The sequence below is a fragment of the Mobula hypostoma genome, chromosome 6 (assembly GCF_963921235.1).
Source record: "Mobula hypostoma chromosome 6, sMobHyp1.1, whole genome shotgun sequence".
Lineage (NCBI taxonomy): Eukaryota > Metazoa > Chordata > Chondrichthyes > Myliobatiformes > Myliobatidae > Mobula > Mobula hypostoma.
Genome location: NC_086102.1, coordinates 87,469,297 through 87,757,654, shown reverse-complemented (window position 1 = coordinate 87,757,654; position 288,358 = coordinate 87,469,297). Strand labels below are relative to the sequence as shown.

Sequence of the window (288,358 nt, the reverse complement as noted above, 5' to 3'; positions counted from 1 at the left end):
GAGATATATTAAGAAAAAATGTCAGCAAGACTATCGAGCGTCTTGCCCATGACTTTATTCCGTCACCACAGGACAAAAGGAAGCTACCGTGTCTAATCTGTATGACTACACTTTCAAATGAAAGCATGCGGCCATGTACGCTGAGGAAGCACTTCGAGACAGCGTACAAAGACAAGACACTGGATTACTTCAAAAGAAAAACAATGTAATTATTTTCAATCAAGGCCGATGCAAAGCAAATGTTTAGTGTAAAAGCAGCTAAGATACACAGAGGTGAACTTGCATCCTCTGAGATTTCAAAATTAATTGCAAAAGCTGGCAATTCACATAGGTGAATCATTGATTCAGCTTGCAGTTTCCATTGTAATTTCTACTGTGATGAATTCAAGCCATCCTCGAGCACCTCATCAGTATCAAAGCATTTTGATGAAGTGTTAGATGATGTGGAAAAGCAACCAGCTGCACAACTGCAAGGCAAGAAGTTTGCCTTGCAGACTGATGGAAGCACATGACCCGATAATGAAGACCTTCTGATGACATATCAGAATCACTTCACTGCCAGTAAGTGAAACATACCAGAAGTGATTGTGGTTCAGTGCCAAGCATAAAAACGCAGGGCAATACCATAACAGACAACACAATAACAACCGACAATTTACAAGATTATAGTGTAAACAGCCATGAGCAATTAGCACAGATGCCAATAATCAAAGTTAATTATTTAGTCTGTTCACATTTATTTATCAAAGAGCAGGAGAGACCATTTTACAGATGTTGTGTAGGGAGAGTCAGGGTATCACACCCGAGTGAGTTTTGTTGAGAAGCCAGATAGCTACAGGAAAGAAGCTTCAGAGATGATGTGTAGTCCTGGTGGTGATGGACATGTAGCGTCTCCCTGATGGTAATTTGGTGAATAGGTGACAGGGTGGTTGGAGTCAGCAGTAATTTTTTCCAGCTCCTTGCTTCACTCTGGTGATGAACAGTTATTTTTTTGGTAGCTGACAGCCATGGTCAACACTGACTTCTGTAACTCACTCGGTGGCTGTTGGCATCACAGTGGCCTGCCTTGCAAGTGCCATTCTTCTCCAGTGACCGTCTTTGGGAGGAGGGGAGGCAGCCTGAGCTCGGCAGTGGCTGGGGTCTCATTTTTTTTTTATCCTCACTTTTTCACGAAGGACTGCACTGAGCTCCAAGGTATGTTCAGTGCCTTTGAGATGGTCTTGTACCCTCCCCAGCTTTGTGTGTCTCCATTATCATTTCCCCAACTTGGCTTGAATGTTCTTTCATCTTCATTTTGGTTTGGTCTGTTGAAAATCTACTATACCATACTGCTGGACATTACTGTGTTTATCCTAATGAATTCATTGAAAACTGGTGATTCTCCAAATTTCTATGTCAAAGTTAACGTGTAAGGGGATGAAACTTCTTCAGCCTCAATTTAGGTTTTTAAAATTTTTAGTAAATGTTGACAGGTTGGGAATTTTCTTCTTTTGATATGACATGATGCAATGTTCTTTAGAATAGTTCAAAAGTACTACTTCAATACATTTTATATTAAAAAATAAGGCAGTAAAATGTGAAAATAGTTGTGGGGGCTGAATACTTTTTCAAGGTACTGTTTAATAAATGAAGTTTTTCAAATACAAAGGTCAAGGAAAAAAACTGCAACCTTATATCATGCAAAGAGGCTATTACCACTTTCCTTGGAAAACTCAAAACTCTTCAGCAGCAATATTGGACACCAAGTTATGCAATTTCCTTCACTGGCCACTCTTAAAATAGAATTGCAAGATGATGATCTGATTGTATATCTTGATCATTTGAAACAACTGCACACTGATACGGAATTTTGGTTCAGAGACCTGCTGGAGATTCTCTTTCCAGATTAGATGGTGGGGTGAATGTGCGTGATGTTGACACCACTTTGCAAGAATGTCTTACTGAGCTGCGGAGTGACACAGCAGCTCAAGCAAAATTCCAACAGCAAGGAAAAATTCTGGATCACTAGCGATATTCAAAATAAGTTTACAAAGCTCTGGGAGAAAGCAAAGTTGTTTTTAAATTGGATTTCCCACCCCATATCGTTCAGGGATATTCAATATTCAGGAGGGATAGACACGAAGGAAGGGGAGGTGGGGTGGCGTTGCTGGTTAAAAAAGAAATTAACACAATAGAAAGGAAGGACATAAGCCGGGAAGATGTGGAATCGATATGGGTAGAGCTGCGTAACACTAAGGGGCAGAAGACGCTGGTGGGAGTTGTGTACAGGCCACCTAACAGTAGTAGTGAGGTCGGAGATGGTATTAAACAGGAAATTAGAAATGTGTGCAATAAAGGAACAGCAGTTATAATGGGTGACTTCAATCTACATGTAGACTGGGTGAACCAAATTGGTAAAGGTGCTGAGGAAGAGGATTTCTTGGAATGTATGCGGGATGGTTTTTTGAACCAACATGTCGAGGAACCGACTAGAGAGCAGGCTATTCTGGACTGGGTTTTGAGCAATGAGGAAGGGTTAATTAGCGATCTTGTCGTGAGAGGCCCCTTGGGTAAGAGTGACCATAATATGGTGGAATTCTTCATTAACATGGAGAGTGACGTAGTTAATTCAGAAACAAAGGTTCTGAACTTAAAGAGGGGTAACTTTGAAGGTATGAGACATGAATTAGCTAAGATAGACTGGCAAATGACACTTCAAGGATTGACGGTGGATATGCAATGGCAGGCATTTAAAGGTTGCATGGATGAACTACAACAATTGTTCATCCCAGTTTGGCAAAAGAATAAATCAAGGAAGGTAGTGCACCCGTGGCTGACAAGAGAAATTAGGGATAGTATCAATTCCAAAGAAGTAGCATACAAATTAGCCAGAGAAAGTGGCTCACCTGAGGACTGGGAGAAATTCAGAGTTCAGCAGAGGAGGACAAAGGGCTTAATTAGGAAGGGGAAAAAAGATTATGAGAGAAAACTGGCAGAGAACATAAAAACAGACTGTAAAAGCTTTTATAGATATGTAAAAAGGAAAAGACTGACAAAGACAAATGTAGGTCCCCTGCAAACAGAAACAGGTGAATTGATTATGGGGAGCAAGGACATGGCAGACCAATTGAATAATTACTTTGGTTCTGTCTTCACTAAGGAGGACATAAATAATCTTCCAGAAATAGTAAGGGACAGAGGGTCCAGTGAGATGGAGGAACTGAGCGAAATACATGTTAGTAGGGAAGTGGTGTTAGGTAACTTGAAGGGATTGAAGGCAGATAAATCCCCAGGGCCAGATGGTCTGCATCCCAGAGTGCTTAAGGAAGTGGCCCAAGAAATAGTGGATGCATTACTGATAATTTTTCAAAACTCGTTAGATTCTGGACTAGTTCCTGAGGATTGGAGGGTGGCTAATGTAACCCCACTTTTTAAAAAAGAAGGGAGTGAGAAACCGGGGAATTATAGGCCGGTTAGCCTAACGTCGGTGGTGGGGAAACTGCTGGAGTCAGTTATCAAGGATGTGATAACAGCACATTTGGAAAGCGGTGAAATGATCGGACAAAGTCAGCATGGATTTGTGAAAGGAAAATCATGTCTGACGAATCTCATAGAATTTTTTGAGGATGTAACTAGTAGAGTGGATAGGGGAGAACCAGTGGATGTGGTATATTTGGATTTTCAAAAGGCTTTTGACAAGGTCCCACATAGGAGATTAGTGTGCAAACTTAAAGCACACCGTATTGGGGGTAAGGTATTGGTGTGGGTGGAGAATTGGTTAGCAGACAGGAAGCAAAGAGTGGGAATAAACGGGACCTTTTCAGAATGGCAGGCGGTGACTAGTGGGGTACCGCAAGGCTCAGTGCTGGGACCCCAGTTGTTTACAATATATATTAATGACTTGGATGAGGGAATTAAATGCAGCATCTCCAAGTTTGCGGATGACACGAAGCTGGGTGGCAGTGTTAGCAGTGAGGAGGATGCTAAGAGGATGCAGGGTGACTTGGATAGGTTGGGTGAGTGGGCAAACTCATGGCAGATGCAATTTAATGTGGATAAATGTGAAGTTATCCACTTTGGTGGCAAAAATAGGAAATCAGATTATTATCTGAATGGTGGCCGATTAGGAAAAGGGGTGGTGCAACGAGACCTGGGTGTCATTATACACCAGTCATTGAAAGTGGGCATGCAGGTACAGCAGGCGGTGAAAAAGGCGAACGGTATGCTGGCATTTATAGCGAGAGGATTCGAGTACAGGAGCAGGGAGGTACTACTGCAGTTGTACAAGGCCTTGGTGAGACCACACCTGGAGTATTGTGTGCAGTTTTGGTCCCCTAATCTGAGGAAAGACATCTTTGCCATAGAGGGAGTACAAAGAAGGTTCACCAGATTGATTCCTGGGATGGCAGGTCTTTCATATGAAGAAAGACTGGATGAACTGGGCTTGTACTCGTTGGAATTTAGAAGATTGAGGGGGGATCTGATTGAAACGTACAAGATCCTAAAGGGATTGGACAGGCTAGATGCAGGAAGATTGTTCCCGATGTTGGGGAGGTCTAGAACGAGGGGTCACAGTTTGAGGATAGAGGGGAAGCCTTTTAGGACCGAGGTTAGGAAAAACTTCTTCACACAGAGAGTGGTGAATCTGTGGAATTCTCTGCCACAGCAAACTGTTGAGGCCAGTTCATTAGCTATGTTTAAAAGGAAGTTAGATATGGCCCTTGTGGCTACAGGGGTCAGGGGGTATGGAGGGAAGGCTGGGTTCTGAGTTGGATGATCAGCCATGATCATAATAAATGGCGGTGCAGGCTCGAAGGGCCGAATGGCCTACTCCTGCACCTATTTTCTATGTTTCTATGAATGATGTTTTAGTCAAGCTCTTCACCTGCCATCAAAATCTCATAACTGTCTTAATGTGAAAAGAGGTGATCTTCGATTTTCAGAAACTCACTAGTTTGCACCAGTCACAAGTGTCTCACTAAATACCCTAAGTAACAATACTAAGCACGTTTTCATTGCTGGTTGAAGAACGTTATTATAATTCAGAGCTTTGAAATAGTTTTATTTTTCATATAGATTTGTAACATTATATTCAACATATAATACCCAAACCTATTAAAACATAAATATTGACTGTATATAGTTGACCAAAGATGGAGACTACGGAAGGTGGGGGGCCACAGACAGAAATGAAATTCACAAGTGGGCCACAAGCAGACTGAGAACTCGTGTCCTAAATCACAAACTCAACAACACACTACTTTCTGCCCAATCAGAAAACAGGCCCACCAGCAACTTTTACGTGTGTTGCCAGATCTCATCTGTTCTTTCAGGGATAGTATTCAGTTAAAAAGCCCAGACTACAACTCAGAATGAAGCTTTAGTTTGCTCTCTGATAGATGAGAGCCACACAATCAGGGCTAATAAAGCTCACCTCTTTCTCTCCTCTCGCCACTTGGCAATTTCCTCTGGAGTGTCCAGTTTAATTCTTCTTGCTCCTGGCCCATGTGCCTGTTGACAAGAAAAGCAGTGAGCAGAGCAATTTGGCATAATGTGTGTTTACTCTCCCAATGAGTGATGCAACAGATAAAATAAAATTAACAATAAGCTACTTAGTCCATTTTAATTCTTCACAAAACAGTTTTGGGTCAAGTAAAACACTTACATTTCTCCAATGAATCTGAACCAGCTTCTCGTGGGCATTGAAACTGCAACCCTTAACTTTGCACTAATAAAAAAGACAGGGGAAAAATGATTAGAGAGACAGACAGAAAAGGGATTAGACACATTATATCAGCTTACGTTGGCTGTGTTTTCTATTACATGACCAAAACTAAATCACTTTTGTTTTCATTTAAGGAATACCTACTGATCTCTTCCCTCTTCATGTTATTGTCAAGGCAACCCCTGAACAAAATATTGTTGAAACTATCACTATACCCCAAACAGTGATACATTTGACTGAATGTCAGTTCATTTGTTGCAGCTTCCCTTCACGCACATTAATCTTGGCACAACTAGTGAACTAAAGAAACTTTCTGACAGTACAAAACACTCAGGTTTCACATATTCCTCACTGGGAATACGTTGAGAGCGGGTGGGAAGGAAGAAAAACATTTTCCGCATTTAACAATTTCTAGAAACCACCTCAAGCCCACTGGGACTTTCAAAAGACAATTTGACAGACACCGTAGAGACAGAAAAGTACTTTCCCCAAGGGGAATCAGCAGGAAAATAACCAAAATGCAAGAGCTAGAATGAATTGTGCGGCTGAATGACTTGCATTGTAAAGATTCAACGCTTCTATTTCTCCTCCAGAAATCATAAAAGAACAAACAGCGCATTAACTGAAGTTAATGATTAAAAAGAATGCTTTTAGCACTAATAACTGTTGAGAAAGAGGCGATTAAAAAAGGATAAATTCTTGCAAAAATAAAGAATACAAAGAAAAAGGAAAAACCCAGGTAGTGACGTCTTACGCACAGGGTGGGCTAATTTTTCCCCTAAATATTTCTCAATCACGGAAACAAATCCGTGTAAATGATTGTGTCTGCGAGTCAAAGTAAGACCAAAACTATGGCCTGGAATCTGATTGGTTCAGTGAGGCAACAGGTATGATCAATGGAGAAGATTTTACAGGAGCCCCTGCAGAGTGACAGAAGTTATGCTCTTGGCCATTACCCATTCCTCCAAAAAAAAAACCTGTCTTGAAGCCTCCCCTAGCAACCAGTTAATGGACAAGAAGCTCCTCAATAATAGAACAGTACAGCACAGGGACAGCCTTAGTGCACGATGCAGAAAGCTGCCAGCTCAGCGGCCACGTCCATCATGCACACTGGCCTCCTCAGCATTGAGGGCACCTCCCAAACGTGATGCCTGAAAAGGCAGCATCCATCATTGAGGATCTTCCCCCCCCCCCCCAACCCCAGGACAGGCCCTCTTCTCATTGCTACCGTCAGGGTGCCTCAGCGTTTCAGGAGCAACTTCTTCCCTTCTGGCACCCAATTTCTGAATGAACAATGAATCCATGAATACGATCTCACTATTCCCCTCCCACCCATTTTTTTTTATTATTATACTTGCTGCAATTTAGTTTTTTTGAAATGATATATTGCTACGACTGAACTAATTTCACGACACCTGCCAGTGATATTAAACCTGATTCTGATGATAAGAATTTCACTGCCAGCAAGTGATAATGTCAAAAGTTCTGTTAGGAAATGCATTCATCAGTTTGTGAACAGTAATACAGACACGCACCAGTGCAATTTGTACAGGTAATCACACTATTCTTGGTGTGGAATAAACAAAAACAAAACAGGAAGGTGCAGCCCAGTCACGCCTCAAGTAGTTTAAAGAAAGGGTAGATTCTCATTCCTTCAGCTTGTTTACAATTCTCTCCTTCTTACAACTTACTTGGTTTCTTTAAACTTATCCCAAGATGACCAAATGAATTCACACGATGAGGGGAGCAGAACTACCTTTGACATTGACAGCATTTAACCAAGTGTGACGTTCTGGTAAAACTGAAAGCACTGAAATCGGAGGAAGTTTCTTTTCCGGCTGGACTAATATCTTGGACAAAGAAAAAAATATTGCAGACTAATTATCTATCCAAGTTCCTCATCCCAGTGTCATACGCAGAACTATTTTCAATTCGAAACAGGGACAGCCAAGCTGCCAAGTCTGTGCAGCTATCCAGTACCCATTCACACTAATTCCATTTACCAGTACATGGGCTGAGCTGCCGTCCAACATCCAGCTGATCCAAGTGCTTCTCTGAAGTAGTGTACTGTTAATGTTGTTGCTTTACCTTATTTTAGCTCAACATATTGTGTAATGATTTGACCTGTATGAACAGTATGCAAGACAAGCTTCTCACTGTATCTTGGTACATGTGACAACAATAAACCACTACATTGTTAGAGTCCGTCTCCAACAATCCCCCATATGTCAGACGGAGCATTTCAGATTCAAACTATGATTCATTAATGATCTAATCTTGATCACAAAGTTCAAGAAAGTTCAGCAATGGTCAGTGCTCAACTTCTTTAAAAATGTCTCCAAACAGCAAACCACTTGATTTGTTAGTGATAAATGTCTCTATGCTCAAGTACATGACAATGATCTCCAACAAGGGAGTGCCTAACCATTACCACTTTGCATTTAATGTCATTACCAGATTAGAATCCCCCATTACCTGGGACATGATCATTAACCACCAACTCGGTTAAACAAGCCACACAAACAGTCTGACCATTTGTGCATTCTTCAAAAGGTTCACCTCATGATTTCCCAAAGCCTCCAGACCACTTGCAAGACACACCAGGTCTGTGATGAAATGGCATTTTCCTGGTTTGGAAGAGAACTCAGCACCCCAAAACCATTTTAAACAAAGCAGTCTATTTGATTTTCAACTCATTCATTAAAAGCTTAAATCTCTCCATGAAGAAGGAAGAATTGCTGTGGGTCAAACCACAGGCTGTTGGCTGGAAATGGGGTGAAGTAAGTTGCTGAAGACAACTTTCTGTGACAGAGACAAGCACATTGACTCTAAAGTTCTACAGTACTTAAATTGCAACCACTTCTGATCATCCAGAACTGATTGTTCAACAAACAGAGCCATAATTTTTGGCATTATTTCCCTTTGAACAAACTTTTCATTAAAAGGGAGGTACAAAACCACTTTACATTTATATAGAAGCATTTAAAGTAATTTAAGCCCCGAGATAAACACAGAACTCTACAGAGAAATTCACTCCTCTTCAGTATTAGGTCTGTCTTTCATTGATTAAGCCCCTGTATAATATTGTTGTGTAGAAAAACACCTCTGATCTTACAAGTCCCTTTCAGTACGACAACAGACAATAGTTTAGTGCAGAGAATGGTTTGGGCCATAATGGAAAATGCAACAAGTACTAAACTGAGGTCAAGATTAACCGTTGTCAGTCTGCACCTTTCCCGTTCAATAGTTTCATCAGGAGCAAGTCTGTACAATAACAAACAGTTGTTAAACTAGTATTAACTGTATTCCAATGCCAGTTAACAAACACAATGTTATGCTGAGCATTCAAGTCTCAAAGACATCACTTTGAGATCTTCAATTATGAAATGTCGTATTGTGAATTCTAAACAGGTGAAAATTTAAAAAGCACTCGGTCTCCTCCTCCCTTTGTGCAGCTGGAAAGGATAAGCAAGGTCAGAACCTCATTCACATTCCACTCCAAGAGGCAAACGGACACCAGCAGTGACAGGACAGTGTGAAGAGGTAGAGGGTGAAGCGAGGTTGAAAGGGAAATGAGTGTCCCGTGGGCAGCAGTGAATACCCTCACCCTGAGCAGCTGGCTGACACTCCCAAAGTTGAAAATGCAGTTTAATTAGATTAACTCATGGCACAGTTCAACACACCAAGCGCATGCACGAAGGATGGGCATGTTTTCCATGTGCAAGCAAACTTGTTTACTCTGCTCCAATTCAGTCCTTCCCTTGACCTGCAGCTCTAATCCTGGTCTTTTCCGTCAGTCCCCTTTCTAGAAACACTACACTTGCACCATAAACTACAGCAAAAACATCTGGTCACCAGAACCTTTCTTCATTCTCCATTAAGCTCTCTTTGTCAGCATTCTTCCCCTTTTGCTATTTCTTCTGATATATAAACATACTCCAATTAACCCTCCCACACTGCTCTTAAATCACATTCCCCCCCACCTAAACTACTGATATATTCCAAGAGTTGCCATTACAACTGTACAGAGGGGGTACAGGAGTAAGGTATGACAACGAGTGGAATGGTGCTGCAGCAACAACCTGGCACTCAACATCAGTTAAGACGAAAGAGCTGATTGTGGACTTCAGGAAGGGTAAGACGAAGGAACACATATATCAATCCTCATAGAGGGATCAGAAGTGGAGAGAGTGAGCAGCTTCAAGTTCCTGGGTGTCAAGATCTCTGAGGATCTAACCTGGTCCCAACACATTGATGTAGTCATAAAGAAGGCAAGACAGTGGCTATACTTTATTAGGAGTTTGAAGAGATTTGGCATGTCAACAAATACACTCAAAAACTTCTATAGTTGTACCGTGGAGAGCATTCTGACAGGCTGCATCACTGTGTGGTATGGAGGGGCTACTGCACAGGACCAAAAGAAGCTGCAGAAGGTTGTAAACCTAGTCAGCTCCATCTTGGGTACTAGCCTACAAAATACCCAGGACATGCCCTTTTCTCACTGTTACCATCAGGTAGGAGGTACAGAAGCCTGAAGGTACACACTCAGCGATTCAGGAACAGCTTCTTCCCCTCTGTCATCCAATTCCTAAATGGACATTGAAGCTTTGGACATTTTTTTTACACCATCAATTTAGGATAAGGCCTTTCTAACTTGGAAAACCCAAGGGAATAACAACTTTTTCAGATTTGTTTTTAGGGGGTTGCTTAATGTCTTTTTCTCAGTTAGTGGATAAATACGATTTATTTAATGTACACTTCTTTTAGATATTTACAAATTATTTATTTATTTATTTTTTTAAAAACATGGTTTGCTGCCAAATTACCCTTCTGCTTATCCACCTAATATGACAGATGTTCTCTTTCAGCTTAAACCACTTCAAAAAGGGTTGATAGCTATAATTTATACAGTTATTGAATTTACGAATGATACCCAATTATAAAATTAAACATGCTTGGGAACTGGAATTTCAAGAGTCATTTTCAGATAATCAATGGAGTAAAATTTTTCATTTGGTTAATAACTCATCTATTTGTGCCCGCCATCCCTTGATACAGTTCAAGGTAGTGCATCGGGCCCATATGTCAAAGGATAAACTAGCGTGTATTTTTTCCAACATCAATCCTATTTGTGACAGATGTAATATTGAGGTGGCCACTTTAACTCATATGTTTTGGTCTTGTATAAAGCTAGATAATTTTTGGAGAAATGTTTTTAAAACGCTATCAAGAGTCTTGGATCTGGACCTACAACCCAATTTACTTACGGCAATCTTTGGGATTATCCAATCGGAAGCAGAAAATATTCCTGTTTCCGCTCAAAGTTAAAAGGCTATCATATGTTATTGGCTAGGAGAGCCATTTTACTGAAGTGGAAGGGTTCTAATCCACCTACTGGCTTTCCTCCATTATGTCCTGTTTAAGTTTACAGAAAACAAGTCATTGGATATTTGATACATCCTTTAAATTTGAGCAAATCTGGTGGCCTTTTATTCAATATTTTCATTTGATTTATTACTCTTCCAATTATTTTTTTCCCCCCAAAGTTTTAGAAAGTCTTTCCTTTTTTGGTCGTATCCTCAATTCCTTTCCCCCGCCTTTTCTCGTATAGAGTAGTGGGTTTTTTCCCCTCTCTTCTTCATCTAAAAATTTAAAGTTTTTTTTCCTGTCTCCATGAATTGATAAGAGAACTAGCTGTCTTCTTTTTTATTATATGCTACATATTAGTTTAATACTATGTATGATTTTGATAATGTCTATTTCACTTTCTTTGTATTGTTATTGATAAATATATTTGAGATAATTCTCCTCTTGTTTAAATATGCTCTTTTTAAATCAATAAAAAGACTAATAAAGAAAGAAAGCAGCTTTGGACAGTACCTCACTTTTTAAAAAAAAATACACAATATTTCTGTTTTTGCACATTTAAAAAAATCTATTCAATATACATAACAAACAAACAAGTAAATCAATTATGTTTTATTTTATTTATTTTTTTCTCTCTGCTAGATTACGTATGGCATCGAACTGCTGCTGCTAAGTTAACAGATTTCACGTCACATGCCAGTGATAATAAACCTGATTTTGTAATTGGAGGGAGTTGGATACGTAGCAAGCAGGGTCTCTACACATTAGAATAAATGGAATAAATGAAACAGTGTGAACGTCCTACGATTTAACCAGCAAGTCAGTGAGCAAAGGATACAAGAAACAATCTTCTGGAAGAGGTGAAGCACGACTGAAGGATAATGATATAATGTAAACAAAATCCAGCGTGCTCTCCAGCTGTGACACAGGAACAATCCATTCATTGCCATTTGTGGTGTCATGGCATTCAGATTGATTCTAGCATATCTAAATACATGTTCATTTCCCAGACCCAACTTGTACTTCCACATGAAGGGTGAAAAGAAATAACTACCAGTGAGAAACCCCTCTCTCATTTTGCCTCCCCTCCCTCACTAACCACCTTGAACATGGTTATTACCCTCACTCGTTCGAACCTGAACCTTCATGATAATGAACACCTCCAGCAAACCTTCCCTTTGCTGCCTTTGCTCAAAGTTCTTTATGCAGACCATTCAGTAAATCCATTCCATGTTTTCTCCACCTTCATACCCCTTCCTCAATAGCACAAAAATTTGATGAGTAACACAAAAAAAAAATCAAACTTACTGTCTACAGCAAAGAAATGGACTGGAAGTAATCTTAGGCTAAATCCTACATACTATAACTGACTGGGCTAATATCTTTGTACTAGTCTGATTTACGCATTTATTTTGCTATGACACTTGACTGAAAGATAATGTCGGCTGACTCCATCACCCAGGCTGGCCTTCCAACCAATACCCAGACTTATTTGGCCAGACGCAGAGGGCTGTTACACTGGCCTGGAGATGCACACATGACCCAGATGTGGAAGGTCTCGGGCAAAGCACAGAGTGTATCATCAACACATCCTGACAAACTTCAGAAGCTGTCAGTGTTTCAGTGTAGGGCATTCTGATTAATTGGGTCAACGGTAAGCGGCTGCCCCAATTAATTTGGGACTACTCTTAAAGAAGAGAAACTAATTGAGAAAACAGTTGGATTTCCTTTGTTCATTTGGGATACTAAACTGCTTAATTCATGCAGGAAACCATTACTGTTTCCGGAAACAGTTTCTAACTAGCATCAGTCAAGCGTTGGACACTACATCATGCTTAGGATGAACGGTTTTTAAAATAACACTGGTTGCATGAGTTTGTGTTCAATCACTGATGATCTTTTGTCACTGATAATCGGCGAGAAATAAGCAGTAAGACAATTTGGAACTGTTTTGCTCTTTACGGCTTCAAGCACTCAAAGACTTGAAGATGCCAGAAACAAGCTGGAGTAAAAATGAAATGATTTCACCACTTCAAGTTAGGAACTACAAAGAATATGAAAGTATCGATGATCATCTTGAATGTTACAATGATTCTGAGGATGCAATTATCAAAAGTATTGTATGAAGACTACACATTAACTGCATTAGGTGCCTGAGCCGATTTTCCTCATTTACAGTCAATCAAAAGAACACAGCAGTGTACACTGGATGAATTCCTCCATCAACAACTATTAGGAACTAACACATAGCTTTAGAGTACAGCAGTAATTTTTTTTGTTGCCCACGCGAGTTGCGCCTTCTTCCCCACCTTGGGTGTTTGATGTTTTCCTGACGGGTTCAGTGATGTTTCTTTGTTTCGTGGCTGCCTGAGAGGGGACGAATCTCAGTTGTATTCCTTGTACATACTTTGAAATGACTTCTCTAACTAACACCAGACGATCTCTGTTTGGACCATACCACGTCTAATTTTTCCCCACACACACATGCACAAGTATACAAAGCTGTGGCCAACTGGTGAACTATTTATGCTTCTATTCACTCGGATCCCTAAAGTTCCCAAAGCTGGACAGCTACAGGAAGAAGTATATTGTTACCAGTAGGCTGGTCTGGACCTGCATTCAGCTCTTCCAGTACCCAGCGTCCAAACCACTCACTCTGCGAGAACTGCGTCAGAGCAAACCGAGAATGTGTTAAATTTCAACACCTCTGGTTTGAGCAGGGAGTTGTTCTGTAATTTTGACAATTCCAGGAGAGCTCAATATCTGCTGATACTTGTACCGAGAGACACTTAGCACAATCTATATTCTCTTACTTGGATGTGCTGTGACACATGCTCGCTGTATTTTTCCTGGTGTTTGAATCCTCGGTCACAGGTATCGCAGTAGTGTGTGTATAGGGGCTCCTTCTTCTTCTTCTTTTTCTATTAGAAAGCAAAGCAGAAAATCAGATTAACACTTGAATGCCAATGGCAAATCACACAGCCTTTTCTTCTGCCTCTCTGAAATAACCTGAAAAATCTTTACTGCTCAGTGTCAAGTAACCAACCCAGCAACCTTAGCATGTTAAAACAAGCATCAGAATTTTTTTTTTTTTTTTTTTATAAAAGGAAGAGATAAATAATTACATTGAGCAAAGTGATGTAATGCACTGTGTAAAATGTTGCTAGAAAGGACAATGATCACACTTTTCCCCCATTTACTTTCAAGACTTAGTGGTTTTGCTTCCCAGCAGATTGTAAAGCTACAGCAAAATATGCCACCACATTGAAACAGCTGCCTATTTGTGACTTCAGCTGTTTTGCCGTCAGACTGTTGAAGACCTATTGCAATAGGTCAGCAAAACTCCAGAGATCCCTGGGACCACGTCACAGCTGCTGTGTTTAACTTGCCATGCAGTGAGATCGGATGTTAAAACTCCACATATTCCCCACTCAATGTCCCTTAGCATTTATATACCCCCTCAATGCCAAGTCCCCCCCCATCTTTAATTATAGAAATCTCATTCTAATTGCTTCTTAATCCAATCTCTGAGGAAAACAAGCCATGTTTCCACAGTTTCTCCTTACAATTCAGTTTCAGTAACCATATACCTTCCTTGCAAATCTACACAGCAGGGCCAACACATTCTCTTTTTTGTAATTTATTTTGTATTGAAGTTCATCAAACAAAACTTTCCATAAGATGTATTTCAGATACTGCGCTATACGCTTTCTGGTTGGATATGACCTGCACATTGTACAGCCAGAGAATAAAGTTTACCATAAGACATAGGAGCAGAATTAGGTCAATGAGCATCATGTCTGCTCTGTCATTCAATCATGGCAGATCCTCCCCCCACCCCCCCCAACTTGTTTTCCTGTTTGCCAATATTCACAAGCTTTTAATTATTTTCTGTACAGATCCATGATATTTTAATCATCTATTTGTATGGATCCATGTTTCCTTTTGTATTCTAGTTTCTTATTTTTTCCCCCCCCCAAAGGTGAAAAATAACATTATCTTAGGTCAAAAGGGAATGACCCACATTTGTTTGCCAGATTTACCCATTTACTTGGGACTAATCTGTGCCCAGAGTTTCACCACTCCTGGATTCCACAATAGGGAAGCTGAGTAAAACAGTGACATTGATGGAGGACTGCAGCTAGCAAACTAGAATGAAGCAGCTGTGATTATTCTGTCAGTAGCAGAAAATGGTTGAAAGGGTAGAGGTGTACAAGGTCATGTCTGCTTTAGGTAGGTGTAATCTGTTCCATTTGAGAAGGTGGTTCAGGGACCTGGCAACAAAGATGTCCAACCTGAAATTTGTTAGGAGATGTTAAGGAGAGAGGGAAAAGTTCTTACTCTTTAGTTACCAAGTGGAACTCACTGCCGCAAAGGATGTGTAAACCTCCAAGGAAACAGAATGGGCACCAGACAAATAAAGTGTGGGTCTGAGGAATGAAATAGAGCAATCTTGGCTGACTCCTTCCCAAGAGACAGTATAGACTACAGGAACAGAATCAGGCCATTCAGCCCATCAAGTCTGCTCTACCATTCCATCATGGCTGATCCCGGATCCCACTCAAACCCCAGACACCTGCCTTCTCGTCATATCCTTTGATGCCCTGAACCGATCAGGAAGCACAATCAGTATAAACTCACAGGGCTCTGCCCAAGGCAGAGCAATTCGACACTTGAAACCAAATGCAGGACCCAAGCAGCACAAATACTGGACAATCGAGATTAAATTCAGACAGTTCAACTGGCATCTACCGGCAAAGTCTGGACTCCAGTCTAACTCCACACACTCCCGACCCTTCCTGTGCTTACAGAGTTTTTACTGACCACGTCCCGCATCAAGTGTTTGCGACCTTGGGCGGGAAATCACTTGCCACAAAAACAAACCGCCTGCGTAATCTCGGTCTGCTGCAGGGAGCAGCAACTGGAGTTGAAGCGTGCACATTTGACATTACCTGGTGTTGTCTGGTGTCAGACTGGTTGGTTCCTAGGCCCCAGTAGGCTGAAGCTTGCTGGCTTGGCCACTTCTGGCAAAACTGGCCGAGGTTATCTGGTTTTATTTATGAACAAACGGGGAAAGAGGGAACAGAAGAAAGTAAGTTAGGTCTTGCATAAACAAACTTAAGTTACTACCTAACATCAGAAATGACCTTTAATGTTGGAAGCTGACACAAATTCGACTACATCTGTAGAGAGTTGAAATACCAACTCCTCTCTTCTCCCTCACTGCCCTTTGTGCCACTGGCCTTTCCAGCAGCAATGAAAACCTGTCTGTCCTTTGACTCATCCAGATGTCGGAAGATTCTTCAGTGCTGTTTCCATGATTTTTTATTGGCCGGTCAGGGTTGTTGCCCTGATCTGAACCTCCTCCCCCCCCCCACCCCTCAACGAACCTGGAGAATCAGTGGACAACTCTCATTCTGGCCTCTACCCTTTGACCTGTTCGGCATGGATGACCCTACCAAGGGCCAAAGCATAAAGGCCTGACTCCAGCCACTATAGCTCTCCGGGTTATTGAGACACGCAAACCTCCAAACCTGTGGGGTACTGCAAAGTACAAATAAATACCGACATAAATTCATTTAAAAAATGTCAAAAATTGGATTCTTGCAGACTGAAACAGCTCTGGTATGAGCCAAAGCAGACTCTTGTGCTCAGTTAACCTGAGGACATTCAAACTGCGCCCCAAAAGCAGTGCAGCTTCATTCAACTGCCCGGTAGGGTAGTGAGAAGTGCAGTGTGGTCAGTCGGGGTTGAATCTGGGGTCCTCCGCAAGTAGTCTGTACATCCTCCCCATGGAACGTGTGGGTTTCCTCCGGGTGCTCCAGTTCCTCCCACAGTCCAAAGATGTACCAGTTAGTAGGTCAATTGGTCACTGTAAACTGTCCTGTGATGACAGGAGGGTTAACTGGGGGGGTTTGCTGGGCGGTGCAGCTCGAAGGACTGAAGGGCCTGCTCTGTACCTCAATACATTGAAAAAATAAAACAAAGCTCCGTGTAATAGGGTCAATACGTCAGAGGAAGGAACAGGATAGGATTAGATCTCCAGAGTTGTAGTTGTTGTTGTTTTTTTTTTTAAAAACTCAGTGACAAGGTTTAAATGAGTTCTGTAACACAGCCCAGAGCTGGAAAGCGGTTATTCCTTGATGTTTCACACGGCCACGGGCAATTTAAATGAAATCAATAAATAGTAAAGTGAGCTGCATTTGATAGTTGCTTATTAAAAATCCACTCAGCAATCCCCATAGATACCCATTTGTTGAATATTTATGGGAACAGTGAGGATGTCACAATTAAAAATCACACCCCATGTAAACAACTCAGAACTTGTTTCAAAGAACAGTATAGCCCAGGAACAGCCCCTTCAGCCCACACTGTTGTGCAGAACTAATTAAGCCAGTTATTAAATGCCCAACTGAACCAATTCCTTCTGCTACACAACATCCAGACCCTCCATTCATGTACCTATCCAAGAAGCTTTTGCACACATTCCAGGCACCCACCTCTCTCCACACAAAATACTTGCCCCACCCATCTCCTTTGAGCCTATCCCCTCCCACATTAAATACACCCTCTATTATTAAACATTTTGACCCTGGGATGAAGATACCAGTTCTCCAACCCTCTTATGACCTTAGAAACTACAGTCAACTCCACCACCGCCCCCCCCCCCAGCCTCCACTGCTCCAGAGAAAACCTTTCCTCACAGCATCCTGGATCCACTGCACCCTCTGCAAAGCCTCCACGTCCTTCCCGATGGGGCGGCCCAGAAGGGAATGAAACACGGCAGATGCGTCTACCTGAGCTTATAAAGTTCCAGCGCTGAATGCTGAACTTGCTTGCTGGTGAAAACTTATTTTCTTCTGCCCTCATATTTCTAAATGGTCCATGATTAAAGTGTCAAGGAAGATTGAAATCTTCGAGGGGAGAGTTCAGTGCCGTCTACCAACCTCTCAAAGGTGTCTGCACGTGATGGTCTCTCTCCCCACCCCCCCCGCTGCTCCTGAGGGAAGGTCCCTGTGCTCGAAGGGTCTCTCTCTCCCCCCCGATGCTGTCAGAGGGCTGTACCAAAGTTCTGGGCCTGCGTTTTGTGGATTGGCCTGTAGTTCCCGGTCACTCCTTTATCTGTTGTCATTTTGCTCCTGCTGCCGCACAACAGATTTCACAACACATGACACTGGAAGAGCTTGAGGCCTGCTTCCAGACAAATAATCCCTTCCTTGGATGTTACCAAGACAAAGGAGATGGCTTTCAACTTCAGGAGAACTCGCACCAGACGCACCCTTTTACATCGACGACACTGCAGCGAGCAGTTTCAAACTCCTGGGACTGCCCGTCTCGCACCAGCCTCTCATGGTCCCAGCAAACATCCTACACCAGGGGTCGGCAACCTTTTTGCTTCTGTGGGCCGGATCGCGTATTAATGAGCAGACGGTGGGCCAGATAAATGCCATTAAAAACTTGAAATCTGGGAATTATCCATTTAAATACATCTAGTTATGTTTTGCCTCAAATTAATGAATAACACATGCTAGAAAATCATTTGTGCTTAAGGTTGCCTACCCCTGTCCTATACAGTCAGAAAAGTTCTCCAACAACTCTGTGAGGAAGCTGAAGAGAGCTGGAGTTTGTATATCTCGTGTACAGCTCGTGTAGCTCCCGTGTACAGCTCGTGTAGCTCCCGTGTACAGCTCGTGTAGCTCCTGACGAGCTACAACATGCTTAACACTGAAACCTCACTGCAGTGGACAGGAAGGCTCGACAATGGGCAGTCAAAGGTGCCTAACACTTCCCCGGTAACAGCCAATCCACCATCTATGACATACTGTACACACACACAGACAGGCCAGTAACATTGCAAAGGATCACACCCACCCTGCTCAGGGACAGTTTGTCCCACTCCCATCAGGGAGGCTACATAGCATCCACACCAGACTCAAACAGTTCCTTTCTCCAAGCAGTAAGCCCTATCAACACCTCCATCAACCACTACTTGATTATTCCCATCAGTCACCTTGTGTACAGCCTAACGTCACTTTAGTGACATACAATCAATTTCATGCATCTATCATTATTGTGTTTATTTTATTATTACGTGTGGGTACATGGCCAAGTGTTAAGGCGTTCGTCCAGTGATCTCAAGGTTGCTAGTTCGAGCCTCAGCTGTGGCAACATGTTTGTGCCCTTGAACAAGGCACTTAACCACACATTGCTCTAGCCTGTGAGAGGTGTGGTGCCCCACACAGACTTCCAATCTGCGCCTTGTAAGGCATGAAAATGCCCGACGCAGGCCTCTCATGGTCTGAGTCAACGTTCCCCTCCCCTTTATTATTGGGCGCTATCTTTCATGACTATGCTGCATCAGATGTTGAGTAGCAACTATTTCATTCTCCTTTACTCTCGTGTACAGGAAATTACATCAGCTATCTTGTTTAATGAATCTGATTCTAACTGCAAGCAATTTGAGGAGTCACGAACAGACCATGAAGAATAAATACCAGCCCTAATTGCATACAGATCATCTATATACAATTCCAACACATGATTAACCTCCCGTGACTTCTAACAATTATTACTCATCTTGGAAACAACTTCTGATTAACACTGAAATTCTCTCCAACAGTGCATCTTGATTTTAGCCCAAGCCCTTTAAACACACACAACACACAGTGGATTTCAGTCAATGCACGCTGAAAACTAATTGCAATTTTTCTTTTTAAATCTCTGCAAGCTGTTTTTTTATCAGTCTTCAATAGTCGGACATTGTGCATCATGGGCCCCAATCAGCAAGTTGCTTTTTTTTTAAATACCAAGGTTTATGCCATAAGACACAGAGGCAGAATTAGGCCACTCAGTCCATTGAGATTTCTTTGCCGTTCCATTCTGACTGACTTATTAAACCTCTCACCCACCCCCACCCCGCTACGCGTAACCTTTCACACCCTCACTGTTCAAGTACCTAACAAACTCCACACATGTCCAAAACCATCAATTCCACCATCCAAATCATTGACAATGAGCATTAAAAAAAGCATTTCTGACACCGACCCCTGTGGAACACCACTAGTCACCAGGAGCCAACCTGACATGGCCCCTTTATTCCCACTCTTCACCGCCTGCCAGTCAGCCAATTTCTATCCATGCTGGTATCTTTCCTGTGAAACCTTATGTATGACACCTTGTCAAAGGCCTTCTGAAAATCTAAGTGAACGACATCCGCCCGCTCTCCTTTGCCCATCATTGTCTCAAAGGATTTTCCCTGGAGGAAACCGTGCTGACTTCAGTCTGTTTTATCATCTGCCTCCATTACCCTGAGATCAGACTAACTAACTAACGCGACAGGAGAATCCGTTTACCCTGAAACTGGCCGCCGCGGCCGGCGTTCAACCAGGAGGAGTGACGGTAGCCGGCCCCGGCCCCGGCCCCGACTCCCCAGGACGGCCCGAACCTCGGGCCCGCCATAGCTCCCCCATCCCAGACAGGAGGGCACTGCTGCTGCAAAGAGAAAACCGGAGGCCGCAGGACGGAAGACGGTGGACTGAAAACGGGCGGCGGGTAAAATCCAGACTGCTGCATTTCCCCAGAGAAGGCGCCGCCGCGCTGAACCATCACCACATGCCGGCGCTCGCTTTATACGTCATTCCCCGCACTGAATGATGACGACTCGCCGGCGCTTTTTGTTATGTTTCATTTCCCGCCCACCAAATGCTGGAGGAACTCAACAGCATCAAAAGACGCGTCTCGGTCCGAAACGTCGATTGTGCTTTTTTTTTCCCCACAGATGCTGGCTGGCCTGCTGAGTTCTTCCAGCGTTTTGTGTGTGTTGATTGGATTTCCGGCAGCTGCAGATTCTCTATTGTTTGTGATTCTCCGTCAGCCGGCCGAACAATCACTACATGCTGGCGCTTACTTTATACGTAATTCCCCGTCCTCCTATCGGAATGATCTCTGTATGCTGGCGCTCGCTTTATACGTCATTCGCCGTCCGGCTGTACCACCCCTGTTCTCCGAGCACTGGGGGCGCTCTAGCGGGAGGACCAGAGACGGACCTCCCCCCTCCCACCTGGTACCTGGGCCTCGTTATCCGGAGAACGGGCGTCACTCCCCGTCCGGGTGATCCGACCCCACAGGACAGGCGGATGGACAACATGCCTGTTGCAAAGTGAACTGTCTGGCGGTTGGTGACGACATCGAGTCGGCCTGCGGCCTGTCATGTCTGAGGAGAGCGCGCCGCTCATCGGACCCGCTCTGCCGCCCGGCTACAGGGCGCGGGGGCAGCACCCGCAGCCCGACCCCGACCCCGACCCCGACCCCGACCACCGGCGCCGGCCGAGGGCGGAGCTCGATGACACAGGTACGTGCGCCGGGGGTCTGGCCAGTGCACTTTCATGAGATAAGCTGTGTGTGTGTATATGATGTGTGTGTATTGTGTGCGATTGTATGTGTACTGTGTATGATTGTGTGTGTACTGTGTATGTGATGTGTGTGTACTGTGATGTGTGTATGGTGTGTGTGTGTTTACGTACTATATGTGTGTACTACATGTGAGTGTACATGATGTGTGTGTACTGTGTGAGTGTGCGTGGTGTTTGTGTACGTATGATGTGTGTGTGGAGGGGGTCGGTCTCAATGAGACCCACCAGATGCTGTTAACGTGGATGAGGAAAGGACATTTCCACTCGAGGTGGGGCTGGGTGATGTTATGGCCTTTCGACTCCTCAATTCAATTTTGCTTTTTATTTTGAGCAAGTGTCATCAGAAGGGTGGGAGAGTGACAGTTGTGGAAAATAAATGCTGTATACTATGTGGAAAGATGCTGAAACTGGTTTTATTTTCGAAGCAGTTGGACACTGGAAGTTGACTTGTTGGTATGTTGATTTTTTTGTCACTTGGCTCAATGAGGAGGCAAAAATGGCCTTCTTCATCCTTGTCTATTTTGGAATACTCAGTACTTCACAAGGTACTACTGACGAGGGGTCATTGTAGTGCTGAGGTATTTCTTTGGTACTTTGGTCATCTTTGTCCTTGATAACGCTTTGTGGAACTTCGGTTCAGTGTTCGCACAATGTAACAGGAAAATTTTCCAGGTAACACTTGAAATTATTACTATCTAAGACACCAAATAACATTATGTCTTACTAATACCTCAACTGGAGAACTACTGTTATGGAATAATCTACTGATTATAGATTGTATGGGTGCAAGTAATGTTTTACTTAATTTTGTCTGAAACATCTCAGGCTATTTTATCACAGTCATCTCTCGTACCCATTTAATAAACTGACGTTGTTGAACTATGACACACTGGACTTGTCGCACCGTCACAGCACAGAGGGATTTCATTCGCCTCCCTGAGTCTAGCCAAACCCTTGGGATACCATTTCCATATCAATTAATTTTATCTTGCCTGGTTATCCATTTCCTGCCTGATGGGTTTATTTCCACCACCCATGAAAGAAGTGAGTTCTGATCTCACTACACGTTCCATCCACAATCACGAGCACCTCCCTTCCCCGCCACTGTTGTGGCTTCTGATCCTCTTTTTAAACCATGTTGTCCTTGGCACTTGTTATCTTCCATTTGAGGATAATCACATGATATCAATAAAGGAGCCCTTACGCTGGGTAGTGGGACCAGTCAGTATTGGTTAACCCTGCTTAACCAACTGTGTCACTAGCCAGCCATTTCAATTCCCATTCCAGCAGGTCTGTCCTTGGCCTCCTCTACTGCCAGGATGAGGAGCAACACCTCGTATTCCCTCTGGGTAGCCTCCAGCCTGATGGTGTGAATCTCAGGTTCTCTAACTTCGGTCATTTCTCCCCTCCCCTGCCCGATTTTCAATTCCTCACTCTGGCCCTCCCGTTACCTCGCCTGCCTATCACCCTGATGCCCCTCCTCCTCCCTTTCTCTCATGGTCAACTCTCCTTCTTTAGCCCCTCACCTCCCTGCTTTTTGCTTTACCCCCTTATTCCTTCAGCCCCATCTTCCCCATGCCTTTCCAGTCCCGAAATGTCAAGTGTATTCACTCCCAGAGATGCTTCCTGGCCTGCTGAGTTCCTCCAGCATTTTGTGTGTGTGGCTCTGCAGAATCTCCTGTGCTTCTGATCTGCTGTTCTAGCTCATCAGTGGAGTGAAGGTCAGAAATGGGGATGTTCACTGATGATTAAACAGTGCTCATTTACATTTGTAACACCCCAGCAAATGACCCTGACCATACATACCTGCATGCAAGGAAACCGGAGCATCAGCCCATGCATGAGTGGTAAAGGCAAGATGAGTTGCTGCACGAGGTCCAGCTCCATTCACAGTCCCCAGCACGTGAAGCAGCAGGACCCGACAGCATTGCAGCATGGACGGGCTCGGCAGGCAATGACTGCCTCCATCAGGGGAGAGTCAGACCAACGATCCTTCAGTGTCATTGGCATTACCATTACCACCATGAAATGGACGTTGGGTAACTCATCTCCAGATACAAGAATCATTTCCACCATCTGCAATGCACAGATCAGGAGTCCCCTGGAATTTCATCCACTTGCCCTGATGAGTGTGTATCCCAGAACTTAAGGAGCTTGATACTATCCCACTCACTGCCCTAAACGTTCTTACCGTGTGGCATGGGAGCTCAGTGACAGTAAGTCACCAGAACCGCAACCCCAGCCACCGCACAGGGGAAGGGCTGCAAATGCGTTGGAGCACGACCATCGACGGATTCCCTTTCAGTGTACCATCCTAATGTCAATATTGTCACCATTCCATAATTGTCACTGTTTCTAAACCCTACAGCTCTGCCTCCTCCTGTGTTGGACTTGTGGCATTTGGAGGTTTCCGAATATTTAATTCCTAGCCTTTGTCATCATGTACCCATGATAACCTTTAGATCATGCCTGTGGTGCTACAGTTGTGGCACAATGGTTATGGCGGCTGTGGAATTTAAAATTTCTTTTTTAAGTAATCCAGATAATCATGAAAAGGCGACCTGGCTCATGGGAGTCCATCTGCGAAAGCTCTGCAGTCCTTACTCAATCCAGACCCATACAAAATAGTTAATGAATTTAAGTAGCTGAGCAAGCCATTTCAGTAGTAACCCACCTGAAACACTTCTAGGATAAAGGATAACACTGAACACATGATCTGATAATCTGATATAAACACTAAGATTGGATTGGCACACAGCAAAGTCAGTGGCAACCAATTTAGGCTGGTGTCTTTGAGTTGGAAAAGCTGCCTTAAAGTTGCTTGCTGAAGCCTGTCTCACAGAAACTGCACCAGACTCATTCACTCAATCCCTGTGTGTCCTATTGCACCGTAACGACAAATCCAGCAGAGATGGTGCTGCAGTTACAGTATAGGCAGTAAAGTGTAGCACTGAAGGTGTTCAATGTTGACTTCCAGACAAATATATTGTCATTTCAACTGTATGCAGTTATACCACTAAATGAACAACGTTCCTCCGGATCAGGGTGCACGACACAGTACATATCACTCACACACAGCAGAATGTTACCCCAAATAAATTTTTAAAAAGGTGCATTTATGACACAAGTTAAAGAGTAAAGAGTATAACACTTGGTAGGTGGTGAGACCTGGGCAGTGGCTGGGAGTTCAGTAGGCTCACGGCCTGGGGGAAGAAGCTGTTTCCTAATCTAACAGTCCTTGTCCTGATGCTACTGTACCTCCTGTCTGATGGTGATGGGGCAGGGGGGTTCAAAGAGATTGATTGTTGGATGGATGGCAGGGATCACTGACAATGCGAAGGGCCCTGTGTGAGCAGCTCTCCTGGTAAATATCTCAGATGCGTGGAAAAGAGACCCCGATAATCCTCTCAGCCGTCCTCGCAATCCTTTGTCGGTCAGATGCCTTGCAATTCCCAAACCAGACGGTGATGCAGCTAGTCAGGACACTTTCAGTGGGGGTGGGGGGAGGCAGGAGTCTAGCTTGCCTTAATCTCCTCAGGAAGTCGAGACACTACTGTGCTTTCTTCACTACGGAGGTGGTGTTGCCCAGGTGCACTCCCAGACACTTGGTGTGCCTAACTCTCTCCATGGAGGATCCATTTACGTGCAGTGAGGAGTGGTCAGTCTGCAGCTTCCTGATGGACAAGTGGACGAGCCTCCATTATGTCCCCTAGAGTGCAGTTCCTGATTAGTAGTGCACTTTTACCTCCCTCTCTATATTTTCTGAAAAATCAAAACTCTGGAACATTAAGTGCCCATTCCTGTCTCTCTCCCAACAAAGTCCCTGTAGTGGCCACAACATCAGAGTTCCATGCTCTAGGTTCTTCACTTTTATCTATAATACTCCCAGCATTAAATACACACACTTCAAACTCTCCGTCCCATCGTAACCATTACTTTGCTCCAGCCTGTTTTTACCTTCTCCTCCATCCCCCCACTTTCTGAGCTGGTGCTGTTGTTCCCACCCCCCTGCCAAACTAGTTTAACCTGTTCTGAGTAGCACTAGTGAATCTCCCAGCCTGGATATTGATTCCCCTCAAGTTTAGGTGCAACCCATCCTTCTTGTACAGGTCACCCCTGCCACAGAAGAGGTTCCAATGATCCAAGAACCTGAAACCCTGTGCCCTGCACCAATCCACAGCCACTCATTCATCTGTAAGACCATAAGACAAAGGAGCAGAAGTCGGCCATTCAGCCCATTGAGTCTGCTCCGCCATTTTATCATGAGCTGATCCATTCTCCTATTTAGTCCCACTCCCCCCGCCTTCTCACCATATCCTTTGATGCCCTGGCTACTCAGATACCTATCAATCTCTGCCTTAAATACACCCAATGACTTGGCCTCCACTGCTGCCTGTGGCAACAAATTCCATAGATTCACCACCCTCTGACTAAAAAAACTTCTTCGCATTTCTGTTCTGAAAGGGTGCCCTTCAATCCTTAGGTCATGCCCTCTCGTACTAGACTCCCCCATCATGGGAAACAACTTTGCCACATCCACTCTGTCCATGCCTTTCAACATTCGAAATGTTTCTATGAGGTCTCCTCTCATTCTTCTAAACTCCAAGGAATACAGTCCAAGAGCGGACAAACGTTCCTCATATGTTAACCCTCTCATTCCCGGAATCATTCTAGTGAATCTTCTCTGTACCCTCTCCAATGTCAGCACATCCTTTCTTAAATAAGGAGACCAAAACTGCACACAATACTCCAAGTGAGGTCTCACCAGCGCCTTATAGGGCCTCAACATCACATCCCTGCTCCTATACTCTACTCCTGTAGAAATGAATGCCAACATTGCATTCGCCTTCTTCACTACCGACTCAACCTGGAGGTTAATTTTAAGGGTATCCTGTACGAGGATTCCCAAATCCCGTTGCATCTCAGAACTTTGAATTCTTTCCCCATTAAAATAATAGTCTTGCCGTTTATTTTTTCTGCCAAAGTGCATAACCATACACTTTCCAACATTGTACTTCATTTGCCACTTCTCTGCCCATTCTTCCAATCTATCCAAGTCTCTCTGCAGACTCTCTGTTTCCTCAGCACTACCGGCCCCTCCACCTATCTTCATATCGTCAGCAAACCATCTATTCCATAATCCAAATCGTTGATGTACAATGTAAAAAGAGGCGGCCCCAACACTGATCCCTGTGGAACACCACTGGTAACCGGCAGCCAACCAGAATAGGATCCCTTTATTCCCACTCTCTGTTTCCTGCCAATCAGCCAACGCTCTATCCACGTATGTAATTTTCCCGTAATTCCATGGGCTCTTATCTTGTTAAGTAGCCTCATGTGTGGCACCTTGTCAAAGGCCTTCTGAAAATCCAAATATACAACATCCACTGCATCTCCCTTGTCTAGCCTACTGGTAATTTCCTCAAAAAATTGTAATAGGTTTGTCAGGCAGGATTTTCCTTTAAGGAATCCATGCTGAGTTCTGCCTATCTTGTCATATGCCTCCAGGTACTCTGTAACCTCATCCTTGACAATCGACTCCAACAACTTCCCAACCACCGATGTCAAGCTAACAGGTCTATAATTTCCTTTTTGCTTCCTTGCCCCCTTCTTAAATAACGGAGTGACATTTGCAATCTTCCAGTCTTCCGGAACCATGCCAGAATCTATCGACTTTTGAAAGATCATTGCTAATGCCTCCGCAATTTCCACAGCTACTTCCTTCAGAACACAAGGGTGCATTCCATCTGGTCCAGGAGATTTATCTACCTTTAGACTATTCAGCTCCCTGAGTACTTTCTCTGTTGTAATGGTGACCGCACACTTCTCTTCCCTGCCACCCTTGAGTGTCCGGTCTACTGCTGATGTCTTCCTCAGTGAAGACTGATGCAAAATACTCATTCAGTTCCTCTGCCATCTCCTTATCTCCCATTACAATTTCTCCAGCATCATTTTCTATCGGTCCTATATCTACTGTCACCTGTCTTTTACCCTTTATATAACTGAAAAAGCTTTTAGTATCTTCTTTGATATTATTTGCTAGCTTCCTTTCATAGTTAATCTTTTCTCTCTTAATGATCTTCTTGTTTCCTTTTGTAAGGTTTTTAAAACTTCTCAATCCTCTGTCTTCCCACTAATTTTTTGCTTTAACTTTGGCTTTGACTTCTCTTGTCAACCACGGTTGCATCCTTCTTCCACTTGAAAATTTCTTCTTTTTTGGAATATACCTGTCTTGCACCTTCCTCATTTCTCGCATAAACTCCAGCCACTGCTGCTCTGCTGTCTTTCCCGCCAGTGTCCCTTTCCAGTCAACTTTGGCCAGTTCCTCTCTCATGCCACTGTAATTTCCTTTACTCCACTGAAATACTGACACATCAGATTTCGGCTTCTCTTTTTCTAATTTCACAGTGAACTCAATCATGTTATGATCACTGCCTCCTAAGGGATACTATCATGTATTCCTGTCCTGACTAGCCTTTGGCATTGGGAGTAATCCAGAGATTATTACCTTGGTGGTCCCGCTCTTCCCAACTCCCTATACTCACTGTGCAGGACCTCTTCCCCCTCTCTGCCCATGTCATTGGTGCTAATGCGCACTGCGACCTCTGGCTGTTCACCCTCCCCCTTGAGAATATCCTGTAGCTGGCCTGAGACATCCTGGTGTCTCTTTTGTGGCCTCAGAATCTCCTGTCTATCCCCCTAACTAAGTTTCCTATCACTATTGCTCTGGCTGACTTTACCTTTTTCTGCTGAGCCTCAGTGCCGGGTACAGTGCCACTTAACTGGCTGCTACTACTGTGTCCTGCTAGGCAATCCCCCAGCAGTATCCAAAGGTTACTGTTGCTGAGGGGGATGGCCACAGGGGAACCCTGCACTGACTGCTTATCCCCTTGCTTCTCCTGGTGGTCAGGCATCTACTGTCTGAAGCCTACGCTCTGGGTGTGACAACCTCAGTAAAAGTCTCATCTGTGAGGTTTTCAGCCTCCCGGATGGTCCCGAGTGCATCCAGCTCCAGCTCCAGCTCCAGCTCCCTGACCTTGTCAGCCAGGAGCTGAAGTTGGGTGCAGTTCCTGCAGATGTCTTCAGGGCACTGTTAGGTCCTCTGCAATCCCACGTCTCACAGGAGGAGCATCCCACTACCTAAACCATCACTGAACTAAGGACTAAAAATACAGCTTACTTGCTCTTACCTGTGCCTTCTTTCTGAACCCTTTCAGTTTTGCACTTGCCTAGGTCACCTAGTCACAGATTGTTAAACTTTTGGCACCAACTTTTCAAGTTTCAAAATCAAAAACAAATGGCTCGACACCCTTAGCCTCCGCCTGTTCTTCCTGCAGCCCGTCGAGCCAAAGCTTGACTACTCTAACACTGGCCCGCTCCAACAATGGCCGCTCCACTTACACCTCACTTCGTTTTATTGGCTCAAGTAAAATCTGACGTGATTTGCTGGTTTCAAATGTCTCCAATGCCACTCTCACATTCGCTGCTTCGGAATAAACTACTGTTTTCCAGAGGGACTTCAGACTCTTCCTCCCCGCCCCACTCACTGCCACTCCCACCACTCCCATGGAAAACTTCATGGCATTGAATCAGAAGGAAATCTCTTGTTGAATGACCTACAATAATCTTTCATCTCTCTTCTGGTGAATTATGTTGAATAATAAGATAAGCGTTGAAAATAGTAAGAGTACAATGTACTGGGAACTTTTAACATTCACTACTAAGAGTACAGCACCAGTGACTGAGAACTGAAGAATGTAGTGGTCGTGAAAATTTAAAAAAATAAATAAAACACAAAAAGTTGGAAAAACTGAATAGGTGAGATGTCACCTATGGAAAGAAACAGCTAATGTTTAGAATCTGCATCAAAACATAATGTCTGACTATGTTCACGCCAGGTTTTGGTCACACCTTACTCTTGCCAGGGGGCCTGTTGCAGATGTGAGAGTATGGTCAGAGTAACCACAGCACTGTTGTTGTGAAGACAAAGTTCTTCCTTCACACCTGGGGGGGAGGCATCATGGACAACACCTCCATGTGCTGTGGGATAGAATTAGAATCTATCCCTCAGCCTGATGGCATGAATATTGATTTCTCCTTCCAATAAAAATCGCCCCCTTCCTCTATTCCTAACTCTTCTCACCTGCCTATCATCTCCCACAGGTCCCTTTCTCCTATGGTCCACTCCTCTCTTATCAGGTTCCCTCATCTCCAGCCCTTTACCTTTCCTACCCACTTGGCTTCACCTATGACCTTCTAGCTACCCTCCTTCCTCTCTCCCCACCTTTTTATTCTGGTGTCTTCCCCCTTCTCAGCCCAAAACGTCCACTGTTTATTCATTTCCATAGATGCTGCCTGACCTGCTGAGTTCCTCCAGCACTTTGTGTGTGTGTTGCTTTAGATTTAGATTAGCCCTGGGAGCTTAAAATTGGGCATTGGTGAGGTGCCGCGAATCATCAGCGTCAGTTGAAATGAATTTCTTCACGATCTGTAACTTTGTGATTCAGCATGTATCTCACCCTCCTGTGGGGTATGCCCTTGTCCTTGCAAACAACAAGACTTTCAGAGTTCTACTGCATGGAAACAGGCTAACTCTTCTGTGCTGACCAGAGCTGTGTCCGACCCGTATCTCTAAACTTTGCTGTCCGTGCTTGGACATTGAGACAAAATCTGATAATTGACAAGAAACATTTGTCCATTGACAGTCTTCAACAATACAGAGGCTAACCATCGAAACAGCTTTCAATAACACTGCCACTGCCATGTCCCTCACCATTGACGTCCCAGAGCAAGGGGGATTGGGCGTGTTGGGGTGGTGGGCTACAGATGGAGAAAAGTCACCGTTGAGCAGAAGCTGAACAGGACCAGCTACATAAATGCTGTGGCTATAACAGCTGAATACCCTGTCACTATGTACTGACACCCCAGACTCTTTCCACTACCTATAAGGCACGAGTCAAAAGTGTGATGACTCTCTACTCAAGAAGATTGACATTATCCGTGACAAAACGACTCGCTTGACTGCCATCTCATCTGCTATCCTAAATGCTTATTCCCTTCGCCATCAGTGCAGTGTGCGCCAGTACAGAACACAATTACTCTGACAGAATCTTCTATATATATATGACCTTTACCATCAAATTCAAAAGCAGCAGATACATGAGAAGTCGAGCATAGCTGCCAGAACCTGACAACATGAGAGATTCTGATCAGCTATGAAAGTGATAGTATGTTTCTGGATGATACTCGGATAGTAATTTGTAAGTGGGTTTATGTTGTTTAACTTCATTCCAAAATATTGAGTCTTTGTAAACAAAAAATGAATTAAAATAAAGCATAGAACATAGAATAGTACAGCACAGTACAGGCCCTTCGGCCCACAATGTTGTGCCGACCCTCAAACCCTCTCTCCCATATAACCCCCCACCTTAAATTCCTCCATATACCTGTCTAGTAGTCTCTTAAACTTCAGGAGTGTATCTGCCTCCACCACTGACTCAGGCAGTGCATTCCACGCACCAACCACTCTCTGAGTAAAAAACCTTCCTCTAATATCCCCCTTGAACTTCCCACCCCTTACCTTAAAGCCATGGCCTCTTGTATTGAGCAGTGGTGCCCTGGGGAAGAGGCGCTGGCTATCCACTCTATCTATTCCTCTTATTATCTTGTACACCTCTATCATGTCTCCTCTCATCCTCCTTCTCTCCAAAGAGTAAAGCCCAAGCTCCCTTAATCTCTGATCATAATGCATACTCTCTAAACCAGGCAGCATCCTGATAAATCTCCTCTGTACCCTTTCCAATGCTTCCACATCCTTCCTATAGTAAGGCGACCAGAACCACAAGCTTGAATTGAACGGACACACTCACCTCCTATCTCTTACTGAATTGAGAAGATCACCTGCAAGCCAACCTGGTGCTTGCACAGAACATGGCCCTGCACTGTGTCCATAGAGCGGAACGGTCCTCTGGCATTGAATCAGTGAACTGGTGTGTGTCAAAGAAAATGACACATGGAGCTAGGCAGTGAAACGCCAGCACCTCCGAGTGATGATTGATGCTGGTAACATTAGGCCTAAAGCAGAGCTGACTGAAGAGTAAGAATCCTCTGCAAGATGCAGCCAAGTGGGCATTGCCAGGGTCTGCCAGCCTTCCTGTACCTCATGAACTTTGTGAGAGAAGGGATACGGGCAGAATGCTGGATCTTGGGAGCCTTCCCAACAGAGCCACACCGGCTCTGAACGTGGTAACAAACCGTGGTCTGTACTATTGCCTGCATTGTTGGGCTGTTCTTGCAGAGCTTGGGTGGTGAGGTTCTATATTAGGGTCACAGAGTCAAAGAGTCCAGCAGCACTGAAACAGGCCTTTCGGCCCTTCTAGTCAATGCTGACATGTTTTTGTTTTTACTGCCTAGTTCCAGCTACCTGCACCGTAGCCTCCATACACCTCCAATGATGTCATCACCCAAATTTCTCTTTAGTGTCTAAATTGAACCCACATCCACCACTTCCACTGGCAGCTCATTCCACACTCTCAGATCCCTCTGAGTGAAGAATTCCCCTTCAGATTCCCCTCAAATATTTCACCTTTCACCCTGAACTTATGCCCAGTATGGGGATGAGAGGGAAGACTGGGCTGATTGGGGACAAGGAAACAGAGGGGAGTGTTTATACTTACTGTCTTTCAAAAAAAAGTAATTTTGATCTTACTTGCTGCAAACTTGCTCTGCAACCATACCCTGTACATTCTCAACCAAATTACTAATTACAGATGACAAGTAACACGAAGAGCAGTGTGAGCTGCCTTAATGACTATCATCCAGTGGCTCTCTATTGTCCCAGTCGCCTGGCAGATACTTTGTATATACCTTTCTCCCAGGCCATTGAAACCTGAGTGCCAGAGTCCGAGCAGTACCCACCCCACGGGGCTGTATGGGAATGTTGCCTGGTATTAGGGAGTGTATTTCCAGGTGTCATCATGTGGTGGTGACGTCTGTCCACAGGAAATGGATAAGGGACTTCCCCTGCACTGCAACGGCCTTTCCTAGTTTGGATACAATTTAGTATCTAGGCGCTATATTCTACAAGTGCCTTCCAGTCATGTTTGGAAAAAATGATACTGACTTTACTCAGGTTTGAATTGGCTCTGGTCCTGTTTTAATTTTATATTCTCCAAGTTACATACTCCCTGCCAAGTTCCACATCACCCTTTCTTCAAAATATATTACAGTTCGTCTCGAAATCTCGAACTCCCACCTAAACAGCACCTTCCCCAGAAAGGCCACTGGCAATGCCCACTTGACTGCACCTCGCAGAGGATTCTTTCTCTTCAGACAGCTCTGCTTCAGTCCTGAGGTTTGCAGTGTGGTATGAAATCACCCCTGGCTAGCTTCAAGGAGATGACCAACTGAGGGGCATTTCAGAAATAATAAGTGCTGACACGAATAAAAACAAATGCTTATCTTATTTGTGGGATTATTTTCTCTCTCTTGTTGCAAACAGATTGTGTATTCTGATAAAATAAACATGACTTTTAATTTATCTTTTTTTCTGTCAGAACCTTATTTATTGATGCACTTTTGTCATCATACAGTCTGTCCCTTTCTGATACATTTCATTCATCAATTCTTAAGTTGCTGTGCTGGTTGGTGGCTTTGAATTTTGTCTTTATAACCGTACAAAATTCTGAAGCCCCACCTGCACCCGGCAACTTCAAGTTTAAAGCCCTGTCTGTAACTCTACGTCAGATCAGCTCTCCGACTTCACTCAGGTGATCTTGTGCTACACACACTTGACCTGGCAATATAGAAATCGTGATCTGTGGAGCCATGGACTTTAGTTTGTACCTGTCAGCAGAGGCCTTTTCTTCGTTTAAACTCTGGAGTTGGTTTTAATATCGATTGCAAAATCTGCATCTTCCCTCTCAGGTACTTTCCCAACTTTGAGACAACCTTTACTTTAACAGCAGGCAGACTCTTGGACACAACTGTAACATTCTTTTACTCCCCCTGCCAGGGTGTCTCCTATACAACAGGGCCACGGTGAGATTGCTCTCATTCAGGAAGATAGTAATACTTTCAAACGTTCAGGGTTGTCTTGTTTACAGTTTAATCTTTCAGTGATCAAATCTGGACTGTTATCAGAGAATATGACTGCCAATTGGGTAAGATTTCCAGATCACTCCCCCCCCCCCCCCGACCTTCAATGCATCACTCTATACCTCCGAGTCCAATTCAGCAATTCGGAGCTGTGGTTCATGATTACTCAGGATCGGACTGGTCTCCATGCAATTAAATACAAATTACCTTTCCTGATGTCCTTATTAAACCTTGTATATTTTATTTGAATGAAATTGGTTTACCTAATAAAATTAACTTTTTTGTTTAAACCATACAAACTTAATGAACACAAAAATAAGACGACCCTACTGTCTGTTGGAGAGTTATTTCTGTGCCCAGACTCCTGCAGTTGCTCGCCTCCATGTGCACCTCACTTAATGAATACACTTTGTATACTTGACACGCTAATGCAGCTTCTTGGCTCCCCAGCCCCAGTACTGTCAGATTCCTGCCACTGTCACACAACCAAACTGGAAAAATTAGGAGTAGATAGATGTGAATACCTCCATAAAGAGGATCAAATTCCTGCTCATGTACTTAACAGTGGAGCAGAATTGTTGCATGAATTGCTACCCCAAGGTTGGTAGAGGAAGAGTAAAGGAGAAGTTTCAATTTTTGATCAACTTCCGCTGTGCTTGCTGAAGTCTATACTTTATAACGATGTTTTAAGCCAGATTGTGAATAGTTTTTGATACGTTATGTACCAGTTGCAGGACCAGCATTACCTCCAGGATTTCGGTCGAGCAAAAGCTCAGAGAGTTCAGATGACGATGAAGTCCACTATGCCAGTGAAGGGAGGAAAAGCTCAGCCCAAGAGCTGAGGAAATCTGACAGAGTAGTAATGGAGGAGCGTAATGGCACGTCAAGATCCAGGTAAGCAGGGAACGGTTGGCTCTAGACTTGATCACGTGAGGAGAGTGATCGTGTGTACTTCCTCATAACTGCCTCTATTGAATGTGTGGGCAGTAGTGATTGTGTGCTGCCTGTGGAAATCCGGTATTTCATGGTGGAGTTGATTTGCTCAGAGTGGTGATCCAATGTGTGATGTGCGTTGTCTGTTGAAGCAACGATCCAGTGTGCAGTGTGGACCGTGTGCTGATCCAGTGCACGGAGTAATCTGTGTGCTGAATGAGTATACGGTGTAGACAGTGTGTTATCCAGAACGCAACAAGGACTGCGGGGATCTGGCGTACAGTGTGGACTATTGGTGATCCAGTGCAAGGCGCAGTGTGTGTGGTGATCCCATCTGTGGCATACGGTGCATGGTGATCCAGTGTTTGGTGTAGGGTGTGTGGTAATCCAGTGTTCAGTGTGGGACTGCATGCGGTGATCCAGTGTTCAGTGCGAGCTGCGTGTGGTGATCCAGTGTTTGGTGTGGAGTGTGTGTGGGGTGATGCAGTGTTCGGCGCGGACTGCGTGTGGTGAGCCTGTGTTTGGCGTGAGCTGTGTGTGGTGACCCGGTGTTCTGCGCAGACTGCGTGTGGTGATCCAGTGTTTGGTGCGAGCTGTGTGTGGTGATCCAACGTTTGGCGTGGAGTGTGTGTGTGGTGATCCAGTGTTCAGTGCGGGACTGTGTGTGGTGATCCAGTGTTTGGTGTGAGCTGTGTGTGGTGATCCAGTGTTCTGTGCAGACTGCGTGTGGTGACCAAGTGTTCGGTGCGGACTGTGTGTGGTGATCCAGTGTTCGGTGTGTGCGTGTGGTGATCCAGTGTTTGGTGCGGACTGCGTGTGGTGATCCAGTGTTCTGCTCAGACTGTGTGTGGTGATCCAGTGTTCTGTGCAGACTGCGTGTGGTGACCAAGTATTCGGTGCGGACTGCATGTGGTGATCCAGTGTTCGGTGCGGGCTGCGTGTAGTGATCCAGTGTTCGGTGCGGACTGCGTGTGGTGATCCAGTGTTCTGCTCAGCCTGTGTGTGGTGATCCAGTGTTCTGTGCAGACTGTGTGTGGTGACCAAGTGTTCGGTGCAGACTGCACATGGTGATCCAGTGTTCTGTGCCGTCTGTGTGTGGTGATGCAGTGTTCTGTGCAGTCTGTGTGTGGTGATCCAGTGTTCTGTGCAGTCTGTGTGTGGTGATCCAGTGTTCTGCTCGGGCTGTGTGTGGTGATGCAGTGTTCTGTGCAGTCTGTGTGTGGTGATGCAGTGTTCTGTGCAGACTGTGTGTGGTGATCCAGTGTGTGTGTGGTGATCCAGTGTTCTGTGCAGTCTGTGTGTGGTGATGCAGTGTTCTGTGCAGACTGTGTGTGGTGATGCAGTGTTCTGTGCAGACTGTGTGTGGTGATCCAGTGTTCTGCTCGGGCTGTGTGTGGTGATTCAGTGTTCTGTGCAGACTGTGTGTGGTGATGCAGTGTTCTGCGCAGTCTGTGTGTGGTGATGCAGTGTTCTGTGCAGACTGTGTGTGGTGATTCAGTGTTCTGTGCGGACTGTGTGTGGTGATCCAGTGTTCGGTGCGGACTGCGTGTGGTGATCCAGTGTTCCGTGTGGGCTGCACGTGGTGATCCAGTGATCGGGGTGGACTGCATGTGGTGATCCAGTGTTCTGCGCAGACTGTGTGGTGATCCAGTGTTCTGCTCGGGCTGTGTGTGGTGATGCAGTGTTCTGTGCAGACTGTGTGTGGTGATCCAGTGTTCTGCTCGTGCTGTGTGTGGTGATCCAGTGTTCTGTGCAGTCTGTGTGTGGTGATCCAGTGTTCTGTGCAGTCTGTGTGTGGCGATGCAGTGTTCTGTGCAGTCTGTGTGTGGTGATCCAGTGTTCTGCTCGGGCTGTGTGTGGTTATTCAGTGTTCTGTGCAGACTGTGTGTGGTGATCCAGTGTTCGGTGCGGACTGCGTGTGGTGATCCAGTGTTCCGTGTGGGCTGCACGTGGTGATCCAGTGATCGGGGTGGACTGCATGTGGTGATCCAGTGTTCTGCGCAGACTGTGTGGTGATCCAGTGTTCTGCTCGGGCTGTGTGTGGTGATGCAGTGTTCTGTGCAGACTGTGTGTGGTGATCCAGTGTTCTGCTCGTGCTGTGTGTGGTGATCCAGTGTTCTGTGCAGTCTGTGTGTGGTGATCCAGTGTTCTGTGCAGTCTGTGTGTGGCGATGCAGTGTTCTGTGCAGTCTGTGTGTGGTGATCCAGTGTTCTGCTCGGGCTGTGTGTGGTTATTCAGTGTTCTGTGCAGACTGTGTGTGGTGATCCAGTGTTCGGTGCGGACTGCGTATGGTGATCCAGTGTTCCGTGTGGACTGCGTGTGGTGATCCAGTGTTCCGTGTGGGCTGCACGTGGTGATCCAGTGTTCTGCTCAGACTGTGTGTGGTGACCCAGTGTTCTGCGCAGGCTGCGTGTGGTGACCCAGTGTTTGGTGTGCACTGCGTGTGGTGACCAAGTGTTCGGTGCGGACTGTGTGTGGTGATCCAGTGTTCGGTGTGTGTGTGTGCACATGTGGTGATCCAGTGTTCGGTGCAGACTGCGCGTGGTGATCCAGTGTTCTGCTCAGACTGTGTGTGGTGATCCAGTGTTCTGTGCAGTCTGTGTGTGGTGATGCAGTGTTCTGTGCAGACTGTGTGTGGTGATCCAGTGTTCTGTGCAGTCTGTGTGTGGTGATTCAGTGTTCTGTGCAGACTGTGTGTGGTGATCCAGTGTTCTGCTCGGACTGTGTGTGGTGATCCAGTGTTCGGTGTGGACTGCGTGTGGTGATCCAGTGTTCCGTGTGGGCTGCACGTGGTGATCCAGTGATCGAGGTGGACTGCATGTGGTGATCCAGTGTTCTGCGCAGACTGTGGTGATCCAGTGTTCTGTGCAGACTGCGTGTGGTGACCCAGTGTTCTGCGCAGACTGCGTGTGGTGATCCAGTGTTCTGTGCAGACTGTGTGTGGTGACCCAGTGTTTGGTGTGCACTGCGTGTGGTGACCAAGTGTTCGGTGCGGACTGTGCGTGGTGATCCAGTGTTCGGTGTGTGTGTGTGCACATGTGGTGATCCAGTGTTCGGTGCAGACTGCGTGTGGTGATCCAGTGTTCTGCTCAGACTGTGTGAGGTGATCCAGTGTTCTGTGCAGACTGCGTCTGGTGACCAAGTGTTCGGTGCGGACGGCATGTGGTGATCCAGTGTTCGGTTGGGCTGCGTGTGGTGATCCAGTGTTCGGTGCGGGCTGCGTGTGGTGATCCAGTGTTCCGTGTGGGCTGCACGTGGTGATCCAGCGATCGGGGTGGACTGCATGTGGTGATCCACTGTTCTGCGCAGACTGTGTGGTAATCCAATGTTCTGCGCAGACTGCGTGTGGTGACCCAGTGTTCTGTGCAGACTGCGTCTGGTGACCAAGTGTTCGGTGCGGACTGCATGTGGTGATCCAGTGTTCGGTTGGGCTGCGTGTGGTGATCCAGTGTTCTGTGCGGACTGTGTGTGGTGATCCAGTGTTCGGTGCGGACTGTGTGTGGTGATCCAGTGTTCCGTGTGGGCTGCACGTGGTGATCCAGTGTTCTGCGCAGACTGTGTGGTAATCCAGTGTTCCGCGCAGACTGCGTGTGGTGACCCAGTGTTCTGTGCAGACTGCGTCTGGTGACCAAGTGTTCGGTGCGGACTGCGTGTGGTGATCCAGTGTTCGGTGCGGGCTGCGTGTGGTGATCCAGTGTTCTGATCAGACTGTGTGTGGTGATCCAGTGTTCTGTGCAGACTGCGTGTGGTGACCAAGTGTTCTGTTCAGACTGTGTGTGGTGATCCAGTGTTCTGCGCAGACTGCGTGTGTTGACCAAGTGTTCGGTGCAGACTGCACATGGTGATCCAGTGTTCTGTGCAGACTGTGTGTGGTGACCCAGTGTTTGGTGTGCACTGCGTGTGGTGACCAAGTGTTCGGTGTGGACTGTGCGTGGTGATCCAGTGTTCGGTGTGTGTGTGTGCACATGTGGTGATCCAGTGTTCGGTGCAGACTGCGTGTGGTGATCCAGTGTTCTGCTCAGACTGTGTGTGGTGATCTAGTGTTCTGTGCAGACTGCGTCTGGTGACCAAGTGTTCGGTGCGGACGGCATGTGGTGATCCAGTGTTCGGTTGGGCTGCGTGTGGTGATCCAGTGTTCTGTGCAGTCTGTGTGTGGTGATTCAGTGTTCTGTGCAGACTGTGTGTGGTGATCCAGTGTTCTGCTCGGACTGTGTGTGGTGATCCAGTGTTCGGTGTGGACTGCGTGTGGTGATCCAGTGTTCCGTGTGGGCTGCACGTGGTGATCCAGTGATCGAGGTGGACTGCATGTGGTGATCCAGTGTTCTGCGCAGACTGTGGTGATCCAGTGTTCTGTGCAGACTGCGTGTGGTGACCCAGTGTTCTGCGCAGACTGCGTGTGGTGATCCAGTGTTCTGTGCAGACTGTGTGTGGTGACCCAGTGTTTGGTGTGCACTGCGTGTGGTGACCAAGTGTTCGGTGCGGACTGTGCGTGGTGATCCAGTGTTCGGTGTGTGTGTGTGCACATGTGGTGATCCAGTGTTCGGTGCAGACTGCGTGTGGTGATCCAGTGTTCTGCTCAGACTGTGTGTGGTGATCCAGTGTTCTGTGCAGACTGCGTCTGGTGATCCAGTGTTCCGTGTGGGCTGCACGTGGTGATCCAGTGATCGAGGTGGACTGCATGTGGTGATCCAGTGTTCTGCGCAGACTGTGTGGTGATCCAGTGTTCTGTGCAGACTGCGTGTGGTGACCCAGTGTTCTGCGCAGACTGCGTATGGTGATCCAGTGTTCTGTGCAGACTGTGTGGTGATCCAGTGTTCTGCTCGGGCTGTGTGTGGTGATCCAGTGTTCTGTGCAGTCTGTGTGTGGTGATGCAGTGTTCTGTGCAGACTGTGTGTGGTGATCCAGTGTTCTGTGCAGTCTGTGTGTGGTGATGCAGTGTTCTGTGCAGACTGTGTGTGGTGATCCAGTGTTCTGTGCAGTCTGTGTGTGGTGATGCAGTGTTCTGTGCAGACTGTGTGTGGTGATCCAGTGTTCTGTGCAGACTGTGTGTGGTGATCCAGTGTTCTGTGCAGACTGTGTGTGGTGATCCAGTGTTCTGTGCAGACTGTGTGTGGTGACCCAGTGTTCTGCGCAGGCTGCGTGTGGTGACCCAGTGTTTGGTGTGCACTGCGTGTGGTGACCAAGTGTTCGGTGCGGACTGTGTGTGGTGATCCAGTGTTCGGTGTGTGTGTGTGCACATGTGATCCAGTGTTCGGTGCAGACTGCGCGTGGTGATCCAGTGTTCTGCTCAGACTGTGTGTGGTGATCCAGTGTTCTGTGCAGTCTGTGTGTGGTGATGCAGTGTTCTGTGCAGACTGTGTGTGGTGATCCAGTGTTCTGTGCAGTCTGTGTGTGGTGATTCAGTGTTCTGTGCAGACTGTGTGTGGTGATCCAGTGTTCTGCTCGGACTGTGTGTGGTGATCCAGTGTTCGGTGTGGACTGCGTGTGGTGATCCAGTGTTCTGTGTGGGCTGCACGTGGTGATCCAGTGATCGAGGTGGACTGCATGTGGTGATCCAGTGTTCTGCGCAGACTGTGTGGTGATCCAGTGTTCTGTGCAGACTGCGTGTGGTGACCCAGTGTTCTGCGCAGACTGCGTGTGGTGATCCAGTGTTCTGTGCAGACTGTGTGTGGTGACCCAGTGTTTGGTGTGCACTGCGTGTGGTGACCAAGTGTTCGGTGCGGATTGTGCGTGGTGATCCAGTGTTCGGTGTGTGTGTGTGTGCACATGTGGTGATCCAGTGTTCGGTGCAGACTGCGTGTGGTGATCCAGTGTTCTGCTCAGACTGTGTGTGGTGATCCAGTGTTCTGTGCAGACTGCGTCTGGTGACCAAGTGTTCGGTGCGGACGGCATGTGGTGATCCAGTGTTCGGTTGGGCTGCGTGTGGTGATCCAGTGTTCGGTGCGGGCTGCGTGTGGTGATCCAGTGTTCCGTATGGGCTGCACGTGGTGATCCAGCGACCGGGGTGGACTGCATGTGGTGATCCACTGTTCTGCGCAGACTGTGTGGTAATCCAATGTTCTGCGCAGACTGCGTGTGGTGACCCAGTGTTCTGTGCAGACTGCGTCTGGTGACCAAGTGTTCGGTGCGGACTGCATGTGGTGATCCAGTGTTCCGTGTGGGCTGCACGTGGTGATCCAGTGTTCTGCGCAGACTGTGTGGTAATCCAGTGTTCCGCGCAGACTGCGTGTGGTGACCCAGTGTTCTGTGCAGACTGCGTCTGGTGACCAAGTGTTCGGTGCGGACTGCGTGTGGTGATCCAGTGTTCGGTGCGGGCTGCGTGTGGTGATCCAGTGTTCTGCTCAGACTGTGTGTGGTGATCCAGTGTTCTGTGCAGACTGCGTGTGGTGACCAAGTGTTCTGTTCAGACTGTGTGTGGTGATCCAGTGTTCTGCGCAGACTGCGTGTGTTGACCAAGTGTTCGGTGCAGACTGCACATGGTGATCCAGTGTTCTGTGCAGTCTGTGTGTGGTGATGCAGTGTTCTGTGCAGACAGTGTGTGGTGATCCAGTGTTCCGTGCAGTCTGTGTGTGGTGATCCAGTGTTCTGCTCGGGCTGTGTGTGGTGATGCAGTGTTCTGTGCAGTCTGTGTGTGGTGATGCAGTGTTCTGTGCAGACTGTGTGTGGTGATCCAGTGTTCTGCTCGGGCTGTGTGTGGTGATGCAGTGTTCTGTGCAGACTGTGTGTGGTGATCCAGTGTTCTGCTCGGGCTGTGTGTAGTGATCCAGTGTTCTGTGCAGTCTGTGTGTGGTGATCCAGTGTTCTGTGCAGTCTGTGTGTGGTGATGCAGTGTTCTGTGCAGACTGTGTGTGGTGATGCAGTGTTCTGTGCAGTCTGTGTGTGGTGATGCAGTGTTCTGTGCAGACTGTGTGTGGTGATGCAGTGTTCTGCACGGACTGTGTGTGGTGATCCAGTGTTCGGTGCAGTCTGTGTGTGGTGATGCAGTGTTCTGTGCAGACTGTGTGTGGTGATTCAGTGTTCTGCTCGGGCTGTGTGTGGTGATTCAGTGTTCTGCACGGACTGTGTGTGGTGATCCAGTGTTCGGTGCGGACTGCGTGTGGTGATCCAGTGTTCGGTGCAGTCTGTGTGTGGTGATGCAGTGTTCTGTGCAGACTGTGTGTGGTGATTCAGTGTTCTGTGCAGTCTGTGTGTGGTGATCCAGTGTTCTGCACGGACTGCGTGTGGTGATCCAGTGTTCGGTGCAGACTGTGTGTGGTGGTCCAGTGTTCTGTGCAGTCTGTGTGTGGTGATCCAGTGTTCTGTGCAGACTGTGTGTGGTGATCCAGTGTTCTGTGCAGTCTGTGTGTGGTGATGCAGTGTTCTGTGCCGACTGTGTGTGGTGATCCAGTGTTCTGTGCAGACTGTGTGTGGTGATCCAGTGTTCTGTGCAGTCTGTGTGTGGTGATCCAGTGTTCTGTGCAGTCTGTGTGTGGTGATGCAGTGTTCTGTGCAGACTGTGTGTGGTGATCCAGTGTTCTGTGCAGTCTGTGTGTGATGATTCAGTGTTCTGTGCAGACTGTGTGTGGTGATCCAGTGTTCTGCTCGGGCTGTGTGTGGTGATTCAGTGTTCTGTGCAGACTGTGTGTGGTGATCCACTGTTCGGTGCGGACTGTGTGTGCTGATCCAGTGTTCTGTGCAGTCTGTGTGTGGTGATGCAGTGTTCTGTGCAGACTGTGTGTGGTGATCCAGTGTTCTGTGCAGTCTGTGTGTGGTGATTCAGTGTTCTGTGCAGACTGTGTGTGGTGATCCAGTGTTCTGTGCAGTCTGTGTGTGGTGATGCAGTGTTCTGTGCAGACTGTGTGTGGTGATCCAGTGTTCTGCGCAGACGGTGTGTGGTGATCCAGTGTTTTGCACGGACTGCGTGTGGTGATTCAGTGTTCTGCATGGACTGCGTGTGGTGATCCAGTGTTCGGTGCAGACTGTGTGTGGTGATCCAGTGTTCTGTGCAGTCTGTGTGTGGTGATGCAGTGTTCTGTGCAGACTGTGTGTGGTGATCCAGTGTTCTGTGCAGACTGTGTGTGGTGATCCAGTGTTCTGTGCAGACTGTGTGTGGTGATCCAGTGTTCTGTGCAGTCTGTGTGTGGTGATTCAGTGTTCTGTGCAGACTGTGTGTGGTGATCCAGTGTTCTGTGCAGTCTGTGTGTGGTGATCCAGTGTTCGGTGCGGACTGCGTGTGGTGATCCAGTGTTCCGTGTGGGCTGCACGTGGTGATCCAGTGATCGAGGTGGACTGCATGTGGTGATCCAGTGTTCTGCGCAGACTGTGTGGTGATCCAGTGTTCTGTGCAGACTGCGTGTGGTGACCCAGTGTTCTGCGCAGACTGCGTGTGGTGATCCGGTGTTCTGTGCAGACTGTGTGGTGATCCAGTGTTCTGCTCGGGCTGTGTGTGGTGATCCGGTGTTCTGTGCAGTCTGTGTGTGGTGATGCAGTGTTCTCTGCAGACTGTGTGTGGTGATCCAGTGTTCTGTGCAGTCTGTGTGTGGTGATGCAGTGTTCTGTGCAGACTGTGTGTGGTGACCCAGTGTTCTGCGCAGGATGCGTGTGGTGACCCAGTGTTTGGTGTGCACTGCGTGTGGTGACCAAGTGTTCGGTGCGGACTGTGTGTGGTGATCCAGTGTTCGGTGTGTGTGTGTGCACATGTGGTGATCCAGTGTTCGGTGCAAACTGCGTGTGGTGATCCAGTGTTCTGCTCAGACTGTGTGTGGTGATCCAGTGTTCTGTGCAGTCTGTGTGTGGTGATGCAGTGTTCTGTGCAGACTGTGTGTGGTGATCCAGTGTTCTGTGCAGTCTGTGTGTGGTGATCCAGTGTTCTGTGCAGACTGTGTGTGGTGATCCAGTGTTCTGTGCAGTCTGTGTGTGGTGATGCAGTGTTCTGTGCAGACTGTGTGTGGTGATCCAGTGTTCTGCGCAGGCTGCGTGTGGTGACCCAGTGTTTGGTGTGCACTGCGTGTGGTGACCAAGTGTTCGGTGCGGACTGTGTGTGGTGATCCAGTGTTCGGTGTGTGTGTGTGCACATGTGGTGATCCAGTGTTCGGTGCAGACTGCGTGTGGTGATCCAGTGTTCTGCGCAGACTGTGTGTGGTGATCCAGTGTTCTGCGCAGACTGCGTGTGGTGACCCAGTGTTCTGTGCAGACTGCGTCTGGTGACCAAGTGTTCGGTGCGGACTGCATGTGGTGATCCAGTGTTCGGTTGGGCTGCGTGTGGTGATCCAGTGTTCTGTGCGGACTGTGTGTGGTGATCCAGTGTTCGGTGCGGACTGCGTGTGGTGATCCAGTGTTCCGTGTGGGCTGCACGTGGTGATCCAGTGTTCTGCGCAGACTGTGTGGTAATCCAGTGTTCCGCGCAGACTGCGTGTGGTGACCCAGTGTTCTGTGCAGACTGCGTCTGGTGACCAAGTGTTCGGTGCGGACTGCGTGTGGTGATCCAGTGTTCGGTGCGGGCTGCGTGTGGTGATCCAGTGTTCTGCTCAGACTGTGTGTGGTGATCCAGTGTTCTGTGCAGACTGCATGTGGTGACCAAGTGTTCTGTTCAGACTGTGTGTGGTGATCCAGTGTTCTGCGCAGACTGCGTGTGTTGACCAAGTGTTCGGTGCAGACTGCACATGGTGATCCAGTGTTCTGTGCAGTCTGTGTGTGGTGATGCAGTGTTCTGTGCAGACAGTGTGTGGTGATCCAGTGTTCTGTGCAGTCTGTGTGTGGTGATCCAGTGTTCTGCTCGGGCTGTGTGTGGTGATGCAGTGTTCTGTGCAGTCTGTGTGTGGTGATGCAGTGTTCTGTGCAGACTGTGTGTGGTGATCCAGTGTTCTGCTCGGGCTGTGTGTGGTGATGCAGTGTTCTGTGCAGACTGTGTGTGGTGATCCAGTGTTCTGCTCGGGCTGTGTGTAGTGATCCAGTGTTCTGTGCAGTCTGTGTGTGGTGATCCAGTGTTCTGTGCAGTCTGTGTGTGGTGATGCAGTGTTCTGTGCGGACTGTGTGTGGTGATGCAGTGTTCTGTGCAGTCTGTGTGTGGTGATGCAGTGTTCTGTGCAGACTGTGTGTGGTGATCCAGTGTTCTGTGCAGTCTGTGTGTGGTGATGCAGTGTTCTGTGCAGTCTGTGTGTGGTGATGCAGTGTTCTGTGCAGACTGTGTGTGGTGATGCAGTCTTCTGTGCAGACTGTGTGTGTTGATCCAGTGTTCTGCTCGGGCTGTGTGTGGTGATTCAGTGTTCTGCACGGACTGTGTGTGGTGATCCAGTGTTCGGTGCAGTCTGTGTGTGGTGATGCAGTGTTCTGTGCAGACTGTGTGTGGTGATTCAGTGTTCTGCTCGGGCTGTGTGTGGTGATTCAGTGTTCTGCACGGACTGTGTGTGGTGATCCAGTGTTCGGTGCGGACTGCGTGTGGTGATCCAGTGTTCGGTGCAGTCTCTGTGTGGTGATGCAGTGTTCTGTGCAGACTGTGTGTGGTGATTCAGTGTTCTGCTCGGGCTGTGTGTGGTGATCCAGTGTTCTGTGCAGACTGTGTGTGGTGATCCAGTGTTCTGCACGGACTGCGTGTGGTGATTCAGTGTTCTGCATGGACTGCGTGTGGTGATCCAGTGTTCGGTGCAGACTGTGTGTGGTGATCCAGTGTTCTGTGCAGTCTGTGTGTGGTGATCCAGTGTTCTGTGCAGACTGTGTGTGGTGATCCAGTGTTCTGTGCAGACTGTGTGTGGTGATCCAGTGTTCTGTGCAGTCTGTGTGTGGTGATCCAGTGTTCTGTGCAGACTGTGTGTGGTGATCCAGTGTTCTGTGCAGTCTGTGTGTGGTGATCCAGTGTTCTGTGCAGACTGTGTGTGGTGATCCAGTGTTCTGTGCAGACCGTGTGTGGTGATCCAGTGTTCTGTGCAGTCTGTGTGTGGTGATGCAGTGTTCTGTGCAGACTGTGTGTGGTGATCCAGTGTTCTGTGCAGACTGTGTGTGGTGATCCAGTGTTCTGTGCAGTCTGTGTGTGGTGATTCAGTGTTCTGTGCAGACTGTGTGTGGTGATCCAGTGTTCTGTGCAGTCTGTGTCTGGTGATCCAGTGTTCTGTGCAGACTGTGTCTGGTGATCCAGTGTTCTGTGCAGTCTGTGTGTGGTGATGCAGTGTTCTGTGCAGACTGTGTGTGGTGATCCAGTGTTCTGTGCAGTCTGTGTGTGGTGATTCAGTGTTCTGTGCAGACTGTGTGTGGTGATGCAGTGTTCTGTGCAGTCTGTGTGTGGTGATGCAGTGTTCTGTGCAGACTGTGTGTGGTGATGCAGTGTTCTGTGCAGACTGTGTGTGGTGATGCAGTGTTCTGTGCAGACTGTGTGTGGTGATCCAGTGTTCTGTGCAGTCTGTGTGTGGTGATTCAGTGTTCTGTGCAGACTGTGTGTGGTGATCCAGCGTTCTGTGCAATCTGTGTGTGGTGATTCAGCGTTCTGTGCAGACTGTGTGTGGTGATCCAGTGTTCTGTGCAGTTTGTGTGTGGTGATCCAGTGTTCTGTGCAGACTGTGTGTGGTGATCCAGTGTTCTGTGCAGTCTGTGTGTGGTGATGCAGTGTTCTGTGCAGACTGTGTGTGGTGATCCAGTGTTCTGTGCAGTCTGTGTGTGGTGATTCAGTCTTCTGTGCAGACTGTGTGTGTTGATCCAGTGTTCTGTGCAGACTGTGTGTGGTGATCCAGTGTTCTGCTCGGACTGTGTGTGGTGATCCAGTGTTCGGTGTGGACTGCGTGTGGTGATCCAGTGTTCTGTGTGGGCTGCACGTGGTGATCCAGTGATCGAGGTGGACTGCATGTGGTGATCCAGTGTTCTGCGCAGACTGTGTGGTGATCCAGTGTTCTGTGCAGACTGTGTGTGGTGATCCAGTGTTCTGTGCAGTCTGTGTGTGGTGATTCAGTGTTCTGTGCAGACTGTGTGTGGTGATCCAGTGTTCTGTGCAGTCTGTGTCTGGTGATCCAGTGTTCTGTGCAGACTGTGTCTGGTGATCCAGTGTTCTGTGCAGTCTGTGTGTGGTGATGCAGTGTTCTGTGCAGACTGTGTGTGGTGATCCAGTGTTCTGTGCAGTCTGTGTGTGGTGATTCAGTGTTCTGTGCAGACTGTGTGTGGTGATGCAGTGTTCTGTGCAGTCTGTGTGTGGTGATGCAGTGTTCTGTGCAGACTGTGTGTGGTGATGCAGTGTTCTGTGCAGACTGTGTGTGGTGATCCAGTGTTCTGTGCAGTCTGTGTGTGGTGATTCAGTGTTCTGTGCAGACTGTGTGTGGTGATCCAGCGTTCTGTGCAATCTGTGTGTGGTGATTCAGCGTTCTGTGCAGACTGTGTGTGGTGATCCAGTGTTCTGTGCAGTCTGTGTGTGGTGATCCAGTGTTCTGTGCAGACAGTGTGTGGTGATCCAGTGTTCTGTGCAGTCTGTGTGTGGTGATCCAGTGTTCTGCTCGGGCTGTGTGTGGTGATGCAGTGTTCTGTGCAGTCTGTGTGTGGTGATGCAGTGTTCTGTGCAGACTGTGTGTGGTGATCCAGTGTTCTGCTCGGGCTGTGTGTGGTGATGCAGTGTTCTGTGCAGACTGTGTGTGGTGATCCAGTGTTCTGCTCGGGCTGTGTGTAGTGATCCAGTGTTCTGTGCAGTCTGTGTGTGGTGATCCAGTGTTCTGTGCAGTCTGTGTGTGGTGATGCAGTGTTCTGTGCGGACTGTGTGTGGTGATGCAGTGTTCTGTGCAGTCTGTGTGTGGTGATGCAGTGTTCTGTGCAGACTGTGTGTGGTGATCCAGTGTTCTGTGCAGTCTGTGTGTGGTGATGCAGTGTTCTGTGCAGTCTGTGTGTGGTGATGCAGTGTTCTGTGCAGACTGTGTGTGGTGATGCAGTCTTCTGTGCAGACTGTGTGTGTTGATCCAGTGTTCTGCTCGGGCTGTGTGTGGTGATTCAGTGTTCTGCACGGACTGTGTGTGGTGATCCAGTGTTCGGTGCAGTCTGTGTGTGGTGATGCAGTGTTCTGTGCAGACTGTGTGTGGTGATTCAGTGTTCTGCTCGGGCTGTGTGTGGTGATTCAGTGTTCTGCACGGACTGTGTGTGGTGATCCAGTGTTCGGTGCGGACTGCGTGTGGTGATCCAGTGTTCGGTGCAGTCTCTGTGTGGTGATGCAGTGTTCTGTGCAGACTGTGTGTGGTGATTCAGTGTTCTGCTCGGGCTGTGTGTGGTGATCCAGTGTTCTGTGCAGACTGTGTCTGGTGATCCAGTGTTCTGTGCAGTCTGTGTGTGGTGATGCAGTGTTCTGTGCAGACTGTGTGTGGTGATCCAGTGTTCTGTGCAGTCTGTGTGTGGTGATTCAGTGTTCTGTGCAGACTGTGTGTGGTGATGCAGTGTTCTGTGCAGTCTGTGTGTGGTGATGCAGTGTTCTGTGCAGACTGTGTGTGGTGATGCAGTGTTCTGTGCAGACTGTGTGTGGTGATGCAGTGTTCTGTGCAGACTGTGTGTGGTGATCCAGTGTTCTGTGCAGTCTGTGTGTGGTGATTCAGTGTTCTGTGCAGACTGTGTGTGGTGATCCAGCGTTCTGTGCAATCTGTGTGTGGTGATTCAGCGTTCTGTGCAGACTGTGTGTGGTGATCCAGTGTTCTGTGCAGTCTGTGTGTGGTGATCCAGTGTTCTGTGCAGACAGTGTGTGGTGATCCAGTGTTCTGTGCAGTCTGTGTGTGGTGATCCAGTGTTCTGCTCGGGCTGTGTGTGGTGATGCAGTGTTCTGTGCAGTCTGTGTGTGGTGATGCAGTGTTCTGTGCAGACTGTGTGTGGTGATCCAGTGTTCTGCTCGGGCTGTGTGTGGTGATGCAGTGTTCTGTGCAGACTGTGTGTGGTGATCCAGTGTTCTGCTCGGGCTGTGTGTAGTGATCCAGTGTTCTGTGCAGTCTGTGTGTGGTGATCCAGTGTTCTGTGCAGTCTGTGTGTGGTGATGCAGTGTTCTGTGCGGACTGTGTGTGGTGATGCAGTGTTCTGTGCAGTCTGTGTGTGGTGATGCAGTGTTCTGTGCAGACTGTGTGTGGTGATCCAGTGTTCTGTGCAGTCTGTGTGTGGTGATGCAGTGTTCTGTGCAGTCTGTGTGTGGTGATGCAGTGTTCTGTGCAGACTGTGTGTGGTGATGCAGTCTTCTGTGCAGACTGTGTGTGTTGATCCAGTGTTCTGCTCGGGCTGTGTGTGGTGATTCAGTGTTCTGCACGGACTGTGTGTGGTGATCCAGTGTTCGGTGCAGTCTGTGTGTGGTGATGCAGTGTTCTGTGCAGACTGTGTGTGGTGATTCAGTGTTCTGCTCGGGCTGTGTGTGGTGATTCAGTGTTCTGCACGGACTGTGTGTGGTGATCCAGTGTTCGGTGCGGACTGCGTGTGGTGATCCAGTGTTCGGTGCAGTCTCTGTGTGGTGATGCAGTGTTCTGTGCAGACTGTGTGTGGTGATTCAGTGTTCTGCTCGGGCTGTGTGTGGTGATCCAGTGTTCTGTGCAGACTGTGTGTGGTGATCCAGTGTTCTGCACGGACTGCGTGTGGTGATTCAGTGTTCTGCATGGACTGCGTGTGGTGATCCAGTGTTCGGTGCAGACTGTGTGTGGTGATCCAGTGTTCTGTGCAGTCTGTGTGTGGTGATCCAGTGTTCTGTGCAGACTGTGTGGTGATCCAGTGTTCTGTGCAGACTGTGTGTGGTGATCCAGTGTTCTGTGCAGTCTGTGTGTGGTGATCCAGTGTTCTGTGCAGACTGTGTGTGGTGATCCAGTGTTCTGTGCAGTCTGTGTGTGGTGATCCAGTGTTCTGTGCAGACTGTGTGTGGTGATCCAGTGTTCTGTGCAGACCGTGTGTGGTGATCCAGTGTTCTGTGCAGTCTGTGTGTGGTGATGCAGTGTTCTGTGCAGACTGTGTGTGGTGATCCAGTGTTCTGTGCAGACTGTGTGTGGTGATCCAGTGTTCTGTGCAGTCTGTGTGTGGTGATTCAGTGTTCTGTGCAGACTGTGTGTGGTGATCCAGCGTTCTGTGCAATCTGTGTGTGGTGATTCAGCGTTCTGTGCAGACTGTGTCTGGTGATCCAGTGTTCTGTGCAGTCTGTGTGTGGTGATGCAGTGTTCTGTGCAGACTGTGTGTGGTGATCCAGTGTTCTGTGCAGTCTGTGTGTGGTGATTCAGTGTTCTGTGCAGACTGTGTGTGGTGATGCAGTGTTCTGTGCAGTCTGTGTGTGGTGATGCAGTGTTCTGTGCAGACTGTGTGTGGTGATGCAGTGTTCTGTGCAGACTGTGTGTGGTGATGCAGTGTTCTGTGCAGACTGTGTGTGGTGATCCAGTGTTCTGTGCAGTCTGTGTGTGGTGATTCAGTGTTCTGTGCAGACTGTGTGTGGTGATCCAGCGTTCTGTGCAATCTGTGTGTGGTGATTCAGCGTTCTGTGCAGACTGTGTGTGGTGATCCAGTGTTCTGTGCAGTCTGTGTGTGGTGATCCAGTGTTCTGTGCAGACTGTGTGTGGTGATCCAGTGTTCTGTGCAGTCTGTGTGTGGTGATGCAGTGTTCTGTGCAGACTGTGTGTGGTGATCCAGTGTTCTGTGCAGTCTGTGTGTGGTGATTCAGTCTTCTGTGCAGACTGTGTGTGTTGATCCAGTGTTCTGTGCAGACTGTGTGTGGTGATCCAGTGTTCTGCTCGGACTGTGTGTGGTGATCCAGTGTTCGGTGTGGACTGCGTGTGGTGATCCAGTGTTCTGTGTGGGCTGCACGTGGTGATCCAGTGATCGAGGTGGACTGCATGTGGTGATCCAGTGTTCTGCGCAGACTGTGTGGTGATCCAGTGTTCTGTGCAGACTGCGTGTGGTGACCCAGTGTTCTGCGCAGACTGCGTGTGGTGATCCAGTGTTCTGTGCAGACTGTGTGTGGTGACCCAGTGTTTGGTGTGCACTGCGTGTGGTGACCAAGTGTTCGGTGCGGACTGTGCGTGGTGATCCAGTGTTCGGTGTGTGTGTGTGTGCACATGTGGTGATCCAGTGTTCGGTGCAGACTGCGTGTGGTGATCCAGTGTTCTGCTCAGACTGTGTGTGGTGATCCAGTGTTCTGTGCAGACTGCGTCTGGTGACCAAGTGTTCGGTGCGGACGGCATGTGGTGATCCAGTGTTCGGTTGGGCTGCGTGTGGTGATCCAGTGTTCGGTGCGGGCTGCGTGTGGTGATCCAGTGTTCCGTGTGGGCTGCACGTGGTGATCCAGCGACCGGGGTGGACTGCATGTGGTGATCCACTGTTCTGCGCAGACTGTGTGGTAATCCAATGTTCTGCGCAGACTGCGTGTGGTGACCCAGTGTTCTGTGCAGACTGCGTCTGGTGACCAAGTGTTCGGTGCGGACTGCATGTGGTGATCCAGTGTTCCGTGTGGGCTGCATGTGGTGATCCAGTGTTCTGCGCAGACTGTGTGGTAATCCAGTGTTCCGCGCAGACTGCGTGTGGTGACCCAGTGTTCTGTGCAGACTGCGTCTGGTGACCAAGTGTTCGGTGCGGACTGCGTGTGGTGATCCAGTGTTCGGTGCGGGCTGCGTGTGGTGATCCAGTGTTCTGCTCAGACTGTGTGTGGTGATCCAGTGTTCTGTGCAGACTGCGTGTGGTGACCAAGTGTTCTGTTCAGACTGTGTGTGGTGATCCAGTGTTCTGCGCAGACTGCGTGTGTTGACCAAGTGTTCGGTGCAGACTGCACATGGTGATCCAGTGTTCTGTGCAGTCTGTGTGTGGTGATGCAGTGTTCTGTGCAGACAGTGTGTGGTGATCCAGTGTTCCGTGCAGTCTGTGTGTGGTGATCCAGTGTTCTGCTCGGGCTGTGTGTGGTGATGCAGTGTTCTGTGCAGTCTGTGTGTGGTGATGCAGTGTTCTGTGCAGACTGTGTGTGGTGATCCAGTGTTCTGCTCGGGCTGTGTGTGGTGATGCAGTGTTCTGTGCAGACTGTGTGTGGTGATCCAGTGTTCTGCTCGGGCTGTGTGTAGTGATCCAGTGTTCTGTGCAGTCTGTGTGTGGTGATCCAGTGTTCTGTGCAGTCTGTGTGTGGTGATGCAGTGTTCTGTGCAGACTGTGTGTGGTGATGCAGTGTTCTGTGCAGTCTGTGTGTGGTGATGCAGTGTTCTGTGCAGACTGTGTGTGGTGATCCAGTGTTCTGCACGGACTGTGTGTGGTGATCCAGTGTTCGGTGCAGTCTGTGTGTGGTGATGCAGTGTTCTGTGCAGACTGTGTGTGGTGATTCAGTGTTCTGCTCGGGCTGTGTGTGGTGATTCAGTGTTCTGCACGGACTGTGTGTGGTGATCCAGTGTTCGGTGCGGACTGCGTGTGGTGATCCAGTGTTCGGTGCAGTCTGTGTGTGGTGATGCAGTGTTCTGTGCAGACTGTGTGTGGTGATCCAGTGTTCTGCTCGGGCTGTGTGTGGTGATTCAGTGTTCTGTGCAGACTGTGTGTGGTGATCCACTGTTCGGTGCGGACTGTGTGTGCTGATCCAGTGTTCTGTGCAGTCTGTGTGTGGTGATGCAGTGTTCTGTGCAGACTGTGTGTGGTGATCCAGTGTTCTGTGCAGTCTGTGTGTGGTGATTCAGTGTTCTGTGCAGACTGTGTGTGGTGATCCAGTGTTCTGTGCAGTCTGTGTGTGGTGATGCAGTGTTCTGTGCAGACTGTGTGTGGTGATCCAGTGTTCTGCGCAGACGGTGTGTGGTGATCCAGTGTTTTGCACGGACTGCGTGTGGTGATTCAGTGTTCTGCATGGACTGCGTGTGGTGATCCAGTGTTCGGTGCAGACTGTGTGTGGTGATCCAGTGTTCTGTGCAGTCTGTGTGTGGTGATGCAGTGTTCTGTGCAGACTGTGTGTGGTGATCCAGTGTTCTGTGCAGACTGTGTGTGGTGATCCAGTGTTCTGTGCAGACTGTGTGTGGTGATCCAGTGTTCTGTGCAGTCTGTGTGTGGTGATCCAGTGTTCTGCACGGACTGTGTGTGGTGATCCAGTGTTCGGTGCGGACTGCGTGTGGTGATCCAGTGTTCGGTGCAGTCTCTGTGTGGTGATGCAGTGTTCTGTGCAGACTGTGTGTGGTGATTCAGTGTTCTGCTCGGGCTGTGTGTGGTGATCCAGTGTTCTGTGCAGACTGTGTCTGGTGATCCAGTGTTCTGTGCAGTCTGTGTGTGGTGATGCAGTGTTCTGTGCAGACTGTGTGTGGTGATCCAGTGTTCTGTGCAGTCTGTGTGTGGTGATTCAGTGTTCTGTGCAGACTGTGTGTGGTGATGCAGTGTTCTGTGCAGTCTGTGTGTGGTGATGCAGTGTTCTGTGCAGACTGTGTGTGGTGATGCAGTGTTCTGTGCAGACTGTGTGTGGTGATGCAGTGTTCTGTGCAGACTGTGTGTGGTGATCCAGTGTTCTGTGCAGTCTGTGTGTGGTGATTCAGTGTTCTGTGCAGACTGTGTGTGGTGATCCAGCGTTCTGTGCAATCTGTGTGTGGTGATTCAGCGTTCTGTGCAGACTGTGTGTGGTGATCCAGTGTTCTGTGCAGTCTGTGTGTGGTGATCCAGTGTTCTGTGCAGACAGTGTGTGGTGATCCAGTGTTCTGTGCAGTCTGTGTGTGGTGATCCAGTGTTCTGCTCGGGCTGTGTGTGGTGATGCAGTGTTCTGTGCAGTCTGTGTGTGGTGATGCAGTGTTCTGTGCAGACTGTGTGTGGTGATCCAGTGTTCTGCTCGGGCTGTGTGTGGTGATGCAGTGTTCTGTGCAGACTGTGTGTGGTGATCCAGTGTTCTGCTCGGGCTGTGTGTAGTGATCCAGTGTTCTGTGCAGTCTGTGTGTGGTGATCCAGTGTTCTGTGCAGTCTGTGTGTGGTGATGCAGTGTTCTGTGCGGACTGTGTGTGGTGATGCAGTGTTCTGTGCAGTCTGTGTGTGGTGATGCAGTGTTCTGTGCAGACTGTGTGTGGTGATCCAGTGTTCTGTGCAGTCTGTGTGTGGTGATGCAGTGTTCTGTGCAGTCTGTGTGTGGTGATGCAGTGTTCTGTGCAGACTGTGTGTGGTGATGCAGTCTTCTGTGCAGACTGTGTGTGTTGATCCAGTGTTCTGCTCGGGCTGTGTGTGGTGATTCAGTGTTCTGCACGGACTGTGTGTGGTGATCCAGTGTTCGGTGCAGTCTGTGTGTGGTGATGCAGTGTTCTGTGCAGACTGTGTGTGGTGATTCAGTGTTCTGCTCGGGCTGTGTGTGGTGATTCAGTGTTCTGCACGGACTGTGTGTGGTGATCCAGTGTTCGGTGCGGACTGCGTGTGGTGATCCAGTGTTCGGTGCAGTCTCTGTGTGGTGATGCAGTGTTCTGTGCAGACTGTGTGTGGTGATTCAGTGTTCTGCTCGGGCTGTGTGTGGTGATCCAGTGTTCTGTGCAGACTGTGTGTGGTGATCCAGTGTTCTGCACGGACTGCGTGTGGTGATTCAGTGTTCTGCATGGACTGCGTGTGGTGATCCAGTGTTCGGTGCAGACTGTGTGTGGTGATCCAGTGTTCTGTGCAGTCTGTGTGTGGTGATCCAGTGTTCTGTGCAGACTGTGTGGTGATCCAGTGTTCTGTGCAGACTGTGTGTGGTGATCCAGTGTTCTGTGCAGTCTGTGTGTGGTGATCCAGTGTTCTGTGCAGACTGTGTGTGGTGATCCAGTGTTCTGTGCAGTCTGTGTGTGGTGATCCAGTGTTCTGTGCAGACTGTGTGTGGTGATCCAGTGTTCTGTGCAGACCGTGTGTGGTGATCCAGTGTTCTGTGCAGTCTGTGTGTGGTGATGCAGTGTTCTGTGCAGACTGTGTGTGGTGATCCAGTGTTCTGTGCAGACTGTGTGTGGTGATCCAGTGTTCTGTGCAGTCTGTGTGTGGTGATTCAGTGTTCTGTGCAGACTGTGTGTGGTGATCCAGCGTTCTGTGCAATCTGTGTGTGGTGATTCAGCGTTCTGTGCAGACTGTGTCTGGTGATCCAGTGTTCTGTGCAGTCTGTGTGTGGTGATGCAGTGTTCTGTGCAGACTGTGTGTGGTGATCCAGTGTTCTGTGCAGTCTGTGTGTGGTGATTCAGTGTTCTGTGCAGACTGTGTGTGGTGATGCAGTGTTCTGTGCAGTCTGTGTGTGGTGATGCAGTGTTCTGTGCAGACTGTGTGTGGTGATGCAGTGTTCTGTGCAGACTGTGTGTGGTGATGCAGTGTTCTGTGCAGACTGTGTGTGGTGATCCAGTGTTCTGTGCAGTCTGTGTGTGGTGATTCAGTGTTCTGTGCAGACTGTGTGTGGTGATCCAGCGTTCTGTGCAATCTGTGTGTGGTGATTCAGCGTTCTGTGCAGACTGTGTGTGGTGATCCAGTGTTCTGTGCAGTCTGTGTGTGGTGATCCAGTGTTCTGTGCAGACTGTGTGTGGTGATCCAGTGTTCTGTGCAGTCTGTGTGTGGTGATGCAGTGTTCTGTGCAGACTGTGTGTGGTGATCCAGTGTTCTGTGCAGTCTGTGTGTGGTGATTCAGTCTTCTGTGCAGACTGTGTGTGTTGATCCAGTGTTCTGTGCAGACTGTGTGTGGTGATCCAGTGTTCTGCTCGGACTGTGTGTGGTGATCCAGTGTTCGGTGTGGACTGCGTGTGGTGATCCAGTGTTCTGTGTGGGCTGCACGTGGTGATCCAGTGATCGAGGTGGACTGCATGTGGTGATCCAGTGTTCTGCGCAGACTGTGTGGTGATCCAGTGTTCTGTGCAGACTGCGTGTGGTGACCCAGTGTTCTGCGCAGACTGCGTGTGGTGATCCAGTGTTCTGTGCAGACTGTGTGTGGTGACCCAGTGTTTGGTGTGCACTGCGTGTGGTGACCAAGTGTTCGGTGCGGACTGTGCGTGGTGATCCAGTGTTCGGTGTGTGTGTGTGTGCACATGTGGTGATCCAGTGTTCGGTGCAGACTGCGTGTGGTGATCCAGTGTTCTGCTCAGACTGTGTGTGGTGATCCAGTGTTCTGTGCAGACTGCGTCTGGTGACCAAGTGTTCGGTGCGGACGGCATGTGGTGATCCAGTGTTCGGTTGGGCTGCGTGTGGTGATCCAGTGTTCGGTGCGGGCTGCGTGTGGTGATCCAGTGTTCCGTGTGGGCTGCACGTGGTGATCCAGCGACCGGGGTGGACTGCATGTGGTGATCCACTGTTCTGCGCAGACTGTGTGGTAATCCAATGTTCTGCGCAGACTGCGTGTGGTGACCCAGTGTTCTGTGCAGACTGCGTCTGGTGACCAAGTGTTCGGTGCGGAATGCATGTGGTGATCCAGTGTTCCGTGTGGGCTGCATGTGGTGATCCAGTGTTCTGCGCAGACTGTGTGGTAATCCAGTGTTCCGCGCAGACTGCGTGTGGTGACCCAGTGTTCTGTGCAGACTGCGTCTGGTGACCAAGTGTTCGGTGCGGACTGCGTGTGGTAATCCAGTGTTCGGTGCGGGCTGCGTGTGGTGATCCAGTGTTCTGCTCAGACTGTGTGTGGTGATCCAGTGTTCTGTGCAGACTGCGTGTGGTGACCAAGTGTTCTGTTCAGACTGTGTGTGGTGATCCAGTGTTCTGCGCAGACTGCGTGTGTTGACCAAGTGTTCGGTGCAGACTGCACATGGTGATCCAGTGTTCTGTGCAGTCTGTGTGTGGTGATGCAGTGTTCTGTGCAGACAGTGTGTGGTGATCCAGTGTTCCGTGCAGTCTGTGTGTGGTGATCCAGTGTTCTGCTCGGGCTGTGTGTGGTGATGCAGTGTTCTGTGCAGTCTGTGTGTGGTGATGCAGTGTTCTGTGCAGACTGTGTGTGGTGATCCAGTGTTCTGCTCGGGCTGTGTGTGGTGATGCAGTGTTCTGTGCAGACTGTGTGTGGTGATCCAGTGTTCTGCTCGGGCTGTGTGTAGTGATCCAGTGTTCTGTGCAGTCTGTGTGTGGTGATCCAGTGTTCTGTGCAGTCTGTGTGTGGTGATGCAGTGTTCTGTGCAGACTGTGTGTGGTGATGCAGTGTTCTGTGCAGTCTGTGTGTGGTGATGCAGTGTTCTGTGCAGACTGTGTGTGGTGATCCAGTGTTCTGCACGGACTGTGTGTGGTGATCCAGTGTTCGGTGCAGTCTGTGTGTGGTGATGCAGTGTTCTGTGCAGACTGTGTGTGGTGATTCAGTGTTCTGCTCGGGCTGTGTGTGGTGATTCAGTGTTCTGCACGGACTGTGTGTGGTGATCCAGTGTTCGGTGCGGACTGCGTGTGGTGATCCAGTGTTCGGTGCAGTCTGTGTGTGGTGATGCAGTGTTCTGTGCAGACTGTGTGTGGTGATCCAGTGTTCTGCTCGGGCTGTGTGTGGTGATTCAGTGTTCTGTGCAGACTGTGTGTGGTGATCCACTGTTCGGTGCGGACTGTGTGTGCTGATCCAGTGTTCTGTGCAGTCTGTGTGTGGTGATGCAGTGTTCTGTGCAGACTGTGTGTGGTGATCCAGTGTTCTGTGCAGTCTGTGTGTGGTGATTCAGTGTTCTGTGCAGACTGTGTGTGGTGATCCAGTGTTCTGTGCAGTCTGTGTGTGGTGATGCAGTGTTCTGTGCAGACTGTGTGTGGTGATCCAGTGTTCTGCGCAGACGGTGTGTGGTGATCCAGTGTTTTGCACGGACTGCGTGTGGTGATTCAGTGTTCTGCATGGACTGCGTGTGGTGATCCAGTGTTCGGTGCAGACTGTGTGTGGTGATCCAGTGTTCTGTGCAGTCTGTGTGTGGTGATGCAGTGTTCTGTGCAGACTGTGTGTGGTGATCCAGTGTTCTGTGCAGACTGTGTGTGGTGATCCAGTGTTCTGTGCAGACTGTGTGTGGTGATCCAGTGTTCTGTGCAGTCTGTGTGTGGTGATTCAGTGTTCTGTGCAGACTGTGTGTGGTGATCCAGTGTTCTGTGCAGTCTGTGTGTGGTGATCCAGTGTTCGGTGCGGACTGCGTGTGGTGATCCAGTGTTCCGTGTGGGCTGCACGTGGTGATCCAGTGATCGAGGTGGACTGCATGTGGTGATCCAGTGTTCTGCGCAGACTGTGTGGTGATCCAGTGTTCTGTGCAGACTGCGTGTGGTGACCCAGTGTTCTGCGCAGACTGCGTGTGGTGATCCGGTGTTCTGTGCAGACTGTGTGGTGATCCAGTGTTCTGCTCGGGCTGTGTGTGGTGATCCGGTGTTCTGTGCAGTCTGTGTGTGGTGATGCAGTGTTCTGTGCAGACTGTGTGTGGTGATCCAGTGTTCTGTGCAGTCTGTGTGTGGTGATGCAGTGTTCTGTGCAGACTGTGTGTGGTGACCCAGTGTTCTGCGCAGGATGCGTGTGGTGACCCAGTGTTTGGTGTGCACTGCGTGTGGTGACCAAGTGTTCGGTGCGGACTGTGTGTGGTGATCCAGTGTTCGGTGTGTGTGTGTGCACATGTGGTGATCCAGTGTTCGGTGCAGACTGCGTGTGGTGATCCAGTGTTCTGCTCAGACTGTGTGTGGTGATCCAGTGTTCTGTGCAGTCTGTGTGTGGTGATGCAGTGTTCTGTGCAGATTGTGTGTGGTGATCCAGTGTTCTGTGCAGTCTGTGTGTGGTGATCCAGTGTTCTGTGCAGACTGTGTGTGGTGATCCAGTGTTCTGTGCAGTCTGTGTGTGGTGATGCAGTGTTCTGTGCAGACTGTGTGTGGTGATCCAGTGTTCTGCGCAGGCTGCGTGTGGTGACCCAGTGTTTGGTGTGCACTGCGTGTGGTGACCAAGTGTTCGGTGCGGACTGTGTGTGGTGATCCAGTGTTCGGTGTGTGTGTGTGCACATGTGGTGATCCAGTGTTCGGTGCAGACTGCGTGTGGTGATCCAGTGTTCTGCGCAGACTGTGTGTGGTGATCCAGTGTTCTGCGCAGACTGCGTGTGGTGACCCAGTGTTCTGTGCAGACTGCGTCTGGTGACCAAGTGTTCGGTGCGGACTGCATGTGGTGATCATGTGTTCGGTTGGGCTGCGTGTGGTGATCCAGTGTTCTGTGCGGACTGTGTGTGGTGATCCAGTGTTCGGTGCGGACTGCGTGTGGTGATCCAGTGTTCCGTGTGGGCTGCACGTGGTGATCCAGTGTTCTGCGCAGACTGTGTGGTAATCCAGTGTTCCGCGCAGACTGCGTGTGGTGACCCAGTGTTCTGTGCAGACTGCGTCTGGTGACCAAGTGTTCGGTGCGGACTGCGTGTGGTGATCCAGTGTTCGGTGCGGGCTGCGTGTGGTGATCCAGTGTTCTGCTCAGACTGTGTGTGGTGATCCAGTGTTCTGTGCAGACTGCATGTGGTGACCAGTGTTCTGTTCAGACTGTGTGTGGTGATCCAGTGTTCTGCGCAGACTGCGTGTGTTGACCAAGTGTTCGGTGCAGACTGCACATGGTGATCCAGTGTTCTGTGCAGTCTGTGTGTGGTGATGCAGTGTTCTGTGCAGACAGTGTGTGGTGATCCAGTGTTCTGTGCAGTCTGTGTGTGGTGATCCAGTGTTCTGCTCGGGCTGTGTGTGGTGATGCAGTGTTCTGTGCAGTGTTCTGTCTGTGTTCTGTGGCTGTGTGTGGTGATGCAGTGTTCTGTGCAGACTGTGTGTGGTGATCCAGTGTTCTGCTCGGGCTGTGTGTGGTGATGCAGTGTTCTGTGCAGACTGTGTGTGGTGATCCAGTGTTCTGCTCGGGCTGTGTGTAGTGATCCAGTGTTCTGTGCAGTCTGTGTGTGGTGATCCAGTGTTCTGTGCAGACTGTGTGTGGTGATGCAGTGTTCTGTGCGGACTGTGTGTGGTGATGCAGTGTTCTGTGCAGTCTGTGTGTGGTGATGCAGTGTTCTGTGCAGACTGTGTGTGGTGATCCAGTGTTCTGTGCAGTCTGTGTGTGGTGATGCAGTGTTCTGTGCAGTCTGTGTGTGGTGATGCAGTGTTCTGTGCAGACTGTGTGTGGTGATGCAGTCTTCTGTGCAGACTGTGTGTGTTGATCCAGTGTTCTGCTCGGGCTGTGTGTGGTGATTCAGTGTTCTGCACGACTGTGTGTGGTGATCCAGTGTTCGGTGCAGTCTGTGTGTGGTGATGCAGTGTTCTGTGCAGACTGTGTGTGGTGATTCAGTGTTCTGCTCGGGCTGTGTGTGGTGATTCAGTGTTCTGCACGGACTGTGTGTGGTGATCCAGTGTTCGGTGCGGACTGCGTGTGGTGATCCAGTGTTCGGTGCAGTCTCTGTGTGGTGATGCAGTGTTCTGTGCAGACTGTGTGTGGTGATTCAGTGTTCTGCTCGGGCTGTGTGTGGTGATCCAGTGTTCTGTGCAGACTGTGTGTGGTGATCCAGTGTTCTGCACGGACTGCGTGTGGTGATTCAGTGTTCTGCATGGACTGCGTGTGGTGATCCAGTGTTCGGTGCGGACTGTGTGTGGTGATCCAGTGTTCTGTGCAGTCTGTGTGTGGTGATCCAGTGTTCTGTGCAGACTGTGTGTGGTGATCCAGTGTTCTGTGCAGACTGTGTGTGGTGATCCAGTGTTCTGTGCAGTCTGTGTGTGGTGATCCAGTGTTCTGTGCAGACTGTGTGTGGTGATCCAGTGTTCTGTGCAGTCTGTGTGTGGTGATCCAGTGTTCTGTGCAGACTGTGTGTGGTGATCCAGTGTTCTGTGCAGACCGTGTGTGGTGATCCAGTGTTCTGTGCAGTCTGTGTGTGGTGATGCAGTGTTCTGTGCAGACTGTGTGTGGTGATCCAGTGTTCTGTGCAGACTGTGTGTGGTGATCCAGTGTTCTGTGCAGTCTGTGTGTGGTGATTCAGTGTTCTGTGCAGACTGTGTGTGGTGATCCAGTGTTCTGTGCAGTCTGTGTCTGGTGATCCAGTGTTCTGTGCAGACTGTGTCTGGTGATCCAGTGTTCTGTGCAGTCTGTGTGTGGTGATGCAGTGTTCTGTGCAGACTGTGTGTGGTGATCCAGTGTTCTGTGCAGTCTGTGTGTGGTGATGCAGTGTTCTGTGCAGACTGTGTGTGGTGATCCAGTGTTCTGTGCAGTCTGTGTGTGGTGATTCAGTCTTCTGTGCAGACTGTGTGTGTTGATCCAGTGTTCTGCTCGGGCTGTGTGTGGTGATTCAGTGTTCTGCACGGACTGTGTGTGGTGATCCAGTGTTCGGTGCAGTCTGTGTGTGGTGATGCAGTGTTCTGTGCAGACTGTGTGTGGTGATTCAGTGTTCTGCTCGGGCTGTGTGTGGTGATTCAGTGTTCTGCACGGACTGTGTGTGGTGATCCAGTGTTCGGTGCGGACTGCGTGTGGTGATCCAGTGTTCGGTGCAGTCTGTGTGTGGTGATGCAGTGTTCTGTGCAGACTGTGTGTGGTGATTCAGTGTTCTGCTCGGGCTGTGTGTGGTGATCCAGTGTTCTGTGCAGACTGTGTGTGGTGATCCAGTGTTCTGCACGGACTGCGTGTGGTGATCCAGTGTTCGGTGCAGACTGTGTGTGGTGGTCCAGTGTTCTGTGCAGTCTGTGTGTGGTGATCCAGTGTTCTGTGCAGACTGTGTGTGGTGATCCAGTGTTCTGTGCAGTCTGTGTGTGGTGATGCAGTGTTCTGTGCCGACTGTGTGTGGTGATCCAGTGTTCTGTGCAGACTGTGTGTGGTGATCCAGTGTTCTGTGCAGTCTGTGTGTGGTGATCCAGTGTTCTGTGCAGTCTGTGTGTGGTGATGCAGTGTTCTGTGCAGACTGTGTGTGGTGATCCAGTGTTCTGTGCAGTCTGTGTGTGATGATTCAGTGTTCTGTGCAGACTGTGTGTGGTGATCCAGTGTTCTGCTCGGGCTGTGTGTGGTGATTCAGTGTTCTGTGCAGACTGTGTGTGGTGATCCACTGTTCGGTGCGGACTGTGTGTGCTGATCCAGTGTTCTGTGCAGTCTGTGTGTGGTGATGCAGTGTTCTGTGCAGACTGTGTGTGGTGATCCAGTGTTCTGTGCAGTCTGTGTGTGGTGATTCAGTGTTCTGTGCAGACTGTGTGTGGTGATCCAGTGTTCTGCTCAGACTGTGTGTGGTGATCCAGTGTTCTGTGCAGTCTGTGTGTGGTGATGCAGTGTTCTGTGCAGACTGTGTGTGGTGATCCAGTGTTCTGTGCAGTCTGTGTGTGGTGATGCAGTGTTCTGTGCAGACTGTGTGTGGTGATCCAGTGTTCTGCGTAGGCTGCGTGTGGTGACCCAGTGTTTGGTGTGCACTGCGTGTGGTGACCAAGTGTTCGGTGCGGACTGTGTGTGGTGATCCAGTGTTCGGTGTGTGTGTGTGCACATGTGGTGATCCAGTGTTCGGTGCAGACTGCGTGTGGTGATCCAGTGTTCTGCGCAGACTGTGTGTGGTGATCCAGTGTTCTGCGCAGACTGCGTGTGGTGACCCAGTGTTCTGTGCAGACTGCGTCTGGTGACCAAGTGTTCGGTGCGGACTGCATGTGGTGATCCAGTGTTCGGTGCGGACTGCGTGTGGTGATCCAGTGTTCCGTGTGGGCTGCACGTGGTGATCCAGTGTTCTGCGCAGACTGTGTGGTAATCCAGTGTTCCGCGCAGACTGCGTGTGGTGACCCAGTGTTCTGTGCAGACTGCGTCTGGTGACCAAGTGTTCGGTGCGGACTGCGTGTGGTGATCCAGTGTTCGGTGCGGGCTGCGTGTGGTGATCCAGTGTTCTGCTCAGACTGTGTGTGGTGATCCAGTGTTCTGTGCAGACTGCATGTGGTGACCAAGTGTTCTGTTCAGACTGTGTGTGGTGATCCAGTGTTCTGCGCAGACTGCGTGTGTTGACCAAGTGTTCGGTGCAGACTGCACATGGTGATCCAGTGTTCTGTGCAGTCTGTGTGTGGTGATGCAGTGTTCTGTGCAGACAGTGTGTGGTGATCCAGTGTTCTGTGCAGTCTGTGTGTGGTGATCCAGTGTTCTGCTCGGGCTGTGTGTGGTGATGCAGTGTTCTGTGCAGTCTGTGTGTGGTGATGCAGTGTTCTGTGCAGACTGTGTGTGGTGATCCAGTGTTCTGCTCGGGCTGTGTGTGGTGATGCAGTGTTCTGTGCAGACTGTGTGTGGTGATCCAGTGTTCTGCTCGGGCTGTGTGTAGTGCTCCAGTGTTCTGTGCAGTCTGTGTGTGGTGATCCAGTGTTCTGTGCAGTCTGTGTGTGGTGATGCAGTGTTCTGTGCGGACTGTGTGTGGTGATGCAGTGTTCTGTGCAGTCTGTGTGTGGTGATGCAGTGTTCTGTGCAGACTGTGTGTGGTGATCCAGTGTTCTGTGCAGTCTGTGTGTGGTGATGCAGTGTTCTGTGCAGTCTGTGTGTGGTGATGCAGTGTTCTGTGCAGACTGTGTGTGGTGATGCAGTCTTCTGTGCAGACTGTGTGTGTTGATCCAGTGTTCTGCTCGGGCTGTGTGTGGTGATTCAGTGTTCTGCACGGACTGTGTGTGGTGATCCAGTGTTCGGTGCAGTCTGTGTGTGGTGATGCAGTGTTCTGTGCAGACTGTGTGTGGTGATTCAGTGTTCTGCTCGGGCTGTGTGTGGTGATTCAGTGTTCTGCACGGACTGTGTGTGGTGATCCAGTGTTCGCTGCGGACTGCGTGTGGTGATCCAGTGTTCGGTGCAGTCTCTGTGTGGTGATGCAGTGTTCTGTGCAGACTGTGTGTGGTGATTCAGTGTTCTGCTCGGGCTGTGTGTGGTGATCCAGTGTTCTGTGCAGACTGTGTGTGGTGATCCAGTGTTCTGCACGGACTGCGTGTGGTGATTCAGTGTTCTGCATGGACTGCGTGTGGTGATCCAGTGTTCGGTGCAGACTGTGTGTGGTGATCCAGTGTTCTGTGCAGTCTGTGTGTGGTGATCCAGTGTTCTGTGCAGACTGTGTGTGGTGATCCAGTGTTCTGTGCAGACTGTGTGTGGTGATCCAGTGTTCTGTGCAGTCTGTGTGTGGTGATCCAGTGTTCTGTGCAGACTGTGTGTAGTGATCCAGTGTTCTGTGCAGTCTGTGTGTGGTGATCCAGTGTTCTGTGCAGACTGTGTGTGGTGATCCAGTGTTCTGTGCAGACCGTGTGTGGTGATGCAGTGTTCTGTGCAGACTGTGTGTGGTGATCCAGTGTTCTGTGCAGACTGTGTGTGGTGATCCAGTGTTCTGTGCAGTCTGTGTGTGGTGATTCAGTGTTCTGTGCAGACTGTGTGTGGTGATCCAGTGTTCTGTGCAGTCTGTGTCTGGTGATCCAGTGTTCTGTGCAGACTGTGTCTGGTGATCCAGTGTTCTGTGCAGTCTGTGTGTGGTGATGCAGTGTTCTGTGCAGACTGTGTGTGGTGATCCAGTGTTCTGTGCAGACTGTGTGTGGTGATTCAGTGTTCTGTGCAGACTGTGTGTGGTGATGCAGTGTTCTGTGCAGTCTGTGTGTGGTGATGCAGTGTTCTGTGCAGACTGTGTGTGGTGATGCAGTGTTCTGTGCAGTCTGTGTGTGGTGATGCAGTGTTCTGTGCAGACTGTGTGTGGTGATTCAGTGTTCTGCTCGGGCTGTGTGTGGTGATTCAGTGTTCTGCACGGACTGTGTGTGGTGATCCAGTGTTCGCTGCGGACTGCGTGTGGTGATCCAGTGTTCGGTGCAGTCTCTGTGTGGTGATGCAGTGTTCTGTGCAGACTGTGTGTGGTGATTCAGTGTTCTGCTCGGGCTGTGTGTGGTGATCCAGTGTTCTGTGCAGACTGTGTGTGGTGATCCAGTGTTCTGCACGGACTGCGTGTGGTGATTCAGTGTTCTGCATGGACTGCGTGTGGTGATCCAGTGTTCGGTGCAGACTGTGTGTGGTGATCCAGTGTTCTGTGCAGTCTGTGTGTGGTGATCCAGTGTTCTGTGCAGACTGTGTGTGGTGATCCAGTGTTCTGTGCAGACTGTGTGTGGTGATCCAGTGTTCTGTGCAGTCTGTGTGTGGTGATCCAGTGTTCTGTGCAGACTGTGTGTAGTGATCCAGTGTTCTGTGCAGTCTGTGTGTGGTGATCCAGTGTTCTGTGCAGACTGTGTGTGGTGATCCAGTGTTCTGTGCAGACCGTGTGTGGTGATGCAGTGTTCTGTGCAGACTGTGTGTGGTGATCCAGTGTTCTGTGCAGACTGTGTGTGGTGATCCAGTGTTCTGTGCAGTCTGTGTGTGGTGATTCAGTGTTCTGTGCAGACTGTGTGTGGTGATCCAGTGTTCTGTGCAGTCTGTGTCTGGTGATCCAGTGTTCTGTGCAGACTGTGTCTGGTGATCCAGTGTTCTGTGCAGTCTGTGTGTGGTGATGCAGTGTTCTGTGCAGACTGTGTGTGGTGATCCAGTGTTCTGTGCAGACTGTGTGTGGTGATTCAGTGTTCTGTGCAGACTGTGTGTGGTGATGCAGTGTTCTGTGCAGTCTGTGTGTGGTGATGCAGTGTTCTGTGCAGACTGTGTGTGGTGATGCAGTGTTCTGTGCAGACTGTGTGTGGTGATGCAGTGTTCTGTGCAGACTGTGTGTGGTGATCCAGTGTTCTGTGCAGTCTGTGTGTGGTGATTCAGTGTTCTGTGCAGACTGTGTGTGGTGATCCAGCGTTCTGTGCAATCTGTGTGTGGTGATTCAGCGTTCTGTGCAGACTGTGTGTGGTGATCCAGTGTTCTGTGCAGTCTGTGTGTGGTGATCCAGTGTTCTGTGCAGACTGTGTGTGGTGATCCAGTGTTCTGTGCAGTCTGTGTGTGGTGATGCAGTGTTCTGTGCAGACTGTGTGTGGTGATCCAGTGTTCTGTGCAGTCTGTGTGTGGTGATTCAGTGTTCTGTGCAGACTGTGTGTGGTGATCCAGTGTTCTGCACGGACTGCGTGTGGTGATTCAGTGTTCTGCATGGACTGCGTGTGGTGATCCAGTGTTCGGTGCAGACTGTGTGTGGTGATCCAGTGTTCTGTGCAGTCTGTGTGTGGTGATGCAGTGTTCTGTGCAGACTGTGTGTGGTGATCCAGTGTTCTGTGCAGTCTGTGTGTGGTGATGCAGTGTTCTGTGCAGACTGTGTGTGGTGTTCCAGTGTTCTGCTCGGACTGTGTGTGGTGATCCAGTGTTCGGTGCGGACTGCGTGTGGTGATCCAGTGTTCCGTGTGGGCTGCACGTGGTGATCCAGTGATCGGGGTGGACTGCATGTGGTGATCCAGTGTTCCGCGCAGACTGGTGATCCAGTGTTCTGTGCAGACTGTGTGGTGATCCAGTGTTCTGCTCAGACTGTGTGTGGTGATCCAGTGTTCTGTGTGGACTGCGTGTGGTGACCAAGTGTTCGGTGCGGACTGTGTGTGGTGATCCAGTGTTCTGCTCAGACTGTGTGTGGTGATCCAGTGTTCTGTGCAGACTGTGTGTGGTAACCAAGTGTTCGGTGCGGACTGCATGTGGTGATCCAGTGTTCGGTGCAGTCTGTGTGTGGTGATGCAGTGTTCTGTGCGGGCTGTGTGTGGTGATGCAGTGTTCTGTGCAGACTGTGTGTGGTGATCCAGTTTTCTGCTCGGGCTGTGTGTGGTGATCCAGTGTTCTGCGCAGACTGCGTGTGGTGATCCAGTGTTCTGCACGGACTGCGTGTGGTGATTCAGTGTTCTGCATGGACTGCGTGTGGTGATCCAGTGTTCGGTGCAGACTGTGTGGTGATCCAGTGTTCTGTGCAGTCTGTGTGTGGTGATCCAGTGTTCTGTGCCGACTGTGTGTGGTGATCCAGTGTTCTGTGCAGTCTGTGTGTGGTGATGCAGTGTTCTGTGCAGACTGTGTGTGGTGATCCAGTGTTCTGTGCAGTCTGTGTGTGGTGATTCAGTGTTCTGTGCAGACTGTGTGTGGTGATCCAGTGTTCTGCTCGGACTGTGCGTGGTGATCCAGTGTTCGGTGCGGACTGCGTGTGGTGATCCAGTGTTCTGCACGGACTGCGTGTGGTGATTCAGTGTTCTGCATGGACTGCGTGTGGTGATCCAGTGTTCGGTGCAGACTGTGTGTGGTGATCCAGTGTTCTGTGCAGTCTGTGTGTGGTGATCCAGTGTTCTGTGCAGACTGTGTGTGGTGATCCAGTGTTCTGTGCAGTCTGTGTGTGGTGATCCAGTGTTCTGTGCAGACTGTGTGTGGTGATCCAGTGTTCTGTGCAGACTGTGTGTGGTGATCCAGTGTTCTGTGCAGTCTGTGTGTGGTGATCCAGTGTTCTGTGCAGTCTGTGTGTGGTGATGCAGTGTTCTGTGCAGACTGTGTGTTATGATTCAGTGTTCTGTGCAGACTGTGTGTGGTGATCCAGTGTTCTGTGCAGTCTGTGTGTGGTGATTCAGTGTTCTGTGCAGACTGTGTGGGGTGATCCAGTGTTCTGTGCAGTCTGTGTGTGGTGATGCAGTGTTCTGTGCAGACTGTGTGTGGTGATGCAGTGTTCTGTGCAGACTGTGTGTGGTGATCCAGTGTTCTGTGCAGTCTGTGTGTGGTGATCCAGTGTTCTGTGCAGTCTCTGTGTGGTGATGCAGTGTTCTGTGCAGACTGTGTGTGGTGATCCAGTGTTCTGCTCGGGCTGTGTGTGGTGATCCAGTGTTCTGTGCAGACTGTGTGTGGTGATCCAGTGTTCTGCACGGACTGCGTGTGGTGATTCAGTGTTCTGCATGGACTGCGTGTGGTGATCCAGTGTTTGGTGCAGACTGTGTGTGGTGATCCAGTGTTCTGTGCAGTCTGTGTGTGGTGATCCAGTGTTCTGTGCAGACAGTGTGTGGTGATCCAGTGTTCTGTGCAGACCGTGTGTGGTGATCCAGTGTTCTGTGCAGTCTGTGTGTGGTGATCCAGTGTTCTGTGCCGACTGTGTGTGGTGATCCAGTGTTCTGTGCAGTCTGTGTGTGGTGATGCAGTGTTCTGTGCAGACTGTGTGTGGTGATCCAGTGTTCTGTGCAGTCTGTGTGTGGTGATTCAGTGTTCTGTGCAGACTGTGTGTGGTGATCCAGTGTTCTGCTCGGACTGTGTGTGGTGATCCAGTGTTCGGTGCGGACTGCGTGTGGTGATCCAGTGTTCGGTGTGGGCTGCACGTGGTGATCCAGTGATCGGGGTGGACTGCATGTGGTGATCCAGTGTTCTGCGCAGACTGTGTGGTGATCCAGTGTTCTGCGCAGACTGTGTGGTGATCCAGTGTTCTGCTCAGACTGTGTGTGGTGATCCAGTGTTCTGTGTGGACTGCGTGTGGTGACCAAGTGTTCGGTGCGGACTGTGTGTGGTGATCCAGTGTTCTGTGTGTGTGTGTGTGTGCGCGCGCATGTGGTGATCCAGCGTTCGGTGCGGACTGCGTGTGGTGATCCAGTGTTCTGCTCAGACTGTGTGTGGTGATCCAGTGTTCTGTGCAGACTGTGTGTGGTGACCAAGTGTTCGGTGCGGACTGCATGTGGTGATCCAGTGTTCGGTGCGGGCTGCGTGTGGTCATCCAGTGTTCGGTGCGGACTGCGTGTGGTGATCCAGTTTTCTGTGCAGTCTGTGATGATTCAGTGTTCTGTGCAGACTGTGTGTGGTGATCCAGTGTTCTGTGCAGACTGTGTGTGGTGATGCAGTGTTCTGTGCAGTCTGTGTGTGGTGATGCAGTGTTCTGTGCAGACTGTGTGTGGTGATCCAGTGTTCTGTGCAGTCTGTGTGTGGTGATTCAGTGTTCTGTGCAGACTGTGTGTGGTGATCCAGTGTTCTGTGCAGTCTGTGTGTGGTGATGCAGTGTTCTGTGCAGACTGTGTGTGGTGATGCAGTGTTCTGTGCAGACTGTGTGTGGTGATCCAGTGTTCTGTGCAGTCTGTGTGTGGTGATCCAGTGTTCTGTGCAGTCTCTGTGTGGTGATGCAGTGTTCTGTGCAGACTGTGTGTGGTGATTCAGTGTTCTGCTCGGGCTGTGTGTGGTGATCCAGTGTTCTGTGCAGACTGTGTGTGGTGATCCAGTGTTCTGCACGGACTGCGTGTGGTGATTCAGTGTTCTGCATGGACTGCGTGTGGTGATCCAGTGTTTGGTGCAGACTGTGTGTGGTGATCCAGTGTTCTGTGCAGTCTGTGTGTGGTGATCCAGTGTTCTGTGCAGACCGTGTGTGGTGATCCAGTGTTCTGTGCAGACCGTGTGGTGATCCAGTGTTCTGTGCAGTCTGTGTGTGGTGATCCAGTGTTCTGTGCCGACTGTGTGTGGTGATCCAGTGTTCTGTGCAGTCTGTGTGTGGTGATGCAGTGTTCTGTGCAGACTGTGTGTGGTGATCCAGTGTTCTGTGCAGTCTGTGTGTGGTGATTCAGTGTTCTGTGCAGACTGTGTGTGGTGATCCAGTGTTCTGCTCGGACTGTGTGTGGTGATCCAGTGTTCGGTGCGGACTGCGTGTGGTGATCCAGTGTTCGGTGTGGGCTGCACGTGGTGATCCAGTGATCGGGGTGGACTGCATGTGGTGATCCAGTGTTCTGCGCAGACTGTGTGGTGATCCAGTGTTCTGCGCAGACTGTGTGGTGATCCAGTGTTCTGCTCAGACTGTGTGTGGTGATCCAGTGTTCTGTGTGGACTGCGTGTGGTGACCAAGTGTTCGGTGCGGACTGTGTGTGGTGATCCAGTGTTCGGTGCGGACTGTGTGTGGTCATCCAGTGTTCGGTGCGGACTGCGTGTGGTGATCCAGTGTTCTGTTCAGACTGTGTGTGGTGATCCAGTGTTCTGCGCAGACTGCGTGTGTTGACCAAGTGTTCGGTGAAGACTGCACGTGGTGATCCAGTGTTCTGTGCAGTCTGTGTGTGGTGATCCAGTGTTCTGTGCAGTCTGTGTGTGGTGATCCAGTGTTCTGTGCAGACTGTGTGCGGTGATCCAGTGTTCTGTGCAGTCTGTGTGTGGTGATGCAGTGTTCTGCTCGGGCTGTGTGTGGTGATTCAGTGTTCTGCTCAGACTGTGTGTGGTGATTCAGTGTTCTGCGCAGAATGCGTGTGTTGACCAAGTGTTCGGTGCAGACTGCACATGGTGATCCAGTGTTCTGTGCAGTCTGTGTGTGGTGATCCAGTGTTCTGTGCAGTCTGTGTGTGGTGATGCAGTGTTCTGTGCAGACTGTGTGTGGTGATCCAGTGTTCTGCTCGGGCTGCATGTGGTGATTCAGTGTTCTGCACGGACTGCGTGTGGTGATTCAGTGTTCTGCATGGACTGCGTGTGGTGATCCAGTGTTCGGTGCGGACTGCGTGTGGTGATCCAGTGTTCCGTGTGGGCTGCGTGTGGTGATCCAGTGATCAGGGTGGGCTGCGTGTGGTGACGCAGTGTTCTGCGCAGACTGCGTGTGGTGACGCAGTGTTCTGCGCAGACTGCGTGTGGTGATCCAGTGTTTGGTGTGAGCTGTGTGTGGTGATCCAACGTTTGGCGTGGAGTGTGTGTGTGGTGATCCAGTGTTCAGTGCGGGACTGTGTGTGGTGATCCAGTGTTTGGTGTGAGCTGTGTGTGGTGATCCAGTGTTCTGTGCAGACTGTGTGTGGTGATCCAGTGTTCTGTGTGGACTGCGTGTGGTGACCAAGTGTTCGGTGCGGACTGTGTGTGGTGATCCCGTGTTCTGTGTGTGTGTGTGTGTGCGCGCGCGCGCATGTGGTGATCCAGTGTTCGGTGCGGACTGCGTGTGGTGATCCAGTGTTCTGCTCAGACTGTGTGTGGTGATCCAGTGTTCTGCTCAGACTGTGTGTGGTGATCCAGTGTTCTGTGCAGACTGCGTGTGGTGACCAAGTGTTCGGTGCGGACTGCATGTGGTGATCCACTGTTCGGTGCGGGCTGCGTATGGTGATCCAGTGCTCGGCGCGGACTGCGTGTGGTGATCCAGTGTTCGGTGCGGACTGCGTGTGGTGATCCAGTGTTCGGTGCGGACTGCGTGTGGTGATCCAGTGTCCGGTGCGGACTGCGTGTGGTGATCCAGTGTTCGGTGCGGACTGCGTGTGGTGATCCAGTGTTCGGTGCGGGCTGCGTGTGGTGATCCAGTGTTCTGTGCAGACTGCGTGTGGTGACCAAGTGTTCGGTGCAGACTGCATGTGGTGATCCAGTGTTCGGTGCGGGCTGCGTATGGTGATCCAGTGTTCGGTGCGGACTGCGTGTGGTGATCCAGTGTTCGGTGCGGACTGCGTGTGGTGATCCAGTGTTCGGTGCGGGCTGCGTGTGGTGATCCAGTGTTCGGTGCGGGCTGCGTGTGGTGATCCAGTGTTCTGCATGGACTGCGTGTGGTGATCCAGTGTTCGGTGCGGACTGCGTGTGGTGATCCAGTGTTCCGTGTGGGCTGCGTGTGGTGATCCAGTGATCGGGGTGGGCTGCGTGTGGTGACGCAGTGTTCTGCGCAGACTGCGTGTGGTGACGCAGTGTTCTGCGCAGACTGCGTGTGGTGACGCAGTGTTCTGCGCAGACTGCGTGTGGTGACCCAGTGTTCGGTGTGGACTGCGTGTGGTGACCCAGTGTTCGGTGTGGACTGCGTGTGGTGATCCAGTGTTCTGCACGGACTGCGTGTGATGATCCAGTGTTCTGCACAGACTGCGTGTGGTGATCCAGTGTTCTGCGTGGGTTGTGCATGGTGATCCAGAAATGGTGCAGACTGTGACATTCCAATGTGGGGTCATCCCTTCTGTGGTATGAATGGTGGCAATCTGTATTAGATGGAGATTGCATGGCCATCCAGTTGATGCCTAGAATTTGTAATGACCGTGTGGACTGTGGAAATGGTGTACGTGACATGGACTCTGGAGATCACTGCACGGTGATATGTTACAGATGGTTTGGCGATGCAGCATGTGTGGATTGTTTGTCTGTTCTGCACTCCAGCTGATAGGAAGTTTAGCCTCTCTCCCCTTTTCTCATGGGGCGAACTGCCCCTTTCGGGTAACATTCGAACTTCCAATGCTTTAACCTCTTTCCTTAAACAAGGAGTCTAACACTGAACAAAGCAGTCCAGAGGTGGTCTCACCAGTGCCCTGTTTAACAATAGCCTGTGTTACTACTACTACTACTACTAACACTGTGTTACTGTGTTACTACTACTACTGAGCCATAAAAAGTCAATTGTAAGTGAGTAATTCAAGGCGTATTCTGCTGTCGGCATCATCACACCACTCAATGGCATTACATTGTTGTAACCAGATTCGGGTGATTTGTGGGAGCTGGATGGCAGGGGAAAGGGCAGTGAGAACTGGGTCCTGAGAGAGAGAGAGAAAGAGTGAGGTCTGGGGGAAAGAATACAAGACCTGGGGAGGAGAGGGAGTGTACAAGAGAACAATCAATGAGGAGGAGGACAAAATGGTGAGAGTGGCGGATCAAAGAGAGTGAGGGTAGGGGTAGAAAGGGAGAGAAACGCTGCGAATTGCGGGTGGAGAGATGGTCAGAGCTGTGTCAAGGAGGGACAACTCCATTAGTAACCGCTTACGTCATCCTCATCTGTGGAAAGATTTGAGGTTTCTACAGAGAATATTAGCCTGCTTGGAATCCACAAAATCAGATTAGTTGCAGTTCATTCTTGACCGAGGGACTGACTGAGAAATACTTGTTGCTGCGGTGTCAACGATGTGCTGACGTGTGCTGTCCTGGTTATGTGGCGTTGCTGTGTACAGTATCAGTTCTGTAGCAATGCAGAGTATGAGCTGATGGCGCTGTGTACAGTGCACTGCTCACACTATTAGCTGATAAACGGTGATGCCTTGCATTTGAATGTGGCTGTGTGATACTCACTTCACCAGCGGTTGCATGGTGCCGTCGGGTCAAGTAGCAATTGTGTAATGCTGTTGCAACATATAGTGATAGCTTTGACAAGTTAAAGTCATACGATTGGCAGACAGCGTGGTTCATGTGATAAGGTTGTGTTCTGATGTGCATGCTGTGATTTGTGTTGTAATGTCGATACATAGATATTGGTGATGCTGCTACTTACTGCATAAGTTATGTGGTGATGTTGCGTACTTCATCAATTTAGTGGTGATGTTTCCTCATGGAATCATTTTTATGTTGCTTATAGTATTGTTTGTTTAGTGATGTTACTTCCTGCACAAGTTGTGTGATGCCAATGTGGCAGGCAGCTCTCGTTGAGTGCTGGTGATGCTTTGTTCAGTAACAGTTGTATCGTGACGTTGCTGTGTTCAATCTTGGTTGCTTGGTGAATTTGCTGAATGTAGCTCTGTTTCTGCAGTGTCACTGTGTGCCTAGCAGTTATGTATAATGTTACTGCATTACAGTATTAATTTATTTGTCTGATATTGATGTTGATGTTGTCTTTTTTTCCCCAAGATGCAAGCAGTCTGCTTCTTCCCAGTTTGAAGATAACAGTGATGGATTCTTTGGTCCTGCTCTCCCCCCTGGATTTCCAAAAAGAGCACAGTCACCTGACCGGTAAAAAGAGATTTAGCGAATGGTGCTGTTATTATGTTGCACTGCTTTACCCAGTAGTTTCAGTCCTTCTGCCACCAACATCTAAAATGACAAGTATTGTATTTCGGCTGGCTTGTGGACATCAGTGACAGATTACCATTTAATATCAGTTGGCGTGAAGCGAATGGTCTTGCTGAAGCACTTGGGACTCCGGCTGAATGACAAATCCTCCTGTGGTCGTCAGTGTGGTGGTTCCCAGTTCAGGGTCAAAACTTTGTTTACTTATTGCCATTTTCACAGTCTTAGGATGTTTCAAAACACTTACAACCCATACACAACAGAAAAATGATCTAGTGCTTTCCTGACATATATGACAATTGAACTCTTCTTGGGCTGATGAAGATGGCAGAGTTTGTCATCGAAATGTCCATTAAAATCGATACCTGTACCCAGCAGGAAGCCCGAAAAGAGTTTATTTGTTATACACAAGACATTCTGCAGATACTGGAAATCTAGAGCTACACACACAACATGCTGGAGGAACTCAGCAGGTCAGGCAGCATTTATGGAAATGAATAAAGCAGATGACATTTTGAGCCAAGACAGTTCATCAGGACTGGAAAGGAAGAGAGAAGATACCAGAATGAAAAGGTGAGGGAAGGAGAGGGAGGATATCTGGAAGATGATAGGTGAAGCCAGGTGTCTGGGAAGGGTAAAGGGCTGGAGAGGAACGAATCTGATAGGAGACAAGAGTGGACCAGAGGGAGGAAGGGCACCGGGGGAGGAGATAGGCAGGTGAGGAGAAGGGGTAAGAGGCCAGACTGAGGAATAGAAAAGAGGGAAGGGGGAGAGGCAAAGGAAAAAGAAAAAAAATACCAGGAGGAGAAATCGATGTTCATGTCATCAGGTTGGAGCCTACATAGATAGGATATGAGAGTTTGTTCCTCCATCCTGAGAGCGGCTTCATCATAGCAGAAAAGGAGGCCATGGACTGACATGTCAGAACGGGGATGGAGATAGGAATTAAAATGGTTGGCCACCAGGAATTTGATTCATTATAGAGTCTAATGGCCAGGGTAAGAATGACCTCATATAGGTATTTGGATAGATGGGGGCTGATTAGCTATACTCAACATGGTTTTGTGCGTGATTGGCTGTGTCTACCCAACCTTACAGAATATTTCAAGGAGGTTACCAGGAAAGTTGATGAAATAAAGTGTATGTCATCTACATGGACTTTAGCAAGGCCTTTGACAAAGTCATGCATGGGAGTCTGGTCCAGACAGCTCAGTTGCTTGGCATTCACAAAAGGGTGGTAAATTGGATTTAACACTTTGACTAGTGGTATGCCACAGGGACTGGTACTGGGTCTATTGTTGGTTGTCATCTACATTAATGAATTGGATGATAACTGCATCAGCAAATTTGTGGTTGACACCAAAATTGGAGCATAGTGGTGAAAGAGGAAGGCTAGATCAGATGAAAAAATGGGCTGAAAAGTGGCAGATGGAATTTAATGCAGACAAGCGTGAGATGTTAGGGCACTGAGGATGCAATGGAACAAAGGGATTTGGGAATAATGGTCCATAATTGCTTGAAAGTGGTGTCGCATGTAGATAGGGTTGCAAAGAGAGTCTTGGCACAATGGCTTTCATAAATAAAAGTACTGAGTACAGGAGTTGAATGTTATATTAAAGTTGTATAAGATGCAAATTTGGATAGTTATGTGTGGTTCGGGTCACCTACCTACAGGACCATTTTCTCTGTACTATTGTAATCAATAAGAATAAAGCAGTACAGAGAAAATTTACAAGGATGTTGCACGGACTTAAGGACCTGAGTTATAGGGAAAGGTTACATAAGTTAGGATTTTATTCTCTGGAGCGTAGGAGAACAAGGAGAGATCTGATAAAAGTATGCAAAATTATGACGGGTGTAGCTAGGGTGAATGCAGGCAAACTTTCTGCTGAGGTTGAATGAGTCTAGAACCAGAGGTCATAGATGAAGGTAAAAGGTGAAGTTTTCAAGGAGAATCTGAGGGGGAACTTCTTCACTCAGAGGGTGGTGGATGCGCGTTTGACTACAACATTTAAGAGACATTTGGATACACAGATGGGAGGGGAATGGAGGGCCTTGTTCCCAGTGTGAGTTGATGGGTCTAGGAGAATAACGGGTCACCATGGACCAGATGGGTTGAAGGGCTTGTTTCTGTGTTGTAGTGCTCCATAACTACAAATACTGTGAAGTGATACTTTGCAACAGCCATATCTGGGCTTAGTCTAACTCTTAACCATAAATCCGGAATCATAGCCGTCCAGAACACTTGTGTGTGGTTTGTACATGCACAATCGTATGTTGGAGTATTTCCCTGACAACGAAGTAAATAATCTAAACTTGGTAATGATAAAAATCTTCTAGGATTGTAAGATGTCATTCTCATCATAATGATATCTTTAATTAGAAAACATTAGCACTTGCATGAGCATGTGTTCTCCATGGGGGTTTGGTTAGGACCTTGGATATAGGTGAAAGTTACCATTTCTGACCTTGACTGGCAACTCCACTGCATACCAAGCTTGAAAATGAAACACCTGGCATCCCTGTTTCAATGTTGATATGTTATATTCTAAACCTGGAGGCAAAGTGGTCTTGCATCTGCAGATTTACTGACCTGATGTAGGAGACCCTTGCAAAAGACTGATAGTGAAATGGGACTTTGACCTCATTATGTTTGATTGTTTCTCCTTATTTTTAGTCCTTTAATAGGCCCTGCACTACCACCTGGCTTCAGCAAGTCGGACAAAGAAACAGAACTAGCTGTACCTTCAACTTTAAATATGCTGGTAAGTAACAAAGGTCAGCCCTCAAAACTTTGAACATTGCAATGTTAGGTGCATCTGATCTCATATCAAATCTACTCATCTGCTAAATGTTCTGTCACTTTGCTGCATTATTTTGCTGACTGAGCAGGGTAAAATACAGATTATTATTCCTCCTTCAACTTACTTTGAACTGTTGTTTCCCAATATACTTACAGCAGATTAATAAAAGAGAGAGCAAACAGCAAGAGCAGTTACTATTTCTCTGATTCTTTCCCAGTGTTTAAAGTGGATATTGACTCAAATCAAAGGAACGTTGTTTCAGGGTTGTTGGGGAGGATGGCCTTTGCTTGTTATGGAGCAGTTTTTACAATAGGCTTGAGATGCAGATCAAGGATTCGTTTCAAGGTGGGGGGGCCTTATTTGCAAGAGGCTTGAGATGTAAATCAAGGATTAGTTTCAGGGCTGAGGGTGGCCTTTGCTTGTTATGGAGCAGTTTTTACAAGAGACTTGAGATGTAGGTCGAGGTACAGTGGGTATATGAGACCTTTTTAAGGATAGAGACCTGAAAAACCAGGAAAGGATATAAATTAAAACCCCAGTTCCCTTTTGTACTGTGCAATCAAAATGTCATATTCTGGTAATTAATAAAATTGTCATTATATCATAACATGAATTATTATTTTTCCTAGCAATTTGGCCACCTAGCATCACTTCTATATTGGTGTGATCCTCAGCAATGTATGTGTACTTGCCATTTCTACTGTAACCTCCAACCTCCAGGCCAGTGGGCCAAGATCTGGGAAATGGGATTAATCGAGGTTTCCGCTTTGGCTGGCTGTATTGCAATAGGCCCCGAGGCTTTCTACTTCATAAATTTCTGTGAATTCCACAGTGAGGGCTCAGGGCGGGTTGATGCTGAGAAGATGAGACAGTGGGGTAGTCCACAATTTTAGGATTAATGGATTTAAAGCAAAAGGAATAGAAACATGAATAGGCTTTCAGCCATCTTGTGCCTACTGGTCATTCAATATGAATATGCTTAATTTTTAAAATCTGAGCCCTCCAAGAGGACCACAACCTTGTCGTGGTTTGGAGGCTTGCGTTGCTCAATGACCTGGAGAGCTATGTTTGCTGGAGTCAGGGCCTTGTGCTTTGGCTGTTGGTAGGGTCACCCATGCCAAACAGGCCAAAGGGTAGAGGCCAGACTAAGAGTGGTCCACCAGTTCTCCAGGTTCAAGGGTTCAGCTCAGGGTGAACAACCCAGTCTGCTCAAAGAAGTTGTGACAGAAACAGCAGTGAAGAATTCTTCTATACAGACAGAGACGGAGGATCTTTATTGCTGCCCTGGATGCCAGCAGCGTACCAGGCAGTAAGTAAGTAAGTAAGTCAAATCTGAGCCACTAACATCATATCTCTTGATTCTGTTAATATTTAAGCAATAAGCCTTCACAGGCCTTTTGTATTGAGAATTACAAAGACTCACTGCCCTCTGTGTGATGATATTTCTTCTCACTTTTGTCCCGAAAGATCGGTCCCTTATTTTGATATTGTGAGCCCTAACTTCAGATACCCTAGCCAGGGGAAATATCATCCCTGTGTTTACCTTGTCAAGGGCAGTAAAAATGTTGTACCTTTTAATGAGATCCCCTCTCGTTTTTCTCAATCTAAGAAAGTACAGGCCCAGTTTGCTTCATGTAACGAACTCCCTTGTTCTACAAGTCAATTGGTTAAACCTCTGCCACTTTATCACGTGTAAAGGTAGGGAGACCAGACCTAGGAAATAAAATATTCCAGTACCTTAAGTAATTGGAGCAAGACATCCTTGCTCTTGTAGTCAAATTCTCTTGTAGTTAAAGTGAACATTCTCTTCACTTTCCGCACGTTAACTTTAGGTGATTCAATTGAAAAGACACCCAGATCCCTCTAAACATCAGCAACAACCCATTTTAATTAAAAATCTGTACTATTAATGTTCCCTATCTCACATTCTCCTACAACGTATTCCGTAAGCAATGTTTCCAGACATTCATGTAATCTGTATTCATCCCTATCTCTGCATTCAGCTCACACCATCACCCAGCTTTGTATCATTCAACAAACCTCAATATATTACACTGAAGCTCCTCATCCAAATCATTGATAATTGATGATGAAGAGCTTGGACATAAAAACCATCATCACAATACAACTAAAGTGCAAAAATAAGAAAACAATGTGCTGGAAAACACTAAACCTCTGTCATTTCAGTATCAATAAAATGAAATCTTCCCCCTCCCTTCTTCCCTTCCATGTAATTGTCATTAAGCTCGAAGAACGTACTCTTTATTCCTGTATGACTCTTCGCACTGTTTTCAGATAGAGAAAAACAGCTATCATTTTTCTGCTGCAAGCAATAGTATTGGAATGAATGAGGTGATTTAGGGGAATCTTTGAGAGGAACTTGCACGTCCTGTACACCTCTGACAGGGCAGATGGTGAATTATATTTAGTACTTCAACTGGAAGATTGCATTTTGAGCAGGGCAGTACTCCATTAGTACTGCACTGAAATGAACCAGCATGATTCTGACTTGGTTGTGACAGAGCTGCAGGTAACTATCCCAATCACTCTGCAATAGGTGTGTAACTGATGGTTAGAATTATTCAAAAACTGTTTCCAGTTACAAAATATAGAAGTGCTTGATTGTATAAAGCATGGTTAAATATACTTACTACATTACTGCTACTGTTGAGAACTTTTGTTTAACAGACTACAAGCTTTTGAAGTTCCATGCCCACAGATCTCGTGTCTTAGCATTGTGCCTCACAACTCTTTTGTGCTTTATAGCCTCCAGATGAAGGCAGTGATGAAGAGACTCTGATTGGCCCAGTGCCCTCAATGGGGACAGTTGAAAGCTGTGCAGCGGCAGATATTGAGCGAAGGTCGAACAGAATGAAGGAAAAGCTGGTATCTGGGAACAGGGTAATACCTCTTTCTACAGTTATTGTATATGGCTAGTGAAGTTTGCCACTTACGATAGAAACATGGTCTCCAGCATCTTCCCTGCCTTAGTATCTTTGGGATTCTGCAGATGTTGAACCAGACTTGCTAAGCTACATATGTATCTAATAAAATCCTGACACAGTGCAATACATTTCAGTTGGACAATCTTTACATGTTTCCTGGATTGTGGAAAATTTATTATATCCAATTTTGGCTTGCTTCCTGGGAATCATTTGTGTTCACTCAGTCTCATATCCTCATACATATTTTACTGCAATATGAAAGGCTATTCATCTCATCGAGTCTATGCAAGCATTCCCATCAGTCCTCTCCCACTTTCATTTCACTGAAACCTTGTATCTTGCACGTGCATGTCAACACCCCGATTGTCCTGCCACACACTGGGGGGGGGGGTAATTTTACAACAGCCAATTAACCCACCCACTGGGATGTAGGAGAAAACCAAAGCACCCAGCGGAAACCCGTGCACTCATAGGGAGTGATGTGTGTTGCACAAAGCAAGAGCTACAAAGGAGTAGCAGGACTAAACTTGTAAGAGTCATGTAAGTAACGGTATAAACTCTGCAACTTACAGTGTGGGAGCTACGAATCAGGCCCGCCAAGACGAAAGGCATGCGTGTTCGAAAGTCTGAGCCCAAAATAGAGTACCATCAGCATATAGGAGGCTCAGTTAACTCACCATGCGATTTGTCGGCGACGTGCACACGTGCCACGTTATAAGACTCTCTACTCTGCATTAGTCTGCCCCTCAGGTCAGGTCTGTCTGTGACTCCAGCCGAAAGCAAGAGTACCCCTGCCCCTGTTTGCATGCTTAAGACCCTTATCGGAGTACTTGTCCATGGTACCACGTGCTGCCTGCTTATCTCTGTGCCCTTTCGGCCTAGTCACAACTTAAAAACAGGGATAGCATGCTTTGGAGCAAAACACGTTTCCGCCGTTATCAGGCAGCCAATTTGTCCTTACGGCTTGTCAGTTTCTTAAGCAAGCTGTGGAAGTAGCAGCAGGGCAAGATGGTGTACCGACAGAAACAATGTACCAGCAGATATTGTGCTAAGCGTGGCTACTGTTTATGCTTGGGTCCCAAGGTCACCAGGCATACCAAGACAAGGATGCAAATAAAGGATTGCAAGGCACGCAAGCTATTGGATAGTTAATTCTCAAATATTATTGGTCTTTAACATGTAGATTTTATTGACTATTAACAGCTGAAATATGTATTATGATTGGTAGTTAAATACGCAAATAAGGAGATTTAGAAGTGCTCGAAGTTTCTATTGGATCAACCTCAGTACAAAAAGCAGGCAATTTTGAGCAGTAACGTTGGGACAGTTTGAAGTCGGGCTGACTGTTCTCCTCGTACACGCGTAAATAAAGTGTGATTGATGAATGAGTATGAGTTGTCAGAGACCAGTTAATCATCAGTGACAGTTTGTTGGAAGTTTCACCCTTGGCTTCATTAAGCAGGAGAATAGAGTAGTGTCCTGGCAATTAATCAGTCCTGAATTCTAGACAGCTGCATTTTGAGCAAAGGATTGAGACTGTTAATGGAACGCAAATTTCCTCCTGCATGGAGTGGTGAAGGTACACCATCGCATTAGTTGCTGACAAGCAGAGGCAGGGCCAATGGGGAGGGTTGAAGGCCCTCTACAACAAGGGAGGAAGTGGCAATTAGGTGGGGGGGGGGTTTGAAGGACAAGGGTCTGAGGAGAATCACGGTGGTCAAGGAGGGGGAGGGAAAGAAACTGCCACAATGCATACAAGACTGACCAACATCCAGCCAGAATGAACAAACATAGTAGTTCATTTAAGACTGTACTCTTCTATCCGTACTTCTGTACATACAAAGGAGGAATCAAATATCACTCCAGAAAAGTTAATTCTCTCCTCATGTGTTTTCTGATTAATTCATGGAAGATACAGTACTTTACATATTTTTGGGATGACGATCTCTGTTTGTCATTCAACTGCAGGGTGAGACTCAGAAGCAAGGCAGGGAGTCTTGGATGACTGAGCTTCCACCGGTGTTACAACATATAGGCCTGGGTGCAAGAACATTTAAGAAGTGTGCAAATGGAGAATCGTCTGACCGCTCCATCTGGACAGACACTCCGGCTGACAGGGAAAGGAAAGCTCAGGTATGTCTGGAATCTCTCTAATTGCTGACAAATGGGTTGACAGCCATTTAGGGGGTTCACAGTTGTGCTCAACACAATGTAACTAGAAAAACATGACTGTCAAGAAATTAGAAAGCGTTCAGATGAAGCAGCTTTCAGTAGCAACTTTTAAAACATAAGAATTCAAAAGTACTGTGGAGAAAGAGTAAATGAATGGGAATTATTGGATTGTTTTACCCAAAATATTAGCATGGTATAATTGACAGAAATGAAAGCTGCAGTGCTGTATCATTTCATAATTCTGTGAATCCCATGACCATTTAAACTATAAAACAGTATTTTTGGAGAACAGTAGTTCTCCACATTCAACCAGAGCAAGGATATTATTATGCTATGTAGTGAATAATGAACCTTTAACAACATTGTTCCAATTTGGATCTTGAATCTCCTGTCTTCTCCATTTACAGATGCTGATTAGATTTAGTCAAGTTTAAGACTGTTTCTTGTGTGATGACATGTATTAATTCTCCAGGAGAGCATCTGGTTTGTTGTCTGAAAAGATCCACAGCATGTCATGTCAAACTGGTATATAGCCACAATTGCATCTCAGATACACTGCTGGGCTCATACAGCAACTGGTTCTTTCAGTACAAAGAGAAGAGTGGCTCTGAATTGGATAGACTGCAGCAAATAGTCTAATTACTCTGCAGAATCTCTTCATACTTGGAAAACAGGCCTAGCAAGAGAAACCACACCAATATTTCCCAATCAAAGCAGGATTATCTTTCCAGCAAAGTACATTAAAAGAGGTATAAATGTAAATTGCAAAATCATTAGCAATTTCCTTCATTACACAGGCAATTGGTAAGAAAAGTTCCTTATATTCTCCATTCTGGCTGACATTTGTGTTACTATTTCAAGGTATCTTTCCCAGAATACAATTCTGACTTGGCGGTGACTTCTTGGTGTCTGTTTTCATTGCTTCTTCTAAGGAACTTCTGCCTTGTTAACTGTATTTTGTTTCATTTCACAGGAAATGTTAGAAGCAAAAGTGTCCTCTGGGAAAGATCCTGAACAGGCCTGTGTCTCTGAAAGGGATAAACGACTGAACATGGAGGTGGCATTATATAATGTGAGCAACTTCCTTTAAATCCCCAAACAAAGCAAGAATACCAGTGGCATCCTCTTTTCAACTATGACTCCCACACAACTATTTACTTCTGCACAAAACTGCTTTTGACAATAGATGTGTTAACAACATTCTCAATCACAAGACAGGTGTTAGGAAAAACTTACGACTAAAGGTAAACAAGTCACCAGAACACAACGGTCTGCACCCAGTATTTTAAAAGAATTGGCTACAGAGATGATGGACTTTTTGGTTGAAGGTTGTCAAACCACATTGAACTCTGGGTTAGTACCAATAGAATGGAAAACACCAGCTGTCACTATGTCACTTTCAAGAAGAGAGAAAGACAAAATGCGAGAAACTGTGTGAGTTGGTTTAACTCAGTTGTTGGCGAGCTGCCAGAAACAGTAATCAAAGAATAAATAGCAAATGATTTAGGAAAGTTCAGTCTAATTAAACCAAGCCAGTATTGTTTTTTGAAAGGCAAATGATGTTTGACAAATAACGAGTATTTCTGAGGATGTAACAAGCAGAGCAGGTAAAGGGGAACCTGTAAATGTGGTGTATTTGGACAAATAAAAGACCATAAAGCAGAGGAGCAGAATTAGGCCACTCGGCTCATCAAGTCTGCTCCGCCATTCTATCATGGCTGATTTACTATCCCTGTCAGCTTATTCTCCCCCGAACCTTTCACGCTCTAAATAATCAAGAACCTATCAACCTCCTCTTTAAATATACCCAATGACTTAGCCTCCACATCCATCCATGGCAATGAATTTCACAGTTCACCACCCTCTGGCTAAAGAAATTCCTTCTCATCTCTGTTGTAAATGGATGCCTGTCTACTCTGAGGCTCTGCACTCTGGTCCCAGACACCACTATAGGAAACATCCTTTCCACTTCCACTCTATCTAGGCCTTTCAATATTCAATAGGCTGCAGTGAGGTTACCCCCATTCTTCTAAACTCCAGCGAGTACAAGCCTAGTGTAATTAAATGCTCCTCATATGTTAATCTTTTCATTCCTGGAATCATTCTTGTAAACCTCCTCTGGAACATCTCAAATGCCAGCACATCTTTTCTTTGATAAGAGGCCCAAAACTGCTCAAAATACTCCATATATGGTCTGACCATTACATTATAAAGCCTATTATGTTCCAGTTCTCTCAAAGTTAATGCTAACATTCCATTTGCCTTCCTTACCTCTGAGTCATACTGCAAGTTAAACTTTAGGGAATTCTGCATGAGGACTGTCAAGACCCATTGCACCTCTGATTTTTGAATTTTTTTCCCTGTTTAGAAAATAGTCTATGGTTTTATTCCTTCTACCGAAGTGCATGACCATACAATTCCCTACACTATATTCCATCTGCCACTTCTCTGCACATTATCTTAATCTGTCTAAGTCCTTTTGTAGACTGCTTGCTTCCTCAACTACCAGCCCCTCCACCTATTTTTGTATCATCTGCAAACTTGGCCACAAAGCCATCAATTCCATCATCCAGACTGTTATCGTATAACATGAGAAGGATTGGTCCCAATACACTGACCCATGCAGAACACCACTTGTCACGGTCAGCCAACCAGAAAAGGCCCTCTTTATTCCCACTCTTTGCCTCCTGCCAATCAGCCAATCTTCTATCCATGCTAGTACCTGTCCTGTAATACCATGACTCTTGTCTTGTTAAGCAGCCTCGTGTACGGCACCTTATCAAAGGCCTTCTGAAAGTCCAGGTGCACAACATCCACCGATTCTCCTTTGTCTAGCCTGCCTGTTATATCCAAAAGGAAAGATTTCCCCTTTAGGAAGCCATGCTGACTTGGACCTATTTTATCATGCATCTTCAAGTAGCCTGAAAACTCATTCTTAATAATACACTCCAACATTTTTCCAACCACTGAAGTCAGGCTAACTGGCCTATAATTTGCTCCCTCCCTTCTTAAAGAGTGGAGTGACATTTACAATTTTCCAGTTCTCTGGAACCATTCCAGAATCTAGTGATTCTTCAAAGATCATTACTGATGCCTCCACAATCTCCTCAGCCACCTCTTTCAGAACCCTGGGGTGTAGACCATCTGGTCCAGATGATATATCTACCTTCAGATCCTTCAGCTTCCCGAGCACCTTTTTAGTAAGAGCAACTACACTCAATTCTGCCCCCTGATGCTCTTGAATTTTTGGCACACTGCTTGTGTCTTCCACAGTGAAGACTGATGCAATCTACTTACTTAGTTCATCTACCATTTCCTTCTCCCCCATTACTACCTCTTTAGTGTCATTTTCCAGTGGTCCAATATCCACCCTTGCATTTTGCTCTTTATTCCTCTGAAAAAAATTTTGGTATCGGCTTTTATGTTATTAGTTGCTTCACTGTTTCTCTCCTTATGGTTTTTTTTTTAGATGTTTGACAAGGTGCCGTTTAAAAGATTGGTGCATGAATTAAAAGTTTGTAATAATGGTGGAAGTATGTTAGCATGGATTGAAGATTGGTTATCACATAGAACACACAGTTTCAGGTAGGATGTATGCAAACAGTGGAGTGGCCTCAGTTATTTACGATTTATGTTAGTAACCTGAAGGAGGAGATTGAATGTCAAGTGTCTAAGTTTGCCAATGACATAAGAATAGGTGGAAGGACAGGCTGTGATGCAATTGCATACAGATGAATTGAGTGGATGGAAACTTGGCAAATGGAGTCTAATGTGAAAAAATGTGAGGTCAGGAAAAGTAATCAAATGGCAGGTTATTATCCAACTGGAAAAAAGACTGCAAATGAGTGAAGTTGAGAGATTGAGGTATTGCTGTCATGGAACACAGGAAGGTAACCAGTAGGTGCTGCAAGTAGTTAAAGAAGGCAAATGACACACTGGCCTTTATTGCAAAGGGGTTGGAGTTCAGAAATAAGGAGGTTTCATTACACTGCGCAGGGTCCTTGGATGTCCATGCAGGTCCATACTGACTGCTATTTCAAATTTGGTATTCAGCCAGTCTGAACTGTAAATACTTGGGATCGATTTGGATTACGGGATGCATAATTCATGCGACCAAAGCCTTTGATTTGCTTAGATGTTAGCAGGCACGATGTGATGGCTGGAGCACCATCAGCACAATATATGTGAACATACGAGTGTATCTCATTTGCAATTGACCAGGGCACAATGGCTGAAATATCCCGTTCATGGCAGAAATGACAACAAACTTTGCTTTTATTGTTGTTTCAAGAAATCCACACGATCGGAGTCCCTTCTGGACATGCACAGCAGGAAACTGAAAAGAAAAGCAGAAGCTGAGAAGAACAGACCGCAGGAGCGGCGGCCATTTGACCGCGACCAGGACCTTCAGGTTCACCGGTTCGATGAGGCCCAGAAGAATGCTTTAATCAAGAAGTCTAAGGAGCTAAACTCCAGGTTTTCACATGGAAAAAGCAACATGTTTCTGTAAAAATAATATTAGCAGCAAATTGCAGATTTAGATCAACTATCGTCGGTCCATAGTTTAATTCTGTTGTGATATTTTTTGTTTGGCATATTGGTTCAAACTGGCATGTATGAGTGGCAGATCTCTTGTAATAAAGTGTTCTTTGTTTAATAATTTTAATTAATTAAAATAAAAGTAAACTGATTTTTATTCATGTTTGATAATCAGCGATTACACCTTTTTTTTATCTGCTATGGTCAGGTACCTCTCCAGCCTAACAAATCCATTCAAAATAAGTTCAAAATAATAACAGATCTGTTACTATATACTACCTTGAGATTCATTTTTTTGCAGGCATTTACGGATTACAAAATACAACAGAATTTATGAAAATATATACATAAACATACAAAGAAAATGTGCAGAGACAGGCTGTGCATATAGAAATAATACTGAGAACGTGAGTTCTAAAGGGTCCTTAAAAGTGACTCCAGGTCGTAGAATCAGTTCAGAGTAGTCACAAATGAAGTTATCCATGCCAGTTCAAGGGCCTGATGATTGTGTAGGCTAATAACCGTTCCTGACACAGGTAGTGTGGGACCTAAGGTTTCTGTACCTCCTGCTGGATGGTAGTGGTGAGAAGAGCACATGGCCTGGATGTGGGGGCCTTTGATGAACACTGCTTCCTTGCAGCCGTACTCCGTGTCATCATACTCAGTGGTAGGGAGGGCTTCACCTGTGACGGACTGGATTGTATCCACCACTCTCTCTAGCCTATCCTACTCCTGGGCATTGATGCAACCAGTTAGGATACTCTCTGTTGCACATCTATAGAACTTGGACATTTTTCGGATGTGCAAAGGAAATGAGTCTAGAATGATTAAGGAACTTTTACTAGCAATAGAATGTAGGAAATAAGAATAAGGATGCCTTGAAGAGATGAGCTGATGTCAGGACATAAATTGGATTGGATTTATGTGAAGTTGCACATTCAGCCCTGGGTTTTGATGGGAAACGGAAGCTGCTCAACTGGCTGAGTCACTCCAGCTGTTTGTTTGTTGTTACCTTCTCTTGTCCAGGTATTCCGATGACCTCTTGCAGCCATGATGTTTATGTTATTTTCTGGTTATTGATGAAATGCGAATCTCAAATGTCTGAGAACCTTTTTGTGCAAGTCTCAATGGAGGGGAACCAGTGGATGTATTTGGACTTCCTGAAGCCTCAGGAAAGCAAAGTCACAAAATGCTGGAAGAATTCAGCAGGTCAGGCAGCATCTATGGAAATGAATAAATAGTCGACGTTTCAGGCTGAGACACTTTTTTCAGGACTGAAAAGGAAGGGGGAAGATGCCAGAATAAAAGGAATATTTTTAAAAATGGCAGTCTGTCACTATTGGGGTAGCACAGAGATGTGTGCTGGACAGCAACTAGCTACAATTTGTCAATGACTTAGAGGAAGGAAATAAATGTCCAGGAGCTAGCTTTGGTGATGTCACAAAAGTAGGCGGGGAAGATGGAAACAATGTACAGAGAGATATTGACAGGTTAAGTGAGTTGGCTTCTTTAAGGAAGATTCTATTTTATTGGAAACGGTTCAGAGAAGGTTCAATGGGGATGATCTCAGATAAGGAGAGGTTGTTTCACAGAGAAAAATTAAGCAGATTGGGATTCGATTCACTGGAAATTTGAAGACTGAGAGATATCTTGGAATGAAAGATACTGAAACAAAAGGTGCTTGGTGAACTATAAAGGGTAAACATGAGAAATTTTGCAGACGCTGGAAATCCAAAGCAACACACAAAATGCTGGTGGATTGGAGAGGAGAGTGGACCATAGGAGAAAGGAAAGGTGGAGGGGACCCAGGGCAAGGTGATAGGCAGGTGAGAAGAGGTAGGAGGCCAGAGTGGGAAATAGAAGAAGAGAGACCAAAGACATCAAAGTACAGTTGCAAGAAAAAGTTAGTGAACCCTTTGCAATTACCTGGTTTTCTGAATAAACTCTTCTTGGGCTTCCAGCCGGGTACAGATATCGATTGGATAAAACCAATACCTGTACCCAGCTGGAAGCCCGAGAAGAGTTTATTCATCATACGCCAAGAAAACACTAAATCCCTTTTCACCTGGTTTTCTGCATTCATTACTCATAAAATGTGTTCTGATCTTCATCTAAGTCACAATAATAGACAAACACAATTAGCCTAAACTAATAACATACAATTATACTTGTCTTTATTGAACATATTATTTAATCTTTCACAGTCCAGGCTGATAAAAGTAAAAGAACCCTTGTATTTAATTACTGCTAGAGTTTTCGTTAGCAGCAATAACCTCCACAAAACTGTTTCAGTTCATCAATATTTCTGGGATACCTTGCATGACAGCCCTCTTCGGGTCAAGCCACAGCATCTCAATTGGGTTAAGGTCAGGACTCTGATTTGTCCATTACAAAACACAAATTTTCATCTTTTTAAACCATTCGGTTGTTGATTTACTCTTGTGTTTCAGATCATTCTTGTTGGATCATCCAACTTCTATTAAGATTCAGGTGATGGACCACTACCCTGACATTATCCTGTAAAATGTCTTGATACAATTTTGAATTCATTGTTCTCTCAACAATTGCAAAGCAGCTCCAAACCATGAAGCTCCTTCCACAATGCTTTACAGTTGGGTTGAGGTTTTAGTGTTGGTGTGCACTGCCCTTTTCCCTCCAAACATAGCAGTGCGCATTTCTGCCATAAAGTTCAATTTTTGTCTCATCTGTCCATAGAACATTGTCCCAGAAGCGTTGTGGAACATTGCAAACTTGAGACATGCAGCAATGTATTTTTTTGGAGAGCTGTGGTTTCCTCCATGGTGTCCTCCCATGAACACCATTGTTCCTCAGTGTTTTTCTTACAGTGGACACACGAACAGAGACTTTAGCAAGTTTCTAAGACTTCTGTTATCCTTGGATTCTTTTTCACCTCCTTCAGCATTGCTGTTGGTGTGATCTTTACAGGACGCCCACTCCTAGGGAGAGCAGCAACAGTACTGAATTTACTCCATTTGTAGACAATTTCTCTTGCTGTGGACTGATGAACATTCAGGGCTTTAGAAATGCTTTTGTAGCCTTTTCCAGCTTCATGCACCTCTACAATTCTTGTACGGTCCTCTGAAGGTTGTTTTGATCGAGGCATGGTGCACATAGATCTTTCTTGAGAAGAGCAGGTCTGTCAGTAACCTGACTTCGTGTGTCTTTTTTTATAGGGCAGGGCACCTTTATAACCCACACGTCCAATCTCATCCCATTGATTGAAACACCTGACTCCAAATAGCTTTTGTAGAAGGCATTACTCGAGAGATTCACATACATTTTTGAACCTCGACTCTGATTGTTTAAATAGTGTACTCAGCATTGACAAGAAGAAGTACAACTGTTTGTGTGCCATTAGTTTAGGCAGATTGTGTTTGTCTATTATTGTGACTTAGATGAAGTTCAGACCACATTTTATGAGTAATTAATGCAGAAAACCAGGTAATTGCAAGGGGTTTACAAACTTTTTCTTGCAACTGTAAGAATAATTATTAAAACAAACAGCTGGAGAAAGAGCAGTTACACCTTTGGAGAGAAAAGTATCCAAGATATTGAAAAATGATCTAGTGTTTTCCCAGCATATATGATCAATAAACTCATCTTGGGCTTCCAGCCAGGTACAGGTATCGAATATAACTGACATTTCGATGACAAAACTCCGCCATCTTCATCAGGGATGATGCCTGGGCATATCTAGCGAAGTCCGTCCCTCCTGATTGGTTAGTCCTCGTCCAATCAGGTTTCCGCTCTCCCACGTTGTTTATAATTGAATTCTAGTTCTTAGAGAGAGACCTTCGTCTTCTGTTAAAATTCTTTTCCTCTAGTTTTATTTCGATGGCTTCCTTTACCATGTGGTCCCAAAAGCCATTGGTGCAGTATAGTAGTTTTGTGCCGTCGAAGTCAATCCTATGGCCATTGCAAATGTAATGTTCTGCTACCGCTGATTTCTCCGGGTAACCCAAACGGATACATCTCCTGTGCTTCTTGAGCTCCTGATGGGGGTTTCATTTGAGGAGAGGGTTCTATGTTCATTGTCCTTGCTCCCCAAATGCTTCTTCAGATATGTCGATGACACCTTTGCAGTGTGGCATCATGGACTCCAGGCACTCTATAACAGTTCCACGACTATCTGAACAGCATACATCCAGACATTCAGTTCACGACGGAGATGGAGTAGAATGGTTGCCTCCCATAAAGCCATAAGACATAGGAGCAGAATTAGGCCATTCAGCCCATCAAATTTGTTCTGCCGTTCCATCATGGCTGATCCCATTCAACCCCATACACCTACCTTCTTGCCATATCCTTTGATGCCCTGACCAATCAGGAAACTATCAACTTTTACCTTAACTACACCCACGGACCTGGCATCCACAGCAGTCTGTGGCAGAGCATTCCACAGATTTACCACTCTCTGGCTAGAAGAATTGCTTCTTACCTCTGTTCTAAAGGGTTGCCCTTCAATTTTGAGGCTGTGCCCTCTAGTTCAGGATATCCTCACCATAGAAAACATCTTCTCCGTATCCACCCTATCTAGACCTTTCAACATTTGGTAGATTTAAATGAGATCTCCCTGCATTCTTCCAAATTCCAGTGAGTACAGGCCCAAAGCTGCCAAACACTCCTCATATGTTAACCCCTTCATTCCTGGAATCATACTTCTGAACCTCTTCTGGACTCTCTCCAATGACAACATATCCTTTCTGAGATATAGGACCCAAATCTGTTAACAATACTCCAAGTGCAGCCTGACTAGTGCCTTCTAAAGCCTTAGCATTATCTCCCTGCTTTTATATTCTATTCCCCTTGAAATAAATGCCAACATTGCATTTGCCTTCTTTACCATAGACTCAACTTGTAAATTAGCATTCTGGAAGTCTTGCACAAGACCCTCTACGTCCTTCTGCACCTCTGATGTTTGAACCTTCTCCCTATTTAGATAATAGTCCACACTGTTATTGCTTTTATCAAAATGCATTATCGTACAAATATCCGGACCTGCATCTTGTTTTTTTTGCACTACTTTACTTTCCATTTTTCTATTTTCTATTTATGATTTATAATTTAAAATTTTAATATTTACTATCGATTTGTAATCCAGGGAGTGGGAAGCGCAGAATCAATTATCACTATGATGATTGTACGTTCTAGTATCAATTGTTTGGCAACAATAAAGTATAAAGTATGAAGTACATTTCCCAACACTGTATTCCATCTGCCACTTTTTACCCATTCTTCCAATCTGTCTAAGTCCTGCTGCAATCACATTGCTTCCTCAGCACTACCTACCCCTCCACCTATCTTATCCACATAGCCATCAATTCCATTATCCAAATCATTAACAAACAATGTGAAAAGTAGTGGTCCCAATACTGACCCCTGAGGAACACCACTAGTCACTGGCAGCCAACCAGAAAAGGCTGCCTTTATTCCCACTCACTGCCTCATGCCTGTCAGCCATTCCCCTATCCATGCCAGTATCTTTCCTGGAACATCATAGGATTTTATCTTGTTAAGCAGCCTCCTGTGGCATCTTATCAACTGCCTTCTGAAAATCCAAGTAAATGACATGCACTGCTCTCCTTTGTCCACTGTTTGTTACTTTCTCAAAGAACTCTTAACAGATTTGTCGGGCAAGATTTCCCTTTACAGAAACAATGCTGACTTTGACTTATTTTATCATCAGTCTCCAAGTAACTTGAAACCTCATCCTTAATGATGGCCTCCAACACTTTCCCAACCACTGAGGTTAGGCTAACTGGCCAATAATTTACTTTCTTTTGCCTTCCTCCCTCCTTAAAGAGTAGAGTAACATTTGCAATCTTCCAGTCTGGGACCATGCCCTCAAGTGATTCTTGAAAGATCATGACCAGTGCATCTGTCATCTGTTCAGCAATCTTTCTCAGGACTCTGGGATGTAGGTCTTTCAACTTATCCACCTTATGACCTTTGGGTTTGCCTAGCATTTTCCTTTGTAATGGCAATGACACTCACTCCTCCCAGACTCTTATGGATCTCCAGCACACTGATAGTGTCTTCCACATGGGATTGACTTTGACGGCACAAACTACTGTGCTACACCAATGGCTTTTGGGTCGCCTGGTGAAGAAAGCCATTGAAGTAAAATTAGAGGAAAAGAATTTTAACAAAAGCGAAGGTCTCACTCCAAGTAAGAATTAGAATTCGATTTTAAACGAAGTAGGAGAGTGGAAACCTGATCGGATGAGGAGTAACCAATCAGAAGGGATAGATGGCGGAGGTATAAATAGCACTGGATTAGACATGCCCAGATATTATCCCTGATGAAGGTGACAGAGTTCGTCTTTGAAACATCAGTTATAATCGATACCTGTACCCGGCTGGAAGCTTGAGAGGAGTTTATCCAAGATACTACCTACAATTGGTAAATTCAGTGTTAACTCCCAAGGGGTGCAACTTGCCCAGAAGCAAGGTGCTCTTTCTTGAGCTTTTGTTGGGGATCTTGGAGCATTGTTGAAGGTTAATGACAAAGGTTTTGAAGGGGAATTGGGATGGAGAATTGACAGAAGCTCAGGGCCGCTCTTGGGAATTGATCTACAGATTCTTTATAAATCATGTTCTCAGCTTTAAGTATACACAAGGAATTTATCCCCAGATCTTTTGTCAGCAAGAAGTTCAGTAGACTCAGAACCCACCTTCCTGCAGCCTTAACAGTGATAGAGTTCCTCTTGCCCTCACCTATCACCCCATGAGCGTCCGCATCCAACACATCATGATCCCGAACTTCCCTCCATTTCCAAAGGGGTCCTACCTATGAACACATCTTTACCTCCCCCTTCTCTCTGATGTCCGCAGGGATTACTCCCTCTGTGATTCCTTCATCCATTTGTCCCCCCCACACTAATCCCCCTCCCAGACGCTGATGACAGTGTCAGGGGTAATAACTTTTCCTGAACCAGGCAGTGTGGGGCCTGTTGACTGTGTCAGGGGTAATAACTGTTCCTGACACAGGAAATGTTCCTGAATAAAGGAAATTTTATTTAACTTCGTTATTAGGAGCTCCTTTACCTGTACAATTAGCCAAAATTTCTATTCTAAATAAAAATCCTATGATTAAGCAGTCAGTACGAATCTGGTACCATTAAATTATTTAACCATTTGAGTTTAATTTATCGAAACTATTTATTTAAACCTTCACTTAGTGATCCTACTGTTTCTCTTTGGAGGAATAAAGAAATTTTTTCCTTTATGGATTTGTTTCAAGAAGGCCAATTGATGTCCTTTGAGAAATTAGTAACTAAATACTCTTTCTCATATTCACATTTTTTGCAATATCTTCAGGTCAGACATTTCTTACAAGAATATTTAAGTAATTTTCCATAGATACAAGATTCTGATTTGTTAGACATTATTTTAAAAATGAACCCTTTAGTGAAAGGTTTCGTTGGGAAAATTTATAATTTACGATTACAACAGGATAACTATCCTTTACTTAAGATTAAGCAAGATTGGGAAAGAGAGCTTAACATGACTTGATAACAGAGGATTGGTTGCGAATTTTGAAGCTGGTCAACTCTTCTTCGATTTGTGCCAGTCATTCTCTAATTCAAATTAAAATTGTACATCGTTATTATTTGACAAAGGAGAGATTGTCTAAAATATTTCCTAATGTAAATAGTAGTGTGATAGATGTAAAACTGAGATAGCTACATTGACACATATGTTTTGGTGGTGTTCTGTATTGAAACAGTTTTGGAAATCTATTTTTTCTACAATTTCTAAAGCTTTAAAAATCAATTTACAACCTAATAAAGTGACAGTTTTGTTTGGTATAATTCCTCAATATATTGACGGTATTTCTATATCTGACCAACACGTAATTGTATTTGTCACATTATTGGCTAGAAGGGCTATTTTATTAAAATGGAAAGATACCTCTGCTCCCACTTTGATACAATGGTTCTCTCAGGTGATGTTATGTCTTAGTTTGGAAAAAATTAGAAGTCGAACTTTTGATCCAAGATTTGACTTCGAGAAAAGGTGGGGTTCTTTGGCCCATTATTATCATTTGATTTGAGTTAACTAACATGGTCCTTTTCTGATTCTTGGGTAAATGGATTTGGTTGGCGGATTGGTGTCTTTTTTTTATGGAAGCTTGTATGGCATATAGCTCCGGGTTTGTGCTCCAAATGGGTTTATTTATGTTATTAGGGTTTTTTTTGTTTTAGTTAGCAGGGGTTCCTTTTTCCTTGTTTATTTTTCCCAAAAAAAAATAGCTTTAACATTTTTAAAAAATTATTATTGATATACTGTTTAGTTTGGTTAATAGCTTAACTCTTATTCTACATATGGATATGTTGTCTTGATTACCTTTAATGTATTTTTCTTTGTTGTTGATTTTCAATAATAATTAATAAAAAAAATTTAAAAATAGAAAAAACTTTTCCTGAAGCAGGGAGTGTGTGACCTGATGACTGTGTCAAGGGTAACAACTGATCCTCAACCAGGGAGTGTGGGGCCTGTTGATGACTGTTTCTGGGGTAATAACTGATCCTGAACCAGGTATTGTAGGGACTGATGACTGTGTCTGGGGTAATAACTGATCCTGAGCCAGGGAGTGTGGGACCTGATGACTGTGTCTGGGGTAATAACTGATCCTGAGCCAGGGAGTGTGGGACCTCATGACTGTGTCTGGGGTAATAACTGATCCTGAACGAGGGAGTGTGGGGCCTGATGACTGTAACGGGGGTAATAACTGATCCTGAACCAGGGAGTGTGGGTCCTGATGACTGTGTCTGGGGTAATAACTGATCCTGAACCAGGGAGCGTGGGGTCTGATGACTGTGTCGGGGGTAATAACTGATCCTGAACCAGGGAGTGTGGGACCTCATGACTGTGTCTGGGGTAATAACTGATCCTGAACTAGGGAGTGTGGGACCTCATGACTGTAACGGGGGTAATAACTGATCCTGAACTAGGGAGTGTGGGGCCTGATGACTGTAACGGGGGTAATAACTGATCCTGAACCAGGGAGTGTGGGTCCTGATGATTGTGTCTGGGGTAATAACTGATCCTGTACCAGGGAGTGTGGGAGCTGATTACTGTGTCGGGGGTAATAACTGATCCTGAACCAGGGAGTGTGGGGCTGATAACCCTGTCAGGGGTAATAACTGATGCTGAACCAGGGAGTGTGGGACATGATGACTGTGTCGGGGGTAATAACTGATCCTGAACCAGGGAGTGTGGGGCTGATAACCCTGTCAGGGGTAATAACTGATGCTGAACCAGGGAGTGTGGGACCTGATGACTGTGTCAGGGGTAATAACTGATCCTGACCAGGCGGTGTGGGATCTGATGACCGTGTCGCGGGTAATAACTGATCCTGAACCAGGGAGTGTGGGGCTGATAAATCTGTCGGGTTAATAACTGATCCTGAACCAGGCGGTGTGGGACCTGATGACTCTGTCGGGGGTAATAACTGTTCCTGAATGAGGGAATGTGAGACATCATAACTGTGTCGGGGGTAATAACTGATCCTGAACCAGGCGGTGTGGGGCCTGATGACTGTGTTGGGGTAATAACTGATCCTGAAACAGAGAGTGTGGGACCTGCTGACTGTCACGGGGGTAATAACTGATCCTGAACCAGGGAGTGTGGGACCTGATGACCCTGTCGGGGTAATAACTGATCCTGAACCAGGGAGTGTGGGACCTGATGACCCTGTCGGGGTAATAACTGATCCTGAAACAGGGAGTGTGGGACCTGATGACCCTGTCGGGGTAATAACTGATCCTGAACCAGGGAGTGTGGGACCTGATGACTATGTCGGGGGTAATAACTGATCCTGTACCAGGGAGTGTGGGGACTGATGAAGATGTCATGTTAATAATTGATCCTGAACCAGGCGGTGTGGGACCTGAAGACTGTATCAGGGGTAAAAACTGATCCTGACCAGGCGGTGTGGGATCTGATGACCGTGTCGGGGTAATAAGTGATCCTGAACCAGGTATTGAAGGGACTGATGACTGTGTCTGGGGTAATAACTGATCCTGACCAGGCGGTGTGGGACCTGATGACGATGTCGGGTTAATAACTGATCCTGAACCAGGCGGTGTGGGACCTGAAGACTGTGTCTGGGGTAATAACTGATCCTGAACCAGGGAGTGTGGGACCTGATGATTGTGTCTGGCATAATAACTTATCCTGAACCAGGGAGTGTGCGACGTGATGACGGTGTCGGGGATAATGACTGTTCCTGAACCAGGTATTGTAGGGACTGATGACTGTGTCTGGGGTAATAACTGATCCTGAACCAGAGTGTGGGACCTGATGACTGTCACAGGGGTAATAACTGATCCTGACCAGGCGGCGTGGGGCCTGATGACTGTGTCTGGGGTAATAACTGATCCTGAACCAGGGAGTGTGGGGCCTGATGACTGTGTTGGGGTAATAACTGATCCTGAACCAGGTATTGTAGGGACTGATGACTGTGTCTGGGGTAATAACTGATCCTGACCAGGCGGTGTGGGATCTGATGACCGTGTCGGGGTAATAACTTATCCTGAACCAGGCGGTGTGGGACCTGATAACTGTGTCGGGGTAATAACTGATCTTGAAGCAGGCGGCGTGGGGCTTGATGAATGTGTCGGGGGTAATAACTAATCCTGAACCAGGGAGTGTGGGACCTGATGACTGTGTCAGGGGTAATAACTAATCCTGAACCAGGGAGTGTGGGACCTGATGACTGTGTCAGGGGTAATAACTGATCCTGAACCAGGGAGTGTGGGGCCTGATGACTGTGTTGGGGTAATAACTGATCCTGAACCAGGTATTGTAGGGACTGATGACTGTGTCTGGGGTAATAACTGATCCTGACCAGGCGGTGTGGGATCTGATGACCGTGTCGGGGTAATAACTTATCCTGAACCAGGCGGTGTGGGACCTGATAACTGTGTCGGGGTAATAACTGATCTTGAAGCAGGCGGCGTGGGGCTTGATGAATGTGTCGGGGGTAATAACTAATCCTGAACCAGGGAGTGTGGGACCTGATGACTGTGTCTGTGGTAATAACTAATCCTGAACCAGGGAGTGTGGGACCTGATGACTGTGTCAGGGGTAATAACTGATCCTGAACCAGGGAGTGTGGGACCTGATGACTGTGTTGGGGTAATAACTGATCCTGAACCAGGGAGTCTGGGACCTGATGACTGTGTCAGGGGTAATAACTGATCCTGAACCAGGGAGTGTGGGACCTGATGACTGTGTCTGGGGTAATAACTGATCCTGAACCAGGGAGTCTGGGACCTGATGACTGTGTCTGGGGTAATAACTGATCCTGAACCAGGTATTGTAGGGACTGATGACTGTGTCTGGGGTAATAACTGATCCTGAACCAGGGAGTGTGGGACCTGATGACTGTGTCTGGGGTAATAACTGATCCTGAACCAGGTATTGTAGGGACTGATGACTGTGTCGTGGGTAATAACTGATCCTGAACCAGGGAGTCTGGGACCTGATGACTGTGTCTGGGGTAATAACTGATCCTGACCAGGGAGTGTGGGACCTGATGACTGTGTCTGGGGTAATAACTGATCCTGAACCAGGTATTGTAGGGACTGATGACTGTGTCTGGGGTAATAACTGATCCTGAACCAGGGAGTCTGGGACCTGATGACTGTGTCTGGGGTAATAACTGATCCTGAACCAGGGAGTGTGGGACCTGATGACTGTGTCTGGGGTAATAACTGATCCTGAACCAGGGAGTGTGGGGCCTGATGATTGTGTCTGGGGTAATAACTGATCCTGAACCAGGGAGTGTGGGGCTGATAACCCTGTCAGGGGTAATAACTGATGATGAACCAGGGAGTGTGGGACCTGATGACTGTGTCAGGGGTAATAACTGATCCTGACCAGGCGGTGTGGGATCTGATGACCGTGTCGCAGGTAATAACTGATCCTGAACCAGGGAGTGTGGGGCTGATAAATCTGTCGGGGGTAATAACTGATCCTGAACCAGGCGGTGTGGGACCTGATGACTCTGTCGGGGGTAATAACTGTTCCTGAACGAGGGAGTGTGGGATCTGATGACTGTCACGGGGGTAATAACTGATCCTGAACCAGGCGGTGTGGGACCTGATGACTCTGTCGGGGGTAATAACTAATCCTGAACCAGGGAGTGTGGGACCTGATGACGATGTCGGGTTAATAACTGATCCTGAACCAGGCGGTGTGGGACCTGAAGACTGTGTCTGGGGTAATAACTGATCCTGAACCAGGGAGTGTGGGACCTGATGATTGTGTCTGGCATAATAACTCATCCTGAACCAGGGAGTGTGCGACGTGATGACGGTGTCGGGGATAATGACTGTTCCTGAACCAGGTATTGTAGGGACTGATGACTGTGTTGGGGTAATAACTGATCCTGAACCAGAGTGTGGGACCTGATGACTGTCACAGGGGTAATAACTGATCCTGAACCAGGGAGTCTGGGACCTGATGACTGTGTCTGGGGTAATAACTGATCCTGAAACAGAGAGTGTGGGACCTGCTGACTGTCACGGGGGTAATAACTGATCCTGAACCAGGGAGTGTGGGACCTGATGACCCTGTCGGGGTAATAACTGATCCTGAACCAGGGAGTGTGGGACCTGATGACCCTGTCGGGGTAATAACTGATCCTGAACCAGGGAGTGTGGGACCTGATGACTATGTCAGGGGTAATAACTGTTCCTGAACCAGGGAGTGTGGGACCTGATGAAGATGTCATGTTAATAATTGATCCTGAACCAGGCGGTGTGGGACCTGAAGACTGTATCAGGGGTAAAAACTGATCCTGACCAGGCGGTGTGGGATCTGATGACCGTGTCGGGGGCAATAACTGATCCTGAACCAGGCGGTGTGGGACCTGATAACTATGTCGGGGTAATAAGTGATCCTGAACCAGGTATTGTAGGGACTGATGACTGTGTCTGGGGTAATAACTGATCCTGACCAGGCGGTGTGGGACCTGATGACGATGTCGGGTTAATAACTGATCCTGAACCAGGCGGTGTGGGACCTGAAGACTGTGTCTGGGGTAATAACTGATCCTGAACCAGGGAGTGTGGGTCCTGATGATTGTGTCTGGCATAATAACTCATCCTGAACCAGGGAGTGTGCGACGTGATGACGGTGTCGGGGATAATGACTGTTCCTGAACCAGGTATTGTAGGGACTGATGACTGTGTCGGGGGTAATAACTGATCCTGACCAGGCGGTGTGGGACCTGATGACGATGTCGGGTTAATAACTGATCCTGAACCAGGGAGTGTGGGACCTGATGACTGTGGCTGGGGTAATAACTGATCCTGAACCAGGGAGTGTGGGACCTGATGACTGTGGCTGGGGTAATAACTGATCCTGAACCAGGGAGTGTGGGACCTGATGACTGTAACGGGGGTAATAACTGATCCTGAACTAGGGAGTGTGGGGCCTGATGACTGTAACGGGGGTAATAACTGATCCTGAACCAGGGAGTGTGGGTCCTGATGATTGTGTCTGGGGTAGTAACTGATCCTGTACCAGGGAGTGTGGGAGCTGATTACTGTGTCAGGGGTAATAACTGATCCTGAACCAGGGAGTGTCGGACATGATGACTGTGTCGGGGGTAATAACTGATCCTGAACCAGGGAGTGTGGGGCTGATAACCCTGTCAGGGGTAATAACTGATGCTGAACCAGGGAGTGTGGGACCTGATGACTGTGTCAGGGGTAATAACTGATCCTGACCAGGCGGTGTGGGATCTGATGACCGTGTCGCGGGTAATAACTGATCCTGAACCAGGGAGTGTGGGGCTGATAAATCTGTCGGGTTAATAACTGATCCTGAACCAGGCGGTGTGGGACCTGATGACTCTGTCGGGGGTAATAACTGTTCCTGAACGAGGGAATGTGAGACATCATAACTGTGTCGGGGGTAATAACTGATCCTGAACCAGGCGGTGTGGGGCCTGATGACTGTGTTGGGGTAATAAATGATCCTGAAACAGAGAGTGTGGGACCTGCTGACTGTCACGGGGGTAATAACTGATCCTGAACCAGGGAGTGTGGGACCTGATGACTGTGTCTGGGGTAATAACTGATCCTGTACCAGGGAGTGTGGGACCTGATGAAGATGTCATGTTAATAATTGATCCTGAACCAGGCGGTGTGGGATCTGATGACGATGTCGGGTTAATAACTGATCCTGAACCAGGGAGTGTGGGACCTGAAGACTGTATCAGGGGTAAAAACTGATCCTGAACCAGGCGGTGTGGGACCTGATAACTATGTCGGGGTAATAACTGATCCTGAGCCAGAGTGTGGGATCTGATGACTGTCACGGGGGTAATAACTGATCCTGAAACAGGGAGTCTGGGACCTGATGACTGTGTCTGGGGTAATAACTGATCCTGAACCAGGCAGTGTGGGGCCTGCTGACTGTCACGGGGGTAATTACTGATGCTGAACCAGGGAGTGTGGGGCCTGATGACTGTGTCTGGGGTAATAACTGATCCTGACCAGGCGGTGTGGGACCTGAAGACTGTGTCTGGGGTAATAACTGATCCTGAACCAGGGAGTGTGGGACCTGATGACGATGTCGGGTTAATAACTGATCCTGAACCAGGCGGTGTGGGACCTGAAGACTGTGTCTGGGGTAATAACTCATCCTGAACCAGGGAGTGTCTTCTTTATTAGATACTTCCATTACAATGGATGAGATTAAGAATGTTATTTTTTCTATGAATCTGGGGAAAGCTCCTGGCCCTGATGGGTTTACCGTTGAATTTTATAAATGTTTTGCTTCTTTATTGATTCCTTGGCTCTATAAGGTTTTTGAGGCTTCTTTGAAACTTGGTAAACTTCCGGAATCTTTTAATAGAGCATCAATTTCTTTAATACTAAAGAAGGATAAAGACCCTGCTCAATGTGCATCTTATAGACCAATATCTTTATTAAATGTTGATTCTAAAGTTTTTTCTAAGTTATTAGCAAATAGACTAGAAAAAGTACTTCCTTCTATTATTTCGGAAGACCAAACGGGTTTTATTAAAGGTCGTTACTCTTTTTATAATATTCGTACATTGTTAAATATCGTTTATACTCCCTCACAAAATGTTCCTGAGTGTGTTATTTCTTTAGATGCCGAGAAAGCTTTTGATAGAGTAGAATGGCCTTATTTATTTAAGGTGCTTGAAATGTTTAATTTTAGCTTGAAATTTATATCCTGGATTAAACTGTTATATTACTCCCCTGTAGCCTCGGTTCGTACTAACTCCTTAAACTCACCTTTTTTTCCTCTCTTTCGTGGTACTCGACAAGGCTGTCCTCTTAGTCCCCTATTATTTGATATTGCATTAGAACCTCTTGCAATTGCTATTCGAGAATCTTTAAATATTACTGGGATAACTCGGGGATTAAAGTCCCATAAATTATCACTCTATGCTGATGATTTACTTTTATATATTTCTAATCCTGAGAGATCCATTCCTGCTGTTTTAGAGTTATTAGCACAATTTGGTCTTTTCTCAGGTTATAAATTAAATCTTAGTAAGAGTGAACTTTTTCCGATTAATAAACATCTTCCCTTATATTATAAATTTCCATTTAAATTGATTAATAATTACTTTTCATATCTTGGGATTAAAATTACTTGTAAACATAAAGATTTATTTAAGACTAACTTTTTACCATTAATAGACCATATTACTCAACTTTCATCTAAATGGTTTCCCTTATATTTAACTTTGATTGGTCGTATTAATGCAGTTAAGATGTTTTTTTTGCCAAAATTTTTATATGTGTTTCAGGCATTACCAATTTTCGTTCCTAAATCTTTTTTTGATAAAGTTGACTCTAAAATTTCTTCATTTATTTGGCAGAACAAGAATCCGAGACTGGGTAAAATACATTTACAGAAAGCTAAGAGAGATGGAGGTTTAGCATTACCTAACTTTAGATTTTATTATTGGGCTATTAATATTCGACATATGAAATTTTGGTTACTTGATCGGGACATACTATTTATTCCTAAATGGGTAGCATTGGAATTACAATCTGTTCAGGGTTATACACTTGGTTCTATTTTAGGTTCCTCTCTTCCTTTTGATTCGAAACGTCTTAAGCAGGTCTCTAACCCGATAGTTAAATATGCTTTGCGCATTTGGTTTCAATTCAGAAAATTTTTTGATCTTAATCAATTCGGGTTAGCGATTCCTATTTTAGGTAACATATTTTTTCCTCCCTCTTTTACGGATCGCGCTTTTCAAACTTGGAAGACTAAGGGTATTTTACGGTTTTTGGATTTATTTTTAGATGGTTCCCTTATGTCTTTTGAACAATTATCTAACAAATATAACTTATCAAGAATACATTTTTTTAGATATTTACAAGTTAGAAATTTCCTAAGTACTATACTTACTTCCTTTCCAATGCTTCCTCCTATATATATTTTAGATTCGATAATTAACCTTAATCCATGTCAGAAAGGTGCATCGGCTATGATTTATAATATTATTATGAAACTTAGGAAAGCTCCATTTGATAAGATTAGGGTAGATTGGGAACAGGAATTGGGGCTTACCATTTCTGTGGATGATTGGGGGCAGATTTTACAATTAGTTAATACTTCCTCTATTTGTGCTAAACATTCCCTAATTCAATTTAAAGTGGTTCATAGAGCACATATGTCCAAAGATAAGTTAGCGCGTTTTTACTCGCATATTAATCCTTTCTGTGATAGATGTTCGGGGCAGATAGCCTCTTTAACTCATATGTTTTGGTCTTGCCCTACTTTGGAAACTTTTTGGAGAGATATTTTCAATATTATTTCTAAGGTATTAAATATAGATATCTCTCCTCACCCTATTACTGCTATCTTTGGACTACCTAAAATTTCTAGTAATCTTTCCCCTTCAGCCCGTAGAATGATTGCATTTCTTACTTTAATGGCGAAAAGATGTATTTTACAACATTGGAAAGAGCTTAATGCTCCAACTACCTTTTTTTGGTTTTCTCAGACGATTTTATGTTTGAATCTGGAGAAAATTAGAAGTAACCTTTATGATTCTTCATTTAAATTTGAACAGATTTGGGGACCTTTTATTCGATATTTTCATTTAATGTAATATTTACCCTTCTTGTTTTCTCTTCACTGTTTTAATGGAGGTCGGGATTGAGGACGTGATTTTAAGTTTAACTCTGTTTGGTTTCAAGTTAGCCCATTGCTTTGCTTTGCTTTTAGTTAGTTGCACGGTGGGTTTTTTTTTGGGGTTTTTTTTTTTCTTTTTTTCCATTGATATATATAAAATCTAGTATACTATTATGTTATCTTGGTTTCTTATGCTTAAATTACATTGTTTGTAGTATTTTCTTTTTGGTATTGTTATCTTTTGGAATTTTATTATACTTTAACATTGTATTAATGTTTATATGGCTTACCTTTTTTGTATACTTACTCAATAAAAAGATTTAAAGAAAAAAAAAAAAAAAAAAATAATTGATCCTGAACCAGGCGGTGTGGGATCTGATGACGATGTCGGGTTAATAACTGATCCTGAACCAGGGAGTGTGGGACCTGAAGACTGTATCAGGGGTAAAAACTGATCCTGAACCAGGCGGTGTGGGACCTGATAACTATGTCGGGGTAATAACTGATCCTGAGCCAGAGTGTGGGATCTGATGACTGTCACGGGGGTAATAACTGATCCTGAAACAGGGAGTCTGGGACCTGATGACTGTGTCTGGGGTAATAACTGATCCTGAACCAGGGAGTGTGGGGCCTGCTGACTGTCACGGGGGTAATAACTGATCCTGAAACAGGGAGTGTGGGACCTGATGACTATGTCAGGGGTAATAACTGATCCTGAACCAGGCAGTGTGGGGCCTGCTGACTGTCACGGGGGTAATTACTGATGCTGAACCAGGGAGTGTGGGGCCTGATGACTGTGTCTGGGGTAATAACTGATCCTGACCAGGCGGTGTGGGACCTGAAGACTGTGTCTGGGGTAATAACTGATCCTGAACCAGGGAGTGTGGGACCTGATGACGATGTCGGGTTAATAACTGATCCTGAACCAGGCGGTGTGGGACCTGAAGACTGTGTCTGGGGTAATAACTCATCCTGAACCAGGGAGTGTGCGACGTGATGACGGTGTCAGGGATAATGACTGTTCCTGAACCAGGTATTGTAGGGACTGATGACTGTGTCGGGGGTAATAACTGATCCTGAACCAGGTATTGTAGGGACTGATGACTGTGTCGGGGTTAATAACTGATCCTGAACCAGGGAGTGTGGGTCCTGATGACTGTGTCTGGGGTAATAACTGATCCTGACCAGGGAGTGTGGGACCTGATGACTGTGTCTGGGGTAATAACTGATCCTGAACCAGGGAGTGTGGGACCTCATGACTGTGTCTGGGGTAATAACTGATCCTGAACCAGGGAGTGTGGGACCTCATGACTGTGTCTGGGGTAATAACTGATCCTGAACCAGGGAGTGTGGGACCTCATGACTGTGTCTGGGGTAATAACTGATCCTGAACCAGGGAGTGTGGGACCTGATGACGATGTCGGGTTAATAACTGATCCTGAACCAGGGAGTGTGGGACCTGATGACTGTGTCTGGGGTAATAACTGATCCTGAACCAGGGAGTGTGGGACCTGATGACTGTGTCTGGGGTAATAACTGATCCTGAACCAGGGAGTGTGGGACCTGATGACGATGTCGGGTTAATAACTGATCCTGAACCAGGGAGTGTGGGACCTGATGACTGTGTCTGGGGTAATAACTGATCCTGAACCAGGGAGTGTGGGGCCTGATGACTGTAACGGGGGTAATAACTGATCCTGAACCAGGGAGTGTGGGTCCTGATGATTGTGTCTGGGGTAGTAACTGATCCTGTACCAGGGAGTGTGGGGCTGATAACCCTGTCAGGGGTAATAACTGATGCTGAACCAGGGAGTGTCGGACATGATGACTGTGTCGGGGGTAATAACTGATCCTGAACCAGGGAGTGTGGGGCTGATAACCCTGTCAGGGGTAATAACTGATGCTGAACCAGGGAGTGTGGGACCTGATGACTGTGTCAGGGGTAATAACTGATCCTGACCAGGCGGTGTGGGATCTGATGACCGTGTCGCGGGTAATAACTGATCCTGAACCAGGGAGTGTGGGGCTGATAAATCTGTCGGGTTAATAACTGATCCTGAACCAGGCGGTGTGGGACCTGATGACTCTGTCGGGGGTAATAACTGTTCCTGAACGAGGGAATGTGAGACATGATAACTGTGTCGGGGGCAATAACTGATCCTGAACCAGGCGGTGTGGGGCCTGATGACTGTGTCTGGGGCAATAACTGATCCTGAACCAGGGAGTCTGGGACCTGATGACTGTGTCTGGGGTAATAACTGATCCTGAAACAGAGAGTGTGGGACCTGCTGACTGTCACGGGGGTAATAACTGATCCTGAACCAGGCGGTGTGGGGACTGATGAAGATGTCATGTTAATAATTGATCCTGAACCAGGGAGTGTGGGACCTGAAGACTGTATCAGGGGTAAAAACTGATCCTGACCAGGCGGTGTGGGACCTGATAACTATGTCGGGGTAATAACTGATGCTGAACCAGGTATTGTAGGGACTGATGACTGTGTCTGGGGTAATAACTGATCCTGAACTAGGGAGTGTGGGACCTGATAACTGTGTCGGGGTAATAACTGATCTTGAAGCAGGCGGCGTGGGGCCTGATGACTGTGTCGGGGGTAATAACTGTTCCTGAAACAGGGAGTGTGGGACCTGATGACTGTGTCGGGGGTAATAACTGATCCTGAAACAGGGAGTGTGGGACCTGATGACTGTGTCTGGGGTAATAACTGATCCTGAACTAGGGAGTGTGGGACCTGATGACTGTGTCGGGGGTAATAACTGATCCTGAACTAGGGAGTGTGGGACCTGATGACTGTGTCGGGGGTAATAACTGATCCTGAACTAGGGAGTGTGGGACCTGATGACTGTGTCTGGGGTAATAACTGATCCTGAACCAGGGAGTGTGGGGCTGATAACCCTGTCAGAGGTAATAACTGATGCTGAACCAGGGAGTGTGGGACCTGATGACTGTGTCAGGGGTAATAACTGATCCTGACCAGGCGGTGTGGGATCTGATGACCGTGTCGCGGGTAATAACTGATCCTGAACCAGGGAGTGTGGGGCTGATAAATCTGTCGGGGGTAATAACTGATCCTGAACCAGGCGGTGTGGGACCTGATGACTCTGTCGGGGGTAATAACTGATCCTGAAACAGGGAGTGTGGGACCTGATGACTATGTCAGGGGTAATAACTGATCCTGAACCAGGTATTGTAGGGACTGATGACTGTGTCTGGGGTAATAACTGATCCTGACCAGGCGGTGTGGGACCTGATGACTATGTCAGGGGTAATAACTGATCCTGAACCAGGTATTGTAGGGACTGATGACTGTGTCTGGGGTAATAACTGATCCTGACCAGGCGGTGTGGGACCTGATGAAGATGTCATGTTAATAATTGATCCTGAACCAGGCGGTGTGGGATCTGATGACCGTGTCGGGGTAATAACTGATCCTGACCAGGCGGTGTGGGACCTGATGAAGATGTCATGTTAATAATTGATCCTGAACCAGGCGGTGTGGGATCTGATGACGATGTCGGGTTAATAACTGATCCTGAACCAGGCGGTGTGGGACCTGATGACGATGTCGGGTTAATAACTGATCCTGAACCAGGTGGTGTGGGACCTGATGACTGTGTCTGGGGTAATAACTGATCCTGACCAGGCGGTGTGGGACCTGATAACTATGTCGGGGTAATAACTGATCCTGAACCAGGTATTGAAGGGACTGATGACTGTGTCTGGGGTAATAACTGATCCTGACCAGGCGGTGTGGGACCTGATGACGATGTCGGGTTAATAACTGATCCTGAACCAGGCGGTGTGGGACCTGATGACGATGTCGGGTTAATAACTGATCCTGAACCAGGTGGTGTGGGACCTGATGACTGTGTCTGGGGTAATAACTGATCCTGACCAGGCGGTGTGGGACCTGATAACTATGTCGGGGTAATAACTGATCCTGAACCAGGTATTGAAGGGACTGATGACTGTGTCTGGGGTAATAACTGATCCTGACCAGGCGGTGTGGGACCTGATGACGATGTCGGGTTAATAACTGATCCTGAACCAGGCGGTGTGGGACCTGAAGACTGTGTCTGGGGTAATAACTGATCCTGAAGCAGGGAGTGTGGGTCCTGATGATTGTGTCTGGCATAATAACTCATCCTGAACCAGGGAGTGTGCGACGTGATGACGGTGTCGGGGATAATGACTGTTCCTGAACCAGGGAAAGTGAGACCTGATAACTGTGTTGGGGGTAATAACTGATCCTGAACCAGGGAGTGTGCGACGTGATGACGGTGTCGGGGATAATGACTGTTCCTGAACCAGGGAAAGTGAGACCTGATGACTGTGTCTGGGGTAATAACTGATCCTGAACCAGGTATTGTAGGGACTGATGACTGTGTCTGGGGTAATAACTGATCCTGACCAGGCGGTGTGGGACCTGATGACTGTGTCTGGGGTAATAACTGATCCTGAACCAGGTATTGTAGGGACTGATGACTGTGTCTGGGGTAATAACTGATCCTGACCAGGCGGTGTGGGACCTGATGACTGTGTCAGGGGTAATAACTGATCCTGAACCAGGGAGTCTGGGACCTGATTACTGTGTCAGGGGTAATAACTGATCCTGAACCAGGGAGTGTGGGACCTGATGACTGTGTTGGGGTAATAAATGATCCTGAACCAGGGAGTGTGGGACCTGATGACTGTGTTGGGGTAATAAATGATCCTGAACCAGGGAGTGTGGGACCTGATGACGATGTCGGGTTAAAAACTGATCCTGAACCAGGGAGTGTGGGACCTGATGACTGTGTCTGGGGTAATAACTGATCCTGAACCAGGGAGTCTGGGACCTGATGACTGTGTCTGGGGTAATAACTGATCCTGAACCAGGGAGTGTGGGACCTGATGACTGTGTCTGGGGTAATAACTGATCCTGAACCAGGTGGTGTGGGGCCTGATGACTGTGTTGGGGTAATAACTGATCCTGAACCAGGGAGTCTGGGACCTGATGACTGTGTCTGGGGTAATAACTGATCCTGAACCAGGGAGTTTGGGACCTGATGACCCTGTCGGGGTTATAACTGTTCCTGAACCAGGGAGTGTGGGAGCTGATGACTGTGTCGGGGGTAATAACTGATCCTGAACCAGGGAGCGTGGGGCCTGATAACCCTGTCGTGGGTAATAACTGATCCTGAACCAGGGAGTGTGGGACCTGATGACTGTGTCTGGGGTAATAACTGATCCTGAACCAGGGAGTTTGGGACCTGATGACCCTGTCGGGGTTATAACTGTTCCTGAACCAGGGAGTGTGGGAGCTGATGACTGTGTCGGGGGTAATAACTGATCCTGAACCAGGGAGTGTGGGACCTGATGACTGTGTCTGGGGTAATAACTGATTCTGACCAGGCGGTGTGGGACCTGATGATGATGTCGGGTTAATAACTGATCCTGAACCAGGGAGTGTGGGACCTGAAGACTGTGTCTGTGGTAATAACTGATCCTGAAGCAGGGAGTGTGGGTCCTGATGATTGTGTCTGGCATAATAACTCATCCTGAACCAGGGAGTGTGCGACGTGATGACGGTGTCGGGGATAATGACTGTTCCTGAACCAGGTATTGTAGGGACTGATGACTGTGTCTGGGGTAATAACTGATCCTGAACCAGGTATTGTAGGGACTGATGACTGTGTCTGGGGTAATAACTGATCCTGACCAGGCGGTGTGGGACCTGATGACTGTGTCTGGGGTAATAACTGATCCTGAACCAGGGAGTGTGGGGCCTGATAACCCTGTCGTGGGTAATAACTGATCCTGATCCAGGGAGTGTGGGACCTGATGACTGTGTCTGGGGTAATAACTGATCCTGAACCAGGCGGTGTGGGATCTGATGACCGTGTCGGGGTAATAATTGATCCTGAACCAGGTATTGTAGGGACTGATGACTGTGTCTGGGGTAATAACTGATCCTGACCAGGCGGTGTGGGACCTGAAGACTGTGTCTGTGGTAATAACTGATCCTGAACCAGGGAGTGTGGGGTCTGATGACTGTGTCAGGGGTAATAACTGATCCTGAACCAGGGAGTGTGGGGTCTGATGACTGTGTCAGGGGTAATAACTGATCCTGAACCAGGGAGTGTAGGGACTGATGACTGTGTCTGGGGTAATAACTGATTCTCACCAGGCGGTGTGGGACCTGATGACGATGTCGGGTTAATAACTGATCCTGAACCAGGCGGTGTGGGACCTGAAGACTGTGTCTGGGGTAATAACTGATCCTGAACCAGGGAGTGTGGGACCTCATGACTGTGTCTGGGGTAATAACTGATCCTGCCCAGGCGGTGTGGGACCTGATAACTGTGTCGGGGTAATAACTGATCTTGAAGCAGGGAGTGTGGGTCCTGATGATTGTGTCTGGGGTAATAACTAATCCTGAAGCAGGGAGTGTGGGTCCTGATGATTGTGTCTGGCATAATAATTCATCCTGAACCAGGGAGTGTGTGACGTGATGACGGTGTCGGGGATAATAACTGATCCTGAACCAGGGAGTGTGGGACCTGATGACTGTGTCAGGGGTAATAACTGATCCTGAAGCAGGGAGTGTGGGTCCTGATGATTGTGTCTGGCATAATAACTAATCCTGAACCAGGGAGTGTGCGACGTGATGACGGTGTCGGGGATAATGACTGTTCCTGAACCAGGTATTGTAGGGACTGATGACTGTGTCTGGGGTAATAACTGATCCTGACCAGGCGGTGTGGGACCTGATGACGATGTCGGGTTAATAACTGATCCTGAACCAGGCGGTGTGGGACCTGAAGACTGTGTCAGGGGTAATAACTGATCCTTAACCAGGGAGTGTGGGGCCTGATGACTGTGTCAGGGGTAATAACTGATCCTGAACCAGGGAGTGTGGGGCCGATAACTCTGTCGGAGGTAATAACTGATCCTTAACCAGGGAGTGTGGGGCCTGATGACTGTGTCAGGGGTAATAACTGATCCTGAACCAGGGAGTGTGGGGCCGATAACTCTGTCGGAGGTAATAACTGATCCTGAACCAGGGAGTGTGGGACCTGATAACTGTGTCGGGGGTATTAAATGATCCTGAACCAGGGAGTGTGGGGTCTGATGACTGTGTCAGGGGTAATAACTGTTCCTGAACGAGGGAATGTGAGACATGATAACTGTGTCGGGGTAATAACTGATCCTGAACCAGGGAGCGTGGGGCCTTATAACCCTGTCGTGGGTAATAACTGATCCTGAACCAGGGAGTGTGGGACCTGATGACTGTGTCTGGGGTAATAACTGATCCTGAAGCAGGGAGTGTGGGTCCTGATGATTGTGTCTGGCATAATAACTCATCCTGAACCAGGGAGTGTGCGACGTGATGACGGTGTCGGGGATAATGACTGTTCCTGAACCAGGGAAAGTGAGACCTGATAACTGTGTTGGGGGTAATAACTGATCCTGAACCAGGGAGTGTGGGACCTGATGACTGTGTCTGGGGTAATAACTGATCCTGAACCAGGGAGTGTGGGACCTGATGACTCTGTCAGGGGTAATAACTGTTCCTGAACCAGGGAGTGTGGGACCTGATGACCGTGTCTGGGGTAATAACTGATCCTGAACCAGGGAGTGTGGGACCTGATGACTCTGTCAGGGGTAATAACTGATCCTGAACCAGGCGGTGTGGCGCCTTAGGCTTCAGTACCTCCTTCCCGATGACAGTAGCCGGAAAAGAGCATGGCCTTGATGGTAGGGGTGTTAGATGATGAATGTTGTTGAAGATTCCGGCCACTTCTGTTCAATTCTTTGTAGAGACGGCCCGTTGAGAATTGTGAGGTATGTCTTACCGTGCGACCCTGGCCTGAGTAGCGCCCACCAGCCGTGGGAGAATGACGTCGGGCCGGTGTGGTGGGGGTTGACGTATCATGGTGACGTCCGCCCGTTTGCACTCTCGCATTAGGGTGACGTCCGTCAGGCGGCGCGCTCGCGTCAGTGTGACGTCTGTCCGGCGGCGCGCTCGCAGCGCAGTGACGTTCTTGTGGCGCCGGACGGTGCGTGCGGGGCGGCCATGAGCGAGAAGGGGGAGTTGGATCTGACCGGAGTGAAGCTCAACACCGGCGTCTGGCTGGTGAAGGTGCGTTGGGCAGCGCTGGCCGCCGGCAGGGGCAGGGGCAGTGGGAGGAGCGGTGGGCTGGAGGAGCGGCGCCTCACAGTCCGTCTCCGCAGCCTCCAGTCTGACAGCAGGACCGTCGGTTTGTGCAGAGATCCGGAGCACGGACCCAACATGCAGGGGCACTCGGCGGGCCGATGGAGAGAATAAACTGCCGTCGTTTCAAGACGAGACCCTTTATCAGGACTAGAAAGGAAAGGGGGTTGGGGGGGAGATGCCGGAAGGGAAAGGTTGGGGTTGGGGAAGGAGGCTGACTGGAAGGTGATAGGTGAGGCCTGGAGGGTAGGAAAGGTTGAGGGGTGCAGAAGAGGAGAGTGGACCGTAGGAGAAAGGGAAGGACTGGGGCGAGGTGATAGGCAGGTGAGCAGAGGTAACAAGCCAGAGTGAATGGCCCTTCAACCAGAAGGAGAACTTGATATTTATAAAATTGATGAGGGTGAGGACTGGGTTTGCCAGACAGAGGACAGGGTAAGGTTTGAGGAGTGCTGAAGTTGAGAAGGGGGTGTTGTTGTCGTGTGGCAGACTGACCTCTACCTTACTGAGGCCAGGCAGCAACTCTCAGATACCTGCTCATACCTTCCTCTTGAAAAGGGCCACACTCCAGACTATCAGAGAGCTGTAACTGACCTCATCAGCTCTGAAGAACTCCCATCCACTGCCACCAAATTCATCGTTCCCTTACCCCGCACTGCCCTCTTCTACCTCCTACTCAAGATTGACAAATCTGACTGGGTAGTCCTGTTGTCACTGCATGCTCCTGCCTCACTGAACTTGGGAACTCATTACTCAATTCCATGCTATCCCTCTTGGTTCAGTCCCTTCTCACCTACATCCACAACTCTCCTTATGCCCTTGATCTCCTCAGTAACTTTCAACTCCCTGGCCCTGACTGCATCATTTTCACTATGAATGTCCAGTCCCTATATACTTCTACCCCCCCCCCCAGTAAGAAGGCCTCAAAGCTCTCCACTTCTTTCTCAATGATAGACCCAACCTGTCCCCCTCCACTATCACCCTCCTCTGTCTGGCAGAGCTGGACCTCACCCTCAACAATTTCTTTGGCTCCTCCCATTTTCTCCAAACTCTAGGAGTAGCCATGGGCCCCAGCCATGTCTGCCTTTTTGTTAGCTGCATAGTTCCATGTTCCAAGCCTCCCTCCGTTACATTGACAACTGAATTGATGCTGCTTCATGCACCCCTGCTGAGCTCGTCAATTTCATCAGCTTTGCCTCTAACCCTGCCCTTAAATTCACTTGGTCTATCTTTGGCACCTCCCTCCCCTTCCCTATCTCTCTGTCTCCATCTCTGGAGACAGACTGCCAGCTGACATCTTTTATAAATTTACCGATCTCCACAGCTATCTTGACTATAGCTCTTCCCACCATGTCTCCTGGAAAACTGCTATTCCCTTTTCTCGGTTCCTTCGTCTCTGCCACATCTGATCCCAGGGTGAGGCTTTCCTTTCCAGGACATCAGAGACGTCCCTCTCCCTCGCAGAACAGGGTTTCCCTTCCTCCACTATTGATGCCGGCATCTCCTCTATTTCACAAACGTCCATACTCAGTGCACTTTCCCGCTGCCTTAACAGTGATAGAGTTCCTCATGTCCTTACCCACCACCCCATGAGCCTCCGCTTCCAACACATCATTATCCGCCATCTCCAAACAGATCTGACCACCACACATATCTTTACCTCCCCCTTCTCTCCGATTTCTGCAGGGATCTCTCCTTCCATGATCCCCTTGTCCATCCCTCACCACCGATCTCCCTCCCAGCACTCAACCCTGCAAGTGGCCAAAGTGCTACTGTTCACCTCCTCCATTCAGGGCCTCAAACAGTCCTTCCAGGTGAGGCAGCACTTCACCTGCGAACCTGCTGAGGTCGTCTTGTGTCCGGCACTCCCAATGCGGCCTCCCTTACATTGGTGAGACCTGTTGTAAAGTGGGGGACCACTTTTTCAAAGCACCTCTGCTCCATCTGGCAAAAGCAGAGTTTCTGAGTGGCCAAAAAAATGTTTTAATTCAGATTCTCATTCCTATTCTGACATGTTGGTCCATGGTCTCCTTGATGAGCAACACCTTATGTTCCATCTGGGTAGCCTCCAACCTGATTGCGTGAATATTGATTTTTTTTTTTCCTTCTGATTAAATAAAAAGTGATTCCCTTCCCCTCCCCTCCCTTCTTCTATTCCCCACTCTGGCCTCTAACCTCTTCTCACCTGCCTATCACCTCCCCCTGAGTCCCCTCCTGGTTTTATCTCCCCTATGGTCCACTCTCTTCTCTGAACAGATTACCTAATCTCTAGCTCTTGATCTTTTCTGCCCACCTAGCTTCACTTATCACCTTTTAGCTATCCTCTTTCCCTTCCCCCACTATGTTATTCCGGTGTCTTCCCCTTACATTCCAATCCTGAAGAAGGGTCTCGGCCTGAAACAGCGACAGTTTATTCATTTCCATAGATGCTGCCCGGCCTGCTGAGTTCCTCCAGCATTTTGTGTGTGTTGCTTGTTGTTTGAATCACCCCGCTGCGTCCATGTGGATCTTTGAATTAGATTCCTGTGTTTGCAGATGAAACACACAGTGAAATGTGCTATTTGTGTCAACAACCCACACAGTCTGAGGATGCACTGGGGACAGCCTGCACGGTCCCAAGATGCCATACCAACAACTTACTACCTCTAACCCACATGTTTTTGGAAAGTGGGAGAAGCCCAGAGCTTCTGGAAGAAACCCACATAGTCATAAGGAGAACGTACAAACACCCACAGATAAAATAAAAATACTGCTCTATCAATGTCGATTGTTGGAGCATCATATTTAAACACTTCATAATTCACTGTATCCACATCATCCGGGAGAGGCAAAAAGGGAACGTGGAGTTAGGATGAGTCCAGGAAGGTTGCTTTCTAACTGACTTTCTGAGCAGAATTGCTCTTGGTGACCGTGTTGATCAATCATGTATCAGCTGTTGAACCATTTCGGTTTTTTAAGAGATGATACCTGCCTTATTTACGAATTTGCTTCGCTCCTTGGTGAAAGGTTTCCTGGGATCTTCTTCAGGTAGTCCCTTAAGCAATCTAATTTCCCTGTGCCTGTGATTTAATAAAGAAAGCACTGACGGATTTTCCTTCATTTATTGGAATCATTGAGACTGGGAGACAACAGTGACAAAAATATTAATGTCATTATTAAGGCAGCTTTACTGCCCAATTTTCCCTTGGTTTTGCAGTTAAACAACATTCTAGGTTTGGGATACATCAATCCAGTGGACAGAAACAATGCCATTTCATCTGGCTGCCAGTCAACGGCTTGGCTCCTTTCATCACAGAGCTGTTTCTTGTGCACTTTGCTGATATGATACGTATTTTCCACACCATCATTTCCCAGTCAGCATGTTTCTCTTATCTATACATTGTAAACCACTTTAATGAAGGGCCCAGACTTTTTCCTGAAATTGTCGAAAGCATCTTTGCTTTACAGATTTTTTTTTACGTGTCTTAAGACTTTCAACTATATATGTGTATATATAGTTGAAAGTTAACTTGTTAAGGTTTGAAAGTCTTGATCGTGGAAGAGTCCAATGATTGACATTATATGATGCTAAATGACTATTGGATACCCTGCTGCTGGCTAGATTTTCAAATCGCAGCAGATGAATCACACACAATGCAATAATTGTAGGATTATTAAAGGATAAATTATCTCATTGAGATATCTGCACTGAAGCCACAATGCTCCCCTGGATAGTCTTTGAATATTGCTACACTGACATTACCCTATTCAGGCCAACTGGCCATGTGATTTTACCTACTTCTGTTCTTTTGTTCCTTTCTTCCTTGTGTTTCCTGATTCCTGATGCATGAGCTTCAATTTCTATAACTTATGGTAATTTCTCCCCCCACCTCCTTATTCTGGCTCCTGCCCCCTTTCTTTCCAGTACTGACAAAGGGTTTCGGCCTGGAAAGTGGACTGGTTAGTCACTCCATAGATGTAACCTGGCTTGCTGAGTTCCTCCTATACTTTGTGTGTTGCTCCAGATTTCCGGCATCTAGAGAATCTCTTGTGTTCATTCCATATTTTGATCTACTTTTTTCTTAAATACAATTCTGTTATTTTCTTTAACTGCTGAACTTGATTTCACATCCTAATTGTTTTCTGCATACAGAAAAGGCTAGGAATGCTCAGCAGGACAGGGAACATCTGTGAGAGAGAATTGTTAATCTTTTTGATCACTGTTTTTTATTGAGATACAGCCTGGAGTAGGCCCTTCCTGCTCTTCGAGCCGCGCTGCCCAGCAATCCCCAGATTTATCCTTGCCTATCACAGAACAATTTACCTAACAGGACCAACTAACCTACCAACCGGTACATCTTTGGACTGTGGGAGGAAACCAGAGCACCCGGAGGAAACCCATGCGGCCACGGGGAGAACATACAAACTCCTTACAGGCAGCGGTGAGAATTGAACCCAGGTCGCTGGTACTGTAACGCATTGTGCTAACCACTGTGCTACCGTGCACCCCCAGATCTATAGTTCTCCTTAATGCTAACTGCTGTCTACACCTTGCAATGCTATGTGATGCATCTGTAGTTGTGTGTCTTTCCATAGTGTGGTGCTATCTCAACACGTTCAGGAAAGGAAATCAGAACTAAAACAAACTGCAGGTCCTGGAAATCTGAATATAAAATAAAACCAGAAAATGCTGGGAACGTGTAGCAAGGCAGGCTACATCTGAGGGAAGAGAAATAATTCTTCATGTTTCTGGAGTGCTGAAGGCAAATAGTTAACTTAGGAGTTAAAATTAATTTTGTTTTCATCGGTTTGTTTCACTACATCCCTAGATGCTTTGTGATCTTTCTCTTGCCATCTTTATGCTGCTCCCAGGAATGCATCCCGAGCATTAAGTGAGGTCCCAGTGTACTGTATCTGTTTGTGACCGAAGGTGGCTGTGGGTGCAGTTGCTCACAATGCATGTTCAAGACGAGACAAAAGTATGAAGCAGGAGTTGATAGATATGGAGCCCGGGAGATGAAAGGCAGTGGAATGTAAATATGAGGAAGAGTGATTTTAATTTCAGACCTTTGACAAGTGGTTTAGATGGGAATGTGGAATTTGGTGTTTTTAAGGATATAGGTATCAGAGTTTTGATTTGGGTCAGATTAGGAAGAAGATGTGAATTGATTGAATATAAAGGAGGATAGTAAAAGCTTCTTTAGGTATGTGAAGAGGAAAAAAATTAGTTAAGACCAAAGTTGGGCCCTTGAAGACAGAGACGGGTGAATTTATTTGGGGAACAAAGAAATGGCAGACGAGTTGAACAGGTACTTTGGATCTGTCATCACTAGGGAAGACACAAACAATCTCCCAGATGTAATAGTGGCCAGAGGACCTAGGGTAACGGAGGAACTGGAGGAGATTCACATTAGACAGAAAATGGTATTGGATAGACTGATGGGACTGAAGGTTGATAAATCCCCAGGGCCTGATGGTCTGCATCCCAGGGTACTTAAGGAGGTGGCTCTAGAAATCATGGACGCATTGGTAATTATCTTCCAATGTTCTATAGATTCAGGATCAGTTCCTGAGGACTGGAGGGTAGCTAATGTTATCCCACTTTTTAAGAAAGGAGAGAGAGAAAAACAGGGAATTATAGACCAAACAACAGGAATTCTGCAGATGCTGGAAATTCAAGCAACACACATCAAAGTTGCTGACTCTTCCTTCAGTTAGTCCTGATGAAGGGTCTCGACCTGAAACGTTGACTGTACCTCTTCCTAGAGATGCTGCCTAGCCTGCTGCGTTCACCAGCAACTTTGCTGTGAATTATAGACCAGTTAGCCTGACATCAGTGGTGGGGAGGATGCTGGAGTCAATTATAAAAAATGAAATAGCGGCACATTTGGATAGCAATAACAGGATTGGTCTGAGTCAGCATGGATTTACAAAGGGGAAATCGTGCTTGACTAATCTTCTGGAATTTTTTGAGGATTTAACTATGAAAATGGACAAGGGAGAGCCAGTGGCTGTGGTGTACTTGGACTTTCAGAAAGTCTTTGACAAGGTCCCACATAGGAGATTAGTGGGCAAAATTAGAGCAGATGGTATTGGGGGTAGGGTACTGACATGGATAGAAAACTGGTTGGCAGACAGGAAATAAAGAGTTGGGATTAACGGGTCCCTTTTAGAATGGCAGGCGGTGACTAGTGGGGTACCGCAAGGCTCGGTGCTGGGACTGCAGCTATTTACAATATACATTAATGATTTAGATGAAGGGATTAAAAGTAACATTAGCAAATTTGCAGATGACACAAAGCTGGGTGGCAGTGTGAATTGTGCGGAGGATGTTGAGATAATGCAGGATGACTTGGACAGGTTGGGTGAGTGGGCAGATGCAGTTTAATTGGATAAATGTGAGGTTATCCACTTTGGTGGCAAGAGCAGCAAGGTAGATTACTATTTGAATGGTGTCAAGTTAGGAAAAGAGGAAGTACAACGAGATCTAGGTGTCCTTGTCACTGAAAGTAAGCATGCAGGTACAGCAGGCAGTGAAGAAAGCTAATGGCATGTTGGCCTTCATAACAAGGGGAGTTGAGTATAGGAGCAAAGAGGTCCTTCCGCAGTTGTACAGGGCCCTGGTGAGACCACACCTGGAATATTGTATACAGTTTTGGTTTCCAAATTTGAGGAAGGACATTCTTGCTATTGAGGGAGTGCAGCGGAGGTTCAAGAGGTTAATTCCCGGGATGGCGGGACTGTCATGTGTTGAAAGATTGGAGCAACTGGGCTTGTATACACTGGAATTTAGAAGGATGAGAGGGGATCTGATTGAAACATATAAGATTATTAAGGGATTGGACATGCTAGAGGCAGGAAACATGTTCCCGATGTTGAGGGCGTCCAGAACCAGAGGCCACAATTTGAGAATAAGGGGTAGGCCATTTAGAACAGAGTTGAGGAAAAACTTTTTCACCCAGAGAGTTGTGGATCTGTGGAATGCTCTGCCTCAGAAAGCAGTGGAGACCAAGTCTCTGGATGCTTTCAAGAAAGAGTTAGATAGAGCTCTTAATGATAGCGGAGTCAAGGGATATGGGGAGAAGGCAGGAACTTGATACTGATTGTGGATGATCAGCCATGATCATAGTGAATGGCGGTGCTGGCTCGAAGGGCCGAATGGCCTACTCCTGCACCTATTATCTATTGTCTATTGATTGAGCTATGGTAAGGATACAAGCAGTAATTAGGTTGAAGGATGATATCAATGGTTCAGATACCAGTATATACAGAGTAGTTGCTATTATAATCAAACAATGTCATTATCTTTTTGTGTTTATAATTGATTAATTTATAGTTTTTTGTTCCATAGTTATATTAGCAGTTGACAGATATGTACTACAATAAATTAATGTGTAAAAATCAAAAATCGATTCAATTTTAGAATAAATTCAATTCAAAAGTAGATGATCAGGAACAGTAATGAATAAATGAAGGGGTAAGTTTAGCATTCTCTCAAAGTAAAGCTTTTAATTTTAAAAATTGAAAATGAGTATTTCCCACAGTGTGAATATCATCATACTTCTGAGTACCTGGTCTTTTTACCTACTCACTGTGAACCTGTTTACTTGGCAAACATTACACATTACTTGAGAATCTTCCCCTTTAACATCTGATGGAATCTAGTTTGCCGAGAGACGGATTTCATTTGATGTCGAGGAATGAAATGCCACCAGTCAGTGTGCAGCTGGAGACAGGGTCGGGGACCTCTGTTGGGGACCGTTTTGTGTTAATTACCATGTTTTCCTTCACAAATATGTAAAATTAAATTCAACTCAAACAGTCTTTCTCTGCAGTGACTTTCCAAATCCAGTAATAATTAATTTCTGAGTAGGTAAGTTAAAAGCTCCGTGGATAAATGGATTGTGGCCTGAGCCAGCGTCCAGCATCAGTGTGGAAATGTGTAGACTTGCGGCTGAAACTGGACTTGTAATTGTGAAGTTAGGGGCATGGGTAAGCTTGCAGCCTTAGCAAGTGTTATGAATTTGGATAGCTTTTTTTTTTGCAACTTTGCTGTTTGCTTCAATGTTAGCTATCAGCTAGGAGCTGCCATAGTGGGTGAGAAATGTCAGAAGCAGGTCATGCCTTCGCCTGATAAGGCTGCAGCAATTCAAAAACAAACCATGCTTGTTTTGACTAACTGGAAACATTGATGTTATTACATTCACTAAGGCATTGCATTGACTGCTCAATACTGTAGCTTCTGTGTCATTACCAATGATCCTTGGAGGACATTACCCAGCGAAAATCTGCCCCAGTCCTAGTGGATAATGAGAAGCAACACACATAAAAGTTGCTGGTGAATGCAGCAGGCCAGGCAGCAACTCTAGGAAGAGGTACAGTCGATGTTTCGGGCCAACACCCTTTGTCAAGACTAACTGAAAGAAGAGCAAGTTAAGGGATTTGAAAGTGGGAGGGGGAGGGAGAGATCCAAAATGATAGGAGAAGACAGGAGGGGGAGGGATGGAGCCAAGAGCTGGACAGGTGATTGGCAAAAGGGATATGAGAGGATCATGGGACGGGAGGCCTAGGTAGAAAGAAAGAAATATATGTAAATTATTTATTATTATTATATATGATGGAGGAATGGCGAGAAGGGGATGGCATTTTTGCAATAGACAGGGTGAGAAGAAGAATAGTCCAGATAGCTGTGAGAGTCAGTAGGCTTATAGTAGTCATCAGTAGATAAGCTGTCTCCAGAGATAGAGACGGAAAGATCTAGAAAGGGGAGGGAGGTGTCGGAAATGGACCAGGTAAACTTGAGGGCAGGGTGAAAGTTGGAGGCAAAGTTAATAAAGTCAACGAGTTCTGCATGCGTGCAGGAAGCAGCGCCAATGCAGTCGTCGATGTAGCGAAGGAAAAGTGGGGGACAGATACCAGAATAGCTTTGGAACATAGATTGTTCCACAAAGCCAACAAAAAGGCAGGCATAGCTAGGACCCATACGGGTGCCCATAGCTACACCTTTAGTTTGGAGGAAGTGGGAGGAGCCAAAGTAGAAATTATTAAGAGTAAGGACTAATTCCGCTAGACGGAGCAGAGTGGTGGTAGAGGGGAACTGGTTAGGTCTGGAATCCAAAAAGAAGCAGAGAGCTTTGAGACCTTCCTGATGGGGGATGGAAGCATATAGGGACTGGACATCCATGGTGAAAATATAGTGGTGGGGGCCAGGGAACTTAAAATCATTGAAAAGTTTCACAGCGTGAGAAGTGTCACGAACATAGGTAGGAAGGGATTGAACGGAGGAGGGGGGATAATGAGAATATTCTTTTATGCTTGGAGGGCATTGCCTTGGGCTTTTATTTTAAATCTTTGTCCCAAATGATTGTCAACCAATGACTTATCAACTCATCTGCCTACAGTTCTCAAGAATGTTGCAAACCAAGTTGCAAAGTCCAAGAATACCTTGGTGGAGTTTGTACTACAGTAAAAACCCTATAATCATTACAGAATTTCTTATGTTATTGATAATTATTTGAACAGAAGATGGTAAATAAATTTATTTTCAGTTATACATTTGGTAATATGAGTTTAAAATTAAAACCCAAGAGGATGAAAACAGAGTCTGTGCTTCAGTTATATAAAAATTTCAAAGCTACCATTGTCTGTGGAGAAAATATAAATAAAAAGCATTGTCGATCAATTTGTGTAATTTTCATGAGTTTGACATTGTTTGCAAATAAGTTATTGTCTTTTGTGTGAAGCTTCTTAAGCTGATTGTTCAGTTTTTCAAATTGATTTGATCATGACAAATAACTTGAAAAAGTGGACAATCAATGTAAGAATATTTTTGATTCAAAGTTCACAGAAAAGCACTTGCAAATGTCATTGTCAAACTCTGAAAATGACATGATTTCATCAGCAATACTTTATGCTGGCATATCATTGACTAATAAAGTGCATTTTCTCAGAACCAGTTATAAAAAGAGTTCCTTCATTGTCTGTGGCAGAAAACTTGGAACCTTGCCAACAATGTTCACCCGGTCGTCACTGCCTAGTAAATAATGTAAAATGTCAATGGTTTTTCATGGAAAAGCATATGCATATAAATGTAATCATCCACTCTTGCATAGTTCTTGCAGCCCTTCTTGTCTGGCATTCTGTGCCTTGTGAGAAGGCATGGGCACTCCCCATAACTTGGGCCAGCAGTTGTAGGAAGTGTTGTCTACAGCAGCTTGAACTCCAGCTTGCAGAGCTGGACTGGTAGCTTTAGTCTCTGTGGTCGTGAATGGTATGATTAAGGAAGTGGTGATTTTTTTGTAACGTAACTGGACAGACTGAGCCCCTGAGTCCATCCTCCTCACAAACAGAATCTCTCTTTTGGGTTCTGGTACTTCAGGACACACAGCCTGACGTGGCACCGCAAGTAGCTTGGCTGCACCTGAGGGGAGGAAAAAGAGTCAAACAGTAAAACTGGTCAATTCAATAGTCGGGAGGAATCGGCGTGGGAGTAGATGTTTCTCCAGGATGAAATGTTGCTTGAATTTTTTTTAATAAACTGCAGCTGCTGGAAATCTGAAACATAAACAGCAGGTCCAGAGCTGTGAGATGAACTTTCAAGAATGTGAGTGCTGAGAGTGAGCCAGGCAGAACACAAGCAACACACATCAAAGTTGCTGGTGAACGCAGCAGGCCAGGCAGCATCTACTGGAAGAGGTCCAGTTGACGTTTCGGGCCGAGACTCTTTGTCAGGACTAACTGAAAGAAGAGCTAGTAAGAGATTTGAAAGTTGGAGAGGGAGGGGGAGATCCGAAATGATAGGAGAAGACAGGAGGGGGAGGGATGGAGCCAAGAGCTGGACAGCTGATTGGAATGGATGAAAAACCGCGTACAAGACAACAAAACGGAAAGAAACAAGCAAAAATAATGATAATCCAAATCAGGTTTTATTATCACCGGCATACATCATGAAATTTGTTGACTTTGCAGCAGTAGTACAATGCAGTACATGACACATATAGATAAAAAACTGAATTACAGTAAATATATATATGCCTATTAAATAGCTAACAAAATAAGCAGTGCAAAAACAGAAATACAAGAAGTAGTGAGGTAATGTCCATGGGTTAATCGTATGACAGAGGGGAAGATACTGTTCACAGAGTGTGTGTGTGTGTGTCTTTGGGCTTCTGTGCCTCCTTCCTGACGGTAACAATGAGACGAGGCATGTCCTGGGTGATGGGGGTCCTTAATGATGGATATTACCTTCCTATGGCACCACTCCTTAGGATGTCTTGGATACTATAAGGCTAGTACCCATGATGGAGCTGACTAATTTTACAAGTTTCTGCAATTTAATTCGATCTTGTGCAGTAGCCCCCACCCTGATACCAGATGCAGCCAGTCAGAATGCTCTCCGCGGTACATCTGTAGAAGTTTTCGAGTGTTTTAGGTGACAAACCAAATCTCCTCAAACTCCTCATGAACAAATACCACTGTCTTGCCGTCGTTATAACTGCATCAATATGTTGTGACCAGGTTAGGTCATCAGAGATATTGACACCCAAGAACTTGAAATTGCTCTCTCCACTTCTGATCCCTCTGTGAGAATTGGCTACCACAAGAGGGCACAGATTTAAGGTGCTTGGAAGTAGGTACAGAGGAGATATCAGGGGTAAGTTTTTTACACAGAGAGTGGTGAGTGCGTGGAATGGGCTGCCAGCAACGGTGGTGGAAGTGGATACAATAGCGTCTTTTAAGAGACTCTGGGAAAGGTACATGGAGATTAGAAAAGTAGAGGGCTATGGCTAACCTTGGCAATTTCTAAAGTAAGTACATGTTCAGCACAGCTTTGTGGGCCAAAGGGCCTGTATTGTGCTGTAGGTTTTCTATGTTTCTATGATTGGTTCGTGTTCCCTTGACTTGTCCTTTCTCAGGTTATGATGTAACCGCTCTCTACCATGCATCTATAGATGTTCATGAAAGTTTTAGAGGTCATGCTGAATTTTTGCAAACTCCCAAGGAAGTAGAGGTGCTGCCTTGCTTTCTTCGTAATTACACTTTTGTGCTTGGCCCAGGACAGGTCCTCGACAATAAAAACACTGAGGAAATTAAAGTTTCTGACCCTCTCCACCTCTGATCCCCTGATAGGGACTGACTCGTGGACCTCTGGTTTCCTCCTCCTGTAGTCAATAATCTCACAGTCCTGTGCTGATGGTGATTGTGGAGGAGATGTCAATCCGCACTGACTGGGTCTGCAAGTGAGGACATTGAGAATCCAGTTGCACAGGGAGGTACTGAGGCCAAGGTTTTGGAGCTTATTGATTGGATTTGAGCTGATGATGGTATTGAGTGCAGAGCTGTAGTCAGTGAAGAGCATCCTGATGTATGCATTTCGGAGGAAAATGGCACCAGTTAACAATGTGACCAAGGGCAACATCCTTCAGACAGTTTGCAAAACTTTTCTTTCACTTTTATGTCTTCTTTTTCTTTCAAATGTGCTTCTGCTAATGTTGGAGCCTGTGATCTACTTTTGTTGGTGTGTTTTTGGGCCGACTAAGTGTTGTGGTGCTTTGCTGTTCTCTGAGGGGGTTTGGTGAGGTTTCCAGCGAAGTGTGTGGCCTCTGGAGACGGGGTGCGAACCCATGATCCACTCCATTACTCGCCGATCTCGCTGACTAAAGCGTCGAGGAAAACCATCGAGGACAAAAGCGGAAAGCGGGTGTTCTTCGCTGTCTATCTCTCTGCCTCTTGCCTGCTGCTCCCAGAGGAAGACCTGTGCACGAACAGCCTCTCCCTCTCACTCCATGCCGCTGGCCTGAAATTAACGAATGACAGCGCTAGATTGAACTGAACTGAGTTGTACTGAATATAGTTGGTGTTTTGTATTCTGTGTTTTTTGCTTGTTTTTCGTTTGCTGTTTGTGTGTTGGTGGTGTGATGTTTTACTTTGAATGGGTTCTTTGGTTTTCTTTCTTTCCATGGCTGTCTGAGGGAAGACAAATCTCAGGGTTGTACACTGCATACACACTTTGATAATAAATGTACTTCGAATCACTGTTCCAGGATTGAGTCAACAGCCAATGAAATGGCATCTGCTGTGGACCTGTGGTGATGGTAGGCAAATTAGAACTTGTTGTTAAGAAGCCTGTAGGAAAGAGTAGTGGAAATATGATAGAAATTTATGTCAAAGTGATGCAGTTCAGTCTAAAGCCAGGGTCTTAAATCTGATTCAAGAAAGCAAGAGGAATAGTCATGGTTGATTGGTAAAACATTGAAAGGTACAATGTTGGATAAGTCATGGCTCGTAATTAAAAAAAGAAACAATGCATAATTCTTAGAAAAATATACATCTGTTTAAGGCCCTATAAGCTACTAGTAACAGTGGTTGTCATGAGAAATTAAAAATAGTATTAAATCCAAGCAAGAGGATTATGAAGTTGCCAGGAATAGCAGCTGATTTGACAATAGGGGCACTATATAACTCAGCAAAAGAGGGCCAAGACATTGATAAAGAAAGGCAAAGTGAAATAGGATAGTTAATTCACAAGAAGCATAAAACATGAATCTTTAAGAGTTTCCAAGATACATAAAAATGAAAATCAAGATTTTTTCTCATATTGGCAGTGAGGGATTGCAGGGATCTGTGCTTGTGTCTTTGTCAACAATCTGGTTGAGGAGATAAAGTTGCATTTTCAGATTTATTGATAATACAAAATTGGCTAAGGTAGTGGAGAAAAGAGCCTTTGAGAGATTAGAAACAACACAAGTGCGTGAGTAAGACCATCTTGCAAAAAAATGTTTAGTCAGCAACTTCGGTGGAGGAAACTGAAAAGTGAGAATCAGGTAACGTGAGTGTACACAGATACATTTGCTCAAGTACACAAAGCCATCATACATTTGCCTTTCTAACAGCTTATTGCACCTTCATTGTGACTTTTATTATGAAAGTATTTCGATACGGGAGTGAAGAAGTCTTACTGGAATAACTTTGGGCTAACTGAGATCCGGTTATGATTTATTTAAAGAAGGATATACTTGCCATGGGGTGCAGCAAAGAGTCATTGTACTGCTTCCTGGGATGATGGGCTTGTTGAATGATGAGAGATTGAGAGGACTATCACTGGTTTCTCCAGAGAGATAGGAAATGACACCGAGTCTCATAAAATTTTTACTGGGCTAGCTCGACAGGGGTGGGTGCAGGGAGAATATTTCCCATGACTGAGGAGTCTAGAACCAAGGATCACACCACCAAGTTCATGAGCTGGTGCTTCTCGTCAACCATTCAGTTCCTGAATCAACCAGCAAAACCTGCATCACTGCACTGACCAAAGTGGACGTTGTTCTTCTGGTCTAACTGTGTTCTTTCTTGTAAAAGTTGTACATAATTTATGTATGGTTTATGCTTTCCTTGCGAATGCTGCTTATGTACCTGTGATGCTGCTGCTGATTTTCATTGAATCTGTGCATTCAAGAGCTTGTGATAGGACAATAAACTCTAACATTGATAAGTCTCAGAAAAGGGGTCCAAGAAGTCTGGGATTGAGATGAGGAGAACTGTCGTCATGCAAAGGTTGTGGAATCTTTGAAATTGTCGACTCCAGAAAGCTGTGGAGACTTTGTTTCTGTCATGACTCTGACAACTATTCCTTCTTCATGGTTCCTGCTCATTGTGCAATGGTATGGGTCTATGATCAGTTGAATTATAAGTTTCAACTGGTCATCTGAGACTTGTTATTTTTTGTTAATATGGTATATAATATAATCTGATAGCTTCCAAAATGAACAGTTTGTCTTAGACTGAAGTGTTTTATTAATTTGCCTCTGCCATGTGAATTGTAGCGTGTATTTCAAATAGATTACAATTTTTAACTACTTATTAACTCGAGCGTGCTTCAGAAAATTGATGAAAATGGAACGGAGAGGATTGGTATATGAACATGCCTAAATAACAAGGAATGCTTGATGAATGTGGACAGAAGCAAGCAATTCAAACAGAGTAACACTGGATGACTACCCTATAGTAAAAAAAAATTCCGCCTTGCGAGGTCACAAGGTGTATTTTCAGTGCCTATCAATACATTTATAGTAATTTATTTTGAGTTCTGTAGCATATTTGAGTGTTATAATGTGCACAATTTAATATAATAAATATGCATATCATGGATTAATTATGGCTTAACTGATAGTGGTTTTGTGCTTTGTATTATGGTCATTAATGGCCATTAGTGGTAGTGTTTTGAGACAGATTTGTATTATTACATTGCTTTCATTTATTACTTTTGGTAGAAAATATGTACAGAATTATTGTGACCTGCAAAAATCCACAATATGTTATTTGGTTATGTTCATTCCCAGGCTTTTGTGTTTTACGTGAATATTCTGCTATACAGCTATAAAATGGAATTAACTATTTTGATGTTAGGGGGGAATATTCTTTGTTAGGCATCTTGATTAAAAGAACAATGTGAATTTTTGTTTGGTATACTTTTTAACCATCTAAAATAACTTTGAAAGCAGTGCTTAGGGCCCGTATCCTTGAAGTATTTTTAAAATTAGAAGGCTCATCCAGGCTGCATTCCCCTAATTGCTCTTGTGAATATTTGCCAGCTCACTTGCTCATTCTCTCTTCAGCCTCCTGTAGTCTAAAACCTTCACATCTCCTCTTTCAGAAGCAAAAAAACAACTGAAGTGACAATGCAGTTATTATCAGTAGCACTTGTCAGAAATATGTAAGCACGCTCATACATTTGCTGTTATGTTTTGTTTCTTTGTGATAAATTTGTGGTTAATAGCTTTCTTTATCGTGCAGGTACCTAAATATCTTTCACAGCAGTGGGCTAAAGCGACAGGAAGAGGTGAAGTTGGAAAGATAAAGATAGCCAAGTAAGTGAGATTTGTTGCACAGCAACTGCTGGACATTGAATTTTTCTGATTGGTAAACTAGTGCCCATTAACTAAGGTTTTCTTTTGTCTCTGCATTTAACAGGAATCAAGGGAAAACTGAGGTAAGAGATTGCAATGAAGCAGGTAGCAATACAATAAAATCTTGTGTTATGTCGTTATATCACTGTGGAAAATACAAGACATGGTGTATTAATTATTAATCTGACACCTTCACAACTTTGGTGGTGCCAGACTTGCAACTCCTCCAGAGTCTCGGATGTTACATGTTATCCAACAGACAATTTTTACATATGACACCGTAGTATGATAACTTTTTCAGTGATCCCAGTGAGATGAAGGGGAGTGAGGCATGCGGAAGTGCTCTAGCAATGCCTCCAGCCATAGACTTACCCATGTTCGTGACCTCTGGTGTTTCAGACTCCAGCCCCAACTGCTCACAGATGGGATAGTGTATGCCAGTTTTGGTCATAAACCCCCCCTTGAACTCTGAACCTCCAGCTCACGCTCAGAACCATTGAGTGAGCCAGATGCCAAACTGTGAGGACTTTTGAACAGTTGGTTGCTGGATTATTAGAGTCTTATTGTATCTTCAGTCTTACTTTGCCATTATTGATTGTTAACTCGAGTTATGTCAGCACCTTGTGTTAATTCTGGTTTGATCACGAATCTCATCACATGATCACTTAAGTCAGCGGTCCCCAACCACCGGGCCACAAAGCATGCGCTACCGGGCTGCGAGGAAACGATATGATTTGGCGATATGAGTCAGCTGCACCTTTCCTCATTCCCTGTCACGCCCACTGTTGAGCCATTACACATGCGAGGTCATTACCCGTGCGTCATCCATGTCAGCGCGGGAAGGAAATCAACTCCTCGAGCTTGCAAATGACGGCGGGATGAAAAGTATGTTTGACATAACACCTCTGCCAGTATTTTGGATCAAAGTCAAGGCGAAATATCCTGAGATAGCCACGAAAGCACTGAAAACGTTGCTTCCATTTCCAACATATCTATGCAATGAATGCAACGAAAACTAAATTGCGGAACAGACTGGACGTAAGGAACCCCCTTCGAGTATCGCTGTCTCCCTTCACCCCTCAATAGGACCGTCTTGTTGCAGGGAAACAAGCCCAGGGCTCCCACTGATTCAGCGATATTGGTGCGTTGCAATGATTTTATATGTTCAAACGGGGAAAATATATGCTGTGTGTTTAATATCCAAACATTACTTAAAATGTTATGATACTATTGATTTATTTATATAACCATATAACAATTACAACACGGAAACAGGCCGTCTCTGCCCTTCTAGTCCGTGCCGAACGCTACTCTCACCTAGTCCCACCAACCTGCCCTCAGCCCATAACCCTCCATTCCTTTCCTGTCCATATAGCTATCCAATTTTTCTTTAAATGATAATATCGAACCTGCCTCCACCACTTCTACTGGTTCATTCAACACTTACTTCAAGCTCCCCTGATAATTGACTTATCACTATATTCATGTGAGGAAAATATGTGCTGTGTGTTTAATATTAAATTCATTAGATAATCCCTTTTAGAAACAAAATTGAGTGTATTAGCCACTTATCACCGACATTCCGGTGGTGATTCACACCCCCTCCCCCGCCCCGAACAGAATCGCCAAAAAGGATTTGCAGAAAGAGAATTGGCGGGTCACAATGCGCATGCGCACTTGCGCCCATGCAAGGCTTCATGGTCATTGCAGTCTTTCTTGGGTAAACACAACGTATTTGACTGCTACTCTTGTCCGTTGGCAACCCCCCCCCCCCCCCCCCCCCCCCCCCCCGGGTTGGCCGGTCTGCAAGAATATTGTCAATATTAAACCAGTCCGCAGTGCAAAAAAGGTTGGGGATCCCTGACTTAAGTAATAAAAGTCATCAAAACTTATGTAATTTTTACTTGTACAAACAATTTTAATTAACATATAAACTATTAATCTCTTCACATAATCAATCATTAATGTAATCGTGTGTAGTGTTTTAATTAGGTAACTGGGGCTCCACAGGGGACTCTCTTGTCTCCCTTTCTCTTCATTTACACCAGACTTCAACTACTGCACAGAGTCTTGTCATCTTCAGAAGTTTTCGGATGACTCTGCCGTAGTTGGATGCATCAGCAATGGAGATGAGGCTGAGTACAGGGCTACGGTAGGAAACTTTGTCACATGGTGTGAGCAGAATTATCTGCAGCTTAATGTGAAAAAGACTAAGGAGCTGGTGGTAGACCTGAGGAGAGCTAAGGTACCGGTGACCCCTGTTTCCATCCGGGGGGTCAGTGTGGACATAGTGGAGGATTACAAATACCTGGGGATATGAATTGACAATAAACTGGACTGGTCAAAGAACACTGAGGCTGTCTACAAGAAGGGTCAGAGCCGTCTCTATTTCCTGAGGAGACTGAGGTCCTTTAACATCTGCTGGAAGATGCTGAGGATGTTCTACGAGTCTGTGGTAGCCAGTGCTATCATGTTTGCTGTTGTGTGCTGGGGCAGCAGGCTGAGGGTAGCAGACATCAACAGAATCAACAAACTCATTCGTAAGGCCAGTGATGTTGTTGGGATGGAACAGGACTCTCTGATGATGGTGTCTGAAAAGAGGATGCTATCTAAGTTCCATGCCATCTTGGACAATGTCTTCCATCCACTACATAATGTACTGGGTGGGCACAGGAGTACATTCAGCCAGAGACTCATTCCACCGAAATGCAACACAGAACGTCATAGGAAGTCATTCCTGCCTGTGGCCATCAAACTTTACAACTCCTCCCTTGGAGGGTCAGACACCCTGAGCCAATAGGCTGGTCCTGGACTTATTTCCTGGCATAATTTACATATTACTATTTAACTATTTATGGTTCTATTACTATTTATTATTTATGGTGCAACTGTAATGAAAACCAATTTCCCCTGGGATCAATAAAGTATGACTATGATGAGCACAAAACTCTTCATAATTATGTGGGATTTGAAAAACACATTTGGATTCCGATACCTTTGACTAATTATACATATTTCTGGCAGACAGTTCCTCTTTGTATCACACTTCTAAAATAACACAAAAATTCAAATCTCAAACTCAAGAGATTATGGAAATTTATTTAACTTCTATTCAGACTTTATTAAACTCGTTTGGAGGAGTTACAAAACAGAAGTAAACTCAAAATTCTTACAACTAAAATGAATGAACCTAACATTATTAATTATGTTACAGTCCTTTAACAGCACCACCCTTCTTGCCGTGCACAATACTATCAGATTGGCACCTGTCAGTATCTAACATTTAATCAAAATTAGAGTGTTGTAGTATGTGTGTGGGAGTTACTAGCGTTCCTACTTTGATTATGACATATTGAAAATATACTTTACAAAAACCTGTATTCACACCTAACCCTCTGTTGGTCAGGGTCGACTATCGATGTTGTGTCCTAGCTGTTGAAGTTGATACGCAAGCCAGGGTAGTACTCTATGGAGAGCAAGCTGTCACCCATACAGCAGGCTCCCCCTCTCCACGCAGCTGATGAATCCAAAGGAACAGCAGAAACTGATACAGTTTGGCACCAGTGGCATTGTAGGAGTTGCCAGTCAGTGTTGAACTCAACATAGGACTGCCTTAGGGACTTCAGCTCTGGATCTTTCCTCAGGGTTTAATCCCGAAACCTTTCCCCATGAGCGGGTATAGCCGCAAAGCTGTGGAGATTTGAAATCAGTTTTCCTTTTCCTGGATGAGCTGCCAACTACGGCTGATGAGCCTCGTCTGCCCAATGCGACTGTTTTTAGGACAGTAACTCACCTTTGCCCCTTTCCTGCCAGTAGAAATGGCCAGGCTTAGCGGCTAAGCCACACTTGAAGGGCCAGGAGCTCGACTTGGTTGTCGGAGGCTATTCGAGACACATGGCATTAGAGGCATTTAGTAGGTAGTGGGAGCTTGTCCCGCTCACCCCGGCTATGACAACCTGGAGGAACCATACATGCCTAAATGCAGCGTTTAAAAGCAGCGTTCCTCTTTGTTCTTGGAATTTCAAAACAGAAAAAATTGCAAGCTTTTTCTGGACTTGATTTTGACATATGTAAATAGAATACTAAATTACTGTAATTTATTTAAGGAATTTCAAATACTGTGTGATAATTTGTAAGTAGAATTGAGATGATTTCTTACAAACAGGTTGAGGCATTTTTCTTCAGAAATTAAAGGATGTCTTCCTTGGGTAAGAGAAAGATTGACTTGATGGAAATCTTCAGAATTCTGAATAAGTTGGTGGAGTAGACATCGAGAGACTATTTTTTATTGCAGTTGTGTTCAGAGCTAAGAGTCGTTTATACAAGATAGTTACTCAGATACTCGATGAAGAAAAAGTAGAAGTTACATTGTTTAGAATGTGAAAATTACCACTGCAGAAAGTATTAAAGAAAGCAGTTACGGTACTTTCAAAGATGAACTTGATGAAAAAAATGTTATGCTGAAAACCATAGGCGTGTTGGGTGTGAAAGAGCCATGTATTTATTTTCCATCTGTATTGTATTTTGTGTTGAGTATATATTATATGTCATGTTAGAAACGAAGAGTTTAGTTACGTATTCTTACTTTGTTTTTGGGGTCAGTCTTGTTTCAGTTGAGCTAAGGGAGTGACCTTTTTTTTGTTAACCCCATAATTATCCTTAAAACCACTGAACTATGTTTGAATATTCTTGACTACATTAAAGAATGCTTGGTTTAGGTACATTTAATATGTTAAGACTGTTTATTTCATCACATCGCTAGCTTTACTTTCATAAGTTTTCTACGTTTCAAGATTGTTTTGCTAGTTTCTTAGTAACAGATCAAATGTATTCTTCGACTTTGGAACTTCATTATTGGATTGGATAGCACATCATACAGGATCAACCCTGCCCACCCGTGCTTAGTCTCCAAGTGTTTTTGGTTTGTTCGAGTAACTGCTACAGGGTGGAATGAGGAGTATGAATACTAGTACAAATGGGAGTTGCATATGTTAGTTCTGCACTATATAATGGAAGGTGTGAGATTACAGAGCACATTTGGTATCAGTCATGAGACAGTAATAATTTATCCAACAGGTGCCACTGCCTTGATCAGGAGTGTTGTAGTGAGATATTTAGTTTGACGTTCTGGTGAAACAAGCTGTTATAAAAACATCATGTTCCACGTATTTTGTCAGGAAGAAAACTCCTTCTTTGCCAATCATGTTTTTCGAGAGGATTGCATACTTTCTGACCCTGACATTGAGGGTTGCTTAGAGGACTAGGTTGTCTCCGCTAGAACAGGGTTCAATCAAGATCTGTTAACATGGCTTTGCACACCGGCTACCACATAGGCTCTTTGTCCAGTGGCATGGAAGTCTCAGGTAACTGCAGATTATCACCTGGCCCCAAAACAGCGAAGGCTATAATGCAACAAGACCAAAAATTCCTCAAAGTTGTCCTCTGACAGAGCTTTGCAGATAAACTTTCTTTTTAAATCTTTTTATTAATTTTTCCAAAGTTATAAACAAAATAACAATGTTGATACAGAAAGATTAGAATAATCTTATTGTTAATAAACATATACAGAAAAGATTTCAGATAACACAGGTATAATAGACTTCCAAACTCATGATGTAATTAATCATAGAGAAAAAAGAAAAAAATCCAAAGAAAACCCCCAAAATAAACTAAATACTAAACCCAAAAAAGCAAACGGAACAAAACAAGGCTACACCATTATCTTAAATCGAACACGTTCGCTAATGTCAGAAACTATTTGAGACACACACCATTGGGAATATTTAATAGATAGTGAGAGCTTATCCCCACTACTCCCCCAAACATGGGTGTGACAACCTTAAAGAACTTACTTCACAGGACAATTCCGATCATCTTGACTTCTGAACTAAAATCACTCCAATTACAATTATTGAACTTCAGTTTGGTAATAGTGGGTTTATCCCTCTTGGTTTGCTTACCATTTGATGCAAATCCAGTCTAACAAAAATGTTTGTCTAAACTGTCAACACAGTCAGTCGTGGTATTTCTGAGCTATTCTGGATGTTGGGCACCCATAAAGCAGGCCGTTTCTTTGCTCTTCTTGTCTTTTCCAAATATTGCTCAACTTGAGTACTGAAGGATGGTGGTGGTATTTATTAGATGGTTTCCTTCTGTGTCTTTGATAAAATGCCACAAGGCTGCACAGTCAGTGTTTACGCTTCATTTTGTCTGTTTTCTCCCTAGTTATGTCAGGTGGATTTCTGGTGGGACAGTCATTACGATAGAATAGGCTGGGTCATTGTATGGAAGGTATGAGTATGTCAGTGTTTTGTTTGACCAGTCTATGGGGCAACTCTCCCAATTTAGATGATAATTCCCAGATATCTGGGGGAGAGGGAGATGGACTGTATATAATTATATTTAATATATAATAGAACTGGCATGGCAGTTTTGGAGGCTGTTATGATCCAGTCACATAGGTTCAGAACAGGGGTTCTCAACCTTTTTTAGGCCATGGGCCCTTATCATTAACCGAGTTGTCTGTGGCCTCCAGGTTGGGAACCCTTGCTCTGGAGTTATAAACAGGCCTGGTTAAGTAAAGAGAGCAGAGTTTCTTCTCTGAAGGATATTAATAAGTCAGATGGGTTTTATTACATTCTGGAGGCTCGTGGTCACCATTCCTGACAGTCGCATTTTCTTTCAAATTCTAAGTTACTTAATTAACTGAACTGGAAATTCCTGGTGCTTATGGCTCGAGATCAGCGGTTCCTATTCTTTTTGGGTGTTTTTTTTATTAAAAATTTTTTATTGACACCCAGGGTGACAAAATGTGGCAGGAGCACTTGGAACTAAAAACTAATCCCTACCGGGAGAAAACAGCACCTGTTCTTTCCGCACTGTTCTCCAGCAGTTTAAGGACTAAGTCTAGCCAGAACGTAACTCACAAATGCTCTTGAAAGTCAAATATTAACCCTACCTACCAACAACCAAGCATTGCCATCCTGGTCCCCTTCATGATAGCTTATGAAGAAGCATGTGACTTCCCTCCCGGAGATGATAGCTGGTTGTTAACTGGACTCTTGAAGGCTTGGACTCCATCGTTGCAGATGTTTCCAACCACAGCATCTGGAAGGCTGTTCCATATTTTGATAGCACAGTGAAGGTTACTATCCCCTTGGTTCCCAGACTACATCCCCAAGCATCGCCCTTTCCCTTTCCAGCCATTACATAAAACCTATAAAGAACTTTGATTTACGATGCACAGCGAAAGAAAATGGGAACTGCAAGTTCAAAGCAGTGGCAAATAATTGCAAATATTACTCAAATCTATTCAAAGCCGCAAATAAAATTATTTCTTTACACCCTATCCTTGTTATATGCGTCTTCAGATTATGCGGATTTACAGTTATGCGAGGAACCTATTTCTACCAACGCCTCGTTATATGCGTCCAAAATTCACAGTTACGCGAGGAGCACTGCTTTCCCACCAATACAAATCACGTGCGCGCGCCTCACAATCTCTCTCCTGCCACTCTCGCATTGATTTTGGCAAGGTGTGGATGCGCGATCTTAAACTTTTGTTGGTTTTATCTACAGTGCAGTGATTTTGTGCTTGAAATATTTAACTATGCCTCCTAAGCGTCTGATGTCATGTCTTGGGCCGTCAGCCGAGTGGCAGAGAACTGCTTTAACACTTGAAAAAAAGTTGGAAATTATAAACAGCATGGCATCAGCTGAAGGTAACAGAGCTCTGGGACGCTACTGCCCAGAACAGAATCTTGCCTTTAAAGTTCTTTTGTTGCTTGACAATGCGCCAGCCCATCCTAAACATTTGGACAGCAGTCATCCTAACATTTCCTGCCGCCAAACACAACATCGGTGATCAACCACTCGACTGGTGTGATCCACATTCAAGGCCTACGTATTTTTTTTACGGCGAACTATCTCTCAGATGCTGCAAGCAACAGACGATTTTGAAAATCCTAGCAGTTTACCGACGGTGAGGGAATAGTGGAAGTCGGAACACTTGGCACAAATGGCGATGGACATGGACCCAAGTTTAGAACGGAGTCAGCATTTCAGTCATTCCCTCCCCTCAATCCTTCTTCCCCACAAGCAAATTTATGCTGAAAAACAAAATGTGCCAAGCAAACAACCCTCACCACTTTATGCAAATCGCTGTAATCTTCTGCTGCCGGCAGTTCTATGAGTTCTGTGAGTCTTCCTTCACCCCTTGCTGTGCTTGATATGATCCTGACGACCACAACCATCCACCTTATCCATGTAAAGCTGCCCGACAGCACAACAACCACTCATCTCCCGGAGTGAACACACCTGCCACTGTTGGTGAGTACTGTACACCAGAGAATGTTAACTTTCTATGATTTATTACATCGAATATTGCCTTAAATTGATGAAATATAATACAAATGTTGTCTTGTAGTACTGCTTGTATGTCGTATTGGTATAAAAATGTGAATGAATTACAGATAAAACATAATTTAGGAAGCCCTCTGGAACGGATCCCTATTTTCTCCATTTAAATAATTATTCACATTATGCGTCAACTTCGAGGAACGTATCCCTCGCATATAACGAGGATAGGGTGTAATTAATTGCGATAAAACTATTTTCATCAACAATCTTAGAGCATACTTATTAGTTCAACTGCTCACTATTTCATTGCTTTTTCACTTTTCAGTAGGATGGATGGGCTTTGTGAAGGTCATTCAGAATTACTCAGATCCTCACATTCAGTAATTTGCAGTCTGTTTCGTGCTTTGGAAGTAGTTAAGTGACTGCACTGAAACCGTGCTTCACTAAAAATGATGGTTGGAAAGGCAATAAAGAACATCTTGACCTTTTTCCACAGTAGAGGCTAGTGTGTAGAGATCTCTTTCTGCAAGAAAAAGTCTTGATATGATTTTTTGAATCTTGGATTTGTAGCAAGATCAGTTCTTCCTGTTAATTCCTCATTACAAGTGTTCAGGAATGGATTTATTACCCAGTCTGGAATTTGGATGGAGAGAAGATCCTGAAATCTCTCTGACATGTCTTTATGGAGTTCACCCAGGTGGGAACAGTATACATGAAGATCATCATCTGGTATTCTTTCTTTCTCTTCCAACTCCGAGAGGCTCACTCGGAAATTAGGAAAGGTTAGGGTGACCGATGTTACACCTAAGTAGGGTTAACTCAGACAGAAATATGGAGACAACTGATTTGATTTTGATATGATTTTCATCATTTTCTTGTAATTGAGAGATTGATTTCATTTAATTTTGTGAATAATTGTGACAAATAAAGCAAAGTCATACCTAATATTCTTGAGTTGATTACTGAATGAAGCATTCAATCTTCAAAGAATTTTATCACAGTTTGAAAAAGTGTATAAAAACATCTCGGGCATTTTCCTTTTGAGAGCCACCTGACTTCTGTGTGCTACAGGAGGCATTCAAACTGTTCATCGTTCTCAGCACAAGGTTATCAAAATAGTTGAGAATTGAGAGCATGGGATTTGATTTTATTTGCCACTATGATAACAGTATTTAATGATTTGTGCAGTCGATCCCTTAGGTTTTTTGCGATAAAATATCTGCGAATTACACGGTTAATGGTAAATATGTTAGATATAGTTTTTTCAAGAAAGTGATAACTCACAGTGGTGTTCTGTCATTGATGGTGCCCCATCTGTTTCACAAGCAAGAATGTTGGTGAAAGGAATATCCTTCTCTTTGAAAAACTGCTCAGCAGCCCGGAATTTTGACTTCCCTTCGTATCTATTTCTAGTACTCTTGCAAATAACAACGCTTGGACCATGCTTTCATTTTTTATAAAGTGAACATAACCAAGAAGCAAAGATTTGTTGCCTGGCAATATTGACTCATCCAACTGCAGAACAAATTCTGTTGTTCTATGTTACACAATGTGTCCTTCACATTCTTAGACATTTCATCCATTCATCTTTGAACAAACTTAGCAGAATTGCTTTAATTATTTGGTCTGGTGACATTTGGTATGTAAAACTGTACTCAGAACCTCCCTTACTGCTGACAGAATCAGTTCTCCAATTGCATGGGGCTTTCCTAATTTAGCAATGAGCAATGAAATGTTGTGTGAAGCACACAGACCATCATTGTTTTGTTGTGATGTGCTGGCAAGCATGTTTTGAAGCATTTTACATTTCTGGAAGTTTTCACAAATTGACTGAAAATAATTGAAAATAATGTTTGCTTTATCAGAGTGTATTCTCTTCAAATGTTCAAGGGGCCTGGACGTTTCATTGCCTCATCTGAAAAACTTTTTCACCCAACAGATACATTGATTGCTGTTGGTTGTTTGGTGCTAATATAAATCCATATTTCAGAGACTCTGCACAATACTGTCTACACTTCATTTTTGTTTGGTCTGTTTCTGCCATTTTCATTATGGATTAACGTCCACATTCAATCACCTATTGTTTAAATCCAGCCTCAAACAAAAGGGGAAAGTTATGATCTCATCATAACTAAGGCCAAACCTCACTCTGCCTGAAGGTACAAAGTAGGGCAGCAATACCTTCATTGGGCTGTGGCTAGAGAAATGTAGTCAAGACTATTCAAAGGGGTAGATTCTGAACTTCAGCCCACTGAATGGCTAAATTCCCAGGAACTGTGTCACTGCGCGGTTAGAGTATGGGAATCGTACTAGCTAACACTCTACTAAAGTAGTAAACAGAAATAATGCGCGGACTGGGCCCAGAAATAATATAATTTATTCAGTTAGGATTTCTTATGGTATGCCAGACGCAGAAGTGACATATTGCATTTCAGCAGCTATAATGTGCTTTGAACAAAGTCTAAGAGAGTAGTGGGTTAGCAACAGATGAGGTGATTACATGATCATTGTAATCAATTATGAACACTGAGGATCAGATGCTTATAGTAAATAAATAATTTCTTAAGTTAAACCTGTAATCTCTCAGCAGCAATTCCCCCCTTGCTAGTGAGCAACCCCTCCCTTCCCCCCCCCCCGGTTCATGTTATCTTTATCTTAGAAACTTCCACCCCCGACTGGAAGGGTGATATTGCCTACTTTGGGAGCCATTACTCTAAATTTGGGATTGGTTATTGAAACATTCCAGGCAGATGGGGTTCATTAGCTGTGGTTGACAGCTCACCTAGGAGAAGGAAAACTCTGATCTCAAACTTCGGCTGCCTTGCGGTTCTCCCTACTCCTGATGAAGGCTTCAGGAGTAAATCCCCAGCAAAATTCTGGACCTGGAGATCCTAAAGCAGTACTAACATTGAGTTCTACGCTGATTAGCAGCTCCTGCAATGCCACCAATACCAAATTGTATCAGCTCTGCCATTCCTTTGGAATCATCAGCTGCGTGGGCAACTGACTGCTCTCCATATCGTACTGCATGAGCTCGTGTACCAACTTCAACAGCTAGTACACAACATCCACAATCAACCCCGAACAACGGAAGGCCTCCTATTCAGTCACTGTTTTTGGTACCCAAACTCAATAAAGGGAACATTTATAATTGGGGTTATTCTGCGGCAAAATAGGATTTTGATTAATAATTGTTCTATAGCTCTGTGTAGGATAAAACATTAGGAAGTGAGGGAGGTTTGTATGTTGTTTTTAATGGGTATCATTGCAAAGAATTTACTTGTAAAGGAAAGCATTCAGCCCTTCTTAATTTATTCATTTTGAAAAATACCTGTAACTTTAGGAGCATAAATCTTTTTTTAATAATCTGAGGGCTCTATTCTATCTCCAGCAACATATAGTTGCAAGAAAAGGTTTGTAAACCCTTGGCAACTACCTGGTTTTCTGCATTAATTACTCATAAAATGTGGTCTGATCTTCATCTAAGTCACAATAATAGACAAACACAATCTGCCTGAACTATTAACACACAAACAATTGTATTTCTTCTCGTCAGTACTGAGTACAAGCAATCACAGACTAGGTTCAAGAGAGTATGTGAACCTCTGGGGTAATGTCTTCTACAAAAGTTATTTGGAGTCAGGTGTTCCAATCAATAAGATGAGATTGGAGGTGTGGGTTGTAGAGGTGCCCTGCACTATAAAAAAGACACACAAAGTCAGGTTACTGACATAACCTGCTCTTCTCAAGAAAGATGTTTATGTGCAACATACCTCAATCAAAACAGCTTCCACAGGAGCTTACAGTTGCATGAAGCTGGAAAAGGCTACAAAAGTATTGCTAAAGACCTGAGTGTTCATCAGTCCACAGTAAGAGAAATTGTCTACAAATGGAGGAAATTCAGTACTGTTGCTACTCTCCCTAGGAGTGGACATCCTGCAAAGATCATACCAAGAGCACAATGTGCAATGCTGAAGGAGGATGAAAAAGAACCCAAGAGTAACAGTAAAAGACCTGCAGAAATCTTGAGAACTTACTAAAGTCTCTATTTACATCCACTATAAGAAAAACACTGAACAAGAATGGTGTTGATGGAAGGACTCCTCAGAGGAAACCACTGGTCTAAAAAAAAATTGCTGTGCATCTTAAGTTTGCAAAAGACCACCTGGATGTTCCACTGTACTTCTGGAACAAAGTTCTGTAGACAGATGAGGCAAAGGTTGAAATTTTTTGGCAGAAATGCACATTGCTATGTTTGGAGGGAAAAGGGCATTGCACACCAACACCAAAATCTCATCCTGACTGTGAAGCATGGTGGAAGGAGCATCATGGTTTGGGGCTGCTTTGCTGCCTCAGGGCCTGGACGGCTTGCAATTGTTGAGGGAACAATGAATTCAAAATTGTATCAAGACATTTTACAGGGGAATGCAGGGTAATAGCCCATCACCTGAAGTTTAATAGAAATTGGATAATGCAACAAGAATGATCCTAAACACAAGAGTAAATCAACAACAGAATGGTTTAAAAAGAAGAAAATGTATGCTTTGGAATGGCCACATCAGAGTCCAGATCTTAACTCAATTGAGATGCTGTGGCTTGACCTGAAGAGGGCTGTTCATGCAAGGTATCCCAGAAATATTGATGAACTGAAACAGTTTTATGCACAGGAATGGTCTAAACTTCCTCCTCACCATTGTGCTAGTCTGATCAGCAGCTATAGGAAACGTTTGGTGGAGGTTATTGCTGCTAAATGTTCTACCAGTTGCAAGGGTTCACATGCTTTTTCTAGCCTGGACTGTGAATAATTAAACAATGTGTTCAATAAAGACACAAAAGGTACAATTCTTTGTGTTATTAGTTTAGGCAGATTGTGTTTGTCTATTATTGTGACTTGGATGAAGAACAGACCACATTTTATGAGTAATTAACGCCGAAAATCATGTAAAGGGTTCGCAAACATTTTTTTGCAATTTTAAGTTATATGAATCTATGTTTGAATAACAATTTCCTCATGTTAGTCCTGAAATTATCTATCACTGCTTTGGAAAATGGCTTTCAATTTTTTTTTACATTTATTTCTGTATAGCTAATGGTCTCCATCTTTGTAAGATCTCTCTGTTAATGTGGAATGAATGGTGTGTATTCGTTAATGTATGGTTGATGGCTGCTGTGGACTTAGCCCTGAGACCTGTTGGTGTGCTCTGTCTCTATGATTCTGTGATACAACGCAGGAAACAAGAATTATTTAGCCTTTCATGACTATTTCTGTTCTAATTATTCCTTTCCCTAGAGCTTTAATATGTTCCTTTTAAATACTGATGTTCATTCTGCTTCCACCTCTTTTCCATATTAAGTGATTCAGACCATAGCAATTCGCTGCAGTAAAAATAATCTTGCTTCCTCTTCGTTCTTTGCTCTCAATTTTTTCAGATCATACGCAAATCCTATTTCTTGTCACGTCAAAGAGAAATCAGTCTGTGAGAAGATCTTCAGCAACAAATGCATTCTTTAAAGAGCAGTGTATTTTCAGCCATGTAGTAGTGCTCCCTTTAAGTTCAGTATAAGAGTATAATTACAGACATTTAGATTAATTATGACTGTGGAGATTGCCCAACATTGGATATGGAATGAACAAAAGTGAATTACATTTGCGGATGAACTAATGTATTTTCCATCTGGAGAGAATTTTTTTGCAAGTCCACACTGAGGGTTATAAGACTGTCTTGGCTGCCTCTGTAGAATTCAGAACTAGTTACAAACTTGTTTGTAGCTAATTGAAGTCGCGTCCTTCACTATTTAGAGATTCATTGTGAAACAGGCCCTTCCAGCTCAATGTACTGCACCACCCTGCAGCCCACCTATTTAACTCTAGCCTCATCACAGGACCACTTTCAATAACTAGTTAACTTACTAACCAGTCTGTCTTTGGACTGTGGGAGGAAAGCAGAGCACCTGGAGAAAACCCACACCAATGTACAAACTCCTTACAGATGGCGTTGGAATTGAACTGGGAACTGCAGAATGCCCTCAGCTGTAATAGTGTCACACTGACTGTTACGGTGCCATGCTGCCCCATGTCATTGTTGTTTCCCATCATCTTCTAGTTAGCTCCCGAATTGTTCTTGCCAAATGTAACAGATACAAAGCATAGAAATTGAATGTGAATTAATAACATGGGAAAAAATGCTCAGAAATCTTGTGTGGTGTGACAGATAGTTTAAATTTTAATTTTGAATCCCAATGCTAAATATTCTCTCTGTCCCTAAGCCCAGCAAGATGAAATCTTTACCGCATAGACCGAATATTAACTACAAGTTTCTCACCCTCCAGTCTTCCCTTAGAGTCTTGCATTTAACAAAATCATGGCTGATCTGATTATAACCTCAATTTCCACATTCTGGTCAACCCACTGTAACCTTTCAACCCCTTATTTATGAAATGTCTATTTCTGTCTTAGAATATTCAGAACTCTGCTTTCACTACCCTGTGAGCAAAAGAGTTACATAGACTCCATAATCCTCTGAGGACAAAACTGCCTCATTTTTGTCTTGTACAGGAACTAGAGGGAGGTAACTAGAATGAGGATTGGAAAAAGAGAGAAGGAGTGAGGGAAGTTACCAGAAATTGATGTTCATGCCGTCAGGTTGGAGGCTATCCAGACGGAATATGAGGTGTTGCTTCTCCAACCTGAGTTTAGCCTCATTGTGGCAGTAGAGGAGCCATGGACAGACGTGTCGGAATGGGAATGGGAAATCGAATTAAGACTGGCAGCCGTTGAGAGAGCAAGCTTCTTGCAGCGGATAGAACAAAGGTTCATATCACATTCTCAAAATCTCTTAGAACCTTTGACGTTTTAGTCAAGTCTCTTCTTGCTTCTGTGCACTCGGGCTAATGCCTCCCCAAGCTTTACTTGAGACTCTCCACCCATTCCAGCTGTTCATTTCATAAATCTTCTCTGAACTGGGGTAGACAGGCGAATCTTTTTTTTTTCCATGGTCAAAATGTCAAACAGGAGGGTGTCCTTTTAAGGTTAGAGGGGGAAATTAAAGACAATGTGAGGGGCAAGTTCTTTACGCAGGGAATAGTAATGTGGTAGTATAATGCCATTCCAGTGCCAGTGACCTGTGTTTGATTCCAGCCCTGTCTGTGAGGTGTTCAAACATTCCTATGTGACCCATGCCAACGTGTCCAGCATTTTGGCTCAAATCACACACTCAGCCCATCACTCTGTCTTCCAGGTGTCACAGGAAGAGATCACCAAGCAGAGAGAGTGGTTTGTTAGCTTATGAAATTGCAGCATCTGACTTGGCTTCTTTTATCCATTTAGGTGTCTTTCACTTTAAGTGAAGAGCTTGCATGTATCCAGAATGCCAGTGGGAAAGGTGCACCGATCAGTGCACCCAGAGAGCACCCATTCACAATGCAGAACGTTGGAGGACAGACGTTATCAGTTTTTACGGAAGGACCATCAGGTGAGTGTGCTGAAATATATAAATACAGCCAGGGTTTCACTTGTGTTATTAATATTGAAAAGTTACATAGGGACGGCAAGGTGGCGTGGTGGTTAACAGAATGCTTTATAGTACCAGTGACCTGTTCAATTCACCCCACTATCTGTAAGGAGCTTTTATGTTCTCACTGTGACCGCAGGGGTTTTCTCCGGATGCTCTGGTTTCCTCCCACAGTTGGTAGGTTGATTGTTCATTGTAAATTGTCCCGTGCTTAGGCTAGGGTTAAATTGGGGTCAACTGGGCTGTGCGGCTCGAAGGGCCGGAACGGAAGAGCCTATTCTACACTGTATCTCGGTAAATAATAAATACAACTCCGTCCTGGGGAGAACACCCTTGCTCGTTCAGTTTCAGCTCAGACTGCTTCTGACTTGGATCATTGTGCTGAGGTTTGAAATCCTTTATACTGGAATAAGGAAGAATTATTTTCACTCCAGATAGTCATTGGCACTGTATTAGTATATTGGTCAATCCATAAAAAACTTTGCTATTGTTTGCCAAATAGAAAATCCAAGATTTAAAAAGTTTCAGTTGCACATAATGGATGACTATCAGCCATCTATTTATACTAAGCCCATTTTATTTTCCCCGACCAGGTTCTGTTGTTCACCTACACATTACAGTTAACCTAGCAGCCAAACAATCTACCAACCTTTGGTAACTGGGAGGAGACTGGAATATCTGGAGAAACACACCCAGTTACAGGGAGAAGGTGTAATTTCCATGCAGAGAACAAGAGAAGTCAGAATCAAACCTGGCTTGCTGGAGTTGCGGACTTGCAGCTTTTCTGAAACTATGCCTTCCTCTTTGTAGGTATAGAAAGCCAGATCTTGACATTAGTATGAGATTTTAGTGCTACATTTATGATCTAAATCAGGAAGCTGTGCCACATCAAAATACAAATTTTTGGTTCAATTTAATCCTGCCTCCCAAAAATAGCCAAGGTCTGAGTGAAAATCAAAGAACCTGAGGTATTGGAAATTTGAAATCAAACAATAGGTACTGGAAACACTTCTTGGGAAAGAGGGATGGAATTAACTTTTGAGATTGAAAACTCTTTGTCAGCGCTGGGAAAAGGTTTGCAGGGAGCATGGGGAATGGATTGGGTAAAGGGAATATTTCTGATAGATCGTGGCCAAGGTTGCCCTGGGGATTAATTGCAAATAAGATAATCTTGTTGATGGATGAATGTGGGCATTTAAGGAGAGAAGACCTAATTGTTTGTTCATAAGAGCTATGAAATAACAGTGGTTAGAGAAGAAGAGAACTTTAGATAAAGGAATGAAATATACATAACATGCAGGGCTGTATGGCATGCCTATCGAGTCACCAATGCTAATAGAGAGAGAAAAACTGGCCCAATATCATGGATTACCTCGCCCGTTCTGATGCAGACAAGGAAAGTAAAGGCTTCCTCTGCCATCAATGAAATTCCAGTGTTGGATATTCCTTGCCCTTCCCTCCACTTTAAATATTTTGAAGGAAAGACTCCCTTTGTGACTCCCTGGCCAGATCTTTTGTCTTCGCCAACCACTACCTTTCTTACAGCGTTTTCCCATGCAACTACGGAAGATATGTTGAGTTTCCATCTTTTCACAATCCAGGGATCCAAGCAATCTCTCCATGTAGTTAATTTGCTTTTCTTTTGATCTAGTCTACTGCAGTCACAACGTTCACAATGTTAGACAAACCAAGTCTAGGTGGAGGATTGCTTTGCAAAGGACTTAAGCTTCATAGTTCTTGCCACTTCAATTCTCCATTCCATCCTCTGTCTTACCTATCTACCTGTGGCTTCCTGCACGGTTATAAAATGCCCAGTGAAAGCTCCTGAACTAGCGTAGACGTCTTCACTCACCACGACACTGAACTGATCACTGAACACAACCTATGGACTCACCTTCAAGGACTCTACAACTCATGTGCTCAGTATTAGTTATTTACTATCTATTGTTGTTCGTTTCTTTTTATATTTGCACAGTTTGTCTTCTTTTGCGTGTCAGTCTCCATGTGTGGTTTTTCCATTGATCCTATTGTATTTGGCGACATATACGTATTTTGATCATAAACTTTCTTTGTAATTTGATCTTCTGCCTGGTCATATTGTAATGCTCTGTACTCAGTAGTGGATTATAGGATTTCTGGTAACTTGTTTTCTCCATCAGCATCTGACTGGGCTAAGTCATCCATCTTTGATAATTGGCTCAGTTTTTCTTCTCTGTAACAGCAGAGTCGGAACTGCCGGGCATGTCTTACAGCCCTGCATTTTGTAGCTATTGCATTTATCGTATTTGCTTTCAGTCGGTAACTGCCCTCATTCCACAGCTTTTATGAACAAAGGACTATGTTCTCTCTTTGCTCCCATTAACCCTTTAGCTAAATGATCTTGTATACAGCTTATTCCCAAGGCTCTGCCTATCAAAGTATTCCCTTTTTCCTATCCATCCCACTCCAAACTTTTTTCGTCCAATTTTATTGATGCTCTTCAACTTCAAAAATTAGTTCTACTTCTCTTTGCAAATACATTGCCTGATTTACAGAGTGTTTATAGCATTGTTTCTTTTTAATCAAGCAGATAAGTTTTGCTTTCCCCCTCCCCATTTCAAACACCAAAGCGTGGCTTTACATGTCAGTGCCATCTACTTAGCACAGTTTCAGTGCTGTCTATTTAGAACACCTAGACTCAGTAAAGCAGATGAAATGCACTGCAGTTCCGAGGTGGGGAATGAAATCGATTTGAAAAACATTTCCAAATGTCTAAAAATAATCAAGACTAAGTTTAGACGTGTGGTTGAACAGTAATATTGTCCACGTTGGGCAATAGCAAATATTGCGCACTCCCATCCTTCCTTTCCTTTTTATAGTCCTATAACTTGTCATTTGTTGTAATGTGTTAGTTCATGAATTTCTCCATTCACATTTACAGATATGCTTTTGATACATTCCTTTCTCACTGAAGTAAATGTCTAATTATAGTAATGCTAGTTAACTCAGTGTTTTACATGGGAATTTGTAATGCAAAAGGAAGTTGCAGGAAGTACATGGTGGTTCAACATTCTTCGTGTATTACTTAACGCAGTATGTGTTAGAAAGTTGACAGGCTTGTGATGGAGAGAATAAGAGAATGGGGATCAGAGAATGCCAGTATCCCTAACAGTCTGACGTCCTGAGGCAATGACCTAATTAGACTTGCTAGTGGGGCTACAGCGTTTGTGGTAAGGCCTTAACATGATGGATATTGATTTCTCAAACAACTGCTAGATGATGCATTTAATGCCAAGAAACAATGTGTCATTGGGGAGGTCATGAGAAATGGTAGGTGGTTTCATGTAAAAATAACAGCTATTCCAACAGAGAGCCCTTTGAAAGATTACCCACCACATCTTACAGTGGGAAAGAATGCACATTTATTTCCTTTGCTTTCCTCGTTTTTATTTTGCCCATATCTATCTATGCCATTTTCTACAAAATTATTCTTTCCTGTGCCGTCTTTCAAGTATTTTTGAAATCAGCAATACCAGCCTGTCCCGTTGTTGTTGCTTGATACTTCTATGAGATAGATCAAAACATGACCTGACTTTCAGAAATGTGAAATACCCTTTCTCTAAAATTCCAATTAGCTTTATCTCATACTGCAGTCTGGCTTACCTTGATGTTGTAACTTCCAAAGTTCAACTTTTTTCTGCTCTTTTTGTAACTTCCTTTTCTGATCTCTCTCTACGTTATTATTCCATTTTCTCCCACACTGCTCTTGGGTATTCCTGTATCAGGATAGAGTGAATGGATGTGCTGGAGGCAAAGAGATCAGAAACAGTCCCAAAGTGTGGGTTGTTTATTCCTCTCCATAGATGCTGACTTCCTTCAGCATTTTGTGTTATTCTCAATTTTCAGCATCTGACAGTCTCTTGTGTTTATCTTGTTTTTCTACCGTTTTGGTGGGGCACAAAATATGATCAGAACAAAGCAAAGGATTTGTTGAGTGATCTTAGCTGTCATGTTCTATAAACAAAATGTATGTTTGTACATAAGATTCATAAAATCCCAGTGGCAGAAAATTTTGGGAACCATAACTCCAGTGTTAATTGGATAATTGGTTAATTGAGGCAGCCACTTATTTGGGACACCACTTAAAGAAGAAAAATTAATCGAGAAAATAGCCAGGATTCCCTTCATTTATTTGGGACACTAAGTTGCTTAGTTGGGGCAGGAGATTGTTGCCAAACAGTTTCTAACTAGAGTCAGTCATGTGCACTTGTGTGGCAATTTGACACGGCACTGTGCTTGGAGCGAGCAATTTTTAAATAACGTCGGTGATTTTTGTCACTGATAATTGGCAAGAAATAAACAGTAAGACAACTCAGAACTGTTTTGCTCACTGTGGTTTCAAACATTGGGTTTTGGAGATGCCAGAAACAGCTAGTGTGAAAATGAAACAATTTCACTACTTCAAGTTAGGAACGACAAATAATTTGAAAGCATCAGCAATCATCATGAACGTTACAATGGCAATAAAAAATTGGAGGATGCAATTGTCAAAGGCACTGCATGAAGGCAGTCCATTTTCTGTACGAAGTCAGCACTTATTTTATTCATTTGTAGTCGATCAAAAGAACACGGCAGAATACCAACAATAACTACTATCAACTAATGCACAGGTTTATAGTACTGTAGTGGTACTAATAGTGTAATTTGTTCTGTATTTCATTTAAATACTTAGTTTGTACTCAGTTAAACAGTAGTTTGTCTTTTTAATATCTTTTTAACATTTTCCATGAAACTTTGGCTAATTGGGGCAGCTGCTTAACTGGGCCAAAATGTTCTAGTCCTGGACCCGATGTGTCTCAATTTGCTGGAGTCCACTCTGTGTCATGTTTCAAGTCCTGTCTATATGATATCTAAGAATTTTTCTGACTAGGTACCTTGTTTGTGTTTCAGTGATTCGGTATTAACTGTTTTCATATATTGTGTAATTCTGCAGACGAGTAATCTCATCCTGTGGTCAGCATATGATCAGCCTAGTTATAAGAGATTGGTTCACGCTCCAATTCCAAAGAACAGGAGAAAGGCCACATTTAACTTTGCAGAATTTCTACTGAGGCCTGGAGCTTAATCTTACTAACCAATTGTAATGAAATAACTTTACGTCTTTTATCATTTTAATTGATAATTATCATGCCTTTTCCTTTCTTGCTCTTAGCGTTGTATTTTAAAGTTGCTCATCTTCACATTTGTCATGGTTTACGAACTTTCACAAGGTGGGAGAAAGTATCTCTTTAGCATTTCAATTGCTACAGATCCAACAAGTTGGATTGGAGTGCAGTCATTACTCAACAGCAATAGGCAGCAAACAGCAAACACTCTTCTATTAATTCCTTAGTAGTCTTACTTAAGAAAGACGGAGATTCTGAAAAACCTAGTTCCTCTCCCTTAAGCAAAAGCACTAGGAGCTTAATTACAGGATTTTTCACAAACAGCTGAACCATTCCCAAAAACAGATGGCATTTGAAACTTGTTTAACACACACTGAGAAATGACACCTTCAGCAGTTTCTTGTAACAAAGCCCAAGAAAAATATCACACTTGTGTAGAAAGTTAAAGTGCAGGTTTGCAAAACAAGACCTTAGGGCCACATGTGTGCAAGAATACTGTTGTAATGCAGTCAGCCGATACAGCACACCCCATAAGCACAGAACCGTGCTATTGACTCTTCTGCTGTAGTTGGCCAGGCTTCTGTGTTTTTTATTGCAGTTGGATGGAAAATAACTCACTCACAGTTATCTGGCTTTCCCAGTTGTGTTTGTAAGCCAAGCTGGAAACTGGTGACATTCTTTGCAGCTATGTGTTATGCCCATGTCTTTATCATTTCCAGGTCTGATTTTTTCCAGTTTCTTTGCCAGCAACTAGACACAAGATAAAAACTTTCTGCGGATCCAGCTCCCTGTTTGCCATTATCCCTCTGTTTGTTGGCTTCCATTCCAGCAATGTTCACAAAGTATAGAGTTCAAAGTCCATGACTTTCAATGCAAGTTCCTATATTCCTGTTGACTTTCCTTATCTCTAAAGCCTTCTCCATTTCCAAATTTCATCTTGCCCCCTTTGATTCTCTGTATCTGACCTGAATGCTCCTGTCTTTCCACTGGATAATCAGTGGTTCTCTTCAGCCATTTGAATTCTCTTGAAACCAGTGTTAAAAGTTTCTCAAAGTATCTTTCTTGCTTTGCTGTCAGTCATGTAATCATTCAGTCATTCAGGAGAGTTTTACTTATGAGAACTGACAATGGAGTAGGGCTGCTTTCTTGCAGCAAGGAAGATTAAGGTATGTGAAATAAGTACAATATGCTTCCCATGGCAGAGAGCTTGTAAACTGGGTGACAATATTTAATTAGTAAAAGGGTTAGTAGGGAATAAGAAAAATCTCCTCAGCCAGAGAATATTGAGCGGCTAGAACTCATTACCAAAAACAAGGGCAAAAGAGACAGAAACCTCACCATGATTAAAGGATACCTGGATGAGCATTGGGAGAACCATAACTTGCAAGGCAATGGACAAGACAGGTAGGAATAGGGAGAATTATTCTTACAATCTTATGTTCTGAAGGGATAAATGAAGAGTGGAGAGAGAATAAAGGCAAACTGTGGAATATAAAATACAGCAGGTTCTGGTTAATTAGGCCATTGGTTAATGGGAACAGAGAATTTTTAAAACAACTCTTAAAGAACAAAAACTAAATTGAGAAAATAGCTGGGATTCCCTCTGTTTATTTGGAACTCTGTGCGACCTAATTGGGGCAGGAGATTGCTACCGAACAGTTTCTAGCTAGTGTCAGTGGAAGTCTCATGCACTTGCAAGGCAGTTAGACACTACTCCATGCTTAGGGCTATCAGTTTTTAAATAGTGTCGGTTGCATGGGTTTGTGTTCAAAAATGCAGTGATAATTCGGAACAGCTCACCGCAGTTTCAAGCATTCAGGCTTGAAGATGTCAGAAATGGCCGGGAGTGAAAATGAAACTATTTCAGTACTTCAGCAAGTTAGGAATTGTGAAGGGATTGGCAGTCATTTTGATTGCTACAATGAATACACAGATTTGGAGGATGCAGTCTTCTAAAACATTGTATGAAGGCAGTCCATTATCTGCTCTAGGTGTCTACACTGATGTTCATTTACAATCAATCAAAAGAACATGGCAAATGAATTCCTCCTTCGACAACTATTGGGAGCTAATATACAGTTTTATAGTATTGTAATAGCATTGGTAGTGTTCTAGTTTGTTCTCTATTTCATTTAAAAACATAAATTGTTACTCAGTTAAACAGTAGTTTGTCTTTTTTTTACACCTTTCAATTGCTTCCATGAAACTTGGGCTAATTTGGGTGACCGCCTAATTGGTCTAAAATGTACAGGTTTCCCCCACCATCCGAAGGTAGAGCGTTCCTATGAAATGGTTCCTAAGCTGGAATGTCGTAAAGCGAAGAAGCAATTACCATTTATTTATATGGGAAAAATTTGTGAGCATTCGCAGACCTAAAAAATAACCTACCAAATCATGTCAAATAACACATAAGTCCTAAAATAACAGTAACATATAGTAAAAGCAGGAATGATATGATAAATACACAGCCTATATAAAGTAGAAATACTTTTCTACAATCATTGCCGCACTGTTCTCCGTAGCGAAAATCTCACGCAAGCGCTCTTGGCAGAAACACTCTCTCCAGTAACCTTTAAGCTATGAAGCTGCGAAATCATACCAAATAAGGCATAAAAATACACAGCCTATATAAAGTAGAAATAGTGTATGTACAGTGTAGTATCGCTTACGGGAATCGGGAAGACAGCGCCGAGCACACTGATGATGGTGTGTTAGGCTGAGTCGTCGGAGGTTGGGGTGGTGCAGTGGACCTCAACCTCCAGGCCGCCGACCGATACTGATCTGCGAAGAATACAGTGGTGGCCAGGACGTACCCAGCTCATCCTCAAGAAAAAAGCCAAAATAAACAAGCTAATTAATTAGGTGCTGCCCAGCACATAAATGTCGGCCCAGATCAGAGGCAACGCTGGGCAGCACCTGATTAATTAGCTTGTTTATTTTGACTTTTTCTTAAAGATATGTTGGGTGCGTCCCGGCTACCGCTGCATTCTCCGCAGCAATGTATTGGCCCGGGGGTTGGGGTGGTGGGACACTGGGGTGTCACCTCATCGTCGTCTGTTTCCATCAGGGTAGGCAGGTCATCTTCTTCACGTTCAGTTCCTGGATGACTTCACTTTCTGTCTGTTCACTACTGCATTCAGTTTCGATTGCATCAGCTCTTCATCTATCAGTTCTTGGTCATGGGATGCCAAAACCTCTTCAACATCATCTTCGTCAACCTCCACAAGCCAAACTCACTTTGTCCTTACTTCGTTCACCGTGATCGAAATGCTTAATTATGTCCAGTTTTACGCTAAGTGTAATACCCTTACGAGCTCTTTTAGGCTTTTCCAATACCGTAGAACTCATCTTGCTAATGGCTGCTCACAGGCACGTGTTTAAGCAATGCCGGTGAGAATGCAGTTCCGGGGGAGGAGCTTGGCTGCTCGGGACGCGCACTGCTTTTTTCATAACAGTGAAAACACCTTCTGTTAGCGAAAACTGGGAACTAATGTAGGTCTTTCATAACAGCAAGGTTTCGTAAAGCAAACGTTTGAAAAGCGGGGGACACCTGTACTAGTTCCGATGTGTCCCAATTAACTAAAATTCACTGTACTGCAATTGTAAAAATATGAAGTAAAATAATATGTTGAAAATATCCAACAGGTTAGGTAGGATCCGTGAGGAGAGAGGAAGAACTGAAAGAACATTATGGGCTGATGTTCTTTCATTAAGAGACTTGGCCTGCTCTGATGCAGTTGGTCTGAAATACTTGAGTAAGATGCTGAGCCTCGTGGGGTGCAGTCCCTCTAGTTTGACAATGACGTAACTTCATTGCAGCAGTGTTGGACACCAAAGGAAGAAGTTCAAGTGTGAGAGGACGGAGAATTAAAGTAGCAGGCAACTGGAAGCTCAGGGTTATCCAAGCAAAATGAATGGAGGGAAGTGTCACTCAACCTGCATTTGGTTTTGCCAGCGTAGAGGAGACCATATCATGGGCACCAAATGCAGTACACTGAATTAGCCGTGCAGAAGTGAATCTGGTACACTTAACTGGAGGTTGTAAAAGTGAATGCAATGCATTAAACTGGAAATAAAACTGATCTCTTTCCTGCGTCTTGGCTGGGCTCGATAGTTTCAGAGTGGGAGGTCTGACCTCCTGCTTGTCTCTGACTTCTCCATTTCAATGAACAGGTGCAGATATCAGGGACAAAAGAACAGGAAGCGGAGACCAGCTGGCAGTTCTCTGCAGAACCATCAGCTAAGGATGAGGACTGACCAACCCAATGAGGAGAAACTTGTTTGGGCAGGATGTGAGTAATGCAAGTACAGCTAATTGAAGACAGGAACTCCTGTTCTGAGCTCAGTCTCCGTTGGGCTGACACAGGCGTAAAACCGTTGCCTCCCAGCTCTACTGAACTGTGCTATCAGTCTCAAATTTTGACGTTTCCCTGTGACCATGTGGATGCTCCAGTCTCTTCCCGCATTCCAAAAGATGTGTACAGTCGGCCAGTTAATTAGCTCCTCGTATTTACGAGTGATATACAGGTAGTGGGTAGTGGCTCCATATGTCACTACTACAGGGCATGACGACCCTGCCTCACACGAGTCCTGGGCTCAGCTGGCTCCGGCTGACAGTACCCAGTATGGGCCCCTATCCAGGGTTACGGGTTCCACTGCCTTGTAGGTATCTTCAGGAGAAGAGAAGGCAAAGGAGTAAACCCTACACAAATCCGGAGTGGAGCCCCTAAGGCGGTTGGATGACATATCATGTCACCTCCCGGCAGCTCCTGCAGCCAAGCTGATGCAAACTGTACTGCTTCGCTTTCCTTTGGACCACATCCGCGAGGTCGAGAGGGGGATCTTGATGTCTGGGCAGCCCAGGATCTCCATATTCATCGCCCAATTCTGCACCCTGGAACGGGCACATCCATTGTCTACTTAGACAGATAGAGCCATTAGTTAGTTATTAGTAGATTGAATATGGGGATGGGCTTAGTGATGACTATTTCCCAATCCCAAACACTAATTACACTGGAAAACAGAGAGTGTTGCTTCCTCAGAAACTTGTTTTTGTTTATAGTAGACATAGTCATAGTCATACTTTATTGATCCCGAGGGAAATTGGCTTTCGTTACAGTTGCACCATAAATAATTAAATAGTAATAAAACCATAAATAATTAAATAGTAATATGTAAATTGACTCAGGGTGTCTGACCCTCCAAGGGAGAAGTTGTAAAGTTTGATGGCCACAGGCAGGAATGACTTCCTATGACGCTCAGTGTTGCACCTCAGTGGAATGAGTCTCTGGCTGAATGTACTCCTATACCCAACCAGTCCACTATGTAGTGGATGGGAGACATTGTCCAAGATGGCATGCAACTTGGACAGCATCCTCTTTTCAGACACCACCGTCAGAGAGTCCTGTTCCATCTCCACAACATCACTGGCCTTACGAATGAGTTTCTTGATTCTTTTGGTGCCTGCTGCCCCAGCACACAACAGCAAACGTAATCGCACTGGCCACCAGAGACTCGTAGAACATCCTCAGCATCGTCCGACAGATGTTAAAGGACCTTAGTCTCCTCAGGAAATAGAGACGGCTCTAACCCTTCTTGTAGACAGCCTCAGTGTTCTTTGACCAGTCCAATTTATTGTCAGTTTGTATCCCCAGGTATTTGTAATCCTCCACCATGTCCACACTGACCCCCTGGATGGAAACAGGGGTCACCGGTGCGTTAGCCCTCCTCAAGTCTACCACCAACTCCTTAGTCTTTTTCACATTAAGCTGCAGATAATTCTGCTCACACCATGTGACAAAGTTTCCTACCGTAGCCCTGTACTCAGCCTCATCTCCCTTGTTGATGCATTCAACTATGGCAGAGTCATCCGAAAACTTCTGAAGATGACAAGACTCTGTGCAGTAGTTGAAGTCCGAGGTGTAAATGGTGAAGAGAAAGGGAGACAAGACAGTCCCCTGTGGAGCCCCAGTGCTGCTGATCACTCTGTCTGACACACAGTGTTGCAAGCACGCGGACTGTGGTCTGCCAGTCAGGTAATCAAGAATCCATGACACCAGGGAAGCATCCACGTGCATCGCTGTCAGCTTCTCCCCCAGCAGCGCAGGGCGGATGGTGTTGAACGCACTAGAGAAGTCAAAAAACATGACCCTCACAGTGCTCGCTGGCTTGTCCAGGTGGGCGTAGACGTGGTTCAGCAGGTAGATGATGGCATCCTCAACTGCTAGTTGGGGCTGTTAGGCGAACTGGAGGAGATCTAAGTGTGGCCTAACCATAGGCCGGAGAAGCTCCAGAACAAGTCTCTCCAGGGTCTTCATGATGTGGGAGGTCAATGCCACTGGTCTATAGTCATTGAGGCCTCTGGGGTGTGGCGTCTTCGGCACAGGGATGAGGCAGGACGTCTTCCACAGCACAGGAACCCTCTGGAGCCTCAGGCTCAGGTTGAGGACATGGCGAAGTACTCCACATAGCTGAGGGGCACAGACTTTGAGCACCCTGGTACTGACACCATCTGGGCCTGCAGCCTTGCTTGGGTTGAGACGTTTCAACTGTCTTCTCACCTGTTCAGCTGTGAAACCTACCGTGGTGGTTTCGTGTGGGGAAGGGCTATAGCCATGAGAGCAGGGTGGGGGACTGGGAGGAGGGGTAGGAGGGGAGAGTGGAATATGTATTGGTTGGGGGCTGACTCAAGCTTCCTCCTATATCTGTCTTTAGCCTCCCTGATCCTGGCTTTCAGGTCCCTCTGTATTGCCCTCAGCTCCTCCCTATTTCCATCTCTAAATGCCCTCTTTTTAGCGTTCAGGATGTCCTTAATATCCTTAAGCTGGTCTCTGGAATAAGCAATGCGACCATACTGCTGCCACACTAATGAGACGTGTCCGAATGTAACTATTTCCAGCGCTAAAAACCCAAATAAAACTCTCTCCACCAGCATGTTAGAGAGGGTGCAGCTTCAACGTGTTACCATGAAAAAAATACAACAAATAACGTAAGTTAAAAAAGTTTAAAAAGTAAGAAAACTAGACGGAGCGGCTGTAACAGGCTGCATGCACGACTGGTGCATGCTCACTCATTTACCACTTGTAGCTGAACACAAATATAATTTCAGATTATCTGTATCGCATAGGAATTTGGAGATGCAAGAAATTAACTTTTATTGAATATAATGCCTTTATTTACATAATGGTGCAGACATTTTGCAATAGTTCAACTAAGCTAAAAATATTTTGTTGACTATTTTCATTTGTACTCATTGTCTGGGGCTTTGTGATTAAGTGGCCAACAATAATCGGGCAGCACTGATGGATTCCACTTGCCCTGATACAGTTTCTCCATGACCGCAATGTCCTGGTGAAACCTTTCACCATGCTCGTCACTGACAGTGCCAAGATTTACAGGGAACAAATCCGAATGGGAATGCAGAAAATGAATCTTCAGTGACATGTTGCATTTCATGGTTGAAACATATTGTAAACCAGCTGCATGTAGCTTGGTGTTCTGTAGTTGCCAAGAAAATTTTCAACAACATCCTTGAATGTCTTCCATGTAATTTTCTTCAGTCCCACTAGAAGTTCTTTGAATTGTCAGTCATTGATTTGTGGACCAACAAAAATGCCTCCCTTAATCTTGGCATCAGTTATTCTGGAAAACATCTGTTTCAAATATTGAAACCCTTCATGGAAATTTTTGTGCCTGGTTACAGCAGATTCCTTGCATCTTGCACCCAATAATTCTACTTTTGCCTTTGACAAACCAAAGTCTCTGACCAGATCATTTAACTCAGATTGAGCTATCAGATGAGGCTCACTCAGTGTAAAAGGTTCAAAATCTGTATCTGTATCAGTGTTGTATTCCATTCCTGGCTCATGCTTCATGGCATTTTCATCTGCCTCCTCTAGATTCCATCTCTTGTTTTTCTAAAACCTGTCCTGCCACACAGCATCTACCCAGGCATGCCTGGACAGGATACAAAACTTTTCAGCTTACATTGTGGGCAGCATTTTAATTTACTTGAATTATGAATTGCAATAGCAAATATAGGCGATTTTTAAAAAATGGTGCATGATTCTGAAATTCCATGGTGATTTTCATGATCAGCAGTCCAAAATCCATGAGATACACCCAAAACTGTTCAGGGAGCAAATTCTTTATTGTCCAGATACTTAGTGTAAGATTAGTGTATATGTGAGTCCCTGTTAATGTGGCTTTGTTGAGCCTGTATCTGTGCTGTATGGTGAGCTGAAGGGTTTGTATCCATGGTCTATAACTCCATCTAAGAGAGCCACAGACTATTTAAGTGGTCACTATTTCTTTGACAGCACCTGTTGTCTTTCTAGTACCCAAATAGTTTGCTACTTTTATTGTTATGATAACATTGCCTACACTGCAAAATCAGTATATTGGCTGTTGGGATTTTTCTGGGGACATGAAGCCACACGTGAGTTCATATTATTAGTTGATAAATTCGTTTTAGAAAGTCTCCATCACCAGATGGAGAAAAAAGTCATGCATAGGTAAATATTTGGCATTGTATATTTTAATGTAGTTGTATTTTATATGATGCACACATTAATATAAATGTTCATTTTCACATAATACTGATTGTTCAGCTTAAGCATTTTTATTGCAAGCAGGCTTTCATTGTACTGTGGGTAGTGCATGTACTGGGCCAGATTCTGACAGACATGATCTGCTGCTTGATATTGGAGTAGTTTATCATTTAGAGAACTATAAGAACTATTAAAATGACGTATTATCAAATGAAAATGTTTATTTTTTTGAATAATTATGAACAAAATAGTAATATATAGGTTTGTCTCTCTCAATCCCTCAGTAAGTCCTGAACGTCTACATTTCACAATACTGAACTGCTGACAAAATACAACACACCTTGACACAATATGTACCACAGTGTTTTTAAAAATTTTGTTCTATTGCCCTTTCTTGTCAGTACACGCTACTCTTGCTAATGTAATAGTAATCAATAGTTTTATTTTTAAGAACACTGATACTATTGTTTTCACTTTTTGATGATGTAGTCCTTGCTGGCCAGTGTGCTTTGGAAACAAAAGATGGAAAGCTTTGTCTCTGTATAGTTGAGTATAATTGAGAATGGGACAGAATGTGATCACAAATAAAGAGCATGACATTGACATTAGTATTGTAGTGTTGTTGTTCACTCTAAGCACAAAAATAATACATTTTAATAACGTAAATGAAGCTCTGAATAAAACTGCCGTATAATGTTGTTTAATATGAATCTTGATGCTCAGTTTACACTGCTTTGCATCAGAAATTGAGTCTATTGTGTAGCATTGTTAACCATCCGTTAAGAATGCCATGTTAATCTGGTCTGAGTTTAATTTGCACTCCCCACCATCATAAACATCGGTACACTACAACTGATCTACAGTTACTCACCAAAGTGATCATGACAACATCTACCTAACCCATGACTTCTACCACCAAGAAAAAAGACAGTGAGCATGTGAAAACACCATCCCAAACAGATTTCCTTCTAAGTCACATAACATTTTGACTTGGAAATACAGTATATCGTTATCCTCTCAGAATCTTATACGCCTCTATCAAGTTGTGTCTCATCCTCAATCACTCCAAAGAGAAAATCAATAGTTCGCTCAACCTTTCCTGACAAAACATGTTCTCTACTCCAGGCAGCATTCTGGTAAATTTCTGCACCCTCTTTAAAGTTTCCACATCCTTCCTATAATGTGGCAACCAGAACTGAACACAACGTTCCAGGTGTGGTCTAAACAGTTTTACTGAGCTGCAACATTAGCTCCTGACTCTACAACTCAACTCCCCAGTTAGTGAAGGCCGGCAGCCTTGAAGGATCTATGGACGTGGACACCAAGAGCCCTCTGATCCACACTGCTGAGAATCCTGTCATTAACCTTGTGCTCAACTCAGCCTTCCGAAGTATACCATTTCGCAGTTTTCCAGAATGAACTCCTTTTACCAGTTTCTCAGCCCAGCTCTGCAATCTCTCTATGACCCTTTACGCTATCTACAACAACACCACCTTTTGTCCCATCTGCCAATTTACTAATCCACCCTTCCACTTCATCATCCTAATCATATATCATAATTACAAAGAGCAGGGGTCCTTGTGGAACACCACTGGTCACCGATCTCCGGGTCGAATATGCTCCACCTAATACCACCATTTGCCATCTGTGGGCTAGCTAATTCTGAATCCACATTGCCAAGTTTCCATGAATCCCATGCCTCATCACTTTCTGGATGAGCCTTCAATTGGGGATCTTTGGCAAATGCCTTACCAAAATCCATATACATAAAAACATAAGAAATAGGAGCAGGAGTAGGCAGTCTGGCCCATCGAGCCTGCTCTGCCATTCAGTAAGATCATGGCTGATCTGGCCATGGACTCATCTCCACCTACCTGCCTTTTCCCCATAACCCTTAATTCCCCTACTATGCAAAAATCTATCCAACCTTGTTTTAAATATATTTACTGAGGTAACCACTGCTTCATTGTGCAGAGAATTCCACAGATTTACCACACTTTGGGAAAAGCAGTTCCTCCTCATCTGCATCTTAAATCTACTCCCCCGAATCTTGAGGGTATGCCCCTAGTTCTAGTCTCACCTACCAGTGGAAACAACTTTCCTGCCTCTATCTTATCTATCCCTTTCATTATTCTATATATTTCTGTAAGATCTCCTCTCATTCTTCTGAATTCTAGCAAGTACAGTCCCAGGTGACTCAATCTCTCCACATGGTCTAATCCCCTCATCTCTGGAATGAACCTGGTGAACCTCCTCTGCACTGCCTCCAAAGCCAATATGTCCTTCCTCAAGTCAGGAGACCAGAACTGCACACAGTACTCCAGGTGCGGCCTCACCAGTACCCTGTACAGTTGCAGCATAACCTCCCTGCTCTTAAACTCATTCCCTCTAGCAATGAAGGCCAACATTCCATTTGCCTTTTTGATAGCCTGCTACTCCTGCAAACCAACCTTTTGTGATTCATGCACAAACACTCTTAAGTCCCTCTTCACAGCAGCATGCTGCAATTTTTTACCATTTAAGTAATAATCTGTTCTTTCATTTTTCCTTCCTGTGAATGACCTCGCATTTATCAATGTTAAACACCACATCCACTGCTCCACCTTTATTAATTTGTTTTGAAAAAATCAGTGATACCTGTGAGGTATGACCTGCCCCTCATAAAGCCATGCTGACTGTCCCTAATAAGACTTACGCTTCTCCAAATGCTCGTAGATCCTTTCCCTAAGAATTCTTTCTGTTAGTTTGTCACTATGGACATAAGACTATATGGTCTATACTTTTATATTACTCTTCTTGAACAAAGAAACAATGCTTGCCATCCTCAAATCCTTTAGTACTACTCCTGTGGCCAGCGAGGAAACAAAGATCATCTTTATACCCCATCAATCTCTTCTCTTGCTTTCCATAGTAACCTGGGTTATATCCTGTCTGGCCCCAGGAACTTAGCTATCCTAATGTCTTTCAAAAGCTCCAATATTGCTTCTTTCTTCACCTCAACGTACTCAAGGCACTTGCCTTACATAGCATTAACTTCATGGCATGGATAGCGATTTAGCAAGGGAATTCACCACAACTTTAAGGAAACTAGGGATGATAAAATAAAATATCTTCTCTGTGAACCCATCCCCAAAGATTAAACAGAATGCAGTCTGCAGGACCTCCATCTCTGTTCAGAATAAATTGGGATCGTACTTCTGAAGGTTCAAATTATTTTAGGCAGATTTGAGCCAGGTTATTTACAATAAATTCTATTTTATTGATATTAAACATAAATTTTAAAGCTTTTAGTTCATAGCAACCAAACAGAATTTTGCATTTGTTAAATAATTGTGATCCATATTGCTAAATTTTATATTTGGGAATATTTTCCTTCTCTTTTAGAATTGTTTTCTTGTATGTTTTTCTATCGTAGGATAATATTACAGAAGTTTATTTTTATCTTGTGTAGGACAGTCAGAAGACAAATCTGATGGCGGCAATGGTAAGTGTTGTTTGTTGTAATGAACATTTCCTCATATTTCACTGTCAGAATCCAGCAAAGCCAAAGACAAGTTAATTTGGTACAGTATATTCATATGTGCTTTCTGGTCATCTTTTATATCCATGTCATTTTGCTAATAAAGATATAAATAAGAACTGTAGAAGATGATCAACATTATGGTAATTAAATTCATAAAATTCAAGATGCAGCTCTTACTTGTAAAAAAAAATATCCTTCAATAGACCAGTTGGATAGGCACAGACAATTCATTTTGTGATCTCTGTAGAGACAAAGGACGGTGAAATTTGCTGGAATAACACTAGTGATTAGCTTTAGTCTCATTAAAGAAGACTTGCAGTAGACTGCGTACCTAGTTTATTTGTAGCAAATTGTGTCTAGTGGGATCTTGCCATTCGTATGGCATAATGATAATCTGTGGTTGGAAAATGAAAAATTAAAGCTTGTTATGGGTATTTAACTTTTACTACTTAAATTCTCTACTTAGGCTGAGTTATAATCTACTACATAACTTACCTTGCTGTAGGTGTTCTCTAGCTTGGTGGATTTTGAGCTGACTTTTATTTATAATTCTAACTGTGACACTTGGGCATATGGATTAAAACTGGATCCAGAAAAGTGTTTCATTTATATAAAGCTTTATTGTATCAACATTTTCAAAATGCATCATATTCAAAGAATTTATTTTGAAAAGGGCAACTCAAGTTATTTTATTAACCCTGATTTAGCAAAGCAAAGCAGATCATTTCATTAGTTTAATGATCAATAAGGAACAAACGTTGAAAGAAATTTTACCCATCTGCCTGTCGGACAGTAGACTTGCGTTGTTTTGCTCTGACACAGTATCAGAAGTAGATGTCAAGTGCTTATTTTATATTTCCTTCTTCATACTTGCATTGCCCAAACATCCTTTTCTTGTAAAGGTTTTAATAGAGTCTTAGACCTGAAATGTTGCAATCTGTTTCTCCGCTCACATCTGCTCCCTCACCTCAGCATTTTCACCATTTTCTTCTTTTGTTTTGTATTTCCAGCCTGTGCTGTACTTTGATTTCCACTCTTACCCTCTTAACTATAATCACCATTGAGTTATTGATGGCTTCAGATTTTTATGGTTGAATAACTTTAAGTCAAGGCATTTTATAGATGCTGCGCCAAAAAATCACCCTTAGAGCACCATAATAAAATTTAATTTGAATTGATAGACTTCAATAATTAAATTCATCCATGACACACCAAAATAACAATCTGGAATTTTAGAAACATGAATATCTATTCTCAGTCATCACTGACTGTGTACTTCCACCCTTCCAATCCCACACCTGCTGGCATTCAGGCTTGCAAGTTTTTGCCCCATTAATCTTCATTCTGGCATGTGTTCATGCTCCCTGAATTTCTCTCCCCTCTCATGTTCTCTCTCCTAGATCCCCTTTGATGCTTTCTATCTCCCGTTCCACTGATTCACTTCCCCTGCTATTGTCCCCTTTTCTCTTTCTCTTGTGGTATCTGTCTCCTATACTGTAAATACTCCTTCTGACTCTGCATTTGTATGTTCAAATTCCTTGATTTTGTCTCTGTTACCCTTGCTCATTTGTGCTTTTTTTCTTTTTAGTGACCAGTATTGGGCCACTTCTCCCAGCTTGTGATCCTTCTTGATGCTAAGTTACCACTTTATCAAACTTTGTTTTCCCAGTTTTGACATTGATCCTGTTCAAACAACAGTGAATTCTTCACTCAGTTAACGTCCTGTTTTCTGCTTTCTCTGCTCACATGGTACTTTTAAGCCCTCTTGCCATCACCTCCACCTCCATTTGAATAACGGCCTTGTATTCCCTTGGATCCCTACCTACGTGGATGGGATAAGAATGGATAGGAATCTTTTGTCTTTCGTTATTTACTTTTTCTTACCTCCCAACTCATTACGAATCTTCCCATTCCCTTCTTCCCACTCCCATTTCCCTGCATGTCGTTATTATATATTTTTAATATAAAAAGCGAAAAACAGGTCAGGCAGCATTCATGGAGATAAAAATAAATATCAGTGTTTCAGATCACTGACCTTTCACCATATTTCTCTATTTTTCCAATGCTGATGAAAGCTAATTTTGTTACATTAACTGTTTCTTATTCTATGTATACTATCTGACCTACTGAGGAAGAGGCAGTGCATTTTAAAATATACATTAAATGGAATAATGCCAAAAGAAGTGAATAGGCAGGGACCTAGGCCATAATCACAGACACAAGAGGTACTGCAGATGCTGGAAATCTAGAGCCTTAGGCCATAATATTTGGATGCATGATACCCGTGCTTTGTACCATTTAAGATGTAAGTACACTTTTGTAGTCCAGTTTGCGCCCTGTGTGCCTCGGCGGTGCAGCGGGTAGTGCCGATGACAGCGAGAGGCATTCCTAACGCGGGAGCACTGTCTGTGTGAAGTTTGCTCCTTCTCTCTGTGACTGCATGGGTTCCTTTGGGTGCATTGGTTCCAACATAACGTGCTAGTTAGCAGGTTAATTGGTGACTAAAAGTTATCCTTACACAAGTAGATGATAGGAGAGTCAAGGTGGAATTGATGAGTATGCATGTGTTAGAGGAAAATAAGCAGAGGATTAGGATTAATGAGATTGTTCTGGGAGCTGACATTGACTGAATGGGCCAAGTAACCTCTTCCAATGTCATAACAAGACATGTTGGGAGTGCTAAAAAGATCTATGTAGCATCTGATGTATATATATTTAGGAGGGATGCAGAACTGACAGCTGGTGACATCAATCAGTACTTTGCCAAATCGACAATAGTGCTGGGAAATTGGATCTCAACTGGACAACTGATGCAAAGTCTTCAGTTCTTATGGTAACGAACGCCATGTATGAAGCAGGAATGGTCACACTCCTACCCCAATCACTGTACATCAATTACCGACAATTTGTTGATAACTTATTTATGGAATAATAGTTGGATTTAGTTGTGGGTATGTCTTTTTCCAGACCTCTGGGCAGTTTGTTAGTCTGCAGTAAATAGTTCAGAAGTACTTTGACTCAAATAATTCAACAGCACACAAGTGCTCTGGTGACCAGTCTACGAGGCATGAGAGAATGAAGAGGGATGGACAAGGGAGCTCACTTTATCTCACAAGGTGTACTGGAAGGTGTTGATAAGGTTATGTTGATTGTTGCAGGCACAAAGCTGGGCTGGAACTGTGTTGGAAGTAACTATTTATATTCTTGTGCATTTGAATTGTTCTAGGTTAGTGCACTGGTGTAAGGGACACGTACAACGTCACTGTTATCAGCATGACACTACATTAGAAAGTCTTGTATCCTGTCTTCACCAGGCATACTCATTAATCCTGAGTCCCCCATTTAAAAGATCATGGCTGATTTGATTCAAACATCAATTTAACATTCCTTTTACCCCATACCTTATCAAGAAACTGTTGGCCTCTGCCTTAAAAATATTCTGAAACACTGCCCTCCGCTGCAGTTTGAGGAAAGATCATGCCAAAGGCTAACAGTATTCTGAGAGAGAAAAAATTACCTCAGTGATATCTTCAATTGTCAATTCTTTTTTGGACTGTCATTCCTAGTTCCAGATTCTCACACATGAGGAAGCAGTTTCTCTAAGTCCACAACTCACTACCTTAAATGTCTTAATTACTTCATCTGTCTCTTTTCTAATTTTCAGTCAATACAAGCAGCATTTCTGGAGACATCCAATTCCAGATATTAATCTTACCTGTTAACCTCCTCTGACTTGCTTCCAATGGAATTGCATCCCTTTTTAAATAAGGATGACCAACACTGTATACAGTTCTCCAAATGTGATCTAAAGAATGTCCCATATACTGAAACATAACCTCACTACTTTTGTATTCGTCTCCCCTAGCAATCACAATGTGTTGGCTTTCATAATGACCTGTTGTTCTGTATGCTAGCCTTTTGTGAATCATCAGACACCCAGATTTATTTTGCAAATGTCACATTTTAATGCAGTAGTGTCTGCCACTGCAAGAGGATCTACTCCAGTAGCATTTAGTTGGCCTGTGACCATGCCTGAAATTGTCATTGTCACCACCCAGAACCAAGCTAGCAGACGCATATTTGTATTTGCACGGATCAGTTCTGTCCTTGATCTTTAAGCTTTTACAGCAGATTGGATGTGGTTATAGGAGATGAGGGTTTTCCTCTGAGAAACCCACACTCAGTGAGAAGGTTCCTGCCAGGTGAGCTAGAAACTGCAAGGACAAAATAAAGCACTGATGGGAGTTATATACTGGCCTGCAAACAGTAACCATGATGTAGGGTACAGATTACAATGGGAGATACAAAAGGCATGTAAAAAAGAGCAAAGTTATAATAGTCATGGAGAATTTCAATATTCAGGTAGATTGGGAAAATCAGGTTGGCACAGGATCACAAGAGAAGGAATTTGTAGAGTGCTTATAACATGACTTGTTAGAGCAGCTTGTGGTTGAGCCCATTAGAGATAAGGCAATTCTGGATTGGATGTCCTGTTATGAACCAGATTTAATTAGGCAACTTAAAGTTAAAGAACCATTAGGAGGCGGTGATCATAATATGATTGAATTCACTCTGCAGTTGAGAGGGAGAAGCTGAAATCAGATGTATCTGCATTACACTGGAGTAAAGGGAATTACAGAGGCATGAAGGAGGAGCTGGCCAAAGTTGGTCGGAAGGGGACACTAGGAGAGATAGTGGCAGAGCAGCAATGGCTGGAGTTTCTGGGAGAAATTCGGAAGGCACAAGATTACTTCATCCCACAGGAGTATTCTAAAGGGGAGGGTGAGGCAACTGTGGTTACAAGCAAAAGAGAAAAGCATAATATAGCAAAAATTTGTGGGAAGCTAGAGAATTGGGAAGTTTTTAAAAACCAATAGAGGCAACTAAAAAAGAAATGAGGGAAAAGATGAAATATGAAGGTAAGCTAACCAATAATATAAAAGAGGATGCAAAAAGCTTTTTCAGGTATATAAAGAGTAAAAGAGAGGTGAGAGTGGATATTGACCGCTGGAAAATAACGCTGGAGAGGTAGTAATGGGGGACAAAGAAATATCAGATGAACTCAATAAGTATTTTATGTCAATATTCACTGTGGAAGACACCAACAGTATGCCAGAAATTCGAGAGTGTCAGGGGGCAGAAGTGAGTGTAGTCGCTATTACTAAGGAGAAAGTGCTTGGAAAACTGAAAGATCTAAAGGTAGATAGGTCACCTGAACCAGATGAACTACGCACCAGTGTTCTGAAAGAGATAGCTGAAGAGATTGTGGAAGCATTAGTAATGATCTTTCAAGAATCAGTAGATTCTGGAATGGTTCCGGAGGATTGGAAAGTTGCAAATCTCACTCCAATCTTCAAGATGGGAGGAAGGCAAAAGACAGGAAATTATAGGCCAGTTAGCCTGACTTCAGTGGTTGGTAAGGTGTTGGAGTCTAATATTGTTGAGGTTTCAGGTATTTGGAGGCACATGATAAAATAGGTCAGTCAGCATGATTTCCTGAAAGGGAAACCCTGCCTAACAAAATGTTGAAATTTCATTGCGGAAATAACAGAGTGGATAGACAAAAGAGAGTCAGTGGATGTCACTTACTTGGATTTTCAGAAGATCTTTGACAAGCTGCTGCACATAAGACTGCTATTACAGGAAAGATACCAGCGTGGATAGCAGATTGGCTGACTGGCAGGAGGAAAAGCGTGGGAATAAAGGGGCCTCTTCAGCTTGGCTGCCAATGACTAGTGGTGTTCCGCAGGGGTTGGTGTTTTCACGTTATACGTCAATGATTTGTGTGACGGAATTGATGCCTCTGTGGCCAAGTTTGTGGGTGATACTAAAATAGATGGAGAGGCAGGTGATGTTGAGGAAGTAGGGAGTTGGCAGACAGACTTAGACAGAATGGGAGAATGGGCAAAGAAGTGGAAGATGGAATACACTTGGTTGTGCACTTTGATAGGGAGCAAATAGGGAACAAATTCAAAAATCGGAGGTACAAAGGTACTTGGGAATCCCAGTGCAGGATTCCCTAAAGGGTAAATTGCAGATTGATTCAATGGTGAAGAAGCCAAAAGCAATGTTAGCATTCATTTTGAGAGGACTAGAATATAAGTACAAGGATGTAATGCTGGAGGTTTTATAAAGCATTAGTCTGACTGCACTTGGAGTATTGTGAGCAGTTTTGGGCCCCTTATCTTAGAAAAAATGTACTGGCATTGGAGAGGGTCCAGAGGAGGTTCACAAGAATGATCCTGGGAATGAAAGGATTAAACATATGATTAGTGTTTGTGGCTTTGGACCTGTACTCCCTGTAGTTTAGAAAAACAAGGGGAGATTTTATTGAAACCTATCGAATATTGTAAGGCCTAGATAGAGTGGGTGTGGAGAAGATGTTTTCTATTATGGGGGAGTCTAGGACCAGAGGGTACAGCCTCAGAATAGAAGGATGTTGCTTTAGAACAGAGATAAGGAGGAGATTCCACAAACAAGAGAAAATCTGTAGATGCTGGAATTCCGAGCAACACACACAAAATGCTGGAGGAACTCAGCAAGCCAGGCAGCACCTATGGAAATAAGTACAGTTGACATTTCGGGCCGAACTTCAACTAGAGAATGGTGAATCTGTGGAAATCATTGCCACAGGTGTTTGTAGTGGCCAAGTTATTGGGTATGTTTAATACAGAGGTTGATGGGTTCTTGATTAGTAAGGGTGTCAAAGGTTTTACAGAGAAGGCAGGAGAATGGGATTGAGAGGAGTAATAAATCAGCCATGATGGAATGGCCTAATTCTACTCCTTTGTCTTATGTTGCTACTTACAACTTTACTGATGACATGCTCCTGCAATCCATCCACTATCTGGAACTGGACAGTATTGAGCAGACTTGTCTATTGTAACCTTGTTAGCCCAGTTTCAGTTCTTCTGATCTGAAGCCCCATAGGTCACATCAGAGACGTTTTAGAGCTGGTGAGATTTTTGCTTCTCCTACCCAGATACCTATCATCCTCTCAGTGCAAATAAAATCTTTCCTTATTCTGACCGCTAATCCTTCTGCCAGTTTCTTTAAATCTGTGTTGTTTGGGTTTTGATCCTTCAGCTGAACCCTTTGTGGTTACCTGGTTTTCTGCATTAATTACTCATAAAATGTGCTCTGATCTTCATCTAAGTCACAATAATAGACAAACTCAATCTACCTAAACTAATAACGCGCAAACAATTGTACTTTTCATATCTTCTTTGAACATATTGCTTAATCATTTACAGTCCAGGCTGTGTGAACCAGTATATTCAATAACCTCCACCAAACATTTCCTGTAGCTGCAGATCAGACTTGCACAATGGCGAGGAGGAATTTTAGACCAATTCTCTATACAAAACTGTTTCAAATCATCGGTATTTCTGCAGGAAGACCCTCTTCAGGCCATGCCACAACATCTCAATTGGGTTAAGGTCTGACTTGGCCATTCCAAAACATAAATTTTCTTCTTTTTAAACCATTCTGTTGTTGACTTACTCTTGTGTTTCGGATCATCGTCTTTTTGCCTCATCCAACTTTTATTAAGCTTCAGGTGACAGACCGCTACCCTGACATTTTCCTGTAAAATGTCTTGATACAATTTTGAATTAATTGTTCCCTCAATGATTGCAAGCTGTCCAGGCCCTGAGGTAGCAAAGCCGCCCTAAACCATGATGCTCCTTCCACATGCTTCACAGTTGGAATGAGGTTTTGGTGTTGGTGTGCAGTACGCTTTTCCTCCAAGCATAATGGTGCGCATTTCTTCGAAAAAGTTCAATTTTTGTCTCATCTGTTCACAGAATATTGTCCCAGAAGTGTTGCTGAACATCCAGGTGGTCTTTTGCAAACTTGAGATGTGCAGCAATTTTTTTTTGGAGAGCCGTGGTTTCCTTCATGGTGTCCTTCCATGAACACCATTCTTGTTCAGTATTTTTCTTACGGTGGACACATGTGTTTGTCTATTGTTGTGACTTAGATGAAGATCAGACCACATTTTATGAGTAAATCATGCAGGCAACCAGATTATTGCAAAGGGTTCACAAACTTTTTCTTGCAACTGTACCTCTGCAAATTTCACTTAAATATTGAAATTGAACTTGTTTCCACCACATCTGCTGGCACTCGTTCCACACTGTCACCAACCTCTGAGTGAAGACATTCCCCCTCATGTTCCCCTTAATTATTTTACCTTTCACCCTTAACCCCTGACCTAAAGTTCTGATATCTCCCAACCTCAGTGGAAAAAGCTTGCTTGCATTTACTCTATCTATACCCCTCATAATTTTGCACACCTTTATGAAATTTCCCCTCAATCTCCTTCACTCCAGGGAATAAAGTCCAAACCTGTTCAACCTTTCCCTATAACTCAGGTCTTCAAGTTCTGGCAACATCCTCGTAAGTTTTCTTTCAGTCTTATTGACATCTATCCTGTAGCTAGGTGACCAAACTGCACACAACACTCCAAATTAGGCCTCAGCAAAGTCTTCTACAACTTCAACATACAGTGTTCAAACAAAATAGTTTTCTCAATGGTTAGTTTTTATTCATAACCTGATATATGTGAAACACATTCCATGCATAATGTCATTCCTTAAATACTTATTTTATTTGTATTTAACAATATTGTTTGATATTTGCAATTACTGTTATATATTCACAATTGTAGATTATAATTCATTATATTATCATACTAGGAAGTTACAAGAGGTACTTTGGATGTAAAAATGTCAATTTTATTTCTAATGTAATTTCCATCTATGCTTTTCATTTTGTTCTGTTATAGTCTTAATTACAATACAATGCTGGAAACAGTGGTGGTCGTTAGTGAAGCTGTTAAAAATATCAAAGAGTGGCTTGTTATATATTTATCGTCTCTGATGAATGATAGGCTGTGTAGCTGCTTCCCCACGGAGGCATTGCAGATATTGGAAGCTCACTGGGGATAATTCTTCATTGCTCTCTCTGTGACTTCAGGTTCTAAAACACCATAGATATTTAATTCGGAAAAAGATTTGTTGCAGGGTAAGAGTAGCTGATTTGGCAGTGATTTTGATTCAAGGAGATGAGTATCTTCAATCTGAGGCAGCTAATTTGAAGAAAACCGTGACTGTGCTGAAATGATGCCATTATTCTTCCTAAGCTTCTGCATAGAGAACAAATGAACCATTTATGACTGAATAACTTTATAATGCAATGAGAAGCTTGAATGTAAAAATGATTACTGAATCCTGGTGATTAAATGAGAGCAGCCTTATGCACTAAATTAATTTTATCCTGAATTATTTTGATGTAAAATTTACAGTTCTGTAATTGTGTCTGCTTTTCCCTGGAGTATTCCAGTGAAATCATGTCATCTCTAGAGGTAATTTTCTAAACACTAAATTTAAAACTTTTGTAAGAAAGCTGAAATAATTTTAAAACTCAGTAATTAAGGTAAGAGCTTGCATTGCCTTTTCAAAATGAAAGTGTAATAAAATAGAATTTTTTCCCTAAGAATTTCATTTTCAGAGGTTATGAAGATTTTTAAAGATTGTGAAACTATGGGAAACATTAATGGTTTCTTTCTCACTCAGAAAATAATAGCAGTATTTCACTCTAGATAATTAATGGTGGCTTCCTAATCATCTAAGTAGATGACACGTGAAAGTGATGATGTAAAAATTGGATAGTAATGTAATCAGTGGACTGAGATTGTACTTTACGGTTTAATGGAGCTTAACATCCTGTATCATGAAGGTAACATATTGACTGAGCGGTCAGTTCTATAGTCTAAATACTGTGACATAGCATTTACAGAAGTGTAATATTACCTCTGTTTATGATATGTATTTCGTCTGAAACTGGATTTACTTTAGAAAATGAAGTGCGTCGCTTTGAACAATTGACCCCTTAGAGCTATCCAAACTGGTCAGCAACTTGAAGTCATTCTTTAAAGCCATCATGATGGCCTCAAACTTGAGGGTCTCCAGCGTGCAAACAAATGTGTTGTCTTCCTTGAGAACCAGACGTGCCCCACTTTCAGATTTGATGAAGAACTTAAACTGGATGACATGTGATGAGACCACAAATTCTTCAGGAAATCCATCTAGACGGCTTTTTGATACTTGAATTATGCGTGACTTGATCCTTGCAATGAAATCTGCAGAATTGCAGTAGATTTTGAGGCCATGAGAGCGATCGTGGCTGTCGATTATTTCCAGGAATGTGACCTCTGGTGCCTGTTGCACATGAGCTAACTTGGTTTTCAGAGCCTCTATTAGAGGCTTTATCTGATAGAATTCTGCCTCCTGTGCTAAAAGTTGAATCTCTTGAAATCCTTCTGGTAAGAGAAGCTCGCCGTTTCGTAGGAAATTAAGGATGTGCCTGAACAGTGAGCCATCACGGTCAATGAAGTAGTTCCCATTGCCGTCAGCACTGCTCTGAGTTTTGCCATTTATCAAAGCTTCCAGCAAGGAATCAACATGCTTAGTTAATGTATGTCTCTGCGTTGTGTAGAGGTACCCACCAACATTAACTGTGATCACAGACGCTTTGCAATTCTTGCCCTTTTGTAAGTAGTTTTCTGCATAGTTGTATTTTCCTTCAAAGTGAGTTTCTTTCTTATTACCCTTCCCTTCCATTGCAGAACCCTTGATGTTAACTCGGGTTGTATCACGTATGTTGTTTGTAAGGAAATTCACCTGTATGCATACAGAAGGAATAATGAAATGGATATATCGATGGGATTTCTTTAGATGTCAGCAGCATTTCGCAATAGGTGGTATTTTATCATTGTATTCAGTAAATGTGCAGTAATATGATTAACATAGAACAGAACAGCAGAATTCAGACCTCCAGCCCACAATGTTTTGCTGATCTTCTAACCTGATTTGGCTCTCCTGCAACCAAGTCTCACTAATGACTACTACAACGTAATTCCAAGTGCTGATCCAAGCTCTATGCGCATCTGCCTTACCTACAATACTCCTTGCATTGAAATAGATGCAACATAGAACATTAGTGGGGCACCACAGTAGTGTAGTAGTTAGTTAATTACAGCTCGGGGCTTAAGAGTTGAATTCTGGTGTCCTCAGTTTGTACGTTCTTCCTGTTTGTGTGTGGGTTTCCTCCGGGTGCTCTGGTTTCCTCCCACAGTCCAAGGCTGTACAGGTTAGTAGGTTAATTGGTCATTGTAAATTGTCCTGTGATTAGGCTAGGGTTAAAAAGATGGGTTGCTGGGTGGTGCGGCTCGTTGGGCTGGAAGAGCCTGTTCCGTGTTGTATCTATAAACAAATAAAAATAAATTAGTTCCACCATGCTGGACTGTTCAATTCCCTTCTCATATGTACAGGCTCATATCTACCTCCCCCACAACTGCTCCAGTATCTGCCCTGGCACTCTGGTTCCCATCCCCCTGAAACTTTGCTTTAAACTTGTTCAGAGCAGCACTAGCAAACCTTCCCGCAAGGATATTGCTCCTCTTCCCATACATACAGATCCCACCTTCCTGGACGAGAACCCAATGATTCAAAAACCTGAAGTCCTGTCTCCTGCACCATCTCCTTGGGCACGTGTTAAACTGAATGATATTCTTATTTCTGGCCTCACTAACATATGGCATGGGTAGCAATCCTGAGATCACCACCTTAGAGGTCCTGTCCTTTACCTTAGCACCTAAACCTTTGAACTCACTTTGCAAGACCTCATCACCTCATCTTCCTGCCTATGTCATTGGTAACGATGTGGACCACAACATCTGGCTGCTCACCCACCCCTTTAAGAATGTAACACACATCAAAGTTGCTGGTGAACGCAGCAGGCCAGGCAGCATCTCTAGGAAGAGGTACAGTTGACGTTTCAGGCCGAGACCTTTCGTCAGGACTAACTGAAGGAAGAGTGAGTAAGAGATTTGAAAGCTGGAGGGGGAGGGGGAGATGCAAAATGATAGGAGAAGACAGGAGGGGGAGGGATGGAGCCAAGAGCTGGACGGGTGATAGGCAAAAGGGATACGAGAGGATCATGGGACAGGAGGCCCAGGGAGAAAGAAAGGGGGGGGAACCCAGAGGATGGGCAAGGCGTATAGTCAGAGGGACAGAGGGAGAAAAAAGAAGAGTGAGAGAAAGAATGTGTGTATAAAATTAAATAACAGAGGGGGTATGAGGGTGAGGTGGGGCATTAGCGGAAGTTAGAGAAGTTGATGTTCATGCTATCAGGTTGGAGGCTACTCAGACGGAATATAAGGTGTTGTTCCTCCAACCTGAGTGTGGCTTCATCTTTACAGTAGAGGAAGCTGTGGATAGACATATCAGAATGGGAATGGGATGTGGAATTAAAATGTGTGGCCAGTGCGAGATCCTGCTTTCTCTGGCGGACAGAGCGTAGGTGTTCAGCAAAGCGGTCTCCCAGTCTGCGTCGGGTCTCGCCAATATATAGAAGTCCACATCGGGAGCACCGGACGCAGTATATCACCCCAGCCGACTCACAGGTGAAGTGTCGCCTCACCTGGAAGGACTGTTTGGGGCCCTGAATGGTGGTAAGGGAGGAAGTGTAAGGGCATGTGTAGCACTTGTTCTGCTTACACGGATAAGTGCCAGGAGGGAGACCAGTGGGGAGGGATGGGGGGGGACAAATGGACAAGGGAGTCGCGTAGGGAGCGATCCCTGCGGAAAGCAGGGGGGGGGAGGGGAAGATGTGCTTAGTGGTGGGATCCCATTGGAGGTGGCGGAAGTTATGGAGAATAATATGTTGGACCCGGAGGCTGGTGGGGTGGGAGGTGAGGACCAGGGGAACCCTATTCCTAGTGGGGTGGCGGGAGGATGGAGTGAGAGCAGATGTACGTGAAATGGGGGAGATGCATTTGAGAGCAGAGTTGATAGTGGAGGAAGGGAAGCCTCTTTCTTTAAAAAAGGAGGACATCTCCCTCATCCTGGAATGAAAAGCCTCATCCTGAGAGCAGATGTGGCAGAGACGGAGGAATTGCGAGAAGGGGATGGCATTTTTGCAAGAGACAGGGTGAGAAGAGGAATAGTCCAGATAGCTGTGAGAGTCAGTAGGCTTATAGTAGACATCAGTGGATAAGCTGTCTCCAGAGACAGAGATAGTAAGATCTAGAAAGGGGAGGGAGGTGTCGGAAATGGACCAGGTAAACTTGAGGGCAGGGTGAAAGTTGGAGGCAAAGTTAATAAAGTCAACGAGCTCAGCATACGTGCAAGAAGCAGTGCCAATGCAGTCGTCGATGTAGCGAAGGAAAAGTTGGGGACAGATACCAGAATAGGCATGGAACATAGATTGTTCCACAAAGCCAACAAAAAGGCAGGCATAGCTAGGACCCATACGGGTGCCCATAGCTACACCTTTAGTTTGGAGGAAGTGGGAGGAGCCAAAGGAGAAACTATTAAGAGTGAGGACTAATTCAGCTAGACGGAGCAGAGTGGTGGTAGAGGGGAACTGATTAGGTCTGGAATCCAAAAAGAAGCGGAGAGCTTTGAGACCTTCGTGATGGGGGATGGAAGTATATAGGGACTGGGCATCCATGGTGAAAATAAAGCGGTGGGGGCCAGGGAACTTAAAACCATCGAAAAGTTTAAGAGCGTGAGAAGTGTCACAAACATAGGTAGGAAGGGATTGAACAAGGGGGGATAAAACCCCCCTTTAAGAATGTTATTGGCTCAATTCCAGATGTCTCTGGCCCTGGCATCTGGGAGGTAATATACCAACAGAATCTCCTGTTCATTCAAGGATTCTGGTCCAAGGAACTGCTGGAGTAATGTCTTGTGACTGGATAGCTGACTTCATATAACCACAACTGTCTTCCTTTCTGCAACAATTGGAGTGTTTTTCCCTGGTGTTCATGACCTTTGCCAGTCTTTTTGATGCCACACTTGGTCAAATGTTGCCTTGATGTCAGTGGCAGGCACTGTCAATTTACGTAAGGTATTCAGCTGTGGTGAGGTCCGGAGCCAAGTAATCTCGGTAAAGCCTAAATTTAGCATCGCTGAGCATGGTTATTGGTGAGTGGAATCATCCTAATAGCATTAATGACAGATTATCCATCACTCCTCAGCTGGTTGAGAATAGATTGATTTGGGCAGTAATTAGTCAAGTTGAACTTGTCCCCCTTTTTGTGAAGAGGTGACAACAAATTTCAGTGTTGTAACTGTTTTCAAACATCTTGGCCAGAGACACAGTTTATTCTGGAGAGCGGATACTATAGCCCAGATATTGTCTGGTCTCACAGATCTTGCTGTGTTTGGTACCTTGAACCATTCTTTGATGCCATGTGGAGTGCATCAAGTTGGCTGAAGACTGGCTCCTGTGCTGTTTAGGGATTTCAAGGACAAAATGACAGAATGTGACTGTTTTACCCTTGTGGTTAGCAATCTAATGCTGGGCTCCAGGGTAGAGATGCTCTTGGAGCCTCCTCCCCTCTTTCACGTTTACTTGTCCAGCATTATTCACATGAACAGGACCTCAGACCTTTGATCTATTGCCTGATCTGCTGATTAGCAGCACACTTAACTCTGTTTGTTGTACAGGTCGACCTTCTATAATCTAGCACCTTTGGGACCTGAGGAGTGCAGGATTAGTGTAAATGCCAAATTACAGAAGGATCACATTAAGCAATAGCTAACCGCCTGATCATACCTTTAAAATATCAAAGGGTTCAAAGGTTCATTTAATGTCAGAGAAATGTATACAATATACATCCTGAAATGCTTTTTCTTCGCAAACATCCACAAAAACAGAGGAGTGCCCCAAAGAATGAACGACAGTTAAATGTTAGAACCCCTAAGTTACTCCCTCCCGCGCATAAAGCCACACCCGGCAAAAAATAAAGCACACCCACCACCAGCGTCAGCTAAGTGATAGCAAAGACACAGACATGCAGTTAACCCACCCCCACCCCCGCACTGGGTTCTTCCTTCTTCACTCGCAGTTACTGAGGGAATCCTCGTTAGTTTCTTTTCCTCCGCTTAGTAATATGCTTAAGTTCAGCGGGTGACCACGTCTGATCAGAGGTCATAGGCAGAAGAGAATGGAGCGCCAGCCGGGCGACGCCGGAGGGCAGTGTGCGACTGCCGGCAGGCATGCGAGAAGGCCGACCGACCCAGCGCGTGCCAGCTCCCCCGCCGCTGGCAGGTGAAATGGGTGGGTGCACCTCACGCAAATGGTATTAATAAATGCAGGAAAACGAGCAGGAATCGCCTGTCTGTGCTTGCAGGAGTGTGCCGACACATGAACAGATCTAGCGCAACCAAAACAATGTGCAGCAGATTGGTACGGTGGCCCAGAAAATTTGAAATTACAGTTGCACGGAAAATTTCAAATCAGTGCGGATTATCGAAGGAACCGGATTACAGGTAGTCGGATTAGAGAAGGTCGACCTGTATATTTTTTTTCAAACTTTGGGTTTTACATTCAGTGACTACTTCATTAGGTTCAGGAGTGGAACCCTGCATGGTCTTCTGCTGCTGTAGTGCATCCACTTCAACATTCATTGTATTATATGTTCAGAGGTGCTCTTCTGCACACCACTGTTGTAACATGTGGTTATTTGAGTTACTGTCACCTTCCTGTCAGCTTGAACCTGGCTGGCCATTCTCTGACCTCCCTCATTAACAAAGTGTTTTGTCCCACAGAACTTCCACTCCCTTGATGTTTTTTTTGTATTTCACACCATTCTTATTTGTAAACTCTAGTGACTGCTGTATGTGGAAGATTCCAGGAGCCCAGCAGTTTCTGAGATACTCCAACCACCCAGTCAGGCACCAGCAATCATTTCACAGTCAAGGTCACTTAGGTCACATTTCTTCCTCATCCTGATGTTTTAACTGAACGTCATGACTATGCCTGCATGCTTTTGTGCACTGAGTTGCTGCCCCATGACTGGCTGATTAGATATTTGCATTATTGAGCAGGTGTACCTAATAAAGTGGCCACTGAGTGCATGTAGTGTATTGCACTGTTACCTGTTAGTGTTAAATTTTTAGATATGCTTGTTACGGCTCCTGGCTCATCCTCATGCACTTCTCATGAAACAGGATTTATCTCTAACTTTACAATAATACTGGAGAAAGAAGTAGTGTGGCCATGTTATCACAGGTTATGCTGATGCACATTTAATGCTGTTGTCATATGCACACCAAAATTCTAATTGTTAATGCGCTGTAAAATAAAATCCATTTTGTCACTGTCATTTAATTTAATTTCTTGTTCACCTTGTAAAAAGGGAAAACCTTGCATTTCTGCAAAGTAAATTTCATTTATTTAGCATTGATATCATGTTAGACTGCTAATTTCAAATAACCCTGAAGCTATAGAGTAAATGAAACCCATTTCCTTAAAATTACAGTTGATATTGTCATTTCTAAAATGGTTGGATCATTTTCCATTAATCTAGACATTTCGTTGAGACACCGGAAAGTGTACTATTGTCCCATTGGTGAGAAATAAATGGCAAGTTATCAGAAAATCAGAATGTGTCAGCGTGTCCTCCAATACTGTCAGCTGACGATGACAATACTGATGTGAGTGACCGAGCACAAGCTCCATCTTCAAATTCAGATCATCTTTTGATGTATTGTCTGGCACTGCCACCCATTTAAACAAGATGGATTCAAAGGAGAAAATCATAAACACAAGAGATTCTGATGTTAGAAATCCAGAGTAACACATACAAAGTGCTGGAGGAGCTCAGCAGGTCAGTCAGCATCTAAACAGTTGATGTTTTGGGCTGACACCTTTCATCGGGACGCTCATCAAAGGGTCTTGGCCCAAAATATTGCTTGTTTATTTCTCTCCATGACCTGCTGAATTCCTCCAACATTTTGTATGTGTTACTCAAGAGGAGAAAGTTTTTGCTAGCAATGTTATGAGTAGACCACCTCTCTAATGTGCAATTTGCATTCGAGATCTTGAATGCAACTATCTCATCTTTAACACTACCATTCTGTTTCCCATCCCCCTGCCAAATTAGTTTAAACACACTCATGGTCCAGACATAGACAAGGAACCTGAATACAGGAGGTGCCCTTGATGGTGACCGCCATTGAGATCAGGGCGGGGATTGAACATGAGTGGCATTGGGACATGAAATGTAAATCAGCAGAAATTAAGGAGATCTTAGCAAGAGCGCCTCAAGACAGTGTCTGATGCCCAGTTAAGGAGGACCTGACTTATGCAAATATCCTGTAAAAAATAAATAGTCATAGTCATACTTTATTGATCTCGGGGGAAGTTGGTTTTCGTTCCCTTTTGCATGCCATTGGTACACATAATTTCATTACAATAGTGCAATGAGGTCATACAGAAAAAAACAATAACAGAATGCACAACGAGTAAATAGTTATGGTAGAAGTGCAGTGCAGAGCTGTGATGAGTCGACAGTTCAGTAGTCTTACAGCAGCAGGCTGGGAGCTATCCAGGAGTCTGATGGTACATGCTATCAGGCTTTTGTATGTGCTGCCCAATGGGGTTGCTGAGAAGAGAGAATGCCTGGGGTGGAAGTGCCCTTGCACCTTGCTTCCTCAAGAGGCTAAAGAAATTCACCACATCCCTCTCAAGCCTCACTAACTCTTATAGTTGCACCACAGAAAGCATTCTACCTGGATGCATCACGGTTTGTGTCGGCAACTGGTCTCCCTGAGAATTGAGAGAACTGCAGAGTTGTGGACGCAGCTCAGCATGTCTCGAAAACCAGTCTCCTCTCCGTAGACTCTGTTTACACTCCTTGCTGCTTCCGTAAAGCAATCAATATAATCAAAGTCTCCTTCAACTTTGCATACACTCTCCTACTAGAAAAATCTGAAAGCACATACCAACAGGCTCAAGAACAGCTTCTACCCCAATGTTATAAGACTGTTGAACTGTCCCCTTGCATGATATGTTCGCGTATTGATCTCTCATTCTATCCTGTCATGGCCTTGCACCTTCTTGTCTGCCTGCACTGCACTTTCTCTGTAACTGCAACACTTTATTCTGCATTCAGTTATTGTTTTTCCCTTGCACTACCGACGTGATGAAATGATCTGTATAGTTGGCATACAAAGCAAAGAAACCTATTTACTAATTTAAATTTGAGGGAGTACAGGCTCATTCTGACGGTCTCTGTATCTCACCAATCAATGTGGTGAATCGTCATCGCACTCAGCCTTTTGCTAGTATACCCTTCCTTATAATTCAGGTAGTTCACGTGACATGTTTGGGAAAAGTCCTTAACTTTACATTCAAATATGTGCTGCGGTAATTTGTGGGACACAGTAATTCAGTTGTTGGCTCAAAACTGGAAGGAAGTAAGGAGTACTCTGATTCAATGATGCCTACAACATCATACATTCCAATCTGTAACTGTGCTACAAGTTCATCTACCTTATTCCACATACTGAGTGCATTCATATATAACACCTTCAGTCCTGTATTCGCCCTTTTCGATTTTGTCTGCCTTTTACATTTCAACTCATCCAGTTGACTGCAATTTTGCCAGATCATAAGCCTGTCCTTGCTAGAAGTCTCACTACACATTGCCTCTGTTTGTAAACCTCATCTTCAACACTACAGGACTATCACTCTGGTTCCCATTCCCCTGCCAAATTAGTTTAAACACACTCGAACAACTCTAGCCAACCTGCCCACAAGGATATTGGATGCCCTTGGGTCCAGGTGTAACCCATCCTTTTTGTACAAGGTGTACCTTCCCCAGAAAAGATCCCAATAATCTAGAAATCTGAACCCTTACCTCCTGCACCAGGTCCTCAGCCATGCATTCATACGCAAATCACCCTATTTTTACCCTCACGAGTTTGTGTCACAGGCAGCAATCTAGAGATTACCACCCTGCAGGTCCTGTTTCTCAACTTTCTATCTAGAGGACATTAGGTAGGAACTAAGAAGAGTCGATTGGGAACACCAATTTTCTGGCAAGTCCACACTGGACAAGTGAAGGGTGTTTAAACATCAATTGCACGGAGTACAGGAAAGGTATGTAGCTGTTGGAAGGAGGGACAGGGATTAAGAGAACCTTGGATGTCGAGAGAGGTGATGAATTTAATCAAGAAGAAAAAGGAAAAGTATGTAAGGCCTCGGAAGTCAGAATCAAACGGAGCACATGAGGATGATAAAGAAACCAGAAAAGAAGTAAAGTAAGGGAACTAGGAAGCTAGGAGCCTTGGCAGGATGGATAAAGGTGAATCTCTAAATGTTCTATATGTGCATCAAGAGCAAGAAGTTAACCAGTGAGAGGGTAAGTCCACTCAAGGATAAAGAGGGGAACATTTGCTTTGATGCAGGGAATTTGAGTGAGGTACTTAATGAGTCCTTTAAGCACTTACCAAGGAAAAGGATATGGAGGACCAGGAGATCAGTGCTGGGTGTATAAATACATTTGTGTGTTTAGAGGTCAAGGAGGAAGAAGTGTTGTGTCTCCTAAGGAGTATTAAGGTGGATAAGTCCCCAGGGCCTGATGGGATTTACCCCAGTTTATTGAAGGAGACAAGAGATGAGATTGCTGGGGCCATTTTCTTCATATCCTCTCTAACCACAGGCGAGGTCCTGGAGAACTGGTGAGTGGCTAATGTTGTACCTCTATTTAAGGAGGGAACAAGGGAGAATCCTGGAAACAATAGAGTGGAGAGTCTTGTGTCAGTTGTAGGAAATTGCTGGAGGAAATTCTTAGGGATAGGACATATGAGCATTTGAAAACCCATGGCCTAATTAGGGAGAGCTTGGGTTTGCGTGTGGCAGGTCGTGCCTTATCAACTTGATTGAGCTTTTTGACAAGGTGACAAGAGAGATTGATGAACGTAGGGCAGTGGATGTTGTCTACATGGATTTTAGTAAGGCATTTGACAAAGTCCCTCAGGGGAGACTATTCTAGAAAATTACAATGCATGGTGTCTGCGGCAAATTAGCTGTTTGGATTCAGAACTGGCTTGCACATAGAAGAGAGTGGTAGTGGTTGAAGGGACTTACTTGAGGTGGAGGTCTGTAATTAGTGGTGTTCCGTGGGGATCTGTGCTGGGATCTTTGATGTTTGTGATGTATATAAATGACCCGAATGAAAATGTAGTTGCGTAGGTTAGCAAGTTTGCAGATGATACCAAGATTGGTGGAGTTGTGCATTGTGTAGAAGACTGGCAAAGAATACAGTGCAACATAGATCAGTTGCAGATATGGGCAGGGAAATGGCAGATGGAGTTTAACCCATGTAAAAATGAGGTATTGCACCTTGGCAGGGCAAATGCAAGGAGACAGTACACTGTTAAGGGCAAGGTCCTTATCAGTGTTGCTGATCAGAGAGATCTTGGGAACAAGTTCATAACTCCTTGAAAGTGGCTACACAAATTGATAAGGAGGTTAAGAAGGCTTATGGAATGCTTGCTTTTATTAGTCAAGACATTGAGTTCAAAAGTGATGAGGTTATGTTGCAACTTTATAAAACTCTGGTTAGGCCACATCTGGAGTATTGCATACATTTCTGGTTGCCTCACTATAGAGAGGATGTTGAGGCTTTGGAGAGGATGCAGAAGAGTTTTATCAGGATGTTGCCTCGTTTTGACAGCATGGGCTATCACAAGAGGCTGGATAAACTTGGGTTGTTTTCTCTGGAGCACCAGAGTTTAAGGGGGAGAGGTTTTTAAGATTATGAGAGGCATAAGTAGAATAGACAGGGAGCATCTGTTTCCAGAGTAAAAATGTCTCATACCAGAGAGGATAGAGGCTTTGAAGGTGAGAGAAGGTAGGTTCAAAGGGGATGTGAGGGGTAAGTTTTTTACTCTGTGGAATGTGCTGCCTGGTATGGAGGTAGAGGCAAATACATTAGAGGCTTTTAAGAGGTGTTTGGATAGGTACATGGATGTAAGGAGGATGGAGGGATATGGACATTGTGTAGGTAGGAGGGATTAGATTTTGGGTGTTTATTTGGTTTACATTTTAGCTGGTTCGGCACGACATTGTGGGCTGAAGGACTTGTTCCTGTGCTTTACTGTTCTGTGTTCGATGTTCTAAGTAACTTGAATACTTTGAAAAGGCAACAAATATGTTAAAGAAAGTGGAATGGAACAATTTGTTGAAAGGCTAAGGTGAGGTAGTTAAGACAAGTCAAATCAAGATTATTGTTATTTAACTATATATATGTATATAGAAACGAGAAAATGTTTCTCCAAACCAGAGTGTAAACACACATAACACACAATAACTTATGAAGGTAAGGTTAAAATCTACAGATGAATCACACATAACTAACAAACTAAAGTGCATTAATATTAAATATTGTAGGGTACACAACAGATTAACCAGTGTCACTTCGAATACAATGCAGCATGGAGTTCAGAAGCCTGATGGCCTGGGGGAAGAAAATGTTTCCCATCCTGACTGTTCTTGTTTTTATGCATCATAGTCTCCTGCCTGATGGTAGAAAGTCAAAGAGGATGCTGGATGGATTGTGGGATCCTTAATAATACTAAGGGCCCTGCATATGCAACACTCCTGATAAATGTCTCTGATGAAACTCCTATGATCCTCTCAGCTGTTCTCAGAGTCCTTTGTAGGGACTTGCGGTCTGATGCTCGACTGCCCCCATACCAGATGGAGATGCAACTTTCTGGTCATTCTCAATGGTGCTCTTATAAAATGCAGTTAAGATTGTGGTGGGTGGGGGAGCCTTGCTTGCCTCAGTCTTCTTAGGAAGTGGAGGCACTGCTGTGCCTTCTTGTTCAGGGAGGTGATATTAAGGGACCAGGTGAGGTCACCCATGATGTGAACTCCCAGGAATTTGCAGCACTTGACTCTCAACAGTGGAGCCATGTACTGGCAGAGGTGGAAGGTTCATCTGCACCTTCCTGAAATCCACAATGATTTCCTTGGTTTAGGTTGTTCTTCTCACACCAGTCCACCAGCTACTCTACTTCCTCTCTATACTCCGACTCATCTTCATCCTTGATAAGGCCAACCACTGTTGTGTCGTCCACAAACTTGATGGCACAGTTTGAGCTGGATCCTGCGACACAGTCATGTGTCAGTGGTGTGAACAGCAATGGGCTGAGCTCACAGCCTTGGGGAGCACCAGTGCTCAGTGAAATGGGACCAGAGACGTTGCTGCCCGCGCAGAGGGAGGTGTTGAGACCCAGCAAGGACAGTTTCCCCACAAGTTTCTGGGTTATGATGGTGTTAAATGCCAAACTGAAGTCCACTCACAGCAGTCTGGCATATGAGACCCCATTTTCCAGGTGGGACAGGAGAGAGTGGAGGACAGAGGCTATTGCATCGACAATGGATCGATTTGAGTGAAAAGCAAACAGGAAAGGGTCCAGTGTAGCCGGGAGAAAGGCTTTAATGTGCTCCTTGACCAGCTGCTCAAAGTATAGAATAGACTTTTATCGATTATAACACCAGCACTAACTAAATGGATCAAATGCTTGTCTTTTTGCTGTTTATTCTGTGATGGGCTATTTCAAATTGAAATAGGGCCTGAATAAAAGGGGATTTGGAGATAATGGTCTCCCTGCCTTGTGGAGATGCTTTGATCTGGAGTTAGCCATTATCTGATATCTGAGTGGTGAAAATGTTACTTTCTCTGTGTAAATGCCTGCTATCTTTGCCAACAGTGACTTAATTTCAGGAAAGTTCCCTCAGCAGTAAATCTTTTGAGATATCACTGGAGTGTGAAGAATGTATATGTTTGTATTATTTCTTTGCATTTTGTCGATTTGAATTGAACAGAAAATGAAGCTATTTTCACTCGGGTTATGCTAATGGCCAAGCTAGTTAGATTTATTTTTTGCATGCCTAGCTCTAAATCTGTCATAGTAGTCATACTTTACTGATCCCGGGGGAAATTGGTTTTCGTTAGAGTTGCACCATAAATAATTAAATAGTAATAAAACCATAAATAGTTAAATAGTAATATGTAAATTATGCCAGTAAATAAGTCCAGGACCAGCCTATTGGCTCAGGGTGTCTGACCCTCCAAGGGAGGAGTTGTAAAGTTTGATGGCCACGGGCAGGAATGACCTCCTATGACGCTCTGTGTTTCATCTCAGTGGAATGAGTCTCTGACTGAATGTACTCCTGTGCCCACCCAGTACATTATGTAGTGGATGGGAGACATTGTCCAAGATGACATGCAACTTGGACAGCATCCTCTTTTCAGACACCACCGTCAGAGAGTCCAGTTCCATCCCCACAACATCACTGGCCTTACGAACGAGTTTGTTGATTCTTCTGGTGTCTGCTACCCTCAGCCTGCTGCCCCAGCACACAACAGCAAACGTAATCGCACTGGCCACCACAGACTCGTAGAACATCCTCAACATCGTCCGGCAGATGTTAAAGGACCTCAGTCTCCTCAGGAAATAGAGATGGCTCTGACCCTTCTTGTAGACATCAGAAATATTAAGAAATTAACAGGACTCTCAAATAATCTAGGAGCTTGATTTTCTTTTGAAAAGTTACTGTTTGTATGCTTATTTCTGTGCTTGCTTTAATCCATGATTTTTGGAAACCATAATCCTCCTGAATTAATCACAGAAAGCACTTCACTGATTATTGAATGATGACCAGATCTCCTCATCAATGTGTTGTTCTTTTTGAATCCTACTTAAATTAACCCTTAATATACAGACAAATTAATTATTTGGTGAAGAGTATATTTTTCCCTGTTATAGGACACTGAATGGTATTTGTATGACTTTTGTGATGGGCAAAGGCGAGAGCTAGCATTGTTATATGTCAGCATTTATACAGCTGTACTACTGTGGATCAGATAGTTTCCCTACAGTGATATACAGTGTTTATTGTTGCCATTATGGCATTATCTTCCACAAATCCGGCGAATTTCTGAGGAAAATAACAGCACAGTTTGTTTTACGCAGCTTATTAGGTCTGGGTAGTTTTGTTTGGGGAGGGGGTTATTTACTTTCTTCAATAGAGCAGATCGTAATTTTGTCTATTTGGAGGCTAAAAGTGTTTTTTTCTGGTTGCGACAGAGTGAGATTTCTAAAGGCAATGATTAATTAAACCTGGAACAGGGCAGGGTTTTGTTTGTCCCTTTCAGTGGTTGATCAAGCTGCCTCCTACCAGTGGATGGAGAAGAAAACACAAAAGCCCCCTTTCTCTGACGTGTGACCCCTGCTAGAGTGACTTTATTTATCAATTTAGAGATTCACAGAACAGGCCTTTCCAGCCCAATGAGCCGCACTACCCAGCACCTACCGATTTAACTCTTGCCTAATCACGAGACGACCTACAGTGACCAATTAACTTACTAACCAGTAAGTCTTTAGGCTGTGGGAGGAAACCAGAGCACCTGTAGGAAATCCACCCGCTCACAGAAGGACGTGCAAACTCCTTACAAATGATGTCGGAATGATCTTCAAACTCCGATGACCCGAGGTGTAACAGCATTGCACTAACGACCGTGTCACCCCTCTGTGCGTATATCTGACGAGAACGAAAGGAGCATCCTTGCAGCACCCTCACAACTGAATAACCCTCTCAGCTTGCCACTACTGTTCAAATAAATAATGGTTGTTGGTTTGCAGCACCAATGAATGTTTGAGCCAGTGTTCCAATGACTGTTCAACGAGAAGCTGAGCTTCAGTAGAGAGAGGGCTGCATTGGAGTTGGATGGGTTGTGAAAATGATCACTAGAACAGTTGTTAATGTCTACTTAAATGCATGTATTTTTCTACAGTATGGGTTAAGTGTGCCTTTGTTAAGCAGTCGCGTTTCTATCTTGCCATTTAATTACTGTTGTGCTTCTACTGAACCAGTGGAATTGGGGCTTAAGCTTACACAGATGCAGATTGTTTACTTGTGGGTTTCTCTGAAGGAAATGAAAAGACTGGTTAAGTTTTGTATAGTTAACTCTTCAGCCTAGAAATTGATGTATTAATCACAAGTCACAAATAAAAATCATTTTTGTTTTCATACAATTGTGCTCATCACAAAATTAGAAACCTGCCATTCCCACCATCGTAAAATTGGACCAGCTGTTCCCACTTTTCATAGAATTGGTATTTAGGTGATTGGCTAATATAGATAAATTCAATTTGAATTTCAACAGTAACAAATACTGCGGCTTAATTTGTATTGAATTTAACACATTCAGAATCACTGTATTTAAACAAGAATCAAATTTTGTGACCTTACCAAGCTCATTGCAACCTCATATAAAATTTGACTGTCCACTTTTGGAGCAGTTCACCTGAGTACAGCTGACATTTCTCATGTCATTAACGCGTGAAGCACCTTTCTCCAGTGTTTCACACACAACAATTGAACTATAATGTGCAGACTGCTCATGATTCCAAATACAGTAAGGAGAAGCCCTGAACAAGTAGAGGCTTTATGGTGTCGTTGTCTGTTGCTGTGTGTGCCTACCTGAGTTTTAATGCACTGCGTGGATTTATACATTATGTTAAGTCTCAGAATAGATATTGGTGCTCCAAATACCAGAGATCACAGCAATGGACTGACCAATATTGAACAAATGGGTATCAACCCCCCCCCCACCCCTTCCCCATTTTCTCCCCCCCCCGTACAGCAACCTTTAACGTTGTTCTATTGTGGCTGCCGTGAAGAGAGGTCTTCAAGGCAGAGATATGTTTCCCATACATTCTAGCAGTGTGGATGCCACTGTTCATTTTGAAAGAGCTGCCCTCAAGAAACATCTAGGTCACCATTTAATCAGAAATTGGGAAAAAACCAGTCCAACAAGTTTTTAAATGTAAATTGTCCGCAGTGAAAGGGGTGGTCCTGCAATTAGACACGAAGTCTAAAAGTACCACCCCTTTAATGCACCGAATAGTAGTTAAAAAAAAATTAACATTTTATTTAGCTTCAGGGTGTTGCATTTTTAAAGACTTTATGCTCTGTGACCTGGTTATGGGATGTCAGTGTTCAAGGGATCACTGGATCACAGCTGTACTTCTTTCTTTAGTATTTATTCAGAATTAATCTGTGATGTTAAAGCCTGGATACAGTTTTTTAAATTGCTGTGTTGCATTTGAAGTTCTTGCTGCTCTTTGTAGTCTTTTGCAAACAGTAAATATGTGATTTTTAATTAGAGAGCAGGAAAATGTTTTTCTGCCACATTTCTCCAGCCTCCACTTTATCTGTTAAGACCATAAGACATAGGAGCAGAATTAGGCCATTCAGCCAATTGAGTCTGTTCCGCCATTCCATCGTGGCTGAATTACTATCCCCCTCAACCCCATTCTCTTGCCTTCTCCCCATGTCCCCTGACGCCCTGACCAATCAGGAACATACCGAACTCTGCTTTAAGTATGCCCAATGACTTGGCCTGCATGGTGATTTGTGAGAATGAAGTCCACAGATTCACTTCCCTCTGGCTAAAGAAATACCTTCTCATCTCCAAATGGACATCCTCGTATTCTGAGGCTGTGCCCTCTGGTCCTAGACTATAGGAAATATCCTCTCCACATCCACTCTATCTAAGCCTTTCAATATTCAATAGATTTCAATGAGATCCCCCTTATTCTTCTAAACTCCAGTGTGTACAGACCCAGAGCCATCAAATTGTCCTCATGCATTAACCCCTTCATTTCTGGAATCATTCTCATGCACCTCCTCTGGACCTGCTCCTATCCCAGCACATCTTTTCTTAGATAAGGGGCCCAAAACTGCTCACAATACTCCAAGTGAGGTCTGACCAAGATCTCATAAAGCCTCAGCATTACATCCTTGCTCTTGTATTCTAGTCCTCTTGAAATGAATGCTGACATTGCATTTGCCTTCCTTACCACCAACTCAACCTCCCAGCTAACTTTTAGGGAATCCTGCACAAAGACTCCCAAGTCTCTTTGAACCTCTAATTTTCGAATTTTCTCCCCACTTATAAAATAGTCTAAGCCTTTATTCCTTCTACCAAAGTGCATAACTATACACTTACCTAGACTATATTCCATCTGCCACTTCTTGGCCCATTCTCCCAATCTAAGCTTCTTCTGCAGATTCTTTGCTTCCTCTACCTTCCCCTTCACCTACCTTGGTATTGTCCACAAACTTGGCCACAAAGCCATCAATTCTGTCACCTAAATTATTGATGTATAACGTGAAAAGAAGAGGTCCCAACACAGACCCCCATGCAACACTACTAGTCACGGGCAACCAACCAGAAATGGCCCCCTTTACTTCCTGTCAGTCAGCCAATCTTCTATCCATGCTAGTATCTTTCCTGTAATGCCATGGGCACTTATCTTGTCTAGCAACCTCATGTACAGCACCTTGTCAAAGGCCTTCTGAAAATCCAAATAAAAAAAAACAACAAACTCTCCTTTGTCTATTCTGTCTGTTATGTCCTCAAAGAATTCCAACAGATTTTTCAGGCAAGATTTTCCATTAAGGAAATTATGCTGACTTTGATCTATTTCGTCATGTGCCCCCAAGTACCCCCAAAATCTTATCCTTAATAATGAACTCCAACATCTTCCCAACCACTGAAGTCAACTAACTGATCCATAATTTCCTGTTTTTTGCCACCTTCTGAAAGAGTGGAGTGATACTTGCAATCTTCTATTCTTCTGGAACTGTTCCAGAATCTAGTGATTCTTGAAAGATCATTGCTAATGCCTCCACGATATATTCACCTATGTCTTTCAGAACCCTGGGGTGTAGTCCCTCAGGTCCAAGTGATTTATCTAGCTTCAGACCTTTCAGTTTCCCAAGCACCTTCTCCATAGTAATATTAACTGCGGTCCCTTCAACCGAGACTCTTGAATTTTTGGCATTTTGCTGATGTCTTTCACGGTGAATGATGCAAAATACTTACTAAGTTTCTTTGTCCCTCATTTCTACCTCTCTATATCATTTTCCAGCAGTTCAATATCCACTCTCACCTCTTTTATGCTTTATATACTGAGAACAATTTGGTGTCCTCTTTTATATTATCGGCTAGCTTATCTGCATATTTCATCATTTCTTTCCTTAAGGTTTTTTTATTTCAGCCTTCTGTTTTTTAAAAGCTTCCCACTAAGTTTTACTATATTATATGCCTGCTCTTTTGCTTATATGTTGTCTTTGACGTCCCCTATCAGTCACAGTTGTCTCATCCACGACTACTTCATCTTTGGGATGTATCTGTCCTGCACCTCTGAATTTCCCCCAGAAGTCTAGCCATTGTTGTTCTGCTACCATCCCTGCTAATGTCTCCTTCCAAACAGCTTTGGCCAGCTCCTCTCGCATGCCTCTAATTCCCTTTACTCTACTGTACTTATTTATTTGTTTAGTGACACAGTGTGGAGTCAGCTATTCTGGTCCTTCGAGCCGTACCCCACCAACCCCCAGCAAACCCGATTTGACCCTAGCACAATTTTCAATGATCAATTAACCCCTCCCCCCCCGCAGTATGTTGGACTGTGGGTGGAAACTAGAGCACCTAGGGAAAACCCACGCATTCTACAGGGAGGACGTACTCCTTACAGAGGGCACCAGAATTAAACTCCAAATTCTGATGCCCCAAGTTGTAATAGTGTCTTGCGTACCACTACAGTGCCATGGAGCCAATGGTATTGATACATCTGGGTCCAGTTTCTCCATTCAATCTGTAAGATAAATTCTGTCATATTATGATCACTGCCTCCTAAGGGTCTCTTTACCTTAAACTCCCTAATCAAATTTGGTACAGTACACAATCCCCAATCCCAAATTGCCTTTCCCTCAGTGGGTTCTAAAAAGCCATCTTGTAGACATTCAACAAATTCACTCTCTTGGTATCCAGCATCAACCTGATTTTCCCAAATCAACCTGCATATTGCAATCCCCCATGACTATCATAACATTGCCCTTTTTACACGTTTTTCTGTCTCCCTACATCTGGGCTACTGTTTGGAGGGCTGTATATAACTCCCACCACAGTTTTTTTACCCTTGTAGTTTCTTAACTGTACATCTTCCAATCTATGTCACCTCTTTCTAAGGTTTGAGTTACCAACAGAGCAACCCCACTCCCTCTGCCTATTTGCCTGACTTTTAAGTAAGATGTATATTCTCAGATGCTGAGCTCCCAACTATGACCTTCTAAGCCATGAATCAGTGATGTCCACAACTTTATACCTGCCAGTCTCCAAGGTGGGTACAATATTAACATTTTCAGAACACTTGGATAGGTACATGGGTAGGAAAGGTTGAGAGGGATATAGGCTAAATGTGAGAAAATGGGACTGGCTTAAATAGGTGTCCTAGCCAGCATGGACAAGTTGGGCCAAAGGCCCTGTTTCCATGTTGTTTTACTCAATAACTCTAACTGCGTTACGAGATCATCTACCTTATTCTGTAAGTGCATTCAAATGTAACACCTTCAGTCCTGTATTCATCACCCTTTTCAAATTTGCCCCCACGTTACACTTCACCTCAACCCACTGACTACAATTTTGCCCTGTCATCTGCCCGTCCTTCCTCAGTCTCACTACACACTGACTTGACTTGTATACCAACTGTTCCATCCTCAACTTCATCACTCCGGTTCCCACCCCACTGTTCAGCTTAGTTAAACCCTCCCATGGTTGTTCCCCTTTTCAGTGTTCATAACAGTGTTAAAGAGAGTGGAGCCATGCTGTTCTTCTACTCACACTGAAACTGGTACCTCGGCTGTTTTCTAGTTGGTCAGACAAAGTCCTTAGTGATCCAGTGCATTGGGGGAAGAGCACTGGTGCTCCTTTATATCAAGGCACAAAACATCGAACCACGGTCATACCATGTGGTAGAACATAATAAATGGTTGGTGATTGTTTTTCATCTTCTGCTCACTGCATTTGAAATTGGGTAGAGGCTACCTGGTTTATGACCCATTCTTACTGTAATTTTTGATATTCTGAATTTTAGTTCTGTTCTTAAAGCTGTATTTAATTCTTAAACACTCATTTGATTTTTTCTTTTCTCACCCTAAGAAAAACTAACCTTTGAAGGTGTTGTGGTTCAGCGTGCAGAATGTAGACCAGCTGTCAATGAATCTTACATGAGATTAAAAAGGTCAGTAGTAACTTTGGTAACAAAATAAGAGTTTTGTTTAAATTCAATGCAAATATAGCTGCTGTATTTTTTTAGTATTGCATTTCAAAATTAATGTACCTACCTTTTTGGGCTGTGCAGAGGCCTACAGGAGCTAGGAGTGCAAACATAAAAAGAGCAGACTCAGGTAAAGCCAGTCTTTTATCGGCAGCTCAGGTGAGGGGAGTGTGTCAGTGTCAGAGCCCTACGGAAGTTGGGAGAGAGAATTAAGAAGGAGCAGATTCAGGCAAGGCCGGCCTTTTTGGGCTGTGCAGGCGCAGAAAGTGTCAGTGTCAGTGGAGTGGGCCAGTAATGGGGTGTGAAGGGTTTGGCTTATCAGGCTTCGGCGTAAACAGGCGAAGGCAATTAAGAAGAGGCAAGCCTTTCTCCTTTTTGGTATAGAATAGTCAGGATGGAATGCTCCTATCAGACCTGGGAATTTGGGATACCTGACTGTTTCCATGATGACTATATCTACGGGAAGTGCACCCAACACAGAGCCTGACAGACTGGGCAAGGAGATGGGGCTGGAGTTGGAGGTTCTCAGGATCATTCGGAAGGCAGAAGAGATTATAGACAAGACTTTTGAGGGAGTAGTCACACCCAGGGTACAAGCTTCGGACAGTAGATAGGTGACCGCCAGGAGAGGTAAGGGGATTAAGAAGTCATTTCAGGGTTCCCCTGTGGCCATTCCCCTCAGCAACAAGTATACCCCTTTGGATACTGCTGGGGGCTCCCAGCAGCAGCAGCCAGGCTGGTGGCACAGTGGCTGGCTCTGGGGCTCAACAGGGAAGGGTAAAGTCTGGCAGTGCCGGGGGGGGGGTGCGGGCTCAATAGTTTGTGGAACAGAAAGGAGATTCTGTGGCTGCAGAAGAGAAACCTGGATGGTGTGTTGCCTCCTGGGCGCTAGGGTCCATGGGAGAGGGCTCAGCCAGGGGTCATGGTAATATTGGCACCAATGACATAGGCAGAAAGGGGAAGAGGTCCTATGTATTGAGTATATAGAGATAGGAAAGAGGCCGAAGAGAAGGACCTCCCAAGGTTGTAATCTCTGGATGACTCCCGGTGCCTAAGGGCTCATGCAGCTAAGAATGGGGTGGTAGCACGGATGAGTGAGTGGCTGCAGAGGTGGTGGGACAGGGTTCCAAGTTTACGGATCATTGGATTTTTCTGGGGAAAGGGTGACCTGTACAAGAGGGACGGGTTGCACCTGAACTGGAGGGGAACCAATTTCCTGGCCGCGAGCTTCACTGATAGAACTCGGGAGAGTTTAAACTAGCTTTGCAGGGGGCTAGGAAACAGAGCCCCAGGCCAGTAAAGGAAGGATCAGGCCAGAAGGTAGATGTCAGGAAAGGAATTGAAAAGCAAAATCAAAATAACAAGCTGTGATGGATCAACTAATTTGAAGTGTGTATATTTTAATGCTAAGAGTATTATGGGTAAAGGTGATTAACTTAGACCATGGATTGGTATATGGAACAATGATGTTGTAGCCATTATTGAAACTTGGTTGAGAGAGGGGCAGGAATGGGTGATTAATTACCAGGTTTTTGATAGAGGAGGAGGTAAGAGAGGGTATGGAGTTCTAAGACTAATGGAGGACAATATCACAGCTACACTCAGAGGAGACATAATGGAGGGGTCAGACACTGAGTCTGTCAGGAACAGGAAGGGTGCAATCACACTGATGGGATTATACTACAGACCCCCCCAATAGTTACCGATTCATTGAGGAACAGATATGTAATCAGATTAAGGAAATGTCTAAAAATAGAGTTGTTGTCATTGGGGATTTCAACTTCCCTGATATAAGCTGGGACCTTTTTAGTGTAAGGAGTTTAGATAGGGCTGAATTTGTTAAGTGTGTCTGGGAATTTATTGTGTAAATGTGGATGGTACAACGAGAGGAGGGGCTGTATGGGACCTGATGTTGCATGATGAGCCGGGCCAGGTGACTGACCTTCCAGAGGGTGAATAGTTAGGGTACAGTGGCCACAACTCCCTAACTTTCCGGATAGCCATAGATAAGAATAAGTATGATCCTTGGGGGAACTGTTTTAAACTGGAGTAGGGCAAATGTCAAGGGGATTAGGCAGGAACTAAGAAGTGTTAATTGGGAACGCCTTTTCTCTGGCAAGTCCACATCAGACATGTGGAGGGTGCTTAAAGATCAACTGCACAGAGTACAGGAAAGGTATTTTCCTGTCACAAGGAAGGACAGGGATGGAAAGATAAGAGAACCTTGGATGTCCAGAGAGGTGACGAATTTATTCAAGAAGAAGAAGGAAAAGTATGTAAAGCCTCGGAAGTTAGGATCGAACAAAGTACATGAGGAGTATAAAGAGCCAGAAAAGAAGTAAAGAAGGGAATTGGGAAGCCGGGAGCCAAATCCTTGGCAAGTAGGATTAAGATGGATCCCAGGGCATTCAATACATCCATCAAGAGTAAGGGGATAACCTGGGAGAGGGTGGGACCATTCAAGGATAAAGAGGGGAACATCTGCTTGGATGCGGAGAATGTGAGTGAGGTACTTAATGAGTACTTTGTTTCAGCATCTACCAAGGAAAAGGATGTGGAAGAGCAGGAGATCAGTGCTGAGTGTATAAATATATTTGGGTGTTTTAGAGGTCAAGGAATAGGAAGTGTTGTGCCTCTAATGAGTATCAAAGGTGGATTCTCAGAGCCTGATGGGATTTACCCCAGGTTATTGAAGGATGCAAGAGATGAGATTGTTGGGTCCTTGACCAGTATCTTTTTGTCTTTAGCCATAGGTGAGGTCCCAAATAACAGGCAAGTGGTTAATGTTTTACCTCTGTTTAAGAAGGGAACAAGGGAAAATCCTAGGAACTTTAGACAGGAGAGTCACACGTCAGTTGCAGGGGAATTGATGGAGAAAATTCTGAGGGAAAGGATACAAGAGCATTTGGAAACCCATAGCCTAATAAGGGAGAGCCAGCATGACTGTACGGGGCAGGTCGTGTCTTACCAACTTGCTTGAGTTTTTTGACAAGGTGACGAAAGAGATTGATGAGGGTAGGGCAGTGAATGTTGTCTACATGGATTTTAGTAAGGTGTTTGACAAAGTCCCTCATGGGAGGCTAATCCCAAAGATTAAGATGAATGGGCTCCATGGTGAATTGGCTGTTTGGACTCAGAGCTGGCTTGCGCATAGGAGACAGAGGGTAGTGGTTGAAGGGACTTATTCAAGCCAGAGATCTGTAATTAGTGGTGTTCTGCAGGGATCTGTGCTGGGACCACTACTGTTTGTAATATACACAAATGACCTGGATGAAAATGTAGATGGGTAGGTTAGTAAGTTTGCAGATGATACCAAGATTGGAGGAGTTGTGGATAGTGTAGAAGACTGGCAAAGAACACAGCACAGCATAGATCAGTTGCAGATATGGGCTGAGAAATGGCAGATGGAGTTTAACCCAGATAAACGTGAGGTGCTGCACTTCAGTAGGGCAGATGCAAGGAGACAGTACACTGTTAAAGGCAAAATCCTTAACAGTATTGCTTAGCAGAGAGCTCTTAGGATCTCAGTTCATAGCTCCTTGAAAGTGGTCAATAATGTAGTTAGGAAAGCTTATGGAATGTGTGTTCTTATTATTCGAGGCATTGAATTCAAAAGTCAGGAGGTTATGTTGCAACTTCGTGGAACTCTGGTTAGGCCACATCTGGAGTATTGCATACAGTTCTGGTTGCCTCAATATAGGAAGGATGTTGAGACTTTGGAAAGAGTGCAGAAGAGGTCTACTAGGATGTTGCCTGGTTTAGAGAGCAAGTGCTATCATGAGACACTGGATAAACTTCAGATGTTTTCTCTGGAGCATCGGAGGCTGAGGGGAGATATGATAGAGGTGTACAAGATTATGAGAGGCATAGATAGAGTGGACAGGGAGTATCTGAGGGGAGGCATGATAGAGGTTTACAAGATTATGAGAGGCATAAATAGAGTGGACAGGGAGTATCTTTGTCCCAGGGTTGAAATGTCTAATACCAGAGACATGCATTAAAGGTGAGAAGGGGGAGGTTCAAGGGGCTGTGAGGAGAAGTTTTTTATTCAGAGAGTGCTGGATGCCTGGAAAGCACTGCCCGATATGGTGGAAGAGCCAAATACATTAGAGACATTGGGATAGGCACTTGGCTGGAAGGAAGATGCAGGGATGTGGACATGGTGTAAGTAGGAGGGATTAGTGTTTGAGTGTTTTTGATTTGCTTTTTAACTGGATCAACACAACATTGTGGGTCAAATGGCCAGTTCTTGTCCTGTACTCTTCCAAGTTCTGTATTAGTCAATCACCTAAAAACAGCGAAATGCTACTCATGACTTCCTTCCTACATAGACAAAAGATTCTTTGCAGAAGACATTGTGTGATTCTTAACAGGTTTTCGTTCAGTGTTAACCATATTCAAGCTGTTCATGGGCACCTTTCATTTGTACTCTTCTTTCAATACCAGAGAAACAAGGTCACATTTTATTAGCCAGCTGTTTTATGGCACAGAATTAGATATTTGGTGTTTTTGATGTTAAATATGAGCTCCAGTTGCAAAATTTCAGTTGTAATCAGTGAATACGAGATCCAGCAAGTGTGATTGTAATTGGTGGATGTGTATTTTAATAACCCAATCCATCAACACAGAAACTGTTTTAGAATAATTTTGTCCCCAACTCCAGAAGGCATTTGTGATTGGTGGATGAGCAGTTTAACGCAAAATTCATATAAAAATTTAATGAAATTGAAAATAGAGATATTTGAAGGCAAAAATTCATGTTTTGATCCTTTTAAAGCTGCAATTGATTGAGATTTGTTCTCGGGCTTTATTGTTGAAGATCAGGGATGGGTTTTAAGAGAGACAAGAATTACTGAGAATGGCTTGATCGATTAGTGTTACAAAGAAAGTAACAACTTTGTACTGGTATATCTGTGAGGATGGTGTTGCTTTCAAGTAGAGAATTTCAAATACAGTATTTTTGGCATTTTGGAAGTTATTACATTTAGAAATCGCTACAGCTGCACAACCTTAGGACAGAGCCTTGATTTTGTAAAATTGTTGGCATGGGAGAGTGAACAGGGGGCCGAGCAGTATATAACCATATAACCATATAACAATTACAGCACGGAAACAGGCCATCTCGGCCCTTCTAGTCCGTGCCAAACTCTTACCCTATCCTATTCCCACTGGCCTGCACTCAGCCCATAACCCTCCATTCCTTTCCTGTCCATATATCTATCCAATTTAACTTTAAACGACAACATCGAACCTGCCTCAACCACTTCTGCTGGAAGCTCGTTCCACACAGCTACCACTCTCTGAGTAAAGAAGTTCCGCCTCATGTTACCCTTAAACTTTTGTCCTCTTAATTCTCAACCCATGCCCTCTTGTTTGAATCTTCCCCATTCTCAATGGAAAGTCTAACCACGTCAACTCTATCAAATCCCCCTCATAACTTTAAACACCTCTATCAAGTCTTCCCCTCAACCTTCTATGCTCCAAAGAATAAAGACCTAACTTGTTCAACCTTTCTCTGTAACTTAGGAGATGAAACCCAGGCAACATTTTAGTAAACCTCTGTACTCTCTCAATTTTATTGACATCCTTCCTATAATTCGGAGCCAGGCACTTGGGATGAAATAGGAAATGCTAAACCCCATTGACTGTTTTTTTGTGACTTTTAGCTGTCATTCCAGCTTCATTAGGAAAACTTTCCTTTGTTTCTTTCTTGGTTCTGTTGGTTTAAAAAGTACGAAGGGAATAAACAGAATGTTAGGTATCAGAAAGCACAGCCTGGCAATTACCATGCTTTCGCAATGACTGTTTGTGAATCTGCTGAATAAAATGCATTTCATATTAAAAGTACCACCCTTTTCTTCACTGAAGCTTTGCTTTTTCCTGCTACATGAGTAAAGATTTGTGCATGCTGCCTGATCTTCCTCTATGTCCATGACCAGCCTTCGATGATTCTTACGAATCTCGCAGTCCTTTCTGCCAGGGCCGTATTAACACACTGAGTGAAACAGCTCTTTAAGGACACCTTTGGTATGCTGGGTTAAAGCAGTTCATATTTATGCTCATAAGTGAAAAGGAAGGCCATAGGAAACTAAATTTCACACACCACATTTGGTACTGAAACAACAAAGAGGTAAAGCGTGACATAGAGTATTCCAACTAGTTGCCAAGCAACAAACACATCCAAAAGAACACCAACTATTATGTGCAACCAGTTTTCAAATGGTAATCCTGCTCATCATTGATTCCAAGAGGTTTCAATTTAACCACTGAACTTTGTTGAATTGGTTAACTTCAGTGAACATTTTATTTGGACTGTATTGGAGCAGAGTTAAGTGAAGAGTAAATACATTCAGCTTTAATTCCTGAAACTGACTGTTAATTTGATATCTGATTTTAAAAAAGTGTGCGTGTGTGGTGCAGTGTCAGGTTCATCTGTGAACTCTTCGTGACCAGGCTACTTGCCAAAAGAAAGAACAGGCATTCAAATGAGGCACTGTGCACCGACAAAACCAATTCACAAAGAATGGAAGAAAATAGAATTAAATAATATTACTAAGGAAGAATATAATGGCATTTTAAGTCTCATCCATCTTTGAATAGAGGTTCTGTCTTTGCTTAGATAAGATGCATATCTGTGTTCAAATTTTTTTTAAACGTAAATGTCATAAAATATGACTGGTACACACATGAGTTTGATCTGATAAAGCGTTTAGGGACATATGCTCTTCACAAGAGATAACCTTACCCATAATCAACAAACTCCCCAGAGTGCTGACCTTTGCAAGGAAAGGTTCTTGAATGTTAATTATTCAACGTTATTAATGCTAATTATTCAGTTTGTAAATGCACTCTATGACTACCAAATGTTCAATAAAAATGAATTAAACCAATTGCATTCAGAATGATATGTAGCTTTAATAAACGGTTGGGTTCTTTCCAATTTAATAAGAACTGTGAATGTGCTTGTCAAAGCTCAGCTGAATCTGGAGAGTCTATATACAACCTGAATGCAATTTAAACAACTTCTGACTGACTTGTTTGTATTTCTAAATTAAAAGGAAGGTAGTTGAAGGTGGGAATAATCTTAGATTTAAAACCTCAGAGAGAGAGTGACAGCAGTCAGAGGCAGTTAACAGTTTATTCCTTTTATTCCCTCTTTTTGATCAGTTGCATTGTAATAGAATTGTTCTGGAAGCTAAACTAAATGTTTCATTTGAGTAACTTTTTATCCCTTGTAAATATGCTTCAATCTAGAATATAACAGATAATCATTTAGCATTGTGAATCTGATGTTCACTGTCGAAATGAGGCAGAGATGCCAAAAGCTTAAAATGGCTGAAGTTGAAAGAGCTACTGGGTGTATCCAACCCCCTTCAGATTATTGCAAACAATTACTATTTAGTTCCAACAAGCTCTTCTCTATTTTTATAGTCCAGTTATGTAGTAATATTTTCATTATTTTGCTGGCTGAGAGAAGTTAGTAATTATAATGATTGTTAGCGAGCTGCGTTAGCTGTTGGTTAATAGTTCCATTTTAATGAATTTAATTCCCTACCTCATAATTGTTTTCAGTAATATTTTGTTCGTGAATATGTCCGGAACCATAAGGTGAGAAATAAGGAATGTTGACATTAATAACTCATTTTTAAATGAATACTGGTGTGGGTAGTAACACTACAATGAAAACAAAGAAGTGATTGTGTGTCTTAGAGGCTACTCCTCAAGTAGAATCTGGCATTGCAAGCACATAAAACAGAAACTAATAATCTGCAGGACTTTGTAAATGCTTCCATATCACATAGGAATAATTGGATACTAAATAATGTCTGACATTTAGCGCCCTAAAGCAGTACGATACAGATTATTTGTCTGCAAGTCCTCCAGTGCCAAATAAGCAGCAAGTCCCTGTGAAATTCAGGGACAAAACTGAGTGATGTGATGTTTTGGGAGAATGACCTACCTCTATATCTATAGCTTTAGTTGACAAAAGCCATCAGGGTTTCCTTCCACACTTCTAATCTCAGAAAGGGTAGAGAAAATTATCAACTGCAACACACCGATGTGGAAAAAAAAAATCAGTCATGAAAATTCTTAAAAGATGAAAAATGTTATTGTGCCAACAAACTGCAAGTTGCCCAGTTTCTGAAATAGTTTCTGTAACGGACTTGCATATCCTTGAGAGAATTAAAAACAGCTGTCAACTCAGCCCAAATGCTTCTGTAACTGACTGGGCTGAATAAGTGTTAGATCTGCAGCTTGGTGTTCAAAATATTTGCACAGTGACATTTAAAAAACAATCTAACGTTTCACTAAGACATAGTGGCTTCAATTTTGAAAAGCATGGTAATATACAGTTTTTTTCAAATGCTTTATTCGTATTCCAAAGCTTACGAATTTGATTTTCACATCCCTGACAGTGGTTGCTGTAGGATTCCTGGTGTTAATTTAATAAAAGACCCACAGAATGCTATGCTTCTGTTAATAATTCATAAAAGAGGGGTTGAAAAAGTACATTAAAAATGTATTCTTACCTTTTGGAAGCAGAGGTCATTTCTTTAACAGCTGATAAAGGTTTGTAGTTGAAGTGACTATGACTTGCCAAGGCACGGCTGTACACTGAAGGAGAGGAAATGAACGCTGAGGAGCTGCTGATTATTGCAGAAGTGTGGCAGTGTGACTCAGAGTATCTCGGAGTTGGGTAACTGCAAAATACAATCTTCAATCCAAGCTACTGAACACCTACATTGGTATGTGTCTAGCAGACATTAAATTCACCATATTGCACTCGTGCAAAAACAGAAAGAGTATGAGACTGGTGTTAGCAAAGAGATCTGCTTGTAATTCTTTCCATTTCGCTATTAAGTGTTAAAACTGTAACCACATGATTCAGCAGATTAGATGCTAACAGGACTCTTGGCTATAATGATCACTATCATTGTAGCTTGTGAAGTACGGCTGAATCTAGTAATGACAGAGATCGTTCACAGTTGTTGCATCGAATGGCCTTTAAGCAACAGGTTCAATCAATTTCCCAGCTTTGGACACAATTCAACTCTACTTTGTCACCGGCAGTGGTCAGTGCAAACCTGGCTGGTGTGAACAACAATCCACTTTCTCTGACCCCCACCCTACCTTCAGCCCACCCCACCTTCTCTCACCCCGCTTTCTCCCTACCATGGTCTCTCACCCAGCCTTCTCTTCACTACTTTCACACCCTCCACCTTCTCTCCACCCACCTCTCTCCCAACTTCTTTTCACCACTTTCAGCCCTTCCAAATTTTCCCTGTCCATATTGTTCCCCTCCAAATTCTCCCTACCTCCAAATTCTCCAGCCCACCAAATTCTCCTCTCCTCTCTAACTTCTCCCCTCCACCTCCCACCCCTCCACCTTCCTCCCCTCCCCTCCACCTTCCTCCCCTCCACCTTCCTCCCCTCCACCTCCCTCCCCTCCACCTTCCTCCCCTCCATCTCCTCCCCCCACCTTCTCCCCTCCACCACCTCCCCCACCTTCCTCCCCTCCACCTCCTCCCCCCACCTTCTCCCCTCCACCTCCTCCCCTCCACATTCTCCACTCCTTTCCACCTCCCTCACCTCCACCTTCCTCCCCTCCACCTCCCTCCCCCCCACCTTCTCCCCTCCACCTCCTCCCCTCCAGCTCCCTCCCCTCCTGCTCCTCCCCTCCACCTGCTCCCTTCCACCTTCTCCCATCCCCCTTCCTCCCCACCCCTTCCTCACCTCCCCTTCCTCCCTCACCCCCTTCCTCCCTCACCCCCTTCCTCCCTCACCCCCTTCCTCCCTCCCCTCCCCCTTCCTCCCATCCCCCTTCCTCCCCTCCACCTCCCTCCCTTCCACATCCAACTTCCTCCCCTCCACCTCCTCCCCTCCTGCTCCTCCCCTCCACCTGCTCCCTTCCACCTTCTCCCCTCCACCTTCTCCCTTCCACCTTCTCCCCTCCACATTCTGCCCTCCACCTTCTCCCCTCCACATTCTCCCTTCCACATCCTCCCCTCCACATCCTCTCCTCCCCTTCCTCCCCTCCCCTTCCTCCCCTCCCCCTTCCTCCCCTCCACCTTCCTCCCATCCCCCTTCCTCACCTCCCCTTCCTCCCCTACCCCTTCCTCCCCTACCCCTTCCTCCCCTACCCCTTCCTCGCCACCCCTTCCTCCCCTCCCCTTCCTCACCTCCCCCTTCCTCACCTCCCCCTTCCTCCCTCACCCCCTTCCTCCCTCCCCTCCCCCTTCCTCCCATCCCACTTCCTCCCATCCCCCTTCCGCCCCTCCACCTTCCCCTCCACCTCCCTCCCTTACACATCCAACTTCCTCCCCTCCACCTTCCTCCCCTCCATTTTCTCCTCTCCACCATCCTCACCTCCACCTCCTCCATCTCCCCTCCTCCATCTCCCCTCCTCCATCTCCCCTCCTCCATCTCCCCTCCTCCTCCTCCCCTCAAACTCCTTCCCACTTTCCTCCCCTCCACCTCCTCCCCTCTACCTCCTCCCCTCCACCTCTTCCCCTCCACCTCTTCCCCTCCACCTCCTCCCCTCCTGCTCCTCCCCTCCACCTGCTCCCTTCCACCTGCTCCCTTCCACCTTCTCCCTTCCACCTTCTCCCTTCCACCTTCTCCACTCCACATCCTCCCCTCCACATCCTTTCCTCCCCTCCCCTTCCTCACCTCCCCCTTCCTCCCCTCCACCTTCCTCCCATCCCCCTTCCTCCCCTCCCCTTCCTCACCTCCCCTTCCTCCCCTACCCTTTCCTCCCCTACCCTTTCCTCCCCTACCCCTTCCTCCCCTACCCCTTCCTCCCCTACCCCTTCCTCCCCTCCCCTTCCTCCCCTCCCCTTCCTCACCTCCCCTTCCTCCCTCCCCTCCCCTTCCTCCCTCCCCTCCCCTTCCTCCCTCCCCTCCCCTTCCTCCCTCCCCTCCCCCTTCCTCCCTCCCCTCCCCCTTCCTCCCCTCTCCTTCCTCCCCTCCCCCTTCCTCCCCTCCCCTTCCTCCCATCCCCCTTCCTCCCATCCCCCGTCCTCCCATCCCCCTTCCTCCCATCCCCCTTCTCCCCCCCCTTCTCCCCTCCACCTTCCTCCCATCCCCCTTCTCCCGTCCACCTTCCTCCCATCCCCCTTCCTCCCATCCCCCTTCCTCCCATCCCCCTTCCTCCCCTCCCCTTCCTCCCCTCCCCTTCCTCACCTCCCCTTCCTCCCCTACCCCTTCCTCCCCTACCCCTTCCTCCCCTCCCCTTCCTCCCCTCCCATTTCCTCCCCTCCCCCTTCCTCCCCTCCCATTTCCTCCCATCCCCCTTCCTCCCCTCCACCTTCTTCCCAAACCCCTTCCTCCCCTCCCCTTCCTCACCTCCCCTTCCTCCCCTACCCCTTCCTCCCCTACCCCTTCCTCCCCTCCCCTTCCTCCCCTCCCCTTCCTCCCCTACCCCTTCCTCCCCTCCACCTCCTCCCCCACCTCCTTCCCTCCACCCCCACCTCCTTCCCTACACCCTCCCTTCCACCTCCCTCCCCTCCCCTTCCTCCCCTACCCCTTCCTCCCCTCCACCTCCTCCCCTACCTCCTTCCCTCCACCCTCCCTTCCACCTCCCTCCCCTCCAAGTCCCTCCCCTCCACGTCCCTCCCCTCCCCCTTCCTCCCCTCCCCCTTCCTCCCCTCCCCTTCCTCCCCTCCCCTTCCTCCCCTCCCCCTTCCTCCCATCCCCTTCCTCCCCTCCACCTTCCCCTCCACCACCTGCCCCAACTTCTTCCCTACACCTCCCACCCTTCCACATCCAACTTCCTCCCCTCCACCTCCACTTTCCACCCCTCCATTTTCTCCTCTCCACCATCCTCACCTCCACCTCCTCCATCTCCCCTCCAACTCCTCCCCTCAAACACCTTCCCACCTTCCTCCCCTCCCCTCCCCCACCTCCTCCCCTCAACCTCCTCCCCTCAACCTCCTCCCCTCCACCTTCTCCCCTCCACATCCTCCCTTCCACATCCTCCCCTCCACATCCTCTCCTCCCCTTCCTCCCCTCCCCTTCCTCCCCTCCCCTTCCTCCCCACCCCTTCCTCCCCTCCCCTTCCTCACCTCCCACTTCCTCCCACCCCCCTTCCTCCCATCTCCCTTCCTCCCATCTCCCTTCCTCCCATCCCCCTTCCTCCCATCTCCCATCCTCCCCTCCACCTTCCACCCCTCCACCACCTGCCCCAACTTCTTCCCTACACCTCCCTCCCTTCCACATCCAACTTCCTCCCCTCCACCTCCACTTTCCACCCCTCCATTTTCTCCTCTCCACCATCCTCACCTCCACCTCCTCCATCTCCCCTCCAACTCCTCCCCTCCACCTCCTCCCCTCCTGCTCCTCCCCTCCACCTCTTCCCCTCCACCTCCTGCCCTCCTGCTCCTCCCCTCCACCTCTTCCCCTCCACCTTCTCCCCTCCACCTGCTCCCTTCCACCTTCTCCCCTCCACCTTCTCTCCTCCACATCCTCCCACCTTCTCCCCTCCACATCCTCCCTTCCACATCCTCCCCTCCACATCCTCTCTTCCACATCCTCCCCTCCACATCCTCTCCTCCCCTTCCTCCCCTCCTCTTCCTCCCCTCCCCTTCCTCCCCTCCCCTTCCTCCCCTCCCCTTCCTCCCCTCCCCTTCCTCACCTCAACCTTCCACCCCTCCACCTTCCTCCCATCCCCCTTCCTCCCATCCCCTTCCTCCCCTCCCCTTCCTCCCCTTCCCTTCCTCCCCTCCCCTTCCTCCCCTCCCCCATCCTCCCCTCCCCCTTCCTCCCCTCCCCCATCCTCCCCTCCCCCTTCCTCCCATCCCCCTTCCTCCCATCCCCCTTCCTCCCATCTCCCATCCTCCCCTCCACCTTCCTCCCCTCCACCACCTGCCCCAACTTCTTCCCTACACCTCCCTCCCTTCCACATCCAACTTCCTCCCCTCCACCTCCACTTTCCACCCCTCCATTTTCTCCTCTCCACCATCCTCACCTCCACCTCCTCCATCTCCCCTCCAACTCCTCCCCTCAACCTCCTTCCCACCTTCCTCCCCTCCACCTCCTCCCCTCCACCTCTTCCCCTCCACCTCTTCCCCTCCACCTGCTCCCTTCCACCTTCTCCCTTCCACCTTCTCCCTTCCACCTTCTCCCCTCCACCTTCTCCACTCCACATCCTCCCCTCCACATCCTTTCCTCCCCTCCCCTTCCTCACCTCCCCCTTCCTCCCCTCCACCTTCCTCCCATCCCCCTTCCTCCCCTCCCCTTCCTCACCTCCCCTTCCTCCCCTACCCTTTCCTCCCCTACCCTTTCCTCCCCTACCCCTTCCTCCCCTACCCCTTCCTCCCCTACCCCTTCCTCCCCTCCCCTTCCTCCCCTCCCCTTCCTCACCTCCCCTTCCTCCCTCCCCTCCCCTTCCTCCCTCCCCTCCCCTTCCTCCCTCCCCTCCCCTTTCCTCCCTCCCCTCCCCCTTCCTCCCTCCCCTCCCCCTTCCTCCCATCCCCCTTCCTCCCATCCCCCTTCCTCCCACCCCCCTTCCTCCCATCCCCCTTCTCCCCCCCTTCTCCCCTCCACCTTCCTCCCATCCCCCTTCTCCCCTCCACCTTCCACCCATCCCCCTTCCTCACCTCCCCTTCCTCACCTCCCCTTCCTCACCTACCCCTTCCTCCCCTACCCCTTCCTCCCCTACCCCTTCCTCCCCTACCCCTTCCTCCCCTACCCCCTCCTCCCCTCCCCTTCCTCCCCTCCCATTTCCTCCCCTCCCCCTTCCTCCCCTCCCATTTCCTCCCATCCCCCTTCCTCCCCTCCACCTTCTTCCTAAACCCCTTCCTCCCCTCCCCTTCCTCACCTCCCCTTCCTCACCTCCCCTTCCTCCCCTACCCCTTCCTCCCCTCCCCTTCCTCCCCTCCCCTTCCTCCCCTACCCCTTCCTCCCCTCCACCTCCTCCCCTACCTCCTTCCCTCCACCCTCCCCTCCACCTCCCTCCCCTCCCCCTTCTTCCCCTCCCCTTCTTCCCCTCCCCTTCTTCCCCTCCCCTTCTTCCCCTCCCCTTCGTCCCCTCCCCTTCCTCCCCTCCCCTTCCTCCCCTCCCCTTCCTCCCCTCCCCTTCCTCCCCTCCCCCTTCCTCCCCATCCCCTTCCTCCCCATCCCCTTCCTCCCCTCCCCATTCCTCCCCTCCCCCTTCCTCCCCTCCCCTTCCTCCCCTCCACCTTCCCCTCCACCACCTGCCCCAACTTCTTCCCTACACCTCCCACCCTTCCACATCCAACTTCCTCCCCTCCACCTCCACTTTCCACCCCTCCATTTTCTCCTCTCCACCATCCTCACCTCCACCTCCTCCATCTCCCCTCCAACTCCTCCCCTCGAACTCCTTCCCACCTTCCTCCCCTCCACCTCCTCCCCTCAACCTCCTCCCCTCCACCTCCTCCCCTCCACCTCCTCCCCTCCACCTCCTCCCCTCCACCTCCTCCCCTCCTGCTCCTCCCCTCCACCTGCTCCCTTCCACCTTCTCCCCTCCACCTTCTCCCCTCCACCTTCTCCCCTCCACATCCTCCCTTCCACATCCTCCCCTCCACAACCTCTCCTCCCCTTCCTCCCCTCCCCTTCCTCCCCACCCCTTCCTCCCCTCCCCTTCCTCACCTCCCCCTTCCTCCCACCCCCCTTCCTCCCATCTCCCTTCCTCCCATCCCCCTTCCTCCCATCTCCCATCCTCCCCTCCACCTTCCTCCCCTCCACCACCTGCCCCAACTTCTTCCCTACACCTCCCTCCCTTCCACATCCAACTTCCTCCCCTCCACCTCCACTTTCCACCCCTCCATTTTCTCCTCTCCACCATCCTCACCTCCACCTCCACCTCCTCCATCTCCCCTCCAACTCCTCCCCTCCACCTCCTCCCCTCCTGCTCCTCCCCTCCACCTCTTCCCCTCCTGCTCCTCCCCTCCACCTGCTCCCCCCTCCACCTGCTCCCCCCTCCACCTGCTCCCTTCCAACTTCTCCCCTCCACCTTCTCTCCTCCACATCCTCCCTTCCACCTTCTCCCCTCCACATCCTCCCTTCCGCATCCTCCCCTCCACATCCTCTCTTCCACATCCTCCCCTCCACATCCTCTCCTCCCCTTCCTCCCCTCCTCTTCCTCCCCTCCCCTTCCTCCCCTCCCCTTCCTCCCCTCCCCTTCCTCACCTCCACCTTCCTCCCATCCCCCTTCCTCCCATCCCCCTTCCTCCCATCTCCCATCCTCCCCTCCACCTTCCTCCCCTCCACCACCTGCCCCAACTTCTTCCCTACACCTCCCTCCCTTCCACATCCAACTTCCTCCCCTCCACCTCCACTTTCCACCCCTCCATTTTCTCCTCTCCACCATCCTCACCTCCACCTCATCCATCTCCCCTCCAACTCCTCCCCTCAACCTCCTTCCCACCTTCCTCCCCTCCACCTCCTCTCCTCCACCTCTTCCCCTCCACCTCCTCCCCTCCACCTCTTCCCCTCCACCTCCTCCCCTCCTGCTCCTCCCCTCCACCTGCTCCCTTCCACCTTCTCCCTCTCCACCTTCTCTCCTCCACCTTCTCCCCTCCACATCCTCCCCTCCACATCCTCCCCTCAACATCCTCCCTTCCACATCCTCCCCTCCACATCCTCTCCTCCCCTTCCTCTCCTCCCCTTCCTCTCCTCCCCTTCCTCCCCTCCCCTTCCTCACCTCCCCTTCCTCACCTCCCCCTTCCTCCCCTCCACCTTCCTCCCATCCCCCTTCCTCCCCTCCCCTTCCTCCCCTCCCCTTCCTCCCCTCCCCTTCCTCCCCTCCCCTTCCTCCCCTCCCCTTCCTCCCCTCCCCTTCCTCCCCTCCCCTTCCTCCCCTCCTCTTCCTCCCCTCCTCTTCCTCCCCTCCCCTTCCTCCCCTACCCCTTCCTCCCCTCCCCTTCCTCCCCTCCCCTTCCTCCCCTCCCCCTTCCTCCCCTCCCCCTTCCTCCCCCTTCCTCCCCTCCCCCTTCCTCCCCTCCCCCTTCCTCCCCCTTCCTCCCCTCCCCCTTCCTCCCCTCCCCCTTCCTCCCCTCCCCCTTCCTCCCCTCCCCCTTCCTCCCCTCCCCCTTCCTCCCTCACCCCCTTCCTCCCTCACCCCCTTCCTCTCTCACCCCCTTCCTCCCTCACCCCCTTCCTCCCCTCCCCTTCCTCCCTCACCCCCTTCCTCCCTCCCCCTTCTTCCCTCCCCTCCTTCCTCCCTCCCCTCCCCCTTCCTCCCATCCCCTTCCTCCCCTCCACCTTCCCCTTCACCTCCCTCCCTTCCACATCCAACTTCCTCCCCTCCACCTTCCTCCCCTCAATTTTCTCCTCTCCACCATCCTCACCTCCACCTCCTCCATCTCCCCTCCTCCATCTCCCTTCCACCTCCTCCGCTCAACCTCCTTCCCACCTTCCTCCTGTCCACCTCCTCCCGTCCACCTCCTCCCCTCTACCTCCTCCCCTCTACCTCCTCCCCTCCACCTCCTCCCCTCCACCTCCTCCCCTCCACCTCTTCCCCTCCACCTCCTCCCCTCCACCTGCTCCCCCCCTCCACCTGCTCCCTTCCACCTTCTCCCTCCCTTCCACATCCTCCCCTCCACATCCTCATCTTCCACATCCTCCCCTCCACATCCTCTCCTCCCCTTCCTCCCCTCCCCTTCCTCACCTCAACCTTTTTCCCCTCCACCTTCCTCCCATCCCCTTCCTCCCCTCCCCTTCCTCCCCTCCCCTTCCTCCCCTCCCCTTCCTCCCCCCCTTCCTCACCTCCCCTTCCTCAACTCCCCTTCCTCCCCTACTCCTTCCTCCCCTCCCCTTCCTCACCTCCCCCTTCCTCCCTCACCATCTTCCTCCCTCCCCTCCCCCTTCCTCCCTCCCCTCCCCTGCCTCCCTCCCCTCCCCTGCCTCCCTCCCCTCCCCCTTCCTCCCCTCCCCCTTCCTCCCCTCCCCTTCCTCCCCTCCCCCTTCCTCCCCGCCCCCTTCCTCCCCTCCCCCTTCCTCCCCTCCCCTTCCTCCCCTCCCCTTCCTCCCCTCCCCCTTCCTCCCCTCCCCCTTCCTCCCCTCCCCCTTCCTCCCCTCCCCCTTCCTCCCCTCCCCCTTCCTCACCTCCCCTTCCTCACCTCCCCCTTCCTCCCTCCCCTTCCTCCCCTCCCCTTCCTCCCATCCCCCTTCCTCCCTCCCCCTTCCTCCCCTCCCCCTTCCTCCCATCCCCCTTCCTCCCCTCCACCACCGGGCCCCAACTTCTTCCCTACACCTCCCTCCCTTCCACATCCAACTTCCTCCCCTCCACCTCCACTTTCCACCCCTCCATTTTCTCCTCTCCACCATCCTCACCTCCACCTCCTCCATCTCCCCTCCAACTCCTCCCCTCCTGCTCCTCCCCTCCACCTGCTCCCTTCCACCTTCTCCCCTCCACATTCTGCCCTCCACCTTCTCCCCTCCACATCCTCCCTTCCACATCCTCCCCTCCACATCCTCTCCTCCCCTTCCTCCCCTCCCCTTCCTCACCCCTTCCTCCCCTAGCCCTTCCTCTCCTCCCCTACCTCCCCTCCCCTTCCTCACCTCCCCTTCCACCCATCCCCCTTCCTCCCCTCCACCTTCCCCACCACCTCCCTCCCTTCCACATCCAACTTCCTCCCCTCCTGCTCCTCCCCTCCACCTGCTCCCTTCCACCTTCTCCCCTCCACCTTCTCCCCTCCACATCCTCCCTTCCACATCCTCCCCTCCACATCCTCTCCTCCCCTTCCTCCCCTCCCCTTCCTCCCCACCCCTTCCTCCCCTCCCCTTCCTCCCCTCCCCTTCCTCACCTCCCCCGTCCTCCCACCCCACTTCCTCCCATCTCCCTTCCTCCCATCCCCCTTCCTCCCATCTCCCATCCTCCCCTCCACCTTCCTCCCCTCCACCACCTTCCCCAACTTCTTCCCTACACCTCCCTCCCTTCCACATCCAACTTCCTCCCCTCCACCTCCACTTTCCACCCCTCCATTTTCTCCTCTCCACCATCCTCACCTCTACCTCCTCCATCTCCCCTCCAACTCCTCCCCTCCACCTCCTCCCCTCCACCTCCTCCCCTCCACCTCTTCCCCTCCTGCTCCTCCCCTCCACCTGCTCCCCCCTCCACCTGCTCCCTTCCAACTTCTCCCCTCCACCTTCTCTCCTCCACATCCTCCCTTCCACCTTCTCCCCTCCACATCCTCCCTTCCACATCCTCCCCTCCACATCCTCTCTTCCACATCCTCCCCTCCACATCCTCTCCTCCCCTTCCTCCCCTCCTCTTCCTCCCCTCCCCTTCCTCCCCTCCCCTTCCTCCCCTCCCCTTCCTCCCCTCCCCTTCCTCACCTCCACCTTCCTCCCATCCCCCTTCCTCCCCTCCCCTTCCTCCCCTCCCCTTCCTCCCTTCCCCTTCCTCCCCTCCCCCTTCCTCCCATCCCCCTTCCTCCCCTCCCCCTTCCTCCCATCCCCCTTCCTCCCATCCCCCTTCCTCCCATCCCCCTTCCTCCCATCTCCCATCCTCCCCTCCACCTTCCTCCCCTCCACCACCTGCCCCAACTTCTTCCCTACACCTCCCTCCCTTCCACATCCAACTTCCTCCCCTCCACCTCCACTTTCCACCCCTCCATTTTCTCCTCTCCACCATCCTCACCTCCACCTCCTCCATCTCCCCTCCAACTCCTCCCCTCAACCTCCTTCCCACCTTCCTCCCCTCCACCTCCTCTCCACCTCCTCTCCTCCACCTCTTCCCCTCCACCTCCTCCCCTCCACCTCTTCCCCTCCACCTCCTCCCCTCCACCTCTTCCCCTCCACCTCCTCCTCTCCTGCTCCACCTGCTCCCTTCCACCTTCTCCCTCTCCACCTTCTCCCCTCCCCTTCCTCCCCTCCTCTTCCTCCCTTCCCCTTCCTCCCCTACCCCTTCCTCCCCTCCCCTTCCTCCCCTCCCCTTCCTCCTCTCCCCCTTCCTCCACTCCCCCTTCCTCCCTCACCCCCTTCCTCCCTCACCCCCTTCCTCCCCTCCCCCTTCCTCCCTCACCCCCTTCCTCCCTCCCCCTTCTTCCCTCCTCTCCTTCCTCCCTCCCCTCCCCCTTCCTCCCATCCCCTTCCTCCCCTCCACCTTCCCCTTCACCTCCCTCCCTTCCACATCCAACTTCCTCCCCTCCACCTTCCTCCCCTCAATTTTCTCCTCTCCACCATCCTCACCTCCACCTCCTCCATCTCCCCTCCTCCATCTCCCTTCCACCTCCTCCGCTCAACCTCCTTCCCACCTTCCTCCCGTCCACCTCCTCCCGTCCACCTCCTCCCGTCCACCTCCTCCCCTCTACCTCCTCCCCTCTACCTGCTCCCTTCCACCTTCTCCCCTCCACATTCTGCCCTCCACCTTCTCCCCTCCACATCCTCCCTTCCCCATCCTCCCCTCCACATCCTCTCCTCCCCTCCCCTTCCTCACCTCCCCCTTCCTCACCTCCCCCTTCCTCCCCTCCCCCTTCCTCCCCTCCCCCTTCCTCCCCTCCCCCTTCCTCCCTCACCCCCTTCCTCCCTCACCCCCTTCCTCCCTCACCCCCTTCCTCCCTCCCCTCCTTCCTCCCTCCCCTCCTTCCTCCCTCCCCTCCCCCTTCCTCCCTCCCCTCCCCCTTCCTCCCTCCCCTCCCCCTTCCTCCCATCCCCTTCCTCCCCTCCACCTTCCCCTTCACCTCCCTCCCTTCCACATCCAACTTCCTCCCCTCCACCTTCCTCCCCTCCATTTTCTCCTCTCCACCATCCTCACCTCCACCTCCTCCATCTCCCCTCCTCCATCTCCCCTCCACCTCCTCCGCTCAACCTCCTTCCCACCTTCCTCCCGTCCACCTCCTCCCCTCTACCTCCTCCCCTCCACCTCCTCCCCTCCACCTCTTCCCCTCCACCTCTTCCCCTCCACCTCCTCCCCTCCACCTGCTCCCTTCCACCTTCTCCCCTCCACCTTCTCTCCTCCACATCCTCACTTCCACCTTCTCCCCTCCACATCCTCCCCTCCACATCCTCTCTTCCACATCCTCCCCTCCACATCCTCTCCTCCCCTTCCTCCCCTCCCCTTCCTCCCCTCCCCTTCCTCCCCTCCCCTTCCTCACCTCAACCTTCCTCCACTCCACCTTCCTCTCATCCCCCTTCCTCCCTCCCCTCCCTCCCCTCCCCTTCCTCCCCTCCCCTTCCTCCCCTCCCCTTCCTCCCCTCCCCTTCCTCCCCTCCCCCTTCCTCCCGTCCCCTTCCTCCCATCCCCTTCCTCCCATCCCCCTTCCTCCCATCCCCCTTCCTCCCCTCCACCACCTGCCCCAACTTCTTCCCTACACCTCCCTCCCTTCCACAGCCAACTTCCTCCCCTCCACCTCCACTTTCCACCCCTCCATTTTCTCCTCTCCACCATCCTCACCTCCACCTCCTCCATCTCCCCTCCAACTCCTCCCCTCCACCTCCTCCCCTCCACCTCCTCCCCTCCACCTCCTCCCCTCCTGCTCCTCCCCTCCACCTGCTCCCTTCCACCTTCTCCCCTCCACATTCTGCCCTCCACCTTCTCCCCTCCACATCCTCCCTTCCCCATCCTCCCCTCCACATCCTCTCCTCCCCTTCCCTTCCTCACCTCCCCTTCCTCCCCTACCCGTTCCTCTCCTCCCCTTCCTCCTCTCCCCTTCCTCACCTCCCCCTTCCTCCCATCCCCCTTCCTCCCCTCCACCTTCCCCACCACCTCCCTCCCTTCCACATCCAACTTCCTCCCCTCCACCTCCTCCCCTCCTGCTCCTCCCCTCCACCTGCTCCCTTCCACCTTCTGCCCTCCACCTTCTCCCCTCCACCTTCTCCCCTCCACCTTCTCCCCTCCACCTTCTCCCCTGCACCTTCTCCCCTCCACATCCTCCCCTCCACATCCTCCCCTCCACATCCTCCCCTCCACATCCTCCCCTCCACATCCTCCCCTCCACATCCTCCCCTCCCCTTCCTCCCCTCCCCTTCCTCCCCTACCCCTTCCTCCCCTACCCCTTCCTCCCCTCCCCTTCCTCACCTCCCCCTTCCTCACCTCCCCCTTCCTCACCTCCCTCTTCCTCCCTCACCCCCTTCCTCCCTCCCATCCCTCTTCCTCCCATCCCCCTTCCTCCCCTCCACCTCCCTTCCTTCCACATCCAACTTCCTCCCCTCCATTTTCTCCTCGCCACCATCCTCACCTCCACCTCCTCCATCTCCCCTCCTCCTCCTCCCCTCGTCCTCCTCCCCTCAACCTCCTTCCCACCTTCCTCCCCTCCACCTCCTCCCCTCTACCTCCTCCCCTCCACCTCCTCCCTCCCCTCCCCTTCCTCCCTCCCCTCTCCCTTCCTCCCATCCCTCCCCCTTCCATCCCCCTTCTCCCCTCCACCTTCCTCCCATCCCCCTTCCTCCCATCCCCTTCCTCCCCTCCCCTTCCTCCCCTCCCCTTCCTCACCTCCCCTTCCTCCCCTACCCCTTCCTTCCCTCCCCTTCCTCCCCTCCCATTTCCTCCCCTCCCCCTTCCTCCCCTCCCCCTTCCTCCCCTCCCATTTCCTCCCATCCTCCTTCCTCCCATCCCTCTTCCTCCCCTCCACCTTCTTCCCAAACCCCTTCCTCCCCTCCACCTTCCCCTCCACCACCTCCCCCAACTTCTTCCCTCCACCTCCCTCCCTTCCATATCCAACTTCCTCCCCTCCACCTCCACTTTCCATCCCTCCACCTTCCTCCCCTCATTCAACTTCCTCCCCTCCAACTTCCTCCCCTCCAACTTCCTCTCCTCCAACTTCCTCTCCTCCAACTTCCTCCCCTCCAACTTCTCCCCTCCATTTTCTCCTCTCCACCATCCTCACCTCCACCTCCTCCATCTCCCCTCCTCCATCTCCCCTCCACCTCTTCCACTCAACCTCCTTCCCACCTTCCTCCCCTCCACCTTCATCTTCCTCTCCCTCACCTTCCTCTCCCTCACCTTCCTCTCCCTCACCTTCCTCTCCCTCACCTTCCTCTCCCCCACCTTCCTCTCCCCCACCTTCCTCTCCCCCACCTTCCTCTCCCCCACCTTCCTCCCCTCCACCTTCATCTTCCTCTCCCTCACCTTCCTCTCCCTCACCTTCCTCTCCCCCACCTTTCTCCCCTCCACCTTCCTCTCTCATCTTCCTCTCCCTCACCTTCCTCTCCCCCACCTTCCTCTCCCTCACCTTCCTCTCCCCCACCTTCCTCTCCCCCACCTTCCTCTCCCCCACCTTCCTCTCCCCCACCTTCCTCTCCCCCACCTTCCTCTCCCCCACCTTCCTCTCCCTCACCTTCCTCTCCCTCACCTTCCTCTCCCCCACCTTCCTCTCCCCCACCTTCCTCTCCCCCACCTTCCTCTCCCCCACCTTCCTCTCCCCCACCTTCCTCCCCTCCACCTACCTCCCTCCCTTCCACCTTCTCCCCTCCACCTTCCTCCCCTCCACCTTCCTCCCCTCCACCTCCCTCCCCTCCCCTTCCTCACCTCCACCTTCCTCCCCTCCAACTTCCTCCCCTCCAACTTCCTCCCCTCCAACTTCCTCCCCTCCAACTTCTCCCCTCCAACTTCTCCCCTCCAACTTCTCCCCAACTTCTCCCCTCCATTTTCTCCTCTCCACCATCCTCACCTCCACCTCCTCCATCTCCCCTCCTCCATCTCCCCTCCACCTCTTCCCCTCAACCTCCTTCCCACCTTCCTCCACTCCACCTTCATCTTCCTCTCCCTCACCTTCCTCTCCCTCACCTTCCTCTCCCTCACCTTCCTCTCCCTCACCTTCCTCTCCCTCCCCTTCCTCACCTCCCCTTCCTCCCCTCCCATTTCCTCCCCTCCCCCTTCCTCCCCTCCCCCTTCCTCCCATCCCCTTCCTCCCCTCCACCTTCTTCCCAAACCCCTTCCTCCCCTCCACCTTCCCCTCCACCACCTCCCCCAACTTCTTCTCTCCACCTCCCTCCCTTCCACATCCAACTTCCTCCCCTCCACCTCCACTTGCCATCCCTCCACCTTCCTCCCCTTCAACTTCCTCCCCTCCAACTTCCTCCCCTCCAACTTCCTCCCCTCCAACTTCCTCCCCTCCAACTTCCTCCCCTCCAACTTCCTCCCCTCCAACTTCTTCCCTCCTACTTCTTCCCTCCATTTTCTCCTCTCCACCATCCTCACCTCCACCTCCTCCATCTCCCCTCCTCCATCTCCCCTCCTCCATCTCCCCTCCACCTCCTCCCCTCCACCTCCTCCCCTCAACCTCCTTCCCACCTTCCTCCCCTCCACCTTCATCTTCCTCTCCCTCACCTTCCTCTCCCTCACCTTCCTCCCCTCCACCTTCATCTTCCTCTCCCTCACCTTCCTCTCCCCCACCTTCCTCCCCCCCACCTTCCTCCCCTCCACCTTCCTCTCTCATCTTCCTCTCCCTCACCTTCCTCTCCCCCATCTTCCTCTCCCCCATCTTCCTCTCCCCCACCTTCCTCTCCCCCACCTTCCTCTCCCCCACCTTCCTCTCCCTCACCTTCCTCTCCCTCACCTTCCTCTCCCTCACCTTCCTCTCCCTCACCTTCCTCTCCCCCACCTTCCTCCCCTCCACCTACCTCTCCCCCACCTTCCTCCCCTCCACCTACCTCCCTTCCTTCCACCTTCTACCCTCCACCTTCCTCCCCTCCACCTTCCTCCCCTCCCCTTCCACACCTCCACCTTCCTCCCCTCCACCTTCCTCCCATCCCCTTTCCTCCCATCCCCTTTCCTCCCCTCCCCTTCCTCACCTCCCCTTCCTCCCCTCCCCTTCCTCACCTCCCCCTTCCTCCCTCCCCTCCCCCGTCCTCCCTCCCCTCCCCCGTCCTCCCTCCCCTCCCCCTTCCTCCCTCCCCTCCCCCTTCCTCCCATCCCCCTTCCTCCCATCCCCCTTCCTCCCATCCCCCTTCCTCCCATCCCCTTCCTCCCCTACCACTTCCTCCCCTCCCCTTCCTCACCTCCCCCTTCTTCCCTCCCCTCCCTCCCCTCCCCTTCCTCCCATCCCCTTCCTCCCTCCCAATTCCTCCCCTCCCCCTTCACCCCTCCCCTTACTCTCCTCCCCGTTCCTCCCATCCCCCTTCCTCCCATTCCCCTTCCTCCCATCCCCTTCCTCCCATCCCCCTCCTCCCCTCCCCTTCCTCCCCTCCCCTTCCTCCCCTCCCCTTCCTCCCCTCCCCTTCCTCCCCTCCCCTTCCTCCCCTCCCCTTCCTCCCATCCCCCTTCCTCCCATCCCCCTTCCTCCCATCCCCCTTCCTCCCATCCCCCTTCCTCCCCTCCACCACCTGCCCCAACTTCTTCCCTACACCTCCCCCCTTCCACATCCAACTTCCTCCCCTCCATTATCTCCTCTCCACCATCCTCACCTCCACCTCCTCCATCTCCCCTCCAACTCCTCCCGTCAACCTCCTCCCCTCCACCTCCTCCCCTCCACCTCCTCCCCTCCACCTCTTCCCCTCCACCTCTTCCCCTCCACCTCTTCCCCTCCACCTCTTCCCCTCCACCTCTTCCCCTCCACCTCTTCCCCTCCACCTCTTCCCCTCCACCTCTTCCCCTCCTGCTCCTCTTCTCCACCTGCTCCCTTCCACCTTCTCCCTTCCACCTTCTCCCTTCCACCTTCTCCCCTCCACCTTCTCCCCTCCACCTCCTCCCCTCCTGCTCCACCTGCTCCCTTCCACCTTCTCCCTTCCACCTTCTCCCTTCCACCTTCTCCCTTCCACCTTCTCCCCTCCACCTTCTCCCCTCCACCTCCTCCCCTCCTGCTCCACCTGCTCCCTTCCACCTTCTCCCTCTCCACCTTCTCCCTTCCACCTTCTCCCCTCCACCTCCTCCCCTCCTGCTCCTCTTCTCCACCTGCTCCCTTCCACCTTCTCCCTTCCACCTTCTCCCTTCCACCTTCTCCCCTCCACCTTCTCCCCTCCACCTCCTCCCCTCCTGCTCCACCTGCTCCCTTCCACCTTCTCCCTTCCACCTTCTCCCTTCCACCTTCTCCCCTCCACCTTCTCCCCTCCACCTCCTCCCCTCCTGCTCCACCTGCTCCCTTCCACCTTCTCCCTCTCCACCTTCTCCCTCTCCACCTTCTCCCTTCCACCTTCTCCCCTCCACCTCCTCCCCTCCTGCTCCTCTTCTCCACCTGCTCCCTTCCACCTTCTCCCTTCCACCTTCTCCCTTCCACCTTCTCCCCTCCACCTTCTCCCCTCCACCTTCTGCCCTCCACCTTCTCCCCTCCACCTCCTCCCCTCCGGCTCCTCCCCTCCACCTGCTCCCTTCCACCTTCTCCCTTCCACCTTCTCCCCTCCACCTTCTCCCCTCCACCTTCTCCCCTCCACCTTCTCCCATCCACATTCTGCTCTCCACCTTCTCCCCTCCACATTCTGCTCTCCACCTTCTCCCCTCCACATCCTCCCCTCCCCTTCCTCCCATCCCCTTCCTCCCCTCCCTCACCTCCCCTCCCTCACCTCCCCTTCCTCCCCTACCCTTCCTCCCCTACCCCTTCCTCCCCTACCCCTTCCTCTCCTCCCCTTCCTCCCCTCCCCTTCCTCCCCTCCCCTTCCTCACCTCCCCTTCCTCACCTCCCCTTCCTCCCCTCCCCTTCCTCTCCTCCCCTTCCTCCCCTCCCCTTCCTCACCTCCCCTTCCTCCCCTACCCCTTTCTTCCCTCCCCTTCCTCCCCTCCCATTTCCTCCCCTCCCCCTTCCTCCCCTCCCATTTCCTCCCATCCTCCTTCCTCCCATCCCTCTTCCTCCCCTCCACCTTCTTCCCAAACCCCTTCCTCCCCTCCACCTTCCCCTCCACCACCTCCCCCAACTTCTTCCCTCCACCTCCCTCCCTTCCATATCCAACTTCCTCCCCTCCACCTCCACTTTCCATCCCTCCACCTTCCTCCCCTCCAACTTCCTCCCCTCCAACTTCCTCCCCTCCAACTTCCTCCCCTCCAACTTCCTCCCCTCCAACTTCCTCTCCTCCAACTTCCTCCCCTCCAACTTCTCCCCTCCAACTTCTCCCCAACTTCTCCCCTCCAACTTCTCCCCTCCATTTTCTCCTCTCTACCATCCTCACCTCCACCTCCTCCATCTCCCCTCCTCCATCTCCCCTCCACCTCTTCCACTCAACCTCCTTCCCACCTTCCTCCCCTCCACCTTCATCTTCCTCTCCCTCACCTTCCTCTCCCTCACCTTCCTCTCCCTCACCTTCCTCTCCCTCACCTTCCTCTCCCTCACCTTCCTCTCCCTCACCTTCCTCTGCCCCACCTTCCTCTCCCCCACCTTCCTCTCCCCCACCTGCCTCCCCTCCACCTTCATCTTCCTCTCCCTCACCTTCCTCTCCCCCACCTTTCTCCCCTCCACCTTCCTCTCTCATCTTCCTCTCCCTCACCTTCCTCTCCCTCACCTTCCTCTCCCTCACCTTCCTCTCCCTCACCTTCCTCTCCCCCACCTTCCTCTCCCCCACCTTCCTCTCACCCACCTTCCTCCCCTCCACCTACCTCCCTCCCTTCCACCTTCTCCCCTCCACCTTCCTCCCCTCCACCTTCCTCCCCTCCACCTCCCTCCCCTCCCCTTCCTCACCTCCACCTTCCTCCCCTCCAACTTCCTCCCCTCCAACTTCCTCCCCTCCAACTTCCTCCCCTCCAACTTCCTCTCCTCCAACTTCCTCCCCTCCACCTTCCTCCCCTCCACCTCCCTCCCCTCCCCTTCCTCACCTCCACCTTCCTCCCCTCCAACTTCCTCCCCTCCAACTTCCTCCCCTCCAACTTCCTCCCCTCCAACTTCCTCTCCTCCAACTTCCTCCCCTCCAACTTCTCCCCTCCAACTTCTCCCCTCCAACTTCTCCCCAACTTCTCCCCTCCATTTTCTCCTCTCCACCATCCTCACCTCCGCCTCCTCCATCTCCCCTCCTCCATCTCCCCTCCACCTCTTCCCCTCAACCTCCTTCCCACCTTCCTCCCCTCCACCTTCATCTTCCTCTCCCTCACCTTCCTCTCCCTCACCTTCCTCTCCCTCACCTTCCTCTCCCCCACCTTCCTCTCCCCCACCTTCCTCTCCCCCACCTTCCTCCCCTCCACCTTCATCTTCCTCTCCCTCACCTTCCTCTCCCTCACCTTCCTCTCCCTCACCTTCCTCTCCCCCACCTTTCTCCCCTCCACCTTCCTCTCTCATCTTCCTCTCCCTCACCTTCCTCTCCCCCACCTTCCTCTCCCCCACCTTCCTCTCCCTCACCTTCCTCTCCCTCACCTTCCTCTCCCGCACCTTCCTCTCCCGCACCTTCCTCTCCCCCACCTTCCTCTCCCCCACCTTCCTCCCCTCCACCTACCTCCCTCCCTTCCACCTTCTCCCCTCCACCTTCCTCCCCTCCACCTTCCTCCCCTCCACCTCCCTCCCCTCCCCTTCCTCACCTCCACCTTCCTCCCCTCCACCTTCCTCCCATCCCCCTTCCTCCCCTCCCTTTCCTCCCCTCCCCTTCCTCCCCTCCCCCTCCTCACCTCCCCTTCCTCACCTCCCCTTCCTCACCTCCCCTTCCTCACCTCCCCTTCCTCCCTCCCCTCCCCCTCCTCCCTCCCCTCCCCCTTCCTCCCTCCCCTCCCTCCCTCCCCTCCCCCTTCCTCCCTCCCTCCCCTCCCCCTTCCTCCCTCCCCTCCCCGTTCCTCCCTCCCCTCCCCTTCCTCCCCTCCCCCTTCCTCCCTCCCCTCCCCTTCCTCCCATCCCCCTTCCTCCCTCCCCTCCCCTTCCTCCCATCCCCCTTCCTCCCGTCCCCTTCGTCCCATCCCCTTCCACCCACCCACTTCCTCCCCTCCCCCTTCCTCCCATCCCCCTTCCTCCCCTCCACCACCTGCCCCAACTTCTTCCCTACACCTCCCTCCCTTCCACAGCCAACTTCCTCCCCTCCACCTCCACTTTCCACCCCTCCATTTTCTCCTCTCCACCATCCTCACCTCCACCTCCTCCATCTCCCCTCCAACTCCTCCCCTCCCCTTCCTCCCCTCCACCTTCCTCCCATCCTCCTTCCTCCTCCTTCCTCCCCTTCCTCTACCCTTTCCTCCCCTCCCCTCCCTCCCCTCCCCCTTCCTCCCTCCCCTCCCCCTTCCTCCCTTCCTCCTCCCATCCCTCCCCTTCCATCCCCCTTCTCCCCTCCACCTTCCTCCCATCCCCCTTCCTCCCCTCCCCTTCCTCCCCTCCCCTTCCTCCCCTCCCCTTCCTCCCCTCCCCTTCCTCACCTCCCCTTCCTCCCCTCCCATTTCCTCCCCTCCCCCTTCCTCCCCTCCCCCTTCCTCCCCTCCCCCTTCCTCCCATCCCCTTCCTCCCCTCCACCTTCCCCTCCACCACCTCCCCCAACTTCTTCTCTCCACCTCCCTCCCTTCCACATCCAACTTCCTCCCCTCCACCTCCACTTGCCATCCCTCAACCTTCCTCCCCTTCAACTTCCTCCCCTCCAACTTCCTCCCCTCCAACTTCCTCCCCTCCAACTTCCTCCCCTCCAACTTCCTCTCCTCCAACTTCCTCCCCTCCAACTTCCTCCCCTCCAACTTCTTCCCTCCTACTTCTTCCCTCCATTTTCTCCTCTCCACCATCCTCACCTCCACCTCCTCCATCTCCCCTCCTCCATCTCCCCTCCTCCATCTCCCCTCCTCCATCTCCCCTCCTCCATCTCCCCTCCTCCATCTCCCCTCCACCTCCTCCCCTCCACCTCCTCCCCTCAACCTCCTTCCCACCTTCCTCCCCTCCACCTTCATCTTCCTCTCCCTCACCTTCCTCCCCTCCACCTTCATCTTCCTCTCCCTCACCTTCCTCTCCCTCACCTTCCTCCCCTCCACCTTCATCTTCCTCTCCCTCACCTTCCTCTCCCTCACCTTCCTCTCCCCCACCTTCCTCTCCCCCACCTTCCTCCCCTCCACCTTCCTCTCTCATCTTCCTCTCCCTCACCTTCCTCTCCCCCATCTTCCTCTCCCCCACCTTCCTCTCCCCCACCTTCCTCTCCCCCACCTTCCTCTCCCTCACCTTCCTCTCCGCCACCTTCCTCCCCTCCACCTACCTCCCTTCCTTCCACCTTCTACCCTCCACCTTCCTCCCCTCCACCTTCCTCCCCTCCACCTTCCTCCCCTCCCCTTCCACACCTCCACCTTCCTCCCCTCCACCTTCCTCCCATCCCCTTTCCTCCCATCCCCTTTCCTCCCCTCCCCTTCCTCACCTCCCCTTCCTCCCCTCCCCTTCCTCACCTCCCCCTTCCTTCCTCCCCTCCTCCTTCCTCCCATCCCCCTTCCTCCCTCCCCTCCTCCTTCCTCCCATCCCCTTCCTCCCCTACCACTTCCTCCCATCCCCTTCCTCCCCTACCACTTCCTCCCCTCCCCTTCCTCACCTCCCCTTCCTCACCTCCCCCTTCCTCCCTCCCCTCCCCTTCCTCCCATCCCCTTCCTCCCTCCCAATTCCTCCCCTCCCCCTTCACCCCTCCCCTTCCTCTCCTCCCCTTCCTCTCCTCCCCGTTCCTCCCATCCCCCTTCCTCCCATTCCCCTTCCTCCCATCCCCTTCCTCCCATCCCCTTCCTCCCATCCCCCTCCTCCCATCCCCTTCCTCCCCTCCCCTTCCTCCCCTCCCCTTCCTCCCCTCCCCTTCCTCCCATCCCCCTTCCTCCCATCCCCCTTCCTCCCACCCCCCTTCCTCCCATCCCCTTCCTCCCATCCCCTTCCTCCCCTACCACTTCCTCCCCTCCCCTTCCTCACCTCCCCTTCCTCACCTCCCCCTTCCTCCCTCCCCTCCCCTTCCTCCCATCCCCTTCCTCCCTCCCAATTCCTCCCCTCCCCCTTCACCCCTCCCCTTCCTCTCCTCCCCGTTCCTCCCATCCCCCTTCCTCCCATTCCCCTTCCTCCCCTCCCCTTCCTCCCCTCCCCTTCCTCCCATCCCCCTTCCTCCCATCCCCCTTCCTCCCATCCCCCTTCCTCCCATCCCCCTTCCTCCCCTCCACCACCTGCCCCAACTTCTTCCCTACACCTCCCCCCTTCCACATCCAACTTCCTCCCCTCCATTATCTCCTCTCCACCATCCTCACCTCCACCTCCTCCATCTCCCCTCCAACTCCTCCCCTCAACCTCCTCCCCTCCACCTCCTCCCCTCCACCTCTTCCCCTCCACCTCTTCCCCTCCACCTCTTCCCCTCCACCTCTTCCCCTCCACCTCCTCCCCTCCTGCTCCTCTTCTCCACCTGCTCCCTTCCACCTTCTCCCTTCCACCTTCTCCCTTCCACCTTCTCCCCTCCACCTTCTCCCCTCCACCTTCTCCCCTCCACCTTCTCCCCTCCACCTCCTCCCCTCCTGCTCCTCCCCTCCACCTGCTCCCTTCCACCTTCTCCCTTCCACCTTCTCCCCTCCACCTTCTCCCCTCCACCTTCTCCCCTCCACCTTCTCCCATCCACATTCTGCTCTCCACCTTCTCCCCTCCACATTCTGCTCTCCACCTTCTCCCCTCCACATCCTCCCCTCCCCTTCCTCCCATCCCCTTCCTCCCCTCCCCTTCCTCCCCTCCCTCACCTCCCCTTCCTCCCCTACCCTTCCTCCCCTACCCCTTCCTCCCCTACCCCTTCCTCTCCTCCCCTTCCTCCCCTCCCCTTCCTCCCCTCCCCTTCCTCCCCTCCCCTTCCTCACCTCCCCTTCCTCACCTCCCCTTCCTCACCTCCCCTTCCTCCCCTCCCCTTCCTCCCCTCCCCTTCCTCCCCTCCCCTTCCTCACCTCCCCTTCCTCACCTCCCCTCCCCTTCCTCACCTCCCCTTCCTCACCTCCCCGTTCCTCCCATCCCCCTTCCTCCCATCCCCCTTCCTCCCTTCCAGATTCCCCTCCACCTCCCTCCCTTCCACATCGAACTTCCTCCCCTCCTGCTCCTCCCCTCCACCTGCTCCCTTCCACCTTCTCCCCTCCACCTTCTCCCTTCCACCTTCTCCCCTCCACCTTCTCCCCTCCACCTTCTCCCCTCCACCTTCTCCCCTCCACCTCCTCCCCTCCTGCTCCTCCCCTCCACCTGCTCCCTTCCACCTTCTCCCTTCCACCTTCTCCCCTCCACCTTCTCCCCTCCACCTTCTCCCCTCCACCTTCTCCCATCCACATTCTGCTCTCCACCTTCTCCCCTCCACATTCTGCTCTCCACCTTCTCCCCTCCACATCCTCCCCTCCCCTTCCTCCCATCCCCTTCCTCCCCTCCCCTTCCTCCCCTCCCTCACCTCCCCTTCCTCCCCTACCCTTCCTCCCCTACCCCTTCCTCCCCTACCCCTTCCTCTCCTCCCCTTCCTCCCCTCCCCTTCCTCCCCTCCCCTTCCTCCCCTCCCCTTCCTCCCCTCCCCTTCCTCACCTCCCCTTCCTCCCCTCCCCTTCCTCCCCTCCCCTTCCTCACCTCCCCTTCCTCACCTCCCCTCCCCTTCCTCACCTCCCCTTCCTCACCTCCCCCTTCCTCCCATCCCCCTTCCTCCCATCCCCCTTCCTCCCTTCCAGATTCCCCTCCACCTCCCTCCCTTCCACATCGAACTTCCTCCCCTCCTGCTCCTCCCCTCCACCTGCTCCCTTCCACCTTCTCCCCGCCACCTTCTCCCCGCCACCTTCTCCCTTCCACCTTCTCCCCTCCACCTTCTCCACTCCACATCCTCCCTTCCACATCCTCCCCTCCACATCCTTTCCTCCCCTCCCCTTCCTCACCTCCCCCTTCCTCCCCTCCACCTTCCTCCCATCCCCCTTCCTCCCCTACCCTTTCCTCCCCTACCCTTTCCTCCCCTACCCTTTCCTCCCCTACCCTTTCCTCCCTTACCCCTTCCTCCCCTACCCCTTCCTCCCCTCCACTTCCTCCCCTCCCCTTCCTCCCCTCCCCTTCCTCCCTCCCCTTCCTCCCTCCCCTCCCCTTCCTCCCTCCCCTCCCCCTCCTCCCTCCCATCCCCCTTCCTCCCATCCCCCTTCTCCCCACCACCTTCCTCCCATCCCCCTTCTCCCCTCCACCTTCCACCCATCCCCCTTCCTCCCCTCCCCTTCCTCCCCTCCCCTTCCTCACCTCCCCTTCCTCACCTCCCCTTCCTCACCTCCCCTTCCTCACCTCCCCTTCCTCACCTCCCCTTCTCACCTCCCCTTCCTCCCCTCCCCTTCCTCCCCTCCCATTTCCTCCCCTCCCCCTTCCTCCCATCCCCTTCCTCCCCTCCCATTTCCTCCCCTCCCCCTTCCTCCCCTCCCATTTCCTCCCATCCTCCTTCCTCCCATCCCCCTTCCTCCCCTCCACCTTCTTCCCAAACCCCTTCCTCCCCTCCCCTTCCTCACCTATCCTTCCTTCCCTACCCCTTCCTCCCCTACCCCTTCCTCCCCTACCCCTTCCTCCCTCCACCTCCTCCCCCACCTCCTTCCCTCCACCCCCACCTCCTTCCCTCCACCCTCCCTTCCACCTCCCTCCCCTCCCCATCCTCCCCCCTCCCCTTCCTCCCCTACCCCTTCCTCCCCTCCACCTCCCTCCCCTCCACCTCCCTCCCCTCCACCTCCTCCCCCTACCTCCTTCCCTCCACCCTCCCTTCCACCTGCCTCCCCTCCACCCTCCCTTCCACCTCCCTCCCTTCCACCTCCCTCCCCTCCCCCTTCCTCCCCTCCCCCTTCCTCCCCTCCCCCTTCCTCCCCTCCCCTTCCTCCCCTCCCTTTCCTCCCCTCCCCATCCCCTTCCTCCCCATCCCCTTCCTCCCCATCCCCCTTCCTCCCCTCCCCCTTCCTCCCATCCCCCTACCTCCCCTCCACCTTCCCCTCCACCACCTGCCCCAACTTCTTCCCTACACCTCCCTCCCTTCCACATCCAACTTCCTCCCCTCCTCCTCCACTTTCCACCCCTCCATTTTCTCCTCTCCACCATCCTCACCTCCACCTCCTCCATCTCCCCTCCAACTCCTCCCCTCAAACTCCTTCCCACGTTCCTCCCCTCCACCTCCTCCCCTCCACCTCTTCTCCTCCCTCCACCTCTTCCCCTCCACCTCCTCCCCTCCTGCTCCTCCCCTCCACCTGCTCCCTTCCACCTTCTCCCCTCCACCTTCTCCCCTCCACATCCTCCCCTCCACATCCTCCCTTCCACATCCTCCCCTCCACATCCTCTCCTCCCCTTCCTCTCCTCCCCTTCCTCTCCTCCCCTTCCTCCCCTCCCCTTCCTCCCCTCCCCTTCCTCCCCTCCCCTTCCTCCCCTCCCCTTCCTCACCTCCCCCTTCCTCCCCTCCCCCTTCCTCCCATCCCCTTCCTCCCATTCCCTTCCTCCCATCCCCCTCCTCCCATCGCCCTCCTCCCATTCCCTTCCTCCCATCTCCCTTCCTCCCATCCCCCTTCCTCCCATCTCCCATCCTCCCCTCCACCTTCCTCCCCTCCACCACCTGCCCCAACTTCTTCCCTACACCTCCCTCCCTTCTACATCCAACTTCCTCCCCTCCACCTCCACTTTCCACCACTCCATTTTCTCCTTCCCACCTTCCTCCCCTCCACCTCCTCCCCTCCACCTCTTCCCCTCCACCTCCTCCCCTCCACCTCTTCCCCTCCACCTCCTCCCCTCCACCTCCTCCCCTCCTGCTCCTCCCCTCCACCTGCTGCCTTCCACCTTCTCCCTCTCCACCTTCTCCCCTCCACCTTCTCCCCTCCACCTCCTCCCCTCCACATCCTCCCCTCCACATCCTCCCCTCCACATCCTCTCCTCCCCTTCCTCTCCTCCCCTTCCTCCCCTCCCCTTCCTCACCTCCCCCTTCCTCCCCTCCACCTTCCTCCCATCCCCCTTCCTCCCCTCCCCTTCCTCCCCTACCCCTTCCTCCCCTACCCCTTCCTCCCCTACCCCTTCCTCCCCTCCCCTTCCTCCCCTCCCCTTCCTCCCCTCCCCTTCCTCACCTCCCCTTCCTCACCTCCCCCTTCCTCACCTCCCCCTTCCTCACCTCCCCCTTCCTCACCTCCCCCTTCCTCCCCTCCCCCTTCCTCCCTCACCCCCTTCCTCCCTCACCCCCTTCCTCCCTCCCCCCCTTCCTCCCTCCCCTCCTTCCTCCCTCCCCTCCCCCTTCCTCCCTCCCCTCCCCCTTCCTCCCATCCCCTTCCTCCCCTCCACCTTCCCCTTCACCTCCCTCCCTTCCACATCCAACTTCCTCCCCTCCACCTTCCTCCCCTCCATTTTCTCCTCTCCACCATCCTCACCTCCACCTCCTCCATCTCCCCTCCACCTCCTCCGCTCAACCTCCTTCCCACCTTCCTCCCGTCCACCTCCTCCCCTCTACCTCCTCCCCTCCACCTCCTCCCCTCCACCTCTTCCCCTCCACCTCTTCCCCTCCACCTCCTCCCCTCCACCTGCTCCCTTCCACCTTCTCCCCTCCACCTTCTCTCCTCCACATCCTCCCTTCCACCTTCTCCCCTCCACATCCTCCCCTCCACATCCTCTCTTCCACATCCTCCCCTCCACATCCTCTCCTCCCCTTCCTCCCCTCCCCTTCCTCCCCTCCCCTTCCTCACCTCAACCTTCCTCCACTCCACCTTCCTCTCATCCCCCTTCCTCCCCTCCCCTTCCTCCCCTCCCCTTCCTCACCTCCCCTTCCTCACCTCCCCTTCCTCACCTCCCCTTCCTCACCTCACCCTTCCTCCCTCCCCTCCCTCCCCTCCCCTTCCTCCCCTCCCCTTCCTCCCCTCCCCTTCCTCCCCTCCCCCTTCCTCCCGTCCCCTTCGTCCCATCCCCTTCCACCCACCCCCTTCCTCCCCTCCCCCTTCCTCCCATCCCCCTTCCTCCCATCCCCCTTCCTCCCCTCCACCACCTGCCCCAACTTCTTCCCTGCACCTCCCTCCCTTCCACAACCAACTTCCTCCCCTCCACCTCCACTTTCCACCCCTCCATTTTCTCCTCTCCACCATCCTCCCCTCCAACTTCCTCCCCTCCAACTTCCTCCCCTCCAACTTCCTCCCCTCCAACTTCCTCCCCTCCAACTTCCTCTCCTCCAACTTCCTCCCCTCCAACTTCTCCCCCAACTTCTCCCCTCCACATTCTGCCCTCCACCTTCTCCCCTCCACATCCTCCCTTCCCCATCCTCCCCTCCACATCCTCTCCTCCCCTTCCCTTCCTCACCTCCCCTTCCTCCCCTACCCGTTCCTCTCCTCCCCTTCCTCCCCTCCCCTTCCTCACCTCCCCCTTCCTCCCATCCCCCTTCCTCCCCTCCACCTTCCCCACCACCTCCCTCCCTTCCACATCCAACTTCCTCCCCTCCACCTCCTCCCGCAACTCCCCTCCACCTCTCCCTTCACCTCTCCCTCACCTTCCTCTCCCTCACCTTCCTCTCCCTCACCTTCCTCTCCCTCACCTTCCTCTCCCTCACCTTCCTCTCCCTCACCTTCCTCCCCTCCTCCTCCCTCCTCCTCCCCCACCTTCCTCTCCCCCACCTTCCTCTCCCCCACCTTCCTCCCCTCCACCTTCCTCCTCCCCTTCCTCTCCCTCCCTTCCTCTCCCTCACCTTCCTCACCTCCCCCTTCCTCACCTCCCTCTTCCTCCCTCACCCCCTTCCTCCCTCCCATCCCTCTTCCTCCCATCCCCCTTCCTCCCCTCCACCTCCCTTCCTTCCCTCCTCCTCTCCCCTCCACCTCCTCCCATCCCCCTTCCTCCCTCCCTTCCTACCTCCCCTTCCTCCCTCCCCTTCCTCACCTCCCCTTCTCACCTCCCCTTCCTCCCCTCCCCTTCCTCCCCTCCCCTTCCTCCCCTCCCCCTTCCTCCCATCCCCTTCCTCCCCTCACATTTCCTCCCATCCCCCTTCCTCCCCTCCCATTTCCTCCCATCCTCCTTCCTCCCATCCCCCTTCCTCCCCTCCACCTTCTTCCCAAACCCCTTCCTCCCCTCCCCTTCCTCACCTATCCTTCCTTCCCTACCCCTTCCTCCCCTACCCCTTCCTCCCCTACCCCTTCCTCCCCTACCCCTTCCTCCCCTCCACCTCCTCCCCCACCTCCTTCCCTCCACCCTCCCTTCCACCTCCCTCCCCTCCCCATCCTCCCCCCTCCCCTTCCTCCCCTACCCCTTCCTCCCCTCCACCTCCCTCCCCTCCACCTCCTCCCCTACCTCCTTCCCTCCACCCTCCCTTCCACCTGCCTCCCCTCCACCCTCCCTTCCACCTCCCTCCCCTCCACCTCCCTCCCCTCCCCCTTCCTCCCCTCCCCCTTCCTCCCCTCCCCTTCCTCCCCTCCCTTTCCTCCCCTCCCCATCCCCTTCCTCCCCATCCCCTTCCTCCCCATCCCCTTCCTCCCCTCCCCCTTCCTCCCCTCCCCCTTCCTCCCCTCCCCTTCCTCCCCTCCCTTTCCTCCCCTCCCCATCCCCTTCCTCCCCATCCCCTTCCTCCCCATCCCCTTCCTCCCCTCCCCCTTCCTCCCATCCCCCTACCTCCCCTCCACCTTCCCCTCCACCACCTGCCCCAACTTGTTCCCTGCACCTCCCTCCCTTCCACATCCAACTTCCTCCCCTCCACCTCCACTTTCCACCCCTCCATTTTCTCCTCTCCACCATCCTCACCTCCACCTCCTCCATCTCCCCTCCAACTCCTCCCCTCAACCTCCTTCCCACGTTCCTCCCCTCCACCTCCTCCCCTCCACCTCTTCTCCTCCCCTCCACCTCTTCCCCTCCACCTCCTCCCCTCCTGCTCCTCCCCTCCACCTGCTCCCTTCCACCTTCTCCCCTCCACCTTCTCCCCTCCACATCCTCCCTTCCACATCCTCCCCTCCACATCCTCTCCTCCCCTTCCTCTCCTCCCCTTCCTCTCCTCCCCTTCCTCCCCTCCCCTTCCTCCCCTCCCCTTCCTCCCCTCCCCTTCCTCCCCTCCCCTTCCTCCCCTCCCCTTCCTCACCTCCCCCTTCCTCCCCTCCCCCTTCCTCCCATCCCCTTCCTCCCATCCCCTTCCTCCCATCCCCCTCCTCCCATCGCCCTCCTCCCATTCCCTTCCTCCCATCTCCCTTCCTCCCATCCCCCTTCCTCCCATCTCCCATCCTCCCCTCCACCTTCCTCCCCTCCACCACCTGCCCCAACTTCTTCCCTACACCTCCCTCCCTTCTACATCCAACTTCCTCCCCTCCACCTCCACTTTCCACCACTCCATTTTCTCCTTCCCACCTTCCTCCCCTCCACCTCCTCCCCTCCTGCTCCTCCCCTCCACCTGCTGCCTTCCACCTTCTCCCTCTCCACCTTCTCCCTCTCCACCTTCTCCCCTCCACCTCCTCCCCTCCACATCCTCCCCTCCACATCCTCCCCTCCACATCCTCCCCTCCACATCCTCTCCTCCCCTTCCTCTCCTCCCCTTCCTCCCCTCCCCTTCCTCACCTCCCCTTCCTCACCTCCCCCTTCCTCCCCTCCACCTTCCTCCCATCCCCCTTCCTCCCCTCCCCTTCCTCCCCTACCCCTTCCTCCCCTACCCCTTCCTCCCCTACCCCTTCCTCCCCTCCCCTTCCTCCCCTCCCCTTCCTCACCTCCCCTTCCTCACCTCCCCCTTCCTCACCTCCCTCTTCCTCCCTCACCCCCTTCCTCCCTCCCATCCTTCTTCCTCCCATCCCCCTTCCTCCCCTCCACCTCCCTTCCTTCCACATCCAACTTCCTCCCCTCCATTTTCTCCTCGCCACCATCCTCACCTCCACCTCCTCCATCTCCCCTCCTCCTCCTCCCCTCGTCCTCCTCCCCTCAACCTCCTTCCCACCTTCCTCCCCTCCACCTCCTCCCCTCTACCTCCTCCCCTCCACCTCCTCCCTCCCCTCCCCTTCCTCCCTCCCCTCTCCCTTCCTCCCATCCCTCCTTCTTCCATCCCCCTTCTCCCCTCCACCTTCCTCCCATCCCCCTTCCTCCCATCCCCCTTCCTCCCCTCCCCTTCCTCCCCTCCCCTTCCTCACCTCCCCTTCCTCCCCTACCCCTTCCTTCCCTCCCCTTCCTCCCCTCCCATTTCCTCCCCTCCCCCTTCCTCCCCTCCCATTTCCTCCCATCCTCCTTCCTCCCATCCCTCTTCCTCCCCTCCACCTTCTTCCCAAACCCCTTCCTCCCCTCCAACTTCCCCTCCACCACCTCCCCCAACTTCTTCCCTCCACCTCCCTCCCTTCCATATCCAACTTCCTCCCCTCCACCTCCACTTTCCATCCCTCCACCTTCCTCCCCTCCAACTTCCTCCCCTCCAACTTCCTCCCCTCCAACTTCCTCTCCTCCAACTTCCTCCCCTCCAACTTCTCCCCTCCAACTTCTCCCCTCCAACTTCTCCCCAACTTCTCCCCTCCAACTTCTCCCCTCCTTTTTCTGCTCTCCACCATCCTCACCTCCACCTCCTCCATCTCCCCTCCTCCATCTCCCCTCCACCTCTTCCACTCAACCTCCTTCCCACCTTCCTCCCCTCCACCTTCATCTTCCTCTCCCTCACCTTCCTCTCCCTCACCTTCCTCTCCCTCACCTTCCTCTCCCTCACCTTCCTCTCCCCCACCTTCCTCTCCCCCACCTTCCTCTCCCCCACCTTCCTCTCCCCCACCTTCCTCTCCCCCACCTTCCTCCCCTCCACCTTCATCTTCCTCTCCCTCACCTTCCTCTCCCTCACCTTCCTCTCCCTCACCTTCCTCTCCCCCACCTTTCTCCCCTCCACCTTCCTCTCTCATCTTCCTCTCCCTCACCTTCCTCTCCCCCACCTTCCTCTCCCCCACCTTCCTCTCCCCCACCTTCCTCTCCCTCACCTTCCTCTCCCTCACCTTCCTCTCCCTCACCTTCCTCTCCCTCACCTTCCTCTCCCCCACCTTCCTCTCCCCCACCTTCCTCTCCCCCACCTTCCTCTCCCCCACCTTCCTCCCCTCCACCTTCATCTTCCTCTCCCTCACCTTCCTCTCCCTCACCTTCCTCTCCCTCACCTTCCTCTCCCCCACCTTTCTCCCCTCCACCTTCCTCTCTCATCTTCCTCTCCCTCACCTTCCTCTCCCCCACCTTCCTCTCCCCCACCTTCCTCTCCCCCACCTTCCTCTCCCTCACCTTCCTCTCCCTCACCTTCCTCTCCCTCACCTTCCTCTCCCCCACCTTCCTCTCCCCCACCTTCCTCCCCTCCACCTACCTCCCTCCCTTCCACCTTCTCCCCTCCACCTTCCTCCCCTCCACCTTCCTCCCCTCCACCTCCCTCCCCTCCCCTTCCTCACCTCCACCTTCCTCCCTTCCAACTTCCTCCCCTCCAACTTCCTCCCCTCCAACTTCCTCTCCTCCAACTTCCTCCCCTCCAACTTCTCCCCTCCAACTTCTCCCCTCCAACTTCTCCCCTCCAACTTCTCCCCAACTTCTCCCCTCCATTTTCTCCTCTCCACCATCCTCACCTCCACCTCCTCCATCTCCCCTCCTCCATCTCCCCTCCACCTCTTCCCCTCAACCTCCTTCCCACCTTCCTCCCCTCCACCTTCATCTTCCTCTCCCTCACCTTCCTCTCCCTCTCCCTCACCTTCCTCTCCCTCACCTTCCTCTCCCCCACCTTCCTCTCCCCCACCTTCCTCTCCCCCACCTTCCTCCCCTCCACCTTCATCTTCCTCTCCCTCACCTTCCTCTCCCTCACCTTCCTCTCCCTCACCTTCCTCTCCCCCACCTTTCTCCCCTCCACCTTCCTCTCTCATCTTCCTCTCCCTCACCTTCCTCTCCCCCACCTTCCTCTCCCCCACCTTCCTCTCCCTCACCTTCCTCTCCCTCACCTTCCTCTCCCGCACCTTCCTCTCCCCCACCTTCCTCTCCCCCACCTTCCTCTCCCCCACCTTCCTCCCCTCCACCTACCTCCCTCCCTTCCACCTTCTCCCCTCCACCTTCCTCCCCTCCACCTTCCTCCCCTCCACCTCCCTCCCCTCCCCTTCCTCACCTCCACCTTCCTCACCTCCACCTTCCTCCCCTCCACCTTCCTCCCATCCCCCTTCCTCCCCTCCCTTTCCTCCCCTCCCCTTCCTCCCCTCCCCCTCCTCACCTCCCCTTCCTCACCTCCACTTCCTCACCTCCCCTTCCTCCCTCCCCTCCCCCTCCTCCCTCCCCTCCCCCTTCCTCCCTCCCTCCCCTCCCCCTTCCTCCCTCCCTCCCCTCCCCCTTCCTCCCACCCCTCCCCCTTCCTCCCTCCCCTCCCCTTCCTCCCATCCCCCTTGCTCCCTCCCCTCCCCTTCCTCCCATCCCCCTTCCTCCCTCCCCTCCCCTTCCTCCCATCCCCCTTCCTCCCTCCCGTCCCCTTCGTCCCATCCCCTTCCACCCACTCCCTTCCTCCCCTCATCCTTCCTCCCATCCCCCTTCCTCCCCTCCACCACCTGCCCCAACTTCTTCCCTACACCTCCCTCCCTTCCACAGCCAACTTCCTCCCCTCCACCTCCACTTTCCACCCCTCCATTTTCTCCTCTCCACCATCCTCACCTCCACCTCCTCCATCTCCCCTCCAACTCCTCCCCTCCACCTCCTCCCCTCCACCTCCTCCCCTCCACCTGCTCCCTTCCACCTTCTCCCCTCCACATTCTGCCCTCCACCTTCTCCCCTCCACATCCTCCCTTCCACATCCTCCCCTCCACATCCTCTCCTCCCCTTCCCTTCCTTTCCTCCCCTACCCGTTCCTCTCCTCCCCTTCCTCCCCTCCCCTTCCTCACCTCCCCCTTCCTCCCATCCCCCTTCCTCCCCTCCACCTTCCCCACCACCTCCCTCCCTTCCACATCCAACTTCCTCCCCTCCACCTCCTCCCCTCCTGCTCCTCCCCTCCACCTGCTCCCTTCCACCTTCTGCCCTCCACCTTCTCCCCTCCACCTTCTCCCCTCCACCTTCTCCCCTCCACCTTCTCCCCTCCACATTCTCCCCTGCACCTTCTCCCCTCCACATCCTCCCCTCCACATCCTCCCCTCCCCTTCCTCCCCTCCCCTTCCTCACCTCCCCTTCCTCACCTCCCCTTTCTCCCCTACCCCTTCCTCCCCTACCTCTTCCTCCCCTCCCCTTCCTCACCTCCCCCTTCCTCCCTCACCCCCTTCCTCCCTCCCATCCCTCTTCCTCCCATCCCCCTTCCTCCCCTCCACCTCCCTTCCTTCCACATCCAACTTCCTCCCCTCCATTTTCTCCTCGCCACCATCCTCACCTCCACCTCCTCCATCTCCCCTCCTCCTCCTCCCCTCGTCCTCCTCCCCTCAACCTCCTTCCCTCCTTCCTCCCCTCCACCTCCTCCCCTCTACCTCCTCCCCTCCCCCACCTCCCTCCCCCACCTCCCTCCCCTCCCCTTCCTCCCTCCCCTCTCCCTTCCTCCCATCCCTCCCCTTCCATCCCCCTTCTCCCCTCCACCTTCCTCCCATCCCCCTTCCTCCCATTCCCTTCCTCACCTCCCCTTCCTCACCTCCCCTTCCTCCCCTACCCCTTCCTTCCCTCCCCTTCCTCCCCTCCCATTTCCTCCCCTCCCCCTTCCTCCCCTCCCATTTCCTCCCATCCTCCTTCCTCCCATCCCTCTTCCTCCCCTCCACCTTCTTCCCAAACCCCTTCCTCCCCTCCACCTTCCCCTCCACCACCTCCCCCAACTTCTTCCCTCCACCTCCCTCCCTTCCATATCCAACTTCCTCCCCTCCACCTCCACTTTCCATCCCTCCACCTTCCTCCCCTCCAACTTCCTCCCCTCCAACATCCTCCCCTCCAACTTCCTCCCCTCCAACTTCCTCCCCTCCAACTTCCTCTCCTCCAACTTCCTCCCCTCCAACTTCCTCCCCTCCAACTTCTCCCCAACTTCTCCCCTCCAACTTCTCCCCTCCATTTTCTCCTCTCCACCATCCTCACCTCCACCTCCTCCATCTCCCCTCCTCCATCTCCCCTCCACCTCCTCCCCTCAACCTCCTTCCCACCTTCCTCCCCTCCACCTTCATCTTCCTCTCCCTCACCTTTCTCTCCCTCACCTTCCTCTCCCTCACCTTCCTCTCCCTCACCTTCCTCTCCCCCACCTTCCTCTCCCCCACCTTCCTCTCCCCCACCTTCCTCTCCCCCACCTTCCTCCCCTCCACCTTCCTCCCCTCCACCTTCATCTTCCTCTCCCTCACCTTCCTCTCCCTCACCTTCCTCTCCCCCACCTTTCTCCCCTCCACCTTCCTCTCTCATCTTCCTCTCCCTCACCTTCCTCTCCCCCACCTTCCTCTCCCCCACCTTCCTCTCCCCCACCTTCCTCTCCCCCACCTTCCTCTCCCTCACCTTCCTCTCCCGCACCTTCCTCTCCCGCACCTTCCTCTCCCCCACCTTCCTCTCCCCCACCTTCCTCCCCTCCACCTACTTCCCTCCCTTCCACCTTCTCCCCTCCACCTTCCTCCCCTCCACCTTCCTCCCCTCCACCTTCCTCCCCTCCACCTCCCTCCCCTCCCCTTCCTCACCTCCACCTTCCTCCCCTCCGCCTTCCTCTCATCCCCCTTCCTCCCCTCCCTTTCCTCCCCTCCCTTTCCTCCCCTCCCCTTCCTCCCCTCCCCTTCCTCACCTCCCCTTCCTCACCTCCCCTTCCTCCCTCCCTCCCCTCCCCTTCCTCCCTCCCTCCCCTCCCCTTCCTCCCTCCCTCCCCTCCCCCTTCCTCCCTCCCCTCCCCCTTCCTCCCTCCCCTCCCCCTTCCTCCCTCCCCTCCCCCTTCCTCCCTCCCCTCCCCTTCCTCCCATCCCCCTTCCTCCCGACCCCTTCGTCCCATCCCCTTCCACCCACCCCCTTCCTCCCCTCCCCCTTCCTCCCCTCCCCCCCTCCCCCTTCCTCCCCTCCCCCTTCCTCCCATCCCCCTTCCTCCCCTCCACCACCTGCCCCAACTTCTTCCCTACACCTCCCTCCCTTCCACAGCCAACTTCCTCCCCTCCACCTCCACTTTCCACCCCTCCATTTTCTCCTCTCCACCATCCTCACCTCCACCTCCTCCATCTCCCCTCCAACTCCTCCCCTCCTGCTCCTCCCCTCCACCTGCTCCCTTCCACCTTCTCCCCTCCACATTCTGCCCTCCACCTTCTCCCCTCCACATCCTCCCTTCCACATCCTCCCCTCCACATCCTCTCCTCCCCTTCCCTTCCTCACCTCCCCTTTCCTCCCCTACCCGTTCCTCTCCTCCGCTTCCTCCCCTCCCCTTCCTCACCTCCCCCTTCCTCCCATCCCCCTTCCTCCCCTCCACCTTCCCCACCACCTCCCTCCCTTCCACATCCAACTTCCTCCCCTCCTGCTCCTCCCCTCCACCTGCTCCCTTCCACCTTCTGCCCTCCACCTTCTGCCCTCCACCTTCTCCCCTCCACCTTCTCCCCTGCACCTTCTCCCCTGCACCTTCTCCCCTCCACATCCTCCCCTCCACATCCTCCCCTCCACATCCTCCCTTCCACATCCTCCCTTCCACATCCTCCCTTCCACATCCTCCCCTCCACATCCTCCCCTCCACATCCTCCCCTCCACATCCTCCCCTCCCCTTCCTCCCCTCCCCTTCCTCACCTCCCCTTCCTCCCCTACCCCTTCCTCACCTCCCCCTTCCTCCCCTACCCCTTCCTCACCTCCCCCTTCCTCACCTCCCCCTTCCTCCCTCACCCCCTTCCTCCCTCCCATCCCTCTTCCTCCCATCCCCCTTCCTCCCATCCCCTTCCTCCCATCCCCTTCCTCCCATCCCCCTCGTCCCATCCCCCTCGTCCCATCCCCTTCGTCCCATCCCCTTCGTCCCCTCCCCTTCGTCCCCTCCCCTTCGTCCCCTCCCCTTCCTCCCCTCCCCTTCCTCCCATCCCCCTTCCTCCCATCCCCCTTCCTCCCATCCCCCTTCCTCCCATCCCCCTTCCTCCCATCCCCTTCCTCCCCTCCACCACCTGCCCCAACTTCTTCCCTACACCTTCCTCCCCTCCACCTCCACTTTCCACCCCTCCATTATCTCCTCTCCACCATCCTCACCTCCACCTCCTCCATCTCCCCTCCAACTCCTCCCCTCAACCTCCTCCCCTCAACCTCCTCCCCTCCACCTCCTCCCCTCCACCTCCTCCCCTCCACCTCCTCCCCTCCTGCTCCTCCCCTCCACCTGCTCCCTTCCACCTTCTCCCTTCCACCTTCTCCCTTCCACCTTCTCCCCTCCACCTTCTCCCCTCCACCTTCTCCCCTCCACCTTCTCCTCTCCACATTCTGCTCTCCACCTTCTCCCCTCCACATCCTCCCTTCCACATCCTCCCCTCCACATCCTCTCCTCCCCTTCCTCCCCTCCCCTTCCTCACCTCCCCTTCCTCCCCTACCCCTTCCTCCCCTACCCCTTCCTCCCCTCCCCTTCCTCCCCTCCCCTTCCTCACCTCCCCCTTCCTCCCATCCCCCTTCCTCCCCTCCACCTCCTCCCCTCCTGCTTCTCCCCTCCACCTTCTCCCCTCCACCTTCTCCCCTGCACCTTCTCCCCTCCACATCCTCCCCTCCACATCCTCCCCTCCACATGCTCCCCTCCACATCCTCTCCTCCCCTTCCTCACCTCCCCCTTCCTCCCCTCCACCTTCCTCCCATTCCCCTTCCTCACCTCCCCTTCCTCCCCTACCCCTTCCTCCCCTCCCTTTCCTTCCCTCCCCTTCCTCACCTCCCCTCCGCTTCCTCACCTCCCCTCCCCTTCCTCACCTCCCCCTTCCTCCCTCACCCCCTTCCTCCCTCACCCCCTTCCTCCCTCCCCTCCCCCTTCCTCCCTCCCCTCCCCCTTCCTCCCTTCCCTCCCCTTCCTCCCATCCCCTTCCTCCCCTCCACCTTCCCCTCCACCTCCCTCCCTTCCACATCCAACTTCCTTCCCTCCACCTTCCTCCCCTCCATTTTCTCCTCTCCACCATCCTCACCTCCACCTCCTCCATCTCCCCTCCTCCTCCTCCCCTCAACCTCCTTCCCACCTTCCTCCCCTCCACCTCCTCCCCTCTACCTCCTCCCCTCTACCTCCTCCCCTCCATCTCCTCCCCTCCATCTCCTCCCCTCCACCTCTTCCCCTCCACCTCCTCCCCTCCTGCTCCTCCCCTCCACCTGCTCCCTTCCACCTTCTCCCCTCCACCTTCTCCCCTCCACATCCTCCCTTCCACAACCTCCCCTCCACATCCTTTCCTCCCCTCCCCTTCCTCTCCTCCACCTTCCTCCCCTCCACCTTCCTCCCATCCCCCTTCCTCCCTTCCACCTCCCTCCCTTCCACATCCAACTTCCTCCCCTCCACCTCCTCCCCTCCTGCTCCTCCCCTCCTGCTCCTCCACTCCTGCTCCTCCCCTCCACCTGCTCCCTTCCACCTTCTCCCCTCCACATTCTGCCCTCCACCTTCTCCCCTCCACATCCTCCCTTCCACATCCTCCCCTCCACATCCTCTCCTCCCTTTCCTCCCCTCCCCTTCCTCACCTCCCCCTTCCTCCCCTCCACCTTCCTCCCCTCCACCTTCCTCCCATTCCCCTTCCTCCCCTCCCCTTCCTCACCTCCCCTTCCTCACCTCCCCTTCCTCACCTCCCCTTCCTCCCCTACCCCTTCCTCCCCTCCCCTTCCTCCCCTTCCTCACCTCCCCTTCCTCACCTCCCCTTCCTCACCTCCCCTTCCTCACCTCCCCTTCCTCACCTCCCCCTTCCTCCCTCACCCCCTTCCTCCCTCCCCTCCCCCTCCCTCCCATCCCCTTCCTCCCCTCCACCTTCCCCTCCACCTCCCTCCCTTCCACATCCAACTTCCTCCCCTCCATCTCCACTTTCCACCCCTCCACCTTCCTCCCCTCCATTTTCTCCTCTCCACCATCCTCACCTCCACCTCCTCCATCTCCCCTCCTCCTCCCCTCAACCTCCTTCCCACCTTCCTCCCCTCCACCTCCTCCCCTCTACCTCCTTCCCTCCACCTCCTCCCCTCCACCTCCTCCCCTCCACCTCTTCCCCTCCACCTCTTCCCCTCCACCTCCTCCCCTCCACCTCTTCCCCTCCACCTCTTCCCCTCCACCTCTTCCCCTCCACCTCTTCCCCTCCACCTCTTCCCCTCCACCTCCTCCACTCCTGCTCCTCCCCTCCACCTGCTCCCTTCCACCTTCTCCCCTCCACCTTCTCCCTTCCACCTTCTCCCCTCCACCTTCTCCCCTCCACATCCTCCCCTCCACCTTCTCCCCTCCACCTTCTCCCCTCCACATCCTCCCCTCCACCTTCTCCCCTCCACCTTCTCCCCTCCACCTTCTCCCTTCCACCTTCTCCCCTCCACCTTCTCCCCTCCACCTTCTCCCCTCCACATCCTCCCTTCCACATCCTCCCCTCCACATCCTTTCCTTCCCTCCCCTTCCTCACCTCCCCCTTCCTCCCATCCCCCTTCCTCCCCTCCCCTTCCTCCCTCCCCTCCCCTTCCTCCCTCCCCTCCCCTTCCTCCCTCCCCTCCCCTTCCTCCCTCCCCTCCCCCTCCTCCCTCCCCTCCCCCTTCCTCCCTCCCCTCCCCCTTCCTCCCATCCCCCTTCCTCCCATCCCCCTTCCTCCCATCCCCCTTCCTCCCATCCCCCTTCTCCCATCCTCCTTCCTCCCATCCCCCTTCTCCCCTCCCCCTTCTCCCCTCCACCTTCCTCCCATCCCCCTTCCTCCCATCCCCCTTCCTCCCCTCCCCTTCCTCACCTCTCCTTCCTTCCCTACCCCTTCCTCCCCTCCCCTTCCTCCCCTCCCCTTCCTCCCCTCCCTCCCCTCCCATTTCCTCCCCTCCCCCTTCCTCCCCTCCCCCTTCCTCCCCTCCCATTTCCTCCCATCCCCCTTCCTCCCATCCCCCTTCCTCCCCTCCACCTTCTTCCCAAACCCCTTCCTCCCCTCCACCACCTCCCCCAACTTCTTCCCTCCACCTCCCTCCCTTCCACATCCAACTTCCTCCCCTCCACCTCCACTTTCCATCCCTCCACCTTCCTCCCCTCCACCTTCCTCCCCTCCACCTTCCTCCCCTCCAACTTCCTCCCCTCCAACTTCCTCCCCTCCAACTTCCTCCCCTCCAACTTCCTCCCCTCCAACTTCTCCCCTCCATTTTCTCCTCTCCACCATCCTCACCTCCACCTCCTCCATCTCCCCTCCTCCATCTCCCCTCCTCCATCTCCCCTCCACCTCCTCCCCTCAACCTCCTTCCCACCTTCCTCCCCTCCACCTTCACCTTCCTCTCCCTCACCTTCCTCTCCCTCACCTTCCTCTCCCTCACCTTCCTCTCCCCACCTTCCTCTCCCTCATCTTCCTCTCCCTCACCTTCCTCTCCCTCACCTTTCTCCCCCCCACCTTCCTCTCCTCCACCTACCTCCCTCCCTTCCACCTTCTCCCCTCCATCTTCCTCCCCTCCACCTCCTCCCCTCCACCTCCTCCCCTCCACCTCCTCCCCTCCACCTTCCCTCCACCTCCACCTTCCTTCCACCTTCCAACCCTCCATATTCTCCCCTCCACCTCCTCTCCTCCACCTCCCTTCCCTCCCCTCCACCTCCTCCCAACCTCCTCTCCTCCACCTTCCTCCCCTCCACCTCCTCCCCTCCACCAGCTCAGAAAGTGGGGGGTTGGAGAAGAAGGTAAAAACAGGCTGGAGCAATGTAATGGATACGATGGGACGGAGAGTTTGAAGTTTGTGTATTTAATGCTGGGAGTATTACAGATAAAAGTGAAGAACCTAGAGCTTGGAACTCTGATGTTGTGGCCACTACAGAGACTTTGTTGGGAGAGAGACAGGAATGGGCACTTAATGTTCCAGAGTTTTGATTTTTCAGAAAATATAGAGAGGGAGGTAAAAGTGCACTACTAATCAGGAACTGCACTCTAGGGGACATAACGGAGGCTCGACCACTGATCCATCAGGAAGCTGCAGACTGACCACTCTTCACTGCACGTAAACTTTCAAATCTCTTACTCACTCTTCCTTCAGTTAGTCCTGACGAAGGGTCTCGGCCTGAAACGTCGACTGCACCTCTTCCTAGAGATGCTGCCTGGCCTGCTGCGTTCACCAGCAACTTTGATGTGTGTTGCTTGAATTTCCAGCATCTGCAGAATTCCTGTTGTTGCCTCCATGGAGAGAGTTGGGAACACCAAGTTTCTGGGAGTGCACCTGGGCAACACCACCTCCGTAGTGAAGAAAGCACAGTAGTGTCTCGACTTCCTGAGGAGATTAAGGCAAGCTAGACTCCTGCCTCCCCCCACCCCCACTGAAAGTGTCCTGACTAGCTGCATCACCGTCTGGTTTGGGAATTGCAAGGCATCTGACCAACAAAGGATTGTGAGGACGTCTGAAAGGATTATCGGGGTCTCTTTTCCACCCATCCGAGATATTTACCAGGAGCGCTGCTCACACAGGGCCCTTCGCATTGTCAGTGATCCCTGCCATCCATCCAACAATCAATCTCTTTGAACCCCCCTGCCCCATCACCATCAGACAGGAGGTACAGTAGCATCAGGACAAGGACTGTTAGATTAGGAAACAGCTTCTTCCCCCAGGCTGTGAGACTACTGAACTCCCAGCCACTGCCCAGGTCTCACCAACTACCAAGTGTTATACTCTTTACTCTTTAACTTGTGTCATAAATGCACCTTTTTAAAAAAATTATCTGGGGTAACATTGTGCTGTGTGTGAGTGGTATGTACTGTGTCGTGTACCCTGATCCGGAGGAACATTGTTCATTTAGCGGTATAACTACATACGGTTGAAATGGCATCTCCCTAGGGCAAGGGGTTTAGATGGGGTGGAGTTTGTTAGGTGTGTTCAGGAAGGTTTCTTGACACAATATGTAGATAAGCCTAGAAGAGGAGAGGCTGTACTTGATTTGGTATTGGGAAATGAACCTGGTCAGGTGTCAGATCTCTCAGTGGGAGAACATTTTGGAGACAGTGATCACAATTTTATCTCCTGTACCATAGCATTGGGGAGGGATAGGAATAGACAAGTTAGGAACGCATTTAATTGGAGTAAGAGGAAATATGAAGCTATCAGGCAAGCATTAATTGGGAACAGCAGTTCTCAAGGAAATGTACAGAAGAAATGTGGCAAACGTTCAGGGAATATTTGCGTGGAGTTCTGCATCGGTACATTCCAATGAGATGGGGAAAGGATGGTAGGGTGCTGGAACTGTGGTGTATGAAGGCTGTTGTAAATCTAGTCAAGAAGAAAAGAGCTCATGAAAGGTTCAAAAAACTGGGTAATGATAGAGATCTAGAAGATTATAAGGCTAGCAGGAAGGAGCTTAAGAAAGAAATTAAGAGAGCCAGAAGGGGCTATGAGAAGGCCTTGGTGGACAGGGTTAAGGAAAACCCCAAGGCATTCTACAAGTACGTGAAGAGCAAGAGGATAAGACGTGAGAGAATAGGACCAATCAAGTGTGACAGTGGAAAAGTGCGTATGGAACCGGAGGAGATAGCAGAGGTACATAGTGAGTACTTTGCTTCAGTATTCACTACGGAAAAGGATCTTGGCGTTTGTAGGGATGACTGACAGTGGACTGAAAAGCTTGAGCATATAGACATTAAGAAAGAAAATGTGCTGGAGCTTTTGGAAAGCATCAAGTTGGATAAGTCACTGGGACTGGATGAAGTGTACCCCAGGCTACTGTGGGAAGCAAGGGAGGAGATTGCTGAGCCTCTGGCGATGAGCTTTGCATCATCAATGAGGATGGGAGAGGCTCCGGAAGATTGGAGGTTTGCGGATGTTGTTCCATTATTCAAGAAAGGGAATAGAGATAGCCCAGGAAATTATAGACCAGTGAGTCTTACTTCAGTGGTTGGTACGTTGATGGAGAAGATCCTGAGAGGCAGAATTTATGAACGTTTGGAGAGGCATGATATGAGTAGGAATAGTCAGCATAGCTTTGTCATGCCTTACGAGCCTGATTGAATTTTTTGAGAATGTGACTAAACACATTGATGAAGGTAGAGCAGTAGATGTAGTGTATATGGATTTCAGCAAGGCATTTGATAAGGTACCACATAGAAACATAGAAACATAGAAAATAGGTGCAGGAGTAGGCCATTCGGCCCTTCGAGCCTGCACCGCCATTTATTATGATCATGGCTGATCATCCAACTCAGAACCCCGCCCCAGCCTTCCCTCCATACCCCCTGACTCCCGTAGCCACAAGGGCCATATCTAACTCCCTCTTAAATATAGCCAATGAACTGGCCTCAACAGTTTCCTGTGGCAGAGAATTCCACAGATTCACCACTCTCTGTGTGAAGAAGTTTTTCCTAATCTCGGTCCTAAAAGGCTTCCCCTCTATCCTCAAACTGTGACCCCTCGTTCTGGACTTCCCCAACATCGGGAACAATCTTCCTGCATCTCGCCTGTCCAATCCCTTTAGGATCTTATACGTTTCAATCAGATCCCCCCTCAATCTTCTAAATTCCAACGAGTACAAGCCCAATTCATCCAGTCTTTCTTCATATGAAAGTCCTGCCATCCCAGGAATCAATCTGGTGAACCTTCTTTGTACTCCCTCTATGGCAAAGATGTCTTTCCTCAGATTAGGGGACCAAAACTGCACACAATACTCCAGGTGTGGTCTCACCAAGGCCTTGTACAACTGCAGTAGTACCTCCCTGCTCCTGTACTCGAATCCTCTCGCTATAAATGCCAGCATACCGTTCGCCTTTTTCACCGCCTGCTGTACCTGCATGCCCGCTTTCAATGACTGGTGTATAATGACACCCAGGTCTAGTTGCACCTCCCCTTTTCCTAATCGGCCACCATTCAGATAATAATCTGTTTTCCTATTTTTGCCACCAAAGTGGATAACTTCACATTTATCCACATTAAATTGCATCTGCCATGAATTTGCCCACTCACCCAACCTATCCAAGTCACTCTGCATCCTCTTAGCATCCTCCTCACTGCTAACACTGCCACCCAGCTTCGTGTCATCCGCAAACTTGGAGATGCTGCATTTAATTCCCTCATCCAAGTCATTAATATATATTGTAAACAACTGGGGTCCCAGCACTGAGCCTTGCGGTACCCCACTAGTCACCGCCTGCCATTCTGAAAAGGTCCCATTTATTCCCACTCTTTGCTTCCTGTCTGCTAACCAATTCTCCACCCACACCAATACCTTACCCCCAATACCGTGTGCTTTAAGTTTGCACACTAATCTCCTGTGTGGGACCTTGTCAAAAGCCTTTTGAAAATCCAAATATACCACATCCACTGGTTCTCCCCTATCCACTCTACTAGTTACATCCTCAAAAAATTCTATGAGATTCGTCAGACATGATTTTCCTTTCGCAAATCCATGCTGACTTTGTCCGATGATTTCACCGCTTTCCAAATGTGCTGTTATCACATCCTTGATAACTGACTCCAGCAGTTTCCCCACCACCGACGTTAGGCTAACCGGTCTATAATTCCCCGGTTTCTCTGTCCCTCCTTTTTTAAAAAGTGGGGTTACATTAGCCACCCTCCAATCCTCAGGAACTAATCCAGAATCTAAAGAGTTTTGAAAAATTATCACTAATGCATCCACTATTTCTTGGGCTACTTCTTTAAGCACTCTCGGATGCAGACCATCTGGCCCTGGGGATTTATCTGCCTTCAATCCCTTCAATTTACCTAACACCACTTCCCTACTAACATGTATTTCACTCAGTTCCTCCATCTCACTGGACCCTCTGTCCCTTACTATTTCTGGAAGATTATTTATGTCCTCCTTAGTGAAGACAGAACCAAAGTAATTATTCAATTGGTCTGCCATGTACTTGCTCCCCAAAATCAATTCACCTGTTTCTGTCTGCAGGGGACCTACATTTGTCTGTACCAGTCTTTTCCTTTTTACATATCTATAAAAGCTTTTACAGTCCGTTTTTATGTTTCCTGCCAGTTTTCTTTCATAATCTTTTTTCCCCTTCCTAATTAAGCCCTTTGTCCTCCTCTGCTGAACTCTGAATTTCTCCCAGTCCTCAGGTGAGCTACTTTCTCTGGCTAATTTGTATGCTTCTTCTTTGGAATTGATACTATCCCTAATTTCTCTTGTCAGCCACGGGTGCACTACCTTCCTTGATTTATTCTTTTGCCAAACTGGGATGAACAATTGTTGTAGTTCATCCATGCAACCTTTAAATGCTTGCCATTGCATATCCACCGCCAATCCTTTAAGTGTCATTTGCCAGTCTATCTTAGCTAATTCACGTCTCATACCTTCAAAGTTACCCCTCTTTAAGTTCAGAACCTTTGTTTCTGAATTAACTATGTCACTCTCCATCTTAATGAAGAATTCCACCATATTATGGTCACTCTTACCCAAGGGGCCTCTCACGACAAGATCGCTAATTAACCCTTCCTCATTGCTCAAAACCCAGTCCAGAATAGCCTGCTCTCTAGTTGGTTCCTCGACATGTTGGTTCAAAAAACCAACCCGCATACATTCCAAGAAATCCTCTTCCTCAGCACCTTTACCAATTTGGTTCACCCAGTCTACATGTAGATTGAAGTCACCCATTATAACTGCTGTTCCTTTGTTGCACACATTTCTAATTTCCTGTTTAATACCATCTCCGACCTCACTACTACTGTTAGGTGGCCTGTACACAACTCCCACCAGCGTCTTCTGCCCCTTAGTGTTACGCAGCTCTATCCATATCGATTCCACATCTTCCCGGCTTATGTCCTTCCTTTCTATTGCGTTAATCTCTTCTTTAACCAGCAACGCCACCCCACCTCCCCTTCCTTCCTGTCTATCCCTCCTGAATATTGAATATCCCTGAACGTTGAGCTCCCATCCCTGGTCACCCTGGAGCCATGTCTCTGTGATCCCAACTATATCATAATCATTAATAACAATCTGCACTTTCAATTCATCCACCTTATTACGAATGCTCCTTGCATTGACACATAAAGCCTTCAGGCGCTCTTTTACAACTCTCTTAGCCCTTATACAATTATGTTGAAAAGTGGCCCTTTTTAATGCTTGCCCTGGATTTGTCGGCCTGCCACTTTTACTTTTCTCCTTAGTACTTTTTGCTTCTACCCTTACTTTACACCCCTCTGTCTCTCTGCACTGGTTCCCATCCCTCTGTCGTGAACTAACCTCCTCACGCCTAGCCTCTTTAATTTGATTCCCACCCCCCAACCATTCTAGTTTAAAGTCACCTCAGTAGCCCCCGCTAATCTCCCTGCCAGGATATTGGTCCCCCTAGGATTCAAGTGTAACCCGTCCTTTTTGTACAGGTCACGCCTGCGCCAAAAGAGGTCCCAATGATCCAAAAACTTGAATCCCTGCCCCATGCAAGGCTTATTGAGAAAGTAAGGAGGCATGGGATCCAAGGGGACATTGCTTTGTGGATCCAGAATTGGCTTGCCCGTAGAAGGCAAAGTGTGGTTGTAGACGGGTCATATTCTGCATGGACGTTGGTGACCAGTGGTGTGCCTCAGGGATCTGTTCTGGGACCCCCTACTCTTCGTGATTTTTATAAATGACCTGGATGAGGAAGTGGAGGGATGGGTTAGTAAATTTGCTGATGACACAAATGTTGGAGGTGTTGTGGATAGTGTGGATGGCTGTCAGAGGTTACAGCGGGCATGCAAAACTGGGCTGAGAAGTGGCAGATGGAGTTCAACCCAGATCAGTGTGAGGTGGTTCATTTTGGTAGGTCAAATATGATGGCAGAATATAGTATTAATGGTAAGACTCTTGGCAGTGTGGAGGATTAGAGGGATCTTGGGGTCCGAGTCCATAGGACACTCAAAGCTGCTGCGCAGGTTGACTGTGTGGTTAAGGCAGCATACAGTGTATTGGCCTTCATCAATCATGGGATTGAGTTTAAGAGCCGAGAGGTAATGTTACAGCTGTATAGGACTCTGGTCAGACCCCACTTGGAGTACTGTGCTCATTTCTGGTCGTCTCAGTACAGGAAGGATGTGGAAACTATAGAAAGGGTACAGAGGAGATTTACAAGGATGTTGCCTGGATTGGGGAGCATGCCTTATGAGAATACGTTGAGTGAACTCGACCTTTTCTCCTTGGAGCAACGGAGGATGAGAGGTGACCTGATAGAGGTGTATAAGATGTGTGGATAGTCAGAAGCTTTTTCCCAGGGCTGAAATGACTAGCATGAGAGGGCATAATTTTAAGGTGCTTGGAAGTAAGTACAGAGGAGATGTCAGGGGTAAGTTTTTTACACAGACAGTGCTGAGTGCGTGGAATGGGCTGCCAAAGATGGTGGTGGAGGCGGATACGATAGGATCTTTTAAGAGACTCCTGGATAGGTACATGGAGCTCAGAAAAATAGAGGGCTATGGGTAACCCTAGGTAATTTCTAAGGTAGGGACATGTTCGGCACAGCTTTGTGGGATGAAGGGCCTGTATTGTGCTGTAGGTTTTCTATGTTTCTCTCCCCCCTCATTCTCTCCCCATCCTTTCTCCCCCACCTTTTGTCCCCCCAACTTCACCCCTCCATCTTCTCCCCTGCGTCTCCCCATTCTACCTCCCCCCACCTTCTTCCGCCTCTTCCTACCCCTTCCACTCTCTCCCAGTCACCACCTTTTACCCCTCTGCACCCACTCCATTCCATCCATCCGTTCTACCATCTTATCCTAGTCCCCACCTTACAATTCCTCCCCCACCCACCTATTCTCTTCCCCACTCTTTCCCTCCTCTCATCCTTCCGTCTCCCAGACACAACCTCTCACTACTATCCCTCTTCCACCTGCACCCCCTTACTCCCACCCCTTTTAAACTACATCCTCTCATCCCTGCCCCTTCTGCCCCCTCCCGCACTTTCTCTCCTCATCCTCTCTCCCTCCACCTCCTCTAGCCACTGATCCCTCAATCCCCGCCTCCTCCCTGTCTCTGCCCTTTTACCCGCACCTGCTCTATCCTGACCCCTCCCCGTCCCCGATCCTTTCACCTGATCTCTTCCCCCACCTCCCATCCTTTTCCCTCTTGTGTCAGCCACTCCTTAGCCCTCACCACTCCCCCTCTGACATTCCCATCCTCCTACCCCTCCCCTCCCACCCCATTCCCCCAACTCTCCATCGTGTCTTCCCCAGGCCCTGCCAACTCATTCTCTCTCTTACCCGAACTATCTCACCCTTCTCACTCTCAGTCTCATGCTGTAAGTCTCCTGAAAGCCAGTTGTTTGTGATGAAGCCTTTGGTCATCGTATTCATGTTTATGATTATGAAGACACGTAGTCCTATTTTATTGTCATTTCGTAATGCATGCATTAAGAAATGATGCATTATTTCCTCTGGTGTGATATCACAAAATACAGGACAGACCAAGACTGAAAAAACTGACAAAACCACATAATTATAACATATAGTTACAAACAGTGTAACAATACCATAACTTGATGAAGAAGTCCGTGAGCACAGTAAAAGTTCAAAGTCTCTCAAATGTCCCACATCTCACGCAGACGGGAGAAGGAAGAAAAACTCTCCCTGCCATGCCGACCACAGTCCGACTCTGAGTCATGCGAAAACTTCGAGTTCTGATCAGCTCTCCAACACCGAGTACTGAGCGAATGATTCGACCTCAACCTCGGTCGCCAAAAGCAGGCAAGGCTGGGGATTTTGAGGCCTACTCTCCGAAAGATTTGCAACCACACAGTAACAAAAGCAGCGAATAGGCTTTTCAGAAATTTCTCCGGATGTTCCTTCGTGCTTTCACATCCATTCTCCATCAAATCTGAATTGTCCACGGCCCCTATTTAACAGATACGATATCATTTTTCACCGAGGGCTGTGCACACGCAGGCGCACCGCCATCTTCTCCTCCTGCCTTGACTCAGTGCTACTTGTCTTTGCTGAATATGCTATGGTAATTTAGAATACAGTAACATTGCTAACTTAGAATAATTTTATTTTTGTCCCCACACTCTAGACAACAAATCGAGGAATCATCAAAGCCATTCCGTCTCTCCCTACAACTGGATAAGGTTGTAACAACAAATTATAAGCCTGTTGCAAACCATCAATACAATGTAAGTGTGATTAGTTTTTCTGTCACATTGACGTGTGACCAAACTTGCTGTGTTTTACAGCTAAGGGTCTGTATTAGAGTCTCCAGTACGAGCGTGGGAGCAAGATGAAAGTGTATTTATAGTGGGGCAGGAGCATGGGTTGAAAAATATTCGAGGCAGGGATTTAACAAGGGCCACTTTACTGTTCCTGTTTGACTATGTCTATGTTTTACTTGAACTGAAATAAAAGTCTGTAGCTGTTAAGATGTCAGTTATATTACCTTTCAGCGGGAAGGCAGGTAGAGATGCTCGACAATGCACTGGATTGGAGTAGAGGATATGAACACAGATGCACATTTTCTTTGCTTTCTGTGTTTTGCTGAAAGAACAAGGCTGTCTGCCTCAATTGGCTGCACAGTTGTGAGGCAGCATGCGTCTAGAGTCTGTCAGCACAGGGAGCAGGCCCTTCGGCCTAACTGCTCTGTGGTAACCAAATGTGCCTGCCCAGGCCGGTCCTGTTTGCTCGTGTTGGCCCATGTATCTTTCCTGTCCATGGAAATGTCCAAATGCATTTTAGATGTCATAATTGTATGAGTCTCTACCACTTCCTCTAGCACCTCATCACTTTCTGTGTGGGAAAAGTTGTCCCTTGGGTCCATCTCAATGTAAATCTCTGCCTTCTGGTTTTAGGCTCTCATATCCTGGGAAAAAGACTGGCCATTCACTTTATGTGTTCCCCTCATGATTTTATTACCCCTCAGCCTCTGTTCCTGGGGCTAAGGCCCCAGTCTGTCCGACCTCTCCATAGAACACAAGCATTCAGTAACATCCTCACAAATCTTTTTCACTTCTCTTAATTGAATCTTCTGTTTCTATCTGTTTCTCTCTCTCACTTCACCTTACTATCAATATGGGTCCTTTGCACATTACACTGACATCAGTAGTTCAGTACAGCCACTTTTGCAATTTCTTCCAGTTCAGTGTCATCCTTAATACCCAAAATGTATGCAGTCACCTGTTTCATGTCCCTGCTAGTAGGAAACCTACTAGCCCCACATTCTCTAGAGTTGCCATATCCTTTCTGTGAAAAAGAACATTCCTTTCATCTATAATATTGTTGTCTTTTGCTGATACCATTTCCTGTTTCCTACCGAGACCCTCAAACAGAGTCATATAAACATCTGTACCCCCTCCCCCTGGCTCACAGGTACCATTGGTCATGGCGGTGGTTTAAGGAGTCACGAGACCTTTGATCTCAGATCTTTTCCAGGTGAACTTCTTCAACACCCTCCATAAACTTGCAATTAAGCAACCTCTGCTATCTACACATCCTGTACTATCCATCACACTGTCCTTCCCAGCGCTTTGGGTCCTATCAAATATCTATCAGCCCAATTTAACAATTCTCATCCTTGTTTTTACCATCTTTCTTATTCATGCTTTTCCAATACCACTACATCCTGCCCCTTTTTGCCTCTTCCTTCTTCCTACTTCCTTGAACTAAGGCTTTGAACCATTTCCCCCATTATCTCTTTTGATTTATTTTCCACATTTTCAATGCCATTTCTGTTCATTGGGGTTGTATGCTAAAAATGTCTGCAGTATTCTTGCAGGTACAGTACATGACTTAGGGAGCTTTTAAAATAGGCGGATAATCTAAATTTCATTGTGTATTGTTAAGGTACATTATATGCATACATGATTCAGATGTCAGGGTTAGAAGTTGTAGTGTGCCCAATAATCAGGAAGGGGTGTTCAGTACTTAATCTAGAAGTGAGGGACCTTTACAACGCAAAGATGTTTTTTTCGCAGTCTCCTCTTCAGCTGTTCTGTTTGGGCTGAGGTTTCTAGTTTATAGGCTGAATGGAGAGCAGTCTGGAATGAGAGCTTGGGAGAGACATCACTAGGACATGATCTCTGGACTGAGATCAGTCAGATGGACTGGCCACTGGCAGTCAGGATGGTGAGATGTAGAAGTCATGGAGGGAAATGATTGTGATTACTGATTGGGAGAGGTTCAACATGTGATCGTGGGACCTGTTGGACAGCAGACACAGGCCCCAAGAATGCAGCAATCTGGTAGGTGCAAATCCAAACCTCTTAGAGATGTCTCAGGTATTCCAACCATTCCAGTGAACAATTAGTCTGCCTTTATTGCCTCCCCATCCATTGAATGATACTTATAGATCACTTAAACAGACCCTTTGGCCTATTGAATCAGCGTCATTGATCCTATGTTCTTCTCCCAGCGTTCCTATCAATCACCCTAGATTCTACCACTCAGCGACACAATGGAGGCCATTTACAGCATCCAATTAAGCTATCAAACCACATATGGAGGAAAGCAGAGCACCCAGGGGAAACCCGTGAAGTCACAGGGAGAGCGGGCAGACCCCACACAGGCAGCACCTGAGGTCGGGGTTGAACCTGGATCTCTGGAGCTGTGAGCTCTCTAACTGCCAGTGTACTGTGCAGTGGCTTAAATCAACAAGAGCCCTTGGCCTCTGCATTGAAGAATTTTGCATTCCAACATGCTTAGAATTCTGTTTGAAACCACGTCTTGTCTCCATCTCCTACACATTGAGCACAAAATAACACTTCCAAAGTGTATCACCCACACACCAAAAACAATCGTGTATTTGATCAAACTCAATAGTGAATCACAAACAAATGTGCCACCCAGTAGCATTTCAAGGACAGTATATTTAGTACTGTTTCTGCTTAGAAAGATGAGTTTGATCTGCTGTTGCATATTACTGATAGCTGGTTGTGAAAGAAAGGGACCCTTGAGGGAAGAGGTAGTGACAAGATGTGCGGACCCAGGCTGCCCAAAGTTTGTGTGCTTCCTCTCGGGGTTCCAACATCTCTTGGTACGAATAACACCAGAGGTTAATGGAATGATCAAAGCTGCGTCACCCCTTTTCCTGACTCCAGTCTACCTCAGATAGCACTTACTGACTGTGATTGTCAAGAGCATGCACAATGTCAACTGAACAGTGCAGAGGCACAGGTGTTCAGACTGTCAACTGTTTTGCTTGTTGCAGGTTTGTGGGATGAGATTCTAGATCCCTATTCCATTTTGTTCTCTGATCTGAATGGTTAGCTGCCGGATCAGTTATGACAGGAATAATCAGTCCAACTTCAAATGCAGAGAGACTGTAACTGAGAACATTCCATACAACCAATAACTTCTGGCATTTTCACTAGGGGTAAATTAATCTATGCCTCTATCACCTCCAGATTTAATTTCCTCAATAGTCCCTTTAGTTGGATGTCCTTCCATAAATTTTGAATGATGATATGTACACATCTTTGCTCACCTAACAGTTCCTCTGCCTTTTCCTTCTGTTGTCTTCTCCACTGGTACATTACTGGCTGATCCTTGTGCATCTGTGTGCTCAACTTCCAGATCCTTCTTCCTCACCAAGTGCCACAATTTATTGTTCTCTGCCCATCTTAATGCATGTGAAACGCAGAGCAGCTGAGGCAGCATCTGTGGGGAGAGAAACAGTTAACGCTTCAGGTCAAGATGTGTGTTTTATAGGTTAAAACTGTTCATATGGTTGGCACAGTCTAAGCGTGCAGCAGAATTTGATCATTAGTTCTCCACTGGGGTAGATTGTGGAAACTGTCAATAGAGATCTTTAAAAAAGATCTAGCATATCAGAGCAGATAAGTCTTAACCATGATCATATTGCATATACCAGTGGTCCCCAACCACTGGGCCGCAAAGCATGTGCTACCGGGCCACAAGGAAAGGATATGAGTCAACTGCACCTTTCCTCATTCTCTGTCACACACTGTTGAACTTGAACGCACGCAAGGACATCAGTTGGTCATTAACTTACAACTACTTGAGTAAAAAACAAACGTCGCTTGAAAGTTTCTTTGGAAGAGATAGTAGCGGACATAAAAGGCCTAACGATGATGATAATGCAGAGACAGCTGAGGCCAAGACTGCAAAAAAAAAGAAAACTTCCTTCAACAGAAAATACGACGAGTCATACATAAAACATGGCTTTATTGTGACCGGTGACTCGCATGCTCCAAGCCCCCTGTGTGTGATATGTGGAGACAAGCTGTCTAATGAGGCAATGAAGCCCTCAAATCTGCTTCGGCACCTTGAGTCCAAGCATCCTGCACTGAAAGACAAACCCGTTGAGTTTTTTGAGCAGAAAAAACGTGAGCAAGCGGGACAGAAGCAAGTGCTGAGATCCACCACCTCCACAAATGCTGCTGCTCTGAGAGTGTCGTACTTAGTGGCTAGCCGTATTGCTAAGGCTAAGAAGCCTTTCACTGTTGGTGAAGAATTGATTCTGCCTGCTGCCAAGGACATGTGCCGTGAACTGTTGGGAGAAGCTGCAGCTAACACAGTTTCAAGGAGAATCGATGACATAGCGGAGGACATCGAAGCACAGCTTAACGAATCTGGTTTCACTACCCGAGTCAAAGAGGTTGCTCCTGAATGCCAGTCTACACACTGTGTCACACACAGGGAAATGCTGGCTAGCCGAAAAATGTCACCTGATTTTAACAACATATTGAGTGACATTGTTGAAGTTATCAATCACATCAAAGCAAAAGCCCTTAACTCACGTCTGTTTGAGCAGCTTTGCGAGGAAATGGATGCACAAACGCCTTCTCTTACGCACTGACGTCAGGTGGCTATCAAGGGGGAGAGCCCTGGCCAGGGTTTTTGAGTTAAGAGAGCAGCTACAGAGATTTCTTTCAGGAAAAGAGTCACCACTGGCAGCACACTTTAGTGATGAGGAGTGGATAGCAAAACTCGCTTATCTGTGTGACATCTTCAACTTGCTCAATGAACGCAATTTGTCACTTCAGGGGAGAATGACAACTGTCTTCAAGTTGGCAGATAAAGTGTCTGCTTTCACAGCCAAATTCGAACTGTGGGGACGGCAAGTGGACAGGGCATATTTGACACGTTCCCAACATTAACTGGGAATTTGGGAGAGACTGAGGCTACAGCTGGTGCGCCAACACCTATCTTCGCTGTCGACAGAATTCGAGCGTTACATCCCAACCGCAAATGACCCAAGATGTGCAAAGGAATGGGTCCGTGACCCACTTGTGAATATCCCCGGTGAATCATCCATGTCAGTGCGGGAAAAAGATCAACTACTCGAGCTTGCAAATGATGATGGGCTGAAAAGTATGTTTGACATAACATCTCTGCCGGCATTCTGGATCAAAGTCAAGGCTGAATATCCTGAGACAGCCACGAATGCAATGAAAACTAAACTGCGGAATAAACTGGACATAAAGAACCCCCTTATGACTTATAATTGACTTATCACTATATTCATGTGAGGAAAATATGTGCTGTGTGTTTGATTTTACATTCGTTAGATAAACCCTTTTAGAAACAAAATTGAGTGTATTAGCTACTGATAAGTGACTCATAGTTGACTTATCACCTATGTTCTGATCATGATTAACACCACACCACCCCCCACCCCTGGTCGGCCGGTCCGCAAGAATATTGTCAATATTAAACCGGTCCGCGGTGCAAAAAAGGTTGGGGACCCCTGGCATATACAGTCCAGGTTTGAAGGGCCGAGTGGCCTATTTATGTTCCTATTTTCTTATGTGGTTGGACCGAGGAGTAGTTCAGAACACAGCAATGGGTGAAGAGTCCTTGGTGCAGGGCAGGTTAGAAGCATTAACTGTTGAAAGTTCAGCTCGTGGAGCAAGCTTGGCTAACTTCCCTGAACTTCTGATACTTTTGCCCATTTTCGATTGTCTGTCTTGTGAGTATTCAGATACCTCATGATGGTATCAGATTGGAAAATGGACTGTTGTGGATGGATATGAACAGGAACTTGGTCTGATTCACTGGTGCATCCACAAACTATTTCCTTGACTGGTGCTTAGATTGTTACCAAGACACATAGCAGAAATATCCAATTGCTTTGTAAACCTCAGAGCTCTATGGACACTGTTCCTGATCTCCCTGGCCACCACTTTCACAAGGCAGTGTTTCCCTCTCTAGACTGTTATTTAGCCATTGACACTGGCATTGAACGTACCTGTAGACACTGACTGTGTGTCCTGCTCAGAGGCAGGAGCTACATGGTAAAATTGTGCACTTGAGAAAGACATGTACACACACTCATATACAATTCAGGATGTGGCAAACAAAAGCCTCGAGGTAAAACTGATCGGAAAGAGTGCGAGAGGGATGTCCTTTCTTTGGGAAAGTGCAGGAGCACCCTCTCAGGGGTTGCTTGTTGAGGCTGCATCATTTTATTGAACTGAGAAATCTAAAGCCCCTTCACCTATATGTGAAGAATGAATATTTGCACTTTGTAAATCATGTCTCTATGTTTCATGAAGCTGCTGCAGGCCAGAAAGCCAAGAAGCTATTTCTGCCCTGTAGGAGAGACAGCAGAAGGGCCCTCTTGGATACAGGTATCCAGTTGTAATGTGGTACCTGTGTATTTTATTCATTGAGATGCAGCATGGACCCTTCAGGTGCACCACCCCGAACCTCCTGATTTTACCTCAGCACAATTTACAATGACCAATTAACATATCAACCGGTGCAGGGAAACCCAGACGGTGACCCTGGAGATCTGGTGATGGGTCCCTGAGCTTCTTGTCTCCTCACAGATCTGATAAGGAAACTAGACAGTTAGCAACACTGGGAATCTCCCTGTCAGTAACTGATGCAATGACTTAGAAAGAATTGGTTTCCTGGAAGAGAAGTACTGCTGTGCCTTTACTCTGAGTGCAATATCACTTTACTAATCTTGAGCTTTCTGTTAGATTGAATATGAGAGGAAGAAGAAGGAAGACGGAAAGCGTGCCCGGGCTGACAAGCAACAAGTTCTGGACATGTTGTTCTCAGCATTTGAGAAGCATCAGTACTACAACATTAAGGACTTGGTGGATATCACAAAGCAGCCAGTTGTAAGTAAAGGGGATGATGTACTGTTCTAATTCTACCAGTGCCATCTTCTGGATTTAAAGTGTATAGTTCACTTAGAGGTTAAGTTGTGGCCATGGATGATATAATTGCATATGTGTTATTCTTTAATATTTGTTGCAATATTATGGCAATTTGACTCCAGAGAAGTGTCATAAATATCACACGATTGTAATTTCAAGGATTACCCCTTAGTAATAATGATCAGTTGAGGACAGAGAGAATCTGTATTTACTGACAAGTACTTTAGCATCTCAACTAACAAGCACATGAATTTACAAAGTGACTAGCTGAGTACACACCTAAGAGGTTGTCTGATCTTTCGTGAACAGTCAAAGAATAGAAAAGGTATTACTCATGCAAAAGAGTCTACGGTGGCCAGGTGTTCCCTGTGGCCCCAATGTCATCTCCACGTCTCCAACTTGGAGTCCACCACATCTGCGATGGTTGGTCTTTGGAGATGCTGTTGCTTTGCATTCGAAGCTCGTTACTTTTAAACACTTCTTGTCAGTTCAGATGTTGTGTTTCAATCTTGTTGGCTCAAGGTCTCATCTAACTGACCTGTTACCTTTGTATTGGCTGTGGTCCAAGCCAGCATCAATTTATTGTCCTCTCTTTGGCAAGTGGCAACTGGTAATTTATGTCTCTTTGTTCTAGATCAGAGCAGACCAACTAGTTATGAGGCTCGAGTTAATCAAGGGAGGTACAGACCCCAATATTCATAAACCTGCATATTCTATCATACAAAAGAACACCTCACAAATAACTTATTTGGAAATGATTTCTAATCCAGCAGATTATCAGGAGCATCAGTGTGACTATTTTAAAGCACATTGATACAGTGACTGGGTACAAATGCAGACAGAGCAAAGAGTTAAATTGTACCACAGGGGCAAAAGTCAAAAGGGTGATGAATGTAGGCAAAAGTCAAAAGGGTGATGAATGTAGGACTGAAGGTGCTGTATTTAAATGCAAGTACCATTTGGAATAAGATGGACAAACTTGTGGTGCAATTAGAGATTGGTTGGTATGACATTGTGGGCATCACTGAGTCGTGGCTGAAAGAAGATCATAGTTGGGAGCTTAACATTAAAGGATATACTTTGTGTCGAAAGGATAGGGAGGAAGGCACAGGCAGTGGTGTGTCTCTGTGGTAAGAGATGGAATTACATCTTTTGAAAGAGGTGACATAGGGTCAGAGAAGGGTAAGAAGGGTAATGATTTCACCATTATGGAAATCATATAAAGGCTTCCAAATAGTAGCCAAGATGTGGGGTTGACATTGCAAAGGGAGGTGGAAAAGGCATGTAATAAAGGCAATGACACAATTGAAATGGGGGACTTCAATATGCAAGGAGATTGGGAAAATCAGGTTGGTGTCCGATCAGAAGAGGGGAATGCCAATGAGATGGCTTTTTAGAGCAGCTTGTGCTTGAGCCTACTCAGGGAAAGGCTAGCTTAGTTTGGGTGTTGTGTAATAACCCAAATCTTATGAGGGAGCTTAATATAAAGGAACCCTTGGGAGGCAGTGATCATAATTTACTGCAAATTGAGAGGGAGAAACATAACTCACATGTATCAGTATCGCAATGGAATAAAGGGAATTACATTACAGAGACATGAGAGAGGAGCTTGCCCAGGTGGATTGGAGGAGGATACTGGCGGGGATGATGGCAGAACAGAGAGGGCCAGAGTTTCTGGGAATAGTTCACAAGGTGCAGGATAGATATGTCCTACAGAAGAAGTCCTCAAATGGCAACTGTGGCTGACAAGGGAAGTTAAGGACTGCATAAAAGCAAAGGAAAGGGCATATAATGTAGCAGAAGTGATTGGGAAGCTTTTAAGATCCAACAAAAGGCAACTAAAAAAGCTATAAGAACAGAAAAGATGAAATATGAGGGCGAACTAGCCAATAATATAAAGCAGGATACTAAATTTTTTTCAGTTTATATAAAGAGTAAAAAGGTGCGAGTTGATTTTGGACTACTGGAAAATGATGCTGGTGAGGTAGTAATGGGGGACAGAGAAATGGCAGATGAACGTAATTAGTACTTTGCATCAGTCTTCACTCAGTGTGCCAGAGGTCTGAGTGTCAGGGAGCAGGAGTGAGTGCCATTGCTATTACAAAGGAAAAAATGCTAGGCAAACTCAAAGGTCTTAAGGTGGATTAGTCACCTGGACCAGATGGACTACATCGCAGAATCCTGAGAGAGTTGCTGAAGAGACAACTGATGCATTAGTCATAATCTTTCAAGAATCACTTAATTCTGGCATGGTCCCAGAGGAGTGGAATATTGCAAATGTCACTCCACTCTTTAAGAAGGGAGGAAGGCAAAAGAAAGGGAATTATAGGCTAGTTAGCATAACCTCAGTGGTAGGGAGAGTGTTGGAGGCCATTATTAAGATTGAGGTTTCAGGATACCTGGAGACTAATGATAAAATAAGTCAAAATCAGCTTGGTTTCTGTAAAGGGAAATCTTGTCTGACAAATCTGTTGAAGTTCTTCGAGGAAGTAACAAGTAGGGTGGACAAAGGAGAGGCGGTGAATGTCATTTACTTGGATTTTCAGAGACATTGGATGAGGTGCCACACATGAGGCTGCTTAACAAGGTACAGGATAGAAACTGGCATGGATAGCAGAATGGCTGACTGACAGGGGGCCGCGAGTGGGAATAAAAGGGACCTTTTCTGGTTGGCTGCTGGTGAATAGTGGTGTTCCTCAGGGGTCAGTATTGGGACTGCTACTATTCACATCGTTTGTCAGTGATTTAGAAAATGGAATTGATGGCTTTGTGGCAAAATTTGCAGATGATATGAAGATATGTGTAGGGGTAGGTAGTGCTGAGGAAGCAATGCAGCAGGGCTTAGAGCAATTGGAAGAATGGGCAAAAATAAAGGCAGGTGGAATACGTTGTTGGGAAACATATGATAATGCATTTTGGTAAAAGGAACAAAAGTGCAGACTATTATCTAAATGGGAAGAAGATTCAAACATCAGAGGTGCAAAGGGACTTAGGAGTCCTTATGCAAGACTCCCAGAAGGTTAATTTACAGGTTGAGTCTGTGATAAAGAAGGCAAATATGATGTTGACATTTATTTCAAGCAGAATAGAATATAAAAGCAAGGAGATAATGCTGAGGCTTTATAAGACACTAGTCAGGCTGCACTTGGACCCAAGACACTCAGTTTTGGGACCCATATCTCAGAAAGAATGTGTTGTCATTGGAGAGAGTCCAGATGAAGTTCATGAGGATGATTCTGGGAATGAAGGGGTTAACATATGAGGAGTGTTTGGCAGCTTTGGGCCTGTACTCACTGGAATTCAGTAGAATGAGAGGGGATCTCATTGAAACGTACGGAATGTTAAAAGAAATAGATAGGGTGGATGTGGAGAGGATATTTCCTATGGTGGGGTTATCCAGAACCAGAGGGTACGGCCTCAAAATTGAGGGACAACCCTTTAGGACGGAGGTAAGAAGGATTTTTTTTTAGCCAGAGAGTAATTGTCACGTACACGCAACCCTGTAAAAGTATCAGCAGCAATAGAACACACCTGGAGTCTGGTTTTGCTGTTAACGAAACACTGTTTTATTAGAAACTACATCATATAGTAACTTAAACCAGGTAAATCAAGCGTTAATGGTGTTATGCATGTATAGTTGAATATATATAAATCCCCAAACTTCTTCAAGCTTAGGTGGTAAGTGATACAGTCTTACGATGGTGTGGTAAGGGAAGTCAGTTCAGTCCACGGGATTGAAGTGAGAGAGAGAGAGAGATTTGTAATCCAAGTAAACAGGTGTCATCAATCCTCCTCGATGTCCTCCAAATCTTCCAAGTTATCCAAACGTGACCAACTTAAGAGCGCCGTCTTCAAGTGATAATGTACCAACCCAGGCAAGGGTTAGACACACCAGTAGATTCCACAGGGTCGCCCTTACACGCACTGATAGTAACAGATTGATTCCTCTTAATCGATCCTCAACCCCACCCTTGTGGGCACTTAAAAGTTCAGTGGCAATTCCGCCACCAGCCTTCGTGCATCTGCGTGTCCTGCGAAAGAGACAGTTACGCTTGTTTAAATACGGGTGTGCTGAACACCAGCTGTCTATCATGTAGCTCCTCCCCTCTCTCTCTCTCTGCAGCAAGCTTCTTGTGCTGTACGTCTCTCTCTCTCTTACAGGCGTGATTCTTAAAGGCACAGTCCATAATGAATAAAACATAAGATTCCATCACAGTAATAAATCTATGGAATGTTCTGCCACAGACTGCGGTGGAGGCCAAGTCCGTGGGTATAATTAAAGCAGAAGTTGATCATTTCCTGATTGGTCAGGGCATCAAAGGATATGGCAAGAAACTAGGTGTATGGGGTTGAATGGGATCTGGGATCAACCATGATGGAATGGCGGAGCAGACTCAATGGGCTGAATGGCCTAATTCTTTTCCTATGTCTTATGGTCTTATTCCTGAGCAGAACCAGTTTACAAGAAAACTCACAAAATGGAGGCTACAGAGCAGCTTCACAAAATGGCAGTCTCCATTCTTTCAATTCATGGCAAGGACAAAAACAATTAGTTAGTCTACTTCCACTATCCTTGACCTTATTCAAATTCACTGATTTGTAGGCTAGTTCTTTCTGGCCAACATAATCAACTGCAAAAATTACTTTCATTTGTGAGTCATTTGCCCTTTGGAGTTTCAAAGACCCAGATATACTCAAACTTAATGCTAAAATTCCTGGGAGCCAACAGAATAAAATTCTTATCCTGCTTCTGTGGAGCAGAATGTGAGTTATCATATAGTCCTTGCTCCCATAGACAGAAATATCAAATTTTTTAGCAGTACAAGTGCAAACAAGCATAAATCTGTTTTGTTTGACCAGCAAAGTTGCCAACTTGTCAATTTTGGGAAACTCATCTCAGTCCTTTCACTATGGTTAAATAGTTTGCTGCCCAGCCCTGCTCTGCAATGGCTTGCTGGCTACCTTTGGTCACTATGTTTTTCTAAAGATACAATTGTGTAATTTTTGCTTTAATTTTTTCCAATTAACCTGTTATTAATTCTGAAGGCATTTGATTTCCATTTAGTGACAGAAGGCAGGGGTATCAAATTATTTAAGGAGTTGAATGAATTGTCAAATATCACAGTTTGAAATTACTTTCTTCGGTGGAAATAAGCATTAACATTTTGGAATAAGTGTGTTTGAATGTTTAAAATCAATTTCCGCTTAACTGTGTATTTCCAGCATATGCTGTTCTTATATAAAGTTAACTTGATTGTGTTAAGTCTTTACTTAGCCTTATGCCTACTCTGCTCTTTATTCTCTGAGTGTTAATGCATGTTCAAGGCATATCTTAGTTCCATAAGTAAAGATTATCCAAAGAAGAATTACTGTATATGCTGGATATTTCATTACACAATAACTGAGCTGTAATTCCACCTGATAGAATGGGAACTTTGCACTCCTCGTAGCAGGTGGTATGTACTACAGGAACTATTTGTTAGTTGTGTCCCTCTGGACACAAGCCCAGTAACAACCACTATGATGCCATACTAATGTATCTAGATTTACCAATAATACAAAGCAAGGTTGATGAGTGAGCTTGGAGGAGGCAGAGAGACAACATACAGGCAGTTGGAGCCTGGGAAAAGATGGTGGCATTTGGGAAAAGTGAAGAAATGTGAGAGGAAGCATTTTAAGAAGAAAAAAAAGTCACAATGGGATTGAGAATTAGTGATAGGCAACTGGAAGCTCTCAGTTGCACTGGCAGATTTCATTTAGGTCTTCCACAAAGCAGTCACCCAATCTGTATTTGGCCTCTACATTACATTGGTGGAAACATTAAATACTTCAGTATACTGAAAGAGGTCCAAGGAGACCTGGAAACTACAAAGATAAAAGATCATTTGCTCCATTCCCTGTACTTGCAGTAGAATGTTCCTTGGGAAGTGTTTGTTGATGTTACTTATGGCCAGCCAGGGTCTTATGGAAGGGTGATGCACTTAAAATCAAGAAAAGAAAGCGAAGGGGAGGATGAGAGGCAATAGCAGGCAACGTCACACTGGAGAGGTCTGAAGTCATAAGGTGAAAACGGAGCCTGATGTGCTGTAGGGCCCCACTGTTGTAGTTCTGGTGGGAGGGAGTGGCAGAAAGAAGCAGACAGAAAATTAGTTAAAGGGCATGCTGGAAACACTGGTGTGTGGTTAACATTGAATTGTTACGACAGAGAAACACTGAATTAATTTCTCATAGAAAGTCGGTTGAGAAGAACCACTGCCAAGGTAACTGTGGAGTTGTATGTTGGTTTCCTGGTGAAAAGGTGCTGGTGAACTCTTTGTGGTGCTCGGACATAGCACTCTCGTTCCCCTGACTTGGAACTTCAAATGATAAGTGCCATCTGTTGTACTCACTGAGAGTTCTCCGTGATTCTGACCGCAGTTTACATACCACCAAAGGCTGATGTTAAATAAGTACTCAATGTATTGACTGTCATGATTAGCAAACAAGAAACAGTCTACCTTGATGTCTTTCCAATCATTGTTGGGAACTTCAATCAGACTTGTTTGAAGAAATCTTTGCCCAATTGTACGTGGCCTATCAGCGGCATCAACAGAGCTTTACCAAGAGGGATTTCTCGCAGGTCGGCGGTGGTTATTTAAAAAGGGAGCTTCGAGAGCATTTGTCCATTGTACGTGGTCTATCAGCGGTGTCAACAGAGTTCTACCAACTAAATAAAAGTACAGAAGGGATAAGCGGAGTGGCCATTGTCGGAAGTAGGCCAGTGGCGAGAGGCGTCAGCTCTGTGTAAAGCGTCTGTTAAGCTTTCGTTTTTGTTTTTTTTCCCTCTCTTACTGTACCATTTAAATGGCTGTGGTGTGTTCCTCATGCGGAATGTTGGAGAACGGGGAGACCCAGAGTCTCCCGGGCACAACTTTGTGGGCCGAAGGGCCTTTATTGTGCTGTAGGTTTTCTATGTAACTACATCTGCGTGAAGTGCATCCGGCTGCAGCTCCTTAAAGACCGTGTTTGGGATCTGGAGCAACAACTGGATGACCTTCAGCTTGTACGTGAGAGTGAGGATATAATTGATCAAAGCTACAGGGAGGTGGTCACCCTGAAGTTGCAGGAGGCGAATAGCTGGGTGACTGTCAGGAGAAATGGAAATTGGCAGTTAGAGCAAAGCACCTCTGTGGCCATTCCCCTCAAAAACAAGTAAACCGCTTTGGATACTTTTGTGGGGGATGACCTCCAGGGGGATGACCTCCAGGGGAGTGCCATGGTGACCGGGTTACAGGCACCGAGCCTGGGTCCGTGGTGCAGAAGGGAAAGAGGGAGAAGGGAGCGGTAGCGATAGGGGACTTGATAGTGAGGGAAATAGACAGGAGATTGTGTGGACGTGAATGGGACACCTGGATGGTATGTTGCCTCCCAGGTGCCAGGGTCAGGTGTGTCTCGGATCATGTCCACAAAATTTTGGAGAGGGAGGGAGAGCAGCAGATGTCTTGGTCCATATTGGTACCAATGACATAGGAAGGAAAAGCAGAGAGGTCCTGAAAAGAGAATTTAGAGAGCTAGGTAGAAAGCTGAGAAGCAGGACCTCCCAGGTAGTAATTTCTGGATTGCTGCCTGTGTCATGTGCCAGTGAGGGTAGAAACAGGATGATTTGGCAGATAAATGCGTGGCTGAGAAGTTGATGGAGGGGGAAGGGCTTCAGGTTCTTGGGATCTCTTCTGGGGGAGGTATGACCTGTTCAAAAGTGAGGGGTTGCACCTGAACCCTGGGGGGGACCAATATTCTCACGGGCAGCTTTGTTAGAGCTGTTGGGGAGGATTTAAACTAACTTGGCGGGGGGTTGGGAACCGGAGTGAAGGGACTCAGGAAAGGATGGATGGTAAAAAAGAGTAAAGATAGCATGCAGTTGGACTGTCAGGACCGGCAGGCAGGTGATGGGACATAGTTGCAGACAACAGGCTGAGTATCAAGACATTAGGAGTGCAAAATCAGAAAGGACAGCAAATATAGTAATCAAGGTATTGTATCTAAATGTGTGCAGGATAAGAAATAAGGTGGATGATCTTGTTGCATTATTAGAGATTAGCAGGTATGATGTTGTGGCCATCACTGAATCGTGGCTGAAGGATAGTTGTAGTTGGGAGCTGAATGTCCAAGGTTACATGTTGTTTTGGAGGGATAGGAAGGTAGGCAGAGGGGGTGGTGTCGCTCTACTGGTAAAGAATGGCATCAAATCAATAGAAAGGTATGACATAGGATTGGAAGATGTTGAATCTTTGTGGGTTGAGTTAAGAAACTGCAAGGGTAAAAGGACCCCAATGGCAGTTATATACAGGCCTCCCAACAGTGGCTGGGAGATGGACCACAGATTACAACAGGAAATAGAAAAGGTGTGTCAAAAGGGCAATGTTATGATAGTCATGGGAGATTTTAACATGCAGGTCGATTGGGAAAATCAGGTTGGTTACGGATCTCAGGAGAGGGAGTTTGTTGAACGCCTAAGAGATAGCTTCTTAGAGCAGTTTGTCATTGAGCCCTCCAGGGGATCGTAAAAGTTTTTTCAAGTATGTTAAAAATAAAAGAGAAGTGAGAGTGGATATAGGACCACTAGGAAATGAGGCAGGGAAAATAATAATGGGGGACATGGAGATGGCTGATGAACTAAATGAGTATTCTGCATCAGTCTTCACTGTGGAGGACACTAGCAATGTGCCAGATATTGCAGTCTGTGAATGAGGAGAAGTGGGTTCAGTTACTATCACAAGGGAGAAGGTGCTCAAAAAACTGAAAGACCTAAAGGTACATAAGTCACCCAGACCAGATGAAATGCATCCTAGGGTACTGAAAGAGGTAGCGTTAGAGATTGTGGTGGCATTAGAACTAATATTTCAAAAATCATTGGATTCTGGCCATGGTGCCAGAGGACTGGAAAATTGCAAATGTCACTCTACTCTTTAAGAAAGAAGGAAGGCAGCAGAAAGGAAATTATAGACCAATTAGCCTGACCTCAGTGGTTGGGAAGATGTTAGAGTCCTTTGTTAAGGATGAGGCGATGGAGTACATGGTGACACAGGACAAGATAGGACAAAATCAGCATGGTTTCCTTCATGGAAAATCCTGCCTGACGAACCTGTTGGAATTCTTTGAGGAGATTACAAGTAGGATAGATAAAGGGGATGCAGTGGATGTTGTATATTTCGACTTTCAGAAGGCCTTTGACAAGGTGCCACACATGAGGCTGTTACCAAGTTAAAAGCCCATGGTATTACAGGAAAGTTACTAACATGTTTAGAGCATTGGCTGATTGGTAGGAGGCAGCGAGTGAGAATAAAAGGATCCTTTTCTGGTTGGCTGCCAGTGACTAGTGATGTTCTGCAGGAGTTGGTGTGGGACCATTCTTTTTATGCTGTATATAAATGATTTAGATAGTGGAATAAGTGGCTTTGTTGCCAAGTTTGCAGATGATATGAAGATTGGTGGAGGGGCAGGTAGTGTTGAGGAAACAGGTAGGATGTAAAAGGACAGATTAGAAGAATGGGCAAGAAAGTGGCAAATGAAATACAATGTTGGAAAATGCATGGTCATGCACTTCCATAGTAGAAATAAATGTGCAGTAGATTTTCTAAATAGGGAGAAGATCAGGAATTGGAGATGCAGAGGGATTTGGGAATCCTTGTGCAGAACACCCTGATGGTTAACTTGCAGGCTGAGTCAGGCAAATGCCATGTTAGCATTCATTTCAGGTGGTCTAGAATACAAGAGCAAGGATATGATGCTGAGGCTTTATAAGGCACTGGTGAAGCCTCACCTTGAGTATTATAAACAGTTTCGGGCTCCTCATCTTAGAAAAGGTGCGCTGGCATTGGAGAGGGTCCAGAGGAGGTTCACACGGAAGATTCCAGGAATGAAAGGGTTATCATACAAGGACGTTTGATGGTTCTGGGTCTGTACTCACTGAAATTTAGAAAGATGAGGAGGTATCTCATTGAAACCTTTCAAATGTTGAAAGGCCTAGACAGAGTAGATGTGGAAAAGATGTTTCCCATGGTGGGGGAGTCTAGGACAAGAGGGCACAGCCTCAGGATAGAGGGGCGCCCTTTCAAAACAGAGATGTGGAGAAATTTCTTCAGCCAGAGGGTGGTGAACTTGTGGAATTTGTTACCAGATACAGCTGTGGAGGCCAGGTTGTTGGGTGCATTTAAGGCAGAGCTTGATAGGTTCTTGATTGGACACGGCATCAGCGGTTATGGGGAGATGGCCAGGGAGTGGGGCTGAGGAAGAGAAACAAGATCAGCCATGATTGAATGGTAGAGCAGACTCGATGGGCCAAATGGCCTAATCCTGCTCCTACGTCATGGTCTTGTATCATCAACGTACCGCCTACAGCACCAGGGGTTCCAACACTGCTCTACCACCAAAAAGAATTATTGCTGTTCCATCCCCGTATCATGTTTTGGGAAATTTGGTCCTGGCTGTCCTACCTGCCTACATGTGGAGGCTAAAGAGCAAGATTCCAAAAATAAGGTCAACAAGGGAGTGGTCGGCTATCGGGCTGCTGGAATCGGTAGAGTAGGCCATGTTTAAGGACGCATCAGAGGATCTGAACGAATACGCTACAGTTGTTATGAATTATAAAGTCAGTCATGGACAGGAGTGTCCCCACAAAATCATTCAGTCTTCCCCAACCAGAAGCCCTGGCTGAACCAAGAGATCCACAATATGCTGAGGGCCAGATCAGGGGCACTCAGGACTGTCGACCAAGAGATCCAGGTACGACCGCCCGAAAGTTATCTCAAGGTGGCAGTTCTGGATCAAACTAGAGTTACAGAAGGGTGCTCACAGCTGCAGCAGGGCTCAACTGCTATCATCAAGTAACATGTGACAACAAATGAGTTCAATGTCTTTCATGCTCCCTTTGACTGAGAAAACATGGAGGCACCTTCACAAATTCCAGCAGCCCCCAACGACCCTGTGATTTCAGTCTCTGAGGCGAACATGAGAGCATCCTACAGGTGGGTGAACCTACAGAAAGCATCTGGCCCATACAGGGTACCTGTACTGATCTATTGGCTGGAGTGTTCACTGATGTCTTTAACCTCTCGCTTCAGCAGTCTGAGGTGACCTGCAGGCTTCAGTTATACCGTTTTCTTCAATGACTATCATCCAGTAGCACTTACATCCACTGTGATGAACCGCTTTGAGAAGTTGGTGATGTAACATATCAACTCCTGCCTGAGAAGTGACTTGAATCCACTCCAATTTGTCTGCAGTCACAATATGTCAACAGCAGATGCCATTTCATTGGCTCTTCACTGAATCCTGGAACATCTAGACAATGAAGATGCAAACATCAGGATGCTCTTCATTGACTACAGCACAGTATTCAATATTATCATCCCCTCAAAACTCATCAATAACTTCTAAGACCCCTAGGTTTCAATACCTCCTTGTGCAACTGGATCCTTGATTTCCTTAGTTGTAGGCCCCAGTCAGTTCAGATTGGCAACAACATCTTGTTCACAATTTCCATCAGCACAGGAGCACCGCGATGCTGTGTGCTCAGCCCCCTGCCCTACTCATCTTTGATCAGAGCACAACTGCGCAAGTGCAAGGACGTCAGCCAGTGAGAACAGCGAGAAGTGTTTAAAAGGAGACAGATTTATAGAGCAGGCTGCAGAATAGAGGGAGACAGAGTAGGAAGGCTTTGGCTCAACGGGGCTTTGGCGATAACTGGTCGAGGCGAGGTAGGTTAACTGTGTAGAATACAGATGGGAAGAATGTGAGTGAGGCTGGTGTTCTGTGCTCAGTGTCAGATATAACCATATAACAATTACAGCTCGGAAACAGGCCATCTCGGCCCTTCTAGTCTGTGCCGAATGCTACTCTCACCTAATCCCACCGACCTGCACTCAGCCCATAACCCTCCATTCCTTTCCTGTCCATATACCTATCCAATTTTTTTTTAAATGACAAAATCAAACCTGCCTCTACCTCTTCTACTGGAAGCTCGTTCCACACAGCTACCACTCTCTGAGTGAAGAAGTTCCCCCTCGTGTTACCCCTAAACTTTTGCCCCTTAACTCTCAACTCATGTCCTCTTGTTTGAATCTCCCCTATTCTCAATGGAAAAAGTCTATCCACGTCAACTCTATCTATCCCCCTCATAATTTTAAATACCTCTATCAAGTCCCCCCTCAACCTTCTATGCTCCAAAGAATAAAGATCTAACGTGTTCAACCTTTCTCTGTAACAAGGTGATGAAACCCAGGTAACATTCTAGTAAATCTCCTCTGCACTCTCTCTATTTTGTTGACATCTTTCCTATAATTTGATGACCAGAACTGTACACAATACTCCAAATTTGGCCTCACCAATGCCTCGTACAATTTTAACATTACATCCCAACTCCTATACTCAATGCTCTGATTTATAAAGGCCAGCATACCGAAAGCTTTCTTTACCACCCTATCCACATGAGATTACCCCTTCAGGGAACTATGCACCATTATTCCTAGATCCCTCTGTTCTACTGCATTCCTCAATGCCCTACCATTTATCATGTATGTCCTATTTTGATTAGTCCTACCAAAATGTAACACCTCACATTTATCAGCATTAAGCTCCATCTGCCATCTTTCAGCCCACTCTTCTAACTGGCCTGAATCTCTCTGCAAGCTTTGAAAACCTACTTCATTATCCACAACGCCACCTATCTTAGTATCATCTGCATACTTACTATTACTAATCCAATTTACCACCCCATCATCCAGATCATTAATGTATATGACAAACAATATTGGACCCAGTACAGATCCCTGAGGCACACCGCTACACACCGTCCTCCAATCTGACACACAGTTATCCACCACTACTCTCTGGCATCTCCCATCCACCCACTGTTGTATCCATTTTACTACTTAAATATTAATACCTAACGAATGAACCTTCCTAACTAACCTTCCGTGTGGAACCTTGTCAAAGGCCTTACTGAAGTCCATATAGACAACATCTACCGCTTTACCCACGTCAACTTTCCTAGTAACCTCTTCAAAAAATTCAGTAAAATTTGTCAAACATGACCTTCCACACACAAATCCATGCTGACTGTCCCTAATCAGACCCTGTCTATCCAGATAATTATATATACCATCTCTAAGAATACTTTCCATCAATTTACCCACCAATGACGTCAAACTCACAGGCCGATAATTGCTAGGTTTACTTTTAGAACCCTTTTTAAACAATAGAACCACATGAGCAATATGCCAATCCTCTGGCACCATCCCTGTTTCTAATGACATTTGAAATATTTCTGTCAGAACCCCTGTTATTTCCACACTAACTTCCCTCAAGGTCCTAGGGAATATCCTGTCAGGACCCGGAGACTTATCCACTTTTATATTCCTTAAAAGTGCCAGTACTTCCTCTTCTTTAATCATCATAATCTTCTTTAGATTCTTTTTACATTCTTTATATTCCTCGAGCACCTCATTTACTCCAAGCTGCCTATATTTATTGTAGATCTCTCTCTTTTTCCGAACCAAGTTTCCAATATCCCTTGAAAACCATGGCTCTCTCAAACTTTTAACCTTTCCTTTCAACCTAACAGAAAAATAAAGATTCTGTACCCTCAAAATTTCACCTTTCAATGACCTCCATTTCTGTTTTACATCCTTTCCATAAAACAAATTGTCCCAATCCACTCCTTCTAAATCCTTTCACATCTCCTCAAAGTTAGCCTTTCTCCAATCAAAAATCTCAACCCTGGCTCCAGTCCTATCCTTCTCCATAATTATATTGAAACTAATGGCATTGTGATCACTGGACCCGAAGTGCTCCCCAACAACGTTACCTGACCTATCTCACTCCCTAACAGGAGATCCAACACTGCCCCTTCTGTAGTTGGTACCTCTATGTATTGCTGTAAAAATCTATCCTGCACACATTTTACAAACTCCAACCATCCAGCTCTTTTACAGAATGGGCTTCCCAGTCTATGTGGGAAGTCTGGGAGACTCCCAGCCTCCCGGACAGCCACATCTGCGCCAGGTGCGTGAAGCTGCAGCTCCTTAGGGGCCATATTAGGGAACTGGAGGTGCAGCTCGATGACCTTTGTCTGGTCAGGGAGTGTGAGGGGTTGATACAGAGGAGCTATGGGCAGGTAGACACACTGGAGCCTTGGGAGACAGAGAAGTGGGTAACAGGAGAGGGAAGGGCAGGAGCCAGAGGCTGGAGAGCACCCCTGTGGCTGTTCCCCTTAACAATTACTCCTGCTTGAGTACTGTTGAGGGAGACGGCCTACCTGGGGGAAGCAACAGTGGTCGTGCCTCTGGCACAGAGTCTGGCCCTGTGGGTTAGAAGGTTAGGGAAAGGAAGAGGATGGCAGCAGTGATAGGGGACTCTATAGTTAGGGGGTCAGACAGGTAATTCTGTGGACGCAGGAAAGAAATGCGGATGGTAGTTTGCCTCCCAGGTGCCAGGGTCCAGGGTCCAGAATGTTTCAGATCATGTCCACGATATCCTGAAGTGGGAAGGTGAACAGCCAGAGGTCGTGGTACATATTGGTACCAACAACATAGGTAGGAAAAGGGAGGAGGTCCTGAAAACAGTCTACAGGGAGTTCGGAAAGAAGTTGAGAAGCAGGACCACAAAAAGTAGTAATCTCGGGATTACTGCCTGTGCCACGTGACAGTGAGTATGGGAATAGAGTGAGGTGGAGGATAAATGTGTGGCTGAGGGTTTGGAGCAGGGGGCAGGGATTCAGATCTCTTTATCATTGAGACCTCTTCTAGAGTAGGTGTGCCTGTTCAAAAAGGACGGGTTGCACTTGAACCCCAAGAGGACCAATATCCTGGTGGGGAGGTTTGCTAAGGCTATTGGGGAGAGTTTCAGCTAGAACTGCTCGGATGAGAACCGAATTGAAGTGACGGAGGAAGGGGCGGTTGGCTCACAAATAGAGAAAGCTTGGAGACAATGCGAGAGGGAGGATAGGCAGGTGATAGAGAAGGGATGCGCTCAGACCGATGGTTTGAGATGTGTCTATTTTAATGCAAGGAGTATTATGAACAAATCAGATGAGCTTAGAACATAGATCAGTACTTGATGTTGTGGCCATTACAGAGACTTGGACGGTGCAGGTCTAGGAATGGCTACTTCAAGTGCCAGGTTTTTGATGTTTCAGAAAGGACAGGGAGGGAGGCAAAATAGGTGGGAGGCTGGCACTGTTGATCAGAGATAGTGTCATAGCTGCAGAAAAGGAGGAAGTCATAGAGGGATTGTCTACGGAGTCTCTGTGGGTGGAAGTTAGAAACGGGAAGGGATTAATAACTCTACTGGGTGTTTTTTATAGACCACCCAATAGTAACAGGGATATCGAGGAGCAGATAGGGAGACAGATTCTGGAAAAGTGTAATAATAACAGGGTTGACGTGGTGGGAGATTTTAATTTCCCAAATATCGATTGGCATGTCCCTAGAGCAAGGGGTTTAGATGGGGTGGAGTTTGTTAGGTGTGTTCAAGAAGGTTTCTTGACACAATATGTAGATAAGCCTAGAAGAGGAGAGCATTTTGGAGATAGTGATCACAATTCTATCTTCTTTACCATAGCATTGGAGAAGGATAGGAACAGACAAGTTAGGAAAGTGTTTAATTTGAGTAAGGGGAAATATGATACTATCAGGCAGGAGCTTGGAAGCATAAATTGGGAACAGTTGTTCTCAAGGAAATGTACAGAAGAAATGTGACAAATGTTCAGGGGATATTTGCATGGGGTTCTGCAAAGGTACATTCCAATGAGAGGGAAAGGATGGTAGGGTACAGGAACCATGGTGTACAAAGGCTTTTGTAAATCTAGTCAAGAAGAAAAGAAGAGCTTACAAAAGGTTAAAAAAAAACTAGGTAATGATAGAGATCTAGAAGATTATAAGGCTAGCAGGAAGGAGCTTAAGAAAGAAATTAGGAGATCCAGAAGGGGCTATGAGAAGGCCTTGGTGGACAGGATTAAGGAAAAACCCAAGGCATTCTACAAGTACGTGAAGAGCAAGAGGATAAGATGTGAGAGAATAGGACCAATCAAGTGTGACAGTGGAAAAGTGTGTATGGGACTGGAGGAGATGGCAGAGTACTTAATGAATACTTTGCTTCAGCATTCACTATGGAAAAGGATCTTGGCAAATGTAGGGATGACTTACAGCGGATTGAAAAGCTTGTGCATGTAGATATTAAGTAAGAGGATGTGCTGGAGCTTTTGGAAAGCATCAAGTTGGATAAGTCACCAGGACCGGATGAGATGTACCCCAGGCTACTGTGGGAGGCGAGGGAGGAGATTGCTGAGCCTCTGGTGATGATCTTTGCATCATCAGTGGGGTTGGGAGAGGTTCCGGATGTTGTTCCCTTATTCAAGAAAGGGAGTAGAGATAGCCCAGGAAATTATAGACCAGTGAGTCTTACTTCAGTGGTGGCTAATTTGATGGAGAAGATCCTGAGAGGCAACATTTATGAACATTTGGAGAGGCATAATATGATTAGGAATAGTCAGCATGGCGTGCCTTACGAACCTGATTGAATTTTTTGAGGATGTGACTAAACACATTGATGAAGGTAGAGCCGTAAATGTAGTGTATATGGATTTCAGTGTTGGCGTGTGGCCAAGTGGTTAAGATGTCAATCTGGTGATCTGAAGGTCGCTAGTTCAAGCCTCAGCTGAGGCAGCGTGTCGTGTCCTTGAGCAAGGCACTTAACCACACATTGCTCTGCAACGACACCGGTGCCAAGCTGTATCGGCTCTAGTGCCCTTCCCTTGGACAACATCGGTGGTGTGGAGAGGGGAGACTTGCAGCATAGGCAACTACTGGTCTTCCATACATCCTTCGCCCAGGTCTGCGCCCTGGAAACTTTCCGAGGTGCAAATCCATGGTCTCACAAGAGTAACGGATGCCTAAAAAAATTATGGATTTCAGCAAAGCATTTGACAAGGTACCCGATGCAAGGCTTATGAGAAAGTAAGGAGGCATGGGATCCAAGGGGACATTGCTTTGTGGATCCAGAACTGGTTTGCCCACAGAAGGCAAAGAGTGGTTGTAGATGGGTCATATTCTGCATGGAGGTTGGTGACCAGTGGTGTGCCTCAGGGATCTGCTCTGGGACCCCTACTCTTCGTGATTTTTATAAATGACCTGGATGAGGAAGTGGAGGGATGGGTTAGTAAATTTGCTGATGACACAAAGGTTGGGGGTGTTGTGGATAGTGTGGAGGGCTGTCAGAGGTTACAGCGGGACATTGATAGGATGCAAAACTGGGCTGAGAAGTGGCAGATGGAGTTCAACCCAGATAAGTGTGAGATGGTTTATTTTGGTAGGTCAAATATGATGACAGAGTATAGTATTGATGGTAAGACTGTTGGCAGTCTGGAGGATCAGAGGGATCTTGGGGTCCGAGGCTATCAATCGTGGGATTGAGTTTAGGAGCCAAGAGGTAATGTTGCAGCTATATAGGACCCTGGTCAAACCCCACTTGGAGTACTGTGCTCATTTCTGGTCACCTCACTACGGGAAGGATGTGGAAACCGTAGAAAGAGTGCAGAGGAGATTTACAAGGATGTTGCCTGGATTGGGGAGCATGCCTTATGAGAATAGGTTGAGTGAACTCGGCCTTTTCTCCTTGCAGCGACAGAGGATGAGAGATGACCTGACAGAGGTGTATAAAATGATGAGAGGCATTGACCGTGTAGATAGTCAGAGGCTTTTTCCCAGGGCTGAAATGGCTATCACAAGAGGGCACAGGTATACGGTGCTTGGAAGTAGGTACAGAGGAGACGTCAGGGTTAAATCTTTTATGCAGAGAGTGATGAGTGCGTGGAATGGGCTGCCAGCGACAGTGGTGGAGGCGAATACAATAGGGTCTTTTAAGAGACTCCTGGCTAGGTATACGGAGCTCAGAAAAGTAGAGGGCTATGGGTAACCCTAGGTCATTTCTCATGTAAGGACATGTTCGGCACAGCTTTATGGGCCAAAGGGCCTGTATTGTGCTGTAGGTTTTCTATGTTTCTATCTTATACTCTTGACTGTGAGGCGAAGCACAACTCCAATGCCATAGTTAACTTTGCTGACGACATCGCTGTCGTTGGCTATATCAAAGGTAGTGATGAATCAGCATATAGGAGATTGAAAATCTAGTGGAGTGGTGCCACAACAACGTTCTCTCACTTAATGTCAGAGGTTTATGAGCCAGTTCTTAGCAGGGGATCAGAGGAGGAGAGGGTCTGCAACTTTAAGTTCCTCAGCATTATTCTTTCAGAAGATCTATCTTGGGTCTATCCAGCAGCGTCTGTACTTTCTTTGAGGTTTGTTAAGCTTCAGCATGCCATCTAAAACTTTGATTAACTTATATAGATGTGTGGGTGGAGAGTATACTGATTGGTTGCATCACAGGCTGGTATGGATGTACCGATGTCCTTGAGCGGAAAACCTACAAAAAGTAGTGGATACAGCTCAGTGCATCGTGGTTAAAGCTCTCCCACCACTGAACACATCTACAGGGAGAACTGTTGCAGGAAAGCAGCATCCATCATTAAACACCACCACCAACCAGCTTATGCTCTCTTCTCACTGCAGCCATCAGGAAGGCCGTACAGGAGCCTTGGAACTCACCACTAGGTTCAGGAATACCATCAGGCTCTTGAACCAAAAGGGATAACTACACTTGCTCCCACACAACCAATGAACTCTTATTCTTATGCTCAATTATTTATTGCTTTTTTTTATATTTGTAGTTTGTTGTCTTCTGCACACTGGTTGCCTGTCCATGTTCCAGAGTTTCTTTGTATTCATTGCGAATACCCACAAAAAAAGTGAAAGTGAATGGTGACATATACAGAATGTACTTTGGTCAAAGCTGAAAGTAACTTTATTATGAATCTCCAGGAGATTTACGGTGGAGAGTGGAAGAGATTAAATGGTACCAATCTGTCACCATAGTCCCATTCATTTGTTACCATAAATATTACATTTGAGAGGACTTTTAAAAATTTAGAATAAAGCAGAAAGGTTCAAGGTTCCCTATCACTAACTACCCTGGAGAGATATCAATCTCAAGACCAGTATCTTCTGAAGAAAGCTTTCCATTTTAAGAATTATGATTAATGAGTTGGTGGTGATTACGTCTGGCAGCCATATTCCTGAATTTAGAGATCTGAAATATGGCTTGTAAACTGCAGATTGGTCTCCATGACAAAGAAATGTTGATGATGAAGCTGAGATTAGTTTTTACTTGGAAAACGGTTGAGGGAAGGTGTAGATAGGCATAGAGAACTGACTGCTGGGATTAACAGTCACTGTGTGTTCATACATTTCTGTAAGCTATGCTACTCACATTGCCACTGGTGAACCTCAAAGCCTGTCCCAGTTACTTGCACTCAGCTAGAAACAGGAGGGAACTGACTATTCAGTTTGTTTCATCACAGGCTATAATTTATAATTGGTGATAAGTTTCCCAGGTCTGCATTGTTCTACAATGCTTGGTGGAATGTACAGGTGTGACCAGTCACGGAGGGTCCTGAATCATGTCATTCAACTGCAAGCTGATGCTGTAACAGGAAATTTGGGATGCTCACTCCACATTAATATTTCTACACTACTTGAGTTTCTCTAAACCCAGCACTCCCAAGCTTCTAAATGTAGATAAATCAGTATTGCTACTCAAAACTAAACCTTGTTTTACCGGCTATCTAGATAGTCTGGAGGTATGTGACCATTAATTGTGGACGTCAGGGAGAAGTTGAGGGAACCTATACCAGTCCTTATCAAGGGCTCAGTAGTGGAAAGAGTGAGCAGTTTCAAATTCTTGGATGTCAACATCCTCGGCCCAACATATGTTGCAGAGGCACATCAGTGGCTATAATTCATGAAATTTGGTACGTCACCAAAGACTAGCAAATTTCTACAGCTGTAGAGTGGCGAGAACTTAACTGGTTCCATCACCATTTGGTATGGAGGAACCATTCTGCAGAGGGTTGCAAATTCAGTCTGTTTCATCATGGCCATGAGACACCCCTACCCCCATCGAAGACATCAATGCCTCAAAAAGTTGGCATATACTACCCAGGATATTGCCACCTTCTGATGATTACTACCAAAAAGACACACACAACAGCTTTGTCATGTCTATATGGATAAAGAATTCATGAATCTTACCCTTTTTTTTGCTCTCTTTGCACTACTTATTTACTGTAATGTATAGTACATATTATATAGTGCACTGTGCTGCTGCCAGGAAAAAACCTTTCATGACTTGCTGTTTGTCTCAGATTTGTCATTAGAGCAATTAAGTGGTTAATGTTGGTGTAGAAATTATTTTTTTCTGTTTCCTTCCTTCTCCACAGACCTACCTAAAGGAAATTTTGAGAGAGATTGGTATTTACAATGTAAAAGGAACACACAAAAACACATGGGAACTAAAACCTGAGTATCGGCATTACCAGAATGAAGACAAAAGTGAATAGAGTGTACAATGGCCAAGAAATATAACTCCAGCAAATGAGAAGCAGTTTTAGCTTCAGTCAGTAGAGCTGAACTGTAGAAACTTACTTACCTTTGCAAAGGACGTTTTTAAAAAAAGCTGAAGGAAGGGATCAATAAGTTATGTTCTCATTTGAATTGAGAAAGCTTTGTATCTTTGTGGGGCTACGTTTGTAAAGTCAATAAAGTAATGTGCTGAAGATCTTTCTGGAGGTGATAGTATCCTTGTTATAAATTATCAGCTGGTCATCTACTTTACATGAAATGGTAAACATTACTATGGGTCCTTTTCTTTTCCATTGCTCAAGCCAAAAACTACTTAAAGCATGAAATAATTCGTGCTAGTTTTCAATAACTGCAATTGTAAGAATTCTTAACGGTGTAAAAATGCTTCTTGAAAAATAACATCTGTTCGTGAAACTGGGCAAAACCATAATTTGCTGTGTGATGAGATTCAGGACCTTCAAGAACATGTTGCAGTCTCTTGAAAAATGAAAGTGCTCCAGCTTTGAAAATCTGAAATTCACAGCAGGTCAGGCAGTATCTCTGAACAGTTCCAATGATCTTTCATTTGAACCATTAAGGTGTGTTCTTTGGAATTTTACATCTAAGTGACACGTGGACAGGTTAGGCAGGATCTTTTCCTTGGCAGAAAGTAGAGATCAAAAACCGATTTCACCCACCTCAACTTCCTGCATGGCATACCTTTACCTGGTCTAGAAATGCAACCAGCCAAGGCTCACAGCTGGGACCTTGGTTGGCCCTTCTCAAACCATCTAGCTTCCTACTCCAGCCATGGGGAATTTGGGGATTTTATGTTTCCAATTATTAGGTTGGTGGCTGTTTAAAACAATTGAACAGTCTAAGGAAATCCTGCCCTTTATATTATGGGTATTTTGTGAAGATGAGACTATAAATTTATTCTTGGGTGAAGGGGATGGGTCAGAACTCCTCCCGGAACAAAGTCCAAATGCCTTTGGAGGCATTTGATAAATGACATACTATATTTAACATAGATACCAAAATAAGGGCTACTCTATTAATCTTAATTGTGTGCTATTGTGATTTTGAACAGATATAATTCGCTATATTATGGAGTGTGAACAGTACTCTGTTTGGTATTATGACTAAATGCTCAGGAATAGGCAGAATATAAATGAAGAACTTGAATCACTGGCTGAATCCAAACCTAATGGTTACACTCAAAACTGTAGGGAGATGGTAATTTCTGAACCAAGATCGAAACCTGCTAAAAGCTGGATTACTGATCAGTTATCTTTAATAACTTATTCAGGCACCAATTTAAAACTAAAGATTTTCAACACCAGGGCAATTGTGTAATGAATCCTCCCATCTCATTGAGGATTTGCTCTGTCCCTGTGACTCCAAGTCTCCTAAACTCCACATGTTCAATCAGCCACCAGTTACATGACAATGACACAGGCTTTTACCTTTTTAAAATTATTTGAATGAGTATTTGCATCTCAGATGGGCTCCTATTTTGCAAGCGACTACAGCAATCTTCACCCATTTACTCTGATTAATTTTTGCAATAGAGGTTTTCATTTTACTTGCACAATCCCTTGGGTTTAGTACTTTCTTCTCTTCGCCCAGTTATGGAACTAGATGTAGGTTTTGCACAGCTTGTGTTATGTCTTAAAACATTACATTTTTGAACATTTTAGATCTTGAGAGATTCCTCCCCACAACAACAGAAGCACCACCACCACAATAGACTAGAGTTCAACATCATTGCTCACCACCAGCTCAAGGATGAGCAATAAATGACAGACTTGCAGAGATTGAGCATAAAGCCACATTGACTATCTGAGAACCAGATAGAGTAGGCACCATCAAGGAAATGTTCTGCCTGTTTTCTTTTAATCTATCCTGTTGTTTCAATTCACACCTTGGTGGCAAATATGTAGGCAATGCCTGGGGCAGAAAATCCACCATGCAGCTGCACAAGTTTACAAGTGAAATGAAGATATGAAGCCAATTTTTGTTATACAAAGTTTCAAAAATCAGAAGTTATACAAGGATTACAGAAGCACAGGCCCATTGGGTGTGGGGATGTTAACGAGTGTGGCAGAAATTCCTACCTGTGCTGCAGAGTCTTCAAATTTGACATTTTAAACTTGCAAAAAAAAAAGGCCAACTTTCTTACACCCAAGTCACTGAATGAGAATGAAACCTTATAGACATTTATCTTTCCCAGATTGTCACTCCTGGTGTAGACGACCTGGCCCAACTGGAGCCAGAACAAAACTGTCGAGTTGCAACATGAGACTACAGGTGTTGGCTGTATGGCACAGCACATTATTCTGGAGCTGAGCAGGACAATCAGCATCCATGGAGAGAAATGGTCTGTCAACAGTTTAGGTCAGACTGGATAGGGGGAGAGATTGAATGAGAGCTGAGAACTCCCCCACCCCTCTCCTTAAAGGGTTTGATCCAAATGTCAACTGCCCATTTCCCTCCACAGATGTTGCCCAACAGAGCTCTTCCAGTGTTGTGCTGTAAAATGGTAGGATCCTTCCTGTTGTAATAAGGAATTAATTACACCCCGAGTGACATCTGTCATACTAATCAAGTCTTGACCAACCCCCCGAGCCAAATATAAATATTTTAACGTGCTTTCTTTCGCACAAAGTCTAAGTTATAACAGTATACAGGTAAGTCAGTAACACTTTACAGGGAGCAAACAAAACCATTAAATAACAAATGAGAAATTCTGCCGATACTAGAAATCCAACCAACACAAAATGCTGAAATAACTCAGCAGGCCAGGCAGCATCTATAGGAAAATGTATAGCTGATGTCCTGGCCCAAAACATTAACTACTCTCTCCCTCCACCCCCCATTGATGCTGCCTGCTGAGTTCCTCCAGCATTTGTATTGCTACTATTCAACTACATTTTTTCTGGATTTCAATCACTGCAATTCAGTCAGCAACGGTGAATTAGGATTTGTGCTTCTGAACTATCTGTACAGGTTGGTATTTATGTATCCTGGAAGATTCTAACTCGACTCAAGAATGCAGGTACAGCTGCATAGCCATTGTTGAGGCAGACAGGGCCATCAGCACAAAGCAGCAGGGCCCGGGAGCAAAGAAATTAACCCATGTTTGGGCATTTTAAGCAAAACCAGATTAAAGGAGTCAAGGCCAAGGGTTAAGGACAAACAGTGCAGCTCATTACTCCATGAGGTTTACTTGTCTCAACCCTGAAGCATAGGGCTCACGGACTGGTTTCAACGTTGAACCTTATCCTGTGGATTTTTCTTAAAGTAGTGTGTAGCTATCTGCAAGTCAGGTTGCATATAATATATAACTTTGAATTTTACAAGCAAAGGTGCAGCAGCCTTTAAGGCAAATCTAAACTTTAATGATCATACCATATATACAGTAATTGAGATGCATGGCCTATGGACATGTAGCTGAATGGCACTGAGTTTGTTTGACACTGCATTGAAATTTATTACATTACAATCCACCAAGATTAACACTGCCAAGTGTAAATCTGTTGCACCATATTACAAATATCTGGCATTATTCATTCAAAAGATGCAGTTCTCAGAACTGGAGACAAAACACTGCATAAGTTAAAGCAAGCAAAACTTAATGGGTTGCCAAACATGCACAATTTCCATTGCCATGGAAACCTGAATGATTTAAACAAGACATGCATTTCAAGGAGCTCAATCATCACAAATGTAGCCATTACGGGAACTTAGATGTATGCTTTCAATCAACTTGGAAAAAGCATACAAGTTATATTGGTATTCCCCAAGACCACATTCAAGACTGGCCCATGGCAAAGCATCACTTTATTTTAAACTGTCCACAATGAAGTAAGAGTTGATGCATTTAGTGTGATGGGAAAACTCCATGGCAGTAGCAAAAATATTCCAGATGCAATTCAGGATTTAATGAGAAAAATTCCCAATACAAAGTGCAAGGTGATCACTGGAGCAAGAAATCCAGCTCTCCATTAACACAGAAGGGTCAATAGCAATCATTTTAAGCCAGGAATGACTCTTGGGAAAAGCTGAGGGGTAACCTGCCCTATTAATGGAAACCCTCAAGGGCAGTAAACCTGGCAATTTTTGAACTCTGAAACATTGATTTAACTGCACAGGACAAGTGCCTCCTGCTCAGTTACAACTAACACATTTTTAAAGCCATACCTTCAGTCATACAAGACACCTGAACAGCTTAAATGTAAATTTAAAATAAAGTTTGCCCAATCAATGTTGGGATCCAGAGACAAATTTACCAATGTAGAATTCATCATTGACAAGACAACACCAAGACATTTATTGAAAGACATTCACACTATTTACAGAGAATCTGAAGTACTGGAAATATTGAGCAACACTAATTGTTGGAGCAGCTCTAAAGGGTCGCAGCATGAAACTCTGAAGGATTATACCCTACCATAGATGCTGCCTGACTTGCTGAATTCCTCCTGCATTTAGTGAGTGTCACTATTTACATCAATTTACCCATATTACCATTTTAACTTCAAACCCTCCCCCAATAGATCTTGTACTAGTCAAATCCTGAATTGAGGATTTTATGGGCATCATGCAACAGCGCCTGGGAATTACATCACCAGCCATTGCCCAAGGATCAGATATAAAAGATCCAATGTTTCCACATTAGGAACAATACAACCAATCCCAGCCTGAACATCAGTGCAAATCAGACAAGCATTATGGGGATTAATGCACTTTAGTACAACTCAGTAAACCATTACTTACAAAACAAGAAATACTGCAAATGTTTAGCAACACACAAAATGATGAATCAGAATAAACAGTCAACAATTCCCCTCCTCCATGGCCCACTGTCCTCTCCTGTTACCCATCACCTCCCAGCTTTCTTCATTCCCATCTAGTCTAACCTAACACCTGTCCCTCCTTATTCTGGCTTCTGCCCCCTTCCTTTCTAGGGCTTGATGAAGGATCTCAGCCCTAGTCAACTGTTTATTCCCCTCCAGCGATGCTGTCATACTTTAGTTCCAATTGTGTGTTGCTCAGTAAAACAAAGTTAATCGCCAATAATGAATCAGCTCAGTGATACCAGTTCCAAGTTTATTGCAGGTAATATGAACATTAAGTCATTGTGATTGACAAATTCAACATGATGAGTTGCAGGCAGATTTACTGTAAAATAAAAAGAAATCCAATGTTAGTGTCCAGCTTTTGACCAGACTTGCAGCATTTCATGCCATTAACAAGATGTAGCTGAAGCAATCCAAAATTACTCCCATGTCTACCTTTATTCAATCTGAACTGCCATAAAGAAGCAGTCAGAAGATTGAGGAATTTTAATCTGGCATCTGAATGCAAACCAAAAAGTCACTAAATTTTACTTAAGGTCTATCAGTAGATGCACTTGTTTAACATTGAAATAAATTCATGTTTAAACTTAAGGCTGAGAGACATCACAAGCTAATTTTAATGGCGGAAACGCATACTTCAACACAGAATTACACTAATAATCTAAAAGTTACAATTTAAAAATCCATAGCCTTTCCCCACAATCCCTAAACAGATTCAATATTGCTGTTGGCATGTTTTACATACAGGCAAATAATGGATAAATATTTTCCAAATACTTACACATTTCTCAATTTCCAAACCATCCTTGAAGAAAACCATATATGGAGTACCATCAGAACGGTAATTTAGTAATCCAACCATTCCATCGACATCCATACTCTCACCTACATAAAACTAAACAAGTTCTTGAATTTAGTATCAATCTGTCAATTCAAGCTTTGATCAATTGCCAGTTTCAGATCCCAACATGCCAGAAGTCACAACAGAACACTGGTGCTGTGCTTAGCCCAGTACCATGAGCATTAATACCTTATTCCTGGCTCAGAGTTCCACACGTCTGTGTTGGGACCGATTTTTATATGTCAATGATTTGGATTACCGAATTGATGACTATAAACAATATGAACACAGGTGGAGGGGGAGGTAGTTTTGAGGAAGTAGAGACACGACAGAGGACTTGGATTAGGAAAATGGTCGAAGAAATGGCAGGTGGAATAAAGTGTTAGGAAGAGTATAGTCATGCACTTTGGTAGATGAAATTGACTTCTAATTGGAGAGAAAATAAAACCTGAGATGTAAAGGGCCTTGAGTCCTCGTGCAGGAGGTTAATTTGCAGGTTGAGTCTGGCGAAGAAGGCCAATGCAAAGTTAGCAATGATTTTGAGAACTAGAATATAAAAGCGAGGTGAAGATTTATAAAGCACTGGTGAGGCCTCATTTAGAGCATTGTGAGCAGTTTTGGGTCCCATATCGTAGAAAGGATGTGCTGAAACTGGAAAGGGTTCAAAGGAGGTTCACAGAAACGACTGCAGGATTAAACACCTTGTCATGTGAAAACTGTTGTAAAGGCTCTGGGCCCGAATTCACTGGGATTTAGAAGAATGAGGGGTGACCTTATTGAAGCCTATTGAATGGTGATAAGAGTGGATACAAAGAGGATGTTTCCTATGGTGGGAGAGTCAAAGACCAGAGGACACAGCATCAGAAGAGGGGTGTTATTTTAGAACAGATAAGGAGAATTTCTTTAGCCAGAGTGGTGAACCTGTGGAATTCTTTGTCACAAACAGCTGTGGAGACCAAGCCTTTATGTATATTTAAGGGAAATCTTGACAGAACTTGATTGCTCAGGGCATGAAGGGCTACAGGGAGAAGACATTTTAATCATTTGCTTCAAAGCAACAAACAAAAAAAGTTGTTTACCTTATAGTCTGCAAAGTGTTTTAGAATATCTCCAACAACCACCTTAGCACTGTCAGTAAAATTTTCCAACGCTTCTGGGTTTTCTTTCTCAATTTTTTCTTTCAGGCTGTGGTTGAGATAAAATTATGACTTTTTATTACATTGGCTGCTTCAAGAACAATCCAAATACCTTAATCAAAATCAAGGACTCAATGCTTCAAATCAGATCCTTTACGTTCAAAACATCTCACTACTTTCCACACTAGTGATAAGAAGCATTGCCAGAGGCTATTCGGCAAGACTCCAAAATATCTGCTTCAGCCATAGAACTAGTCACATAAAATTACACTGTATGCAGACGATCAAACCCTCCTGTATCAGTGCACCACCTTATACAATGCATCAATTCATTTAGCATCTTTTCAGCTTATAAAATCAACTTTACAAAATCAGAGGCTCAGACTCAAAGTGTTTTCCTCTGCGACCGTTTACTTAGGCATATTTATCACACCTACGTTTGATTAATTGTTCAAAGCTAACTTTACAGAGTTACTTGACAAGATCAAACAGGACCTTGAGCGATGGAGCACTCTTCCCATTTCTTGGCTTGGCCGAATATCCTTGCTCAAAATGAACATTCTTTGTCTGCTCTACCCGATATGAATGATTCCAGTCATTTTCACCCAACACTTAAAAATAATAAATAGCAGATTTGGTTCTTTCATTTGGAACAAAAAAAAGACCCTGTATTAAAATATCTAAGTTACAGCTTCCCATAAGTCCAGGGGGTCTGGATTTTCCAGACATCAAAAAATATCAATTAGAAGTTCCTTTTTATCTTGTGTGGTTGACTAGGTTTGCAGAGACCCCTCCTCAGTTTGGCTGGACATTGAAGCCTCACAAACAAAATGCCCTCTTATTAAGTTGCTTTTCCTCAATAAAATGAAATCAGTTGAGGAATATTGTCACAATCTAATAACAATTAGTGCAACAAATTGAGGGCAACGCAGCGAAAATATCACCCTTCACTCCAATAACCGGCAGTCCAGCTTTTCAGCCTAGCATAATGGATTCTGGATCCTGGATTTAAACTTTGGATTTCTAAGGGTATTTTCCATCTAGATTTGTTTGATGAAGGAATGACAATGTCTTTTAGTCAAATAGTACAGAAATTCAACGTAACCAGCAAGGATCTTTTTCATTTCTTTCAGATAAGAGATTATATACAGAAAAAAAGTCATTGTTAACTGATTTCTATAGTTCTGACACAGAAAAGAGGGTATTTCATTCTAAGGTGAAGTCTCCATCAGTACTTTTTACAGCATCCTGAGGGAATGAATGTTCTTGTGGAGAGACTGAGCAGCTGGGAAGGGTCTGGGAGGAAGAGCTGGGAGTAGAAATTACAGCTGAAACATGGGAAGACATCTGTGATAATGCAAAGAAAATTTCAGTTTGTAATAGAACTAAAGCATTGCAACTCAAAATTCTGCAAAGAGCCCATCTGACTCCAGATCATGTCTTAAGTTAAGACAAGGGTTTCTCCAATGTGTTCTAAATGTAAATACTGGAACTTTCACCCACTGTTTAGGACTTGTCCCAAGCTTCACGCATATTGAGTGATATTTTGGGTGAAATGGAAGAGATTCTGAAGATGGAGCTTGAACTGGACCCAGTGTCTTTTCTCTTAGGCTTACCCAGCAGTTGTATTATTAATGCACATCAGAAAAGACTTTTTAACATCCTGACTTTTGTGGAAGGAAGAACATTTTACTTTGTTGGATATCTGATAAGGCCCCTATACAAGCTTTAAAGGAAACAAAAGGAATCAAATCAGTGCATGAAACATTGATTGTTGCTGCACCAGTGCCGTTTGTCTATATTAATCCGAAAGAGCAGCAGCTCTACCACCACAGCTACAGCAAGTTTGAATACTTTGCAATTCTCCAGTTTTCTGCATCACTCAAGATGTGGTCTGTCTTCAGTCACAATAATAGACCAACAATCTGCTTAAATTTAAATCTAACATCAATGATGTGTGTGTGTGTATATATATGTAAAAACATCACCCATAAACTGGACATTTCTACAGGCACAGTGGTACACAAGACAGTTTACGGCAAGGATAAAATCTACAGATGAATTACAATACCAACAACTGTACTTTTAAACTGCACACACAAAATGCTGGAGGAACGTAGCTTCTATGGAAAAAGAGTACAGTTGATGTTTTGGGTGCAGACCCTTCTGCAGGGCTTGTACTTTTCATGTCTCTATCGAACACGTTGTTTTAATCACTCATAGTTCAGGCTGGAAAAAAGTTTGTCAAGCCTTACCTTTACCCTTGTGTTTTGGATCATTGTCTTGTTGCATCATCCAAGTTCCATTAAGCTTCAGCTGATGGACCACTATCCCAACATTCTCCTGTAAAATGTCTTGATAGATTCCAATTTACTGTTCCCAACAAATGCAAGCTGTCCAAGACCTGAGGGAGCAAAGTAGACCCAAACTATGATGCTCCTTCCACCATGCTTCAGTTGGGACGAGGTTTTTGTGTTGGTGTGTAGTGCCTTTTTCATCCAAACAGCAGTATGCATTTCTGCCTGAAAGTTCAACTTTTGTCTCAACTGTCCACAGAATATTGTCCCAGAAGAGTTGTGGTGTATCCGGCTGGTCTTTTGCAAACTTGAGAGATGTAACACTTTAATTTGGAGACCGGTTACCTCCATGGTCTCCTTCCATGAACACCATTCTTGTTCTTATAGTGGACGTAAATAGAGACTTTAGCAAGTTCTCAAGATTTCTGCAGGTCTTCTACTGTTGCCCTTGGGTTCTTTTTCATCCTCCTTCAGCATTGCACATTGTGCTGTTGGTGTGATCTTTGCAGGAAACCCACTCCTAGGGAGAGTAGCAACAGTACTGAATTTCCTCCATTTGTAGACAATTTCTCTCTGCGATGAACACGCAAGTCTTTAGAAAAGCTTTTGTAGCCTTTTCCAGCTTTGTGCACCCCTACCATTCTGCAAGGTCCCTTGAAAGTTGTTTTGATTAAGGCATGGTGCGCATAAACAGATCTTTCAACAGGCTTTGCCTGTTTCATAGGGCAGGGAACCTCTACAACCCACACCTCCAATCTCATGGATTGGAACACCTGACTCCAGCTTTTGTAGAAGGCATTACCCGAGAGGTTCAGACACTTTTTGGATTCTAGACTGCAGTTGTTTAAATGGTGTATTCAGCATTGACAAAGAAACACAAATGTTTTGTGTTAGTAGTTCAGGTAGTTTGCATTCGTCTATTATTGTGATTAACATTAGAATACCAGGTAACCATAAACAGATCAACATACATCAAAGTTGCTGGTGAACGCAGCAGGCCAAGCAGCATCTATAGGAAGAGGCGCAGTCGACGTTTCAGGCCGAGACCCTTCGTCAGGACTAACTGAAGGACTAACTCTTCCTTCAGTTAGTCCTGACGAAGGGTCTCGGCCTGAAACGTCGACTGCGCCTCTTCCTATAGATGCTGCTTGGCCTGCTGCGTTCACCAGCAACTTTGATGTATGTTGCTTGAATTTCCAGCATCTGCAGAATTCCTGTTATAAACAGATCAAACTTTTTCTTACAACTGTACTAAGATAGTTTAATTCAACACAACCTGGGAAGGCAATCATGTTACCCATTTGAATTCAGGCTTACTACTCACCGTTTCATGTATTCCTTTATGTAATTTCTGTAATCATTTTTGTTGAAATAAGTTTCTTTGAGATGGTGATTCAAGATAATGTCAACTCCACTGACCGTTAGAGCATCGGACTGTTCAGTAGGACATTCTTGGGAAGCATTGCCACCAATTAACGAGTCATCAATCCCTCCTTCCGTTCTGCTAATATACTTGGGGAAAAATATGTCATCGATACAGTATCAGTATTTGACAGGTCTAACATCAGAATCTGTATCCAACAAATTAATTTAGTGATTGAGAAGTTGATTTGTAAACAAAAACTCTAGAGAATTCCCTGCAGAACAGCCACAATAAGAAGCCAGTGCGGAAAAAAATGAGAACTTTAACCCTTCCTTATAAAGTTTGCTAACTGAACTAGCCTCTGGCCTAGTTGCATTACTGAACAATGAACCGAGCGTTCTCTCACCTTCCCCTCCACCTCGTAAGTAATACCCTTCGGGCCTTCCTTGATCTTGTAGATGTCGGAGAACATCTCATCTCCTGCCAGGAGAAAGAAGAGAGGGCCGGTCAGGCGCAGTTACACCGCCTCCCTCCCTCCCCCGCGCCCGCGGACTGCGGCCTACAGCTTCCAGGCCGTGCCGACGGAGCGCCTCCCGGGTAGAAAAAATCGACGTCGGGGCTTTCTCCGAGAGGCAAGCAGGCGCACAAGGTGCCCCCGCCAGCAGCCCCGCACTTTTCATGGGAGAAACCGAGCGGCGGCAGTACTGACCCGAAATCATACACCGAAAGAGCCTCATGGCGATGGAAGGACGCACCCGACGGTCCCGCAATCCCGACCGAAAAGGGCGAGCAATGGCGCACCCACGCTTATATAGACGTCGTGACCGTGACGTCAGCGTACGTCGCCGGTGCGCGAGATTTCGATGACGTCGAGAGCCCCACCCCTTCCCCCCCTCTCAGAGATGCGCTCGGGTTCCCCAGGGGTGGAGTGTTTGTGTAATGTTGTAAATTAGCCATTCTTCTTCATTACTGCATGCATATAAAGATACGTGATTTGCGTACGCGATGACGTCACCACGCGATAAGCGCGCCCCTCACAAAGCCAAAACGAAGTTGAGACCCGTCTCCTGGTCTTCTCCTTGCAATTACTTTTCATGTTTCGGAGTTACAAAACCTAACAGCGGCGACCAGGGAGTTAAACGCTGGCGATACGTTCGAGTTTTCAAAACGCATCGAGAAACGGTCTGATTTTTAAAATAGCAGCGTAGCAAGTGCTTCTTTGGGAACAGACAGACCCTCCAATTTTCAAAAGAAATAGAATTCATGAGTTTATAAACAGTAAGTACCGGGTGATGATAACAGCTTTTTAAAAACTCAAAAAGATCGGAAAGATCAAGGTGTTTGACAACTGGCTCACCTATACTGAGCAAATTGAGCAGTATTTTGAAGCAACTGTAATAGCCAATGAGAAGTGTATGCTAGTTTTGTAGAGTGCATTGAGTTTAAAGGCATACAGTTTGCTTGGCAGTTTAACTGCTCCAACCTAACTAGCTGAAATGAGCTTTGCTAATATTATGAAAATAATGTAGGAGCATTTAGAACCAAAACTGTAGTCGATCACTGAATACTTTTAGGTTTCAGTAGGGGAATCAAAAGGAATGGGAGTCCATTACATAGAAACATAGAAAATAGGTGCAGGAGTAGGCCATTCGGCCCTTCGAGCCTGCACTGCCATTTATTATGATCATGGCTGATCCTCCAACTCAGAACCCCGCCCCAGCCTTCCCTCCATACCCCCTGACCCCCATAGCCACAAGGGCCATATCTAACTCCCTCTTAAATATAGCCAATGAACTGGCCTCAACTGTTACCTGTGGCAGAGAATTCCACAGATTCACCACTGTGTGAAGAAATTTTTCCTAATCTCAGTCCTAAAAGGCTTCCCCTCTATCCTCAAACTGTGGCCCCTCGTTCTGGACTTCCCCAACATCAGGAACAATCTTCCTGCATCTAGCCTGTCCAATCCCTTTAGGATCTTATACGTTTCAATCAGATCCCCCCTCAATCTTCTAAATTCCAATGAGTACAAGCCCAGTTCATCCAGTCTTTCTTCATATGAAAGTCCTGCCATCCCAGGAATCAATCTGGTGAACCTTCTTTGTACTCCCTCTATGGCAAGGATGTCTTTCCTCAGATTAGGGGACCAAAACTGCACACAATACTCCAGGTGTGGTCTCACCAAGGCCTTGTACAACTGCAGTAGTACCTCCCTGCTCCTGTACTCGAATCCTCTCGCTATAAATGCCAGCATACCATTCGCCTTTTTCACCACCTACTGTACCTGCATTCCCACTTTCAATGACTGGTGTATAATGACACCCAGGTCTCGTTGCACCTCCCCTTTTCCTAATCGGCCACCATTCAGATAATAATCTGTTTTCCTATTTTTGCCACCAAAGTGGATAACTTCACATTTATCCACATTAAATTGCATCTGCCATGAATTTGCCCACTCACCCAACCTATCCAAGTCACCCTGCATCCTCTGAGCATCCTCCTCACAGCTAACACTGCCACCCAGCTTCGTGTCATCCGCAAACTTGGAGATGCTGCATTTAATTCCCTCATCTAAGTCATTAATATATATTGTAAACAACTGGGGTCAATATATATTAATTACAGCTTATGTGGTTGAGTTGAATTGAGCATTGTCAGTTCACTAATGGGTTTAATGATGTAAAATGAGTTGTAGTCAGGAATGAAAATGAGGGTAAACAAAATTGTAAGGTCTAAACAGAAGAAAATCTGCAGATGCTGGAAGTCCAAAGCAACACACACAATATGCTGGAGGAACTTCATAGACCAGGCAGCAACTATGGAAAAGAGTACAGTCGACATTTCGGGCCGAGACCGGTTCTGATGAAGGGCCTGTGCCTGTGCTGTACTGTCCTTTGTTCTAACTCCAGATTTTTATTTAGTTATCTGAGTTCAAACTCTCCAGTTGCTGTGGTGGGATTCGGAGAACTCGAGTCTGGGGAGATTGAGGTCTCCCCTTCCTTCGGTCCTGCTGAAGGGTCTCGGCCCGAAACGTCGACTGTATTCTTTTCCATAGATACTGCCTGGTCTGCTGAGTTCCTCCAGCATTTTGTGTGTGTGCTGTCTAAACAGAAACCTGCCCAGCCAAACAAATTGTGTTACCGTTGTGACGGGGCCTCACGTAAACCAGTCCAATAAAAAATTAAAGGCAATATTTGCACAGAATGCAACAAAGGGCACATTCAAAGAGCATGTTGGGCAGACAAGAATAAAAGAGGAAGAGATATATAGTCCAGTTGTAGTTTCAGAAAGAGCACTTTCTGTATGCTGCCGATGAAAAGTATGATAATGATGAGAGTGACAGAGGACTGGGTAGCCTAGAGATTTATAACGTGAAATCTAACAATAGACAAGTAATATGGCTCACACCAGAAGTGAACGGCAAATGGATTAAAATGGAATTGCACACTAGCTCAGCTGTTTCAATCATTCCACAATTACCAATACTGAACAGAAGCCTGCAACTAACCAACTCAGAACTTGTACTGGAGACAAGGTAACTCCTGTGGGAATGACATTGGTGACAGTGAAATACAACATCCCCAAGCCACACTGGTTGTGTATGTGGTAAAAACAGAAGGGCCAGCATTGTGGGGATGTAAGTGGTTGAGGGGACAGCTACAACTGGAGATCCATCCACTGTTAGGATGCCATATCCTCTGCAACAGAGTCAACTGGAAGTGAACTAAAGAAGGTACTGGGTAGTACCACTACTGCCTCCATGCTGTGCACCACGAGCCATTGCCCAATAGAGGGCAAACAGGTCTCTGCTGGAACCAAGGTCACCACTTTGGTAAGCACAATTTCAGCAGCTGAGTTCTAGTAATCATTCACTGCTGAGAGGTAGGAGTTCTGGTGTTTATACCGACTGGAGGGAGAGATTCAGAGAAACTGGTCAGTCTGGTGCAGCAAATATCCTCACTAAGAGGGGGGTACTGCACAGTTGCACATATCAGTCCTGAATTAACAAGGAGCAAATTTTACATGTGGTGCATGCCTGAAATTAAGAAGAAAGAGTCCTCGCTACTCAGAGAGACATGTAGTACATCCGGGAAAAGAAACTCTTCATCACCAGGGAGTGCCAGAGACCTCCAAGCTGGAACGTTCCTCCTCCCCGACCACTAGTTGATTATTTTCCGTCTGTATCTCGTTTCAGTTATCACTGCACCAGTGCCTTGTTCCATTTCTCCATTCAGATTTCCTATTTTGTTGCTCATTCATTCGTTCTCTACTTCCCTACAAACCAATTCTCTGGTAACAATTCTTTGTTCAACTCCATCCCCTCTGCACTTGGGTTAAAGATACTGAACTTTGCCATAACTACTCTGGTTCTACCCAGCTTGGCCCTTGTTACAGAAACAATGTTTCAGGACCCCGGCCTTGTGTTGCTTACATTGATTCAAAGTAACGGAGAAGTTCCAGCAGGTTTCACTGCTGGGAACAATCACATTGAGGAGAAGTCACTGATTTGCACCCTTGAGATCAATTCAATAGACATCCATGTATTGCCAAATAAATAAACCTCTACCCATAGTTCTCAGTTCATTGTGACTGAACAATAATTTCACATCTTTGCAATTTTATGCAATGTGGTAATTGGGTAACAACAGGCCTTAATAAATATTTCCAAATTGCTTTATTGTGGAATGTTTCTTCTTATTTGCAACGTTGGCCTCGTGCATGTCTCTGAGCTCAGTGCTCAAAGACCCTGACTCCTTCAGTATGGAGATCCACAGCTAAATAGGGTTTTTTTAAAGAGGTCTGACAATGATGAAGGACAAGTTCAATTGTAGATTCGGGACACGAACTATTCCCTTCTACTGGGTGGGCTCTTTGGCAGGTGTCGGGGGGGGGGGGTGACAGCAATTGGGCAGTGCCAGGCAATGTATATGGTTTGTTTGGGGGTCAATGGTGAGGGTAACAAGGAGATTGCTAAGCGCTTCATGGAACCAGGCATATTTCATTTATGAGCCCTGTCCCTATTTTTGCCACCAAGTGAAAATT

At 47.1% G+C, this 288,358-nt stretch overlaps 5 protein-coding genes and 1 non-coding gene across 13 annotated transcripts in view; 2 read left to right on the top strand and 4 right to left on the bottom strand.

Annotated features, from left to right (window-relative positions):
• Positions 1–20,986, bottom strand: part of nufip1 (nuclear FMR1 interacting protein 1) — a 59,265-nt gene extending 38,279 nt beyond the window's left edge. Inside the window, exons 1-5 of the mRNA XM_063051158.1 lie at positions 20,425–20,986; positions 16,024–16,118; positions 13,885–13,992; positions 5,645–5,707; positions 5,414–5,490 (exon numbers count right to left, since the gene is read on the bottom strand). Of these exons, the coding sequence (XP_062907228.1) occupies positions 5,414–5,490; positions 5,645–5,707; positions 13,885–13,992; positions 16,024–16,118; positions 20,425–20,677 (596 nt within the window). The 5' untranslated portion in view covers positions 20,678–20,986. The remainder of the gene's footprint in view (positions 1–5,413; positions 5,491–5,644; positions 5,708–13,884; positions 13,993–16,023; positions 16,119–20,424) is intronic.
• Positions 20,987–21,118: 132 nt separating this feature from the next.
• On the top strand, positions 21,119–89,441 carry gpalpp1 (GPALPP motifs containing 1). Its single transcript, XM_063051159.1, has 8 exons — positions 21,119–21,422; positions 34,308–34,473; positions 72,668–72,769; positions 75,504–75,591; positions 78,397–78,531; positions 80,544–80,708; positions 81,721–81,819; positions 85,039–89,441. Exons 1-8 carry the CDS (start codon positions 21,281–21,283, stop codon positions 85,255–85,257), a joined length of 1,116 nt encoding a protein of 371 aa, XP_062907229.1. The 5' UTR covers positions 21,119–21,280; the 3' UTR covers positions 85,258–89,441.
• Positions 89,442–110,442: 21,001 nt separating this feature from the next.
• gtf2f2b (general transcription factor IIF, polypeptide 2b) lies at positions 110,443–273,064 on the top strand. 2 transcript variants are annotated; one of them, XM_063051160.1, is made up of 9 exons: positions 110,443–110,595; positions 126,433–126,506; positions 126,610–126,628; positions 142,231–142,375; positions 159,559–159,591; positions 189,515–189,596; positions 245,283–245,382; positions 252,148–252,291; positions 272,699–273,063. In XM_063051160.1, exons 1-9 carry the CDS (start codon positions 110,530–110,532, stop codon positions 272,816–272,818), a joined length of 783 nt encoding a protein of 260 aa, XP_062907230.1. In that variant the 5' UTR covers positions 110,443–110,529; the 3' UTR covers positions 272,819–273,063. The 2 variants fall into 2 exon arrangements, with proteins under 2 accessions (XP_062907230.1, XP_062907231.1); XM_063051161.1 differs by lacking the exon at positions 159,559–159,591 and having other exon boundaries at positions 272,699–273,064.
• Positions 168,078–249,131, bottom strand: kctd4 (potassium channel tetramerization domain containing 4). 7 transcript variants are annotated; one of them, XM_063051169.1, is made up of 4 exons: positions 248,682–249,131; positions 198,164–198,248; positions 189,700–189,729; positions 170,264–170,897 (listed from the first exon to the last, which is right to left on the bottom strand). In XM_063051169.1, exons 1-4 carry the CDS (start codon positions 248,749–248,751, stop codon positions 170,834–170,836), a joined length of 249 nt encoding a protein of 82 aa, XP_062907239.1. In that variant the 5' UTR covers positions 248,752–249,131; the 3' UTR covers positions 170,264–170,833. The 7 variants fall into 7 exon arrangements, with proteins under 7 accessions (XP_062907237.1, XP_062907232.1, XP_062907236.1 ...); XM_063051167.1 differs by lacking the exons at positions 189,700–189,729; positions 248,682–249,131 and adding an exon at positions 168,078–168,778 and having other exon boundaries at positions 169,446–170,897; positions 198,164–198,918; XM_063051162.1 differs by lacking the exon at positions 189,700–189,729 and having other exon boundaries at positions 168,079–170,897; positions 248,682–249,127.
• Positions 273,065–277,914: 4,850 nt separating the features above from the next.
• tpt1 (tumor protein, translationally-controlled 1) lies at positions 277,915–284,141 on the bottom strand. The gene is made up of 6 exons (XM_063051157.1): positions 284,028–284,141; positions 283,725–283,798; positions 283,280–283,467; positions 279,602–279,707; positions 278,463–278,576; positions 277,915–278,003 (listed from the first exon to the last, which is right to left on the bottom strand). Exons 1-6 carry the CDS (start codon positions 284,053–284,055, stop codon positions 278,001–278,003), a joined length of 513 nt encoding a protein of 170 aa, XP_062907227.1. The 5' UTR covers positions 284,056–284,141; the 3' UTR covers positions 277,915–278,000.
• LOC134348815 (small nucleolar RNA SNORA31) lies at positions 278,107–278,235 on the bottom strand. The gene has a single exon (XR_010018491.1). It is a non-coding gene; the product is annotated as a small nucleolar RNA SNORA31 (small nucleolar RNA).
• Positions 284,142–288,358: the final 4,217 nt, after the last annotated feature.

Bases quoted from the DNA above. Each gene is read 5' to 3' on its own strand.
- gpalpp1 (XM_063051159.1), top strand. From the start codon at position 21,281: ATGTCTGAGGAGAGCGCGCCGCTCATCGGACCCGCTCTGCCGCCCGGC. The intron at 72,770-75,503 runs GTAAAAAGAGAT...CCTTATTTTTAG, and splicing joins AGAGCACAGTCACCTGACCG to TCCTTTAATAGGCCCTGCAC. The intron at 81,820-85,038 runs GTGAGCAACTTC...TGTTGTTTCAAG, and splicing joins TGGAGGTGGCATTATATAAT to AAATCCACACGATCGGAGTC.
- gtf2f2b (XM_063051160.1), top strand. From the start codon at position 110,530: ATGAGCGAGAAGGGGGAGTTGGATCTGACCGGAGTGAAGCTCAACACC. The intron at 110,596-126,432 runs GTGCGTTGGGCA...TTTATCGTGCAG, and splicing joins CCGGCGTCTGGCTGGTGAAG to GTACCTAAATATCTTTCACA. The intron at 142,376-159,558 runs GTGAGTGTGCTG...TATCTTGTGTAG, and splicing joins TTTTACGGAAGGACCATCAG to GACAGTCAGAAGACAAATCT.
- kctd4 (XM_063051162.1), bottom strand. From the start codon at position 170,255: ATGGAAGGGAAGGGTAATAAGAAAGAAACTCACTTTGAAGGAAAATAC.
- tpt1 (XM_063051157.1), bottom strand. From the start codon at position 284,055: ATGAGGCTCTTTCGGTGTATGATTTCGG. The intron at 279,708-283,279 runs GTGAGTAGTAAG...TCTCAACCACAG, and splicing joins ATAAAGGAATACATGAAACG to CCTGAAAGAAAAAATTGAGA. The intron at 278,577-279,601 runs GTAAACAACTTT...GAACTTGTTTAG, and splicing joins AACACTTTGCAGACTATAAG to TTTTATGTAGGTGAGAGTAT.